The following is a 286,675-nucleotide window of genomic DNA, read 5'->3' on the forward strand; positions in this document are numbered from 1 at the left end:
TTCCTCAGGGAACTCTTTCTGAACTCCTCTCCTATCGTGGAATCTCCTTCCTGTTTTATTACATTTACCCGTGTTTTTGTTAATGCCTATATCCATCATTAGATTGTAAGGTCCCCGGGATCTAGCACATGCCTGACACGTAATAATATATATAAATGAATGAATGTATAAATGAATAAGAATGAATGGAGATGTTTGTAGCATCACTTAGGGCACGTTAAGGCAGACGTCAGCACACGTCCTCGGACAGCTTGATGAGGCACTTGGCGCTTCTCTGGCCCTGCAGGAAAGACCCTCTCAGGGCCAGCAAGGCAGAAGCACCGCCCTCTACCGGAAGAACGAGCTGGCGCTTCCGCGGCTGTGCAGGGAAAACCCGGCCGATGCCGCATCTTTCGGCGCGGCCGGCGTTGTGCGGCCTCCAGTCGATAGAAGGCGCTGTGGATCGACAGCAGCTTCCGGCCCGCTTTTTCCTTCCTCTTGTCGCTGGCGCCAGCACGTCCTGTTTTCGTTGGCCGCGCTCTGATGGCCGCTGCTACTGTGGCTGTTGCCGCTTCTTAGTGCTGCTACTCGCCCGGAGATCCGAGAGCAGCGTTGTCTCATAACTTTCTCAGGTTCTCCTGCGCGTAGTGCCGAAGGGCACAGCTTTCCCGCGGCCGGCGGCATGGGCCGGGAGTCACGGTGAGGAGGCGCGCCGGGCGGGGGAGCGGGCGAGCGGCTTTCTTGGAGTGGGGGAAGAGGCGGGAGTTGAGGTGGCTGTGGGGCCCGGCGCGGCCCCACGTGCGGCCAGCGCTGCCTGCGGCCGCTGGAGGGGATGGGGGACCTCCGCTGAGTGAGTGGCTGTTCTTGGGTCGGCGGCGGGCACAGGGTTCCCCTGCACTGGTATCGGCCTGTTTTGAGCCCAGGACGTCCTCCGAGACGTCAACCATATCCCTCCATTTCCACGGAGCTTACCATGATCGTCTCAGCCGGTAGTGATACCAGTTGAATTTCTAACCTCTTCACATTTGCAGCATTTCTTTGGCTACTTTTGTCCTTGTGTGTTATTTTCTTAAGTCACTGAAAGGGTGTAGACATTTTTGCATCACCTACAACACTCTTCATGACTAGGCTTTTACTGAGACACAATAAATACTTGTTACATGGATATTTATTTCGCAAATAGATCTCGGGTTTCTTTATTGTGTGCTTTTTATCCTTTTTAAACTGTTGACTCTAAGAATCTTATTAGCACAATGATCTCTCTTCAGAACTTTAGATTGTTGCCTGGTTTGGGATCTTGAGATTTTTATCTGAAAGGTGAGTATTTGCTTAATATTTAGCAGTGACTGAAAGATCATTTATATCTAGGATATAAATAATTAATAAAGTAATAGTAATTTATGGAGGTATAATTAACTTTCAAGGAAATGGACAAAGCTTAAGGGTAGAGCTTGTTGGAATTTAGCAAGTACATAAAGACTGTTTCCATAACGACAGAAAATTCCTGTGAAGATCTTTTAAATCTCTGTGAAATCCTTGCTGTTCATCTGGCCACCCAGACTAGAAACCTGAATGTGATGTTTATTTGACTTTTTCCTTTCTCTTTGCCTGCATCCAGTTTGATTCTCTGCCCTGTTGCCAATTCTGCTTTCCCTGACTTAATTCAGGCCATAATCATGTATTGCTCAGACTGCTATACATGCCTCAAAGTGATTATCTTCCACTGATCTTGTCTCCCAGTTGATTTCACAGTGCCTTCAGAGTGCCCTTCTGAAATAAACATAAGATTATCTCACTCCCTTGCTTTCATGTCTACTGGTTCTTACTGATCCAAGACAAAGTGAAACTAGCACAGCCTTCAAGGCCCTTCTCAAATAAGTTGCTTCCATCCCTTCAGCCTTCTCCCCCACCTCTCTGCCTTGCATGGCCTGTGCACTAAGTTTGTTTAGGGGCTAGTGAGAAGCTCAGAGATAGGAAGGAGCAGGGTCTTAGAGAAATAAGTAAAGAGCCTAGTTTGCCTCTGTATGTCGATTTCATGAAGGGCTGAAGAGAAGTAGTAGGAGGTAGGTTCTGAAAGGGACTTAGGCCCAGAATGTGGCTGGACTGTAGATTTAGTTTAGAAGATAAGAATTTATTTGGGAGCTTTTGAACATTTTGAGTAAGGAGTGTGTGTGTGCGCGTATGTGTGTGTGTGTGTGTGTGTATGTATGTATGTATATAGTAGGAACAGAATACTGCTTTATTAAGGCTACCCTAGCAGCAGTGTGTAAAACAGATTTAAGGGAAAAAGGAATACAAGTAGGAAAACCAGGGATCTTCTAAGATGGCCTAAGAAGGTGTGTCTGATACTGGATAGTGACAGTGGAAATTCTTGAGGAGGTGATAAAATGTGAAAGGAATTACAGAGGTAAAATTGGTGATAGTTGATGTTTTATTGGTTGTGTAGAATGAGAAACAAAAAAATATTGAAGACCACTGATGGTTTGAGCCTACTAAGTGGAAGTTGGGATGAATGATTTGGGGATGGAAAGATAACAATTTGGGTTTCTACTTACTGAACTTCAGATGTTTGGGGTATAATCAGGTGCACTCATTACCTATTGATCTGATATTAACCAGCTTACGTACACTGATAATCCCATTTATATTTCTTCATGAACTCAGAGTCATATTTCAACTGCCTACTCTACATCTCTACTTGGATACCAATATCCTGATTTCCACCTTCCTCTCAAATCTGCCTCAGTCTTCCTATCTTAGTAAATGGCAGCTTCATCTTTCTATTCAGTCCTATCACGAATCTTGAAGGCACCAATGACTTTTCCCTTGTCACACGTGATTTTTAACGTCATTAAAACCAATCATTGCTAGCTTCAAAATATCCAAATTTTGACCCTTCTCAACAACTCTACGACATTCTGATCCAAGTCACACCACTTACTTGGATGATTGCTTTAGCATTCTAATCTATTTTCCCTGCTTCTGTCCTTGCCTTTCTTTGGTTTGCTCTCCCCTCAGCGACTAGGGTAATACATTAAAAACATTAGTGATGTTATCTTACTCCTCTTCTTAAAATCTTCCAGTAGCTTCTCATCTTACTCAGCGTACAAGAGAAAGTCCTTTTAATGGACTGTAAGGCTCTCCACGTTTGGCTACCATGCTATATCTCTGACCTCGTCTCTTGGCACTTTCTCTCATTCAGTGCTAGCCACATCTGTTTTTTTGCTGTTCCTTGAACACACCATTCAAGGTTCCTCTTCAGGGTCTTTGCACTTGCTATGCCTGGAAAGTTTCTCCCTGGTATATCTGCATGGTTCCTTCCTTTACTTCCTTCCAGCCTCTGAAATGTCACTTTATTAATGAGACCTTCCTTAATCACCTGATATAAAAGAACAAACCTCCCACTTCCCATTCTCTTTCCTTTACTCTCATCTGTTTTTCTCCATAGCACCAAATGCCATGTTGCATACTTATTTCTTTACTTGTCTGTTGTCTGTTCCTTTACCAGATTGGAAGCTGCTTGGGGCCCAAAAGCAGGAGCTTGGTTTGTTTTGTTTATTTTTATTCCTTCTCTTTTAAAACAGTTTTTCCTGTTTACATGTGCTATAGCAGAGGGGCTTATTTTTCCCCCCAATTTTAGAAAAGTTTATGTATAAGAAGTTCTTTTAGTGTTTAATTTGCTGAGATTTGGGGGAGAAATGTGATAAAATAAATAAAAATGTAATGGAGGCTAACTGTGTTTGCTAAGCTAAATCTTAAATTTGTTAATATTCTAGCCACTATCGGAAGCGATCAGCATCACGGGGACGCTCTGGAAGTCGATCTAGAAGTCGCTCACCCTCAGACAAAAGAAGTAAACGTGGAGATGACAGACGATCTAGAAGCAGAGATAGAGATAGAAGGAGAGAGAGGTCTCGTAGCAGGGATAAAAGAAGATCTCGATCAAGAGACAGGAAGCGTCTGAGGTAAGACATTACTTTTGAAAGACTCATGATAAATTGGGCCTTTTCAGCTACATCTGTCTTCTTCAAAAATTTTGGATTAGAATTTAGTGGCCCCTTTGCAGGCCCTGTACTTAAACTCCAGCTTGTTTGATTAGGTACAGAAGTGATTTCCCTAGCACAGACTCTCAAACACTATTTTAAGTTTAGAAACTTTAGGTGATATTTCCTGTAATTCAAAGAGAACTCTTAAAGCCCCCGAGAGAGGTTAAAAAAAGAAGTAAAAGCTAAGGTTATATGCCATCAGGGGTGTTCTATACTAATCTTGTCCCAAGAGAGCTGACCACTCTGTTTAAAGAACCACTAAAGCTGACAAAAGGAAATGCCGTAGAGCCATCTCCAGACCCTGCTTGCTGCTTGAAACTGTTTTAAAGAACTGTTTTAGTAAACCAAAGAACTCCTTAATTTTTATTTTATTTTTACGTGATTAAATATTTCTTGGCACCGCTCAAGCAGCCATGACCTTTCTGGAGGTCAAAAACAGTCTAAATGAAAATCATCTCCCCCATACCAAAAAGAAATTCTTTTCCAGTACAGTTTCTCATTAAAATAGGAAAGAAGGTTGTAGAGGTGCTATGAACTGATACAAAAGGAACTTTGACTTTATCTTTTTCAAGCATTGGAAGGAGAGGTTGCAGAAGTGTTAACCTGGTACTCGAAGAAAATATTCCCTCCAAGACAGTGTGAATAGTGCTGACCTACTCAATTTCATGTTATTTAGTCCCAGGAACAATTTCATACAGTTCAGTCAAGTACTTGTTAAGTGAAATTGGTCATTTAAGATTCGGTCTTTGACTTTTTGGTGTGAAAGTAGAATCACAAGGTTTTAGAGCAAGAAGGATTTTGAGATTATATAGTCAAGTCTCTATATTTTATAGATGAGGAAACTGAGACCCAGAGAGTTATTCTGCTCTGTGTATGTCACTAGTTAGTAGCAGCACTAGGGTAGAAATTCTTGTCTCCTAATTTTCACATCTGGGATCTTTCCACAACTCCATTCTGCCCATCCTTATACTTAGGTTTAGGCTATCGTTGAAATTTAGGTTTCCTTCTCTATGTCATAGATTTCAAATAGCTACTATTATGTATTTCCTGGGTTTTTTTTTTTTCAAAAAATATTTTGAAATTAGTATCCTTAATGTTTTCCACTGACCACTTGTAAGAATTGGCTTTACTTGTTCCTCATTTACTTGATTTGGTAGTTAATTGTAATTGGCTTTAATAATGATGATAATTCAGAAGATTCTTTCATCAGGAGGCAGAACCATGATCTGAAATAGACCTTTTTGTAAATGAAAAGTGTCCCCCTTTCAGGCGTTCCAGAAGTAGAGAGAGAGACCGAAGTCGAGAGCGAAGAAGATCTCGAAGTCGAGACAGGAGACGTTCCAGGAGTAGAAGCCGGGGCCGGAGATCCCGATCCTCCAGTCCTGGCAATAAAAGCAAGAAAGCTGAGAATAGGTAATGTTTTCATTAGCTGTGTCTGTCATGCAGGTTGGGAACAGAGTCTCTTCCCTATGCTGCCTTTTTTTTTATAAATAATTACTGAATTTGGCTCCTACCATGAGGCACATTTGTTGGATGAATTTTATTTTAGTAGATTATAAAGCTTATAATGCATTTGGAAAATATTAGATTCTGTTAGTTTTAATATGTATAATGCATTGTTCTTTTACTTAATACTTGCTGTTAATGGTCAGACATACATTTTATAAACATCTTTGAGGAGCTATGTTTTTTCCTTTAAAATTATTTTCCTCTTATTTCTGATGTTGATTGACAAATAACTTTTTAGTTCATGGTATGCATTGTTGAATTGCTATTCATGATGGGTGGACTTTCTGCTTGTGTAAGTTAAATGTACATGTTTCCCTAAGACACCAGTCTTAGGGAATACCATTCCATTTTGAGATTTTAGTTTTGTCTACTAGACATAATATGTGTATTCTTTATATTTTTCTTGAAATGGTATGTTCTTTGCTTATTATTGTTTCTAAAGTGGTGTCTTGGGAAAGTTGATACATGGACTTGTATCTGTTTTCTATGTTTTGTTCATATTAATTATAAATATTTTTCCAATGTCATTTAACTTTATAAATTTTACCACAGTCAGTGTAATAATATCCATTTGGATTATTTTAAATTAAAAATAAAATATAAATTCAGAAAATGAGTGAAATATAAACATGCAGTTTGGGTAAATAATTATAAAGTAAGAGCCATGTAACCACAGCAGGGTCAAGAAATAAAACATTGTACTATGGGAAGCCCTCCATGTCCCTTCTCCAACCCAGCTCTCTACTTCCATATGTAAAACCGCTCCTGACTTCTGTGCTAGTGATTTCTTTTTATTTCTTTATAGTTTTACCACCTTCATTTATATCTGAAAAAAGAAGTTTAGATTTATATGTTGTTAAACTTTTCATGAATGAGTCATGTATTTTGTCTGTTTGCTCAACATTAAGACTAATCTGTATTGCTTACAGCAGTAGTTCATTTTCATTGCTGAATACTATTGCTGTTTATTTATCCATTCTACTGAGATAGATGTTTGGGTTGTTTTAACTATGGGATATTATGGATATTTTTGTATATATACCTTACATGCATGTGTATGAGTTTCCCTTGGGTGTTTATCTAGGAGTGAAGTTACCTGGTCATAAAGTAAACAGAGCTTCATTTTTACTAGGTAATCCCAAATGCTTTCCGAGGAGTATGCACTAATTACCCTTCCACCAGGAGTATATGAAAATTGTCTTGCTCCATACCCTTGCCAATATTTGGTATTGTCCGTTCTTTTAATTTTTATCTTTTTGGTAGACATGTAATGTCAATATCATTGTGGTTGTAATTTGCATTTCCCTAATTACTAATGAAGTTGAATACCTTTTCATATGTTTATTGGTCATTTGGATTTCCTCTTTTCTGAAGTACATTTTTTTTTGCTCATTCTTCCCTTGGGTTGTTTCTCTCTTTAAAAATTGATTTATAGGAGGTTTTTGTTTTTATTTATTTATTTTTTGTGGTGGGGGAAATGATTAGATTTATTTATTTATTTTCTGAGGAGGTACTGGGGATTGAACCCAGGACCTTGTGCATGCTAAGCATGTGCTTTACCACTTGAGCTATATTATCCCCCAGTTTTTGTTTTTAAATATTCTGAGTTGTTTTTTGTCAGTTATATGAGTGGCAAATATATTACTCTGTAGCCTGTCATTTTACTCTGTAATGATACTTTTGATGAACAAAGACTTAGGAAAGAAGAAACATTCATAAAGTGAAGAAAATAAAGTGAATTGAGGAAAACATTGAAACTTGACAAGGGCAATGTGAGAAAAAAATTATGGGCTATATGCAGTCTAAATATAAAAGATTAGTGTATTGCTTTTAACAGTATATTAAAAAAATACAGTGATAAACTAGTTGGATTTATTCCAGGAATGAAGATTGGTTTAACACTAGAATATCAATCAGTGTAATACTCTATATTAATAAGATTCAAAAAGTCATAGTTATCTAAGCAGATTGAAGAAAAGCATTTTCAGGGGAGGGTATAGTTCGGTGGTAGAGTATGTGCTTAGCATGCACAAGGTCCTAGGATCAATCCTCAGTAACCCCATTATAAATAAATAAATAAACCTAATTACCTCCAGCCCAAAAAGACAAAAAAAATGCTAAAAAGGAAAGCATTTTATCTTCAATGTACATTCATGTTGAAAGTTCTTAGCAAACATGAGAAAAGTATTTGACAAACTGATTATAAAAATACAAATGAAAAGGGCATAAGCACTTTTGAGGAACAAGGTATGAGGGCTTGCTTTGTCAGGTATCAAGAATGATCATAAAGTTATAGAAATTAAGATAGTGTGGGGGTTTTTTCCTTTTTTTTTATACAGACAAATAGGTCAGGAGAACCATATAAAGACCTCACAAACAGATCATTTGTTAAGTGACAGTGATGACATTGTAATCAGTGGGGAAAAGTTTTTTTCAATAAACGGTGGTAGAGTTACTTGCTATCCTATAATGAAATAGGGTGACCTATGTTGTTCTGTGCATAAAAAGCATTTCCAAACAGATTAAAGACCAAATTAGATAGCAAAGCTATAAGTTTTTCAGAAGTTTTTACTAGAGAGTAACTTTTTTATTTTATTTTTTTGTGGGGGCGGGGAGGAGGTAATTAGGTTTATTAATTTTTTAGAGGCAGTACTGGGGATTGAACCCAGGACCTTGTGCATGCTATGCATGTGCTCTATCACTTGAGCTACACCCACCTCCCTCCCTGAGAATATCTTCTTTACCTTTGAGTCACTTCATCAGATCTGAAAGGATTTCTAAGATGCTTTAAAAAGCACCAGTCATAAAGGGAACAAAAAGATCAATTAATTAGATTACATTAAAACTAAGGAATTTTACTCATTTATGCCGTTAATATGGTCAAAATGCTAGCCTCTTGGAATTTTATATATTGCTGTATATATAAATTATCTTGTAGACTATTGATATCTTGTCTCCATTTGTTAAATTTTACCTTTCTAACTTAAATTTTGTCATTATTTTTATATAATATGTCCAGCTTTCCTTTGGTTAAATTCCGGATGTTTAATAATATGTGCAGTTAGTGTTGTGGGATTAATTCTCCATTGAATTTCCAAGGTTTTTATTAATGGAATATAAGAATTCACTTGACTCTTGGAAGTTTTTTTCTTACCTAAAAAGTAAAATACAAGTGTATAAAAGTATTTTAAAATTAATGTTCCCAGAAACAAGTAGATGATATTTCTCTCTTTCTCTTTTTTGCTAGGTCTAGGTCTAAAGAGAAAACAGAGAGTGGGGAGAGTTCTAAAGAGAAGAAAAAAGACAAAGATGACAAGGAGGATGAAAAAGAAAAGGATGCTGGTGTATGTTTACTAACAAATAATCATATAATGTCAAATTTGTTTAAGTGACAAATTCTTACTAATTTTTTTAATGCTGTATGTCTTATTTTTAAGGAAATAACAAATATGTAAAATAAATAGATAAGATAATATTTATCCCCCTGAGAAAATTTTTCTGAAAAAAATTGCATATTTATACACTTTATGTTTTTTATGTACAAAATATGCACTATTCTGTACCTTTTTGCCATTTTTGTTATGAAGTATTTTATGAATGTATAAGGTCTTAAGAATAATAAACAGCAGTATACCAACCATCCAACTTTAGGAATAGAATACCTTTCTACTTTCATTCTTTAGCTGCATAAATAGGTAGAGCTCATTGTTTTGAATGCCTGCGTAGTGTTTCGTTGAAAAAGGGTAGATACATATTTAGGTTATTCCTGGTCTGCAGTTATAAACAGTGGTGCATGTGTTTTGGTGAATATAGGTTAGGGTAAATTGGTATCAGGAAAATAAATGGCTTTGTCAAAGGGTATACAGCCTTCCTTCAGTACCTGAGGGTGACTGGTTATTGGACCCCCACAGATACCAGAATCTTCAAGTCTCATTTAAAATGGCGTAGTATTTGCATATAATTTAGGCACATCCTCCCGGTATACTTTGTCATCTCTAGATTACTTATGATCTCTACTATGATATAAGCACTATGTAAATAGTTGTAAATACAATGTAAATGCTATTTGAGCAGTTGCTGGCATGGGGCAAATTCAAGTTTTGATTTTTGGAACTCTGGAATTTTTTTTTCTGAAAAAAATTTGAGTTTGTTGAGTTCTGAGGTTGTGGACTCACTGACACAGAGGGCTGTCTGTATACATTTAACATTTTGATAAGTAGTATCAACTTGACTTCCAAAAAAGTTGTATGAATTTTCACTTTAGATTTTAGACATATGAAAATGTCTGTTACCTCACATTCTTGCCAACATGGGTATTTCAAATTTTAATTTTCACCAGTATAACAGGAAGAAGTTTCTTATTTTGAGTTGCATGTCTTTAAATATGAGTAAATATTTTTAAATGTTATGAACATAATATAAACTAGTAAATAAGGTATTTTAATTTATATACTATTTGTATTTTGAATTGCCTATTTGTATCTTTTGCCCATTTATAGCTCCACATTTTTTTTATTTTAGTTCTGTTTTTTTAGTGGGTATTTTTTTTTTTCAAGGAACCTGCTTACTGAATAGGGTATCTAAGAAAAGATGTAACACAGGAGGTCTGGGGGTCTGGTTTCTGTTAAAGTTTCTACTATGGAATGACTGGGGTGACTTTGAGAAAAATACCTAAGCTTTCTGGTGTTCATCTTTGGAGAGGATGGAATTATTATAAAGGATATAAATTCAGGAGCAAAACTTTTTGTTTATTTAAGAAATAAACTTACTTTAAAAATACAAACATAATAAAATATTAGCCAAGTCAGAAATAATTCTCTGTAATCCCAGGTTCCCAAAATGCCATCATCATTATAATTTATTAATATTTGGCTGATTTTTACATTTGTATTTCCATACTTGTCTATAATGGTAGCATGTATAAAATTTTTATTTCTATAATGCTTAATCTTTAAGTCCCTTTAAGATTATGGCTGTGAAAATGACTGCCTCTCTCCTCTTGGGAGTATTATTAATAATCTTGATAAAGGCTTTAGAATGGCTGTTCCTAGGAAATTTAGACCTAAAAACTAAAAGACCAGAACTTCTTAATCATATTGATAAATAGTTTTTATTTAGTCACTAATTTGTACTAGAAAATTGCTTTTCATGTAGGCAGTCTTGGAGGAGTTCAGAGGATTTAAAGTTGAGAATAAGTAGGGAACTTGGCTTACTAATTCATTTAGTTTCTAGTTTGAAAGAGAAATTGAATTCATGTGTGCATATTGTTTGTAACTAGAATAAGCTTAATTTATAGTGTTTGAAGTCTTTCTTAGTTGAAGGTGCTTTTTATTGTGATTTCATTTTGCTAGTATATTCATGGATATATTTAAAAAATGTGTGATCTAAATCTCGTCTAAATTTAGGACTTTTGCATATACATCCATTTTTCCTTTTTTTTTTTATACTTTGTAGAAGTTATTTGGAATGTCACTTCCAGTAAAATTGTTAATCCTTATTTCCCTCTCTCTTATTTCTCTCTCCCCCACCCCAAGAACTTTGACCAAAATAAACTGGAAGAAGAAATGAGAAAGCGGAAAGAAAGAGTAGAAAAATGGCGAGAAGAGCAACGTAAAAAGGCCATGGAAAACATAGGGGAACTGAAAAAGGAAATTGAAGAGATGAAACAAGGGAAAAAATGGAGTTTAGAAGATGATGATGGTATATTCATTTGTTAGACTAATAGCCTATATAACAATTCATGTAGAATACTCTAGAATTATAAGTAATATTTTATATTGGAATTTTTAGGCCATTTTTTATTGTAGAAAAAGATGCATAATATAATGTTTACTATTTTAACCATTTTTAAGTGTACAATTCAGTGGCATTAAGTACATTCACAGTGTTGTGCAGTCATCACCACTGATTTCCAGAGCTTTTTCATCATTCCAAACAAAAACTCTGTACCCATTAACCAGTAATTCTCCATCCTGTTCTCCCCACCCCCCCTACTCCCTACTTCCATCTATGGTAAGTGCTAATCTACTTTCTTTTTTTTTTTTTATGCTTAGTTTGTTTGTTTGTTTTTTAATGTAGGTACTGGGGATTGAACCCAGGACTGCACACTTGATAAGCACACAGCCTACCACTGAGCTATACCACTAACCCCCAGCCTACTTTCTGATTCTTTGGATTTACCTATTTTGATTACCTCATTTAAGTGGAATCGTACAATGTTTGCCTTTTAGTGTCTGGCTTATTTCACTTAGCACAGTGTCTTCAAGGTTCATCCATGTTGTAGCATGTATCAGAATTGCCTCCATTTTTAAGGCTGAAAAATATTACATCGTATGTGTAGACTGCTTTTTGTTTACCTATTCATCTGTTGTTTCATATATAATTTGTTTCCATCTTTTGGCTATTGTGAGTAATGCTGCTGTGAGTATCAGTGTGCAAGTATTGGTTTGAGTCCCAGTTTTCAGTTCTTTTGGATATAATACCTAGAAGTGGAATTGCTAGATTCATACTGAGATTTTTAAATGCCCCTTTCAATGTTGGTATTAAAATTTATATTGTAGAGTTCAGTAAGGGTCACTGTTTTTGCTTTAGAGTGGGGAGTTGGGATCTTATGGACTCTTTTCTATAGCTCTTTAAATTCTTTATTCTGAATGTTAGTAATGAGGGTAAATTAAGGGCATGTTTTCACATCCCACTGATTTTTTATAACTTAGAAGAAAAACATTTCCCCTCCATATCTGATTTTTGACTTGTAAGATTTTGACTTGTAAGTGGAAGAGTAAGATTTTATAGGAAAAGGGAATTTTGCTACATTTGCTGTGAAAATTCCTGTGAATTTTTCATTTTCTGTGAAAGTTCTACACGGTGTTTTGTTTTATTTATTTATTTATTTACTTATTTATTATATTATTTTTTAAATTGCCATATAGTCAGTTTACAATGTTGTGTCAATTTCTGGTGTACAGCACAATTCTTCAGCCATACATAAATATAAATATATTCATTTTCATATTCTTTTTCACTGTGAGCTACTACAAGATATTAAATATGTTTCCTTGTGCTATACAGTATAAATTTGTTTATCTATTTTATATATACCAGTCAGTATCTGCAAATCTCAAATTCCCAGTTTATCCCTTCCCACCCCCCAGGGTGTTTTGTTTTAAATCTAAGTGGTAGTGATGTTTTAGTTATATTAAAAACATTAGATTGTCTTGAATTAAGAATGTACTATGATTTTTTGTTTCTGTGATTTAAAGAAAGATGACTGAAAGAAAAGAAATTAAACATATCCTTTATTGAACATGTCTTTTCCACAAAGTTTTTAGTTCTCCTTCTACTACTGCTCAGTGTAGTTGTAAAATTTAATATCAGAGACCCATTTCTTAGGCATAATTAATCTTTCTGCCTGTTTTCAATTTAATGATTTATAATATATTTCTTTTATTAGTAGTATTATTCAGAACTAATACATGCTTGATTCAAATCCTTGCAAGTGCGAGTATTTGAACTGCAATGTTCTTGGGTTAATTGGAAAGATGGATGTTTGTGTAGTAAGAGTAAAGGTTTTAATGGTGATGTGTGGTCTGATTATGAAGTATTTCCTCTTGAAACATGTATTCAAAGGAAGTGTATCCTGATATTTTAGATGATGAAGATGATCCTGCAGAAGCTGAAAAGGAAGGAAATGAAATGGAGGGTGAGGAGTTAGATCCATTAGATGCTTACATGGAAGAAGTGAAAGAGGAAGTAAAAAAGTTTAATATGAGAAGTGTGAAAGGTGGTGGGGGAAATGAAAAGGTATGGAATTTTCTCCTATTTTATTTTTAAAGAGTTATATTCCTAATTGGATAACTTGAATTCGTTATTGTATTGACCTACTACTGACTTGCATGAGTTTATAAAGTTAGTGTTTTCGTTTCCTTCCCCATCTCAGCAGTGTCACTACTTTTTCTAAGTAGCAGAGATACTGCTAAGGTGTTCTTTTGGAAGTCACTCTCATTACCATCATCTTTGTTCAGTATCTTTCCTTCCTTGTTGCCTTCTCATTAGGTCCTCTCCAGACTTCTCCAGCACTCCTATCTTTTATACTCCTGATCCTTTTTACCCTAGTTTATTTTTCTTTTTCTTAATAGCATTTACTACCTTTTAACAAATTATATAATATAATTTTTAAGTCATGTTTGTTTGTTCCTTCTTTCTTCTAAAAACTGTTTTGTTTATTGATTCACCCTATGCTCCCAGAATAGTATTTGACTTGTCGAATGAGTAAAAAGTACTGTTTAGTAGTATTTTTAAAATAAATTGTGTTGTATAATATTATATAAAATTATATACTATATAATAAATTACCTATGTATTATTGTGTTACAAAATATAATGTGATTTATTACATTTTAAAATTTAAACAAGTTAGTAAGAGAAAGCAAACTGCTTATTGTATTTTTATAAAGTTGTCACTAATAATTAAATTAATTTGAATTATAAATTGTGACAGTTAATTTATTTCATTTGGCATATATTTTGTGTTTCAACTTTGCAAAATATTTTATATTCTCTTTTTATTTTAGAAGTCTGGGCCAACAGTCACAAAAGTTGTCACTGTTGTGACAACTAAAAAGGCAGTTGTAGATTCAGATAAGAAGAAAGGTGAGCTCATGGAGAATGACCAGGATGCCATGGAGGTAATTCTTCATGATTTTGACTTTGTTCACCCATCCTAGAAGTATTTATTAGAAAGCATTGATGGAGATGTGCTTTACAGGTATACAGTTTACTGTTAGGAGGAATTCTCACTATTCTGAACAGTATTATAGTCAATTATCCAATTGGTAGAACATTCCAACATCTTTGACGTCTTGCTGTATACTTGCTCTGATTTATAATATTGTGTTAATTTCAGGTATACAGCAAAATGATTCAGTGATATATATATATTTTTTTCAGATTCTTTTCCATTATAGGTTATAAGATACTGAATATAGTTCCCTGTGCTATACAGTAGATCCTTGTTTTATGTATAGTAGTGGGTATCTATTAATTCTAAACTCCTTACGTATCCCTCCCTACCCCCTTCTGCTTTGGTAACCATAAGTTTGTTTTCAATGCCTGTAAGTCTCTTTCCATTTTGTAAATAAATTCATTTGTATTATTTTTTAGATTCCACATATAAATGATAATCATAATATTTGTCTTTCTCTGTCTGACTTAGTTCACTTGGTGTGATATTCTTTAGGTCTATCTCGTTGCAAATGTGTCCACTTTTTGATTCCCTCTTGTCCCTCATCAGCTCATCCCAGACATGCAATAAGGAAAGAAGAAACGAAGTAACGGCATGAATTAAATTTTTTCCCCCTTAATATGCATTGTAAAGACTTTATATAGAGAGAATGATAGCAGAACTTCATTAAAGCCTTGTTAGAATTATTTTCTAAATTTTAGCTTCATATTGTTATTGTAACTTTCTATAAAGGCAAAGAAAAAATAAACTAACTTGGAAAATTCAGAAAATAAAGTCAAAGCCACAGAATATATTTTAGGATGGGAGGATTTTAAAAGCCAGGACTGTTTTTTTCCCATAAGGAGAAAATAGTAATGAAATTAACTTTTAATTTTTTTTTACTTTTATAGTATTCTTCAGAGGAGGAAGAAGTCGATCTTCAGACAGCCCTTACAGGCTATCAGACAAAGCAGAGAAAGCTTCTGGAACCAGTAGATCATGGAAAAATTGAATATGAGCCATTTAGGAAAAACTTTTATGTTGAAGTTCCAGAACTAGCAAAAATGTCTCAAGAAGGTAAAATTTTTAAATGTATTTATTGGTTATTGTAGGAACAGAGGAGAATACATTTACGTTGCCTGGGAGGAATGTCCATAGGTCTGAGTTGGTGCGTAAATAGGAGGAATTTGCCTGGTTTACCCAGGGAAGTGAGAGCAGGAACTGGAGGGCGAGAAGTCATTCTAGAGAGTGAGACGACATCTGCAAGGATTTGGAGCAGTGAGGAGTTAGTCTGCTTTTGGAAACATTAAAAAAATGAGCAGAAATTTGTTTGGCTCACGTTATTGAGATTTATAACTTTTCACTGAAGCTAGCAAAATATTGTTAGCCTTTTCTGAGATTTGAGAGTTAGGAACTAATGTGAGTCTGTGTGACATTAATAGAATAAGGATAATCTTGACTACTCTGGCTTGAAGAGCAAGTGGTTATGTTACTTCCCAATTATTGTTCTTTTATTGCTGCTGCAGTTGAAGTCAAAATAAAAGCCAAATTGTAGAAATCAGGGTACTATCTTTTGTCCCTAGTTGGTTACAACAGTAATCCCTTTAACTGTATCTCTGAGCTCTGTCATGTAGATTTTTTATGGAATTATCTTTGGGAGCACTAAAAAAGAATTGAAGATTCTTAATTTTCCTATGCTTAATTGAAATTAAGAGGCACTAGTAGAATAATATTAAAGAGTTTTTAATCTGAATTTTGTTTTGTAGAGGTGAATGTATTTCGGTTGGAAATGGAAGGCATTACTGTCAAGGGAAAAGGTTGTCCCAAACCAATTAAATCTTGGGTCCAGTGTGGGATTTCCATGAAAATCTTAAATTCTCTCAAAAAGTAAGTGGTTGTCCACATTTTTGAATGTCTTCCACTCAAAATAGCCCTTTTACATAAATACTTCCTTTGCTTTTATTTTTACTCTAATGGAAAAAATTATTTTTACTTTAACAGCTTTACTGAGATACAATTTACATACCATAAAGTTTACCCTTTAAAGTTTACAATTTGATGATTTTTAGTATATTTTATGGGGTTATGCCATCATCACTGTAATCAAATTTTAGAACATTTTCATCATCCCATAAAGAGACCTCTATCCATTAGTAGTCATTCTTCTCCCTTCTTCACACTAGGCAACCAGTAATCTACTGTATTTATAGATTTGTCTGTTCTGGACATTTCATATAAATGAGATCATACTAACATAGTCTTGTGACTGGCTTCTTTCACTTAACAAAATATTTTCAAATATTTCTACATCATCCGTGATGTAGAGTGTCTTAGTACTTCATTCCTTTTTGCCAAATAATATTTCAATGTATGGATATACATTTTGGAAAAGTTAAACACTTTGAGAGTCCCAGAGATAACAAGTCTTACTTTCTTTTGGTTTGCTTTTTAAGGCATGGTTATGAAAAGCCCACGCCAATCCAAACGCAGGCGATTCCTGCTATCATGTCTGGACGAGATTTGATCGGTATTGCCAAGACAGGAAGTGGAAAGACCATTGCCTTTCTGTTGCCCATGTTTAGACACATCATGGATCAGAGATCATTAGAAGAAGGAGAGGGGCCAATAGGTATAATTCCCTTCTTTATGCTTTTTTTTTCAGATAACAGCTTTGTTGTCAGTTAGTCAGAAAGACCTGATGCTTTATAATGTTAATTAGAACAATAAAGATGTCATGATGTGCAGTTCCTTTATAAATCTGGCACTTTGGGGCTGATTTCCCCTTACCAGCAGGTGGAGTGAGAATCTTCAGAGCTCTGGAGTGACATCTCAGAAGTACAAAAACAGCCTCTCCTGGCACAGCTCAGTTTTTAAACTCTGACTCAGCAGGTAGACTCCTCGTGCATATGTTTATTTATGTTGAGGTTTGTTCTTAGCCCGTATCGGTGGATCTATAAACTCAACATAGAAGATTGTAGGGAAATGTATTTTTCCTTTTTCTTTTTTTTGGCCTTAAAAGGCTATGATGCCAGCATTTCATTCAGGATTAGGTCTTCAGATTCAGTTTTCTTGATTCATTTGGCAGAGATCTCTTCTCCAAGCTTGAGTAGGGTTTTGGAAAGTTGTTCAGCTCCTCTCTTGGCAACAGAGGGCACAGTATATTTCTCCTTTGTCTGTACCCTTCAGACCAAGGTTGTTTCCGGAAGCCACGGCATGGCTCTGCAGCACAGTGAGTCACCTGATTATCTTTGCTCTGTGATTTGCAATTGAGAATGGTTTGCATTCTTTTCAACCAGGTATTTTCCTGATGGTTAAGTAAGGCATTTAACTCTCAGTTATATTCCTATATAACTTGTTCTTTAAGTCTGTTTAAAATTATCCTTCACCACAATCTCCGCTGTTATAAAACTTTTGAAATAGAGTTTTCAGAGGTGCGTAAAATGAATTAAAACAAAAATTAGACTAAGAGATCTGAACTTGACTGCAGAGTTTAAATTTAACACTTTAAAGCATAGTCTTAAGAATTTTGATAGTTAGGCTTTTGACATATTTATCTTTTCAGCTGTCATCATGACTCCAACTCGAGAACTGGCTTTACAGATTACGAAAGAATGTAAGAAGTTTTCAAAGACCTTGGGACTTAGAGTGGTCTGTGTTTATGGAGGAACAGGAATCAGTGAACAGGTAGTTATAAAGGAACATGCAGTTTTTCCAGTCTTTTTCTCGAGTGATTTAATAATGTAAAAATGATTTTTGTTTTGAGGTTTTTTTTTTATAGTAATTGCTTCTAAAATCTTCAAAAATGAAGTGTGAAAATAGTAGTAAGAATGAGTTGTATTAACATTTTATTTTAGAATTTTTGAGTCATTTTCATATCTTAGCCTTCCTGTTATTCTTTCCCTGCTCAAGGATGCATATATTTTTTCCATTTTACAGATGTTCAGAAAGGTTAAGTTGACCAAAGTCTTTGGCTTAGTAGGACTTTGTTTGTCCTAGAACCTAGGTTTCTGATTCCTAGATCAGCATTTATTTTCTCTAAGTGACATCTTTAAAATGTGTTGATGAATGAATACATTAATATCAAAGTTTCATCTGCATTCGTAAATGATTTTGGCAAGAATTATTTAAGCATACGTTCATTTACTCTCCTAAGGCATTTCTCCAAGTGTCTTTTAAAGAGTGATAGTTATCAGATATTTTCTCGAACTAGAAAAAGGGAAAAAAAACTGAGTTCTATGGTCAAAAAAGTGTTTGAAATGTTGGATTATATAAAGTTAAAATAGATTTCTTTCCTGCTGAACTTTTTAGTCTTTAATGAGCCTAATGTTTATTGTGATGCTAGAAAAGTGGCATAAATTAAGTGACATTTTCTGAACTTATTTAACCACAAAATCCTTTCTGAGGAGTTGTCTTGTCAGATTCTAGACACATTTTGGGAATATTTGCTGTTGTTATCCCAGTGGTATTTTAAGCATTTGAACTTGGTTTTCTAAGTTTACCTTTGTCAACTTTTTTGGCCACAGCCTATAGTAAGAAATACATTTAAAATATAAGCTAATACACGTATGCACATTCTATTTCTATAGAAGTCAAGCAAAGTTTTATGATGTCTAACATAGCCTGGTATTTTCCAGTCTATTTCATTTTAAAAATGCAGGTTTTGACTTAACTGATTTCATGATTCACCAATGGAAACAACTTTCAATTTGAAAAACACTGATGTATATAATTGGTTTATTTACTGCTTTTTCATGTTCCTTTCTTGGTTTTAAGGGATCTTGTCACATTAAAATTGATAAAAATCTCTGGTTTTCATTTGTTTCAAAGTTACAGCACCATGTGGTCATTTGCTACTAACTGTTTCTTTATTAGTGCTCCAGTCTTTTGAAGAATTAGGCAGGGAACTTTGATGTCTTCTAATCAGACCTTGCTGTCCTACCTTATGGAGCTGTACAGGACCTTGTACAGTGTTTTCAATAATCTGTGCTTAAGCATTAGTGATAAATGAGCTATAAAATTTCATCTTTTTTTATTAGATTGCTGAGCTGAAAAGAGGTGCTGAAATTATTGTTTGCACACCTGGTCGAATGATTGACATGTTAGCAGCTAACAGTGGTAAGTCAGGGATGTTTTTTAGTTCTCTTTTCTCCTTTTTGAATTCTATACATTTTTGTTAAATCAAAGCAGATACAAGAAACCACCAAAGGGTTTCTACATTTCTTCTTAAAGCTGTAATATCTTAAAATTTGTGTTGTAATAAGCTTATTGTTGCAAGAGTTCATAGTATTTTTGCAATTTAATTTAAAATTTCTTCTCAGTACTTCATTTGATTCTTTTAGCCCTTGAAGTGAAGTCTGCATCCAATTTTGGCCTAGCTTTGCTTTTGAAAGGGTGGGGGCTATCTTTTTTTTTTTTTTTTTTTTTTCAGTTGTACAATTTAGGCTTCTCCACAGGGACTAGTATTTTCTTGCAGTACTGAATAAATTAAGATATTGCAGCTTTAAGAAATTTTATCTTTTGTAAATATTGCATGTTTTTAGCTCAGATACTGTGCTTTGTTAAATTATTCCCTATCAAAACTGTTACTAAACTGTTGACATTGTTTAACTTCTGTGGAGAAAGTCCCTTCAAGATTTATAGAACTGGGCTTCCGAGACTTAAACCATCAAAGGTAGGTAATTTAATGCTGTTCCCAATCTTGCAAAACTAATTGGGGCTGCAAATGTTTATGTGAAATACTTAAACATTGGGAAGCATTTATTTTGGCTCATTTCAGTTTCTTGAAGAAAATGCTTTCAAAGGTTTCCATTGCAGTATTCATTTTATATATATAATAGAATATTAAAAACTATGAGTAATGCATGTTTCTAATAGCATTCTGCTTGGATTTCTGTGTACATTTAATTCTAATTCTACATGAAGTTGGTAAAGTGACATTGAAATTGATAAATCATTGTGCTTGTACAGCATATGAAAAGTTTTGGGTTGAATGCTGATAAAATAATCCCTTGTTTTTTCTCAATGCTCCATTAAGTCTCTTCCTGATATTCATCTTGATTAATTTTACCTTTTTCCCTTACTTATCCTTTTGGTTTATATTTAATAACTATTTCATACATGTTTTTGCCAGGTGATTGAATCAACAATTGATAGAAACGCTTATATTAATCCTTTAGAAAAGGTTTCCTGTGTATGTATTTAGTTTTTCTTGGCTAAGAAGCCAGTTGCATTTATTTAAACCAGTGGGAACACTTAGTAAAATTGGATTTGTACCTTTGTATAGAAAAATGTATATATGTAATACCTTTGGTATTTAAAATTTTTGTGTAATATGTTAGTTACCTAATGATACTGAGTAGCTTCTGTTTTTACTGTTTTGACATGCCCATTAGAAGCTTCTAACTATATATAAGTAGGTATGTACTACATAAAATAATGTAAAGAAAGGTTTTCTGCATCTGAAATAGTTAGCACTGGAACTTGCTTTCCACACATACGCTGTAATCTCTAATATGTTTTTTCCTAGGTGATGCTGTCAGATAATGGCTGATGTGGCTCGATGCTCCATCTCAGTCTTAGTTTTATGATGTGTTTTGGAGAGGGCTGTTTTCTGAATTTTACAGGTTCTTCAGGCCCTACGATGGTATGCAAGAGACGAGTTTGACAAAATAAAGGGCCTCATGTACCCATTGTCAGAAAGTATTTGCCATTAGATTAAGATATTATAAATCAAAATTTCTTTTCACTGTTTAAAGATACCTAACTTACCCCTCTGGTTAAGTCAGGCATTTTAGTTCCCTTTACAGTTTTTTAAAGTTTTTGGTAGTCATAAAATGAGTTGTGACTGATTTTTAGTTTTCTTTTTGTCTTTATTTTTTTTCTTCATGTTAGGTCGGGTTACAAATCTTCGAAGAGTGACGTATGTTGTTTTAGATGAAGCAGACAGAATGTTTGACATGGGTTTTGAACCACAGGTACTCATTAAATTTCTTAGTGTTTTGAACTATAAAATAAACCTTGTAACTGCCATAAGAATGAAATGTTTGCATGGTTTCTCAAATTCACACACATCTTTGTTGTATGGTAGTACAGTGGAAAATTAGAAGTGGAGTGCTATAGAAATTTAAGCTTTCATTTTTTTTTATAGTTTTCACTGTACTTCTAAATAAATTGCTTTAATGCGTGGTTTTAACTACCTCACCATCTAGATAGCACAGCTTGTTTACATTCTCCCCATGTAAAAACTAAAGCTCAAAGCATTTGTCTAGCTTTAAATTTTTATATTCTTCATATACGCTATTTACTCAAATACAAAGTTTCAACAGTACAAACTTAAAGTTAGAAGCACATGTTAAAAGGTAGTAGTTTTTCTTAGCAATAGCAGTGTGAGTTGTCAGTGTGCTATGGAGGCCAAAGAAACTTTTTTTTTGATCACAGACTGCAGTATTAGAAATGGGGTATTGGAAAGGGATAAGGTGAAAGTCGTGTTCAGTGTTTTCAATCCATTCATGTGTTCTCCAAAAAATAATAGTGTATATATTGTGTGTAGATTTAGGGACAGAATTCTAAATGAGATATAGAGGAGCATAAAACAGAATCAACAGGACTGTGGTAACCCTTGAACCAAGTGAGAAACAGTTAAAGGAATGAGGGGTATTTAGTTTGAAGTAGGGGGTTTGATATCATCCTTTAACTCTTTGAACAAAGGCTGTCACATAAAAGAACCATTGAATTTATCCTTTGGGTCCCAAGGAGTAGAACTGGCACCCAGTGGGGATGCTGTAGCGAGCTTGATACGAGCATAATGTGAGAAAGACTGGATAAGCATTATTAGGAGATTAAACAGGTTACTTGGTAGGAGAGAGATATTAAATATGCTTTTCATCCATGTGCTTGAGTAGAGGCAGTGTCCATTTGCGGAGATCAGAGGGAATTGAAGAAATAAGTGGAAGATGGATCTAGGTGCCCTTTAATGTCTTTCCCAATCAGTTCATCGATTTTTATCATATTCATGGGACTTTACAACTGTCACCACTATTCAATACCAGAACATTTTGATTGCACTCCCCCAAATAAAACCCTATCCCAATTAGTTGCTTTTGTTTTAAATCCTATCCTGTGAATTAAAAAAAAAAATCTCCTTTCTATTATATTTTGTCTTTTTTGGAGAGTGTAAAAATAGACACATGTGTTCAATCTTCCATCTTTCCCTGGAAATTGATTTCATGACTTTTTCTTGATGTATTCTTTTGTTTGGGACCGCTTTTTCAGTAGAAAGAACTCAGAAGTACATTTTTTGAATCTTTGCATGTATGAAAATCCTTAGTCTGTCCTCATATTTATTTGACATTTAGCTAGACTTGAGGTGAGAATAATTTTCCTTCAGAATTTCTTTTAGTTTCCATTGGTTTTCTTGAGAAATCCAATAGTTATTCAGTTATTAACCTTTTGTCTTTAATTTGTTTTTTTTTTTGTCTTGAAACTTGTTGAATCTTTATCCTTAATGTTCTGTAATTTCAGTGGTGTCCTGTCATTTAGGTTTGTTTTTTCCAACAAATGTCCTGACTACTTGGTTGGTTCTTTCAGTCTAGAAACTCAAATCCTTCACTTCTGAGAAATTTTCTTGAATTTTTGATGATTTCCTTCTTGTTTTCTGGAACTCTTATTTGGGTATTGGACCTCTTAGACTCATCCCTTACTTTTCCTAATTTTTCTTCCCTTACTTTTCCTAATTTTTCCTAAGTATTTTCCACCTCTTTGTCATTTTACCTTACTAGAGATTTCCTAAACTCTAAGCTTTCAGCCTATTTAATTTTTGAATTCTGTTTTCTTTTCTAAAAGCTTAAAGTTTTAATTTCTAAAAGCTCTTTTCTTTTCTCTGAATTTTAATTTTAAATAGCATCCTGTCTTTGTTTCATAGGTACAGAAATTTCTCAATTTTCTCTGGGTATTGCTGATAGTTTTTTGAAACTTTCATCTCCTTGCATAGTCTCCTCCTCCCTCCTTGCTTTTTTCTTTCTGTGTATGCCAGTACATTTGAAAGCTTTTGGTTAAACAGACTCAAGAACACTGAAATAGTCTTACATTTATTAAATAAGTCACCTTTTAATTTTCCCACAAGGAAAGCACCAATTTCTGACTATTTTTAACTAGTGAGTTCTACCACTAGTAGAACTATTCAAGGAATTAATAATTATGTTTCTAGCCACACTTTATTTCAAAGTATAAAAAAGAAGGAATACTCATCAATTTATATAATTTATATTTAACTTTTAAAATAGCTGTTAAGGTATAATTATATACCATAAAATTCACCTTGTTTAAGTGTGTAATAAAATGGTTTTTAGTACACATACAGATTTGTGCAGTCATCACTGCAATTCAATTTTAGATCACGTCTTTCACCAGAAAAATGTCTTGTGCCTGTTTGCATTCATTTCCTATTTTCACCTCAGCCTGAGGTAGCCACTAATCTGTTTTCTGCCCTAAAAAAATTTGCCTTTTCTTGATGTTTTATATAATGGAATAATACAATGTGTAAATGGAATATACATCTAGCTTATACTGATTTCACTTAGGACATATGTTTGACCATTTGTCATTACTTCATTCTTTTTATTGCCGAGTAATTAGTATTCCATCATATAAATATATGTCGTATTTTGTTTCCCCATTAACCAGCTGATGAACATTTGGATTATTTCCACTTTTGGGCTGTTAGGAATAATGCTAATGTGAACATTTGCATACAGGTCTTTGTATGGATGTATGTCTTCATTTCTCTTGGGTAGATTACCTAGGAGTTGAATTGCTCATTGTATGGTAGTTTATATTTCACTTCCTTAGAAACTGTCAAACTTTTTCATAGTGGCTGTTCCATTTTATAGGCCAATATAATATTGATATCAAAATCAAACAAGTTGTATTACAATTTTATGTATAATGATGCAGAAACTCTAAATATATGTGTGTATGTGTGTGTGTGTGTATATATATGAACCAGTTATAGCAATGCTTAAAAAAGATAATCATATTGAAGTTAGTATCCTTTGGATGCAAAGCTGGTTTAACATTAGAAAAATCAAGTTATATAATCCATCCTATTACCATTATCTCAAATAATGTAGAAAAGGCATTTGAGAGAATTTCACTAGTGGTTTACAATTTTAGCACATTAAGACTAGTTGGGAACCTCTTTAATAATGGATACTACCAAAATAATCCTACAGCAGACCTTATACTCACTGGTGAAGCTTTGAAGCTATTAACATAAGAAACAAAATAGTTAACACTCATTCAGCGTTTTACTGGAGGTCCTAGCACAGTAAGCAAGAAAAGGGTATAATGTTTAGAAAGGAAGAAACAAGTGTTATCTGCAAGTGATATGACTATTTTTGTAGAAAACTCAAAATAATATGCAATAAATGATTAGAGTTAATGAGAAAATAGTAAACTTTCTGGATACAAAAGAAGTAAACAGAAATCATTTACGTTTCTTTTCCTTGTAAGTTAAAAAATGTACTTTAAAAATCATATAAATTATAAAAGCATGAAACAATAAGCTCGACAAAGATCTGTGAGATATATCTGGAAAAAATTATGAAACTTTACTGGAAAACAGAGAAGACTGAAATTTATGTGAAGATCAGGTGGCAAAGAGGTAACTCTCCCGAAGAACAGGGGCAGGATAGATGTGAGAGAAGCTACTTCTTGAAGGTCTAGTTTGTTCCCATTTTAGGATTTAGCTTTCTTGGCTCTGCTAAGTCAGGTAGTACTTAATCAAAACGTTGCTGCTGTCATCTCGTCTTATTTTCTTTGTCTTTGTTGGTTTGTGCAGTTTTTTAAAACAATCCCTGTGTTGTTACATTTTATAAAGGGTTTTTCAAGGGAAGAGAAGTAAATATATGTGGTCAACTAACAGTCTTTAACTGAAAGTACCGGCATATGTTTTAAACCCATCGTTTTGAATGCTGGGTGCAGAACAGATCTCATATTGGGCAGGAGTAAAGGCAGGGAGACCTGTTAGAACATAGCTGAAATAATCCAGGTAAGAGATGGCTGAGGTTTGGACCAGGAGCCCAGGATTTCCACATGCCTTGGGTAGGATGACCCTTTTCACAGTATCACGTCCTCCTTGACTGGAGTGAAAATGTGGTCATAGAATTCTGTATATTCCTGGCAAGACCTTCAACGCTCCCAATTTCCAGCCACTCACCACTGTCTATCTTGATGCCATCATCAATAATTTTATTTATTATATCTCTTTTTTTCTTGCTTATACCAGTCACCACAAGGATCCTAGAACTCTCTGATTGCTCCAGGGCTCTGTAGACACTGAGTCAGTTAATTGCTGCCTGTATTCCATCCCCTCAGCAATATGTCCACCTTCATTGTTCTGTTTTTTTCTGTAGTTCTTATCACCATTTGTCACAGTTTGTTTATCTGTCCACCCTCCTCAGAATATAAACTGTATGAAACAAGTTTTTGTCTATATTTATTGCATATTCCAAACACTTAGAACAATGCCTGGCACATATGGTTGCTCAATAAAAGTGTGTTAAATTAGTGAAGGAAAACAGTAATTCTGATGAAGAACAGTTGCACCGTAGGTATCATGTGAAAATCAAGACTGCATAATTTGTTGATGGATTGGGTGTCAGATGAGTGAGAGAGAGTAGCTGTGGATGGCGCCTAGATTTTTGGTATAAACCTGTGGATGGCTAGAGTTGCCATTTCTTGAGAGGGGGAACCTATGAGATGAGCAAATGATGATGTGAAGTCAGTCGTAATATTCTGAGCTAACAAGTGTAAAAGTCGCAGAGTAGGTGATCTCTATAAAGTTCCTTCTACTTGGTTTTACCATCCTATGATTTCTGGAGACTACACTTACCATATTTTTTGTACTGTTTTCTCAGGTTATGCGCATTGTTGATAATGTTCGTCCTGATCGACAGACAGTTATGTTTTCAGCAACTTTTCCCAGAGCTATGGAGGCCTTGGCTCGCAGAATCTTGAGTAAACCCATTGAAGTGCAGGTTGGAGGGAGAAGTGTGGTTTGCTCGGATGTGGAGCAACAAGTGGTGGGTACAAATCCTTAGAAAATCGCCAGTTCTCTGGATGTTTAGGCAGTGTGTCATCCTTTTGGGATCATTGTGATGTAGGTCGATAATTTCTAAAATTAAATAGTATACATCAGCTGCAGCTTTTAGCATTTTTACCAGATATTTGAATATGCTATTCCATGGAACTGTTTACATGCTCTTCTAGTTTCTTTCACCAGAAGTGATGGGCTGGTAGATAGAAATGTCGCATACCTATATTATTTGGTTAATAGAATGTGAGGTTAAAGGCAGAGAGAACAGATAATCATTTGTCCACATCTGCAAGCCTCTTACTCTCTGAAAGTTACAAATTTTTTTGGTCTTAATGGTTTACCAGTTATAATCAACAATTTCCTACCCCCTTCTAAAGATATAGCAAGATGTTGTCATTTATTTATTTGCCACAAATGAAATGAATTTTTGTTAAGGAAATGTATTCAGATTTTTATTCCATTAATTTTGTACAATTTGGTGTTTCCAGATTGTGATTGAAGAAGAAAAGAAATTCTTGAAGCTTCTTGAGCTTCTCGGCCATTATCAAGAATCAGGATCTGTCATTATATTTGTGGATAAGCAGGAACATGCTGATGGTCTTCTGAAAGATTTGATGAGAGCTTCTTATCCTTGCATGTCTCTTCACGGAGGTAATGTTTAATGAAGTATCTGTTAAGTACTTACCTTGGCCAAGCACTGCGCTGTGTTCAGAATGATAGTGTATTTACTTTGTACTCTAAGTTAGTACTAAATTTTATATCCTTTCTCACAGTTTTTCATTCACAACAGTTGTGTAGGAGAAAGCATTATTATTATTCCATCTTAGCAATAAAGAAAATAAGACAATAGAATGTTGGTTTGACCAGATTCATAGCCATTAATTAGCTAAGGAGGAACTGAACTTAAAATTTTCTGACTCATGTTGCATTCTTTCCATTATACCTTGCTACCTAGAGGTTTTTATGATTCACATTAGAGCTGTAATTGAAAATTTAAAGTAACATTTTAATTCCTGTGTAACATCACCACTGTTGTGTATATGTGGCACCTAGAATAATAAATGTGTGAAACAGAGACAGTTCACATTACACTCATTAACCAAGTGTTCTGACATTATGGCTTTGTGACGAATTACCCCCCAATTTAATGGCGTCCGTCATTTATTCTGTTTACGAATCTGCAGTTTCTGTAGAGATTAGCACAGATTTAGTCTGTCTCTTATGCTCTGTCTGCTGGGGTGACTCAGTTGCGGCTAGGGATATATTTCCAATTTGCCTTACTTATGCAGCTGGCAAGTTGGTACTGGCTCTTGACTAAGAGCTCAGTCAGGCTGTTGCCGGGGAATCCTGGCTGTTCCCCTTGTTAGCCTCTCTCTGAGGCTGCTTGGCACAGAAGGCAAGAACCAAAAGCTGCCAGGCCATTTAAGGACAATACTGGGAAGCAGAAGAACTTTTATTTCCACCATATTCTATAGGTCAAAATAGTCACTGATCTGGCCCAGATTCAAGGGGAAGGAGGCATAGACTCCAACTCTTGATGGGAAAGTGTGATTCCACATACAAAAGGACGTGTGGGATAGAACATACTTTTGCCGTCTTTGGAAAATACAATCTACCACACCAGGCTTCATGTGGGATGCAGTTAAAAGGGCTTTGAGGATATGTCTTTGGTTAACTTTTAATATGATTCATTATGTTTTCCTTTTTTTTAATGAATAAAATGCACATTTTTCCATTTTAACCATTTTAAAATGTATAATTCAATGGCATTAAGTACACTCACCATGTTGTGTAACCATCACCATTATCTTTTTCCAGATAATCATCACAAATAGAAACTCAGTACCTGTTAAGCAATACTCAGTTTCCTCTCACACCCTCCTTTGCCTCAGCCCATGGTAACCTGTATTCTACTTTTTGTATCTATGAGTTTGCCTTTTCTAGGTATTTCACATAAGTAGACTTAAACAGTATTTGTCTTTTTGTGCCTAACTTATTTCACTTAACGTCTTTAAGGTTTATACTTGTTGTAACATGTATTAGAATTTTCTTCTTTTTTAGGGCTAAGTAATATTCCATTGTATATATGTACCATATTTCCTTTAGTCATTCACCTAAGTATTGATGAACACTACAGTTGTTTTTACTTTTTGGGTTTTGTGAATAATGCTGCTTTGAACATTGATGTACAAGTATCTACTTGAGTTCCTCCTTTCATTTCTCTTGAGTATATACCTGGGTGTGGAACTGCTATGTCACATGGTAAGTGTTGTTTAACTTTTTGAGGAACCACCAGACTTTTTTACAGCAGCTGCACCATTTTGCATTCTCACCAACACTGCATTAGGGTTCCAGTTTATCCACAGCCTGACTTGCATTTGTTGTTTACAGTTTTTTTTTTTAATAGTAGCCATGCTGGTAGATGTGAAGTGGTATGTTAGTGTGGTTTTGATTTGCATTTCCCTAATGATTAATGAGGTAGAGCATCTTTTTATGTGTTGCTTAGGCATTTGTATATCTTCTTTGGAGAAATGTCTATTCAAGGCCTTTGCCAATTTTTTTATTGGCTTGTTTTGTTTTTTTCTTGCTAAACTGTAGGATTTCTTTATGTATTCTGAATAACAATCCTTTATGAGATATGTGATTTGCGTATTTCCCCCACTCTGTGGGATGTCTTTTCACTCTTTGGATAGTGCCCTTTGATGTTTTAATTTTGAAGTCCAATGTATTTATTTTTTTCTTTTGTTTGTTGCCTGTTCTTTTGGTGTCATATTGAAGAAATCATTGCCAAATCCAAAGTTATAAAAAGTTTCCCCTATGCTTTCTTCTAAGAGTTTTAAAGTTTTAGCTCTTAAGTTTAGGTCTTTGATTCATTTTGAGTTAATTTTTGTATATGGTGTAAGATACTGGTCCATCTTCATTCTTTTGAATGTGGAGGTTTGGTTTCCCAGCACCATTTATTGAAAGGACTATCTTTCCTTGTTGAATTGTGTTGGAACCCTTCTCAGAATCAAATGACCATTTACGTGAGGGTTTATTTCCAGACTTTCTGTTCGATTCCATTGGTCTATATGACTGTCTTATGCGAGAGTCATTTTATTTGTTAATAAGTATTTATTTATTTTTTAATGAAGATACTAGGGATTGGACCCAAGACCTCGTACTGCTAAGCATGCCTGAGTCATTTCATTTTTAATTTTGATCTGTTTGCATTTACTTTTCTTTAAAAATAAACTTTGTATTTTAGAGCAGTTTTAGGTTCATAGCAAAATTGAGCAGAAGTTAGAGTTCCATGTACTTCTTTTTTCTACACATGCACGGCCTCCCCCACCATCAGCATCCCACACCGCAGTGTTACATTCGTGAACCTACATTCATTAGCTTAGACATTTTTATCAGGACACATCATTGTCATCCATAGTTCATAGTTTACAGTAGGGTTTACTTTTGCTGTTATGAATTTTGTGGGTTTGGACAAATATATAATGACATGTCTTCATCAGTATAGTATCAGAGTATCTTCAGCATGCTAAGAATCACCTGGGCTTTGCCTATTCCCACCTCCTTTCCTCTGCCACTTAATCACTGACTTTTTATTTTCTTCATATTTTTGCCTTTTCCAAAATGTCCACATTTACTTTTTTTTTTAATTGAAGTACAGTAAATTATAATGTGTCAATTTCTGGTGTATAGCACAATGTCCCAGTCATGCATATATATACATATATTTGTTTTCATATTCTTTTCATCAAAGGTTCACATTTACTTTTAATCACTAGGGTAAATAGTCTATGCTGACTTTTGTAGATGTTTTATTTATGCCATATTAGTGTCATCCTGAAAATGTTTTGAATGCCATTCTTATTCTCCACATTTGAAACATGGGGTTTAGCACTCCCTTTTTATGATTTCTTCTCTGCCCTATATTTGTTTTTCTATGTTTTTTAAACTAAAATTTAAAAAATTAAAACCAGATCTGTCTCTGTAGATCTTGAGTCTCAAAGTAAATGCTTCATTCATTGCACGTGTAAAAATACATTCATTAGCTTAAACATTTTTATCAGGTCACTTTGTAATAGAACAGAATGTTCTGAATTTCTGAAGGAAAACCAGAGAGATTTTTTTATGCATCTTGTCATTAAGTTTTCTTAATGTTTGAGTAAGTAAAGGCCTATTTGCTATATATGTATATAAACGTAGGAATTATTTAGGACTTTTAAAGAATTTTTTTAAAGGTATTACCATGAAATTCCTAATATGCACATGTCATTCATGTGCGTTTTATGCCTAACACATAGTGTGATGGCATTAGTAGTGAGAAGTGTGGATGTTAGTATGAATGAAATGCATACAATTTTTTGCCCCTTTGGAAGAAAAAACAATACAAATTGCAAAACATTTAGCTCATTCTTCCTTTCCAGAGTTACTGCAACTGCAACATGCTACTGAATCTGTACTGTGACCAAATGACAAAAAGTACTGATCTGTTCATTTGTAAAATGGAGATTATAGTATTTCTGCTCTTCTAAGATTGATCTCCATAAAGGGGCAGTCAGGCTAATTTGCAGAACCTATCACTTAATGGGTTGATATCTATTTATTCCTGTTAACTATTCTGAATAGTGAGAAGGAAGCTCTGAGACATTCTGAGTGCTGCCACTTCTTCAGAGCCACCTGTAGTTCCTCAGGTCTTCAGCTTTAGTTAGGGGAGAAGGGGAGGCAAGAGGTTGAAGGAGGGGATGATGTGTTCTGCCTACTCCTGGTCTTAGCCTGAGACAATTTTCTTAGTTCAGCAATCAGAGCAGTTCACGGTTGCTTGACTTTTTGTTAGAGCACAAAGGCCAGGTAATTGTGGTTTATGAACAAAATACATGGAGCACCTGTTGTTCTTAATACTCTATTTTTGACTTATCACATACTTCTATTCCTTTAAAGTAGGTTAAAAAATGAAAGGAGAAATCTGAAAATACTATCATTAAAACATGGCTACAATTTCTATTTTGACAGTCATCCATTTCTTCAGTTTTGTGCTAATAACATAATTTTAAAATTTCTTAAAGACTCCCTTGCTTTTAATATGGTAATTATTGCTGAAATTAGGAAGGCATCATAATGGTTTCTACTTCCAGGTAATCAGGAAATATGAAAACAGACTTTTTTTAATATAGCAAAATGCTTCGTCGAGGCCTTTAACATGACATCAGTTACTTTTTTCTTTTTTTTTTCTGCAAGTAACACAAAATACCAACTCAGATGCCTTAAATCATAAGAAATATTTACTATTTAACAAAACATGAACTCCTATGGCGAAATGATTCCAGGATTGCTGCATTCAGTGGCTCATTGTCACCTATTGTAGTTTGTATGCTGCTGTCCTGAACATACTTTGTTACTAAGCTAGCTTTCGTTCCAACAGCAAAAAGGCTTCTGTAGTTTCAATCTTTACTTCCAGATCTGACAGCTTCCAGAGGAAGCAGACTGTTTTCCATGTCTTTGTGTCTTTTTTCCCCTTATTTTTATTACCAAAATTTTCAAACAGAAAATTTGACAAATTGTGTAGTGAACACCCTTGAATATCTAATACTAGATTCTACAGTTAACATTTTGTTGTATTTATCTATCACATCTTTAGTTATCTGCTTGTTTTATCTACTCATCAATCTTTTTTCGTTTTTTGATGTTTCAAAGTTGCAGCATCAGTGCGTTTCACTTCAATATGCATGTTATTTTTAAAAGTTTTTAAATAAAAAATGAAATGTACAGATTTTAAGTACCATTTGATGAGTTTTGACAAATGCCTTTAAGCTGTGGAACCCAAACCTCTGTTACGATATAACCTCAGAAAATTCCCTCAGTTATTCCCTGTCCCAGAGACAACTGATTTTTACGTTTTTCCCCCAACGTATGTTAATTTTACCTGTTTTAAAATTTCAAATAAATGGCATCTTACATTATGAACTGTTTTGTGTCAGGTATCTTTCACTTAGCATGTATTTTTGAGATTCGTCCATATTGTTGCATGTATCAGTTCTTCCCTTTTATTGCTGAGTAATATTCCATTGTATAAATATACTATTCTTTGTTTAGTCATTTCTGTTGGACACGGGCTGTTTCCAGGTTTTTGGCTGCTTTAACCATCCCACAAGATAAACCATAATCAAGTTACAGAATAGTTTCCTTACCACTCAAAAGACCTTTTCCTGTCCTTATACAAAGTAATTGTAAATCTCTCCTCTGTCCATAACCCTTCTTGCAGCCACTGATGTACTCTGTATATTATGCAACTTTTTGCAGTTGTTTTGTTTTGTTTTGTTTTCAATTCAGCATGATGGCTTTGAGATCCTTTCAGGTTGTTGCATTATTCATTTGTTTCGATAGTCTAGTAGTAGTTTTTGTATGGCTGTACCATTGTGTATCTCTTCATCTGTTGAAGGACATTTGACTTGTTTCCAATTTAGACAATTATGAATAGAGCTGCTATTAAATACACAAGTACACATTTTTGTGTGAACATCTAATTTCTCTCAGGTAGGTAACCAGAAACAAGGTTGCTAGGTCATATGGTAAGTGTATCTAGGCATGATTTTCTTTTTATTCATTCTACTTGGGTTCACTGTGCTTCTAGAATCTGTAAATTTATGTCATGCATCTAATTGGGGAAATTCTTGACTATTATTTCTTGTGTTTTTTTTCCCCCCTGCCCTGTTTTCTCGTCTTTTTTGGGAACTCTGATTATGTATTTGTTCAACCTTTTGATACTGTCCCACATATTACTGATGCTTTGTTCAGTCTTTGTTTTTAGTCTTTTTTCTCTCTGTAATTAAGATTGGCTAATTTCTTTGACTCTGTCTTCAAGTTGACTCTGGCTTTTGAGCATCTCTTACCTGCTGTTAATAAGCCCATTCAGTGAATTTTTTAACTTGGTTATTATACTTTTTTAGTTCTGGAATTTCCAATTAACTTTCTTTTATATTTTCTTGATTCTCTTAATTGTATTTCCTAGACATGCAGTTAAATTTTTTTTTCCTTGATCACAGTTACTATAGTTGCTTTAAAATTTTTGGCTATTGATTATAACAGCTTGCTCAACTCAAGTCAGTTTCTATTGATTATGTTTTCTTTTGCTTTTGTTTTACATTTTTTGTTTCTTTGTATGTCTAGTAACATTGGTTTGTATACTGGCCCTTGTGAATGACATCTTGTGGAGTCTAAATTCTCTTATGTTTTTCTTGAGAGGTTTTTTGTTTTTTTGTTTTTTTGTTTTTTGTTTTTTTCCCCTAATAAGGCATTAACTTGGCTGCAATGGGCAACATCTGAAACCTCTATTAATTTCTTCTAGCCAGAGCTGGGCTTTTGGATTCTGCCCCATGCATATATAGTTTTGGGATCAGGTATTTGGACAGTGTTTTTATATACAATTGAGCATGCCTGCTCTGTTGTTCTTTTTGAAATTTGTATCTTCTTTTCTGGTCCCAAATTTATCCTGAACTCTTTCTTCTGTTTCTTCTTGTCTCGAAGACTGTTTCTATTCATGTCTTGACTCCCCTACCTGGACTGCTTAGGGCCTGCCCCCAAATAGAAAGTTTAAAATAAATAAATAAAATCCTATTAAACTGAACCAGTGCCATTGCATTCTTCCAGGTGTCAATACCCTTCCAGTTTCTGTTTGCTTTTAGTTATTCTCTGGTGCCTTCAGGTAGTTGTTCTTTATATTTTGTCCAGAATTCATAGTTGTTATCTGCAGGAGGGTTGTTCCAGTAAGATGTTTCTCCTACATTGATCAAAACATGTGGTTTTTGTGTAAGTAAGGAAAAATTTTCCTATAATCCCCTATCTGTACTTTTTTTCAATCTCTTTGATCAGAATTGCTTCACATGCTTATGCCTAAATCATTCATAGTCAAGGGGAATGAATAATGGTTCTTAAAGTATTGTCCTGGGATACCTGAGGTCTCTGAGGTGATTCAGGGTGTTCATGAGGTCAAAAGTATTTCCAGTAACCCCACCCAGTTTTTCTCCTTTTTCACTTTCATTCTCTTATTAGTGTATAGGTAGTGTAGTTTTCTAGAGCCTGCACGTTGTGTTATATTGCAGCAGATTGAATGCAGAAAGTATGAGACCACCTATCTTCTATTAAGCCATGTAAGAGATTTATAAAAACATAAAGCATCTTAATTATTTTTATTGTTTTGGAAAAGTTACTTTTCACAAAAATATGTTTTTTATTTGAGCATGTAATTGCTTTATTGTTGTGTTTCTGAGTTAGTTAGTATTTTAATTTTTCCTAAGTTCTAGTTTCTAATACATTAAATACTGATAGAGATGACCTGTATAAACTAAAGGCCTCTGGATCGGGTCCTTACTAATTTTAAGAGTGCAAACTAACAAAGTTTGACAAGGGCTGGTTTACACTAATCATGATTCACCTCCTGAGACTGAGAATTAGGCTCATCTCTGGTTTGAGGTGTTGGGTGGGTAACAAAATTGGTGTTATGTTGAGAAGGAAGCGGATTAATGGTTGCTTGGCAGGCATCCTGTGTACTTCAGTTAGCTTATTGTATACAGTTCTGAGGAATGCAATATGTGTAGTTGAGTTGGTAGTCAGGATACCTCAGTCTAAAGTAAAAGTTTTGGTGTTTTAAAATTATATACTTATTGTAAATTATTGTTTTCATTAATTTTTCTAAAGAGATTTTTGTGTAGAGTTTTGGATCCTAGTTTCTTTGATGTAAGATCCAAATACTTTTTTAAGTCAATGTTTGAAGAGTTTATTTAAAATTTTAGGTAATAATATGAATTGATATTGATATTTAGATGCTGATATTCTGTATATGTTAAATTCAGATTTTATATGAAGTGTTAGACTATCACTTGCTGCAAAAATGAATTTCAGGGTTTGAGAATTTATCTCATCCCCTTCTGTAATTACTAGAGATTCCTGGATACCCCATCAGAAAATGTATTTGTGGCCTGGGCATTTTGTAATAGAACATTTTGGTATTTTATGCTCTACTTTGTCACTGATTCTGAGGCTCTTTGGATAACATATTTAAGAGTGGTCCAGTTGGATACTTTTTACAGTCCAATGTACTACAAACTTTAATGTGCATATGTAATCACCTAAGACTCTTGTTACAGTGTAGAATGTGATTCAGTAGTTTGGAGTAGGATCTGTGATTCTGCATTTCTAACAAGCTCTCATGTGAAGCTATTCCTAGTCCTTGAACAAAACTGAGTAGCAAGGCTCTACATAACCTGTAGAAGGAAAAAGATCTGAATCCTGTCAATATAGGCTGAATGTACCTACCTTTTCTACCTTTGCCCCTACAATGGATGTAGGTTAGTGATTCTGAGATGGGGCTTCTGCAGTTACAAGCCTTATATACAGGAAAGGGGGCAAAACAAGGGCAGATTTGGAATCCTAAATAGTAGTAACTTTGCATCTTGCCAGTAAATTTCCTTAGTCGTATATTTTATATATTGTAGTTGTTGGACATGTGGTCAGCATAAGTTGGATTTGTTTTTTACCTGTGTTTAACTTATTTCTCTAAGTGTCAGAGGAAATGGAAAATTTAATTTGAACCTGTGGTTTTATAACTCTTTAATTTACTTGCAGGTATTGATCAATATGACAGAGATAGCATCATAAATGACTTTAAGAATGGGACCTGCAAACTTCTTGTGGCTACGTCTGTTGCTGCCCGAGGTCTAGATGTGAAACATCTTATTCTTGTAGTAAATTACAGCTGCCCCAACCATTATGAGGATTATGTGCACAGAGCAGGACGGACTGGAAGAGCAGGCAACAAAGTAAAAAGAATTATTTTTAAAGTTGATTTCTTTTATATTAAAATATAGATGTTTCTTCAGGATTTTAAAGGATAATAGGAGTAATAGGGATATTTTGAAAATCATTAGAGTATGGGAAATAATTGATGTTAATTATTTATATACATAATACTTACCTAAGTGTTACAAAAATTATTGGATACCTAGCTTTTAGACAGGTAGGCAGGTAGTGTTAATCATTTGTCTCCCCAAAAGGTTTTTCCCCCTCACTAAGAATTTCCATGTAAACATGTACATATATGTATATAGTTTGGGATCTTTCATTACTTTTTAAAAAAAATGTGGGGACCGTGAAGTACACTCATGTCCACACCTATCACCACTGTTCTCCCTCTCCACATACATGTGTATTATTTGCCCTTCTAACTCACCTGTATTCTGTTAAGTATATAGTTCTAACTCATTCTTTTTGATGGCAGCAGAAGTGTCCTTTTGTTGGAAACATTGGTGGTGTTGTATTTAATATTCCAACCATGGACATTTCTGCATATTGAAGCAGTAGTAATAGTAATAGGTTATATTTATGGAGTATTTATTAAGTGTCAGCCACTGTTCTAAGTGCTTTACATATATCATCTCATTATATTCTCATAACTTCCTCTTTAAGGTGGACAATATTACCCCTTTTAACAGACAAGAAAAGTTGAGGCATGTAGACATTGTTACTTGGCAGATTTACATAGCTAATAAGTAGTGATGGCATTTGTTCTTTTAACCTGAGTTACTCTGTGGATTTGGGAAACTTTTTGTGTAAAGGGCCAGGTGGTAAAAACTGTAGCATTTTTGGGTCACACACAGTCTCTGTTATACTCTGTGTGTGTGCCTAAAAAATGTAATACCAGTTTTAGCTCATGGGTCATACAAAAGCAGGCCATAGTTCCAATCTGGTAACTACATACTTCTAAAATAAAATATTAAACCGTGTTTTAAAATTTTAGCAGTTCACTGGTAGGAGCAGAGTATTTTGTGAAGATGGCAATCTGATTGTAATTTGCTGTTCCTCTACTTACAACTCCAGTCTTTGCCTCGCCTGAACCAAAGAACTGCTAGGGACATGTGACTCCTTAGGCTTTAGAGAATCCCAGGGATGTGATGTATTTGACCTCATTTTTGTACATATAAAAACACATCATACATACATACACGTATTCTTTTTCTTTTATTGATCTTCAAAAAATATGGGAAGCTATATCCTAGGAAGTTAATACAGGTTAGCTGGGGTGGAGAGGTGCAGTAGGTAGTGGGGGAAGGGAATACAAGGAAAAAGGGGAAAATAAAATACTATCTTAAAATTAATATACATGACAGTGCAACTATGCATTTATGTAAAACACATAAATTTCTCTTTATGTATAAAGACATTAGACAGTTTTTGGTTTTGCTTGTTTTTAAACATTAAACTTAGATATTTCACCTTGAACCTTTGAAGAATTTAGTAGGACTCTTTTATGATCTTTAAAATTCGTTAGTAATAGAGATGTCTTAAGAGGGTATGTTAGGTGACTCAGATTTTTATCTTATTTGTGATCTAAGGATTCATTTTATTGGTGTTTAATAGTTCCACTTTTCATCATTCACTAGGGTTACGCATATACTTTTATCACAGAAGATCAAGCTCGGTATGCTGGTGACATAATTAAAGCCCTTGAATTGTCAGGGACTACAGTGCCTCCTGATCTAGAGAAACTTTGGAGTGATTTCAAAGATCAGCAGAAAGCTGTGAGTCTTTTAACTCCCCTTATTTTTATGCAAATCATTATTGCATATTTAGTACTTGTAAATCTTGATAGAATTATTTTCATTTATCTCTTTAGAGATGAAATAAAATTCTTTTGCTTCAACTTAGTATTTTGTGTAGTCTATGTAAGAGTTCTTATTTTTTCTCTCATGCTAGATGAAGTAATTTGTTACATTGTCATACACCACTTTGAAAAATATTTAATTGCCATAAATTCCTGAACATTTAAAGGTTTTTACTATGAAGTTAACTTTTTTGTTTTTCCTTGAAAGGAAGGGAAAATAATTAAAAAGAGTAGTGGTTTCTCTGGTAAGGGATTCAAATTTGATGAAACAGAACAAGCTTTGGCTAATGAAAGAAAGAAGTTACAAAAAGCTGCTCTTGGTCTGCAAGATTCAGATGATGAGGATGCTGCAGTTGATGTAAGTGTTATTCTAAGCCTTATTCTTACCAGTCGAAGCAGTTGTTCCTTTTGTACTAGAGGTCTTGCTGTAGGCTTGTTGAGTTAGCAGATTACTGGAAACCTTTTTGGTGTGTACCCTTCCCAGCTTTTTTCTATGTATATGATATGAACATATTCACATATGCTTGTATTTCTGTATTTTCATAAAAATGAGATTATACTGCTTTATAACCTTTTTAAAATTATTTTTAAATGTTTATCTTTATTATAGTCGGCTTACAATGTTGTGTTAATTTCTGGGGTACAGCTGTAACCTTTACGACAGTGTTTCTATGTTGAAATTTTCCCATTTTAATAAATTCACTCTTACCCTATTCTTGATGACTACATAATATTACATGGATGTTCCACAGTTTAATGACTCAAATCCCTTTAAAACAAATCAGAAATATTTGTTTTCTATATATTCATTGTTTGGAATATAGTTTACTTCATTGCTCATCCTTGAACATTTAACCTTGCACATTCATCAGATTAAGTCTTGAGGTTGAGTGTATAAATAAATGGAATTGCTAGGTGGAAGGGTATATCTAGTTTTTTTGTTGTTGTTGTTGTTTTTTAGGGGGTAGGGTTTACTTATTTATTTATTTTTAGAGGAGGTACTGAGGATTGAACCCAGGACCTTGTGTATACTAAGCATGTGCTCTACCTCTTGAGCTATACCCTCCCCTAGGGTATATCTAGTTTTATCTTAAACATTGTCAAATTGTTTTCCTGCAAGGTGAATACCAAGTTGTGCTCAGCATAATGGTGTATAAGAGTGCCTGGCTCCCTGTATCTTTAACATTGTTGGTACTAATACTGTTTTTTAGTCTTTTAAACTGAATTATTATAGAACACCCTTATTAATAATAATAGCATTTATTGAGTGCTACAAAGTGCTGTGCCCTGTGCCAGGTACTCTGCAGGGATTATTTATTTATTCCTCACAATAGCCAGACCAGTGGATACACAAAATATTTTCATTTTATAATTGAGAAGACTGAGGCTTAGAAAGATAAAATAATCTTTGCAGATTTACATAACTTTTGTAGGAAAGAACTGGGTCATTACCCATTCTGCTCTTACTTGAAAGCCCATGTTCTTAACTTATGGCATTATTTGTGACCCAGTTAAAAGGGACCCTGAAGACTCAGCAAGTTAAGAGTTTCACAGAGTATCATTTGGAACCCTAACCCAGGAGCTTGAGCTTTTGGAAAGGATGTTTTCATTATAAAATAATTTGGGAAAATCTGCCTAGTGTATACTACCACTTGCAGTATTAGCCCTATCAAAGGATATGAAAAGTCATTAATAAGAGAAGCTTATTTAACTTTGTTTAACCCAGTAATCCTCCAGCATATGTGGTATTTGATCATAGAACTTTTTTTTTTTTTTTTTTTTTTTACATACCCTCTATTAAACCTTAGTTCAGGACACAATTTTGGAAATTAGGAATTCAATATGATCTTCTCGTTTGAGGAAATGACCGCACTGTCTGGTCAGGACCAGAACCTGGGTTGCCTGTTAACTCTAGGCCATTTCTTTCTAGTGTAACATACTGCCTTAAAATTTAATTAAGTCAATGTTTTAGTTAAATTGTTATGGTGCAACAAATTAATCTAAAACAAACATTATCTCATGTTTCCTGAGGGTTAAGAAATCAGGAGCACTTTAGCCAGTTAGTTCTTACTTAGGGTCTCATGAAGTTGCAGTCAAGCTGTTACATGCTGAAGCCTGAAGGCTTCACTGATACAGGACCATCTTCTTCCAAGATGGCTCGCTCACTTTGAAGTTGGCAGGATGTCTCTGTTCTTTACTCTGCCCTTGTACTACATGGCAGCTGGCTCCCCTAGAGTGAGTGATCCAAGAGAGAGCAAAGAGAAACCTAGAGGAAGCGTTAGTGCCTTTTATGAGTTGTCTCTGCAGTCACACACTGGCATTTCCATTTGATTTTATCTGTTAGAAGCAAGTCACTAAGTCCAGCTGACACTCAAGGAGAGGCTCCACCTCTTGAAGGGAAGAGTATTAAGGAATTTGTGGCTATGCTTTTATTTCACTTTTTTATTAAAAATGAAATTTTTTTTTTTTTTTTTTTTTTTTTTTTTTTTGTGGGGCCCTGGTTTTCTGTTGACATCACAGTTAAACTCTGACTCCATTTGTTTGTGTTTTTCTTTTCTTTTGTTTTTTGGGGGTAGGTGGGTGATTAGGTTTATTTATTTTTTTATTGGAGGTAATGTGGATTGAACCCAGGACTTCATGCATGCAGAAAGCATGCACTCTACCATTTGAGCTGTACCCTCCCCACCTTGTTTTTAAAACCACCTCAGTTTTTTATGTTACTTTGAACATTTTTTTAAAATCTCATAATGAAATATGCTGATTCCCCCCCCTACTCTGGTTGTTACTATATACTATATAATTTTTATTAAAAATGTTAGAGCAATACTAAAGTGAATAAAGTCAAAAGTAAAATTACTCCTGTCAGCTACATCATATACATTCCCCATTCCTGATTTTATGCTTTTGTTTTGGATTTTAATGCCATGTATGCTATTTAATGTAAAAGAGTGTTACTCAGTTAAATGTTAGTTTAAAAGTATTGATAACTCAAACTCCTTATTAGACAATAAATAATTTAAAAAGAACCTAAGTTGTCTGTTTCCATTTCCATCAAAGGTCTTTCTGAATTACTCTAAATAATTTTAAACCCAAACAGACTTTTCTCTGCATCTGAAATTTGAAAGATTAGCCTCATCTCAGTAGATGAAGGGGTTTGCATCTCTTTAGTTGGTAGTAGTCATTTTGGGCAAAAGGCATCTTTGAAAGGAAATGCAAATAGCTTATGAGATAGATGTGGCTAACCTGAGGATTACAGAGTGGCAGTGGGACTCATGCGACTCCTGGAGAGCTGAGATTTTCAGCATTGCTCTTGCTATGATAGGGAAACCAACCTTCATTTCTTTCCTTCCTTTGTTCAAAGGAATAAAACAGTAAAGCCATTTTGTTCTGATCCTGTTACCTAGTTTTTTAGGTAAACTCAGATTTTTGGAGTTAGGAAGAATTTTAGGAGTTCTGCCTTAGGAACATTTTGTACCCTCCCCCCTGAGAACCAATGAGTGTATGTTTAGTTGTCCACTGGTATTGAGTTATTGCCCTTACTCCAGCTTCTTTCATTGCAGTGTATGTAATTTGGCCTTGAGGCCTGGGCCCTGGAGTGACTCACCTGCATCATGTTGGCTGTTCTTTCTTGACAGCACATGTTCTTGATTTACTGAGTTGGAATGTATTTTCTGTACCACTCAGGAGTCTGCTGTAGTGGTTCTTGCAGCATTATATCTCGGCTTATTTTCTTTTCCCTTCCCTTCCCTTCTTTTCCTTTCTTTTCTTTTGCTGTAGGCAACTGATTTTTAAAAATGAAATGTGTCACCCTTAATAAATGGCTGATATATTTTCCTGTTGAACTGTATAGTTGAATTAACATAAAGATAATTGTCTGATTTTAGTCTTTTGGTAGAGATACTTTTTATTAGTTTCTGTAGATATACCTAATTTGGTATTTCTAATTCAATTTTTACTAACCCTTTTTCTTCTTTAGATTGATGAGCAAATTGAAAGCATGTTTAATTCAAAGAAGAGAGTGAAGGATATGGCTGCTCCTGGAACATCTAGTGTTCCTGCTCCAACTGCAGGAAATGCTGAGAAGTTAGAAATTGCAAAGAGATTGGCTCTTAGAATCAATGCTCAGAAGAATTTGGGCATTGAATCTCAGGTATTAAGTAATTTGTTCCGAGTCTTAGTACTTTTTGTAAGTTCTTTGATTTAAATGGTTTTCAAAAATTATGTCAGCAGAAGTGAACAAGAAGTTTTTTTAAACATTGAGTTAGTAGGGTTTTAACATTACTCTGAATACAGAATTCTTTATCATTGTATTTGGATAATTTCTGTAGTTTGGTTAACACAGGTCTTAATGCCTTTTCTAGAAGGCATAAACTGTTAAGCATGTTAGCCATGTATAATTTTGTAAAGTAGCATTCTGATTGACTTTACCAAAATCTGAAAGAAATAACTTTTTCTTTCTTGTTCTTTTTTATTGAGTCGGTTATTGGGCACACAAACAGTTGCTTGGACAGACAAGCACCCAGTTATGTGACTCAAACTAACATGGGTTTAGACAGTGGAAAAATGTGTTAAATATTTCACATGCCATCTTTCTCTTGGGAGCTTTTTGGTTAACAATTTTTACCTAAGGATAAATTTCATAGCATTCCCTAAGAAAAGTTTGTTAATTTTGACAGTATTTTGAAGATTTTGAGAGTTTAGGGACCTGCACGGCCCTGTGTCCAGTGGTCTGTATAGATTGAGATGTGTAGCACCCAAGTGGGATGACCAAGCTAGAGGCTAGTGGACTGACTCAGTGAGGCAGCCACACTCAAGGATCTGAGCCTCCGGTCTCTGTGTCTGTTCTGGTTAGTTACTATGAAGTATTTACTGTACTCAAGCCTGTGCATCTTTGAATACAGGGATGCAGCACCTAACCTAATATTCTCTGGGATTATTACTGGTAATAACTCATTGTTGGTGAAATCAAATGGCTGTAACTTTCACTGTTGCTGGAAAAGCTTGAGGTGTGAGTCATGTATTACCCCTAGAGGAATTATTTCCATGTTAGATACACAGTAAAATGAAGTTCAAAAAAAAAAGTTTTGAGTAAGTCATTTACTATGATTTATTGCATGTTAGATTGCTCCATGGTGAGGGGAGGAACTTAGTGGACAAAGATTCTAATTCAGAGGAAACTCCTAGGAGCCACAATGTGTGTAAATGATTTTAGAAATATTGTATTATATTTGATATCAAAAGTTATCTAATTATGATTTAGTAGAATTTTTAATATAGAGTTGAATGTTCTTTAGTTTTCTCATCAAAATAAGGGAGATATATTAAACTGTCAGTTATAAATATATAAATTGCACATATGGGTAGGACTCTGCATAGAAAAATGCTTTTAGATAGTGGCTTTCCAGAAGATAATTTGTGGTGGGGTCCCTGGTCTTGTCTCTGCCCTTATTTGAGATTTGACTGTGGGTCTTCTTTAACTGCAGGATGTGATGCAACAGGCCACCAATGCAATTCTCAGAGGTGGCACCATCCTGGCTCCCACTGTATCTGCAAAAACCATTGCAGAGCAACTTGCTGAAAAGATCAATGCTAAGCTCAATTATGTGCCTTTGGAGAAACAAGAAGAAGAGAGACAGGATGGTGGACAGAATGAATCTTTTAAGAGATATGAGGAAGAATTAGAGATCAATGACTTCCCACAGGCAAGTAACAGATTTAAACTTTTTTTTATTGTGGAGGAGAAGCTCCTGCTTTTTAGGAGTGAAAATAACTTATTTAAAACCTACGAACATTTTAGTAGCTACTTTACTTTTTATCTAGATGGTGATACAACACTAGAAATTCCATTTTTATTAATATGTTCTAGGTACATTAGAGTCTAAATGAATTATGATGAAAATATTTTATAATCTTAACATTGACCATAGTATAATTTAGCTAACCTATTCTTTGTCATTCAGTACACTAGTTTTTTGTTTTGTTTTGTTTTTTATCCTGTTGTGAAGTGATTTTTTTCCCCCCACTTTTTCTTTCATAGACTGCTAGGTGGAAGGTTACTTCTAAGGAAGCTCTGCAGAGAATCAGTGAATATTCTGAAGCTGCAATTACAATCAGAGGAACATATTTCCCACCTGGCAAAGAACCCAAAGAAGGAGAGCGGAAAATTTACCTGGCAATTGAAAGTATGCACTGTTGGTTGTGTTTCAGTCTTGGGTTAGATCAAAGTTGATACAGGTATAAGAGACACAGAGAGAATGTGAGGTCAGTCCTAGAGAGGACTGAAAATAGGAACACCTGTAAGAAAAAAATAGTTTCAGTATCATTTGTAGTTTTTATTTAGAAGTTTAATACATACAGAGGTGAAGATTTGTGTTGGAGAGTCTCTCAGTTTTGACAGTTCAGTCACGTTTGAAAGTCACTCTGCAGAGACTTTGTCACCTGCTGTATTCCCAATGCCTGATAGACACTTGAAGAATTTTCTGAATAATGCATCTGATGCAGCCCAACAGCCACTTGTCTTCAGCACACACGTTTTTGGCAGACGTATCCATGTGATCTGTCTAAAGCTGTGCTGTCCAATAAGAACTCTGATGGCTGTGAGCACTTGAAATTATGGCCAGTGTGACCAAGAATTTGTAAATTAATTTAATTTTTATTAATTTAAATTTAAATAGCCAAATGGCTGATGGCTATTGTATTGGATAGCACAGCTATAAAGTTTGTTGTTAGAAAGATGCATGGAAGCATATTGTAAATTGAACGTATACTGTAAATAAGGTTTGTTGCTAGTTAATTTTTTCTTGTTATATTTTGACATTCCTTTGATTTTTGTGAAGACTGTAGTTTTAGGTAAATTCCTTACTGAAATAAACATAAACTAAAAATCATTTAAATATATATGAGGACTTATTTTTAGGGTTTGATTCTTTGCTGGCCAAAACAAAGAGGATTTCAGAGATGTGAAAGTCAGTACTGTGCCTGTGTAGTTACTTTCCTTGTATTTGGTGACCTCAGATTGTTTTTGTGTGGCTTCTAAGCATAAAGACTACAAGAAGAGAAAGCATGTGCAGTGTGTACCCTGTCTATCCCTAAGTAAAAATTGTTTCTTGAACAAAAGTGCTTGATGAGATCAGAATAAATTAAAACACAGAGAAGTTTTGTTACGAATATTGAGCTGGGCTGTTTTGTTTTGTTTTCATTTTTTTCCTTCAATAATTGTTTGCCTGGTCGCTGTAAACTTTAGATTAGTTTCCAGAGTTATGATAAAAGTTGATTTTAACAGTTTTTGCAAGTGTATTCACACCTTTTGTGGAGGGACAGGCTTTTGGAGTTCCCTCCTGTGCCATTTTCACTGATGGCACTCTTAATATTGGACTTTTTATAATTAATAATGATGAATAGTGGCAAAGGTAAAACTCACATGCAGCCTTTATATTTTGCATGTTATTAACATTCTACTATTACTGTACAGTAAGATTCATACAGTATTTTAAATGGGGTACAAAAAAATGTAGGTCCAGAACTAGGCAAATTGCATTTTTTTTCTTTGTGATTGTGACTTTTGAGAAACTGATGCATATCTATTTCTAATCAGGTTTCTAAATGGCACCCTTTTATGTATCTTAAAGATTTTTAGTCTGCCAGTGATTCAGTATATTTCTAAATTATTTGACAGTGTTCCTTCTTGCATAGTAAAATGGTGGGTTGCTGGTATATAGATGTTCAAGGAGAGAAAATTAACTGACATCTTTCTACACTTGGAACTGGACAAGTCTCTCTTACTACTGTGTACATTAGGCCATACAGGATGTTATTCATTGGAACCTGATGATAAAAACCTTTGATAAACATGGAGAATCATCCTTCTGTTCTCAGCTTGAATATCATTTAAGCAAAGCCAGTATTTTAAATACCTACCTTTTAAAGAAGGTAAATCAAAGAGATGATTTTTTGCTTTGAGAAAGGATCCTCTTTGTAATTTATTAAAGATAATTATGTTTGTTTAGTATAGTATGATTAATATATCCAGGTTTTATTTACATATAACTTTACCGGAACACATCTCCTATACTACCAAGTGAAGTGAAATGAAGAGCCCACAGCTTCTGCTGACTTTGCTATCCACCTGGAAAGATTCTGGTCACTTCTCTCTACTGTCAACTTGTACTTAGGAAATAAGATCTAATTTTTATAATCTAAGCAAGCGTTTTTTTCCCCTGGTAAGAAAGATGACCTTGTAATTCTAGAGACAAAAATACTAAATAAGAGCTGGAGATTGGTAATTAAAATAACCTAAAGCTTTGAGAATTTTCATAGATGATTAGATTTTAAAGGATGTTTTAGTTTTTGAAACTCCAACCAAATCAACTGAACACTAATAGGATGAAAACAGGTGTTAGAAGGAGCCTAGTGTCATCTGTTTTTAGTTCTGTAATTGGAGGGACCTTACTGCCTGGCTCCTTGGAGGCTCTGTGTGGCTCAGCAGCTCCAGGCCTCCCACCAGGCAGCAGGACGGAGAACAGGAAGGACGTACGTGCCTAGCCAGCCTGTATAATTTATAGCCTGTTTTGTGACCCTCTCTTTTTACTAGTGGAGAATCCCTTAAAAGCAGCCAGAGTTGTTTTAGGACCAATGAAAGGAAATGCCTCTTTTTCATGACAGCTTATAAACATATGCAACCTATTACCTAGAGAAGCTATATAAGTCAAAAATTTAAACTGGTGCAAATGGTCCTAGCTAAAGCATGAAAATTGCTCTTCTACTTGGATCTAGGTGAAAGTATCATTTTCCTTCTTTTTAAGTAGCTCAAAGTATCGGCAATCTTCACACCAGCTCATGCTAAGTAGCCTATTTTCCTCCTGCATTTTAATTTTTTTTTTGTCATTTTCATTCTGGCTTGGCTCTTGATTATACTCTGGCCTTCACATTCATCCACCTCTCTTCTCTTCCAGCACCTACAGCTTTAAAATGTATGGCCCGTGACGGTGGAGGTGTAGGACTTAGATATGTTGCTGTGACTTCACAGCCATACTCATGGCCCTTTCCTTCCTGTTTCTTCTTCTTCCCTCTCCTTGTCTCTTTCTCTTCCCCTTCCTCCCCATCCTCATCCCTTTTCTCTTTCTCCTCCTCCCCTTTCCCTTCCTCCTTTCATCTCTTCTCTATGGGGTTGAAAAAGTTATTCATATCCAATAAAGGGGGAAATTTTCCCATTTCTTATAAGTTGTCTTCCTTATTTGATTTTCTTATATAGAATGATTTAAAAAATATTTCTCTACATTGCAGCTCCAGTTCTTTTCTTATTCTTTGGCATGTCATTCCAGTTCTTAATCTCTAGTCTACCTTGGTCCACCTCTTTTCCTTTTGTCAGTGTGCACTGTGCGACCTCTCTAGACTGCTACTTTCTTGCATTATCCCAGGCTTCAAATCCCTCCACATCTACCCTTGGTGACTCTCTAATCTCCATCTCTCCTCTACTTTTTCTTATTGATTTATTTATTGTATTTAATGGAGGTACTGGGTATTGAACCCAGGACCTCGTGCATGCCAAGCACATGCTGTATCACTGAACTATACCCTCCCCACCTCCTGTACTTCTGATTCTTGTTTCCATTGGCCTGACTTTAAAGGACATATTAAATTCCAATAAATATTTGTTAAATAAATGAACCAAAGAAGTTATATTTTCCTTTAACTTTTTCTTACTCTCTTTTGGACAAATTGCCAATCATCTTTTCTTTGCATACCAACATACCAGGAACTCTTAACACTACATGAAATGTGACCTGAGTGTTACAATTTGAAACTCTTAAGGTAATCAGAATAATAAGCAGCCCTGATATAATGTAGGTGATGTTCCACCAGGTATTGAAAGACTGACTTGGCAGGTAGTACAGTGTTCTTGAAAGTCACCTGCAGTATTTCTACTGGATCTCAATGTCATGGATAAACATCCAGTGTAATTCTAGTAACATGAATAATGTTCTCCACTCACTCACCAGGTGCCAATGAACTGGCTGTGCAGAAAGCAAAGGCAGAAATCACCAGGCTCATAAAAGAAGAACTGATCCGGCTGGTGAGTGAACCCTCAAGGAATATATATGATAAATACAAATGATAAATGTATAACTTGATGAATTTTCACAAAGTAAGCACACTGATGTGATCACTACCCAGATAAAGAACTATAGAACATCCCAGAAGCCCTGCTTATATGCCCCTCCTTCATTGTCTCCAAATGTAACATTATTCTGACTTTTAGAAAACATAACAGATTAGTTTCACCTATTTTTGAACTCCATATAAATGGAAATCAAAAGCTGTGTACTGTTTTGTATCTAATTTCTTTCACTCAACATTACTTTGAGGAAATCAATCTATGTTGTTCCATGTGGCAGTAATTAATTCTTTTAATGGCTCTATAGTATTTAAAAAGTGTGTGAATATACCACAGTTAATTTAAGTTTTAGACTTTGAGGTCATTTTAGTTTTTGGTTTTTATGAATAACAATTCTGTGAACATTCTTCCATGTCTCTTTGTTATACATTAGTATGATTTACTCTTGTTTTTTTTTTTTTTATCTTAGAGTAGAATTGCTAGTTATTGGGTATGTGTAGGTTAGCTTTAAGTATTTTTAAACTTAAGTAAAGACTCAATTTGATTTTGGAAAAAGCAGTCTCTATTATAGACCACCTTTCTGAAGGAGGCAGACATTTCCCTATGTCTTCAGTGCCCGTTGGAGCTTGTAAACTCCCTACAGTGTGCACACTGGGATGAGGATCCTTTAAAAGGAAATTTTTTTCTTTCTTTAAGGATCTATTTTTGATGGCTTTTCTAAAATTTCCCTTACAGAACGTTTTTTGGGGGTAAATAAGAACTTTAAAGAATAGAAGCTTCATAAAACAAGAATAAAAACAACCTTTAAATCAAGTGCTTTAAGATTTTCATCAAGGAGTGATAGAAAAAGAATGCCGCCACTATTAAGTTGGTTCAAAATGATTGTCAAAGAGTAGTCAAGTGAGCACAGAGAAATGACAGCTGAAGAGTTCTTTCTTCTCAATATAATAGTATTAATTTAAAAATTTTAAATATCTGGTAATTTCTGTTTGTAAGGGAAATTAACATATGTTTCTTTTTTCTTTTCTTTTTCTTTTGTAATACAGCAAAATTCATACCAACCAACAAATAAAGGAAGATACAAAGTTTTATAAAACATCTGGAAAAAACTTTTTACCTGTGCTGGTCTGTGATATAGGTGGCAGTTGTCTGCAGTTTACATTGTATTTTAAATTAAGATTTTTAAAATTCTGTCTTGCTGATTTTTTAAATACAAGAAACCAGTATTTACTAAAGAAATCTTCATTCAGTAAGTACCCCCAGAATTATCAAACTATATTTAAAGCAGGCCTCTTTTCAGAGTACAGTATTATTTAATGTGAAACTTAATTATCATTATTTTAAATATCTGGATAATATTCCAGAAGTTTAAGAAAATTGAAATATTTGGACTTTTCATTGAAGGTAATAAAGTATACAAGTCGCTAAGGGGCTAGTCACCTTATCTTGCAATGAAATTGTAATTATCTCTTCAGAAAAGATAAAATTCTCTAATTTTGTATCCCCATCTTGAGCTTAAATCTTAACAAAGTGAAACAGTATGAACTGGATTTAAGAATGCTACAATAGAATTTTTACAAAATGGGTTCAGAGTTTTTGTTTCAATTTTTATCATCACATATGGGCAATAGTTGGACTGCTTTTTGGTTTTGTAAAATTAAAAGATTTGTAGTATAAGAATTTTTTGCATTTCTTTACACTGTGAAGAGTTTTGGTATTTACTGCTTTTAGGCTCCCCTTACAACCTCTGGCTCTATGCCTCGCTACTAACTCTTTTCTGATCTTTCTTAAAACAAAGGATTTGTAGCTTGTAAATATTAATATCATTGGTTCTCTTCCTTTAAAGTGTTTGTTTATACATCTGTACATATAAACACCCTACTAATCTGATTTTTAATCTGATTTTTCTTTAGGATTATTAAGTAGGTTGTGAATTTTCTTTCTTAAGAATTCTCAATCATAATGGTAACCACATTTTAGATTTTAAGCATCCCTCAGTGAAATTTAGTTCACAAAGAATCATAAATTATATTTTTGAGCCCTCAGATATATTTCCTGAATAGTCTAATTTAAATTATTATAATTGGATCACCTAATGTTCTTTCCAGGACTCCTGGTGTGGTAGAACTTCATATTGTTGTCACTTCTTGAAAAAAATGAAAGTTTCATGAGTTAAATAGATGTATTTCTTAAATTAAAAGACACACATATTTCTTTAAATATTCTTAGAGTTTTTAAAAAAGAAAAAGAACCAAAGCATACTATAGCTGTTAAATCATTTTAATAGTACATTAGGTAGTTAGAATGACAAGGAGTTATTAATCACTATTTCTTCAGTATAAAGTTATCCTTAATAAAAAACTGAGGTGTAACTGGGAAATAGTTTTGGATTCCTCTCATACCCACTTTATTTCTTAGAGGAAGAAAACAGAACACATGTAACAACAGAACCAAATAAACCATTTACTCTGAAAGTTCAGGCATCTTGGGCTCCTTTTTTCCCTCCAGTTTATTTATTTGTTGATTTTTATTACCTAGTGATAGTTTGTTTTCTTTGATAGAATATGTGGCAGTCTCTCATTGGTTACAGTTGGTGCTCCCTTCAGCATGCTGGATCACTTGGAGATTCAGAGTGTTACATCATTTTAGCATTACTACCTTTATGTTTGTATATCTAGTTATAATAAGCCACTGATAGTATTTTGTTCTACAATGAAACATTTCTGCTATTATGTTTTTTAGTGTCACACTAAAATTTTGATTTTTAAAATTTGAATGATGTACAGATTCATTTGTTTTTAATGCAATATCAATATTTGCTCATGTTTTCTAAATTCCTTATAAAATAAAGTTAATTTAGTGTGCATTTTTCCTAAAATTATGTTTGCTGTAATGTTTTCTGCTGCTTACCTAATTTTGTTTACAGTGCTTGGCATGTGAAGGAACTATTATACACTATATCTTTATTAAAAAATTCTACTAACTTACTACCCAGTACATATAGTTCTATCCAAAAATATCTTCCTGAAGAAGTGTCTTTGTCTTTGATGGTGTTTGTATTTTCATGAGATAGACAGGCTATAGGTGAAATAATAGGTTCATGTGCCACTTGGTGTTTTATCACAGTGACTACTCATTCTTACAGAATGAAAATATAGAATGAAATTATAATGGCTAAGTTCTCTTCAGTCCTTTTACATACTTTATTATCTGATATATTTCGTGTCTCACCAGCCTTGTGGGTGTGCAAATGGTGTTCAGCTGACAGTCGCAGTGCACTTGTGACTGCCAGTCCTGCCTTTGAGGAAAGCAGCCCCTACATGCAAAGAAGTTTTTGTTTCAGCAGAAGCAGCTCTTAAATACCTGGAATTTATAAATTCCATGAAGCCTGCTGTAGAGTCTGCTTCTAATTAACACATCAGTACCTTAAGAATCATACACTAAAGAGCAAATCCTCCATAGCTGTAACTTGGCTTTGTGTAGGCCGTTTTCCCTATGATGCCTTGCTTTGGTTTATAAAAACCATCAGCTATGGTCCTTTAATGGTAGATAACATAGCATTTGTTTAAGATAGAAGCAGGGGGGAAATAGTTCAAATGAAGTCTAGGGTAAAAAAACTACATTCCGTTTAGTAAAATGCCCCATTTTGGTGCTTTATAGATGATGGATGCTAAGTTCATATGGCAGGCATGAGTTACTAGTGGCTATTACCAAGAGTCCATGAGAGTACTCTTTGTAGAATTGTCTGGAGCTACCAGTTGTTTATATTTTGGTATATGGTTTTATGTAAGAATTACAATCTGTTGACATTTTCTTATGCCTTCTGCTTCTGGCATGGAAAACTGAAGTTAATCTTTAAAAAAGATGTGTGTAAATATAAAGAGAGAGAACAAATGAATACGTGTAGAGAAGTGGAGGGGAGGTCTTAACATTTTACTCAGTTTACATGTTTTAACTATCAGAAAACCTTACTAAAATCTCATTGGAGATTTGGACTATAACAACATCTTATACACTGCTTAATGAAACATGTGCTCTGTTCTTAGGCCAGCTCTGTGGGGCTAAAAGTGGCTACATTTCCCTCACTAGGTGAAGATTCCTTGATGTACTACGAATTGCAGATATTTGAAGATCCTTTTTTTTTTTTTTTCTGTTATCAACTTATAATTTTCCTCAAGCAGGAGTCCAAGTAGAAATGTGAAGAAAAACTGTAAACAAGTGTATTCTTTGCAATATACCACAGTATCAATGGTTTCACCTTTACAGGGCCTTATGCTTAACTGGTATGTATATATTTGTAAGTACATACTGTCAAATCACAGATCTCATCACTGGTGAGGAATTTTCTTTTGATTATTTTTCTTGACCTGTTCTCTTCCAATGTGGTATCAGCTTATAGAAGTTGATGATTTTGAAGCTCAAGCTGTTAAAAGATACCCTAAATTTGCATTAACTTGTTCTTTTGCTGGGGATAGGGGGGAGAGGTGTGAAACTAAAAAAGCAAGTTTTAACCCCTTTGGAGAACTGAAACTCAGAGCTACTCTCTCAGATATTATTAGGATTACTGTAAAAGCTAGAGTTTCAGAATTTTGTTTAAAAATCCTAATTATTTTTAATACATGGAAATAGGTGGTAGTCTATGTTTTGAATATTAGTCCTCTCCCACAATTTTGCCTACTATAGAATAAAAATTGTGAGGACTCAGTATAAAAAATGTGCTCTTTGTCCGCAGAAAAAGCATATCACTTGAACTTGGCACTTGGTAGTAGATGGATTTTTTTTTTGCAGCTTATCAACTCCAGGCATTTCAGCAGCTTTGGATGTTAAGTGTCCTTGGCCTTTATTCCTGATTTCCTACAAGGCTCTCATGTACCTGGGTCTGGCCAGTGCAAGGATCCTTGAAGGTAATATATTGTCTCCATGCCTTTGCCTGAGGAAGTCTTCTGGAAGCTGAGACTCTCAACTATATTGTAGACTTTTGAAGAGGAGTCCTTGCCTTTCAAGCCAGCCCAGAGCCCACGTCTTAGATTTGGAAAGCTCTGTGGAAAGGGCAGGGGAGCTTTAAATAGAGCAGAAGTTTTTACCAATCTAGTGTTACTATTATAAGTGTGTCTGGGAGGATAACAATTCTGTGATACACATTAAAGTTTGAAAACCACTGATAATCTTCATTTTGTTTTGCTCTTGGATTTTGACTGCCTATGATCTAAAGCAGTGGTCTCCAAAGTGGAGCACATGTACGGTAAGCCATTGGAAAGCAGGAAGAAAATAGTAGAGCCTTTATTTGTATTTCTTTTAAAATCTCATCCTTTAGATTTATGAGTAGGTTTTATAGTATGTTGTTACATGATATTGTATGTATAATACTGTTACAGATTTGTATAATAGTCCATATATAGAGTTATGAATAAATTCACATATTGAGGGATACTTGGACAACCTTGAGCATTTGCTTAAATGCTTTAAAATGTCTCAGTTTCATATATAAAATAGAGATATGATAATACCTACCTCAGGGTTATTGTGAGGATGGGATGAAATAATATATATAAAACATTAAAGTGGGAGGAGGGTATAGCTTGTTGGTAGAGTGCACGCTTAGCATGATGAGGTCCTGGGTTCAATCCCCACCTCCATTAAAAATAAGTAAATAAATGAAACCTAATTACCTCCCCCCAAAAAAGAAAACATTAAAGCATATAAAAACAGTGCCTGGCATATGGTAAGTATTCAATAAATATTCTTATCATTACAATAGGTGAATGGGGGTGCATTTTTTTATGCTATCTTTCAGTATAGCTATACTTTTCAAAATTGCTATATGTTGTGTGCCTAGCAAGGATAGTCAGTGGCTACTGATAAACTAAAATCTAGAGAAGTTAGGTTCATTTTTCCTATGGATGTCTTTCAGTTCAGCTGTATAGAGTTTAAGAACACGTTGCCTCAGTTGAAAGGTCTTAGAGGCAGCCATTTCCCACTCTAAGTCAGATATTCCTTTTATGGCCTTTTGCATTTATACAATCACCATTTATCAAGCGTAATCTTATTAACTTGTGGTTTAGCTATATGATCTGGTCTATCCTGGGTCAGACTGAGGCTGCTGGAGAATGAATGAAAAATGTTGGATTTGAGTCCAGTTGTATTTCAAAGGTGTACACTTTTGAAGAAGAAATATTGGGAGATAAGTCAAAAAGTGTGACATTTAAAAGTGTACTCTTGCTGCAAATGAAGTGATGATAAATGGATATGCTAAATGGATATGCTGTTAAAAAAGCCTTTACATTCAGCACTAGTTGTACATTCTACCCTTATTGTGTGTACTATATAGTATACAGTAAGACCAACCTGACATAATTATCAGAAAACACCAGATCACTGCATTTAACACTGTCTGATTATTCGAGTTTTTGTCTACATTACCAGAATGTAAACTTCCTGAGGTTGGGAACCATGTCTGTCCTGCATTCCTAGTACTCTCAATTTAATAAATATATGCTGAATTGAGTTGACTAGTTCCTTGTCCATAGTCACACAGTAAGTGGTAGGTAGACTGAGAATTTAAATCCACATCCTCACCTATTATCTCATTTAATTTCACAGCCCTACAAGTAGGATATTATTTTCATTTCATACATAGGGAAACTCTTGGAAAGAGCAGTGACTTGTCCAAGGTACCATAGAAGGTGAATGGCAAAAAGGCATTCAGATCCAGGAATGTCTGACTTCCTCTTTTCCTTTGGCTACTTCTCCACTGGGCCTGCAAATCATTTGACCATATTAGTATTAACATTTTCTTCTTAACTGGCTTTATGTACAAATGCCACTTCACATGAAAGTTCAGAGTTATGGATCTGGAACAGTCATGATACGGTATGGGAGCACTACAATGCATTCTCACATTTTACTTGAATAAAAAAAATCTTAGAGAAAACTTATTTTTAAAAAGTTTTTTGTAAGGCTACTTAATATGTCTTCGTGTACATATTTTAGCAGTTTTCCATATTGCTCTTTCCTTTTTTATATGAACAATACTAATATGATCAGTCCTGTTTTCTAGTATTTTATAGGAGTAATTGGTTAGAATGGCATTTAGAATCATGTTATGAAACCCTGCCTGCCAGAAAATGATTGAGCTTGCATGTTCTGTGTGCTATATTTGTTTCCCTCCTGGCTTGTTTATTCACCCAGAAAAGTTGCTCCTCCTCTGTTTCCTACCAGCAGCAGCACTGGGTCAAGTGCTGTGCTCACGGTAGAATTCAGTGATAAGAATTCTCTTTTCAAATAGTCTTCATTGTGTGAGCAAAAGGGACAAGCACCTGCGTCTTGCCTCTTCACACTGTCTAATGAAGTGTCTTCCTCTCAGCAGCCTTCCAATTCTGGATCTTCTCCTTTCCGACATCTTCAAATTAACCGAAGGAAGAACTGGAGAAACTAATCCTTTCTGTTATGTGGCTTGTGTGGGGTGATGGGTATGCTGGAAATCTCAATAGCTACATAAAAGGAGGGATTTTGTAAGCATACTACTTCTTGTCCCATCCTTTCCTGTGACGGTGGAATGAAGAATATGGTAATTCAGAGGAGGTCATAGATAGGAAGACTTACTAAACTTCTAATTAGCCTCACAAAATGAGGCTTTTCATTATCACATGGTCCAAACACCCCATACATATTATTTGAATACTCCCCACTTAATTTGCAGGTGGAGGTCTCACCTCCCCCATCCATAAGTAACTAAAGGGCAGAGACAGGCCTTTGGATATACTTTGGGCAGCACCAAGGACAATGAGGCATTAATAAATCTTGTTGCCAACAGTGGTTAAAAGCACAGTTTCTGGGAACAACATTGCTGGCTTCAACTCCTGACCACCATTTATTATTAGTCCTGTAATCTGAGGAACGGAGTCAGCATAAGTTCCAACAGCACGGTAGGAACTCCTTCGCTCTAGAGCTGCACTGGAGCCTAAATAACTCTGTCTTAAGCCCCGCCTCCTGCCCGTCCTCACGTCGCTCAAGCGCAGCCAGGCTCCTTGGGCTCCTCTCCCTAAGCTTGCGAGCTGGTCGGCGGCGGGAGATTGGTTCTCGCGATGTGCGTCTGCGTCTGCGTCTGCGTGCGCGGTCCTCGCGAGCTCGCGCACGCCGCTCCTCGCAGTACGGGGCTGTGGCGGCCTCTTGCTTCTGCGTCCGGGTCAGGACCCTGCGCGGTGGCCGCTGTCGGAGCTAGGAGCCAGTGTCCGCCTAGCCGCCGCCACCCTCGCTTCCTGCCCCTCCGTCTTGGGCTCTCCGCGCGGTGCAGAGGCGCCGGGCTGGGAAGGGAGAGGCACTAGCGTGAGGTTCCCAGCCGATGGGCAACCCTTGGGCGCGCTGAGGGGCCGGGCTACTAGCGGCTGAGGTAGGTGGGCGCGCGGGGGTTTGTCAGACTGGCCGGGAGCAGAGTCCGGGGGGCGGGCGCTTGTGGAGTAGGCAAGGAGTGGGCGAGAACGGGGGCCTAGCCCGCCGGTGAGGAGAGGTCTCCGACCCGTGCCTGGGGAGGGGCTCTGGCCTAGCCCGGAGCGAGGCCTCGGACGTAGCCTGCTCTTCCCCAGGTTTGGAGCTGTTACTGGGGGGAAATTCCTCCTGCGGCGGGGGAGGGGATCACCCTTTCTTCTCTTCGAGAGGTCACAATCCGCAGTCCTCCCCTCACCACTGTAAATAAAAGCCTGCCGCCTTCGAGATGGACGTCTACATGGAGTGGCCTGTGGACTTCTGCAGCCTGCAGGACTCGTAGTGCACGGACAGCGGGCTATCAGTTTCGGTTATCGGGGGTACACAACCCTTTCTCTAGTGTGGGTGTGTATCTTCCACAAAGTTGTTATTACTAGTATGTTAATAATCGCTTTCGGGCCAACAGGTAATACATTTCTAAATGCCTCATGTTAAGAAAGGATTTTGGCACCGGGAAACTGTGCCATGGGCACAATTAAGGAGTAGAAAGAAGACAAAGAAGGCCGTTATTTATGTTCTTTCCTAGTATCAAAACTTTCCGTGGTGGGGCCGGATGCAAGGCTACTGGCATTTGTTTTCGCTTTTGCTGAATAGGCTGAGTGATTGAGATGGATCACAAATGGACTTTCATTCAGAATTATAAAATCGTATATGATTCTCTATAATCGTTACAAGCCAAATGACCTGAAATAAATCTCTGAAAATTATGTGTTACTTGTTCTTTGGAAGAGTACGAAACTTGAATTTTTTTAAAGGAAGGTTTTCTCCATGTTTAAAAAGCTTCATGAATACTTTGTGAATTTACTAGAAATCGTTATAGTTCTTTATGTTGGCAATAATGACTGCCACATTCAAGAGAAGGGAAAGGAATTATTACGTAAAGAACGGTTTAAACACCCAGTAAAACAGCTTCAGGTATGGCAAATTATAGCATATGCTTTAAGAATTCTAATTTAGTCATAGTTAAAATATATGGAAACCCCTAGTTGACTCCCTTACGTTCAGTGAAATAGTTTAAAAGGTAATTAGGTGGGGGAGGCTATAGCTCAGTGGTAGAGTGCATGCTTAGCATGCATGAGGTCCTGGGCTCAATCCCCAGTACCTCCATCAAAATAAATAAATATCCCCCCCCAAAAAACCCCCATAAAAATAAAAAGTAACTAACTTTTGCTAGTCTACACAGTCTGTTCTGTACTCTGGGATTTCATTCAGTCCAAACTTTCTAGATGGGATTTCATTCAGTCCAAGACTTCCTAGAAATGTAATATTCATTCTGATACTGTTAAGATACGTGACCTGCATGCTTTCAGTGAACTCGGTATTATAGAATGGGAAGAGTCTTTCAAGAAAGAACAGTTAGCTGGCCAGCCCTGCGGTGGGAGTAGGGAGGCATTATTAAGTGTAGGATTAATGCTTGTATATGCACAATGTGCATGCAGACATATAAATTCTGCACACGTACACGTGTGTATAAGTATAATGGTTGTGCTCATAAGGATCTAACATGGGTGCTGACTCCCATGTTAAAAAGTTGAAATCTGAAAGTAAAAAAGCATTGGTTTTAGCTGTTTCTTCTTTTAGTTAACTATTTACATGGGTAACAGTAATAGTAAATTTCTTGTCTACTTATTTGTCGGTTACTGAGTAAGCAGAATACTGTACTGATTTCTTGGCAGTAGCAGGGAAGGAAAATACAGAACATATAGAAGACTTGCCCTTTAAAAACGTTCTTTAAGTCAACATCTTCTCTTCCCTGAGATATACAGCTTTACTCCTGTTTTGTGTCCTGGTGCTTAGAATAATGTTTTGCATGGAGTTGGCCCTCAATAAATGTGAGCTATGTCAGAAATAAATTAACATAATATGAACCAAATGCATAAATACCTGGAGAAGATGAAAGGAATTGAAGATGGGTGAATTTTCTTTTTAATTGAAGGTCTACTTTTTAAATGGTCTGTTTTTCTTCAGTGTTGTTGGTATCTGAATAAAGAATATATGGCAGAATGTTGCTTCTGAAAGCCTGACATAATGTTAAGCTGAGAGTATATATCCTGAGTGCTAATAGGTGGTGAATATTCTGATATATTAAGAGAAAATGAATTTAAAGGAAGTAAGGTACGGAGTGAAGGTTTTGGTAAGTTAGTGATAGGAACTTAAAAGGCATGAACTATAAGGCAATGAAGCAGATTATAGGAAGAAACATTTTCCCCCTTTACTGGTAGTGCTTGCTACCTGTGGAAGAGAGCTTGTATCTTTGTACTTCTTTTTACTAGAGCTTTCCAGCAGGGTGATTTCTGAATAATAAAACTGAAAAGGGGGTCTTTTTTTCTCTTAAAATCTGCTTAAAGGTCTGAGTCTTCGTATTTGCTTGTGGTCCAACTTCATTGGCAATAAACTAGTATTCTGATTCCTACTTAATTCTTACTGTACTTCTCAGTCAGTTTATAACTTGAAGAGGAGAGGAATGTGATTGGTCCCTTCACAAATCCCAATGTTGGCTTTCTTTCAGTTTGGAAAACAAATCCATTTGCCTTCAATGTTGTCGATTTTATCAACAGAAAGGTTTTGTGGATATTTCAAGAAGTTATCTACTTTATGGAAAGCCTGACATAATGTAAGCTGAGAGTATATATTCTGAGTATTTGGAGAGTTTGGAGCTAAAGAGGTAAATAAAAACTTTAATGGGAATGTTTTAAATTGGGTCTTGTGTTTTTATTTTAGTACTCATGATAAGTGGTAGATTTTGCCCACCAGGGAATATTTAGCAATATCTGGAAAATATTTTGGTTGTCACAATTTGGAAGGGGAAAGAGCAGGGTATGGCTACTGACATCTGGAGGGTGGAGTGGGTAGAGGACAGGGATTGCTCCTAAGCATCTTGAAATGCACAAGTCAAACTCCCCCACCACCCCCGCCAACAAAGAGTCTGACCCAAATGATAGTGCTACTATTGAGAAACTGTATAGTTTTACATTATACTGAAATTGTTGGTTCTGAATTCAGATTATCTGTGTTTGTATTTGACTTTACAATTTCCTAATGTGTGAACCTGGCAAGTTGCTTAAAGTTCCTGCCTCAGTTTCTATGAAAAAGTTAATAGTATGTTCCTTATAGAGTTGGGTTATAGTGATGATTAAATCAGATGGTGTGCAAAGTGCCAAGCTAATTATTGCCTGGCATGTAAAAAATACTGAAAAGCTGGTAACTTTCTGCTTAATACTACTTCATTTGGAACACATCTTGATGATCTCTTCCTATTTTTCATCTGAAATTAGACTTTGAGTAAATGAAGTGATAATTAATAATCTAGTTCTCATTATATCCTTGGGGAATGAGTGAAGAATTTACTCCTTTTAATATTTGTGTTTAGTTCAGTCTTGTTTTATGTTTTCAAGTCTATAGGGCTTCTGCCATAAACAAGTAACTTCTCCAGGGGAGGGCTCAAGTGCTGGAGTACGTGCTTAGTGTACACTAGTGTTCAATCCCCAGTACCTCCTCTAAAATAAATAAATAACTTAACCTAATTACCTCCCTCCCCAACAAAAAAACAAGTAGCTTCTCATTGTAAATGTTTTTTCTTCACAGTTAAGATTTTAAGCTAGATGACCAAAAAGAATAAAACATGCCAAAAAGAATAAAATATACACACATCCATACATAGATAAAATTTAAAAAGAAAATTTTAAAAATGAAAAAAAGAAAAACAAAAAAATAAGCTAGCTGGCTAATGGCCCTACTCTATCTCTGTTGATTCTCAGCAAATATTTAGTAATTTAACTGAATTCAGTTCTTTGACTTGATTCCCATTTCCTTTTGCCTTTATAAACTGAAATAAATTTACAGTGGTTTTGGCTCACATTAATTATCTATTCTTAGCTTCTGTAACTATTTTCATAACCGAGGTTTTGGTGCAATTTTACATTTATGAAAGGTGCAGGCAAACATCTAACAACTTGGGGCTAGACCTAAATATACATTTGTGACTCTTTCTGAATCTGAATTGAAACCCGTATCTTTGTTTTTTGTTTTTTTTTTAACCTCATTGAAATATAATACTGTAGTCTGTATAAACTCATTTTCTGTGTGTCTAAACGATATGGCTATTTAGAGTTGGCTTGTTATGGTGGTGGTTATAATACATCCTTTATGTAATAGAGAATTCACAGGGATTCTTCACAGACAAAACAGACTTTGGAGTGTTAGTAAGTCACTGGGCTCTTTTCAGGGAAAAAGATCCACACCATATTTATGATTAAGGGGAAAAGCAGTGTTGTACGTTCAACTTTTTGCCTTTGATAACTATACTTGCAAAATATAAATTTTATTTTATTATTATATTTTGTTGTATAAGTCTCAGTTGTTTCTATAAATGTTCACTCACATTAGCTAATGGAAACCTCTGTTTATCCTGTATATTGGTACTGCCTTCTGTTTGGATATATTAGTTTGAAGGGAGTCAGTACCTTTGGCCAAGAGATCATGTTCTTTGCTTGGCACATTCCATCTTTTAAGTGAAACATACACTCAAGATTCTGTATAAATAACACAATTATGATAATTATGAGGAAGTGTCCACCTTGTGGAAACTGGCCAGATCAAAAGTATACATGTGGGAAATATAATAAAAAGCCAAAAGGAGACATTCTAAGAATGTTAGGCAACTGAAAAAAAAAATCATGTTAATAAGAGTTATCTTTGTTACTATCTTTTTAAGATTTACTAATTTAGAAGAAAAGAGCCTACAAAGTATGACAGATTTATTTTCTACTTATACACTTTCCAGTTCCTAAGCAAAGAACATATTAGTAAATTCATACTATAGTTGAGTTATCTTGTATGGCGTTTGTGCCTCCCAGTGATTAAATTGAGAAAAACAAGTATCTTTCAATCTGCTGATGTGTGTTTGTTTATAAGTGGTCTGGAGTCCTGCCTGCCAGCTAATTTTAGATAGCCGGCATAGTTGTTGGAAGACAGACTATTTTCCCATTAAATGCTGTCATACAGATATATATTTGTATATGTGTATTTATGCATATTTGTCTTTCATTTTTGGTAGAAGATGATGCATCCTGTTGCCAGCAGTAATCCAGCTTTCTGTGGGCCTGGCAAGCCTTCCTGCCTCAATGAAGATGCCATGAGAGCCGCTGATCAGTTTGACATATATTCCTCTCAGCAAAACAAATATAGCCACACAGTCAGCCACAAACCAATGGCTTGTCAGAGGCAAGACCCATTAAATGAAACACACTTGCAGACTACCAGTGGCAGAAGCATAGAGATAAAAGATGAACTAAAGAAAAAGAAAAATCTCAACCGATCCGGTAAGCGTGGCCGACCTTCTGGAACCACCAAATCAGCGGGCTACCGGACCAGCACAGGCAGACCCCTGGGAACCACCAAAGCAGCTGGATTTAAGACAAGTCCAGGCAGACCTTTGGGTACAACTAAAGCCGCGGGATACAAAGTCAGCCCAGGGAGACCTCCAGGTAGCATTAAAGCTCTATCCCGTCTTGCCGATCTTGGTTATGGCTGTGGCACCGCTGCTTTTCCTTACCCTATGATGCATGGTAGAGCAGTTCATGGGGTAGAGGAAACCAGCAGCGAGATCAAGCCACCCAATGAGTGAACGAGGCAGGAAAAGAGGGCCAGGTTTAGAAAGAAGATTTTGAATAATCCCAAAGCTTCTGGTTTTATTTTGACATACATGATTTTGCAGCCTGGGCTTTCCAAATTTGTTTTCCCTTTTGTTTTTTTTCCTGCTTCTGCTCGGAAACTGCCATATGCTGACAGATGCACTCAGGGCATAAGCAGTGGCATTGTATTTATACATAGGTTCAAATGTAACACCTGTTTAAATCATTTTTGCTTTTCCTTTAGAGTTATGGTTGTATCTCATATTTCACTACTACTTTTGGGTCATTCTAAATGGATGCTTTATGTGCTAAACAACTGAAACCATTATACCTGTTAGTTTGTGAAGTAAGCATACATTATGATAAAAATATCTAAGATATTTTTAACTGACGAAACAAAGCAACGTAATGATTCAGGATTACTTGAGGTAATGGCTGTGAGTTTTTATGACATTTATGTGTTCATGAGACAAGACACAGATATTTGTATACTTTGGCATTTATATGGACTTCATAAGTTAAAAATCTTATTCTTAATGTTCTAGGTTAAAGCAGCTTCTTATTTATTGATCTACATGGCATTAGTTGATTTAACCATTATTCTTTAAGAATTCTTTAGTGTTTGCCTTTCATCCATGATAGGTTGTGTATTTTTTAATTGCCTGAGAGCATATACCAAACACTACAAACAATTCGTATTCACGAAAAAAATTAAACTTTTTAATAAAAACTGCACATTACATTTTTGGTGAAATACAATGCATTCTGAGAATAGCATATTTAATATAATAGAAAAAGAAACATTCTTAAGGTCTGCATGTAGCTATAGTTATTATGTTTTGCCTGTCATATACTTAGTTTTAAAGCATTATACTTAAAACACTAATGTTGTTCGTTTATTAAGAACTGTTTTAGTTTTTTCTGAGTTGTGCCATTGCATTAGCACTTACTGTGGTTTCAGGTTTATACCTACCAAAGGGCACAAATTGAATGGTAGACTGTAAAACTGGTATAAACAAAATGTAATTTTCTGACTGTAAGAACCCAAATATTAAGAAATATATAGGAATCCATCTATGCATGAAACATATAAAAAAAATGTTGGTTAGTTTAATTAAAAATCTCATTGTGGCTCTAGTGAGACCACTTCATCCAAAATAAAATTTTTTTTCCAACAGTGTTTGCTTTAGAAGCAAGGTAGATAGCAAGGAAAAAAACGTATTGGGTAGGTATATATAGTAGGGACAGAGGGAAATCTCTTTTCTTCCTTTCCGAAAGTAATATTCTTTGTTAATATACATTTTATTTATTCTGAATTTGTTCTAAATAAAATAAACTATTATAAACTTGGATTTGGAAAAAAATTCCACTCAACTTTAAAGTTACAATGTATTTGCAAGCTTAAATGCCTTTGAGATTATAATGTAGATTTGAAGGACCCCAAAACTTTAAAAATAATTAGATTTTTTAAAGGGCGCATATTGTGTTATTTGGGCTTGCTCTCAATTAATGCAAACTCTGATTGCAAATGGATGTCATGTTTCATACCTTTTTTATCAGGAAAAAAGCAGCAAGCCTTCAGGTGTTCCAGTGATGCCTGACACAATGAGCTGGACTTTATGCTGCTCTTTACAGTAAGAGGTGTTGCATTGTATGTGGGGACTGTGTGTGCACTGGCATCTAAGACAGTGACCTCAACAATTTTAGTTTTGCACAAACCAGAGAGAACAATGTTGGATGACTTACATGTAATCAGTTGTAACGTGCTGGCAGCTAAATTGCTATAGGAGTTTCTTCTTGCAGAAACTTAAAATATAAAAGTTTAAATAATTTACTCAAAACAGTATAACTTCTGACACAAATGCTTACATCTTTATTCATATGTTCATCTATCCACTTTTATTATGTATCTGTCATTTACTGTTTCTCAAGATGATTTTCAGCAGTTGGCTGCTTAGAAATCCTCTTTTGAGTTGCTGAAAACAGTTGGTTAATTAAATGTTCTACCACAGAATTATGTATGTCATTGTCAAGGATTGGTTGCATGTTGTGTTTTATAGTATGCCTATTTGACATTTCCCTGTCAGTTTATTTTCGTCCTGATTTTCTTACACATACTCTGCCCTTTCTCCCTACCCTTTCCTACATTCGTTCCCTTTTTTCTTTCTACTTCCTCCAGCACATCTACTCAGTGGTGCTGTGCTGTGTGTCAGAAGATAGAGCAGGTGTATTATTGTATAATGAATTTTGTGCACATGTTAATAGAATGATGAAATCAGCTAAAGGAAGTATGTTCATGGCAGTGTTTATTAACATCAGGAGCTATGTCCCAGGAAAAAAGGGGGGCAAATGGCTACTACTTTTGTGAATGGATAACATCATTTAGAAAGGTGAATTTCCTGTTCATGTGAGTAGTTACCTGGAATATTATATCTGTATGCTGATGAGCATCTCCTGATTCTACTTCCTTTTCTCCTTGTGAACAGTTTATTGGTGCCATGTTGAACAGAAAGACAGATATCTAAGTGGTAACATGAATGAAGTCTTAAAATATAAAATATTTTTACTTATCTCTAAAGACTACATTGTGCATCTTTTGTAACACTGTCTCTTGTCATGATAAACACTGAAATAGCATGTTAAACAATTGCCTATACTTTAATATAATCAGTAGGGGAAAACTGGCCTTTTCCTCCCACTGAATGATTATTCCTTGAAAGGTAAATTGCTAATTTTATATTGTGTCATTCTGTTCTTCACAAAATAGGTTTCACTATTCTGTATTAAAACTGTTGGTCAGAAATTGATCTGCTATTCAAGTAAGTTTGCTTTACTTTTTTTCTTTAAAAAATATTTTAACATGCCTTATTTATTTTTCTTTTATTAACAAATTAGGAGCTAATACAGATGAATTTTTCTTTTTTTGGGGCAGATATATCCTTGCATAACTAATCTTTAATGTGGGATGATTTTGATACTATCTTTGGAGTTTTGCACTGGATATTAAAATACTAGCACAGTGTATTGGAAAAAATAAGTATCCGATTTTTAATATTTGGGGATGTTTTAAAAATCAGTGTTTCAATTAGACTAAAAGATTCTTTATATTTTTTATTTACTTTTTAAAAGAAACATCTGTTAAAGTAGTACAAGTAATATTTATTCCAAACTCATGTTTGTGTGAATTTACATGTGTATTTTCATTAAATAAGAATAGAGTTTCTTTGAATTAAGGAGGGAAAATAATTATCTGGATCTGTTTATTAGTTCAAAAGTGATCCATCCATTGTAAGAAAACCCAGTGTATGAGCTCAAGAAAAAAAAAACAACTTTTCTTTTATATTCTAAGAAGCTTTAAAAGAAAAATTCAGGGGATGTTGACAATAACTGCTACCCTGTCAGTCATTGTCCATATATGCAGTAAAATTTTATGATCCTTTTATAGTAAAATTACAAGAATTCACAACAGTTGTTCAAAACATTTCTTTTTCTTTGGACATAAAATATTTTGATGCTGTTATGTTTTTGTTTTTATTATAGTTTAACTATATGCTATTAAACTCTAGGATGTATCTAAATCTTTCCTTTGCTTTTTCCCCTTCCCTCCACCCAAGTAGGTAAATCTGTGTTCTCACATAAAATGTGTTTAATTTTTGGAAAATTTACTCCGATGGTAAATCAAATGTATGATTTATAGTAATCAGATCACTTTGATTCTTTAAGTTTCACAGTTTCCTTTTTCCACAGATAATTATGGAGAATAATTACCAATTAACTGATTCAAGCACGCTATCCTCTGCTGTAAAAAGTCTGAATAGATACTGTGTATGTTTTTATGTCCATGAACTTGAGCTACTCGTGTGCAATTATGTGTATGGGAATGGAGTAGTGTTCATGATTTGTATCTATATCATCATATGGATGTATATTTATTAATAAAGTCATTACTTTAAAACCAGTTATGTTTACTACTTTATTTCTTAGCGGAGTATTTTCCAAGCAGGGTAATTAAGAATGGTAACCCTCTTTCATGTTTATGGGTCTTGTATTTTTCTTGGGTTGTGCTTTCTGAAATCTGCCTCTCTATACTTTTTTGTTTTTCTCAAAATAGTAATTATTTATATATTTATAATTTAAACTTCTAACTTATAAATGGATCTCATTTTCTTCCCAACATTAAGATACTTCAGGCTAATAGTTCTAAAGGCTTAAATTTAAATGTGATTGATCCTTTTACTCTAAAAAATTTAGACATTAAATATGGCTAATTTTTTTAACCTGAGGGAGAACAGCATGTGCATTTTTTGTAACTCAAATATTGATGATGTAAAAAGAAAAACACTTCCCCCTAATTATTTGAACCTTTTCCATTTTCTCCGAATCCTGCAGATCACCTAGAACAGACCCAGTGCCTGTTTTTGTAAATAAAGTTTTATTGGAATAGCCATTCCCATTTGTTTACATATTGTCTCTGGCTGCTTTTGCACTACAATGACAATTAGTAGTTGTGACATAAGGCCTGCAAAACCTAAAATATTTACTGATTATTCCTTTCTTTTACAGAAAAGTTTGCTGACCCCCCTCACCTAGAAGGGTAACTAGAAGTTTGTACCTTTTAACTCCGTTCATCCATTTAGTGCCCATCACTGCCACCCATCTGTTGGAACCACCAGTCAGTTCTCTGTATTTGTAAGCTTGGTTTTTGTTTTTGTTTTTTAGATTACACACGTGAGATCATTACAGTATTTTTCTTTGACTTATTTCACTTAGCATAATACCCTTAGGATTCATCTATGTTGTTGGAAACGGCAAGATTTCATTTTTTTTTTATGGCTGAATCATGTTTCTATATATAGATAAATGTGTTATATAGATAAAGATTTCTGTGTCTATATATCACATTTTCTTACCTATTTTGTTGATGGACACAAGTTGTTTCCATATCTTGGCTATTGTAAATAATGCTGCCATGAACATGGGAGTGCTTATATCTTTTTGTGTTCATGTTTTCGTTTTCTTCAAATAAATACCCAGAGTGGAATTGTGGGATCACATAGTCATTTTATTTTTAATTTTTTGAGGAACCTCTATACTGTTTTCCATAGTGGCTGCACCAATTTACATTCCCACTGGTAGTGCACAAGTGTTTGCTTTTCTTCACATCCTCATCAATGCTTGTTATTTCTTGTTTTTTTGATAATAGGCATTCTAACAGGCGTGGAAACCACTCTTGAACATAAAGAATTTGTTACATTTTAAGTAAAAAATACATTTAAGTTAGTAATTTCCCCAAGTTTTCAACTGGCCTAATAAATTCAATAATCTTAATAACTATTGAACATCTCTACAGTGTAGCAGCTCACATACTGAATAAGACTCAAGTCCGTACCCTCAAGGAACTCACAGTGGAAGACAAATGCCTTAGTATGTAGAAATTAAGCTATGTAATGCCAATTTTTATTTGTTCTGAATAAAAATTTTAACATGTTTTATCTCTCAAATTAGCTAATTAATTTTAGCATTGAGCTGTGGAAACTCCAGGCCACCTGCTTAGTCCTAAACTTTAGGCTTGTTTTCAGATGAATTTCAACAGAAAAACTGGTTATTGTGCTTTTTCTTTTTTATCAGGTAAGAGATCATTCATAAATCGTGATGGGAGCTACTTATATGGCTATTGTGCTCCCTCAGTCACATGAAAGAGACAAATAATAACTACAAAATGTTACGCATCCTCAGTATGCCAGGTGCAGAATGGCTGATGACTGAAACTGATTTTTTTGGAGTAACTGTAGGACTGTAAAAGAGCACACATACAAAAAGTGTTTGTAAAAATTCTGTTTAAATTTTTTTTATTTTAGAAATAACAAAATTTATACAAAATTTAGTCAAAATAGAGTCAATGACCTTCCATGTGACCATCACCATGCTTCAGTAATTAAAAATTCAAGGCCTGTCTTTTTTCATGTACATCCCACCTACTCTCTGCCCCCCTCAATTATTTTGAAACAAATTCTCCAATCATGTCATCCTAAAATATTTCAATAGGTATCTATAACTAATGACTTTCTAAACATATAAGCATGATATTATTATTATTCATAAAAATAATTATTATATATCACCAAGTATCCAAACATAAAATCGAACTAATTGTCCCATAATTATAAAAATTTTCTTTAATTGCTAAGTCTCTATATTGAAGTGTAACTTACATATCAAAAAATTTTACCCATTGTAAGTATACAGTTTATTGTATTTTGTATGACTGTCCAATTATCCCAGCATTGTTTGTTTAAAAGGCTATCCTTCCCTCCATTGAATTATTTTGGCATGTTTATTGAAAACCAATTGACCATAATTGTATAGGCTTTTTTCTGGGTTTTCTTGTGTATCCCATTGATCTATATGTTAGTACTTATGCCAATACTACACTGTCTTGATTTCTATAGTTTTATAAGTTTTGAAGTTGGGTAGTATAAGTCTTCTTACTTTATTTTTCTTCCTTAAAATTGTTTTGGCTATTTTGGTCTTTGTATAGGTTTGGTCCGTATAGTTTTTAGGATAAGTTTGTCGGTTTCTACAGATCTCTATGATTTTGTTAGGGATTATATTGTATCTATAGATTAATTTGGGAAAATGTGCTATCGTAACAGTATTCCAAATCCAAGAACTTGGTACATCTCTCATCTGCCTAGGTGTTCCTTGATTTTCCTTAGTGATGTTTTATAGTTTTCAGTGTATGAAACTTGCACTTTTTTTGTTAAATTTATTCCTAAGTGTATTATTATTTTTGACAATAATGTAAATGGAATTGCTTTCTTTATTTCACTTTGTTGATACTATATAGAAATACAGTCCATTTTTATCTATAGATCTTGTATCTGACATCCTTGCTAAAACTCACATTAGTTCAGGTAGTTTTTTGGATTATTTCCATAGGATTTTCTACATACAAGATCATGTCATTGGAGAATACAGACAGTTGTTCTTTCTTTCCAAAATATAGACCTTTAATTTCTTTTTATTATTTATTGTACTGGTTAGACCCTTCAATACAATGTTAAATAGAAATAGAATAGATATCATTGCCTTCTTCCTGATATTAAGGGGAAGTCTTTCATCATTAAGTATAATGTTAGCTGTATGTTTATGGTAAATGCCCTTTAACAGATTGAGGAAGTTCCCTTTGTTCCTAGTGTTTTGAGAGTTTTTTTAATGATGAATGGGTGTGGGACTTTATAAAATGCTTTTTCTGCATCTATTGGTTTATTCTACATTATTTTCATGATGGTCAGGATTTCTCTACTTTCAAACAGAAACTGAGAATCATTGACAATAATTTTGGTCCATTAAGTTAAAAAGTTTTTTTGTATCAATAGGAACTCATGGATTGTAACATACATGATGTGTCTCTATTAAAATTATTTATTTTGTATGCTCAAATTGTTCCATCTTTGGCTAGTAGGAGCTAATTTGGCTCCTCAATCATTTTGGCATAACCCAAGTATTCTTTGTCAGTTTCCTTGTATTTTGGTGTAACAAGATGTTCCAGACTCAAAAAAAGGTCTTTTGACTTAGTAAGGTACTTTAGGGAAGCAGTATGCTCTGTCTTGAATTTTAGGGTGTATGAGTTTTAGAACTGCCTTCATTTTATACAATTGACATTTTACAAAATATTTAAATGGTTTGAAAGAATCCTTAGAATGACAGTATTATCTTTTAAAAAATTTTTATAAACAAAGAATATTTGAAGAAAGATGGGTGAGATAAGGAAGGAAAACAAAGGAAACAAAAAGACACTAGTTTGAAGTACATCATCTGGTCTGAGTTCTGTTCCAGGTAAACTTCAGATTCTAGGGTATCCCTTTGAGCAGAGTATAGAAGCGTGAGATATAGCTAAGCATACTCCTTTTATTTTCAGAATTTAGTCCTCTGCACACTGATGTCTCACCTGTAGCCTGTTTCCTGCTCTGCTAATGCATCCTGTAAGCTTTTCTCTCCCCTCTACCCCAGACACAGCACCCCTACAGTAGCTTCCCAATGAGATCAGAAGCATGTGGATAAATATTTGTTCTTTTTATGGCATTTGCCAAAGTAGCATTTTTGTTGCAATTTGCTTATATGAAGCTAGAGATTTTGTTGATCTAGCCTTTGTGAAATGTTTGAACCCAGATTTCAAATAGACAGTGACTACTGATAAATGTTTGAACCCTGATTTTGAATAGACATATTGACTACAGTGGCTGTTACAGGACACTCATTGCCTAATTCAGTAATCTATGTGCTTCATATTCCTAATTTTATATTTATAATACATATTACTTTTCTTTTTATTTCTATGTGTGTAGCAGAACACACTGAATTTAGCAATGGACCTAGATTTGAGTCCCTGCACAGTCATTCACTAATTTATGATCTTTCTCTAGTTGTTGCTTAATCTTTCCAAGCGTCAGAAATAGGTTTGTAGTGAAAATTAAATGAGAATAATGCATTTGCACAATTTGGCATACTGACAGAGTTTAGCTTTGGGTTCAAATTCAAGCTCTGCCATTTAATGGGAGACCTTAGGCAAATTACCTTTTTATTTTCTTCATTTTAAAAATGTGTGTAATGCCTATGCCAGGAGTATCCCAAGAACTATATAAAATATATAACCAAACTAGAATACTTAATCCATCACTTGGCATGTTTTAGTATGATAATTTTAATTTTTGTTTTATATTAAAAAAGGCCTTTTAACATGAAAGTATTTTAATAAAATGGAAACAGATGCTGAATTTTTTATTTTGTAAAACTTGCCCATTGATTTGGGTATCTGTATCAGCAGAACACCAAGCAATATCACAAGATATTCCTTTAACCTTCAAATTTTCTGAAGGTTATCTGGAGTGGATGGACCAAAGAAAGAAGAGGAACATCAGTTGATGCACAGTTATTCTTGGAAGGCTTGGCTGTAAGTACTTCCATCACCTGAATGATTTTAACTTCCTTCTTAAGAATTGCATGTGCTGTTTTGGTGGTTTTACTTTTTTAAAAATTTGTGATATAGTTGATGTACAATATTATATGTTACAGGTGTACAGCATAGTGATTCACAGTTTTTAAAAGATATACTCCATTTATAGTTACTGGATTTATTCCCTGTGTTATACAATATATTCTGTAGCTTATTTTATACATAATAGTTTATACCTTTCAATCCCCTACCCCTGTCTGACCCCTCCCTCCTTCCCTCTTCCCACTGATAACCGCTAGTTTGTTTTCTATGTCTGAGTCTGTTTCCTTTTATTTATGTTCACTAGTGTATTTTTCAGATTCCACATATAAGTGATTTTATACAATATTTGTCTTTCTCTGTGTGACTTATTTTACTTAGCATAATACCCTCCACATCCATCCATGTTATTGCAAATGGCATTATTTCATTCTTTTTTATGGTTGAGTAGTATTCCACTCTGTGTGTGTGTGTGCGTGTATGTGTGTGTGCACACGTGTGTGTGTGTGTGCGCGTGCACATGTTTGTAAAAGATTGATGAGGACTCATCTATATAATTACGGGGAAATCTATAGATTGGACTCAAAATATAAATTTTGGATACCCTTAGTCCTGGCAGTTCCAATTCACTGGAATTGTTTCAACAAATGGTAGTTGGACAAATTACAATTTATATATAAACCATGTTTACTGCATAGAAAATTTGTAGCTAGTGTAAGAACCCCAAAAAACCACTTGCATATTAATTTGTTTACCAATATACCCAAAAGGATATGCGCAAAACTCTATTAATAGTAGATAACATGGGGTGATGGTGGGGGGAGTCAGGGAGAATTAGGAGGAAAAAAGGCATTTAAGTAAAAACATTATACTTCACAAATATATAGTATCTTGTCTTATGTTTAAGTCTTTAAGCCATTTTGAGTTTATTTTTGTGCGTGGTGTGAGGGAGTGTCCTAACTTCCATTGATTTGCATGCGGCTGTCCAGCTTTCCCAACACCACTTGCTGAAAAGACTTTTTCTCCGTTAAAATAACAATTTTTAAATCTGTTTTTGTGGGTTAGGAATTTGGAAAGAGCTCAGATTGGACATTTCTAGTTACGGCCCCAGGCAGAAGTAGTTCAATGATGGCCAAAGTTGGAACAGAGTGGGATTAAGATCAGCTCCTGGTGGTGGGCATCTTCATGTAGTGTCAGGGGTTCTCTATGCAAGCTAGTTTGAACTTCCTCAGAGCGTAGTAGCCTCAGGACAGTCCATCTACATACTTCATGGCTCAGAACGCCTGTGCAAACCTTCTAGCAAAAAAGGATAAATCTGTGTAGCCTCAGAAGTCATACAGGATTGTTTCATATACTGCTACATTCTGTTGATTATATGTGAAACACAGGCCCATCCAGATTTAAAGGGAGGGGAATTAGATTCTATGTACTGATGTTGCAATGGCAAAATTACTTTGCACAACAGCATGTAGGATGGGGAATGTTAGTGTGGCAATCTTTGGAAAATACACTTTGCCACAGTGATCTAAATGAAAAATACTTGTTTGTTGATGAGAGGGAGGGAGGGAGAGAAAGAGGCCCTCATCATGCATCAGATTAAAAAAAAATCTAGGCAAACCTGTCAAAGGGGCAAACAACACCCAGAGTACAGCTGTGTAGCTGTGCACAACTCCAATTATTATCAGATTCTTGTATGAACAATCCCCAAGCTGTGTAGTGTTGGTGCATAGAGTTCATTACAGCCAAAGGAAGAGGATGTCAACTTTTTCCCCTCCTAGAAATGAAAATAAAATCAAGGTTTTACATCTGAAAGCAATTTTCTCACTGAAAATAAGTGCAGGTGCCCCATACTGGCAAGGCAGTCAAATGTGCTTTCTATCTTGTGGCTGGATTTATTGAGTTGTCATTAGAGAGTGTATATATAGTATTTATCAGAAGATAACAGTTCTACCATCTGTAATGCATCTGTCGAAACAAAACAGTCAAAACACAAACACAGGGAGGAAAAGGACATGATAAAAAGGAAAGAGTAAGTAACCACGGGGGATCCACATTGGAGTGTCCACAGGAGTCGAATCAGCCTCCTTTTCATCAATCCTAAATTCCCGTAATCCTCTGTCCCATTGGCTTTTCATGTACCTTCAAATACAGTATGAAGGTTATGTGAAAAAGTAAAGGTTTGCTATTACACTGTTATAGATGAGGGAGGTTGTTAGCCAAATGATGACTGTAGTGATCAACTCTAGAACTGTGGACTCATTCAGCCACGTTGTCCATTGCCTCAGATCCTCCACCCACTAGAGAATTTACTGTAGCAAAACAATGGCAGCCTATTTAGATTATACAAATTATCCATAGGGGTAGATTGATGATGCATCTTTTCGATCTAACAATCTCTCTTTGATGGTCACAAGGGAACTATGGTTACTCCACTGAAATTGTATGATCCAGATAATAATGGCTACTACTCTGAAGTGCTTAATGTGCACCAGGCATTGTATTCATCACTTTACATATAATTTTATCCATATATAATTTCACCCTGATTTTAGAGATAAATAAACTGAACTTTAAGAAAAGTTAGATAACCTGCTGTCAACCGTATACTATTAAAAATGGCAGAGCCAGGATTTCACCTCATGGCCAAAAAGCCCAGGTTCCTCTTAACATTGCTATACTTACCAATGATTCGTTGTAAAGATGTTTGAAATCTATTTCTGTTTTTTCAGCCTCTTAAAATAACCCTGAAAGCTGCACTCTCTGATTTAGCCCTGGTGGCTGCTCAAAACTTGATTTGTTCAATTTTAGGAGGCCATCTTCCTTAAAATACCCTACTTGCTGACTAAAGTCATCCTTTTTATTTCCTCCAAGAATTTTCTCCTAGACTCCCCTTCTGTGCTTCTGCTTGGGAAAGCAGAGCCCCGCTCCTCAGTTGTACACCGTCCCATCCCCATGTCTTCTCTATTCTAGGCCCCTTCCTAGCTTTAATTCTGGAGATGGCCTTAGGGGTGGTTTAGGGAAGGAGATACTGGCCTGCAGGTGAATGAGTTAAAACCAACAAAAAAAACCTCCTGCCCTGAGTAGATAGGCAGGATATGGGTTGCCAGATATAGCAAATAAAATTACATAACACTCAGTCAAATTTGAATTTCCATCTACCTCTTACGGTAAAAAATTACTCCTTATGTGAAATTCAAATTTAACTGGGCATCCTGTGCTTTATCTGTCAACCTGTGAAGGCTAGCACGGGTAAGGCAGGAGATTCGAAGATCTGCAGCTCAATGGGCACTTCAGGAGGAGGCTTCTGGGCTTTGCTGGCCTGAGAACGAAGCATCGGGCCGACGCAGTGTGCTGCCGGCCAGCAGGCCCCGACTCGCGCGTGAAGATAGAGAGCCGCGGGCCTCTACTACAACCCCGCGCAGGACCTTGGCAGTCAGCGAACTTCGAAAAGTCCCGAGACGGCTGGCGCCTGGCTCCTAAATTGCCCGGACCCCAACAGCACAGGCCTGAAGCCAGACGCGGCCGCCCGACTCCAAGATGGCGCCTGCGGCGGCTGCCAGCTGCCAAGATGGCGGCGCGGGGCCGCGCCCGCGCTCCCAGGCTCTCCTCCCCCAGCCTTCCTCCGGCCGGGATCTGGACTCACGTCGCTGTGCGCCAGTTGCTCTTTGACCTGGGTGTGGTCGCGGCTGCGGCTCGCCTCTCACCATGCGGCTTCTTGGCTGGTGGCAGGTACTGCTGTGGGTGCTCGGGCCTCCCGCCCGCGGCCAGGAGGGTGAGTGCGGGTGGTGGGCTGTGGGCGGGGGCGCAGGCGGCCATGCGGGAGATGCCGGGCGGGGTGGCGGGCTACCAGCGTGACCTGCGCGAAGGCCGCAGCTGCGCTCGTTCCCTCTTACGGGCGCCCTCCGGAGCTCCTCTCCCCGCATTGTCCTGACGTCTTTCCGCTGGTGGTCCCTGCTCGCGGTCTGGGGTGTGGGGCAGCGGGCGGGAAGCCCAGGCCGCGTTCAGGCCCCTCAGCAGGTGGCTGTCAGTTAGGAGCGACCGTGTATTAGCGCTTACTGAGGCTTACCCACCGTGTGCTCAGCACTTTATTACTAATGATAATCAGCATACGAATAGCCGATATTTATGGCCCCTTATTAGGAGCCAGGAACTGCATTCTGCTTTCTATCATTATCTCATTTAGTCCTCCCACGCACTCTCTCAGATAGGTTCTGTGAGTATCTCCGTTTTACAGATGAAGATGCTGAGCTCAGAGAGGCTAAGTAATCATGCCTAAGTTTGCGGTTCTGGTAATTGGCAGAGCCTATCTCTCTGACTGCAATGCCCCCATGCTTTACTTTGCACCCTGCCGGACCACTTTCATAAGAAGGTCATTCTTGCTGAGGTCCCTGCGTGAAGGACAGAAGAGAAAAACACAGTAGACTCCCAGGGAAACCTGCTGTTTGCCAGGGCAAGCTCCCTGGGGAAGGCAGCCACCTGGAGCCATGACCGGGCCCAGGAGTGGGGGCTTTACTCCCATTGCTCCTTCACCCCATTCCCCACAGTCTTATTGAAGTCCAGACCCTTTGGCGTTGCTTGTCATTCAGAATTTACCAAGAATAGGCAGGTCTTTCCTTTCCCTTGAAGGAGGCATGGCGGCCAGCTTGGTAAGCAGGAAGAATGGTGAGGAATAGTAACACAATGACCAGTAATGAAAGCATTCACTATGTGCCAAGCAGTGTGCTTAGTGCTTTTTGAGCATCATTTTTATTTAATCTTTAAATGCTTATAAAGTAGATGTTATTGTCCCTGTTTTATAGATGAGTAAACTGAGACTCAGCGTCCCTAAGTCTTTTACCAAGGTAAGCAGCAGAAGTTGAGAAGTCACAATTCATGCCCATGTCTGCCTGTCCTCACAGTCAAACCTCTGTACTACACATCTCTGTTGCACACTTAACCACCAGCCTCAGAGAGGGGATAGCGTGTGCTGGATATCTTCTCTTTGCCTCTCAGAAAGACTGCCACCTCCACCAGCTTGGCAGAGTTCCCTGCCCAGATACTCAGCCCCTTCTCTAGGTCACAGCCAAAGAGGTGCTTGACCCTCTTGTGTGAAAGACCTACCTTGCTTCTGAAGCCCTGTGTTCTGTTCCATCTAACCTATACTGTCATCTTTTCCTACTAACCTGCTTTCCCATCAGCTTTATATATCCTTAAATTTCTCCTATGCCCTAAAAACCAAAGCAAAACCCCACCTTAGCCTCCTGCCTGCCAGTAACAACTACCCAGTTATTCTTGCCCCCTTCAGAGCTAGACTTTCAGAAAGAATTGTGATATGTATTTATGTAGTTACCATTTCTAGTGCTTTTTATTCTCTTATGTGGATTTCCATCTGGTGTCATTTTTCTATTGCCTGAAGGAGTTCCTTTAAGATTCTTGTTATGTGGATCTGATGGTGATGAATTCTTTCAGCTTTTGTATGTCTGAAAAACTGTTTATTTTGCCTTTGTTTTTGAAAGATATTTTTGTTGGGTACAGAATTCTAGGTTTATAGTTTTTTCCTTTCAGTATTTTAAAGATGCTTCTCTTGTTTGCATTGTTTCCAATGAGAAATCTGCTTTCATCCATATCTTTGTTCCCCTGTATATCGCATGCCTTTTTTCTCTGACTGCTTATAAGATTTTTTTGATTATGATGTGTCTTGATATAGTTCATTGAGCTTGGGGTTTGTTGAACCTCTTGGATCTATGGATTTGTAGTTTTCATCAAGTTTGTAACATTTTTGGTTGTTATTTCTTCTATATCCCTCTCTTCCCTCTTTTGAGTACTCCAATCATCTGTATACGAGGCCACTTGAAAATTGTCTCACAGCTCAATGATGCTCTTAATTGGGGAGGATTCTTTTTTTTTTATTGTGTGTTTCATTTTGTATGAATTCTACTGCTATGCCTTAGGTTCACCACCCTCTTCTGCAGTGTCTAATCTGCCATTAATCCCCTCCAGTGCAGTTGAGAGGTATGGGTATGAGAATATCCAAGAAAATAAATGATGGCTTTATGGAAAATTCTGCTATGGCAAAGCATTTCAGACCTTGTAGTTTTCATTGCTAGAAGTATGGTTTGGGTCTTTTTAAAAATTATATGTTGGGATATAATTGACATATAGCATTATAGTAGTTTCAGTTGTACAGTATAATGATTCAATATTTCTATATATTGTGAAAAGATCACCACAGTAAGTCTAGTTAACATCTACCATCACACATAGTTATACAAATTTTTTTCTTGTGATGAGAACTTTTAAGGTTTACTCTCTTAGCAACTTTCAAATATACAATATAGTATAATTAACTGTAGTCATCATTCTGTACATTATATCCCCATGACTTATTTTATAACTCGAAGTTTGTACTTTTTGACTATCTTCACCCATTTTGCCCACTGCCTGCCTACCACCTGTCAACCACCAATCTGTTTTCTGTATGAACTCTTGTTTTTGTTTGTTTATTCCACATATAGATGAGATTATACAGTATTTGTATTTCTCTCTCTGACTTATTTCAGTTAACATATTGCCCTCAAGGTCCATCTATGTTGTCGCCAATGGCAAGATTCCCCCTTTTTTTTTTTTAGTGGCTGAATAGTGTGTGTATATATATATATATATATGTATATATATATGTATATATATATTTCTCATTTTCTTATCCATTCATCCATCGATTGCTTCCATGTCTTTGCTTTTGTAAATAATGCTGCAGTGAACATGAGGTGCATGTATCTTTTTGAGTTAGTGTTTTCAATTACTTTGGATAAATACCCAGAAGTGGAATTGCTAGATCACATGGTAGTTCTATTCTTTATTTTTTGAGGACTGTCCATACTGTTTTCTATAGTGACTGCACAAATTTACATATCCACTGACAGTGCACAAGTTTCCCTTTTCTCCACATTCATGCCAACATTTGTTATTTCTTGTTTTTTGATAATAGCTATTGTGATATTTGGGAGGAGATATCTTACTGTGGTTTTCATTTGCATTTCAATTTGGGTCTTTTTTAATATCTTATGTTCTCTATATCTACTTAACTTTTTAAACATATGTAATACAGTAATTACTGTTTTAGTAGCCTCAAGTAATAATTCTGACATCCATGCAAGTTCTGAGTCAGTTTGGTTGATTATTCTCCTCATTATGGATGATGAGGAGCATTTCCCTGATTCTTTGCATGCCTGGCAATCTTTGATTGGATGCCAGATGTAAATTTTACCTTGTTGAATGCTAGATATTTTAGTATTCATATAAGTATTCTTGTGGGCTCTGCTCTGGGATACAGCTAAGTTACTTCAACACAGTTTGATCCTCACCTTTAAGGTTTGCTGGATAGAAGCAGAGCTACATTTACTTTAGGGTTAATTGGGCCCCACTACTGAGGCAAGTCCCTTTTGTGTTCTCCCCACAGTGCCCTGTGAATTATGAGGTTTTCCAGTCTAGCTGGTGGGAACAGGTATTGTTCCCAGCTCTTTGTGAGTGTTGTGTACTGTTGCCTGTAATCCTTTTGAGTGAGTCTTTCCCTGGCTTTGGGTACTTTGCTTCCATGCATATGCTGACATATTTACTCAAGGTGGGGGCCCCTCCGCAGATCTCCAGCATCCTCTCTCTGCAGTCCTCCCATCCCCGGTATGCTGTCCTGCAAACTCTAGCTTTCTTGGTCTTTCTAGACCCTCAGCTCCATCTCCCCAACTGGAAGAATCTGCTGGGCCCTCCCTGAAACATGGTGGGAACTCCCTCAGGCAGTTAGCAATTGTAGGACTCTACTCATTTGCTTCCTGTTTCTTGCTGTCTTCATTGTCCTTCCTTGTCTGATTGCTTGTCTCTTGAAAGTGTTGTTTTGCATATTTGGCTATTTTTTGGGTTATTCCAGAAGGTCCCTGTTACTGGTCCCTGTTACTCTACTTAGCCAGAAGTATATTCACAGAGAATGTTTTTGAATTCCTGAATGAATCTGCAAACATCTATGGAAACAAAAATGTGCATACCTCAGATCCCTCAGATCCCTCCCCAGCTTTGCAGAGCTCATCACACAGCTGAAGGCTCCCCAGCCACATGATGAGCTTGTCTGAGTGCAGCTGGGCTCGTTTGTTTCCCCTAGTGAGTGCTCGGCCCAGTTTCTGGCAGCTGTTGTTGAGGTAATGAGAGGTGGGGGGCTGGAGTCACCAATACAGAGGTGAACAGAAGTTGCTGAATGGACATATCAGACTGCCAGGACTCTTCCCTTCCCCGACCATTTGGCTCAAGCCCTATCTAGTGACTCCAAAGTGAAAGGGAAGTCCTCCTCCTCGTCACCCTGCTGCTGCCCCTGCACTGCTGGGTGCACCTTTAGCACTCCTGACGGCAGTAGTCCAAGGGCAGCAGGCAGGAGAGCAGAGGCCAGCTGTACAGACCACCTCAGGAAGGAGGTGCTGCTGGCACTTGCAAGGTTCCTCAAGCAGTGTGGTACCAGCAATCCCCAAGGTATCATGGCGGGAGAGTAAGGCTTGTTCTGGAGTAGCAGTCAGAAGGCTTCACTCTTAGACCTGGCCCTGCTGCCTACTAGCTGTGTGCCATTGGGCATTATGCTGAACCTTTCTGTGCCTCAGCCTGGTCATCTGTTAAGTGGAGATGATAACCCTTGTCCCGCCCATCTCACAGAACTGTTACAATAGGTGCAAAATGATGCTTTGCCATAGAATTTTCCATAAAGCCATCATTTATTTTCTTGGATATTGACATCAAACAAGTGAAACTGTTAAGGTGTTTGTATTATATTTTCCTAATTGGATGTCTGCACTGGAATGTTTTTGCTTATAATCCACATGGCAAGCAGTGGGTTTTACATGAAGTTATGTATTTTTCCACTTATTGGCATTCATTAATCTAGTACCTCCTTGTGATTTTCTTCAAGACTTGGAGAATGCTGGGTGGCTCTCTGATAGTTTAATGGGAAGGTAACTTTTTTCTCCGTAGGAGAAAATTTCATACTTGAAAACTGTAATTCTTTTGGACTCATTTATTTTGAAGTCATATACGACTGTGAACATGCTGGTGTGCTTTGGTTGCAGAGAAAAGAGGTCACTTATGGGCAGAGGAGCAGCCTGCACACCCTTTCCAGGTGGGGGCTGTGTACATGAGTGAGGAGGAGCCTCCAGTGGGCCAGGATACGCCCAGGGAAGAGGCCAATGCAGTGCTGGGGCTGGACGCAGATGGCGACCACATGGTGATGTTGTCTGTGATCCCTGGGGAAGCAGAGGACAGACTGAGCTCAGAGCCCAGTGGCGCTGGCACCTGCGGGGCTGGAGGGGAGGAGGACTCCAGGTGCAATCTCCGGGAGAGCCTCTTCTCTCTGGACAGCGCTGGAGCAAGCTTCCCAGATAGAGAAGAGGAGTATTACACGGAGCCCGAAGCGGTGGAATCCGACCCAACTCCGGCGGAGGACTCCAACAGCACCGAAAGTCTGAAATCCCCAAAGGTGAACTGCGAGGAGAGAAATGTGACAGGCTTAGAAAATTTCACTCTGAAAATTTTAAATATGTCACAGGTAAAAAATAAATTATTTAGCAGTTTTCTCCTTTTCAGCATTGATTTTACGATTTAATACTCTATCACCTTTCCTATGGAGACTCATAATCTTTATCGTGCTGTGAGTGGCATAGCATTTGATGGCTGCATCAGTGAAAACTGAGTTGGCTTTCTGTGATGTTTGTAGGGAGAGAAGATAAAACTAGTGTCAGTTATGCTGTTTAGGCAGCTTAAATCTGGTCATCCTTGGGGTAATCTTGCCACCAAGCCTCATGGTAAAAACCCCAGTGGACAGATAGGTGCTTGGTATCAGAATCATAACATTTTTTCTTCTTCCAAAGGAGGCATTTATTATGGAGGCATAAAAATAAAATATCTGAACTACTAAGTTGTGATTTAGCATTGTTTAGACTAGTCATGCCCCTGAGAAGTACATTATATTGATAAAAAGTTTCTTTCCTCCCAAGAGTGTGAATCCAGTGTTTCCTCTGGACTGAGAGCTGACACGGTTGTCCAGTCCAGCCAGGCTTTTCCAGCAGGTTGGATAAATGGTGATTCTCAAGAGAATATCGGGATGCTGACTGACATTTTCTGTAGGACTGTTAAAGCCAGAGAACAGAGTGAATGCAGACTGCTTCTGTAAAAGAGGAATCCTAGCTCTGAAAGCTGTGACTGCTTACTGTAACCGCGGGTGCATGTGGTTCCTTGAGTGCACGTGGCCCCTCCAGTGCAGGGGCCAGCCCTGCCTCACACCCTCCCCTCAGTGCCTGGTTGTCACTGTGCCTCAGCTCTGCGGACTCTTGCACGGGGGTCACACACGTGACCAGGAGAGAGCAGTTTGAGCAGTCTGAGTTCGGGGATGGCAGGAGTGGTGCAACCTCGAACTGAACTAACCTTTGGCCAAATACATGGATCTGGCTGCTTAGTACAGACTTGGCTCTACTAAGATGATGGTTTGGGCCTGAGGTCACAGTGCTTTAATGATGCTGTCAGATTGTTCCAGGGCTGGGACAGTGGCCTGTACCCTGTGAGTACCTAGAATATGAATTGATGAATTATGAAAAAATATTAAAGTTGCTTTATAATAAGAAGAAAGCTTAGAGAAGTTTGTAATGTTTCATTTGATGATACTTTTCTGTTGATTCATGGATCCATGTGGTTCCAAACCTGAAAGGTTCTTAAGGAGCTGCACTAGTCTCCCTCCTGTCCCTGCCTCCTTTCCAGGGAGGTGGTCGTGGTCCCTGTTTCTTGGGTATCCTTCTAGAAAAATGTACACATCCTTCACTGCTGACTTTAACACTAGTTTCTTTTGTCACAGGACCTCATGGATTTCCTCAACCCAAACGGTAGTGACTGCACACTAGTCCTGTTTTACACCCCTTGGTGCCGATTTTCTGCCAGTTTGGCCCCTCATTTTAATTCTCTGCCCCGGGCGTTTCCAGCTCTTCATTTTTTGGCACTGGATGCATCTCAGCACAGCAGGTATCTTCCCTGAGTGGGGTTTCCGTCTCATCCTGTTAGGTGACGGTTGCAGTTACTTGGAGGTTGTAATTAGTTGAGTTAGGAGCAGAGGAGGTAGGCATGAGCTGGAGCTTTGAAATAGAATTGAAGGGAGGAAGAGGCAAGTGTGAGTAGTGAGGATTGTCACATTCCTGAGGGAACTGAGGGTATCACTTTCTGGAGACCCTTTAAGAAGAAAGACTATTCTCTGTGTGCTAGAATTTAAAGTTGACACTGCCAGATGGCCCGGGACGGGGCAGAGGACTGTTTAGGGTCCTGGTCAAGCTGAATTAGCAAAATTAGCATCATCGGTAGGTTCTTCCTTTGTGACTTTCACCTGCAGTTTAGGGCCCCACCCCGAGCAGCCTAATTCTCAGCACCCCCGTTGTATGTCTACTAAGGATTTCTTCCTTTCCTTTTTATTTTTTCTTTCCTTCCTTTCCCGCCTTCCTTCTTTCTTCGTGCGTACATTTATTCTTGCATGCATGTTCTTAAGACATTGAATAAATTTAATGAATTAATTATCCCTTTGAAATACATTTACCCTTGTTTTATACTCTTTCATATAGTTCAGTGGGGTTTTGCCTTTTCTAAATGTACAGTAAGACAGATTACAGAGAAGTTTGTGCAGATGTTACATATTTCCCCTAAGCCCTATGACTGTGCCCAGAGGTTATCAACTATGTGCTTCCCTCTTCCTCTAAACCTTACTTAGCAGGTCACAAGGAGGTTGTGTGTGAATGAATTGGAAAGTGTGAAAGATGGTCAAGTTGGTGATAAAAATGAGGCACTGGTTTTCAGTGTGGGTAATGCACCTGCCAATGTTTACCTGAAATTGTTTATGAAGAAAGAAATTGCCCAACAAATTAGTAGTTCTCACAAAGGCTTCAGGGAGGTATCCGAGTAGCCAGGCCCAAGGTTACAGACTGATTAGAAGGACATCCAGTCGGGTCAATGTCCAGCTTTGGGTGCTGCACTGCCCCCAGGCCAGCATGGCTGGCTCCCAGCCTATGCTCAGCACTCTTCAGTTTTGGGTTTGATACTAACCCCCATCTTGCCCCCCATCCCCTGCAGGCTTTTATCATCTGCTTTGTTTCCCCTTCATGTCCATGCATCCTTCTCAGTGCCTGGTATGGTGCCCTGATTATGGAGAATAGAGGATACTTGTTCTTATCATATGGCTTGCAAGGACGTGTTTGCTTCATGTGTTAATATTTATGTTACAGCATGTTTATTAAAAAAAATTCTGATTATCCAATGTTACCATTTTACTAATGGAGGAAACTGAGACCTAAAAAGGCTAAATTATCCACCCATTAAGTCACACACCTGGTTCGGTGGCAGAACTGAGGCTTGAGCTCAGAGTGTTTTGACTCCAGAGCTTATACCACTGCTTTGTATTCTGTAAAAGCGAAACAGTACCCCTCAGGTTGTGTTACTTCCGAATTGTCCTGCCCTAATTGAGAACTTGCTGGTATGTTTGTTAGATTGTAGATTCCTATTCACCAACTCACCAAGTTAACTGCTTACTATCAGTTGAATCTTTCATGAGGGATGGAGATTGGCATTCTGGAGAGTTTGAAATTTCTTCTGTCAAGTAAATGGACACAGTGTGCTTTGTCCCTGAATTAGAATTTTCCGGTTTGATCTGTTCTGTCGGTGAGGAACTGAAATAGTGGAATGATTGTCATGGGTAGTTCCATATTGTAATAGAAAGCAACTCATAGAGCAGAGCAGGAATTCCTCCAACCACAACCCATGAGGAGGGGAGTCAGAAGCAACTACAAGCCTATTGTTTGAATGTCCGAAGCCTCATAGGTCACAGGAAACTAATCCTTTCTCATTTATTGCCATTCATTCTGATAACGGTAATTGTGTGAGGAAGCCCACGGTTAATTCAGGTTTTCTGACTGACTTCTTTCTCTTGTAGCCTTTCTACCAGGTTTGGCACCGTAGCTGTTCCTAACATCTTGTTATTTCAAGGAGCTAAACCAATGGCTAGATTTAATCATACAGACCGAACACTGGAAACACTGAAAATCTTCATTTTTAACCAGACAGGTATGTAGACATAATACCCTGTAGAAGAAGACATTTTATTGCTGGGGGAATATGCCTTCTGTGGGTTCTGATCTGCTCCTGTCCTTAAGTGAAGGATTCAAGATTGGCTTTGGTAACCGTAAGTTTGGTTTCATTGTGAGTCTGTTTATGTTTTGTTAGTAAGTTCATTTGTGCCATTTTTTAAGATTTCGCATACAAGTGATATCATATGATATGTTTTTCTCTGTCTGAATTACTTCACATAGTATGATAATCTTTTGGTCCATAACAAGGTCCTACTGTGTAGCACAGGGAACTATATTCAATGTATTGTAATAACCTATAATGAAAAAGTGTATATAAAGGTATATGTATAACTGAATCACTTTGCTATACACAGAAACTAACACAACATTGTGAATCAACTGTACTTCAATTTAAAAAAAAAAACGATTGTCTTTGGTATGTAAAACTTCTTTTCTAGTGAAATGTTATGATCCTGTTAAATAATGCCCATCCAGTGGCAGGCTGAACATGAACAGGTAATTTTAATATGATTATAGATACCTTTGAAAAAGTCACAGCTTTATTGAGATAAAATTCACATACTATACACCTGTAGATACCTTTTTTACATACATAATTCATTTAACTATAATATTTACACAGAAGTAATGCATCAATCACTAGTGTACATAGTGATGAATTTTCACAAAGTGAACACCTTGGGTAACCAGTACTCAGATCCAGAAAGAGAATATTATTAGACCCCTGTGAGCACTGTCACTTCTGCCCTCCCCGAGGATAACCACCATCTTCACTCCTAACATCACAGATTAGTCTTACCTGTTTTTGAACTTTATATTAGTGGAGACGTACAGTATGGATTCTTTCATGTCTGACTGATTTCACTCACCATTACGCTTGTGGGATTCATCTGCATTGTTGTGTATGCTTGTGCTTTGTTCATTTTGGTTGCTGTATGATGTTCTGTTTATTAATCCATTTGTACATGCTATTTTAATTCCTTATATTTACCAAAACATATGGCCTGATTTTTATTCTGTAAAAGTTTGAGCACTGTATATTTTTATTTATTTTTATTAAAGTATAGTTCATTTACACTGTTTGGTTTCAGGTGTACAGCAAAGTGATTCAGTTTGTGTGTGTGTGTGTGTGTGTAAATATATATATATGTTCTTTTTCAAAAGATTCTTTTCCATTATAGGTTATTAAAAGATACTGAATGAAATTTCCTTCGTTGAAAATGTTCACTCAAAAACTTTAATGCCTCAACCAAGAGCACCCTTCTTCTTTCTGTAATAAAGTTACTGGAAGTAAATAAAAATTATAACACACCTTCAATATATACTTAGCTACATGCATGTAATTATTTACCCCTAACACAGAAGAACAGAGAGCTGAGTTACCTCATAGGAGCAAAAGGCTTGTTACCAGGTGATTAGTTATTGCAAGTCTTATAGCAGACCCTGATTGTCATTTGGACTGACATGGAGAGAGGGAACCATTTTGCTCAGTGAAGTCCAGGAGTCACAGCATCGTTGGTAATCACTGATCCCGGTGGTGGTTAGTTGTTTGAACAATTCTTTCAGTAAATTACTTAAAAGCGTTTTGAATTTAGCATTACTTAACCTGTGCAAACATTCTGTAGACTCCTGAGAATAGCTTTACTAGTTGCTGAACTTTGGTCTCGCAGAAGAACAAAAGACAACTCATACATCGCACTAAGACCCTTCTGGTGAGTTCACTAAAATTCTAGTGTTTTAGCTTTGAATAGCTGAATGGATTCCTGCTCCTTTGATGTGGTGGGAAGAAAGGCAAATTAGAAATCACACCGACAGGCAAGTGAAGCCCACCCCAGATATACTAGCTGTGGTGTTTGTTTAAGACTGCATATCATTTTGCATACCATGCAGAGTGCTTCAGGAATATCTGTAGCAGGTATATTTTGTATCTGATTTGAAACACCTGATTTCTCTTTCAGGTATAGAAGCCAAGAAAAACGTGGTGGTAACTCAAGCAGACCAAATAGGCCCTCTTCCTAGCACTTTGATAAAAAGTGTGGACTGGTTGCTTGTGTTTTCCTTATTCTTTTTAATCAGTTTTATTATGTATGCCACCATTCGAACTGAGAGTATTCGGTGGCTAATTCCAGGACAAGAGCAGGAACATGTGGAATAGTGATGGACTGAAAGGGGAGTTGGAAAGAATTTCAGTCCTTCATTTCGGAAATTAATGCTGCAACTTCATACCTTTTCTCCAGTGAAGTGTTGACTTACAACTTCGGTCAGGTTAAAAGAGTCATGCATTTGTTGAACTGCTGAATGTGTCAAAAAGTTATAAACTGATGTTTTAACTAGTATTGCAATAAGCAAATGCAAAAATATTTAATAGAATCCACCATTTTTGTTTTTACTACTTGAACATAACCCAGTATTTTAAGGGAGTAATCCAGTTTGACCTGTGAAGGTGTATTCTGGTGGAATAGCGGCTAGAATGACAATATGCTTACCCTATAGAAGGCAGACATAGGACTTTCAGGTTATAGTCTTAGAAAACTCTTGATTTCTTATACACGTCTACGGAGGTTGGTTTTCTGTCCATTTGCCATTTCTCTCCCAGAGCCAGTAAGCAGGAAAGCATTCTGTTATGGGAAGAACAATTACAATCCTTAAGTGTGACCTTATAGGTAGCAACTGATGGGAAAATAAAGGAGTCAAATACCTTGGTGTATGTGATCTCTGATTTCACTAAAAGGATTCAAAGTGGTTTAAGAAGTTGTTTCTGGGTAAGGCAGATGTTAATCAGCATGCATTAACTGAATCTTAAAATGTTCTTAGCACTCTGCGAGGTTTAGTGAGAGCCAAAAGAAATTAAAAATACTGTTCTTGCCCACAAGTTGCTTCTAGTCTCGTCTAGAACACATGGAGAAGAGAGACAGCATGTAGTTTACATAAACTTTTTGAAAAGCTGTTTCTAAAAATCCCTTAAGATCCAATATGACAGCTGGCTACATCATGATAAACTGCTTTTATACTGATCATTTCCAGAGCTTTAGACAAAACAGTTCATTTCCTAAGGCATCCAGAGTGCTATGAAAATAGAACCTTGGATGCGTGCATCTCCTCAGAGGGTAACACTGGATGGGAGTTTACAACTTGATGTGTCATGCTGTGGACAGCAGCTTTGGCTGGGGTGGTCACTGGCAGGAGGGGACCATGGCTCTGAATATTACCATTCCAGTTTAATAGTGGGCAAACTAAGGCATATAGAGGTTAGATAACTTACCCAGGTTACACACATAGTATGTTGATGAGCTGGAATTTGAAACTTTACATGTGTGTTTATCTGTAGTGACAAATACAAGGGAAAAAACTCTAGTAATTCCATCTCTTACCATAACTAACATTTGAGTATTACTATCTGTGTGCCAGGTACTCTTTTAAGCGCTTGACATCTACTATTTCATTTATCTGTACTACAGCCCTCAGACTGACACTACTATTATATGTCCTGTTTATAAAAGAGTAAATGAGGCCCTAAATAACTTGCTCTTGGTCCTACAACTTCCAGTGGTGGAACCTATCTTCAAACCTAAGCATTCTGACCCCAGAGCCTCTATGTGGGTTGGAACCCTGTCCTGCCTGTATGCCATGGCCCAGGTGACCACCAGATGCCACTCTAGTCTTTCTCTTATGTGTGTTTCCCATACTTGTAGTCGTGATATAGCTCTTTTTCTCCCCCTTTTGCTTAACAAATGATAACTGTTTCACTGTTGGTAATAGTTTTTAATCATGGCTACATAATAGGCCTGAGTAGTTCAGCATTACTTACCTAACCCGTCCTCTTTGGCTAGATTTATGGTTGTACATATAGTCTCATTTCCTTGGGGGCAGGTTCGCAGAGTGGGAGTTACCCTATCAAAGATACAGGAATTTTCATATTGTCTGATATGTCATGGGGCCCTATTCTAGTCTAGAGGGTGAGCAAAATCTCCCAGGATGACCAACAAGTCCATGTCTTTGCTGCTGACATTTAGCTGAGACAAGGTACATGGGGTTCCCCTGGAGGGAAATGTAGAGCAGGGCTGTTCCCTGGAAGGGAGGTTCAAGTACAGAGGGACAGCAGGAAGCACTGGTGTTGAGGGAAGGGTGAAGGAAGTGGAAGTGGTCCAAGACTAGCTAAGCCATCCCAAGCCAAACATGATGTCTGTTGAGAAGAACACCGTGCACCAGGAACCAATGCCAAAAGGGGACTGCAACTACACGGAGGATTGCAAAGATCATCACAGTGCCAGCCACCAGAGACAAGTCCAGACACTTCTGTCCGTGACTTTTTGGTATCAGAGTTGCCAAGGAAAACAACATGGTCAAGCACCGGATGGAACTCACACAGAGAAGAGGCAGCAAGATCAGCTCCAGTAGTGTGCATAGGTCCTTCATGGCCCATGGGTGCCTCCCACCTCCAGCCTACAGCCAAAGAGCACCCTTTAGTGCCAGAGCAGAAGACTCCCTCCCCCTCCCCGACAGAGTCTGAAGTACTGAAAATGGGAAGCAGGGGTGCCAAGGCCACTGATACACATGCTTAAGCAGAACAAAGGAGCACACATTCAGTGTGAAACAGGGAAGGATATTCCCACACAAGCTGATAAGCCTGGCACAGGCTGTGAGGGCTCTTTGGATAAGGAAGTGTTCCAGGCCCAAGGCCTATTCTGTGGTCAAGCAGGACATGAAAGACTGAGAAGGAGACTGCCTTGCCCAACAGTGTCCACTACAGAGGCTGTGCCCAGTAAATCTTTGCTAAGGGACTTAAATCCTATTAAGAGAACTACATGTGAGGGCAGAGCATTCACAGCCCCTATTGTTGGGACATCAGTTCCCCTGGGCCCTAACTAGCATCCTGCTGCTGCTGCTGCTATCATGATGAACTGAGATGCCAGTCTCCTACAGTGGCATCAGGGAAGGAAAATGATGAGGAATCTCTGACTTGTTACCTCGCAACCACCAGTTCATTTTTCAGTTCTCACTTTAATGAGCAAGTATGTAGAGGATTTTTCATGAGCCTAAACACCCAGTGTAAATATTGGAAATATAACCTCCAATTCCATCCCTAGTCTCTGTCAACCTAACCCATCAGGCAAAGGAAACCAGAATGTCTCAGGTAAATGCCTTGAGACCAGTGACATTTGATCAAGGTCTATAGCAAGATTCCTCTGCTGAGTTTTCATTAAGTGGGCAAAAGTCAGGAAGATGAGTTGGACCATAAATATGAATTTTAGGCTATTTTAGGTAAAAAGGCTTTATGTTTTCCAAGTCCACATGGGAAATAAAACCAAATGCTAGCAACTGCTAAGTTAAACTTCAACGGACTCTCATTCTTTAAAAAATTCTTGAGTGTATTGCTGTCCTCTGCAAAACTGCTTCTTGTTATGCTTAGACTAGTAAAAAAAATACAAGTGAATATACTGAAAACCACTGAACTGTACACTTTAAAGGGTGAATTCTATGGTATGTGAATTACATCTCAGGGAAAAAAGATGGTAAGAGAATAAGGTGTTAATTTACATATATACAAGAAAGAATATCCCTTTTGTCAAAAAAAAAAAAAAAAAAAAAAAAAGAACTTACCTAAATTTGCCAATATGTATCTCCGGGTTGTCTACTGTGTTCTATGCGTGTGCTAGTTTTTGGGGAGCATTTTGAGGTAGGTTTTCCAAATTATTTTATCTAGGCAAAGACAGATGAGTCCGTTTGCCCAGGGCCTTGGCAGCTAAGCAGAGCTTACATACGAACCCACGGCCCCCTGACTTGTAATCACTATGGCTCACTATGATTCACTGCCCCTCAAACGCGGGCAGAGGGGAGTGGTCCCCAAGCACCCCTCTTCATGCGCGCGGTTCATCTCTAGGAAGAGATGATGCCCCTGCCCGCGAAGTCCTTCTGCTCCACTGCCCAGGAGGGAGCCCAGCGTAGTCAGACCGTCGGCGAAGCTGCGACAACCGAGGCACGGACATCGAAGAGCGAACTCGAGGTGCAGCCTCCGCGCGGCGCCAGGCCGCCTATCTACCCCGCACAGGCGGGAAACGCCACACCTGGGCGCGGCTGACGCGGAAGGCGCGCAGAGCGGGGTCTGACAGCGCAGGGGCCTGCGGGGGCCTCGGGGGGCCTGCGGGGGCCTGCCCGGCTGCCAGGAGAATTTCCGGCCATTGAAGCTTCTGCGGGGCCTTCCGGGGCCGGACCTCTCCTGGGCCTGCGCAGGGGGGCCGGGCTATGCGGGACCGCCTGGGTAGTGGTTGGGAGCTGCCCGCACGGCCCCTGGCTCAGGGCCGGCCCGCAGAGAGGGGGCCGGGGCCGCGGGCGGCGGGCAGGCAGCGCGCCGGACAGCCCTCGGCCGGCGGCTATGGCGGCGGCGCTGGGGGTGCGGGGGGCGACGCGGTGCTGGTTTGTGGCGCTGCGGGGCTGGAGCCAGAGAGTCGCAGCCATGGTGAGTGCCGAGGGTCTGCGGTGCGGGAGGAGTGCAAGGCCTCGCCGTGCCGGCCGAGGGGCGGAGGGGCCCAGGCAGGCCCCGAAGTGGGCCGGGTCTTCGGGCGCCCACTTTGAGTAGCTACCTTCGGGCACCCGCACCTGTCCGACGCGCTGGTCGCAGATAAAAGTGGCCGCAGCGTCTTTTAGTTTCCCTTTGGCTTAAAATCCCAGTTTACGAAATTGCCAGCTGGAAAACAAGCGAGCACGACTTTTGTTTTTGTTTTGTTTTTTAAAGTGGTTGTGAAAATATTTCACTTGAGGTAACAAGGTGCTCATCGGTCCTCTGAGAGCAGGCACCGTCTCCCTCTCAGCGCGCTCGCTGTAAACGGGGGAGACTGAATCTCGAATTAACTCATATGTCTGAGTGTTAATCTTTTGGAGGAATTACTAATAAATTATCTTTTTGGTGACACTTCTTTCCTCTTTCGAGGGGCGTCCCGTCCTTTCCCTTGCTTTAGAAATTAGCATTTTGGGGGTAAGTTAACGTGACGGAAAGTTTTAGCATATAGCACCATCTAGTGGGAAAACGTTGCATTAAACTCACCATTTCATTTTCTTAAATTGCTCGTTATGAGCCCATTTGGCTATTTGAAATTCTTTTTGGGGGGGGTTGCGGGGGTAATTTTATTTGGTCTATTTATTTATTTAAATAGAGGCACTGAGGATTGAACCTACGACCTTGTGCATGCTAAGCATGCACTCTACCACTGAGCTATACCCTCGCCCACTAAAATTCCTTAATAGAAGAAATCTAAAATAAATCGGTGATGGAGAGGATAAGCACTCTTCTTCGTGGGCATTAAGGTGAGAACACAAGTTGAGTGCTTACTGTCACCTAGGTGTGTCCCAAGTCATACTTCTACCACTCTAGGGTGCTGGTGCTCAAGTAAAAGTGCGGGATTTGGGGAGAAATGAATAAACAGATGTGATGGAGTGGCTGCCACGTGCCAGGCTCTATGCTGGCAGCCTTTACACTCAAGATATCTTTTAGCCTTTTAAAAACCTTGGCAGGTGGATATTGTTATAGTCCTACACAGACATGAGAACACTGCTTTTCAGGGAGGTTTAAGTGATTTATTCAGCATCCACAGCTGAAAGTTACAAAGCTAGGTCTTGAATCCAGATTACTGTCCAAATCCTGTGCGTTTCCCTGTCGTTCCCCACAACTCCTGCAGAAAAAAAATTAAGTCTGTCACAAAGTGTTCTGCAGAGGGTATTTCGCCAAGGGGGCCTTCTGTGTTGTGTAGGTGAAGTGACTCCATTTCACAGTACATGATCCCTGTTCCTGGGCAGACATGTGATGAGCACAGAGTACGTATCATTGACCTCACTAGGAATGTGGATGGTGGAGAGCAGAAGAAAACAGCTCAGAGTGTGCTCCTTGTGGACTCCTGGTGACTGCTGCATTACCCAAAGCATGGTTACTAGTTTTCTTTGCAGCTACTCAATGATAGTTCTATTTCTTTTCCAAAATGCTCTGAGTTGACTTAAAATATTTAAGTGTTTAGTAGCAATTTTAGATTATTTCCTATAGTGGGTCTTTGTGTGACAATTTTCAGAACTGTCATTGTAAAACTAATGGATAGGTACTTTAGTTTTTAATAATAAATGGGTTTGATAAGAAGCCTTTAAAGTTGTTATTTAAGAGGTGTTGTCATTTTCTCTTTTGTTAGTTGTGGGGAAAGGTAGCTGACCTCATGAGGAAGAGGACCTAGAAAATTGACTCATTAGCATCCTTTCCCCCTCTTCATAGAATAAATTGTCTTCAAATGAGCTTACTTTACCTTATTACTTACATTGATGTCAGTGATAAAGGGTTTTTGGATTTCTGACGTGGGAATGAGTTGCAGTTGCATGGTGGAGTCAGCTCAGCCCTCGGTTGCCCCTTTGATAAGGAGCCCTCACATTGGTTCAGTCTTTCTGGGTGCCGGTCCCTCCCTCCCCTGACCCCCGGTAGCGCTGCCAGTGGGTAAGGCAGGAGGTGTTCGCTGGCACATAGGCCAGAATGAGAACAGAGCTCTTCTGACTTTTCCTGGAGTGTCCTTTTCTTCTCTCTGACATGCCGTTTAGAGTGCTTCCAGTTAACAAATAGCATGGGAAGAGTGGGCCTGATAACCAGCAGAACTCTGGGTTTGGGTACATCAGGGTGTGCTCCGGACTGGGCTGTGCTCTGGCCAGACTGTGGAGGGAGTTTGTCTTACTGGTGTTCTGAGAAAACTCTCTCCACCAAGGCAAGGCCTCGTGGCTTTTTACCTATAGTTCAAAGGGTCTGTGGACACCCAGAAGTTATTAGACAGAATTCCCTGTAAATGGGCATTTGTTTTTTCCTCTCTCGGGATTGGTTTTTGTTAAAATTGAAAAGCGATAGTCTAGTCATCAAACCATAAGAAAAGAGAACAAAAAGAAGAAAGAGGGAAAAAAAGAAGAGACCTACAAAAGATTGCTTTGGCTGTTCGGGGTCTTTTGTGGTTCCTTATAAATTTTGGAATTGTTTGTTCTAGTTCTGTGAGGAATGTCACGAGTAGTTTGATGGCGGTTGCGTTGGATCTGTGGGTTGCTTTGGGTAGTGTGGCCATTTTGATAGTGTTGATTCTTCCAATTCAAGAGCACAAGAAATCTTTCCATTTCTTTGCATCATTTTGGCTTTCAGAGTATAGGTAACCTCCTTGGTTAAGTTTATTTCTAGGTATTTTGTTGTTTTTGATGTAATAGAAATGTCTCTGCCAGTTATAAAATTCTGGTTTTTGAAGTGGAAAAAAAAAAGTGAATGAAGGGCCACAAGTGGCAAAAATATCCTTTTTATGGGTGAGTTGTATTCCATTATATATATGTATATGTGTGTGTGTATATATATATATGTATATATGCTGCATCTCCGTTATCTATCTATTCAACTATTGATGTGCACTTAGGATGCTTCCATATCTTGGCAATTATAAATAATATTGCTGCTAATAGCAGGGTGTATGTATTTTTTGAATTGATTCTTATTTTGTGGTTGGCTTTATTTCTTTGATAACTATATAAGTTTAAAAAGCTAAAGCTCTAAACGTTCTTAGAAACAACGGACAGTACATATATGTAAATTAAAAAATATATGTGCAGTAAAAAAAAAAAGATATGTGAAGCCTTGAAAGACATAGAAGAAACTTAAAAGACATTACTAAATGAAACAAGCCAGTCTGAATAGGCTACAAACTGTACGATTCCAACCAAATGACATTCTGGAAATGGCACAGCTACAGAAACAATAGAAAGATCGTGGTTTCCAGGGGTTTGGGAAGAGGGAGGGAGGGAGGAATGAATAGATGGAGCACAAGGGATTTTTAAGGCAATGAACTTATTCTGTAGGCTACTATAGTGGTGGCTACATGTCATTATGCATTTGTCAAAATCCATAGAATATACAACATCAAGAGTGAACCCTAATGTAAACTCTAAATTTTGGTTGATAATAATGTGCCCATGTTGGTTCATCGATTGTACCAAATATGCCACACTGATGAGTGATGTTGAGGATAGGGGAGTATATATGTGTGGGTGGGGAGGGCTATGTGTGAACTCTTTGTATTTTCTGCTCAATTCTGTTGCGAACCTGAAACTGCTCTAAAAAAATAGAGTCTATCAAAATATGTCAAAAAAAAAAAAAAAAAAGAAAAGCAATGGTGAACCCAGATAGTTGAGACCCACGTGATAAGGACTGAAGGTGCTAAGGTGGTGTGGGACCATCCAAAGAGCAGTAGACCAGCATTGAGAGCCCTGAGTTCTAATTGTGGTTTTGCCAATGGGCTTGGAGGGTTTCCTTGGGTGGGTGTGTTTCCTCAGTTTGCCAAGTCCTGGAATGCCGGCCGCTGGTGATGTTCTTTGGTGAGATGACCAAATGGACAATCTCAGCTGTGTCTAATAAACCAGTCCCTGAATTGTAAAGTTTGAAGCAGCTGTAAGGGATGATGAGCCCAGGTACCATGGAGGCAGTACAGAGCTAGCCTTGTTTTTGTCTGGTTTTTAAGAATTTTGTATTTTGAGAACAGAGGAACCAAAAATGGTGAGAAATTGTTGCCCTTAAGACTTTTTTTCCTACATTTCTACGTAAGGTAAAGAGCTGTAAGCTTATTTGAATTTAATTAAGCCTCTACATTTACATTAAGTGTGTTCTTTTCAGTCAACAGATGCTCACTGGTTGACAGCAGAAGAGAGGAACCAAGTTATACTTGACCTTAAAGCAGCAGGATGGTCAGAATTAAGTGAGAGAGATGCAATCTACAAAGAGTTCTCTTTCAAAAATTTTAATCAGGTAATTATTACACATGTTTGCTAGTGCCGTGGTCTATTTTTATCACCTTAGGCTGTAATTCTTTCTCATACTATTGGTTGTCTGGTCCCATGTAGATCCAGGATCCAAGTCCTCCCTTCCTTAAGAATCCGATGATACTTACTCCATTCTTGTTGACTGTTACTACCACCCAGCTGGGCATTTCTCAGCTCTCGGGAAAGGAGGTGGTTGGTTATTTGGGATGTCACATTGTGAAACCAGTATTCCTTTGATTTGGTGTCGGTTATGAGATTAATTTTCTTTCAGATTGTAAATAACATTAAAAGAGAGTGTGAGCTTTTTATATTTATCAGAAGGAAGCATGAGTAAAAGCAGTTGAGAAACATACACCTGCTTGACTGATTTCCCCTACTTTTCTTGGATGGTTGTCAAGTTTTCGTTCTCCCTGTGCTTGTATTTCTATCTCTAAATCATCTCCCAGGCTGCACCCTCTTCTCTGTTTGGCTCATTTTCTCCAAGCCCAATAGCCAGCCTTGGAAGCTTTTAAAAGCTGGCCTCGCTTTGGAGACTCAGCCCTCACAGGGTAACTGTTCCTTTAGGGCCCCACCCTGTTTAGAGAGTCATCTCCCATGACTTACCCTTCAGTTCCGACTCCATTGCATTTATATAAGGTCAGTGCTTTAGACTATTTCATGTTTGTTCAGTTAGTTTGGTAATCCTCTGGACAGATTTATTGTTTTTATTTATATTAGGTGTCAGCATCTAGAAGGCAGAGACCATGTTTGCTTAAATAACTCTCTATTGTACCTAACACAGTTCTGGGTACACACAAGCATTTGATAAATGCAGACATTGATTACAGTGTTTGCTAGTTTCTGGAAGGGTGTGTGAGGACCAGATTTTCACCAAAGAAACCTTCGACATGTTTTTCTAGTAAATGCCGTTGGCTCCACTGAGCTGCATGCCCTACTCTGCTCTCCATCCATCTGGCTGCCAGCCTTCTGCTGTGTCTCCAACTCCTGAGGGAACCTGGACCAAGCTGACTCCTTGTCCCTGCTGCCCCACGTGCTCGACGGCTCTTGTCAGGGGCTTAGCACTCTGTGGCTGGTGGCAGGGAATCCCATTGGTACAGTAAGCTTGTGTATAAGCTCTAGGTAGCATTTTCCAAGCTTATTAAAATTCTTACATGTGTACAGCCTGACTTCTTTAAGCCTGGGCTAATTTATTGGGCTTGAACATGTGGCTTAAAGTACTTGCGCAGCGTTGCCTCAGGCTCTGCCTGTGAGTCAGTCGTCCAGCCCCACTCTAACCTGGTGCTTAGGGTACTTTCAGAAATGGGAGGGAAGGGAAGCTGTGCAGGGCATCCTTGATTACTTGTGACGTTCTTCTCTAGGACATTTAGTTAACTTGACTTTTTTCATCCCCCCTTTCACTCAGCTTTTAGAAGAAAGAGGCAGATGACAAGAAAATCAACCCATGTCAGGGAATGTATTCAGAGAACCAGCACTGAGATTATATCCTGGGGTCAGTTTTCCAGCCAGGCTCCCAAGACTTCTGCATGGACGGTGGCCTCTAATGGCAGCTGATGTCGTGACAACTCTCAGTGTCCACCAGCCAGAGACCACCAGGAACACACCAGTAGTGGAGCAGGTTGGGCTGATGGCTTGTTGCAGTGAGGGAGAAGGCACACTGTAGGGAACTGTGAGGTGTCTCAGAAAGACGATGTTGCAAAGACTGACTACAGGATTTGGGCTTGTGGTAGTGATTTGGGAGTTTTTAAGGCATCAGGGCTTGGCTCTGGATTGGATGCTGTCAGAAAAAGGGTTTTTCTATGATTCACTATTTTAATAAACCTTACCTACAGGGAGAACGGACTAAAGTGGGGACAAAGCTGAAATCGGTAAAGAAGCAACAGTCACTGATTAACCGAGAGAGCAGGGTGTTCATATTTTGTCTGTGTTGAGATATCGTTGCGGAATGTATCTGTAATACTCTGTATTACACTACATTGTTGTAATGGTTACAGTAATTGTGACAGGAGTGGTCTTGTTTTTGTCTTAATTCTTCATGGTCACAGAGTGGCCTTGTCTGAAGTTGATGTTTATGTTCAACAGCAAAGCCTAGGTGTGAGAGCCAGGCCCTAGCAACCCCGAGGCCCAGGTGATAGGCCAGGCCAGGTGGCTCCCAGGTGGCAGGGGCTGCTTTTCTCTTTTTCACAACCAGTGTGTAGACTTCTGACGCTCTGACACTGATAGAGCCTCACTTATCTTTGATTTAGGACTGAAAAGGTATTGTTTTTTATTACAAAGCAATGATAGAAAATGTTAAAATAGGATGGCTCAAATAAAAGATTTTCCCATTGCAACTGCTTTCATCTTTTTTTTCTTTTCTAGTCTTTCTTCATATGTACATGGAAATAATTTAACTTCACAGGTAGTGATAAGTCATGAGGAAGAATAAAGTAGGACATTGAATGGAGAATGATGGGGGTGGAGCACACTTTTTAAGACAGACTGAGCTGGAAAGGCCTCTTTGGGGAGGGGACATCTGAGGCTGGAATAATGTGGGGGAGCTCACATGTTAAGGCCTGAAGGAAGAGCGTTGCAGGTGCAGAAAGCAGTGAGTACAGGGTTCCTGGAGCAGGAGTGATCTCAGCGACTGAGGGAGCGCCAGGAGGCCATTGCTTGGGTTGGGAAGAGAGAAGAGGCTGAGGAGAGGGAGGGCCCGGAGCAATGCAGTCTTGTCGCTGGGGCCAGGAGTCTGGGTTTTATCCTGTGAAGGAAAGCTCATGGAGGATTTCAAGTAGAGAAGTGTTGTGATTTGGTTTATGTTCTAGAAAGATCACCCTGCTGTCTGCTGTGTACTGATGGTGGGAGGGCGAGAGTGGAAGTGGGCAGATGGCGTGGGTTGCCATCATGGGAGACTTGGCAAGAGATGGCGGGAGACTGAGGTAGCAGTGGGATGGAGAGAAATATGGGGTTCCTCATTTATTTTGAAGATAGAGCTGTCAAGATTTGCTGTTACATTGGATAGAGGGCAAGGGGAGGGTCAAGGATGATCCTAAGGATTGGTTCAAGCTGTAGGGTAAAGGGTGGTGCTGTTGGTATTATTTCCTTAGCTGGGGAGTGGGGTGGAGGGCAGGGTGGGGACTTCAGACTCCTGTTTTGGACATGTCAGTTTCAGGTACTGATTAGTCATCTGTGTAGTGATAACAGATCAGCAGTTGGGCACATGAGGTCAGAGTTCAGGCTGGAGGTAACAGTTTGAGAGCTGTCAGAGGGGATAGTGGTGAGCGCACAGACCCAGATCAGCAAGAGAGGACAGGAGGGAATGGCAGGTGGAGGCACAGGCGTCAGATGCCTGTTGTGACAGGAAAGAAGGCTGGGTGTATGTGTCCAGATGCAGGTCGGGTGCTGTGTTTGTCCAGAGAGGAAGAGGTGGTTCTCTTCTACTTGCTTCCTTTTTTTTTCAGTGAGGTCATCAATTGGGAATGAGTTGGGTGGGAGGGAAGAGCATTGGAGATGTGGAAAGATAGGATAAGGGGTGAAATAGTCCTCTTAGAGACTGAGACAGTGAAGGAACTGGTGAAATGTGGTCGATTGCTGGACAGTTCTCAGTGTCACTGGAGATTTATGGTCAGATATTTAAAGTGAAGATTTTGTGTGTTTTGTCTAACCACGTTCAGCTGCTTGGACACAAGCTTGGAGTAGGTGCAGGGCTGCGCTTAACAAGGGCTGAGCTTTTGCCAGATGAGTGCAATGGAGGAATGGGGGAAAGGGAGCTAGGGGTGTGTGCAAGGAGGGAATCAAAACATTGGACCTTGAGTCTCAGCTGGTGAGGGAAGTGTGGCTGTGAGGTAGGAGTGTCAGTTAATATAGTCTTTTTGGAGGGCACTTGAGCAATGTCTGTCAACTTTTAAAATACACAAACCTGTTTTCCTAATCTAGGAATTTATCTTTTATGTGTAGTCCCCCATCTACTCAGAATGGATATGTGATGGCGTCCGGTGTAGCCCTGTGGGCCTATCATTTTTTATTGTGAGCGGGCATTTCCATGTGCACGTGTGCACCTCGCTAAGACCATGTCTCCCTGGCTGCAGCCCTGCCCTCAGCAGGAGTTAGGGGAGGCCCGCTGTGCTCCACGTGCTCTGGGCAGCAGCAGCGGCCCTCCTGGCCTCAGCTCTGTACACCGGAGGGAGCCGTGGTCTGAACTGATGCCCCCTCCCTTGAGAGAGTACAACCCATACTGGGTGTTAACAGGTTTTTTTTCCCTAGTCTTTGCTGAACGCATAGGTAATATGTTCCATTTTCTTCGTTAAGTAGTATATGAACATTTTTCAATTCTTTACGTAGTCTTGTCATTTTACTTACAATAAATCTTCAGGAGTAAGATTATACTTGCTGGGTGTTACAGTTTTTAAGTGGTTTGCTTATACAGTTGTGTAAAATGGTATCGTAAGTTTGCTTTAGAATTAATTTCTTTCATTACTTTAGAAATTGAACCATACACTTTAGAAACGTTTTCATTTGACTCTGGATAAAAAACCCATTTCTCAAAGCCTTGGGTTATTCTGGGTTTTACTGTCTGAAGTAGCTAGTAAAATATGTTTGAACTTTTTTCCTCTTGGAGGTTTTATTCCAAGATACAGTTACTTCCAAATAGTCCATGTGCATTTGATAGCTCAGATTGGTGCACATTCTTGGAGATTATGAATGTGAAAATTCCCAAGGGATTCTAAGGTAGATGAAGTGGCCATGGGTTTTGGTTGCTGTCATCCCATTGCTTGTCCTTGGTGGCAGGGCGAAGGCAGTGGTAAGACTCAGTGAGCATTCAGAGTATGGCGGTGCCAGGACTGAGGCAGGAAGTTTCGACACTTGGAGCACTTGGATCAGATAGGGTGGGGTTGGCCTCTGAAAGGCGTTTTGCTTTTTTTCTGTTCATGTAGACATAAGGAGGGAGAGGTTTCTAAGTGACACATAAACGTATTCTTAGGTGTTTGGCAACTGCAGGGTGACTGCATTGAAAGAACAAAATGTCGGTTAGAAATGTGGGTGTGAGCTTTCCATAAAGATACATTTTGTTAGGCATTGTCATGTGGGGACAAGTGGGAAGCTTACAAAATTAGAGGAAATTTTATGCTTTGGAAGCAGGTATAGAAGGTGAGGCTTTGGAAGTAGGAAACAGCTACTCCAGATGCCAGCAGTTAGAGCCCTCCAGGGCAGCCACCCAGGTGGGCTAGGTGGCATCACAACCTCCTGGGAAGGCTGTCTCTATTCTGTCACTGCTGGATACTGGACCACTGTTGTTCAGCATGGAAACAAACTGAATATCAAGAATAAGTAAGAGCGGAAGCGGGGCACCTGACCTGGTGTGGTACCTTTTGGGTGAATAAAGAATTCTGAGTGGAGGAATTAAGGAATTTCCACTTGGTAATAGAGAACACCTTTTGATTCCCAAGAAGGGGATTGGGCTTGGTGAGAAAGAACTGTCATTCTCTGCATTCCTGGAGGGGTACGTCATCTGTCCTTCCTTAGGTAGGTCTGCCTGTGGGGCATTCGATTTTGTTAGATGAAATCTTACGAACTGGCTGATACTCAGCCAGATTTGACCTACAAAAATGACACTTTTGCATGGTTCAATCTACTAGCTTGTCCAAGTGTAGTACCTCTTGCAGGGCAAGGTCCAAGCTCTGTTTTGTATCTTGCTCATCACATTTTGGTTATTGTAACTACTGCCATTGAAAGATTTCTGGAGCTGGCCTGGAAAGGAACTTCTGAATGGTGCAGGCTGCGGCGGTGGTGGTTGGAGTGGGCTTCTGTGCCTCCAGCAGCAGCAGCACCATATGTGACTTTGGGGTTTATAAAATGTTTCTGTTCCTGTGCCTGGAGTTCCTGCTGTAGAGCAGTTGAAAGTTACTGTCGCTGACTTACTTTATAAAGATGTTTTATTGAGGAATTTGATAATAGGCTTATGGTTCACATTTTGAAACACTTACTGAAGTCAAAAGCTTGATGATACCAGAAGACAAACCACTGTTAAGAAAAACAGCTGTCTTCACAGGACATGGGTGAGGAGGGGGTCTCAGCAGCTCTCATTTGTGAACGAATTTGTCCGTTTGGGTTTGATTGTTCATTGTGCACCAAGTCTTGGTGCACGTTAAAGTTATGAGTCAGTCATGCAAAATTTAAAGGCCGCATCTGAGCACTCTCGAAAGTGGCTGTTCACTGCCTGTTGAGGGTGGGGAAACACTCTCAGTGAGGATGTTCCTAAGACTTCAGATCATGCAGGTTAGAAAGTGTCATTTTGCTTTTAAAATTTAGGCTGATGTCTGTGTGTCTGGGAGCCAGGTGAAGTGAAAACTTGTCTAGTTAGCATACCGGTAGCTTGCTTTTAACATGTGTCTGCTCATGAGCTTCGTTAGCCAGATAGAAACCTGAGAGAGCGTCCATGGTTGTCATTGCCTTGGAGAGTAGAGACACGCACACTTTACTAAAGTTCCCGTAAAAAATGAGACACTAATAAGGATATTATGCTGGCGTTCCCTTTGAAATTATTCTTGGGGTCCCAGGAAGCCCTGGGTAGGATGTGCTGTGATCAGGTCCCACCAGGCTGGGACACTGGTGTTGGTGTCCACCAGGGTAGGGAAATTAGAGCCTAAAATGCTGTCATTCAGAGTCTTCTGCTGTTTATGTCATAGAATAGGTTTAAACCTGGTGTGTATTCGTGAAAACACATGCGAGAGATAGACGAGGGGAAATGTAAAACAGGTGTAAAAAATGCAAATGTGACACCACATTGCAGTGTGGAAATGCTGTGGTCATTACACCGCCCTTTAATAAAAATGGACTTTTAACTGCATCTTTTTTTCTTAGTCGTATAGTAAATCTTCTGTTTACACAACTTAGCCTGAGTATTTTGTAAAAGTCAAACAGCCAAGAAATATAATTTCCTCAAAAGTCTTTGTCTTGCCCTTTTACAGATGGCGTAAAATCAGGTGTGTAAAAAATAAAAAGCAGTTTGAGCTGACGTGAAAGGTATTTCAGATTTATGCTTTGCAGATGATATTGGTATGATTAATGCATTCATTGCTTTTTTTTATTGCTTTTCACAGATAATGTACATGATGCATGGAAAATGTTGTGGGTTTAAATCTTTGCCAGGTTTAGACTGTGAATATCAACAGATGTTATCATATAAGTACTATAATTATTATAAAATAAAAAATTTGTCATGAAATGCATTGACATAAATTTCATTTATGTAAATTGCTTTCATTAGTATAAAACCTTAGTGTAGCTGTTATGGTTTGGGAAGCATTTTAGATGAGATTAGCTTGGTATAATGTGGTCACAAATGGGTTGCTTTAAATTTAACTGACAAGAAAATAACACTCAAAAGTTAGGAAATTACTGAGGCATTTGTTTCAGCCTGCATTGCTGGTACCGCTTAAGTAGGTTGAATACGAATGAGTAACAATGGATTGCTGGCTCGATAATTACAAAAAATAATTTAAAGGAGACATTAAATAATAACTTAAAAGTATTTTGGTCTTGCTCTTTTCTGTTTCTGTTTTTCTTTGGTATGCCAGTCCATTGCTTCAGTACAGCCATTATCAGTAGTGTTCAGGTTTGCACAGCAAGAGTTTTGTAAATAGAGTTTTGGTGCATTAGGGCCATGACATAGAAACTTGAATTCGGCTGTTCCAAAATACGACCTTGGGTGCCTGATGGAGAGGCTTTATCTGCTAGTCAGCTCTTCCGAGCAGCAAATTCAATGCTGCACTCATGTTCTGTGGCCGGATGGTGACCAGTATCTCTCTGACCTCAGGAAGGATTCGGCCTCACCAGTCTGGACACGTGGGTGGGGGTCTTCTTCCCTGGCTCCGAGCTCTCTGTGTTCTGCTCTTTTCTCTACATTCTTTTAAACAAATCAAAGCAGTACATCCTCTCCCTTGTTTGGCAGATAATTTGCCATCATATTGCTCTTCTGATCCAGGCTGGAATGAGCCATCCTAATTAATTCACTAAAATTAGTTCACTGAATTTTGCAGATGGATGTGGAACCAGGCTGAGATCATCGGATTGCTGGTGGTCCCATGGGGTCATGTCACAGATACGAGATGCCAGTCTTATCTCTTGTTCCCATGGCACCGTTTTTAGATCCTACTGTGATACAGAAAGATGTTTTCATTTTTATTTTTAAACTTTTTTCCCCAAGAGATATGTTGTTTCCCAACTGCTTGTTGGATTACTTTTCTGCCTTAAATGGATTTGACAGTACCTCCCTGAGAAAGGAACGGTTTGTCACCTAAAACAGACAAATCTGTCCTGGTGTAGGAACAGCCCTGGTATCACTGTTGAGCAAGCAGAGGTCGTTTGATTGTATCATTGAAATCAGTCCTATCAGAACAGCAGACACTGTTAATGAATCAGTTTGCTTCTGTGCCCTCAGCCAGCAAGGCAGGCTTGTGGCCTTCTACCATATCATTCAGCACACCGGCTTCAAACGCCCTGTCCTCACCATCGTAAGCCTGGTGGTGGACGTGCACCAGGTGCCTGGAGCAGATCCAGGTGGGGCTGGGCTGGGAGCCACGTGGTCTCCCCACTGACAGCCGGAGAGTCCGGCTCAGTCAGGACCAGTGAGTGTAGTGAGATCCTTGAGCTGTAGCCATTGAGAGGCTAGCCTCGCTCTGGGCCCAAGGCATGGAGGGATGAGGCTGCAAAGTGCCTGATTCCATCTCTGCCAGAGGAGTTCCCAGTCTTACCGGGGAGGTGGTGGCACATCTGAATTGTACAAGATTATTTTTTATGTTGCCACACTAATCAAGCACTAAAATATGAAGTGCTAATAAGCCGAAGGAGGTGCACGTTAGGATGGCTGCCTGGAGAGGGAGAGGGAGTTTTCAGTTGATCCTCAAAGGTCTGATAGGTTTTTTCTGAGGGAAGGAGCTCAGGGGGAGGGGTGAGCAGGTGGCATAGGTCAGGGAGAGGGAGAAAGAGGGCACATCTTATTTGTAACGTGTTGGGGATATGAGGGCCCTGAGACTGGTTCACTGAGCTGGGCAGGGTGGGTCCTTTTGTGCTCGCTCCCAGGGTTTAGCATGCCTCAGGTTTAGAGTATCTGAAGGCAAACTCTTGTGTTTCTGTCTTTCCTACAAGAAAATTTCCTGAAAGAAACTTGTAAGTTTCTCCCGGAAACTTGCTTGTTTGTCTCAGTAGCACCACCATCCTCTCAAGTACCCAGACCTGAAACTGAAGAGTTACCCTGATGATCAGTCACCAGGAACTGGTGCGTCTTCCTTTAGTGCCTTTCACCAAGACTGTGCTTCTGGTCTGGTGCACCTCCGCTCCCCTTGCCTTCCTGTAGGTGCTTCCTGACAGCTGTTTACCTCTAGCTCCTCTGTCTTCACTGGCTTGTGTGCCGCTTTGTTGTCACCAAGTTGGTCTTTGCTCAGAAACTCGCAGTTCCTTCATGTTACGCCTTGTAAGACATCATCTCCTGAGGTTTTCAAAGCCACCCAGTCTCTAACCCTACTCTCATTACTACTCTGCTAGAGGCCTCTTTACTCTGTTAGAGATTAGAACTGTAAGACACCCGAGAGGTCACCTCATCTTCCCTTTCCCTGGAGAGGCAGGGAAACCAAGTACAGGGGAGCAAAAACATTAGTGGCATGCTGGAACTGGAGCCAACACCCTCAGTATTTCTGTTCAGTTCTTTCCTTACCTTTATTAAAGCTGCTCTACCTGCCCTGCTGCCATGCTCCACCCCACCTACACCTATTCCACCCCATCTGTCCACATGCCACCCACTTCTAAAAGTGTTTTTGGACTCTTGTGTACTTGATTGCTTGGTAATAAATAATTAATGGGTAATAAACCCATTTCTTGGTAATAAACAATTAGCGTACACTTCCTGCAGGCAAGACACTGTGCTAGACATGGAGGGTGAAGAGGTAAGCAAAGCAGATATTGTCCCCATTTTCATGGTGCTTACAGTAGAGCTGGGAAGGGAGAGCATAAACAAAGAAAATAATAAATACGTAATTGCCACTTATGGTGAGTGCCATGAAGAAAAACCCTAATAGCTAATACTTAATGTACATTCAAATGTGGGGCCAGGCACTGTCTTCTAAGGACTTTACATGTATTGATTCATTTAGTCCTCCCGACCCCCAGTCTTCACAGAGAATATTTACCTCATTTTGTACATAAGGATACAAAGTTTAGATTAAGTGACTTGCCAAAGGTCCCAAAGCTACTAAGTGGTGGAATTGGGATTTGACCCCGGGCAATCCCTACCATTTGCCAGCGTGGATGCTCCTTCTCTAGCACAGGAGAGTGTCGTGAGGGAGAGTAATGGGGAGACCGAATGCAGCTGGAGGAGAGCCGTCAGGGAAGGCCCCCTCTAAGGAACTAATAAACTGATGCATTTTCTTTCTTTTTTGTCCTTTGTCCATTGAGGCTTTTTTCCCCCACCCTTTTTTTGCATGTATGTATTATATCCCTAGGAAGAGAATCCCAGGGGTTTCCCTCTTACATTTTTTATTTCGCTTCCTTTTGGTCCATGGTGCCAGCTGAGGTTGTCAGTGCAGTGAAACCAAATGGGCGGGCTGCCATTTTTGTAGATCTTCGAGTTGCGTATCAAATCTGGGGCTGATCATCACACACATGTTACACTTGCCCGTTGAGGTTCACAACAGTTTTCTCCAACTCTGATCATCAGTGATTTCAAATTTGCCAATGGGACTATGTTTCCTTATCACAGTTAGAAATTGGTTGATAACTCTGGAGCACAGTCTAATAAGAACCTGGCATTTATATCTCTTTTTGGCATTGTTGATGTTTTTGAGAGCATCAGACAGGACTTTCATGTGTACCATTATGGTGGCACAGAAAGATGACTGGAATAGGACCAGGGGTGTCAGGGGGGTGAGCATGGTGTTAAGGGAAATGAGCTGGCTGCTGGGAGACTTAGAGGATGAAGTGGAGGTGGGAGGGGGCAAAAGTCACATGAAGAGAATAGTAAGAAGGCTGTTGCATTCATCCAGGTGAGACATCAGCAGGAGATTGTGGACTCGGTAGTGACAGAGGGGAAGCAGAGGGGTGTAGACGTTAGAGCTGTTTTTAGAAGTTTACGTGGGCAGGAACCAGTGGTGCGACGCATAACTTATAGGAAATACAAATGTAAAGAGAAAATCCAAGTTTCTCTAACTAGGGAGGAGTGGTGACGGGTGGTGAGGAAGAAGAGCAGGAGGTGTTAAGAATGACTTTCAGGTTTAGGACCCAAGGAACTGGGTGGTCAGTAGGGACATTTTCTGAGCTGGGGAGATGTGGGAAAGGAATAGGATTGGGGTGCAGAGAATAAGATGCCTGGTTTGGATATTGATTTTTTTGATAATTTTTTTTATTGAAGTACAGTCAGTTACAATGTATCAATTTCTGGTGTACAGCACCATGTCCCAGCCATGCATATACATACATATATTCATTTTCATATTCTTTTTCATTAAAGGTTATTACAAGATATTGAATATAGTTCCCTGTGCTATACAGAAGAAACTTGTTTTTAAATCTATTTTTATATATAGCGGCTAACATTTGCAAATCTCAAAGTCCCAAATTTATGCCTTCCCACCCCCTTTTCCCCCGGTAACCATAAGGTTGTTTACCATGTCTCAAGTCTGTTCATAGTGTCCTTTTTTCCTTTTTTTTTTTTTTTTTCCAGATTCCACATATGAGTGATATCATATGGTATTTTTCTTTCTGTTTCTGGCTTACTTCACTTGGAATGACATTCTCCAGGTCCATCCATGTTGCTGCAAATGGCATTATTTTATTCTTTTTTATGGCTGAGTAGTATCCCATTGTATAAATATACCACAACTTCTTCATCCAGTCATCTGTTGATGGACATTTAGGGTCTTCCATGTCTTGACTATTGTATATAGTGCTGCTGTGAACATTGGGGTGCAGGTGTCTTTTTGAATTAAGGTTCCCTCTGGATATAAGCCCAGGAGGAGGATTGCTGGATCATATGGTAAGTCTGTTTTTAGTTTTTTGAGGAATTTCCATACTGTCCTCCATAATGGCTGCACCAAACTGCATTCCCACCAGCAGTGTAGGAAGGCTCCCTTTTCTTGACACCCTCTCCAGTATTTATTGTTTGTGGACTTTTGAATGATGGTTTGGATATTGTTAAGTGTGAGTTGCTATGAGACCCCTGATGTCAACCTCAGGAAGTAAGTTTTATGTCTGAGTTAGGAGCTCAGAGTAGAGGTCTGGCTTATAGATAATTGGGGAGTCATAGGTGGGACTGGAACAAAGCAAGTGTAATAGATGAGATCACCCAGGCAGAAACTGTAGTGTGAGAAGAGAGGAGGGCTCAAAACTCAGTCTGTGTAAGTACTTTGAGGGCCGAGACTTGGGTTGTGCTTCTGTCCGTCTTGCACGGCACCTTCCCAGTGCTGCCCAGGAGTGCTGAACACATACAGGCCCTCGATTGGGCTTGCCACAGGTGATCCTAGTCAGTGCCCTCAGCCCCAGGGGAACATAGTATTTTTCATCTTTATATCTCCTACATGTTATTACCTAAAACCCTTTCTCACCAGGGACTTCTCTCCCTCAGTTTCCTTCCTCCTAGACACAGATGGCTCCAAACGGTGACCACCTTACTTGGCTGCTAAACTGCTGGTAGGTGGGACAGTCTTGAGCATCATGGTGTCCTTCCCTGGAGAGGAGCATTGGTTGTGCCTTTGTTCTGAAGGCAGCTTTGAGATGTCAGCGAAAGAAATGAGACACTGGTAGCATCTCCAGTAAATCACCTCCAATAAGGAGAGACTGAGGTTGGCACTTACTCAGTATTTTGGCTCCACATTCTTTTGTGAAGCTTGGATTTCCTTAGGGCCCATGGCAGATTCTTCCAAGACCCCACAGAGTAACACAGTCCCACAGGCCTTCTCCCTGTTATCAGTTAGGCATTCGTTTCTGTTTTAAGACAATTCCTTTAATCTCAGATCCCTTTCCTTTTCTGTAACTACTTGTCTAGCACTCTTGGCTGAATTTTTAAAAAATTGTAACTGATGTCTTTTCAGATACGAAAGTTAAAAAATTTATTGGATACATTTCTGGGGAATGATTTTTAGAAACTTTGATGTAGAAAGTTTGCTTTAAGGTCATTTTGTAATGCAGGTGGCTCTTAGTGTTGCATTATTTACCTGAAATGCAGCCAAATCGGTTTCCTTTCTGACAGTTTGGAGAGTCACAAAGTGTTTAATGAAGTAATGAGTGTTTAGCAGGCGTTGGTAGCTCATTGTTGGGTGACCCGGGCACTAACATAGGTGGTTTCTTTGGGGCTTCCCAGCAGCCTTGCAAGGCTAGGTGTTAGGAAGCCCAGTTTCTTAATGGTGGAAACAAGGAAGTGAAGGATCCTGCTCAAACTTATAGATGAAGAGGCGATGGGCCATCCTTCCAAGGCCAGGCTTCCTACCCTAAGGCCACAGCTCTTCTCTAACCCAAGCCTATATTTTGAAGAGTTGTGCAACAATTGAGGATGTGGATTGCAGTTCTATTTAGGAATGTCCTAGACCTTTGAATGAACAATGCTGCTATTCAAAATTGTTTCTTTGTTCTATTTAGGAAATTATTTTGGGAGGCTAAAAAGAGGCAATGTGCTCTTTGCATATTTTGAAGAACAGGGTAGCAAGCTACTGATAGGAAGCTGACCTGTAAATTGTTACATGGTTCTCCATGGCCTACCTCAACATTAGTTTATAATACTTGATTGATCAGTTATTTGTTGTAAGTCAGTTATAGATTGGAGGTCAACTTCTACCTGGATGTGGAAGTGACTTCCAGATAGAAGGTCTGCAGAGAGCAGCTAAAAAGTTTACTTGGCAAGTTAGAACTCTGTGTAGAGAAGATAAACTTGCTCTGCATTGAGAGACCCCAGCTTTCTGAACCACTGACCATATAGCTGTGGATACAGATGCGGGGAAGAGAGGGCCATTGTAATTCTGAACGTCTTAAAGAATGATTCTGTTATATAAGCTTGAGAATTAGTCTCTTCCATCTTCCTATTTGTTTAAAACTGCAAGCTTTAAATAGAAAGGTTTAACGTTTATGGATTACTCATACCCCCACAGAGATCAGCCAGGCCTCTTTCTCTTATGGGAATGACAGCACCCTGTTCCATTTGTGTGGTGTGTTTAGCTTGCTAATAAATAAAACTTTTTTTTTTCTGATTGCATAGTACGTTTTATAATTTGGAAAACACCAAAGTACAAAGGAGAAAAATATACCTGTAATCCTTCTGCCTATTTAAAAAAACAATACATGTGCATTTGTAATTTGTGATATGTACCTATATACGTATGTATATACGGTTGGGGTCATATTGTAGACTTTTTTTTTCTCAGTTGCTTTTTTTTCCCATTTCATATATGGTGAATACTTTCCCCTGTCAGTAGAACATTTTATTTTGTGGTATTTAATGGTAGTATTCCAATGAACAGAAAGGCCATACTTAATTTAACCAGTGCCTTTCTGCAGTAACTAACCATCTTCACCGAAGAGGCTTTGTGAGCCTCCCTTTTCTAAATGCTCCACATAAATGCTGTTGGTTCATCACAGAAGTATCAGGGAGTCATACCAGGTTCTTCCTGCTAAAGATTCTCAGGATCTTGATGCCCATGGAGATCAGGCATAGGTCCAGTTACTTGTTAAAGTAAACAGAAATTGTCGCCTAGATTGAATTGATCTGTTGAAGCTAAAAAATCTAGCCCTTTAAGTTACTTGAGAAGGTCGGAAGCAAATGTTATGTTTATAGGGCTTTATAGCCACCACTCTGACAGGTTAGGGCAATGGTGTAGGGAATATTTTCATAGAAATATTTCTCTTTCAGAGGTTTTTTCCTGATAAAGAAGGCTTGTTTAATTCGGGAAGAGTTATTTCATAGGAAATTAAATCTTTGTAAATCCTCTATCACATTTCCACACTTGCCAGTTCTCTGGCAAATGATGACTTCTGAATGGTTCAGAAGGATTTCTTAAAAGGAAACAATTCTATATTTTATATGTATTCATCTTCTTATTTTTGAAATGTATAGGTAGGGGAAACTTGTGTTTTCTCTTTGCATTTGTCTGTGGGTGATATTGCTGGTTCTCAGACTCGGAGTGTTCATTACTTTGGTGATTTTTAAAAACTTTCACCCGATGAGAATGTTTTCTTGGGCATGATGAATGGCTCCACAGAACTTTAAAAACACACACAGTGATGTTGGCCAGGCGCTGGAGACTTGCTGCTGCTTAGAGATCAGTAATTGTTACATCTTGGATTGGTATGCTTGGTGGTGTCTAATCATGTCGTGTGCTTGGGAACCATGAAAGAATTTTCTTTTCACGTCTCAGTGCATCATTTTTCCCAACATTGATCAAAGGCTGGAAAACTAGTATTATATACATAGCCAGGGTATTCATAACTGTCTTACATTCTTAATCTTCTGGCTATTTGGTTGAAATATATCTACGCCTCTTAAATATTGAAAGCATAATATCCTTTAACCTACAACTGCAGAGTTAAAATGAATTTTATGTGAATTATTTAGTTGTGGACCACATCTTCAGCTTTTTATATGCCACAGTGGTCTTGTTTTTTTCCCCTTCCATTGTCTGATAGTGAGGTCATTTTCAGTCCTCTGAGAAATTCTATTCCCAGCCAGATGCGGCTCATATATTAAAAGTAGCACCTGTGGCTAATATCACAGCAGCTTACCATAAATTTACATGGTAACTAGGATTATATCTGTCAAGACTGTTAAAAAACATCTAGATTTAATTTGATTTCCAGTATTGTAGAAGCTATCCAACATTTTGCTTCATAACTATATTTTAAAAGTTAAAAATCACTCCATTGTTAAGTTTTATAGCACTCCTAGTGCCCATTAAGTTGATTTGTTCAATGGAGGTCAGAGTAAAGCAACTTGGCTACATTAAGATCGGAAACCAACCCATTTGTGACAAATTTAGTCCTTTCGTGTGAATCTTCTCAACGTCTCTGCACTGATTGGATTCAGGTGTAGCTTATGTCAGTAGCATTTAACCTCAAAAGAATGAGGACTGTGATTGGGTTGTTGTAAATTATGGAGCATTTTGCCTTTGCTTGTTTAAATGTAACTGTTGACTCTGCTGCCCATGCCTGCCTGTTCCACCGCATCTGCCTGTAAATGAATAGTTTGGTTTTAAAGACATCTTGGAAAATTGGGGTACATGCCCTTGCTCCTTTCCCTTCTTTTTGTGACCCTTCCTAAACTGTTTTATTCCCCATTATCCTTTGAGTCATCTCCCACATGTTATGATTTGCACACCTGCAGTTATAAAATTATTTTGGGGTGTCATTATATCATGTTGTTCACCAACTTTCCAGCATTTATGAATACAATAATGATTCACCATAAATCAAAATAATTTACAAGTTACAGAGAATCTGCTCCTACAAATAAGAATTGAAAGATGAATTTCTCTGGTGTCCTCCCATTTGAACATGAGTCCTTAAAAAGAAGCCAATAACAACGTATTTCTTTGTATTTGTGAAAACTAAACTCGCAGTCCAGAACTGAATTAAAGTAGAAGTTCAGCCTTCTGGACATTTGTTTTTAAGGCATGTAAACAAATACAAGCCAATTAGGAAGTAAGTGATGTCTCTTCTGTAATCAGTGGTTGTAATTGCCTTAGCAATAATCTTTCTCCTAAGGGAGAGAATCCTAAGTGTTGGCACTGGGGGTAGGGCACTTACAGGGCCCCAGCACAGGGTTGCTAACCCTGAGCAGATAAATAGTGCCTATTTTAAGTTGGAACTCAGTTTGGGGGCACTTTCTGGGCAGTTGATAATCTTTCTGGAGGGAAGTTCGTATGCTTCTTTGAGCCTGAGCCTCACCAAGGAAGTGGAATGGTGGCCAAGAATGATTATGCTGAAAAGGTTGTAGTGATAGAAAAAACGATTAGGAGTGGAGGTAAAATTATATATATACATATAATTTTATATATATATATATATATATATATATATATATATACACACACACACACACATATACATTTAGTGTCGTTACCAGGTGTAATCAGTCACTTAATAGTGCAAGAAAGTAACTTAATGACCAACTTGGAACCTTCTAAAATATTTTTTTGGTGAATTATACATCTCTTGTGTGCGTAGGATGAATTGAGCTCCTACTTACGAATCTGGATTGCTGTTGCATCTGTGGAGAGGAGGGGTAAAAATACAATATGGATATGCCCAACACCACTCACTCGTACAGCCTTTTGTGATTGCTTCCTCCTCTGTCTTCTTTACCTCTTCCCAGGTCTTCATGGTTGACCTTTCTGCCCCCTCCTCCCACACTGTAAGCTCCTTGAGGGGCAGGGACTGGTCCCAGGGCGTGGAGACCAGGAAGGTGCTTAGTGCAGAGCAGCGGGTTGGTTAAATGTGTACATTTTGTACTTTCAGGAGCAGACTGATAGGAAGGTTCCGAATCTTCCAAACATGTTGAAGGTTTCAGATCTTATATGGAAAGCAGAACCATAAGAAATTGATAACTTGTTCTGCTCACCATGATTCTTTTTTCTCCTTAGTCTCCCATTACAGTTAGTAGCACAAGTGTGATTTTGTTTCTAAAGGTGTCAGTGAACATCCTGAAGGGGGTAGCAGTCGTGAGATTACTGGCAGTGGGGCTGCCCTGGCCATGTAGCCACCTTCAAGATTTCTGTATTTAGTCTGCAAAGGGCCCAAGAACTGCATCTGTCCAGTGGCCACAGATAGAAACTTAGGAGGCTGATTTTGAGAATAGAAGTAAAACTTATTTTAGAAGACCTGCCTATTTTCAGAGAGACGTATTATTTCACCTCAACTCAAAAATGAGTTAAATCCTAAAATAATCATTGAGGTGCACATGCCAGCTTTTGTCACTCATTAATGCCACATTACTTTAAGTAGTTTAGATATGGGAGAAATAGGTTAACTTAAAAGCCAAATGAACAAGTTTTATAGCACTAAATGTGTATAAAGTGCTTTTGCGTGCATTTGCTTATAAGGCAATATTTAGCTTGGTTCTTTCATAAATAACAGCTCATGTTGAAAAATGAACATTAGTATTAACTGTGTTTTTATTTAGAATTTTGTTTTAAGCCATGCAAAATAGTATTGTGTAATAGGTTTTTCAGATTATAGCATATGAGTAAAGTATACATTTCTTCTAATGAAATCTTCACTTGGCAAATTTTGGTTTTTATAATACAGTTGCTGTTGGATAAACAAATATATTCATTTTACATGAAAAAATTTTAATTTATTATATCAACAAACATTTAAAAATACATGTAACTTTTTCTTCACTAAATTATTAAAAGTAAGTTTTATTTTAAACATAAGGAACTTGATTATAATGAGACTGTGTTATAAATCTAATATTACAATATTCTGGGACTATAATTAAGAATGGGTTCTGCTGGTAAATGTTGGAAAGAGGCAAAGAAGAAAGTTACAATACATTGCCTATTTACAAATTAACCATTACCTGCCAAAAGCACATCAGACCCGCACAGCGGACATCCGCTAATCCAGTGGTTAGCCATTCCGGGCTCTAATGCACACTGTTTTACACGTTAACGGTTTTGAAGTTCCTGGCCAAAGCTGACCTTTCACATGTGCTCCGTTCACAGTAGGAATCTCCACTCGCTGCTTCCTGTCAGAATGGATTATAGTGACACAGCCCAGGGCTCACTTTGGCTGCAATTAAGTTTTTGATCAGAATTATTTCGTTCACAAACAATCACATTTGTTAAAATGTTACATCTGCCCTGAAAACCACTGGCAGCCTCTCAGTTTATCAGTGTGATGTGGGTGTAATTCTTCATTTGTTTTTCATAAAACGGCCAACCATCTTGTGTATGTTATTTTTTGTCGTTTGCTGGTTTCTGCCTTTCATTTCATTGGGTTTGGAAGGAAACTGTGTCTTGAAATTAGTATGAATCTGCTCGTCGACTTTGGGAATTTGAATGGAATTGTTTTTGGTGCAGAACAGAATTATCCAGTTGAGCCAAGACTCAAATATTGTTTTCAAAAATTGTTAGTGGTGGAACTCTTTTTCACATGAGGGAACGTTTTAGCTTTGTGAGTGTGGGGTTCGAGTTTTTTCTGGTCTGCAGTTCCTGTGGTCTAGGCCCACGACGTTGCTGCCTTTTGGCGTTGGTCATAATGCGTATCTCAGGCTCCATGAGTATTGCCATGGACTCTGGGTTCCAGAGTGAAACTGGCAGTGGCTGTGCTGGCCTTGTCTCGCTAGTTCTTCGACTAGCTTTTAAAAGTCATTTTCTCACTAAGAAATGCCAGCAGAGATATACTGAAGTAGCTCTTTCACTGACTCACCATTTTATGTCTACAATATGGTATGGGTATCAGTGGAACTCCTGGCTTTTATAGCTGATTTTCACTATTTGTCAAGTGACCTCACCCTTTTGTGAACCTCCCACATTGGAGAAGAGACTATTTGCATGGTAGTTTTGTGTGTGGGTTGGGGTACTGTGGGAGCACAGGATTAGAGTTTGGATTAGAGTTTGACTTAGAATGGAAATTAACCTTTGACTTACTGCGGTGTGAGAGTAGAGGCCAGGAAGTGGTGCTGAGGTGAGCTAGCATTGTGGGGGAAAAGGAATAGAGTTAGGAGGCTGTGAAGCTAGGAAAGTTTAGAAATTTTAATTACTTTAAAAAATGTATATATTTAGAGTGCTATTACAGGGACTTATCAGATTTTAGAAAACTGCATTAAAACACAAATTGTTTTCCCATTTGTTTTGATGTAATCAGAGTCATTTATTACAAACTCATAAAATTACAAGTGACAAAAGAAAGGTGTTGCACCAAAAAAAAACCAAACTCTCTCTATTTACCTTTAATTTTTAAAGTTTTTAAAATAAAGCAGAGCCTACTTATACTTCTAAAATCAAAAGCCTTTACTTAAATGGAATCATAAAATACTGGCTATAATATAACCTTCACTTTCTCTATTGTCAGATTTGTGAGCAGATTTTTCTTAAATCCATTATTGTAAGTGTGTTTTTAGTCTTTTTAAAATATCGTCTTTGGAGTTTCCTCCAGAAGACAAAGTTGTGGTTACCAGGGGGGAAAAGGAGGTGGTGAAGGGATAAATTGGGAGTTTGGGATTTGCAAGTACTAACTAGTATATATAAAATAAATAAATAGCAAGGTCCTACTGTATAGTACAGGGAACTATATCTAATACCTTGTAATAGCTTATAATGAAAAAGAATATGAAAAGAATATGAAATATATTCCTTTTATATATATATATATTACTGAGTCATTATGCTGTACACTGGAAATTAACACAACATTGTAAGCAAATTACACGTCAATTAAAAAAAAATCGTATTTGGAATATACCTGACCTTATTTGCTGTTTAAAGGAAGAAAATACTGAATAGTATTACATTTTAAGAGAAAACACCAACCTGGAACCTTCTAAAGAAGGCATTTGTGCATGTCTTTTAGCTGTCATTATTCAGTATGGCCCTGCCTTCTTGGAAAGTGGTACACAAACAGAAGGTGGACAGACAGAATTTCTAACTTATTACACGCTTATGTTAATGTAGTCACTGATTTTCCCATATTCAGATTTTGGTTTTTATACTTTTTTTTTTGTTTATTTGAGAGTCTGAAATTTTTAGAACTTTGTATCTGTAACTTGTTAATGCCCATGTAATATGTGTGGGGCATCTGCTGGGTCCTAGGAACCTTCATCATCTTTGAAGAGGGTTTTACTGAAATCTGAGGCAGTCAGGGGAAAGAGTGATGCAGAGTGCCCCAGGCAAGGCCAGAACCCAGAGACCGCTTAAATCCTGCACAGCGTCTACCATGTGTGGACACAATCTCCAGGCCTAAAACCTTCAGTGCATCTAAGGAAGGCAATAGATGAAACACATAAGAAGTTTCAAAAGCATTCACTGTGAAAGGCTGAGACGGACATTTGTGACTTGGGGGCTGTGCTCTCACAATATATGAAACTGAAAGATAAATTGGATGCTTAACTACCTTAAAGTTTTACTGGAGCTGGTAAAAATACTTCTGAGGTCCCAAATAGGTCATTTATGCAGAGAATCTAGATTCTTTCTAAAACTATCATGAAAAAACAAAACCTCACTTCCTAAACAATGTGCTTCTGGCTTAGGGAGACCCCAGTTTGTGCTATGAGAAGAATCTTTTTTGGTTTTTTTCTTTTTGAATCAGCAGGGAACACAGTGCTTACCTCCTTATGCTGGTCATGTTCCAGTGGGAGGAACCCTGCCATCATTGGTCCACCCGTTCCTCCCACATGAGGAAGCCAAGGCTGAGGGGGAGGAGCAACTCTCCCAAGGTGGGAGCGCCCTCTTTGCCTTCTTGGTCTTCTATATCACAGGCACTATTTCAGGCACTTTTCCATAACGTTCTGCATGGGCCGAGAGAGATTTAAAGTTAGAGCAGAACACCTCTTTTGTAAAGAAAATGAATTCAAACTGAAAATTATAAGGCATGCTTTTCTGAGCCTTGAGGATTTGGGCTGCAGTCCCTGCCAGTTCTAACCCTGTTGGTCTCATGAAGCACAGCTCTCCAGATTGTGCATTTCTTTCAGAACCACCCCCAGTTTATTTCTGACCTCATGCCCACTCTGCTCCATATTCACAGCTCAGCATATTTTTTGTTTTATTATAACCCTGGATTCTCAACTGGTCATAATCCTCCAAGTTTCCATGAAGAATAGATCTCAGAACACCAGGGTAGGCATAGCCCCAAGTTTGTTTGCACTGAGTGCTTGAGGGTAATGGAGACTTTGACCTCATTCTGAAACTCTACCAATATCATAATTTTGAAAACTTAACTTGCAGGTCATTTCAGAGCAGAATTCTGTTCTCCAAGCACTAAAGACAGAAAAACATGGAGCTCTTTTGCATCCTGACTGCTTGGAGTTCTTACAGCCCCTCTAAATAGTCCTCTTCTGGACAAATTTGGGAGCTCAGTGTGAACATTGGGTCGTGTGCTCACAGTCACATGTGTGGCTGGGAGAAATACTGGAGGGTAAGAACTCAGGTACCATAAGCCATGCAGAAAAAGGCATATACTTTATGATTCCACTTATATAAGATTCTTAGAGTAGTCAAAATCATAGGGACATAGAGTGGTAGTTGCCATGGGAAAGGAGAATGAGGAGTAACTGTTGAATGGGTACAGAGTTTCAGTTTTGCAAGATGAAGAGATATAGAGATGGATGGTGGTGATGGTTTTGCAACATTAATAATGTACTTAGCACCACTGAAATGCACATTTAAAAATAGCTAAGATAGTAAATTTTGTTCTGTGTATTTTATAATAAAAATTGGAGAAAAGTTAGAAAAAAAAAAAACAACTCATGTCCTATAGAAGTCTACTATGGGGACCGTTCCACCAGGCACGCTGCCTGCACATTGGAGGATTTAATGACACTGTCCTTGCTGTTTCAAGTTTGGTGGGTGGAGTATTTGTTCTAATAGCGTCAGTTGTCATAGTTTTGGCACAGCAGATGGTTGGTTAATACCTGAACTAACTGGTTGCTCTAATAGGTGCTCAGCTGAAGAAGACTTTATCATGCTCTCTAATGTTTTCACTGGGCATTGAAAAAGAGGATAAAAAAAGACTTCCTAATTTATTACATAAACCCCCAATTATTCAGTTCTTCAGTTTTGCCTCTGAAACTCCACAGTGTATGTTCAGAAGGCTTGGCTTAAGAAGGTATGTTTGTATACATGTCTCCCTTCTACATGATTGAACCATTTAAATGAAATTGTTTCTAAAACAGAAAATTCCCTATTCCATGCGAAATAATGCTGCTTACAAAAATAAGTAAAGAAGACCAGGGAGCCGCATGGAAAATGGTAGGATGTTTTACTGTTATAAGACAGTTCAGTGTACACAGTAAAGGAATATTACCATGACAGTTGTGGGAAGAAGGGCACAGGGAAACAAATAAAAACAAAATATGTAAGTTTTTCTTACTTTTTCTAAACCTTCTCTAATGCTTTATTTTTCTCTTGTAGTTAAATTTTTGAAATAAAAATTATAGGAAGGCTGGTTTTGCTATAATTAGCTTTTAGGTAAAAGAAAGAAATGAAAAGAGTATAATCTGACATCAGAGATTTGTCCTAAACACACACATGGAAGCCCTGGAGTGGGACAGACTTGGATTGGAATACCAGCCTCACTTTTTATGACATATGTGACTGTGGGCACATGACTTACACTCTTGGAGCCTCAGTTCTCTCCTCTGTAAGACGGGAAGGATGAACCTGTTCATAGGGTTCTGTGAATGCCTGGCCTGGAGTGGCTGTTTTTTCAATGCCCTTTGTGTTTCCCTCTTTCCTTCTCTGCCTGGAACCGTCTCAGGCCCTAAGATACATTGAGGTCCATAGTCAGCAAGAATTAATTACGTTCAGAGGGTGCTACTTAGTTAGAAAAGAGTATACTCAGGTGTATCCAAGTAAGTGATAAAACAATTTATGGTTAATGCTGATAAACGGAAAGTAATTAGAGATAAACTGTTCTTTGTGCCTATTAGATGCTGCTGCTATTATTATTAATTTATTTTCTTTCTTACTGAATTTCTCTGTGTGTATGAGGGCACTGTGCCACGCGATTGGTGCACATCATCTCCTGTGTATCCAGATAGGAAGCTTAACCCAGCCAACACATGTAGCTTGCTCAAGGTCTGGGTCTAGAACCCAGGTTTTGGATTCCAAGGCTGATACTCTTTCCATCTCATTGTACTGCTTCTGATACAGTAGATGTGTTTTTAAAATATTCTGTTCCTCTGCAAATCAATTTAAAAATTAGATAAATGAACCATAGTTTATCAGTTTCCCTACTGATGGACATGGACATTTATTCTTTCTGTTATTCTTTATTACTGTCAGTTTTGTAACATTTGTCCTTGTATTTCCTCGTGGACGAATGTGAAAGTGTCCTTTATATATAGATCTAAAAATGGAATTGCTGGGGTAACTCTCTGGTGTACAGATTAATAAAAAATGAAGGTTCAGGATTGTGCATAAGTCAGGGCTTGGGGACAGTCACATAGTAGCCCAGTGACAAGGCTCTTTGTCATTAGAGAACCACTATCCATGTATGAGGCCAGAATAACCTAAGCATGGTAACCTAAGCATGGTAACCTAAGCACTCATGTCTTCAGAGCAGCATGAGCAGATTCCAGAGTGGTTCTGGAAGTCTGGGAAGGTGTACATAAGATGGAAAGATCAAGTACAAGTGGGGCCTCAGTCCAGGTAGTGAGTACTTTCGGGCAAAAAAGACTCACTTTCTACCAAAATTCACTGTCGCTAGCACTAAATCAGAATGTTACCCATAATTCTGCAGATTTATCATTTATTACCGTAAATTTTTACAAATGTGCATAGTGTTAAGTTCAAGCCTGAATTATTAAATGTCTCTTACCTAAAAAAGGGTATTCCAAAATGATATTTTCTCTTTAAGTTCCCAAATCAAAAGGCTCCAGATTGTGATGGAAATGTAACTATTTGCTGTCTCCTTTGCTGTGAGTCTGAAAAATGGCGCTAGTCAAGTTGACTTAGCTTCTGCGCATTTGAGGATTGGTAGACTTAAGATGCTGTAGTGGAGATGGTGTTCGGCTGCAAATGCCTTAGTATCTATAGGTCCTGTCTTGTCCAGTTGTGTTTTAGTGATCTCATTGCTTTCAGTGGAGGAATCCTATTTTACACTGGTCTTTTGGGTAAGGATAATTATATATATTTGCATGGGTAAGCAAATTGATAAACTTGTAATAAAGTGTATCAGACCATTTCTTTGGCAGCACCAACCAGAACAGCTTGTGAAGCAGAGCTGTTTCCAATGGAGCATGAAAAGCTTTGAAAATTCTCAGTAATAGTAGAAAGCAGTATTTGAAACCACCCTTATACAATTGTTTGTTTTCCTCTTCCCCAACCAAGTTTATAAAAATTTGGTCGGACAGGCGTTTTGTTTTGATTTAAAATATTTTCAGTGAATTGTTATCTGCCGAATGCACATGTGTTCCTGCACTTTTTCTTTCACGATTGAAACTTTAAACCCTTCCCTTAAGTCCCCCTGAAAATCTCCCTCTGCCCAGTGAGGTTTGCATATGGGAGGAGGGTGAAGGGATTTGGACCCTGGAGAAACCTCACAATTTGAAATCTGCCTATGCAGTTGGATACCAGAAATGGCCATGGTTAGTGCCATATGGGCTCTTTGTTTTCCTCTTCTCTCAAGATTCCTCACCCCCAAAAGACTTTGGTTATTTTGAGCGTTTCAGTTTGGTTAATCAGATCATGACTGCCTCTGAGCATGGCAAGAGGCGTGATTTGAAGCACTTACAAAAATTTGGCTCATAGTAAGCCCCATAATTTGTTTTAAAGAATTACCTCTTCAGTGACATTTTTAAAAACCCCTGAAAGATTGTGGTTTATAACACCACACCTGGTCCAGATTGTCCTGGATGAATCCATATTTGCTTCACTGTAAATGATGTTGAGGGTGGAATTCTTGGATTGTTTTCTGTCTTGCAAGCCCATATGACATTGTACTGGTACCTGTGTGCGCACAAACCTCCTGACATGGGAAAGGCCAAGCCAGCCTCCCCCTGAAATGCAGGTTGGCTGCGTTTATTCTGCATGTTCCTAGAATGAGGAAATGATATGACAATAAACAGAAATGCCCTTGCTGAAGAGAGAAGGGAAGCTGGTGTTTATCTGGTCAGGTGGTTTAGATTAGCCATGATGCGGCTCTGTATTATGTTACTTTAAATCATTGTGTCCCAACAGGACATAAATTATGAAGATTGTTACAGTATGTTTCATCCTATGTAAGATCAACAAATTGGAATAATTTTTTTATAGGAAAATCACAGTGCTTTTGGCAAGGCTATTGAAGCCTTTAATTTGACTGGAGTATTTCTCAAATATTATTGCCTAATATATAAAGTATGATTTGCATAGGGTATGAAATAATAAACTTTTGAAAACCAAAGGGAAGACTTTCTCTTTAGCAGTTGCATCAAATGTCAGAGCACTCCGACTCCATCGGGATCTATATGCTCTCTTTGTTCCAGTGCTTTAGAACCAATTGCATTCTTTTGCTCTGATGGGATTGTCACCGAGCCGTGCAGGTCTTGCTGCAGAGCTGGAGCTGTACTGTGTGCTGCCTGCCTGTCAGTCCTCACCTGCACAGAGACAGTGACTGCTCTGCAGTGCAGCTCAGTGGGAGCCTGCTCTAAGGAGGGGAAAGACTTTCCCATTAATATACGTCTGGGAAAACAAACCATTCTTTTTTCTTTCAGGATTTTGTGAATTATTAAAAAAAAACACTGAAACTACCCAAAACCCTACTTGATCAATAGCCGAAGTTAAAGTAATTTATTTAGGAATATTACAATAAGAATTGACTCAAGTAAGCATTTATTCTTTTAAATGTTTCCTCTATTCATTGCTGTTTTCTGAGTTATTAACCTTATTTGTGAATTTTACACACACACACAATTTTTCATTTGTACTCAGGATGTAATTAAATTTTTTTGGCTATACAGACCAAATTTTCTAAATTAAAAAAAAATGGTGTAAAATTACTTTGTGTAGGATTCAAGCAAATTGGAACCTTTTCAGTGTTTCACGGTAGCACATTTTCTGTGCAAAGCGCCCTCCATGTTCTTATGACACCTCCTTATACTCACAGTGAAGTTAAGAGGTAGTAGAGCTTCTGAATGACGGAGACTGGGAGAGGTTGGAGAGGTTTAGAATTTGCTTAAGGCTGTGGAATGAGACAGAATTGGGATTAGAACTTTTTAGGATGTGATGACACCCCCCACTAGACTTGTGATCTTTTGCTACCAAAAATAGGGCAAGTGCTGAACTTATTTTTACTCTCTACGTGCCTCAAACCCTGATTTTTCTCTTTTCATTCTTTAGTGATACTGTTTAGTGACACAAAACCAAAAAAGTCCCTAATTTCAATCTATAAGGGTAGGAATAGAGCTCTCCTTAAGCCTCAACATAACAAGTTGAGGATAAATTCTGAATATATTTGTGGTTTGCTTCAGCTCAGTGTCTGAAGACTCTTGACAGGTTCAAGGACCTTTCCAAGTTCACAACCTGTGTGAGCAGTCTGAAACAAATAAATACAGATGACTTACGAGATGGTCTCTTCCCTCATCGGGCTTCTTCTGGATTGGTACCGTTTTCTGAGAAGTGGGTCTGGCAGGCTGTTTTCTTCCTGTGATGCGTTGCAGCTGTCTATCACTAGACGTCCTCTGTGGGATTATCAGGAGGTCTGATGGGGCTTGAATATTTGGGTATATTTTTCCTTTGGAAAATATTGCAAATGTTTCTGAAACTGTACTTAAAAACTCTTAAAAGGAGAATTGATTCTCTTTATAAATAAATAAAAGAAAGGGTAAGTATGAGTTCATTGATGTTGTACAGACCTTTTTATACCATCAGGTATTTTGTGATGTGAAGTGGAATGAGACTGTTTTACAAAATGTGTACTGCATGTAGAAAATGTATTTACTGTGACATTAAGCCAAATTAGATATTGCTTTGTTTCTTTAAAATATATTTTGAATGCCCCTGCCTCCAGATGGTGGGCGAGTGGGTATTCTTACTCCCCTGAACCCCATTTTCTTCTTCCACTTTTTTGGTTATTGTTATAGGATCTTGACTTTTAGTTTAATGTCCCAGTTTGAGCAGAAAGAAATCTTTTTGTCTTTTCTGCCCTTTCTTTCTCTTTTTAAAAATAGGTACATACACATGTAATAGGGCAAGACAGTTTCAGATATAAACTGGAATTACATAGTGTAAGTAGTAATTGTATCTCTTAAAAGGAACCAGTTGATTATAAAGAAGAAAAGGTAGGGAGTAGACTACCATTTTGCATATTACTCAATTTTAAAAAATGCATTTGGTCAGATCCTCCATATATCGTAGTGGTTTGGATGCATGAAGTTGAAACCTAGGGGGTTTTTTGGGTATAAATTTGATTTTTGTAAATTTTATAATGATGTCAGTATGAAGGAGTATAAATCGTAACTCTTAAAGGGTTTTTGCTAAAACAAAACAGACAAAAACCTTTGATAGTCCTTGTAGTACCTCTCCCCTCGTAAGCCTCCTCAAAGCTAACAAATATGGGTTATCAGCAGATTAGGAAGGAAAATCTCCAATGGGACTTTTCTAAGGCAACTAATTGGCAATAATGAACAGCAGCAATGAACAGTAAGGCATCAGCACTTATTTTGACATGAGGGAACTGGGTAGAAGTGGGTTCTCTGGTGACCAGACTCCTTTTGGGGTGATTTTGAAACCACTGTTTCAGTCTGCTTTAGCTGGGAAAGGATGGATAGAAAACTGGTGAAAGGTGCTGATTCCAAGAGAGCAAAACTGAAGGATTGTGAGAAATTCCAGAAGGAGCTAATCAGGCTGAACTGTTGGTCTGCCCAATAGTAGCTGATGATGATATGGGGAAATGTAATTTAAATTTACGTGCACAATTCAGAAATGAGTGCTGTCTTTTGGGGGAAAGGTATTCTCAGTTTGCGATCATCTTGGCCAGAATGCCTTTCTGGTACACACCAGCTGTATGAAATCTATCCAGTGAGAGAACTTTCACTGAAAATGGAACAGAAAGGAACGGGTTTTAGGTAAAATTGTGTCGAGGTGTTTGTGTGGGTTTAAGTCTGCTGCCTGGAGAATAGTGGATTCATACCAGCAGACCTCCATCAGGAGTCTCCCTTGCCTGGGAGTTCAGGAGGAATTTACTAATGTAATTATAAATCCTAATTGTGCAAAGAAAACTGTTTTGCACTTTGTCTTTTCATTTAACAGTGTATATTGAAGGTGGTGCCATTCTCATTAGCTAAAATAGCTGCCTTATTTTTCCAAATGGCTGTTTAGGAATTATGGTTATTGCAAAAAATGGTGACTTAAGAACTTATTTTAAAGGATCTACAATGTTATGGTTCTGTGAGTACAGTTTTGTTGTTTGTTTGGTTGTTTCTGGTTTTTTGGGTTTTTTTTTTGAGTACAACTTTTGAAGGTTCTGTTAGAAGTGAGTGTGCTGTCTCACACACAGATGGTGTCCTTACTACCACTAGCTGAAAGGGCACAAATTCAGCCTTGGGCACAGCAGAGTGGGTGGCTTTTTCAGTAGCTTGAGGGCATTGTTTCAAGTGCCTGGGGAAGCCAGTTTTAATTTCAGAGTTGGATATTCTTGGTTTGATTTATTTGAAACATTGGGCTCTGTAGTGAATCGAGTAGAAGGCAGGTAGACTAGTGGCCCTGGATTGATGGGGACTGTCTGCCCCAGGCACACAAATCCTGAACTGACTAAGGAAGGGTCATCAGGTAAGACTGGCTTCTCAGGGAGACATGAGTCACCTGCTTCGCTAAGATGCTCACCAACAGATTACCAGTTCCACTGGAAATCTTCCTTTGAGGATACCCACATAGAGAAACAGTTTTAAATATGTTTCTAGTTTTCTCAGCCTCACCAAGGTAAATTTCTTTGGCCTTATTGTTCTTGTAGTAGGTTTGGAAAGGAATTCTTTTTTTTCCAGGCCATATACACTAAAATGTTAAAGTCTTGTTGATGATAATAAACACTAACATTAACTGAGTGCCTAATAGAATGCCTGTCATACTGTAAAGTCTGTTACATGAATTATCCCCTTTTTACATATGAGGAAACTGAGGCTCATTTTAAATGTTAAGTAATTTCTCTGAGGTCACATAGCTAGTGAATATCAGAGCTAGGACTTCAACCTAGGTCTCTGACCCTAAAGTCTTTGCAGTTGACCACTGTGTCAAAATACCAGTGATAATTTGGAGAAAAGAAACATGATCAAATACATCTTTGGTTAGATCTGTTCCTTACACTTCTCATGTTGCTAGTCGAGAATATTTTTCTGTTGCCTGAAAATTAACATCTGATGTTCCCTTTGCAATGGTTAGAACAGTTAACAGTGTTTTCCATGAGAAAGTAATTGTGACACATGTAATCATATTCTGGGGCAAAGTACGCTTTTCCTTGGTGCACCAAGCAATGTTTGTGTGATTGATCAGTCACCAACACCAAGGGAAGGTCCCGTCCTGTGACATGTGCGTGCTTGGCAATGATCTTGCTGTGCATTTTGCTTAATAATTTTCATTATTTTTAATTAAAGTTGAAGAAGTGCAGGCTCTAGCTGAAATTAAGGTAGGTTGTGTTGCCGGAATCTGGTAATTACTTTAATTGATCACAAGATAGTTTCCTTGATCACCAATTAGACTAAATTGCCGATCATGTTTCAAGACGTGAAGAAATGCCCAAACTGATCTCTGTAATAGTGTTTTCATTTCTAATCAGACATAAATATCATTTCCTTCCATAGCAATTGTATTTTATGAAAGAAGGGTTATAGGCCTACAAACATAAAGGTGATTCATAAACAATAGAGTTCTAATTCATTGAACTAGTAAAGGAAGTATTTAGAGGCTTAATGGAGGTTGTACTGGGGAAATTACTTTGGAGTTGCTGGTGCTCATTTTCTTAGTGGGAGATATGTTCTTTTTTAGTGCATAATTAAAATAGTCTATAATCAGAATATAAAAGGCAGCTGATTTAAAGAATGTATATCAAAGAGAATTGCTCTGAGTAATGACAGATAGGTACTGTAAATATGTGCTAAAAGTTAAGTCTTAGAACTTTAATAAATCATACATGTTATTTGGACTGAAACTGTTTTAAATTCAGGATGCTGTTAAACATTTCACAGATCGATACAGGATTTTTGTTTTGGTTTTGTGCATCTGATAGTCTTTCATATTTTCATGGAATAAACTGAAACAAAAGAAACTTTAAGAAAAATTAAAGTTTCCAAAGAATACTTGATTTTGGGGTTCATGGAAAAATCTTTTAATTGCTGATGGTTTGAAGATTTCCAAATGACAAACTTCATTGGCCCAATTTACTGTGATTGTAATGCTTACATTCCTTAAAATGGCAGAGTGACTTAAAAAGTCATACTTCATCATGCATTCATGGACTTGTTCATAAAATGTTTGTAATTTGCAATAGGGGAAAGACTGAAACCATTATCAGCCATTATATGCTATTTGTTGGACATATGTTTGTTTGAAATGGCTGTGGCTCAACAGAACATGGCTCATAGACAAACTATGCTGTAAATTGGCACTAAAAACCCACCTAAACAGGTAGGCATATGTTAAGAAGTTAACGTGAGCCAAAATATTTTAATATGAACCAGGTTACATACATTGCAGGATCCCAGCTTCCTTTAGAGTGAGACCTTCATTTGCATGGCTTCTTCATTTTTCCCCAAGCTAACTAACTTTAATAATAGATTATGTATATACTGGTACAAAAGTCCAAAGGTACCAAGGAGTATAGTAAGCCTCTTCCTGTTCCTCATTCTCAACCACCCAGCTCTCCCTCACCTCCCCCCATCATTCACTATTACCAGATATTATGTATCATTCCAGAGATACTAATGCATATAGTTTCTTTTCTTCCCTTTTTATACAATTCTTAGATGATTGTTATGCATTTTTTCCATTTAGTAATGTATCTTGAAGGTATTTCCATGTCACATGATAAGTAGTTTTCTTATTCTTCTTAATGGCTATGTAGTATTCCAGAAATAATTGTACTGTAATATATTTTAATTAGTTTCCTGTTGATGGTCATTGGTTCTTTCAAGTCTGTCGCCATTATAGGTTGTGCTGCAGTGACCATTCTTGTAATTTATGTATGAGTAGGTCTACAAGACATATTCCCAGAAGTGGAATTGCTTGGCTGAAAGACATAGTTATACTTTTTCCCAAGGGCATAGGCATTTTTTATTTTGATATTGTTGAATTTTCTTCCATAGTGATTATTATATCAATTTATTTTCACCAACAATATGAGTTCCTTTTCTCCTATATCTTCATTAACAGAATATTATCAAACTTTTTGAACTTTGCCAACTGATAGGTTTAAGTTAGTTACCCCCACCCCAATTTATTGAAATAAAATTGACGTATAACTTAGTTTTAACCTGTACTTCCCCTATCAGGTATGAGATTGAGCAGTATTTATGTTTAAGAACCATTTGTTTTCTTTTCTGTTATCTACTTTTTCTATTTACTTGTGCCCATTTAAAAAAATTGAGTGTTTGGTCTTTTTCTTATTAATCTGTCAGAGCTCTTTATATGCTTAGTAAATATGTACTGCAAATACAGTTTGTTGTCTGTCTTTTAATTTTGTTTGTTGATTTGTATTGCCTTACAGAAAAAAAATTGAATTTAGTAAGATTTGTTTATTTTTAGTAGTGGTTTAAAGTTTTCTTTACATATAGAATTTATACATTTCTTGCTAGGTTTGCTTCTAGATAATTTTGAGTGCCATTTTAGATGGGAACTTTTCTTCCAATATATTTTATAATTCATTGTTTTTATAAAAAGACTTGATTTTTTTGGACTTGTTTTATTCTTGACTTTAATGGGAATTCTTCTAGTGTTTCCCTGTTAAGAAAAATGTTGCCTTTTGAACTGAGAATGTATTTTATCATTTAAGGAGGGGCGTGTATATTCTTATTTAATACATAGTAAATATTGAATTTATCAAATATCTTTTCAGTATTTATGGAAGTCATATATGATTTTTCTTTTTTGGTTCATTAATATGGTAAATTATATTACTGATTCCCTAATACTGAACCATCCTTGCATTCTTAGAATAAATCCTATTTGCTCATGGTGCTTTGTTCTGTCAATGCATTGCAGAGTTTTGTTTATTAAGATTTCCATATGAGATCAGTCTATAGTTTCATTATTATATGCTATCTCTGTGGGAGTTTGGAGACAATGTTATGATAGTTTATAAAAATAATTTAGAAATATCCTTTTTCTATACTCTGGAACAGTTTAATTAGTATTAGAGTGAACTGTTCCTTATAGCTTTGGTATAATTCCTCTGTGAAATGATTTGGAACTGTTATTTTTTGGTGTTACTCTTAGACATGTTTCTCTTTTATAGATATTTAATTATTTAGATTTTTTTTTAGCTTCTAGGGTCAGAACTATTTTACCTATGTTTTATAATTTATTTGTGTAAATTTTGTATTTGTTTAAAATTAATTTTTTTAAATTGAAGTATAGTTAATTTACAATGTTTTAGTTTTTGGTGTACAGCATAGTGTTTATAACTATACATATATATTCTTTTTCATATTGTTTTTTATTATAGGTTATTACAAAATACTGAATATAGTTCCCTGTGCTATATAGTAGGACCTTGTTGTTCATCTCTTCCGTATATAGTAGTTTGTATCTGCTAATTGCAATCTCCTAATTTATCCCTCCCCGCTGCCTGCTGCTTTTGCCCTTTGGTAACCATAAGTTTGTTTTCTATATCTGTGAGTCTGTCTCTGTTCTGTAAATAAGTTCATTTGTATCATTTTTTAGATTCCACATATAAGCGATATCATATGATATTTGTCTTTGTCTGGCTTACTTCACTTAGTATGATAATCTCTAGGTCCATCCATGTTGCTGCAAATGGCATTATTTCATTCTTTTTATGGCTGAGTAGTATTCCTTTGTATATATATACCACGTCTTCTTTATCCAATCATCTGTCAATGGATATTTAGGTTGCTTCTGTGTGTTGGCTATTGTAAAGAGTGCTACTATGAGCATTGGGTGCATGTATCTCTTCAAATTAGAGTTTTCTCCTGATATCTGCCCAGGAATGGGATTGCTGGATCATATGATAAGTCTGTTTTTAGTTTTTTAAGGGATCTCCATACTGTTTTCCATAGTGGCTGCACCAATTTACATTCCCACTGACAGGGTAAGAGGGTTCCGATTTCTCCACACCCTCTCCAGCATTTATCATTTTTGGACTGTTTAATGATGGCCATTCTGATTGGTGTGAGGTGATACCTCATTGTAGGTATCATTTCGATTTGCATTTTTCTGGTAATTAGTGATATTGAGCATCTTTTCATGTGCCTATTGGCCATCTGTATGTCTTCATTGGAGAAAAGTCTGTTTAGGTCTTCTGCCCATTTTTTGATTAGATTGTTTGTTTTTTTGTTATTGAGTAGTATGAGCTGTTTGTATATTCTAGAAGTTAAGCCCTAGTCTGTTGCATCATTTGCAAATATTTTCACCTATTCTGTAGGTTGCCTTTTCATTTTGTTTATGGTTTCCTTTGCTGTGCAAAAGCTTGTAAGTTTAGTTAGTCCTATTTGTTTATTTTTGTTTTTATTTCTATTGCCTTGGAAGACTGACCTAGGAAAACATTGCTACAGTTTATGTCAGAGAATATTTTGCCTATGTTCTCTTCAAGATTACTAGTGTCCTGTCTTATGTTTAAGTCTTCAAGCCATTTTGAGTTTATTTTTGTGTGTGGTGTGAGGGAGTACTGTAACTTCACTGATTTACATGTGGCTGTCCAGCTTCCCAACACCACTTGCTGAAGAGACTGTCTTTTCCCCATTGTATATTCTTGCCTCCTTTGTCAAAGATTAATTGACTGTAGGTATGTGAGTTTATTTCCAGACTCTGTATTCTGCTCCATTGATATGTATGTCTATTTTAGTGACAGTACCATGTTGTTTTAATTACTGTAGCTTTGTAGTATTGTCTGAAGCCTGGAGGAGGAGTTATGCATCCAGTTTCATTCTTTTTCTTCAGTGTTGCTTTGACAATTCTGGGTCTTTTGTGATTCCATATGAATTTTAGGATTATTCTAGTTCTATGAAAAAAAAACCCTTATGATTTCTTAAAAATTTTTTACATTTGCCTTTGCCCTTTAATTTCTAGTGACCGAGTTTTGCTTTGTGATCCATTGTAAAGTTTTCTTTCAATTATTTGGATTTAGGCTCTATGTTTATTGATTGGAAAAATGTTTGGTCTTAAAAACATGACAGAACCAATATACTTTTTTCTTACTTAATTTAAATCATTATATAGATCTTGGGTTTTTTTTTGTTTGTTTCATTTTAATCATGTTTTTCTTTATTTAATTATGAATATTTCTATTTTTATTTTTGTTCTTCTTGTGGATACTATTACACCTATAATTTTACATAGCTAATATAGTCCTCCATTTCTTTAGAAAGCATTTCTTTAGGTAGTGGTCTTCCCATTAAGCAGTGTCAAAATTACACTCCTGTTTTCTCTTCACCATACAGTTTTAGTTCATATTATTTTTTAGTTCTAGTGCTTATGTTTTATACCTTTAACTATACTTATATCTAACATTTGATCTTTTAGCTTTCAGAGTTTTTTCTGAAGTTTAAATATTTCTTTGCAACTTCAAAGATTTTTTTTTTACTTTCATCTACCTTCCCTATTTCTGTTTCCTTCCACCCTTTTAGTAGCTTATAACATTTACATTTTGTTCCATGATTGTAATCCCCACAAGTGTTTTAAATGTATTCCTAGAGCTGAGTGAATTTATTACTAACTGCCAATACCTTTGGTATAGTTTCTCCGTTCATCTTTTGGTTACTTATAGTTCATCCTTTAATAAGTTTCCTTAGGAAGGGTGAATGGGAATTATTCCCTGACTTACTGCATTCAAAACAATGTATGTCTCCTGCATTAATTTTGAACAACAGTTTAGCTGGGTATAAAATTCTTTGCACATTCATTTCCTAAAGTATTTATGGGCATTGCTACTCTGACTTCTGTGTTGAATGTTGATGTGTGGAAGTTTGAAGTCAGTCAGATTCTTTGCATTGTTATTGGTGAATTGATCTTTTTGACTAGATGCCAAAGGGATTTTTTTTTTATCTTGAAATTTACTAACTTTACTAGGATTTGTAGACATGACTGAGTTCTTACAATGTATAGATATAATTTAAATTGTTTCTTCCTGAAAATTTTTCTTGAATTACATTTTTTCTGGGTTTTTTTTTTTTTTTTTTGATTGTTCTCTGATTGACAGTTATCTATGTGGTAGATCTACTTTGTCTTCTGTATTATTTTCTAATTCTTATAAACTCTTAATTTCTACTTCATTTGCCCATTTTCTCAGTTCTGTCCTCAAAGCTTTTTATGGAGTTGATGGTATCTATTCTACCTTGGGCTGTTGGCAGCTTTCTTTGGTGGAATGGTTTTAGAAAGCCTGTGCTTTTAGCTAGCTCAAGATCTTTAGATTCCAACTGCCCTCTTGGTAACAAGTAGGTAGGGCTGTAAAAATAAATCTTTGAAAGAAGAGACAGATGCTTTTCACTATCTGCCAAGTCTGCTGTTTAGTCATATTTATTCCTTATTATATTCCAAATAATCAAAATTCCCCTTTGAGGTTTTGCTTTTTCCCTCTCCTGCCTACTCATCTCACTTCCTTGCAGGAATTTTTTTACTTTAATTTGAATTTATATTGTTATGGATGTTTTTAATTTGTGAATTTAAAAATAAATATTTGAAAGATTATTTGGTTACATTATGTGGAAGAAGGATTATGGAGTTGTCTCTTTGCTCCCAGAGCAGATTGAGTTTTCTTTCCCCAAGGAAGAATTAGGATTAAGTCATGCATAAATAGTTTATCAGGCTTTGTGATATTTTATTAAATGCAAGTATTAGATGACAGTTGAAGGGAAATATGTAAAGCTGAGAAAAATACAAATTTGGAGGTCCTTTGAATGTGCTCTTTTTGTTTTTTAACATTGTATGTAGATAGGGTAAATGCTTTTTCATTGATCCATGTACCTCTATAGGATGTGAGTGTTCTCCTTTAAGTCATTTGTGATGGAATAGATTTTGTGACTATGCTGATAGCATGCTGGTGGTCAAAGATTTGAGGAGCACTTCTGATCATGTTCACATCATCCACTTGTCCATTTGGCTTTTGGGCAATGGTAAAGGATTCTAAGCATCACTTTGGACATTTGAGGATAGCATGATTCAGAGTAATTGTGGCCACTAGGGCTTAAGGACTTGGACGGTGACTGGCTGTGCCCACCTCATTTCTTGGTATGAAGTGTATCAGGGTGTTATGCCACAGTGTATTATCTATTTATCTGGTATATGTGTGTCAGTCTCTACTCATGGCACATGGGAAAGGAGAGGGCCATTCTTCTGGTGGACAGCAACTGGAGTCTTAGATTCTCATGGCTGTGGGAGGGCTCACCTCCTATTAAGTTTTATAAGGTTTATGGTATGCAGTTTGGCCAGAAGCAGTTGTGGTAGCAGTATGTGCCTTTTGTGCTCTCTTACTCTGTGCCAGGTGCTGTGCTAAGTGCTTTTATATCCCGTACCTCGTTTTTAGTTAAAGTAATTACGTGAGCTTTTAATTATTATACCCAATTTACTGAAAGAAAATTGAGGCTCGGAGTTAAATCACATGACAGTTGAGTAGTAGAATTGGGATTTGAATCCAGGACTCTCTTATTCAAAAGCCCATGTCCCTAGTGTCTTTATTACTGTCTCTCAGGGGTGGTGATGAGATTGTAAATTTTCTAAAGCTAAGTGAAAATAAGGCCTTATAGGCAAACAGGGTCAAATTTTTCATAGTATATCATTTAAAACAGCTTAACTCTGTCTGAATAATTAAAACAAACTCTCTCATTCAACTTATCCCTTCCTCTCACAATCTAGAGAATCAGATTATGAAATGAGAAGGAGTGGGAGAGTGAATATTGTTTTCCCATTTATAATTCCATATGTGGTTAAATGGATTTTTCTTGAACTTCCTTCCTTTTCTTAATAGAGAAAACCATTAGGCATTAAATGTCAAAATGGAACTCTGTCGTGAATAAAACCAATTCTGAGATAGGAATCATGAATGACAGAACTGTTTGAAAATGGTATCTTCCATATTTCTCACTGTTAACTTGGAAATGCACTCTTATGTCATTTGGTGATCCAAAAAACATAACCTAACTAACATCAGATTGATTTTTCTGGATAAGGGTAACAAAGTTAAATATTTATTTATGTGGCTGTAATGGGTACTGCCCTGTGAATTCCACTGTAACTTTGTAATTAATGTACCATTACCTTAGAGTCTTACCAAGTATTTCTGCCTTCTGGACACGAAAAAGACAAACTCTCCTATTGTTTGCAATTACCCTCATAAAAATTTGAAAGCAAGCAAAAAAAAGAAGTTTTTTTTCCCCCTTTCAGGATAAGTTTGCCTTCTGCTTAACAAAATTTAGGTTTGCACTTTCCTTGTGGTGTGAAGACAGGTCTCCACTTAGGCATGTGACTGGGTCTGCAGCCCTCTGCCCTGCGGCAGGGTGCTTTCTCTTTGAAATAGCAGTGCTGGGCAGTACCAAGAAGACCCTGAGCCCGTCCTTCTGTCCCACTCTGGATGTCAGTGAAAATAATCTTTCATCCCCTCCTGTCCTGCCTGGGTGATGGGCTGGTGGTTCATTTCTGTGAGAGTTTTTGCTTAAGACACACTCGCAAGACCTTTTTCCGTAGTCTTTGTGGTTGATGCCCTAGTTAGCAATCCAGTCCTTACAAACAAAAGGAGCAGTGCTGCAGAAGTGACTCCTAAGATTTGGGGCCAGGTAGTGAGATCCAGGATAATGGGTTGAAGGGAAATTATTCCTGTGCTATTTTGGAGAGTCTCGTCCTGAGGACAATTAAACAGTCCAGACAGGTCACTGGGTGAGACCAATTTCCTGCTTTGTTTATTTGAGCCTGATTGTTTTTTACCATTGAGCAGCTGGTCACAGTCCAGCTACACCGCTCCCCCAGCTCTGTGGAGAGGATTCCCTTCCATATTCGACTTTCCAGGCTTCCCTAAGGGTTGTAGCCATATCTTTATCTGGTTGGATTGCTCTCATGTTTTCTCTCTGGTCTGGGGCAGAAGACTCTTGGTCATCACTTTGGACTTCATCTTATGCAGGCTTTTGGCTTTAATGTCCCGCATCTTATGCAGGCATTTGGCTTTATGTCCCGAGTTGCCCTACAAGCAGAGAAGATGAATCATCACCCGGAGTGGTTCAATGTGTACAACAAGGTAAATAAATTGCCTTATTTTGGGATCACCCTCATTATAGAGTTTAAGAAACTTCTTTCTTCATTTGTTTGTTGTCATCCTGTGCAGGTAAGTGTCCTTGTGCTTAGGTAAATATTCAGTTATTCTTTCTCTCAGAATCCCTACAGATTGCTAACAGATTTTCAGATCTGCTCAAGAGAACATTGACTAAGTTCTTTATTTTCATGCTTGTCTTCTACTGAAACTAGTAGGAAAAACTTGGGCTGAATTAGGCTCTGGAATTAAACTTGAATATCAGTCATGTAGATAAATTTTTAAACCCTCAGGATAGCAAATAAGATATAGCCTTAATTATCTCATTGAAATAAATTTGCTCAAGAATTGTATTTAAATAATAACTATTTATTAAATTCTGTTTCCTCACTGGGAACTGACCTTAAGAGAAAGAGCAGACTGGAAAGACCTAATCAAGTAGTTTTAAGGGGGCCCAGTGAGAAGAATCAGGCTCTCTCAAAGAGTGTCTTTGCCTTAATGATTATGACATATACAATGTGTTACCATCTAGATTCCTGTGTGGTTCTGTGTCTCTTTGAAAAAAGAAAATTTCAGAGTATTCTTGTGATTTATTGGAATAATTCCAAAGCTTGCAGGAACTTTTCTTTCCTAATTGCCTTTTTTTGCCCATAATTTTTCTTTTGCTTTCTAATTGATTTGTCAAGAGGCAGCATTGTATTCCTCCACCCCACCCACCCCACCCTCACCCCACTTCTCTAATTTGGAAATGGGCTTTTTTAACATGTTTGCTAAGATACTACATTTGATAGCTTGGTTTTTCTCAGTGGCCTGAAAATAGTTGGTGTAATTAAAGTAATGGGAGCTAAAATGGAACCTCAGTCTCTCTCTTTTTTTTTTCTCAAGAGACAAGATTTGAGATTCTGGCAGCTCATTTGCTCTTCACATGAGAGAACTTTTTATCCCTGGGTGGCTGCTGGGCCCAGCCTGAAGCCAACTATGCCCCTGGAGTTTGCTGAGTTTTAGAAATGCATTGCTTATTCATAATGCAGTATTTTCTAAATCATTTAATCTCCTCAATTCTCAAAGATAAATATTGAGTAGTAGATTGATTTCTGAACCACCAAGGGAGACTTTCCGGAATTGTAGCTCAGGGTTTTAAAAACTGCCTCTCTCTTTCTTAGGTCCAGATAACTCTCACATCGCATGACTGTGGTGGACTGACCAAAAGAGATGTGAAACTGGCCAAGTTTATTGAAAAAGCAGCTGCTTCTGTGTGATTTCATCTAAAACGCATGTAAAATCTTATATGCATCTTAAGCGCCAATGTATTTTGAAGGCAATTTAAATGAAAAAATTAAGTTGTAAATTTAGCTCACCTTTTGAAGTATTGCATTTTGTAAAAATCATGTGCTTAAAAAATAAAGATGACTTAAACTTGAGCCTGAGGTATTTTTCATTGTATCTAATCACGTACATAAGGTAAATCAACCCAAGTAATTCTATTAATAATATTCAAAAAGAGAAATAGCATTCTGAAAGACCAGAAATTGGCATGGGGGAGCATTCACACATTTTATAATCCAGAAATTGAATGAATTATGATGACTTTAGAAATGCATTGTGTTGCGGAACAGCTGTAAGGTAGAAAAAGAACGATGAACTCTGTAGGTAAACTGAAATGTGATGACTTTAACTGTATGTAACGATTCTTATGATGCTAAAGTTGATTTGGATCTCAGCTGCTGTTACTCCTTAAGTAGTGAATTAAATTACAGATGTCACAAAAATTGGGTGAGCCGTCTTGTGTTTTATCCTTACATTTCAGACAGTGAGTGAAAGGAAAGGACAAGTGTCTTGTCCGTGGCTTCCAGCAAGTGGGGCAATATAAGAATTCACTCTCATGGTGACGAACCTGCCAGGTCCTGATTTGACATTCTGAATTCTGGAGGAACCAAGGGTCATCTTTTTTCATTTGCATATTGTGACCCCTGAACTGAGAGTCTGTAGCCACTGAGCTAGAAGCTCTGGGTGTTAGCCAGTACTGAGCTCTATTTACTCCGTGTGTCACTGACGGGAGTAAAATGGAATATAAAGTAATCTATTATTTAAAAAATGCAGTAACTGTTCTTTGAGGTAACTCTGGAATGAAGTTATTAATGAGATTAGAATGTAGATTAAAAGAATGTATATATATCCATCCAAGGAACATGTGTTATGGTAGTAGGATTTAACAGGGATCATCTTTATACCCCACTTCACTTCAGAGGCCAGAAAAATCACTCTGCATCACGAGAAGCAAAGCTTCCCCTCCCCACCCAGCCCCAGTCCCAGCCCCAAGTCTAAGAAACCATGTGGGAATGTGACAAGGAAGCTGAGCTCTCTGAAGCCGGTTTTTGTCTGGTTCTCTTGGCCTTGGAGAGGCCGATATGGTCAGTTTGCCCTGTGTGTGGAGTGGGCAGGGGGCGAACGGAGAGAAGAGCCACCCAGGCTCTGTGACTGCTGGGGGTCCAGAGCCTGGACATTGGAACTTGTACTTCTTTGAAATTTTTCAGAGGAAAAGTCAAAGCTATGTGTTTTTAGAAACTGTTTCCTATATTACAGATTTGGTAACTTTTATACATTTTATTACCAAATATTTTTTTAAAATTTTATTTAAGTACTGTCAGTTATAATGTGTAAATTTCTGGTATACAGCACAATGTCCCAATCATGCATATATATACATATATTTGTTTTCATTTTTTTTCATTTAAGGTTATTACAAGATATTGAACATAGTTCCCTGTGCTATACAGCAGAAACTTTTTTAAAATCTATTTTTATATATAGTGGCTAACATTCTGAAATCTCAAACTCCCAAGTTTATCCCTTTCCACCCCTTTCCCTGGTTACCATAAGATTGTTTACTATGTCTGCGAGTCTGTTTGTTTTGTAGTTGAGTTCATAATGTCTTTTTTCTTTTTTTTCAGATTCCACATATGAGTGATATCATATGGTATTTTTCTTTCTGACTTCACTTAGAATGATGATTTCTAGGTCCATCCGTGTTGCTGCAAATGGCATTATTTTATTCTTTTTTATGGCTGAGTAATATTTCATTGTATAAATATACCGCAACTTCTTTATTCAGTCATCTGTTGATAAGACATTGGGTTGCTTCCATGTCTTGGCTGTTGTGTATAGTGTTGCTATAAGCATTGGGGGGGGCATGTATCTTTTCGAATTAGAGTTCCCTCCTGATATATACCCAGGAATGAGATTACTGGATCACATGGTAGGTCTGTTTTTAGTTTTTTGAGGAATCTCCATATTGTTTTCCATAATGGCTGCACCAAACTACATTCCCACCAGCAGTGATGGAGGGTTCCCTTTTCTCCACACCCTCTCCAGCATTTATCATTTGTGGACTTTTGAATGATGGCCATTCTGACTGGTGTTCCCAAAGATTTTTAGTTCAGTACTTCAAACTTTTTACATGAACTTTTAAAAATGAAAAAATTTAAACATATTTAAAAATAGAGTGAATAGTACATTCAACCCCTGTGTACTAACCCTAACCCTCACCTTACCTGGATGGTGGGATTTAATAATTACCAAGATTTTGCCCCAGTTACTTCATATAATCCCCCATTTCCTTTTTCTTTGCTGAAGTATTTAAAAGCAAATCCCAGATAGCATGTCATTTTACCCCTGCATCCTTCAGTAAACATCTCTAGAAAGTAAGGTCTTTTTTTGGGGTAATCCAGAATGCTGTCATCACACCTAACAAAATAAAACATGATTTCTTAGTATCACCTAATACCTGGGCAAAATCAAATTGCTCTGAATGTCAAGAATGTCTTTTTTTTTTTTTTTTTAATTTTTTTGGGGGAGAGGTAATTAGATTGATTGATTTTAACAGAAGTTCTAGGTATTGAACCCAGGACCTCGTGCATGCTAAGCATGCACTCTGCTGCTGAGCTACCCCCTCCCACCCAAGAATGTCTTTGGACGTAATTTTGTTCTAATCAGGATCCACATGAAGTTCACTCATCACATCTGCTTGTTGTCTCTCTTTAATCTTTCAGTTTGGCACAAGCAAGTGCCCCACCCCCTTACCCTGTCTGCGCCAACTTCCCCTTTCTCTCCATGTCTTTGATTTATTGTAAAAACTGGGTCATGTTGAATATTCTGAATTCATTTGTTTGCTTCCATGTGGTGTTATTTAGCTTGTTTCACTGTACCCTGGACACCTTTCCCCCTATTTTGAATGTAAATCTGAGAGGCTAAACTATTAACCTACACCACGGAGAGCACAGTGGAGAGAGTGGATACGGTTTATAGTTGAGACAGTGAAGACCTGAGAACACAGCTGTTAATTAACATCTCAGTGAAGGTGTGACTAATGGGCAACATTAAGGGGCATCACATCTGCTGGAACTCATGAACTTTACTGTAGAGAATCAAAGATCCCATATCAGAAGTCTGTGGAAATACTCCCTGTGGTAAATTCCAACAAAATGAACCCCCAGACTTGCTTTAAGTAACTCATTTCAGCTTAAAAGAGACATTGTCAAAATTGGAGACTCCCAAGTTTTCTTCTGTTCCATGGCTTTGTGTGATGACAGTGGTTTCTCTGATGTGGTAACCTTTGGTTTCCCTCCTTTTTCTTTCTAAATGACCGCTGGAGTAGAGGGGAGTTAAGTAGGCATGACCTTTGACGCTTTGCGTGACCTCTGTAGATAATAATTCAAGGCTAGCACGTTTGACAGTGTTGTTTTCTAAAGTTAAGTTAATGAAAGTTCTGAAAATACTGTGTACTTTCTGACATGTATAATGCATGTGGACACAGAGCTGACCTCCGTTAGTGTTGAAGTATTGGACTACTAGTGTTAGTGTGGAGTAGTCTGTACTTTCTAATCCAGCATTCAAAAATATCCTAGTTGAACTCGGTAACTTCTAGTTTTATAAAGTTTCCTGCAGAACAGCCAGAAATGGAATGGGTTTAGCTATGATATGTCAACTTTGTCTTTCAATTCTAGTTACACAGGGAACTGGGAATGACTCTTGGCCGGGAGACTTGAATCACCAAGGTGCCGTGCCTGCTGACTGCTGACTGTCCCCAGCTGTGTGCTGCTGAGTTGGCGCTGCCCATGTCGGGCCGAGTGTGAGCTGCTGCTGGAAGGACAGAAGAGGTGGCCCTTTAGCTTCTCATCTCAGGATGCCCACCCTGCCCACCTATCCTTAAGGAGATAGGGATGACTTCAGTAGGGCTGAATAAGTGCGTCACCTCTGATGCCACCCACCCGCTGGAGTCCTGGTCCCACACTAGATGTTTTCATCAGTGACTTCAGAAACCGTGTTCAGCTGTGGTTGGCTGTGCTGGTGTAGTCCACCAAGAACAACTGGGCTCTTCTCAACTGCTTCCACCTGGCCATCTTTCCTCACCTGTCCAAGCCACCAAGAAGGAGTTTTTTACATCCTTGATCTCTTCTTCATTTCTCCCCAAAGGCATGCTTTGGTGCTTAAAGAGGGGAAGGACAGATGTGTACCGTTGGGGTTCCTGGAAATCGAATCCTGCTAGGCTCAGCTACTTGAGTGAGTGTAAGGACCCTTGAGCCATTCATTTGTATATTCACCTAGCACACATTCACTGAGATCCTTGTCTGCCCCAGCGGGATTAGGCACATTGATGTATTGGGGCAGGTGGAAACAGAGATGGAGAACTGATTCAGGCTGTCCCGAGCAGCTGTTCCAGGAGGCCACTGTGGGCGTATTGGGCAGGAGCCCAGAAAGCGTTAGGGGGCATATAGACCCAAGGGAGGCAGTGGGAGTCATAGGAGGAGCTTGATCCCAGAGGGAGAGAATGTAGAATGAGAAGATGAGGCCAAAGTTTGAATCTAGGAGATGTTCATCAAAAAGTTTTTTAAAGCTTTGCTGTTGATGAATTTAAGTGGAGAAATTGAGTATATAAGATGTAATTTCCCAGGTTAGCATACTGCTTACACACGAGAGTATTTCCTTACCCGAAATGGTTGCATAGGCTTATTTTAGAATTCTGGGCACAGTGGAGGTGGTGAGGTGGTCATCACCTTTTATTATGGCCTAAGAAATTAAGTTTTGAGGAATTTGAACGACTTAGCCACTAAACATTTAATTCAACCCAGGACTACCCAGAAGTCTGTTTGGATTTGCCTTGGAAGCCAAAGTGGCTTGGAGAAGCGGAATGAGGGGAATATATTAGTTCCAAGAATGGAACAGAGCAGAAGACCCTATTGCTCTTGTACCTGAGACATCTCTACCCATGGCTAATCCCTTATACTCTGTTGGTGTGGTTCATACATGCACATTCCATGCCCCTGGTTAGCCAGTGCTGGGCATGAATATCTCTGCACCTCCTGTTTCTTGTGTTCTAGCCCCAAATCCATCAAAATCTTTGTGTCCTTCCAGGGGTCTCCAGTGCCATGCCCGGGATGTGCATTCTTGTTCTTAAACTCCAGGGAACTTGGCTTTCCCCTCTTCTGTGACCCTTAACCTATTCTAACACATTATTAAGGGGTTTTGTCTGTCGGATATGGGTGCTTCCTGAAGGAGGGTCTGGCCTAGAGCTGCACAGTTATGGAGTGCTTGTAAGCCTTTTGCTGAACTGAGGTGCTTGGGCTCCTTGGGAAGAGAGGATCCATGGGCAGATCAGCCGGGGACTCTCCCCTCCAGGGGCCTGCAGCCTAGTAACTATTGGAACGCCCAAGAGTGACCTCACAAAGAGTGACCTCAAAGTGGACCCTGCTCTGCTGCCTCTTGGAATCTAGATGCCAAGGAAACTCCTAAGCAAGGGTTTTCTGTTGGATGGTAAAAGCGAGGAATAGAAATTGAAAATTTGGAAAATGTCACAACAGTTTCATCACCAGAATGACACAAAAGTTATTTCTAGCTCACTGTTAGATAATGTGTCACTGCTGTTCTGTGGGAGATTCTGGAAATTTCAGTAAGTATTCTCTATGTCTATTGCTTGTGAAGAAGTGTGCAGGTGGCAATGCTGGGGCCTCTTGGCCCCTTCTCACAGGCACTCATCCACCTCCCAGACTGAGGCACTCGTCCTTGATGATCTGATTGCTCTGACTGGTGAGGCTGGTGATGGCTCAGCCAAACAGTTTGCTTCCTGGGCTTTAATATTACATTTGGCTGGTTAATCAAACTAAAGTCACACTCTTATTTGACCTGTAGGCGGAAGGACTAATTTGACTCCTTTTTGTCCTTTTTTATTTGCTACTGTGTTAGATAATTTGAAGGTTTGTTTTTGTTTTACTAACAGACCTGATCTCAAATCATATAATGAAAACTGCATATCTTGTTTTTATACATCATAAAAGTATATACATTCTCTCTCTATATTTTTTTTACTGAGTGAAACTATTCATTTGCTATATATATTGGAAAAAAGTTGTACATACTCTGAGAAAATTTGGAAAGCACGGATGAATGTAAAAAATAGGAACAAGAATCACCTATAACCTCACCATTTGTAGGCAGACATTATCAACAATTTGGCATATTTCATGCCAAATTTTTTTCTTTCTGTTTTGCACAGTTGAGATAATTTCGAATGGAGAAATTTTATCTTGCTTTGTTTCTGTGTTCTGCTTTCCAGGGGTCATAAACATTTTTCTAAATCATGAAAAATGCATAGACATGTTGTAGTGTCTGTATAATATTACATGAGATGGATATGCCATAATTTACTTAACTTTTTTATGTTCTTTAGTCTTCTAAATTGTTTCCAAGTTCTCTTTGCTGTAAATAATGCTGGGATAAACATGTTTGGCTAAAGTCACTGTTTGCATTTCATGTTGTATTCTCTTGGAATAGATTCCTTGGGTCAGAGGGTAACGAACAGAACTAAGGCTTTTCAGAAAAGCTGGTCAGTTTGCATCTCCCCTGCAGTTTATGGGACTACTCCCTCACACTCTTGCCGGCATGAAATATGATCATATTTAAGTCTCTACTAATTTTATAAGCACAATTAATAGTTTTACTCTAATTTGCAACTCTTTCATGAGTTGACTGCCCATTTTTTCTTAGGGTGGTCAGTTTTTTATCATTGATTTAGAAGCGCTTGTACAGGTGATTGGTTAGCAGTTTTCCCTACTCGATTGACATTATATACCCAGTGCCCACTATGTTGCCTGTCAGGTAGTAGTCACTCAGTATAAACTTGTTGAATGAGTGAATACAGGTAATGTTTTGTTTCACTTGAGAAGAAGTAACCATTCTTTTTCGAAGGTCTAGAGAGAAGGAACTGAGTAACCGAGTGGGGACAGACACACTGTGTAATCATCATTCATATTTCATTCAGTTAGTATTTCACTGCAATTTTAAAGTATATATAAGTTTACATCCATAGAAGGGGGGAAGCAAACCCTAGTCCCTACAAAAAATATGCATTGTTTGGGGATCTGTCCCTGTGGTATGATAATCATAACTCTTATTCATCTTTTTGACAGGAGAAAGGAGTCTCAATTTCAGGCATTTGTGAAGAAGTTCTTAGCGAGTCGTGTCTTTATGATAATTATGATTAGCACCATCATAAGTAATGCCATAGTTATGATCTTGTGGACTTATCCAAAGTCAAGACTCCCCTTGTTCAGATTTTTTGAGGTAAGCAGATAAACTGGGTCCATTTCTTCTATTTCACCTGTTTTATTTTTGAGAATGTTAAAAGATTTTTAAAACATTTTGTTAAAAAATTTTTCTGTAGGAAAATTCCAAGGACTTTAAAAAGTACTCAAAAATCTGGGAAGACAGCAGCAGCAGTAGCAACAGTGACTTGGTTTTTTGATATCCTTGGATTCCCTCTTAGGAAAAGACAGAGCAACTAGACAGCAAAACCAAAAACCCATGCTCAGCATGTACATTGAGACTAGTTAACAAGTTACCCTTACCAAGAGCCTCACTGCATAATATTAGCATCTGTGGGAGATGAAGCAGGGGAGTAAGGATTCACTGGAAATAATGGTGGGCTGATGTGAGAACAGCAGTTGAGATCAGGAAGCGTGCTGCCTAATCCAGGAGTGTGGTAGGGCAAGAGGTTGCTGGAGATTTCTGTAGGGGCTCGAACAGTACAGACCCTGTGAACTTTCAAAACTAACAATCTAGGGCTTCTTTCAAGGACGGCACTCCACACTTAGGAGAAATATTGGGAGTGGAATGAAAATTGAGCAGATTAGGAACCCAGAGAAGTTCAGATAAAACTGGAGGAGGGGACTAGAACCAGGAAACCTCAGAAATCAAGCTGCAGCATTTTAAATCAAGAGGGAATATTTGAAAAAGTTAGACTCACACTTTCTCGTAAAAGTTCGAGAAAACTAAATTCATATTAAAAAATGCAATAGAAAAAGATTGAGGTAAAATCCCATACAACATTATTATCAGAATAAAGAGAGTACCCAATCAAAAAAGGCAGAAGACCCAGACATTTCTCCAGGGAAGACAAACAACTGGTCGATAAACACATGAAAAGATGCTCAGTATCGCTAATTATCAGCAAAATGCAAGTCAAAACTGCAATGAGGTATCATCTCACACCAGTCACAATGGCCATCATTCAAAAGTCCACAAATGATAAACGCCAGAGAGGGTGTGGAGAAAAGGGAACCCTCCTACACTGTTAGTGGGAATGTAAATTGGTGCAGCCACTATGGTAAACAGTATGGAGATTCCTTAAAACACTAAAAATAGATTCACCATATGATCTAGCAATCCCACTACTTGGCAGATATCCAGAGAAAACTCCAATTTGAAAACCCGGTGTTCATAGCAGCATTATTTACAATAGGCAAGACATGGAAGCAACCTAAATGTCCATCAACAGATGACTGGATAAAGAAGTTGTGTGTATATACAATGGAATACTACTCAGCCATTAAAAAAAGAGGTAATGCCATTTGCAGCCAGATGGATGTACCTAGAGATTATCATACTAAGTGAAGTAAGCCAGAAACAGAAAGACAAATACCATATGTTATCAATTATATGTGGAATCTACAAAAATGATACGAATTTATTTATGAAACCGAAACAGACTCACAGACGTAGAAAACAAACTTTTGGTTACCAGGGAAGAAAGGGGGTGGGAAGGGATAAATTGGGAGTACGAAATTTTCAGATACTAACTACTATATGTAAAATAGACAAACAACAAGGTCTTACTATATAGCATAGGAAACTAAGTTCAATACCTTGTAGTGGCCTATAATGAAAAAGAATATGAAGAAGACTATACACACACACACACACACGTATATATGTATATAATGGAATCACTTTGCTGTACACCAGAAACTAATACGACATTGTAAATAGACTACACTTAATAAAAAAAGAAAAAAGAGTGAAGTGGAAAATAATATCCCTGTAGATAATGAAAGCCCACCACAAAGATATGTGCACAAAAACAGATAAAAAACGGTACTGTATTATTGCAGAGCAAGGTGAATGTTTAAGAAAATGATATAGGAAAGAACAGAAGTGAGGTGACAAAACTCAGGAAAGAATTAGAAATAAAACTGTTGAAAAATGAAGACTAAACTAGACTAGGAGCAATTAAATGCAACAGATAATAGCTTAAGAGAAATACAGGATTAAAATGGGAGAAATTCTTAAAAATCAATAAGAAATGAAGAGATAAAAAGGATTTAAGAGAAAATGATGAACATTGGAGATGAAGGAAAATTGATCCCATGTAAGGATATTAGGAGTCTGAATTTGAAACAAACAGAAACAAAGTAAAGGAACAGAATAAACAATAAAATCTATACTCTAAGAACAGTTACCTGAAATAAAAGAACTGAAACTACACTGAAAGAGCACACATTGCATACTGAGAATATGGGCTTACAAGAACAAACACCAAAATATATTCTAGCAAAATTATTAGACTTTAAAGGAAGAAAGAGTGGAGGAAATTGTAAGCATCTAGGCAGAAGCTTATAAGGAAAAGAAAATTAATTATTATCAGACTTTGCTATGGTAATGCTTTATGCTAAAGAAAATGGAGTAACTTGTAACGTGTAATGTACTTCAGGAAATGAAATGTGAACCATGAGTTCTAGATTTAGCAAAAATGACTTAAGTTTAAAGGGCACAAACTGTATTCAGTGTTAAAAAAACTTGGCTAATACTGTTCCCCTGAGCCCCTCTTTAGGAACCTAGTAAAGAGTAAGTTTCAGCCAACCAAAATGACTAGAGAAGCATCAACATTAGGACTGACAATGGACACAAAATATTATTATTTATTGAACTGACAATTATGGGTCAACAAGGAGAGACTATACCACATTAATGAATATATCCTTGGACAATGAAGATACAGTATAACTAAAAAATGGGGAAGAATGGGGAGAGTGCGAAAAATTTTTAAGCCACTTTTTGGAAATCAACTTAGTGGTGATACTATTAGCAATATTATTCTGAGACTGGTGTGTGCAATACAGGATAAAGCAGATGGGAAATTATGGGACAGTTTAATGCTGTTTCCCTCTATGTTCTTGAGAACTAGGATACTCAGGGAAGAAAGGTGATATGGATGTAATACAAAGTTAGGTAAAAACCCAGGAGTTCTGCATTTAAATGGAAGTATCAACTACTAACTATATAAACTACTAACATTTATCTTTATCCATTGAAAAACCTAGAACATTGATTAACTTGATAATTATGCATCCTCAGTGCCCATAATGTGATGTTGAACTACAATTTCTCACTAAAATAACTAGGAAGTTTTAGAGGAATGGCTGATTATAAGTCTAGTATAGAAAATATACCAGATGAGCCAGGACTGTCTCATCATACAGATAGCAAGGAAGCTATCAAAGATTACTGGGATTGTGTCAAAAGGACTCAGGACACAACTTGAAGAGGCTCTTACTGGCCAAAGATGGGCACTTTGAGCTTCAATAAGGCTAATAATTACAATGCTTTGAAACTCATCATATAATCCATACATTTATAGTGATACTAAAAAAAGCTAAGAGATCACTTTTAGAGGGTGTTAAGGAACTAATCCTTTTATCTCAAACACTGTCAAATGAAGGGAGAGAATCAAGCATTACTGATCTTTCTTAAATCCCCTGTGTTACTGAGTAACCACATAGTTGGTAAGGGTAAACTCTCTTTATAGACGTGTCCCAGTTAATAAATGAAAAGGAAACAATGAAACGAGGATATCACAATATTTCAGCACCCGTGAAGTAATAGATCTAGGCATTCTGAGCATCAGTGGCTGCTATCCTCATAAAAAGAGGGACAACTAGATCCTATGTGCCTCCTATGAAAGAACAGAACCTACAATCTTGCCAGAAAGATCAAACCTGAATCTGATCAAGCCTTTTCATCTAGCTGTCTATTTCTAGGAAACAGAAGACAGGGGAATATGAGTGTACAGTCAGCAAAATCCAGACTGGAAAATTCTACAAGTCAAACTGCCTGGGTTCTTCAACAAATAAATTACAAGGAAAGAAAAAAAAAAGAATAGGAGAGTTGAAGACATACCAAATTTTAAAAATTTTTATAAGAGAACTAAAGCATTCTAGGAATGCACACATGGATTTCTATCTACAGAGAAACGCAAGGAAGTGATTACTATAAAATCAGGATAGTGGTTATTTGGGGGGAAAGGGGGGAGTTGTGATTGGGATGGGGACATGGAGGGGCTTCTGGGCTAACTGGTAAAGTTCTACGTCTCGACTTAGGTGGTAGTTACAGGGAAGTTGGCCTTGGAACAATCCATTAAGGTGGTTCTATATGTGTTTTATTGTACAATAAACATGTTTAAAATGTACTTTATCTTCATTTATGGTAAATAATAAATTTCCTTTTTGGTGGTGAAAAGGTTTCGCATTGACATAGTGTGGTGTCAGAGGTGGGGGAGGTGGTAGAATACCCTAGTTAGTGCCTGAAACATTCAGGGTCCACTTTCGCACAACTTGTGTGAATGTGTTGGTATGACAGTGCCTTCCACGCCACCATCCTGCAGAACTGGGCCATGGTCTGTAGAATATCGTGTTATGTATAGGACGGTAGGGGTCAGGGGAAGAGATGAGTTAAGAGATCTGAATCCTTTGATTGCCCTCCAGAGGCCATATGGGCCACTAAACATGCCTTCCTTAGGGATCCTGGTTGGCAAGCCTTGGGAAGTTCTGTGCTGTGGAAAGGATACAGACTTGCACAGATTTGTGTTCAAGACCTAACTTGACTACATTCTTACTCGCTGTGAGAATTTGAGCAAGTTATTTAAACTCTATGTGGTTCAGCTACAACATTTGTAAAATGATGTCATTAATACACACCTTACAGGGTGGCTATGAGGTCTTTGAAAATAACATGTATGAAAAGTCCAACCATGAAATTGAAAAATTAGTAACACTCTTGAGGAATCCCAGTGAAGTTACCAGGAAAGTCCTGAAGGGTCCTGATCTCTCACCTCTGGCTAATCTTGAGACTCTGTGCAAGCAGTAAAAGAAGGTTAAGGCAGAGTTGTAAACTGTTGGAGCATTAAATACATGCCCCAACACACAGACCCCCTTGGCAGAGGCTGGGAGACTTACTGCTTCCAGGCATTAGGAATACTCTGTCAAACCATCAGCTATTAAGCTGAGCAAAGACTTTGGTCTGACACCCGACAAAGAATACATGCTTTACAGAATTAGTTCAGGAAAAAAAAAATGGCAATGCTAGGGAGAGGGAAGTATCCGAATTCCAAAGTTTCCAATATTATATAACTTAAAATGTCCAATTTTCTACCCCTCCCCCCAAAAAAAGCAACCAATAGAAACTTTCCCCAAGGAAGACCATCTATTGGACTTACTAGGTAAAGACTTTCAATGAGATGTTATTAATATGTTCAAAGAACTAAAGAAAAACATTTATCTAAAGAACTAAAAGAAAATATGCATGGAAACAACTGAAATGTCCATCGACAGATGACTGGATAAAGAAGCTGTGGTATATTTATACAATGAGAAACTATTCAGCCATAAAAAATAATAAAATAATGCCATTTGCAGCAACATGGATGAACCTGGAGATGGTCATTCTAAATGAAGTAAGCCAGAAAGAGAAAGAATACCATATGATATCACTCATGTGGAATCTAAAAAAAAAAAAAAGACAAACTTATTTACAAAACAGAAACAGACTCACAGACATAGAAAACAAACTTAGGTTTACTAGGGGGAATGGGAGTGGGAAGGGATAAGTTGGGAGTTAGAGATTTGCAGATACTAACAAATATATAAAGAATAGATAAACAAAACGTTTATACTGTATAGCACAGGGAACTATATTCAATATCTTGTAGTAACTTATGGTGAAAGAAAATATGAAAATGAATATATATGTATTCTTATATGACTGAAGCATTGTGCTGTACATCAGAAATTGACACATTATAAATTAACTATAATAAAAACATATATAAAAGAAAATATAACAGTGTCTCACCAAATAGGGGATATGAATAAAGAAAAAAATGTTAAAAAAAAAAGCCAAATAGAAATTCTGTAGTTGAAAAGTACAATAATTGAAAAGAAAAGTTCACTAGAGAAATTCAGCAACAGATTTGAAGTGGTGGAAGAAAGAATTAAAGAACAGGAAGGTAGGTCAATTTTGTGAGGAACAGAAAATAAAATGAATGAATAAAAATGAGCAGAGACCCATGGAACACCATCAAACATACAAACATGCATGTAATTGGTGTCACAGGACAGGACAGAAAGGCTAGGAAGAACGTGAAGAAATAATGGCCAAAACTCTCCTAAATTTGATGAAAAACGTTAATCTATACATTCAAGATCTCCAAGATCACCTCCTAGTAGGATAAACTCAGAGATCCACCTAGACACATCATAAATGAATTGCTGAAAGACAAAGACAAAGGCAGTGTTTGAGAACATCAGTAAAGAAGTGATTTATCACATACGAGGATCTTCAACAAGAGTAATAGCTGATTTCTCGGCAATGAAATAATTCTGTATGATATTATAGTGGTGGCTACATGTCATTATGCATTTGTCAAAATCCATAGAATGTACAATGTCAAGAGTGAATCCTAATGTAAACTATGGACTTTGGTTGATAATAATGTGTCCATGTTGGTTCATCGATTGTACCAAATATGCCACACTGATGAGGGATGTTGAGGGTAGGGGGGTATATATGTGTGGGTGGGGAGGGCTATGTCTGAACTCTCTGTATTTTCTGCTCAATTCTGCTGTGAACCTGAAACTGCTGTAAAATAAATAAATAAATAAAGTCTATTAAAAATTAAATTTAAAAAAAAGTAAGCTGATTTCTCATCAGAAACCACAGTGAACAGAAGGCAGGGGGCGGATGTCATATTCAAAGTGCTGAAAGAAAAAGACTAGCAATAAAAAAAAGTCTACATCTAGAAAAAACTGTCCTCCAAAAATGAAGGACAGGAGTGATGTGAGTGAAATTGGCAGAGTAAGTAGCTCCAAGGGTCTGTTTGTCCACAAAAACACCTAAATAAGGGACAGAAACTGTCAGAACTCTGGAAAATAGCCAAAGGTTTGCAGCAACTGAGTGAACACTGAATCAAGAAAGAGGCAACTTAAAAAATGTGGGAAAACTTTGCATTTTTACTCGCCTTTGGCCCACACTCCTTCTCAGCATGGTGATGGCCAATAAGACATCAGCCTGTGTTTCCAGTGTGGGACTGTGGTCCCTGGTTCAGAAACAGCAGAGCAGACTTTATTCTTAAAGCACTGTGTTTGTTTTGATCTGTCTCCAGCATAGACAATATATCAGGCAACAAAAGAACTCTCAATAAATTTTAAAAAATTGAAGTCATACAAAATATCTTTACTGACAACTGTGGAATGAAACTAAACATCAGTAACAGGAGGAAAACTGGAGAATTTTCAAATATATGGAAATTAAACAACACATTCTTAAATAACCAAAGGTCAGAGAAGAAATCACAAAGGAGATTAGAAATTCTTTGAAGCAAATGAACATGAAAACACAATATAATAAAACTTACAAATTGCAGCAGAAGCAGTGCTCAGAGGGAAATTTATACCTGTAAATGCCTGCATTAGGAAATAAGAAAGCTCTCAATTGATAACCTAACTTGACATCTTAAGGAACTGGAAATAGATGAGCAAACTAAACCCAAAACTAACAGAAGGAAGGAAATAAAAAAGATTAGAGTGAGAAACAAAATAGAGAAGGGAGAAATAATAGGGGAAAATCAATAAGATAAAAATTTAGTTCTTTGAAAAGATCAACAAAATTGGTAAGCCGTTTAGCTAGACAGACCAAGAAAAAGAAGACTCATATTGCTAATAAGAAATGAAAGTTGGGACATTACTATTGACCTTATAGAAATAAAAAATGTTACAGGAGAATACTATGAACAATTGTACACCAACAAATTAGATAACCTAGAAGAAATGGACAAATTCCTAGAAACATACCAACTACCAAGCTGACACAAGAATAAATAGAAAACAGACATATTGAAAACAGACCTATAATAAACAGATTGAATTGCTAATAAAAAACCTACCAACAAAGAAATACCCAGGACCAGATGGCTTCACTAGTTAATTTTACCCTTGCATTTTAAAAAGAATGAACATCAGTCCTTCTCAAACTCTTCCAAAAAATGAAAGAGGAGGAATACCTCTGAATTCATTCTGTGAGGTTGGCATTACACTGACACCAAAGCAAGACAAAGACATCACAAGAAAACTACAGACCAACATCTCTTATGAATATAGATGCAGTGATCCTCACGATACGAACAAACTGAATCCAGCAGCACACTTAAAAGAACTGTACACCATGACCAAGTGGGATTTATCCCAGGAATGCAAGGTGGTTCAACATATGAAAATCAATCAATGTAATACACCAAGAGAATGAAGGAAACAATTGACATGGTTATCTCAGTAGATGCTGAAGAAACATTTGACAAAATCCAACACCCTTTCCTGGTTAAAAAACAAAAAAACCTAAACTAGAAATGGAAGGGATGTCTTAATTTGATGATAGATAATTATGAAGAAATCTTCAGCTAACGTCATACTTGGTGGTGAAAGACTGAAAATCTTTCCCCTAAGATCAGAACAAGACAAATGCTTGCTTTCCTCATTATTCAACATTGTACTAGAAGCTCTGCTCAGAGCAATTAGGCAAGAAAAAAGAGCTAGAAAGTATCCAAATCAAAAAGGTAGAACTGAAATTATTTTTATTTGCAGATGACTTAATCATATATATATATATATACACATACATGTATATATATGTATAATCCTAAAGAATACACATACACAAACACAACTATTAGAACTATTAAATGATGAAAGATACATGATGAACAACAAAAATTGTATTTCTATACACTAACAATGAGCAATCTGAAAATGAAATTTACAAAATTTACAGTAACATCCAAAATAATAAAATACCTAGGAATAAATGTAGCCATGGAGATGAGAGATGTATATACTGAAAATTATAAAATGTTGCTGAAAGAAAAATATAGACTGAAATAGATAGACATCACATACTCATAGGTTAGAAAACTTGTTTAGGCTTGTTAAGAGGATCTTCCAAAATGATCTACAAATTCAATGCAGTCCCTATCAATATTTCAACAGCCTTTTAAAAAAAAAAGAAATTGAAGAGCAGATCTTCAAATTCTTATTAATGTGAATGACCAAGACAATGTTGAAAATGAAGGACAAAATTGGAGGACTTGCACTTTCTGACTTCTAAACTTACTACAAGTGAAAAAAAGGTGACAATATATGTATGTTCATATATAACTGAAAAATTGTGTTCTACACTGAAATTTGACACATTGTAAAATGACTATAACTCAATAAAAAATGTTTAAAAAAACTTACTACAAAGATAAAGTAATGAAAACTGTGGTACTGGCATTAAGGACAAACATAGACCTATGGAATAGAATTAAGATTCTAGAAATAAAGCCAAATATCTGTGGTCAGTTGATTTTTGACAAGGCTTCTAAGACCTTTCAAGTGGGAGAAAAATAGTCTTTTCATCAAGTAGTGCTGGGACAACTTGATATCCACATGCAAAATAGTAAAGGTGGACCCCTGCCTCACACCATATACAAACATTAACTCAAAATGAATCAACATCCAAGATATGAGCTAGAAGAAACTCTTAGAAGATGACACAGTGGGTATATCTTTTTGAACTTGGATTTGGCAGTTGATTCTTAGATATGACATCAAAAGTGCAGGAAACGAGAAAAAATAGATAAGTTGGACTTCAATTAAAAACATTTGTGAATCTAAGGATACTATCAATAGTGAAAAGGTAACACACAGAATAAGACAAAATATTTGCAAATCATATATCTGATAAGGGATTAATATCTAAAATATATAAAGAACTCCCACAACTCAACAACGACAACAACAATGACACTACCACCACTACCAACAAAAAGAATCCAAATCAAAAACAGGCAAAGGAATTGAATAAACATTTCTTCAAAGCAGATATACAAATGAACAGTACATGAAAAGATGTTCTATATCACTAGTCATTCCAATGGGAAATGTAAATCAAAACCACAATGAGATACAACTTCACATCCCTTAGGACAGCTGTTGTTTTTTTTTTTTTTAAACCTGTAAAATGGAAAATAACAGGTGTGGATGAGGATGTGAAGAAATTAGAATCCTTGTATGTTCCTGGTGGGAATATGAAATCATGCAGCCACTATAGAAAATAGTTTGGCAGTTCCTCAAAAAGTTAAGCATAGTTATTACTATATGATCCAGCAGTTCCAATACCAAGTGTGTACCCCAAAGAACTGAAAACAGTGACTCCAACAGATACTTGTACACCAGTGTTCATAGCAGCATTATTCTCCGTAGCCAGAGGCGGAAGCAACACATGGCTTTATCAGCCAGTGAATGGATGGAGAAGGTGTGGTATATTCTTAAAATGGAATGTTATTCAGCCCTAAAAGGGAATGAAATTGTGGTACATGCTACAATGTCGGTGAACCTTAAAAATATCGTGCTAAGTGAAATAAACCAGACACACAAAAAGGCAAATATTGTGTGGTTGCACTTATATGAAGTACCTAGAATAGGCAAATTCATACAGGCAGAAAGTAAAACAGAGTTACTAAGAGCTGACTAGAGAGAAGAATGGGAATTATGATTAGGTACAGAGTTTCTGTTTGGAATGGTGAAATAGTTCTTGAAGTGGAGAATGGTGATGATTACATAATAATATGAATGTACTTAATGTCGCTGAATTAATTGTATACCTAAAAATGGTTAAAATGATCAGTTTCATGGTATGCCTATCTTACCTCAATCAAAAAACAAAGATAATAAATACTCAGAATGAACCCCCTCCCCACTGAATTCTACACTTTAAAGTGATGAATTTTATGGTGCATGAATTATATCTCAGTTTAAAAAATTAATGAGCTGACCTGTTGGAAAAGAGGAACAGAATAAAATCAAAAAGGGGGAAAAAGGAAGGAAAAGTGGAAGGAAAAAGGAAGGAAAGGAGAAAAAAAGAAATAGTAAAGAGCAAAAATTAATGAAATAGAAAACAAAGATTCAATAGAAAGGATCAACAAAGCCAAAAATTAGATCTTAGAAAATAATTATAAAATAACTTTCTTGATAAGATAATTAAGATAAATAGAAACCCTGATTCATGTCAGGAATTAAAATGGGAAATTTCATAAATAGTAGATACCAGAAATCTAATAATTTTATTTTAGCTCATAAATTAGAAAACTTAGCTGAAATAAGGTATTTCTATAGGAAAAAAATGACAAAAGTGACTCTCAATAAAAAAGCAAAAACCTGGAAAAATACTTAAGTCTTCTTATATATCCTTTAACGGCTATAAAGCTTTGAATTAGTAGTAAAAATTTTCCATCCCCCGAAGCAAACAAACTAACCTGAACTAGATGGTTTTAAATTCATGGAAGATATATCATACCAATACATAAATACTTCTAGCAATTAGATAAATGAGCATATCTGCCCTGCCCACAGACAGTTCACTTTGTGAATCTAGTACTGTGACCCCTCTGTGATCAATGGTTCCAAATCTGCAAATTCAACCAATCAGGGGTTGAAAATATTTAAAGAAAAAGAAAATCCAGAAAGTCTCAAACAGCAAAATTTGAATTTGCTGCTTGCCTGGCAATGTCTACATAGGGTTTACATTGTATTTTGTACTATTTACATGTCATTTACATTATATTAGTATTAGATTACTATAAGTAATCTAGAGATGATTTAAAGTCTGCAAGAAGGTTGTGCATAGGTTATATGCAAATACTATGCTGTTTTATATAGGGGACTTGAGCATCCTTGGATTTTGGTATCCTTTGTGGGTCCCAGAACTAATTCCCTGGGGATACTGAGGGACAACTGTATAACCTTTATGCCTAAACTAGACAAGGACAGTATGAAAAAGGAAATTACACCCAATCATGAACTTGGACACAAAAATCACAAACAGAATATGAGGAAATTGAATTTTTTAAAAAATATATGAAAAAGATAATTTAGCATTGCCAAGTTGGGTTTTTCTAGGAAAGCAAGTATTAGAAAAATCTACATATTAAACATCTTAAAATATTAAAGGAGAAAAAACCCTGATAAGATTATTTCAAGAGATACAGAAAAAAAGTTTATGAATATCTTTCATGATAAAAGTTTAGCAAACTAGTAATAGAATTTTTTTTAACCAATAAAGGATACCTTATGAAAAACCTGTATCAGAATTCACATACAGTAGTGAAACTTTAACAGTATTCCCTTTAGAAGTGTAGTCCAGTTATTATTATTATTATTATTATTATTATTATTATTATTATTATTATCATCATCATCATTAAATATATTTTTATTGAAGTATAGTCAGTTTACAGTGTGTCAATTTCTGGTGTACAGCACAGTGCTTCAGTCACATAGGAACATACATACATTCGTTCTCATATTCTTCTTCACCATAGGTTACTGCAAGATATTGAATATGGTTCCCTGTGCTATGCAGCATGAACTTGTTGTTTATTGGATTTTGTGAGAATCCTCCTGTATTTCAAAATGAGAGTCACTCTGCCAGAGTTCAGTAGGTGTTCTGTGTGATTCAGTGGGTTTGTAGATACAGTTCTTGGTATATTTGTGGGAGAGGGTGAGCTGTGAGTCTTTACTCTGCCATCTTGGCTCTGCCCCCACCCTCACTGTTATTATTGACAAGATTTGTATTAGAGTCTTAGCCAACGTATAACAGAAGAAAAAGAAATAAAAAGCATTAAGTATTAGAAGGTTTAAAAACACTGTCATTTTATTTACAAGGAATGTGATTTCTGCATATAAATCCCAAAAGAATCTGAAAAAAATAATTAATAAAAGTTACTACTAATTAATATAGTTAGTAAACAAGTAATTAATAAAAATCAAGCAAATTTGGTGGATATATGATTAATAAATTAAAATATATTTAATATGTCAGCAACAAAAAAGTGGCACTTCTAATAAAATACAAAAAGTACTTAGAGACAAATCTAAAAAAAGATTTGTGTGATCTTTAAGGAGAAAATAATGTGTAAATGTCATTAAAGAAGACATAAAGAAATGGAATGATATATCCGATCATGGATAGAAAAGCTCAGGTTCTTTAAGGTACAGTTTCCCCCAATTAATTTATTAAACCAATGCAATTCTGGGGGTGGGTGTAGCCCAGTGGTAGAGCACATGCTTCGCATTCACGAGGTTCTGGGTTCAATTCCCAGTACCTCCATTTAAAAAAAACAAAAATAAACCCAATTGCTGCCTCCCCCAAAGAAACATAAGCTTTTTATTAAAAAAAAAAAAAAGCAAACTTACAGGGTTTTGCACAGCCAAGGAAACTATAAGCAAAACAAAATGACAACCTACAGAATGGGAGAAAATATTTGCAAATGATGCAACAGACAAAGGCTTAATTTCCAGAATATATAAACAGCTCATACAGCTTAATAACAACAACAACAAAAAAAACAACCCAATCCAAAAATGGGCAGAGGACCTAAACAAGCAATTCTCCAATGAAGACTTACAAGTGGCCAATAGGCACAGGAAAAAATGCTCAATATCACTAATTATCAGAGAAATGCAAATCAAAACTACAATGAGGTATCACCTCACACCAGTCAGAATGGCCATAATTCAAAAGTCCATGAACGGTAAACACTGGAGGGTGTGCCGAGAAAAGGGAACCCTCCTACAGTGTTGGTGGGAATGTAGTTTGGTGCAGCCATCATGGAAGACACTATGGAGAGTCCTCAAAAACTAAAATTATATTTACCATATGATCCAAGAGTCCCACTCCTGGGTATATATCCGGAGGGAACTCTAACTCAACTCATCTACAAAATAGAAACAGACTTGCAGACATAGTAAACAATCTTATGGTTACTGGGGAAAGGGGGTGGGAAGGGATAAATTTGGGAGCCTGAGATTTCCAAATGTTAGCCACTATATATAAAAATAGGTTTAGAAAGTTTCTGCTGTATAACACAGGAAACTACATTCAATATCTTATAGTAACCTTAAGGAAAATGAATATATGTATGTACATGCATGGCTGGGACATTGTGCTGGACACAAGAAATTGACACATTGTAATCGACTGTACTTCTTTAAAAAAAAACAGCAAAAAACAACAAAAGAACCAATGTAATTTCAATAAGAAGTCTAGCAGGATTTTTTTTATTTTAAATAATTAATTAACGGCTATAACAGCATCATGGAGATGCTTTTAAAATAAGGATTTGTACTGAAGTATTTTGGGTTGAAATTATATTTTCTACGATTTGCCTTAATATACTCCAAAAAAAGGAAAAAGAACGGGGGGAGAGTAAGTGAGAAAGAATAATAATCACAATTGTTTTTTTTGTTTAAAAAAATTTTTTTAAACAACTTTATTGTGATATAATGTCTATACAGTAAACTACACATATTTCAGGTGTACAATTTGATGAATTTTGATAGATGTAAACACCTATGAAACAACTATGAAATGTTAGTCAAGATACCTAACATTTCCATCACTCCCCCAAAGGTACAAATTTTGAACTCCCAATTTATCCCTTCCCATCCCCTTTACCCCAATAACCATAAGTTTGTTTTCTATGTCTGTGAGTGTTTTGGTTTTGTAAATAAGTTTATTTGTGTCTTTTTTTTCAGATTCCACATTTAAGTGGTATCATATGGCATTTTTCTTTCTCTTTGTGGATTACTTCACTTAGAATGACGATCTCCAGGTCCGTCCATGTTGCTGCAAATGGTATTATTTTATTTTATTTTTTTTTATGGCTGAGCAGTATTCCATTTTTTATATATACCACAACTTCTTTATGCAGTCATCTGTTGATGGACATTTAGGTTGTTTCCACGTCTTGGCTATTGTAAATAGTGCTGCTGTGAGCATTGAGGTGCATGTTGTTTTTTTGAATTATATTTTTCTCTGGATATATGCCCAGGGGTGGGATTGCTGGATCATATAGTAACTCTATTTATAGTTTTTTAAGGAACCTCCATACTGTCCTCCATAGTAGCTGTAACATTACATTCCCACCAACAGTGTACGAGGGTTTGGCAGGATTTTTTATGGGTCGCCAAAAGCTGATGTTAAAATTTAGATAAAGGAGTGAAAGACAAAGAAAAATTAAGGTGGTTTTGAAAGTTAAAGGGAGAGAAGGCTTGGCTTACCAGATAAAAAGACATTCTATAAGGCTCTAATAATTAAGACAGGGTGACAATGCATAGGTAGACAGAGACCAGTGGAAAAGTAGAGAGCGCTCAGAAACAGACCCGGCTAGTACGGAAACCTGGTGCCTGTAGGTGGCACTGAGGATGAGTGCTGGAAGGACAGATTCTTCATAAATAGTACATATGGAATAAAAACATGATTAGACCTCTACGTTCTTGTGTACACAGCTAGAGTAAAGACCTAACTTGAAAAGTGAAACTTTAAAATGTTTACAAGAAAATATAGAAGATTTATATGATCTCAGGAGGGAAAGTTTTCATAAGATATGAAATACACAAGCCATGAAGAAAAAGTTTGGTTAATTTAATTCCATTAGAACTTAAAAATTCTATTCATCAAAAGATCATTAAAAAGGTGAAAAGATAAGTCAGTATAGGAGAAGCTATTTGAAACACATATAACAGGTAAAGGATTAGAATTCAAAGTATGTGAAATACTGTCTTCCAGATCAATAAGAAAAAGACAAAACAATCCAGCAGAAATTTGGCAACAGATTAGAAACAGGCAATTTACACTTTAAATATATAAAAAGATGCCCAACTTCATTAACAATTAGAAAAATAACGATTAAAATGAAAAATAAGATACCATTTCATATTCATCAGACTGACAAAAATTAAGAAGTCCAACAGTAGGAAGTGTTTGTGAGAATGTAAAAAAACCCAGTAGGAACATAACTAATATACCAAAGTAAATTGGCACAATAGCTTCATAAAACAATTTGGCAACATCCAGTGAAGCTGAAGATGCTGATGTTCTACAGTTCTGTAATTCTGCTTCTAGGCATGGAACAGAGTGTACACGTGTGTACAGTAAAATGTGGGTTTGGGAGTTGGCTGGCAGTGTGGTAGGGGCAGGGAGGAGTTATTTCCACAGAGGTGTTATTTGCAGGTTTCAGAGAGAAATGAAGGAAGTTTACTACACCCAGCCATCTGCAGGGTCAGTGGGGCTGCAGTGTCTTTGCTGCTACACGGAAAAGGCAATGCAGCCATTATAGCCAAAGAGGCACACAGTGATTAGGCCCAGGACCTCTGCAAGGATTTTGGAGTGGTTTCCTCTCTCATCAAGGAGATGGTCAGGTAGAGGATGGCCGCTGTGAGGGTTTGGAAGAGATCACTCCAAGGCCAGTTGATAATCTGTGTCTTGGTGTGCAGGTAACACATGTAGATGATAAAGAAGATAGTGGCAAAGACCATCTCAGTTACTGACAGGAAGGAGTATCCTGATGACCAGGCAGATTGAAATAACCAGGCACAATATAGTCTTAGCAAATGGGAGAATTCCCTTTTGGGTGCTTGAAATGTTGGTGCAGGTGGCCCAGCAGCTGGGGACCTGAAAAGCAGTCAGGATCCCCTGTGGTGTTGGCTGCAATCCTTAGGGGGCATGGAGGGTTTTGTCACTGGCTAACAGGTTCGAGGACACTGCACACTCACCGTCTTGCTCCTAATCTGGGAAGAAGACTCAAATTTGCCTTTTAAATGGCCCTGCAGTCTGGCTCAAACTTTTTGTACTTTCATAGTGTTTGCAGTAGTAGAAAATTACAAACGGGAATACAATCATTGTCAGAGATTTTAACACCGCATTAACATCACTAAACAGATCTTCCAGACAGAAAATAAATAAGGCAACAGAGAAACTAAATGATACAATAGAAAAATTAGATTTGGTGGATATTTTCAGAGCATTACACCCCCCAAAAATAGGATATACATTCTTTTCAAGGTCACATGGAACATTTTGTAGGATTGATCATGTACTTGGGCACAAAAGAAGCCTCAACAATTTTAAGAAGATAGAAATTATCTCAAGCATCTTTACTGACCACAATGCCGTGAAACTAGAAATCAACTACAGAGAAACAAAGGATTAAAAAAAGGAAAGCATGGAGATTAAACAGCATACTATTAAAAAAAAAAAACAAACAAACCAGTGGGTCAATGATGAAATCAAAGTTGAAATGAAAAAATACCTTGAGACAAATGAAAATGAAAATACAACCACACAATTTATGGGACACAGCAAAGGCAGTGCTAAGAGGGAAGTTTATAGTGATACAGGCCTTCTTCAAAAAGGAAGAACAATCTCAAATAAACAATATAATCCACCAGCTAAAAGAATTAGAAAAAGAAGAGCAAAAACACCCAAAAGTCAGCAGAAGGAAGGAAATAATAAAGATCAGGGAAGAAATAAATAAAATAGAGATTGAAAAAAAAAGAAAAAATCAATCAAACCAAAAGCTGGTTTTTCGAAAGAGTAAATAAAATCGACAAACTTCTGGCTAAACTCACAAAGAAGAAAAAAGAGCACAAATAAGCAAAATAAGAAAGGAAAATGGAGAAATTACAACAAATAACATAGAAATACAGAATATCATATGAGAATATAATGAAAAACTATATGGAACCAAAATGGCTAACCTAGAGGAGATGGACAAGTTTCTGGAAACATACAGTCCACCAAGGCTGAATCAAGAAGAAACTGACCACTTGAACAAACCGATCACTAAAAATGAAATCGAAATAGCAATAACAAAAACCTCCCTATGAATAGAAGTCCAGGACTGGACGGCTTCACCGGGGAATTCTACCAAACATACAAAGAAGAACTCCTACCAGTCCTTCTCAAACTCTTCCAGAAGACTGAAAAAGAGGGAATACTCCCAAACTCATTCTATGAAGCCACCATCACCCTGAAACCAAAACCAGGCAAAGACACCACCAAAAAAGAGAATTACAGACCAATATCACTGATGGACATAATGCAAAAATCCTTACCAAAATACTAGCAAATAGAATCCAACAGCACATAAAAAAGATTATACATCATGATCAAGTGGGGTTCATCCCAGGGACACAAGGATGGTTCAACATACGCTAATCAATCAATGTAATACATCACATCAACAAGAGAAAGGACAAAAACCACATGATCATCTCAATAGATACAGAAAAGCTTTTGATAAAATTCAACACCCATTTATGATAAAAACTCTCACCAAAGTGTGTATAGAGGGAACATATCTCAACATAATAAAAGCTATATATGACAAGCCTACAGCCAGCATAGTACTCAACGGTGAAAAACTCAAAAGCTTCCCACTAAAATCTGCGACAAGACAAGGCTGCCCACTATCACCACTGCTATTCAGCATAGTCTTGGAAGTCCTAGCCACAGCAATCAGACAAGAGAGAGAAATAAAAAGGATCCAAATTGGAAAAGAAGAGGTAAAAGTGTCACTATATGCAGATGACATGATACTATATATAGAAAACCCTAAAAGGTCCACAGAAAAACTAATAGAACTAATCAAAGAATTCAGCAAGGTAGCAGGTTACAAGATTAACATTCAAAAATCAGTTGCATTTCTTTACACTAACGATGACTCAACAGAAAAAGAAAGTAAAGAAACAATCTCTTTTACAATAGCACCCAAAGTAATCAAATACCTAAGAATAAATCTAACCAAGGAGGTAAAAGAGTTATACACGGAAAATTATAAAACATTGATTAAAGAAATAAAAGAAGACTTAAAAAATGGAAAGATATCCTATGCTCCTGGATTGGAAGAATCAATATTGTTAAAATGGTCACACTGCCCAAGGCAATCTACAGATTTAATGCAATCCCTATCAAATTACCCAGGACATATTTCACAGAACTAGAACAATCGTAGTAAAATTTATATGGAACCACAAAAGACCTAGAATTGCCAAAGCATTACTGAAGAAAAAGAGGCTGGAGGAATAACTCTCCCAGACTTCAGACAATACTACAGAGCTACAGTAATCAAGACAGCATGCTATTGGTACAAAAACAGACATATGGACCAATGGAACAGAATAGAGCGCTCAGAAATGAACCCACAAACTTTTGGTCAACTGATCTTCGACAAAGGAGGCAACAATATACAATGGAATAAAAACAGTCTCTTCAGCAAATGGTGTTGGGAAAACTGGACAGCAGCATGTAAATCAATGAACCTAGAACACTCCCTTACACCATACACAAAAATAAACCCAAAATGGATCAAAGACTTAAACATAAGACAAGATACAATAAACCTCCTAGAAGAAAATATAGGCAAAACATTATCTGACATACATCTCAAAAATACTCTCCCAAGCAATAGAAATAAAAGCAAGAATAAACAAATGGGACCTAATTAAATTTACAAGCTTCTGCACAGCAAAGGAAACCATAAATAAAACAAAACGACAACCTACGGAATGGAAGAAAATTTTGGCAAATGAAACCGACAAAGGCTTGATCTCCAGAATATATAAGCAGCTCATACAACTTAATAAGAAAAAAACAAAACAACCCAATCCAGAAATGGGCAGAAGACCTAAACAAGCAATTCTCCAAGGAAGACATACAAATGATCAAAAAGCACATGAAAAAATGCTCAATATCACTAATTATCAGAGAAATGCAAATCAAAACTACAATGAGGTATCACCTCACACCAGTCAGAATGGCCGTCATTCAAAAATCCACAAATGACAAATGCTGCAGAGGCTGTGGAGAAAAGGGAACCCTCCTACACTGCTGGTGGGAATGCAGTTTGGTGCAGCCACTGTGGAAAACAGTATGGAGATTCCTCAAAAGACTAGGAACAGACTTACCATATGACCCAGGAATCCCGCTCCTGGGCATATATCCAGAAGGAACCCTACTTCAAAATGACACCTGCACCCCAATGTTCATAGCAGCACTATTTACAATAGCCAAGACATGGAAGCAGCCTAAATGTCCATCAACAGATGACTGGATAAAGAAGAAGTGGTATATTTATACAATGGAATACTATTCAGCCATAAAAACCGACAACATAATGCCATTTGCAGCAACACAATGTTCCTGGAGAATGTCATTCTAAGTAAGCCAGAAAGAGAAAGAAAAATACCATATGAGATCTCTCATATGTGGAATTGAAAAAAAAAAAAGGAACATAAATACAAAACAGAAACAGACTCACAGACATAGAATACAAACTTGTGGTTGCCAAGGAGGCGGGGGCTGGGAAGGGACAGACTGGGATTTCAAAATGTAGAATAGATAAACAAGATTATACTGTAGAGCACACGGAATTATATACAAGATCTTGTGGTAGCTCACAGCGAGAAAAAATGTGACAATGAATATATGTATGCTCATGTATAACTGAAAAATTGTGCTCTAAACTGGAATTTGACACAACATTTTAAAATCACTATAACTCAATATAAAAATGTTAAAAAAAAAAAAGCTAAAGCTCTTGCCCTTAAGAATCTCTAAGATTAGTTCAAGAGTCACCTACCAACACTATGCCAGGCATATAAAAAAATAAGGCAATATTTGGGTCTAACCTTGTGGAGTCTGTCATAAGAGTACCAGTGGAAGTCTCTGCATGTCTGGCTCTGCTCTGTAACATTAGGGGCTTCACATGTACATGTACCCATGTGGACCTAAAGGCCCAACTCCACCCAAGATGCATCTGTCCCTTTCCAAAGAGCTGCCCTTTATAAAAAAAAGAAAAGAAAAGAAAAGAAGATTATAAACATGCTAGATATCACTCTATCACTCAGCAGGTAACTGGATAAATAAATTATAGTATTTTCACAAACAGAATTGCAAAAAAGTGGTGAAACACTCAACTAGGTTTACATATATCAACATGGATGAATCTTACAATTTTAAATGAAAAAAATTGCCTTAAGAATACTTTATTATATGTGCAATTTATGTAGTGTATAAAAAATGCAAAACAATGTACTTTTAGGGATACGTATGTGGTAAAAGTATAAAATACATGAGCAAGACATACTCCAGATTTACAACAGGATTATTTTTGTGGGAAGGGAAGGGGATTTGATCAATGAGAGGCACTGCCTAGAATAGTAACATTTTATTTCCTAAGCTGGGTGGTAGTGTAGGGTTGTTCATTATATTATTCTTTATACCTTTTTGTGTATCTTAATGTTACATTGTAGTTAACAAACATAAAAGTATATGTAAATGGTTGCCATGTGGAGATCTCAAATACAAGTATATAGGACAAGTAACACTACCCTCATGCTATCCAAATGGATAGTTGTGGCTGGAGCTACAATTTCCAGTGACAGCATCTGACGTATATTTAAAAGGTGGTATATCTCAAAAGCATTTTTATTTCCCTGCAGAAACTCTCTCTAGCCCCACTTCAACCCACCCCAAACTCATCTCACTTAAAAGCATCCACGTTTACCCAATTGCTCTGTCTGAAACACCAGAGTCTTCCTTGCCTTCTCTCTTTGCTGTGTGTCCCCGAGTCCATCAGCAAGTCCTCTCATTGCTGCCTACACAGCCCATCCAGAATCTGTCCTCTTCTTTTCCTCTCTGCACTCTCACCCGATCCATTGCACTCCAGCCTCATCTCTTGTACGGATGACTGCTAGAAATCATTCTTCTACCATCTATGGCCTCCTCCCTAACCTGCCTCCCAGATGCTATTCCTGCCAGCTCCCCCATAGTCTCTTTTCCACCAAGATCTCTTAAAAATGTAAATCAGTTCACATCACCATTGTTTTAAGATTAAATGAGATAATTAGAGATTATCATACTAAGTGATGTAACCCAGAAAGAGAAAGACAAGTGGATGTATGTAAAGTGGATATCTCAGTAGTTCAACTATATTCCCCAAAGTCTGGATATTAGATTCTTGGGGTCTTCTCTTGGGAAACATATGCAGTTTGCCTGAGATGCGTAGGTAGTCATCCTGTCTGTCAGTGGTTCCCAAGCGCCCTGGTTCAAACCCTAGTGTTAGGGCCACAGGGTAGGGAAGACAGTAGAAGGGAATCAGACACAGTCTGTGTCCATGGACTGTGCTTGGTTTCTGTCTTATGTGGGTGACTTAGGGGTACACACACATACCTGACTGGGGGACCCAGGCAGGGAGAAGATAGGCAGCTTGGTCTGACTCTCCAAACTTTGCCACCCCACAGGCCTCAGAGTTCTTCTTTCTGGCGATATATATCTCCGAGTTCATCATCAAGCTCTACGCAGACCCCATCGGCTTCTGGGAGGATGGCTACAACCTGCTGGACGTGGTCATTTTCTTCATTGTCTTCATCCCCCACATTATCCCCAAGATCATGGGCATATACTACCCCTACATAAACATTGCTCAAGGCATTCAGTCCCTGCGCATTCTTAAGATTATCACCTACAGCCGCGGCATGAGGGTGAGTAACCGGGGATGCCGTGTTCTGGGAGTGCAGGACATAGGGCTGATCTGCTCAGCAGCCCCGATGATGTAATAATGCCACTACTCTCACCCAGCGATTGCATCCTCCTTGTAGCAGATTGATTTTTACCTATAATATCTCATTTAATCTTTTTTTAAAAATTAAATTAAAAATTTTTAATCGAAGTATAGTCAGTTTACAATGTGTCAATTTCTGGTGTACAGCATAATGTTTCAGTCATACATGTATGTACATATATTTGTTTTCATATTGTTTTTCATTATAGGTTAGTATAAGATATTGAATATAGTTCCCTGTTCTATACAGGAGAAACTTGTTGTTTATCTGTTTTATAATAGTAATTAGTATCTATAAATCTCAAGCTCCCAGTTTATCTCTTCCTACGTCCTTCCCCACTGGTAACTATAAGTTTGTTTTCTACGTCTGTGAGTCTGTTTTGATTTCACAAATAAATTCATTCATGTCATTTTTTAAGATTCTACATATAAGTGATAGCATATGGTATTTGTCTTTTTCTGGCTTACTTCACTTAGTATGATAATCTCTAATTACCTCATTTAATCTTAAAACAATGGTAGGAAAGGTATTAGCTCCATTTTACAGATGAAGAAGTTGAGGCACACGGTCACTCAGTAGTCAGATGCCAGAGCTGAGCTTTCAAAGATGCGTCTGACTCCAGAGGCCATCTGGTCTTTTCCTCTATCCCATACTATAGGGTTTGAACTACATGCCCAGGAGTCTCCAAATCTTTGGTGGTCCTGGCTACTCACTGCTTTCCCCCAAAACTAAGAGTCTCCTGCTTCTCTTGATGGGAACGGTCTCATTATTGTTCAGGCAGCCCTGGAAGTGCTGCTCCTCCCGAGAAGTCTGGGGGTGACCAGCCTTCACTTGACTCACAGGTTTCAGAACAAACCTCAGAGGTGACTCAAGCCTGCCCTTGGGCCTTTATCCTGACCACAGTGTGTTGGCCCTGGCTCTGCACTCAGCATCCATGCTTCTCCAGGAAGGGGCTGGTTTGGACCTATTTGATCAGTTAGGGTGTGTCAGCCTGTTCTGCTGAAGAGGTTGCCCCTAGCACAGCTGGGGGTCTGTCTATCTAGGGCCTAGGACTGACACTCAGGGACCTGGGTAGAGAAGAAAAGAGGGGGTGGTAAAGAGCGCCTCCAGCCACAGACCCCGTTAATTCATGTCTTGCTGTCATGTTGTCATACACCTGGTGTGCGTCTTCTCCCAAACAGCAGAGTCCTGTCCTCCTGCTCCTTCTCTTCACGGCGACGCACCATGTCTGTGCTCCCAGGCCCCACTTCCTTATCTGTCATTTATGCCCAGTCTTCCTCCCTCAGCTCCACAGTCACTAGCCTCTCTGAGGTTGCCAGCAACCTCCCGTTACCAGTTTCTCTTGGTTTTCCTCCAGCCCCTTGGGTGTGACTTCTCGGGTGTATGTTGTCTTTACCTGGCCCATGAGGGTGGTTTTCTCAGGACTCTGTCCTCAGTTCCCATCTCTTCTCCTTCCTTATGTTCTCTCTGGGTGACCTTTTCCACTTTTCAGGGCTCTTCACCTGCCCACACCTCTCTCTTTGAACTTTGGACCTCACTGCTTCCTGGATATTTCACGTGCTCCTTAGACTCAACACATTTCAACTGAAAGTCATCACTCTCCTCCCACCTCCACTCTCAAATCCCCAACCTGACTCCTCCTCCTGTATTCTGTCTTTTGGTAATGGGTGTCTCCCACCCCCATTCAACTGCCAAGTCATAAATTTGAGTGTCGGCTTTGACTCCTCTCTCTGTAGTCCTGTAGTGTGGCCTCCTAGATCGTTATTGGCTTGCCCATGTCTTTTCACCCTGACAGCCATCATCTTTTCTCCATCACCATCTGCCTTTCCATGGGTTCCTGCAGTGGCTTCCCACACTAAGGAGAGCCCTGGAGCAGAAATGCCCTAGCAGCTGGGAGAAGCACTGAAGTGTACCTCAAATCATGGCATCCTTCCTTTCACACCTGAGAGTGGCCCCCCTTGTTCATGGGCTAGAGATAGACCTGATAATGTGTCCTAGTGGGAAGGGGAGTGTCTGGGGGGCTGGGTATTAGAATCTGTGTCAGGGAGGGATGAGAGTAAGGCAGGTGGACAGGAAAGACAGGAGCTCCCTGAGGGGTAAGTGCTGGGAGATGGACACCTCAGAGTGAGGGAGTGATTAGACAGTGGGGAGTATAGCCTGGATTTCTGGGTGTTGGGCACCAAGGGAGCAGGGGCAAGGGTCACTGGAGATGAGGAAGTCAAGGGAACAAGAGGCCTGGGGGATGGTGGGTGTCCAGTGAGATGCTGAATGCCCCCAGGATGATGACAGGACGATGGGGTGAAGCCTGAAGCAGAGGAGTGGGAAGGTGGAAGGTTGGCCCTGCCCAGAGGCAGGGGCTTTGCCCTTGGAGGCCAGGGCTCCGAGGATGAGGTAGAGGGTGGCCTCCTGAATCAGGTCAGTTGGGGGACAGGCAGCCTCCTTCAAGAGAGCTTCTAAGAAGTGACGTCCTCAGGCAAGAGCAGATTTTCAGGGAAGGCCAGGAGAGAGATCACCGTAGAATGAGGGTGCCAGAGACCTGCAGGAGTCACGAGAGGATGGAGGTGATGGTGATGGGCTGAGGGATTGGAAGTCCAGGGCTGCTCAGGGAGGACACAGAAAATACCAGTGGCAGGAGGGGCTTCTGTCTTGGGGTTTGAGGGGAGGGCAGGGACCCAGAGTGTCCCCTTGTGAGGCTGAGGGCACTGACTACCTGCTGGGTGCATTGTGGTGTCGTGTCATGGCAGCCTGGTCAGGGGGGGAAGCCTGAGTCTTGGGGCCTGGCGAGGACAGCCCAGGGATGCAGTGCAGGGCACACAGCCCTCCTCACTGGCCAAGGCCTGTCCCACAGCTCCGCCTGGCTTGCTTGGTGTCCATAGGCCTCTGCGTAGCCTTTTGTCCTCGAAGATATGCACAGTGACCCATGGGCACGCAGACACAGCATGTGCATAGACATATGGTCCGTATTTGACCTCAGGGTCTTTCTGTCATTAAGCAGAGCCTTGTATCCAAAAGTTGTTCCCTGGGGACCACCAGACCCCCTGGTGGTGGCTCTTCTGTGGCTTTGGGGATGCCCTCTGTACCCTGGCCTGGCTAGCTGGCCAGGGGGAGCTGGAGGTGCCAAAGGTGGGACCTTGTACCTATGTGTTAATTTATATTCATTGATGTCTAAATGAGGCTCTCATGGAGCCTCAGCTCAGTGCCCAGAGAGGGCCCTCTGGCAAACTTTTGCTCCTTTTTTTCTGATTAATTAAATTGACATTTTGCCTTCTGACCCATGGCAATAAACTTGCACTGTGAGGAAATTGTTCCGTGTTGTTTTATACACAGAGAGGTTCTGTTAGCTGGGCAGCCAATGGCCACACTGTCCCTGTTCATCTCCATTTCAGCCTGAAGAACAACCTTCAGACACCTGGCTGTGGTGGGAGCCCAGGCCCCCCCCCCCCCGCCTCCCTCCTCCTCCTTGGGGCCCATCATCTGCCACGTGTCAGAGGGACGGGGTCTGGGCACCTACCCTCCCTGGAAGTCCTCTCCATACCTGGAATGCCCCAGGACCCAGAGGGCAGCTGCCGCTTGACTCAGCCCAGGGGAGCTGAACTGGGGACTAGGAATTGCTTCCCCAAAGAACTGGGAAATTCAGAATCAGGTACCTACCTGGGGCCAGGCTGTAGGCCTAGAAGGCTCCCGACTTCCTCAGGTTAGGAGCTACCAGCCTATGGGGATCTGCGCAACTGTCTCTGGGACTGGATTCCTGCACACCCTGGACTGCAGACCAGTGGGTCCTGCCTGGATGGTGCTGGAAGAACGAGGCCAAGGCCAGCTGGCAGGAGCCAGTCCCACATAGGCTTCCAGGGAGCGTGACATCTTCTCCGTGGCTGTTCTCAAGGTTGCTTGGCTTTGACCTCAGGCACCGCTGGGCCTGCAGACTAGCCTGGAAGCAGGGGACCCAGCCAGTCCTCTCCCCCATCCTTCTGTGGTGCCTTGGGTTCCTGCACGAGGCGCTGCCCCTCCCTGCCCGCACAGACCTCACCTGTAAACTGCGTCCCATTGCTGCGTTTCTCGTGAGTTCTTACCTCTTCAGTCTTAACAGTTCTTGGGAAAGAAGTTCTATCTCTCTTGCAGGGTTGGAGGCAATTTTTTTACCTCTTAATTCTTTTGGAATTAATTCTCAAACACTTATTTTCTTCCCCCAAGGAGAGGAAGGAGGCGTCGTGTGTGCGGTTGCCCCTGCAGGCGGCTGCCAAACCAGTTCATGTGCAGGGCAGCCCTAGTGCTTCTGGGTTATCTCTGTGCTTCCCAAATTACTCTCAAACTGTCAAAAATTCACTGTCCCATGTCCCAGCTCTATCAGTACCTCCTTCCCTAGTGTTAAGTCAATAAACAGTTTCTTGGCTTAGTAAAATATGCTTTTGTGGTTGGCGGTGGTGGCACAAGGCAAAGGGCAGTTCCAGCTCTGCCATTGTATTGCAGTGTGACCCTGGCCAAGGCACTTTGCTTTTCTGAGTCTCTGATCCCTCATCTTGAAATGTGAAGAGTAATAACATCTATCTGCCTTGACATGATGTCTGTGTCAGTGTCAGTGTCCAGGCAGGTGACCGTGTATAGGCAGGACACGGGCATAAAGCATGAATGATGAGTGGGAGATGAGACAAGCAAACACCCATTTCACAGGGGAAGCCTGAGGTCACAAGGTGGAGACCTTCCTGTGAAATGGGGCCCAGGAAGGATGGGAAGCCAGGTCCCTCAGCCCTCTTCATTCCCACTCCTAGGGTGGCTCTGCTACTCTTCTTGGGTCTGGAAGATCATTCAGGGCTGGCCCTCAGCTGAGAAGCAGGAGCAGGACATCCTGGGATGACCACAGACGCAGCCTGGGGTTCAGGTGGAGTGGTTAGTGGTGCTGACGGGGGACTACCCCCGCCCTGGGGGCAGCACAGGCGATCTGCTCATGGGTGACTGAGTGTGGAGGCCAGGTATTGGTAAACCACTGTTAAATTGGGGCAGCCCTCATCTGGGCACAGTTCCCATTCACTCATTCATTTGTTCATTCATCATACAACCATTTATTGAGCATCTACCATGTGCCAGGCACTGGATGCTGGGGACAACTGGCGTTGGGGCACACTGGACCTCTGTCCTCTGAGCCCAGCCTGGCCTGGCAGCCTGGCTTAGACCCAGCACCTCTGCCTTGCAGACCCTCATCACCTCTGTGGGGCAGATAGCCAGTATCGTGGCTTCCGTGCTCATCCTGTTCTTCGTCCTGATGTACATCTTCGCTATCCTGGGCTTCTGCCTATTTGGAGTTTCAGAGAGGGCTGACCTGGATAACTGGGGGAACCTGGCTTTGGCCTTCTTTACCCTCTTCAGCTTGGCCACGGTACTGTGTTTGGGAACGGTGTTGGGGGCAGGGGCCTCAAGAAGTGACTGCCTGCTGGTGTGAGTGTGTGGACATGCTGGGCCTCACATGGGGCCTCCCCCATGTTCAGGCACTTAGCTGGGCTGGCCTCCCAGGGCTAAGCACAGGCCAGTGCCCTGGCCAGGAGTCCATCTCTGTCTCTAATCTTATGATTCCCTAGAGCATTCTTATTTGTCTCACAGGGTTGTAAAACTTTCAAAAAGTTCTCAAAAGATAATTCATTTGGATTAAGTTTCATTTAGACATGAAACCCATGTCACATAGCCTTTTCGGGAACAGGCTGTCACAAATCCACCCAGAATAAGCCTGCATTAGCCCAAGTCTGGAAGTCTAGATTCTGTTGGACTGTGGAAAGACTCAAGACTTGAGTCTTTCCACAGGAGGACCTGGAAGAGAGGCAGTGTCTTTTTGGGAAGGATGGGAGACCTTTTGGAGAAGAGCCCTCAGGCCACCTTGGTCAGAAGTGCCCCTACCCTGTGGGGCCCTGCATCACCAGGCCAGCACGTGTTGCACTGGAGTCAGTGGATTAGGAACGTGTTGAGGGGCTGAAATGCAAATAGAACCAGGCTACTCCTCAGTGGGGCTGGGGCTCCCCTAGGGGAGCTGAGCATGAGGCCTGCCCCTCTGGGTCTTGGCACCAGCATACTGTGCTCTGCCTGAACAGGTTGATGGCTGGACAGACCTGCAGGAGCAGCTGGATGCCCGGAATTTTCTTCTGAGCCGGGTGTTCACCATCATCTTCATCTTGCTCGCCTCCTTCGTCTTCCTCAGTATGTTTGTGGGAGTGATGATCATTCACACTGAGGTGAGGTGGCACTTGTAAGGATGGGGAGGTGGGGGTAAGGTATGGCAGGTGGAGCTGTGGGCCCAGTCTCCAGGGAGGATCCTGAGCTGTCTCCCTCCTAGAGTGGAGGAGAGGTGGCCAGGTGGGTCCCTCCCTACCCCAGCCCAACTTTCCATGAGTCCGTGCATTCTCCCCACCTCATGTTGGTGGCCAGCAGGACAGGTGCTTGAGAAATCACTGCAGCTGCAACTGGCTGCTTGAATTGGGGGCTGGCCCCCAATGGGGGGAGGTCCTCCTGCTGAGGGGCCTGAGCAGCAGTGCAAGGCTGGAGGAGAAGGAAGATGGGGGGTGGGGTACGCAGTGAGGGCCCACACCTTCCCTCCATCCTCCCACCCTCAGAATTCCATGAAAAAGTTTGAGCGGGAGCTGACGCTGGAGAGACACACGATTCTGATGGAGGAGAAGCAGGCGATTCTGAAGCGGCAGCAGGAGGAGGTCAGCCAGCTGATGCAGACACAGGTAAGGGACCTCCACAGGCAGGCGGACAAGCAGAAGGATAGTCAGCGCTGAAGGACTGGTCAGAAAAAGGGGCCCTGTGGCCCATGTGGAAGGCAGGTGGCCTTGGACATCTGTGGCATTTGTTAAGTCAGGTACTCACCCCCTGTGCTTTTCAGAATCAGACTTTATTCTTGGCATTTTTGTATTTCTCCGAGCCTCTTCTGGTGTCGAGTGCTGTGATTTTGATATTTTTTCTCCTTCATGGGAAGAACTCCACTGCTGGGCCCTTTGCCTGGAGCACCCTTGTTCCTGAGGGTTCCCTGGGTGCCAGGCAGGCTGGATACCTGTCTGCTGAGTGGGTGAGGCCATAGAAGCCCTGACAGGTGTTACTAACTTTGGTTTTTCTAAACCAGAAGGAGAGTGAGCACAACAGGCTGGGGCTTTTCTGCAAGCTACAATTGTGAAGTGGGGCGGAAGCCTTCCCTTTTCAGCTGAGTGCTCTGAGCCCCCTGTGTTGAGCCCTGGGCGCTACCCCGTTTCCCCCCATGTGGCCAGTGCCTCCTTTTCAGCCTGCTCTCTGAGATGGAGACATCCGCCTCTCTCGATGTGCCCAAGGTTTGTCCAGAGCAGGGTGAAAGGCTAAGCCATGCTCAGGCTCTCACCGATTTCTGCCTGAGTCACCTGTCCTCATGTCAGTGATGCTGGCTCACCACGTGACCTCAGTCAGTGGGGTCCAGGCCCAGAAGGGGTTGGGGTGAACCTGTGATTAGGCTCAAGGCTCATCCTGGGACCAGGGTCAGGCCTCTGCCTGGGTGCCTCATGGAGGGTCCCCAGGTCTCTGTGCAGCCTGATCACCTCCTCCTCATTCTCATTCTCATTCTCATATTTATGCTCCTCTCTGTAGAAAAATGTTGACTATAGTTTTGCTGAGCTGGTGGAGAACTTCAAGAAGACCCTGCGGCACACTGACCCCATGGTCTTGGACGATTTCGGCACCAGCCTACCCTTCATTGATGTCTACTTGTCCACTCTGGACAACCAGGATGCTACCATCAGCAAGTCAGTCCCAGCCCCGCTGACCCTGGCCCACGGGTGCCAGGCCTTTCCTGGTCCCCAGGCTTCTTTGAGGGTACCCTGCGAGAGCAAGGGGGGCGGTGGCCGATGTGCAGGGTGGGTGGAACGAGGTCTTTCTTGGGGGTGCATGGGACTGGGCTGCTGTGTAGACAGGCCCATGGCTGGTGGGACTCTACTCCCCTGGCCCTGCCTAGTACCCCTGACCCATATTTTAATACTGGCTCCTTTGACTCTTCAGGCCCCTCCCCACTAAGCTCTTTTCAGAGGGCAGAGGAAAGAGCCCTGTCTTGACAAGACAGAAGCTGAGGCTCCTGGCCTGGTTCTGCCACTGCTTCCTGTGTGACTCTGGCCGGGTCTTTGTCTCTTTCCCACCTGTCACAGGAGGGGCTGATTCTCGGAAAGCAGTGTTTATGAAGCTCCGAGCTTGGCCTGGCCCTGGCCAGTGCTCAGTGGGAGTCAGCTGGGATCGTAACTGGCTGTTACTGCAGGAAGGGGAGGGACATGATTAGCCTGGTTTCTCAATAAAAGCCCTCCAGAGGGCTTCGTGGACTGGAGGAACTGAAAGGAGGGGACCTAGGATCAAGAGTGGGCCAGGCAGTGTCTGGGCACATCTGATCCCCTCACTCAGAGCCCAGGAGTCTGTTGTCTCCAGCTTGACCCTGTAGTGAAGTCATTTGCTCCTGGGGTCACAGGTAAAGTGGCAGACCCAGGTTTCCCACCCAGCCTGATCTGAGCCTGAAGTCCTTGCTCTTCTTTGACTCCACACCTGCTAGATGTGGCGAACATGCAGGGGGCGGGGCAGGGCCGGGTGCAGCCCACCTGTGAGCTCAGGCCCCCTTCCCTCTGTCTCCAGGCTTCAGGAGCTGTACTATGAGATGGTGCATGTGCTGAGGCTGATGCTTGAAGACTTGCCCCAGAAGGAGCAGTCGCAGTCCTCGGAGAAGGTGGATGATAAGTAGCTAGGTGTGGGCACCTAGGCACCAACGGTCTCACAGGCTGTGCCGGGTACCCATTAAACACAGGCTTTCTGAGTTGGCCTCTCCACAGTTGCTATGATCATGGTGTTTTTCCACCTTTGGGAGTTAGGCGTGGGTAGGTGCCCCTGGAGTCAGCCAGACTTTGGGAGTGGGGAGAGGAGGGCTCGAGACTCACCCTGGCCAGAGGCCACATCTAGAATCTATACAGGCTCCCTCCTCCCTTGATCCCAGCAGCAAAGACCCATTGGGCTTCTGGGGTAGCCACCTAAGGACCCCAGACCCAGAAGGACCTCCAGCTGTCCCATGAGAGTACATGGCTCCTTTGAACTTGGGTGGCCCTACTGATCTGGAAGCTCTGCTGGGCATGTCTGTGTGGGTGTCCCTACACCTAGCAGAGCCACCTCTCTCTCTGTGCACTCGCTGCTGTAGAGACACCCCCCCCCCCACTTTGGAATTCTCCTCTGCTTTTTCCTAGACTCACAGTGATGGTGGTGCCCACGGGGTGCCGCCTTGACTGGCAGGATTCTGTTGTGTGGGCAGGCAGCTCAGGGGGTACCTCATGCAGGGGCCAGGGGAGTGGCAGCATCGGGTACTTTGGTCCGCACCCTCCCTTTAGTTAGAAGTCTTCACTTAAAAGGTGGCATTTTCGTGTCATTCCTGGCCAAATGACTGCCAGAGTCACTAAGGTCCTGGCACCACCCTGGTCCAGCTATGATGGAGCCATCTGAAGGCCCAGGTGGGGCATGGCGGCCCTTGCTCCCAACTGGCCAGGGTCCCAGCAGTGCCCCCTTTGCTCCCATGGCTGGGAAGTGTTCCTGATGCCTGTTACCTTAGCAGTGCTGTCCTAGACAGAGGACAGATGAGTTCTGGGTAGAGCTGGTGTGTGCAGAAAGGCGCAGACCCACTCTGGGGAGTCAGGTCAGTAGAAAACATGTAGAATTGAGAATGACTGGACCAGAGTCCCCTGGGGGTGGTCCATGGTCTCCGGGCCTGGATGACAGCACCCCTGAGGCCAGGGGACAAGTGCCAGAGGAAACCTTTACTTGCTGTTTCATCCATCCATCTGATTCCTATTTCCTGAGCTGTGCTGGGTGCTGTGGGTTCTGTGATGAGAAATCCATGGTCTCATCCTGGCCCTCTTGGTGCCCACAGTTGTGTAGGGTGGAGACAGTCATCCAACCAGATATGATGAGAGAAAATTTCCCTCAGGACGTGATAGTAATTGTTTGAATGCAGAGGGCACATGTCTTCTAAGATGCTCAAATTATTTCCATTTGCAAATGTGCACACTCAGGACCAAATTGAGAATTGTGTGCAAGGGTGCCAAGAAGGATGGCTCTGGGGCGTGAGACCGATCACCATGCTGTGGGGGAGCTTCCGAGGGCAGCGCATGTGGCCTTGCTGCTTCCTGGGGTGGAGAGAACTTTGTGCCAGTGCCCTGGGAGGTAGGCCTGAAGTAAGTGGGGTATGCATCCAAGGCCTAATTATGAAGGGTTGACTCCAGGCTGGGGGCTTCTAGGGATGCTCTGGCAGGTGCAGCCCAGTCCACAGGCACCCAGGCCTCAGGCAGTGGCTCCGATTCAGGACTGGGACACAGCAGACACTGCCAGCTGCCCCACACTGGATGTGCCAGTGTTGCTTGGGGGATCTGAAAACACCTCTACCTGTTCTCACCCCAGAATCCTGGGAGTTGCCCTAGGCCTCTGGGAGTGAACAAAAGTTTAAAAAATTTCCTCAGAGAGATAAGTTAATAAGTACTATGGTTTTAGAGTCCAGAGACCTGGATTCCTTAATCAGGTGACCTTGGGCAAAGTGTTTGGTCTTTGGAAACCTCAGTTATTTCCTCTGAGAAATAGGTTGATTAAAGTGTCCAGCTATAAAGTCCAATGAAATACATGTGAGAGTGTAAAAAAAAAAAAGAAGACATAGTCAACTATTGTTCGTGCTTCCTGGCTGTCAACTTGACCTGTGCTGTGTGACCAGCTATGGTGGTGGGCTGTGCTGGTCAGGCGCTGAGAGACACTCGACCGACCAACAGTGAAGTGGTGGGGGTGAAATTATGGAGCTGAAGGCAGTAAGTGGAGGTCAGGAAGCTGCGGGGGTGGAGGGGTGAATGGGTGTCCAGATGGAGCAGCGTCGGATGAGCAGCTAGGAGGTCCCAGCAGGGAAGCCCCAGGCATGGCCGAGGGCAGGCTGCCTTTAAGGGCATGAGCAGAGAAGGCTTTCACAGAACTGAGAGCCGGAAGAGGGTGATGTGCAGAGGGCTGGCTCAGCGCTGCTGTCAGAACAAGCCAGTGGATATTTGGCGCCACGTCCCAAAGCAGCATTTCTGTTTGGCTCTCTTTGCCTGCAGAGCAAATACTGGCAGATTGGAATTCCCATTTGGGCTGTCACCAACTCAAACAGGCTTGGCTGAGGCTTTCAATTGATTTGCTTGGGGCAGAAGTGGCTCTGCTTGCCCAGGCCTGGCTGTGGAAAGCAGGACCCTCCTCCCTACCCCCCGCCCCAGGGTCTATTAGACTGCCCCCAAATGGCTCGCTCATCTCCATCCTGCCAGCCAGGTGGTTGAAGCTGCAATGGGATGCCGGAGACCTGGCCCTGAGTCTTCTGGTCATGCCCAGGGCTGCCCCCAGCTCTTGTAGGAAGGATACGGAATCCAAGGCTAGAGGTGTTTGGAAGGTGGCCGGATTTTTTTTTTTTTTTTAACTGCTTGTTGATTCTACCAGCAGGAAGCAGTCCCTATAAAATGGAAATCCAGTCAGTGACTGAGACTATAAGCTCTCCTCTTTATTCCAGCCAGCCCCTAGAACTCCAGTACTGAGATGCTGGAAACTGCACATCTTTATGTTTTCTTCCAGTGTGGTGAGACAGGACACCTACTAAGATGAACTGCCCTTACCAGGTCAGGCTTTGCTCTCAGCTCTATCTCTTCCTGTTTTGGTCTCTGCCCCTGGCCTCCAGTTGCCTGTCCTGCTTCATTGCCCCAGAGGCTCTCGAGAGAGTTGGTGGCTCTGAATTCCCAACCAGGCAACTCAGGAAGGAGGTGATTGTTGCTGATTCTAGCTGCGGGGGTTGGGAAGCAGGGAGAAAGGAGCTCAGTGGGATGGAGTGAGATTCATCAGCGCATGAGCCCTACTCTTCCCCACACTCTGTACCAGAATTTTGTCTGGACTTGGTCAGCCACATGCCGCACCTTCCCTAGCTCTGATTTTGCTTTAGGCTTGGTGTGATGCAGCCCTTGGAGGATGGGGGAGAGGCAGGGCTGCAGAGCTGGAAGGAAAGGGAACATTGAGCTTTCTTGGTTGGTTCCTGGCTTCTCTTCCGTGGTAGAGAAGCAGGGTAATGGGCAAGACAGAGAAAACTGAGAGACCAGCAAGTCTCGATGGACTACACCACAGGAGCCCGACAGGGAGGAAGAAAAGTAAAGGCCAAGGGCTGGGAGTCAGAAACATTGGACAGAGGCTCTGACCCACCTGGAGGGTGCGACTGGAAAGGGGACAAATGGGTGCAGCAAGTGTCCTCATAGGGTGATGACTGGAACCCCACTGATATTCCTTGAGAGGGGCAAATAGTGATGGGAATTATTTAAGATGATTTTTGGTTGCTGAACTGTGCCTTTGAAAAATGGAGCGCCATGAATAGATTCAGTCACCTGGGGTCTGGATTATATTTGGGTGACCTAAAGATGGCCCTGTGTAATAGGCATCTCTCAGGCTAGAATTGGGAAATGTTTAGAGGGCTTTACAAACCACTGAGTGAGCCCCCAGCTGTGATCTGAAGCCTCTAGGTGAAGTGCCCCTGAGGGTGGTTGGCACTAAGTGTGACCGGCTTTTTGCAAAATGAAACTGAAGTCTTAAAAGAAAGTGTGGAAGAGGCCAGAGGGGGAGGAAGAGTCTGTTCTTAAACTCTTGGGAAACTGGCGATTGATCCTAGCTTTTTTAAACTGGTGATGGGACAGTGACATCTCACAGCACAGGCACCTTGCTGCCCCACAGTTCAGCGTCCTGAGATCACAGCTGCCCCAACACCCTCCTTCCCCTGGGGGCCTTGATGCCTGGGATTGGAGCTTGAGATGAAAACGCCCTTCAAAATGTGCCACTGGGCCAGAGAAGGAGTAGTCCAAGCAGAGGTCAGGCTGAGGCTCTAAAGGGTATGGCCTCTCCTCTTTGTTGGCTGTGGAAATACCACTTTCTATTTTGTCAGTAGTTCTCATACTTTCACATACATGATTTGAATATTATAACAACATTTAGGTGCTTTCATTATTCCCATTAAACAGATGGCAAAACTGAGGTCCAAAGAGGTGATGTAACGTACCCAAGGTTGTCCAGCTCAGGGGGATGAACCAGGATTCACAACCAAGCATGTCTGACTAACTGCTCCGCTGTTACGCTGTGCAGCTGTCTTCTAAGGCACTGCCATCCCCATCTTATAGGTGGGCAAGCGGCACTCAGAGAGACTGTTGTTTGGCCAGGATCATCATTAGAGGGCAGAGTCAACATGTGAATGCAGGCCATATGTGTGCCCCTCTGCTCTACTTCTCACGGCAACCTTGTTCTTTCTTATCAAAGCTGTTTTTTAAACTTTAAAAATCAAGCCATGATTTCCTTCTGAGCAGGGTCTGCCTCTGGGAGGAGGGAGGGTGGCCCCTGAGATGGATCTCGTTTAGCCAGTTTGTGGAAACCTTCTTGCTGCTTGGTGGAGGCTCTGAAGTCTGCTGGTCCAGCAGCTCCTGGCTTGGCCCTGGGAGCCCTGGGACCTCCAGGGATGGGAGAGGGCAACAGGAAGCAATCAGTGTGTGCAGATGGGTGGTGACTGTGGTGCCTAATCAGGAAATTATAGCCTGGGCAGAAGAGGGGTTTGGCTCGAAGTCACCCTTCCCAGGGTTTGAGTAAAGCAGGCCCACGGGGAGGCGTGGCTGGTGGATGGGACACATTGAGCGGGCGTGAGCTCAGCAGGCAGGATGAGCCAGCCTTGTCAGTGCCGCGCAGAGCGGCCCCCACGCCCAGGAGGCTGGCCTCCTAGCTGGTGATATTGTAGTCTGTCCTTTCTGGGCCTCTGCCTGCTCCTGCACCCCATGATATCTCATCAGAAGCTGTGGGTTTTCAGATGGGACACTCTGGGAAGTTCTTGGCCCGAGATGGTAACATTTTACCTGAACCTTGAATGAGCAAGTGGAAAATGCCAGCCACAAAACAGTACATATGTGACACCATTTGTATTTAGAAAAAAAAAAAGAAAGAGAGAAAGCACACACACAAAGTGGCAGTGAGATATTTTTCTCTTTCAGGTGGCAAATATGATAGGTAAAACCTAGCACTGGCCAGGGTACGGAGATGGGCGCCCTTGTCCGCTTTTGGCAGTGCAAACACACACGTGGCCTTCTCAGAAGGCAACGCAGATTAGCTTTCATGTCCGTGTTCCTGTGGCCCAACAGTTCTGCTTGTGAACTCATCCTGAGGAGCCAGATGGCAAATGCACAGAGAAGCAGGGATATGGATGTTTACTGAGGCTGGTTGGGATAGAAACACAGTAAAAGAAATCAAGGAATTATCTAAATGCCCATTGGTGGGGAGACTGGTTGAATTAGTATGAAAAGTAGTGATTTATTGATAAGAATAGATGTTCTTTTTTTGGGGGGGTGGTAATTAGTTTTATTTATTTATCTGACTGGTGGCCCTGGGGATTGAACCCGGGACCTCGTGCAACCGAAGCACGTACTCTACCACTGAGCTATAAGAATAGATGTTCTTGATCTTATACATGTGATATGATATCCTTTATGTAACAGTGAGTGAGTGTATGGAACGTTTTGTGTCTGCACACATGTGCATGTGCTGAGGGATGTCTGGAAAGATAATCGTGCTAATAGTAGTTTGGCGGTCTTGACTTTGTCCTTACACTCTTCTGAACTTTCTGAATTTTGACAATCAGTATGTATTTTATAATCAGGAAAAACAACACAATTTTCATCTTGGAAAATATGTTAAGCAGTGTGTGAGCACGTGTGCGTGCACAGCTACACCTATGGTGGGTGGAAGGGTGTCCCAGCAGAAGGAACCTCGTACACAAAGGAAAGAGGGCGGGAGCTGAAAAGGGAGCTCTGAGAAGTTGGTGTGGCCAAAGCTGGCAGTTTGGGAGGTGGAGCGGGCGGGGTTGGGAAAGGACATTGGAGCTGATTCTGAGGACCTTGAGTACTTGGCTTGGCAATTTGGAAGCAGGGAAGTGACCTGGCCAGATTTGATTCCTGCTGCTTCTCTCAGAGTGGCTTGAAACCCCTCACCTGGCATTTAAGGCTCCTCTATTCTGTCTCCCCCTTCTTCTCCCCATATCCTCCAGGGTTCCCCTTACCCTGGCTCAGTCTCACCTCCACTCCTGCATACCCATTCCAATCTGCCTGTCCTTCAAGACTCAGCACCAGGCCCCCTCTAACAGGAAGCCTTCCCAGATTGTTCTGATTAGCCTTGATTTTTCCTTTCTCATATTCTCACCCTTGAAATTTCATACCTGACCTTAAATCAGACCTTAATTCTTCCAGAACCAGTTGAGGAGGGCCGTGGACTAAGAGGTCCTGCCCTAACACCTGGGTGCCAGTGATGGACTGGCTGACATCTGCCAGCTTTTGAGTCCTGATGGGGGAAAGAGGATAGGCAGCAGAGTTATTCTGAGTTACAAGCACAATGTCAAATGCTATATGACGTAGCTTTCACATTTATCCCATTGTACAGATGAGGGAACTGAGGCTTAGAGAGGTTATGTGGCAGTAAGTGGTAGTACTATGAGTTGAACCCAGGCTCTGTCTAACTCTAAAGCCCCGACTCTTAACTCTGATCTACTGGTCTCTGGCTCTTGCCCGCTGGGAGGCTGGCTGGGCTGGGCCTGAGATGGGGCCTTCCTATGCCTTGTTGCCCTGGGCCCAGTAGAAACAGACTTTAGGGTGGGAAGGTGATGCCATATCACTCAAGTGGTAGGTCCTGATGCACTGGAGGATCTCGGGGCAGTGCAGCATCTCTGCTGAGGCCTTGAGGGTGCCATTATCCCCAGTGAAATAAAGCAAGGGATTTCCCTGGGAGGCCAGCTGGCAGGGGTACTGGATGGGTATCTGATGGGGAGGAGGCTGGGCATGTTGACCAAGAATGAGCTTTCCCACTCAGAGATTCTCCAGTGATAGGTCAGTGAGATGGTAAAGGACAGTTGTGCCTCTGAAGCAACAGCCCATCTGAAAGCCTGACATACTGTTCACATCCATGGTCTCTTCAAACCCTGACAGCACACAGGCAGGCAGGCGGGTCCAGTGCCCACTAACGGAAGAGGAAACTCCGGCTCTGTGACGCCAGGCCCCAGGGAGGAGCCCCACCCAGGGGTAGAATCCAGAGGGGCTCTGGCCTCACCCAGGCACCTCGCTCAGCATAGGCTCAGTGGGCGTTCTTGCCTTGATGGGCTGGCCAGTCTCTGTGAGCCTGAGGTGCTGCCCGGGAGTGGTCGCAGTGGGGACTGTGGGAGAAGCGAGAAGTTTTGGAGCCGTGGGCACCAAGCTCAGGAGAAACTGGGTGTCCATCATGAACTGTGTGTGTCTATATTCAGTCCCATCCTCCGTGACTCAATAGGAGTGGCAGTTTGGGGGAGGAAGGAGGGGTCCTTGGCCACACCGGTGTATGTGTATGTGTGTGTGTTGTTTAAATATACCCTTTATTAGACTAGGTTTACCCAAAGGAAGAGAGGTGTGTGCATGAAAAGGCTGGAGTAAGGGTGGGGATCAGCATCCATCCCAGCATGTCCTGGAAAGTTCCCAGAGAGGCCACAGGCGGGAACATTTTGGGGAAACCCTTACCGGCCCCGCCACAGCCTGGCAAGCGGCAAAGTGGCTGGCTGCTTTGTGGCTGCAATGTCTTGGAGGGTTTGCCAAGCACTTTACGTGAAGTCACTGGGAGATTAAGCTCTTGGTTCAATTAAATGGGTTAATATACGTTGTCTGATTCTGATAAATACTAATGATATAATGTGATAATGGTGGTAATGGTGCTCTTAGCTGTGATTATCACACGTGCCGCACTGTCCCAGGCACGGAGGGAGGTGCCGCTCACATTCCCGCACACTCAGGCCTCATTTTCCACTCATAAAACCCTATTCTTCAAAGCTTTTCCAGCCCAACTCCCTATATCCATTTTCGGGACAAATTACCGACACTTAAAAAAAATTGGTCCATTTTGTGTAAAAGCCAAGTCCAAATTACTGTTACTTTCCCCTTTATGTTTTGAATTTCAAAAAGAGAAAGGGTGGGGAGCCAAGGGGGACACAGGGAATGGAGAGCGGAGGAAGAAGGGGGAAAAGGGAGAAGAGTGTATGAACGAAGAAGGAAAAAGCAAGCCTTCTTTTGTTTCAGTAAAAATGTATTTCTGGAATGATGTTTCAGTTTACTCAGGCAGAAAAATTAGAAATAGTGTACTTATTAAACAGGCTAAGTAAGCATGACTATTTTTAGTCGTGTAGTAAAACCTGGGTAATTTGGACCTTTTTAATAAAGATTCCATGATCATGCTGGCTGGCAGGCACACACAGTACGTGTGCGCGCGCGAAAGCAAGGTAAGAGTGCAAATGGGCTGCTGAGTTGGAGGAATGGGAGGGCGAGGGGCGGGGGCAGCAAGGGGACAAAACAGAGAGGGCTGGGCACCTGGCTTCTGAGAGCCATTTTTAAACTGAGTTCTCTCTGCTTTGCAATAAAAGTCATTACACATTCTTCTTCTCTCTGAATGTTCCTCTTGAAACCTCCTAATTTGACATCTGTCTAAAGAAGAATGTATTTGAAAACAGAAGTTGCACTTCTGTAAAAATCTGTAAAGGTTCACCTGACACCTGTCACGCTGGCCTGCTCCCAAATGAGGCTGAATCCGGGGGTTCACACATCATCCCGGGGAGGTGATGACTGCCCCCTCTGGGGTGAGGACAGGGACTTGCAGGCAGAAGGGCACTCCCTGTCGTGCCGATCACAGATTTTTGTATTGTTAAAATAATATTTAGTGTTTCATTTCATCATGACAAAAGTAATACATGCTCAGTGCAAAAAACTTGGAAAGGAAAAGTGAAAAAAAATCCCTCATTTCCCACCACCCAAAGTTGGTGCACATTCAGAAGTTTCTTTGTGCACATATAAAAACAAAAATTGTGCTGTGCTTATAGAATGTTTGTAGCTTGCCTTGTTTAGTGTTTTGACAGAGAAGCTTAGTTTAAAAGAAAAAGGCAATGGTGAAAGAATTATTTAATTTTATGCTAAACTTATAGAGAAACGCCATCCGCCTTAGTGGTTCTCTCTTGGCCACATGGTAGACACTCAGTAGGAGAAGTGTCCTTGATGAGGTCCCACTGCTAGGCTGCATGGATGGGTGGAGGATGGGATGAAGACCACGTGGGGATTTGGCTGTCACTAGGGCCTCAAAGGGTACTAGCTAAAGAGGGCTGTAGGGAAAAGGTTTCCAGCAAGCAGCAGACCAGCTCTGGTAGTGCGTTAGCCCCCAGGCACTGGTCTCCAAATGCCTCTCTGGATAAGGCAGAGGCATAAACACAATTACATTTTTAAAGAAAAGTTGTGGTAAAATATACGTGACTTGAAATTTACCATTTTAACCTTTTAAAAGTACAGAGTTCAGTGATATTAAGTATATTCATATTATTAGGCAATCATCACCATTATCCATCTCCAGAACTTTTTCATATCCCAGAATGAAGCTCTGTACCCATCAAACACTCCCCACTCCCCTCCCCTCCCTGCCTCTGGCAACCACTATTCTATTTTCTGTTTGTATGAATTTGCCTATTCCAGGAACCTCATATCAGTGGAATCATAATAGTTGTCCTCCCTTTTGTGTCTGGCTTATTTCACTTAGTACAATGTCTTCAAGGTTCATCCATGCTGTAGCGTGCGTCAGAATTTCCTTCTGTTTCAAGGCTGAATAGTATTCCATTGTGTGCACATACTACATTTTGTATATTCGTCTATTGATGGACTTGAGTTGCTCCTACTTTTAGGCTCTTGTGAATAATGCTGCAATGAACATGGGTATACAAATATCTGTTCTAGTCCCTGTTTTTGTTTCTTTTGGGTATATATCCAGGAGTGGAATTTTTGGATCATATAATAATTGTTTAATTTTTTAAGGAATCACTGTACTGTTTTCCACAGCAGCGGCATCATTTTACATTCCTACGAGCAATGCACAAGGGTTCTAATTTCTCCACATCCTCACCAACACTTGTTATTTTGTTTGTTTGTTTTGGGTAAGAGCCATCTAATGGATGGGTAGTGGTTCTCATTTTGGTTTGATTTGCATTTCCCTAAAAACTAGTGATGTTGAGCATCTTTTTGTGTGCTTATATACCACATCTTTTTTATCCATTCATCTGTTGATGGACATTTAGTTTGCTTCTATGTTTTTTTTTTTTTTAGTGAAAAATTTTTAATGCATCTCAATAGTATTTGTAGTGCATTACTTTTAGAATAACTTGGGATATCTTTTCAGAACATTTCATCATTCAAAAATTCAAATGTGATGTGAAGAAAGTATCCTGGTAAAATCCAGAACCAGAAACTGAAAGACTGGAAAAAGCTTCAAAATGTCAAAAAAGGGTTGGAGGAGGGTAATAGCTCAGTGGGGTAGTGCATACTTAGCATGCATGAGGTCCTGGGTTCAATCCCCAGTACTTCCATTAAAAAACAAAATGTTAGCCACTATATATAAAAATAGATTTTAAAAAGGTTACTTCTGTATAGCACAGGGAACTATATTCAATATCTTGTAATAACTTTTAATGGAAAAGAATATGAAAACGAATGTATGTATGTATATGCATGACTGGGACATTGTGCTGTATGCCAGAAACTGACACATTATAACTGACTGTACTTCAATAAAAAAAATTTTAAAAAATAAAGTCAACCTGTAAAATATCAAAAACAAACAAACAAACAAAACAAAGTAAAAAAATTTCTTGTATTAAAATGGAAACTTAAAACTTGGATGGTCAAAATCTTAAAAAATTTTTTTTTATTGAAGTGTAGTTGATTTACAATGTTAGTTTCAGGTGTACAGCAAAGTGATTTAATTATACATGCATGCATGTTTTCTTTCCAGATTCTTTTCCATTATATGTTATAAGAAATTGAATATAGCTTCCTGTGCTCTACAATAGGTCTTTTTTGTTTATCTACTTATATATAGTAGTGTGTGTCTGTTAATCCTCAACTCCTAGTTTATCCCTTGCCACCCTTTCCCCTTTTGTAACCAGTCTGTTTTCTATGTCTGCAAGTTTGTTTCTGGTTTGTAAATAGAATTTGTATCATTTCTTCTTAGATTCTACATATAAATGATATCATATGATATTTATCTTTGACTTACTTCACTCAGTATGATAACCTTTAGATCCATCCATGTTGCTAAAAATGGCTTTACTTCATTTTTTATGGCTGCCTAGTATTCCATCGTGTGTGTGTGTGTGTGTGTGTGTGTGTGTGTGTGTGTGTGTGTGTGTGTGTGTGTGTGTGTGTATACCGTATCTTCTTTATCTGTTCATCTATTGATGAACATTTAGGTTGCTTCCATGTCATGACTATTGTAAATAGTGCTGCTGTGAACATTGGGGTGCATGTATCTTTTCAAAAGAGCTTTCTCTGGATACATGCCCAGGAATGGGATTGCTGGATAGCATGGTTAACTATTTTTAGTTTTTTAAGGAATCTCCATACTGTTTTCCATGGTGTCCTTTGTCCATTTCTTAATTGAGTTTTTGTTGTTGTTGTTGTTGTTGTTGTTGAGATACACTTTTAAAAGCAGTGCTGAGAGCTGCCTGTGCTAAGAGGGAGGAGTGAAGGGGTGAGAGGAGGAAGGAAAGAAGCAGGAGAGGAGAGAAAAGAGTGGGGAGAGGAGAAAGGGCCAGGATATGTCTAGTGGAGTGAGGGCTAAGGGAACACAGCCCTTCAATTCTTCTTTTCAGTAAATCTTTATTGAGCACTGACTGTGTGCAGACACTTTTCCAAATATTGCCATCCACACCTGTCTGTCTCTCCATCCTGGCTCTCAGGGGCTCCAGTGGCCCTTCCCAACTGCTAGTGCTCTGCCTCCAGGAGGCTGTGCTCACAGAAGTGGGGGCCTGGGACCTTTTTACTTTCTCCCAGAGCACAGCTGAGTTCAGTCTCTGGACATGAGTTATAATTTTTTAGCTCCCTGCCCCCAACTCTCCAGTTCAGTATAGATGTGATTCACATCAGGAGTGGTGGGAGCACAGACCCTGGTCAGAGGGCCAGAGTGCAAGTCCTGACTCTGTTCCACAGTAGCTATGCCTTCTCTGGTGAGCTATTGATTCTGAGCTCCGGTTTCTTCCAGTGTAAGGATAACAAGCCCCTCCCCGCCAGGAGGAGCAAATGCTGCAGTTCTTATAAAGTGCTTGCATGGTGCCTGGTGCTCAGTAAGGGTCTGACATAGCTATTGATGAGATAACACAAAAAGAAGTGTTCAGGCATCTTCATCCCATGTTGCAGTCAGCCCTTAGAGGAGAATTCTTGAGTGAGTGCCCCTCCACTCCCGAGGCTCATCTCTCTGAGTATCAACTGGACCTTCGCATCTGCCTCTCCCCAGGTGCCGTGGACAGCAGGAATTGGGCCTGGTTCCTCTGGGTCTCCCAGGGTCTGGCCCATGGAGTGTGGTGGGAAGACCCAGCCACAGGACAACAGGCTGGGTTAATGAGGTTCCAAGTCTAGGATAGTTCCCCGGGTGGGATGGAGTGGGGAAGGTAGGGCAGGTGGGGAAATCAGTAGGAGTGTCAATCATGATTTACATTCATGGCACCCAGCAAAGCTGGAGGGAAAACCAGGTTGGGCCCCGAATGATCTTTTCAGAAATGACCTGTTGAGAAACTTAGAGGGAATGAATTAATGTGGAAAGTGGGGAACAGGGTCCTCAGGTGGAGAGGCAGGACATCTCACAGTAGTAGCAGCAGCAGCAGCAGCAGTAGTAATACCACCACCACCATGAATAATAACCATTTATTGAGCACTTACTATACACCAGCACCACAACTAATACTTTGTGTGCATTATCTCATTTAATCCTTTTAACAGCTGTGTGAAGTGGTTGTTGTTACTCCCTTTTACTGAAGAGGAAATAGGCTCAGAGACCTTAATTAAGTCTCTTGCCCAAGGCAACTCAGAGGTGGGGCCAGGACTCGAATTCTTGCTCTCAGAGACCACCCCAAGGGTTCCTGTGGATGCTAGAACCAAGTAACTGGCCCAGGAAATGGGGAGGTCCCTGGGCAGAAAACCACTTTCCCATACTGGCCGTCTTGGTGACTGAGGCCCCACTGCTATTTCACTGGGGAACTGAAGGTTCACATGGAGCTACCTCCAGGCCTGGACTCCCTGGGCATTGCCCCCTCCAAGGCAGCTCTTCCAGTTAGGATCTCTCCCTCCTTTCCAAACTCAGATGACTCTGGTGGCCCAGAGGGAAGCCTGCAGCCTGGTCGGGGCCATAAAGCTAGGGGAGGTGACTCTGTTCCTCTCCCCTAATGACCAGGCACTCCAGGGGCTGTGCACAGTGACTCACCCCACTCTCCTTTGGTGCCCACAGTGCCTGCAAACCAGTGCTGAGCACCAGCCTCTTGCCCTCCTATCCCTAATTCATGGCTTCTCTAAACCTGCAGCAGCCCCCTGGGTTTCCTTTTGTCTGGACCAGGTAAGAACCAATCTGCTCTTCTGTTTCCTGGGAGCTAGTCCAGTGCTGCCAGCAGAAATTACCATCTCTTCAAGATCAGACACTCTCCTTCCCATGTGGCTGCTGGTGCTTAGCATGGGGCAGCCCAGGGCAGAAAGTAGAGTGGGGAGTGACTGGGTTTGAATCCACTCCATCACTTCCTGCTGTGTGACTTCTTTAAGTCTCAGGGGCTTCATCAGGGAAGGGATAAAGAGGCTCTTTCTCTAGGGCGGTTGTGTAGGTAAGAGGGCTCACCTATGAGAAGCGTATACTTAGCAGAAGGTACTGGACCCCGGAGGGCTCAATAAATGGTGGTGCTTGTTGCTGAAGACAGAGATGGCACCACCTCCCCAGAAAAGCCTTGCCTGACCATCCTGTTTGAAGCAGGACTTTCATTTTTTCTTACTCACAGCACCCTGTTCTTTTTCTTCAAAAGCACTCAGCTCAGTTTGTAATTATGTGTGTTTGTTTACTTGTCCACGAGAGCAGGGACTGTGTCTGTTTTCCACTTCTCCATCCCTCGCAGCAAGGGCAGGAGCACAGTAAATGCTGAGAGAATGAATGACACCCCCTCCCCAGTCTTCAGGCAGAGCAGGACTAGGACTTTCTGCCTTTTCTCAGAGGACTTGGCTTTCAGGGCCCCGTATATTCCTCAGCCCACCTCTGGAGATGACCTACAGCTGGTGCAGCTGGGAAGGGCTGGATACTATCTGCAGCCGCAGTTAGTCAGAATAGCTGGGTGGGGCGCACGGCTGGGTCTTACACTCACCTTGCTGGCCACGGTCCTTGGTGGATGGTAGGGTCATTACGGGACTGCTTCTGCCCTTCAGCCCAGCTGCAGCTGTTTGGCCTGTGGCTCCATGGCCACATTAAGTCTCCACCAGAACCCTTCTTCGGCTTTCCTCTCACCTGAGGCTGGGCCTGACTTTCAGAGAGGCCTCTCTGCCTCCCACTTCCCTCCAGTCCCACCTCCTTCCAGGTCTCCCCTGCCTCCTGCCCTCAGTTGAGACTAGGGCCCCCTGGCCTTGGCAGATGTGTGAGGCTGGGGGAGGCACTCTGAGTCCAGATGTGATTGTGTTTATGTTTCCAGAGAGTGAGGGGTCGGAGCTCTGGACTGGAGCTGTTGGGGGAGGGGTGGTCTGGCTGTGGCCCCCTGCCCCAACCTTCCCTCCCCCCACCTCCCTCCTCCAGCCTGTGTATCTGGACCTGTCCCTCTCAGAACCCAACACTCTTAAGTCCTACAGCTTCAGGCTGGGCCATCCTCCAGGAAGGACCCCTCCTCACTTCTCATCTGAAGGTGAGAAGGCCAGTGGAAACATGCCTGGCTGTGGGATCTAAAGACTATTATTGACTCTGTGTGACCTTGGCCCAGTGCACAGTGTGGTGGAGCCTTGGTTCCAACATCTGTATAACAGGGACAACACTCCTGACCTCAGAGGCAGTGTTGACCTGGTTTGGCAATGTGTGCACAGGGCTCTCCAGCTATTAGCTCATGACTAAACCCACGGCTGTGCCCCACTCCCAGCTAGGGCTTGCCTGGGTCCAGCTCCAGGGCAGTGCCAATCACAAGGTGATTCTGAAGCGGAATACCAACCCCTCCTTCCTCCCCCGCTACAGCTGCAAACATTTTGTTTTGCCATTAGAAGTGACTTACTTAAGGGAAGCAGAATTTTACAGGCAGTTTACAGGCTGGTCTTGTTCAGTAGTTTCCAAAAGTTGAGGGAGGGTGGTGGCAGCGGCGGGAGCCAACGATAAGTTGGGTTGGAAGAGAAGTGAGAAGTCAGTTCTGTGTGATGGACACTCTTTTCCCTTACAGCAATATGCCCCTAGGTGGGATTTTGGTGCAGAAAGGCGGAAGGAGGCCCTGGCTGGGCTCTGACATATACAGCACCCTCAGTCCTCCTGGAATAGCCAGAGCAGGGCTCAAGGTGGGGGTACTCGGCCTATAGCAGAGAAGGAAGCCCCAAGCCTACCGAGGCACTCATCCGCTCCCACCCCAACGCTCCCGGCGGACAGAGGCCGTGCAGCATCCTACGAGCTGGAGGGTCATTGCAGACCCACTCTGGGAAGAGCCAGCAGAATCTAGCGGCCAGGGAGGGCGGGTGGTCCCTACTTTGACGGCTAGCGCGCAGCGCCAAGAGGTTGAGCGGCTCAGTCGATGAGCACTGGGCACGCGGGGAGAGGGTACTCTGAGCGCCTGGCGGCGGCGCCCTCAAAGGAGCCAAGCAGAACAAGTCAGGTACGGAGGTGGGGATGTGGGGCTAGGGGCCCCCCAGCGGGGTCTGCCTCAGCTCTTCCCTCCTACCGCAGGGCCCATGGTGGCTCAGTTCCCTTTCTACCCGCCTCCCTCCTCCGCTGAATGAAGCAGTCAGGGCTCGGCAGTGGTTAGCACGCTTGTACTATGGTTTTAATAGACGTACATGGACAAGTCGATATAGACAGATTTATAATTCTATACAGTCAGTCCGACATACACAGGGACGCTGTAAACAGGGGCGCGGGCCCGAGAGCGGGTGTGCAAAGTGGGCGCGGCGTGGGGCCCTGGCCGCGCCCAGAGCTCTCTCGGCTGGACTCTTGCACGGCGGGCGGTGAGGAGGAGGCTCTCCGCCGGGATAGGGGGGCCACCTCCTAGCCCGGGAGCCGAGCGGAGGGCCTGGGCCTGCGGCGAAGCTCGGGAGCTAAGATGCTCGGAGACGAGCCCTCCGCTTCCTCCTGCCTCGTCCGCACTGCCTGCTGCGGCTCTGGGGCCTTAAAATAGGGCTCTGGGGCGCGGGGCTGGAGAGGGCTCTTCGAGGCACGCCGGGGCCCTTAGCGCGGCTCCACGGCCAGTCCCGACCCTGGGCTAGGCTCCGTCATCCCCGGCCCAACGCCCGCTCCAACTTGGATCCGGATCGAGCTAAGGTACGCTCGGCCGGGCCCAGCTCGGAGGGGGCGTCTTGGTTTGTACCAGGCCGGGGCCAGGCTTGCCTGGGCCCCGAGCTCCAGTTTTCAGGCGCGGCCGCTCATTCCGGGTCCAGCGCGGGGAGAACGCGGGCTACAGGGGCGTCCCCTCCGGGCCGCCGGCCTCGGCGCTCACCTCCTGCACCGCGTCCCCTCCGCGGAGTGGCCCGCTGGGCCCCGAGCGAGCGAACACACACCACCCGCGCCAGCCCGGGGGAAATTGCAACTCATCCGTTTTTTTCGCGGCACTTTTCTCCGACGTCTTTTTGCTTTGTTTTGTCTCGTTTTAGAGGGCAGAGTGGGGTCCAGAAAAGCAAACACAAAACCAAGCCGGAGGTGGGGAGCAGGGGGCCGCGCAGGCGCCAGGTCCTCCGCGCCCACCCCCGCCCCGGCATCTTGCCGGCCGCCGGCCCGCGTGGCCCGGCTGGGCGGTCAGCTGTTGTACTGGCACGCGTTGAGGCCCGAGGCCGGACCCTGCAGGCCGCCGTAGCCGAACGACGAGTGCTGCTTGGACTTGAGCCTCAGGCTGGCTAAGCTCGAGTTGCACGTGTCCCGGTAGACGCTGTAGGGCGAAGCGGGTGTGCCGTACGGGCAGGCGCCCGGTGACATGGCCGAGTTAAGCGAGGAGCCGGTGAGGTTGTTGATGTTGTTGAGGCCCGAGTTGGGCATGCCGGGCACGGCACCCGGGCCCATGCTCGAGGGCATGGTCATGGAGGAGATGGAGCTGGGGGCCGAGAACATGGACTGCGACGACAGCGGGCTCATGGAGTTGAAGAAGGTGAAGCTCTTAGTGGAGAGCGGCGCTGGCGCCAGGCTCTTGGCAGCCCAGTTGTTGTAGGAGTAGCCGGCGGCGTACACGTCCTCGTAGGGCTGTACCAAGCCGCTGAACTGCGGCACGTAGCCTCCCTTGCACAGGTCCAGCTGCTGGTTACGCTCGCGCTTCCGCCACTTGGCTCGCCGGTTCTTGAACCAGACCTGGGGGAGGGGGACAGGAGAAGGTTCAGGGCTGCGGAGGGCGGGAAGGCGCCTCCATCTACCCCCACCCCACCCCTAGCCCTCTGCCTCGCTTGTCTCTGCTTCCTTCTCTCCGAATATCGTTTCTTTTCTTCGATATTTCCGCCCCTGCCTTCTCCCCGTAATGGTTCCTTTTGTGTCCCCAGAAAATATCAGTCTTTTACTTTTTCTGACCTTTATCCTGTTTCCCCAGTTAAACCCCGTTTCTTCTCCTAATATATTCTTTTGTTATTAACAAATACTTGTTTTCTTTCTCTCTCAACCAGTTCATCTTCTGCCTTCTCCCCCTAAATTATTCCTCATCTGTCTCCTAAATATGCCATCCTTTTTCTTCTCCATCGAATACGAAAGGTAGTTTTCTTCTCTGAAACACAGGACCTGGTGGCTCCTCTCATTCTTCAATCTATTTTTCATTCCTCAAATAGTCTGTTTCCATTTTTATTGGTATGTTTGATATTCTCATTTCTGCCCCAAATGTTTATTTTCATTTAGTCCACCCCGCTATCTGAACCACTTTCTTCTCCCTCAGTCCATTTTTCTTCGTTATCCCCCATTTTTGATCCTTTTGAATCTTCTCCAAATATTTAGTTTTTTCCTTCTTTCCAAAAGTCTGACCTTCACTGTTTCTCTCAAATAGTTGATTCTTTATTTTTCTCAAATACTTGATCCTTTTGCTTTTCCTTTAAATATTTAATTTCTTTCCTGCCGCCTAAATATATGCCAAATATGTTTTTCTGCAAATATTTAATTTCCTTTCACTTCTTACTAGTTTCTCTCTGCTCTCGCCCTTCACTTTTCCCCACAAAATTTAGTAAGAACCTCTTCTTTCCCGACTCCCGATCCTCATCTATCCTACCCAGTCCTTTGCCCTCCCCAACTCTCCTCCAGCCCTGGGCTGTTTCCCAAGCTAGCTTGCCAGACTCCTGCATCTCAGCCTTCTCCATCCCCAGCACTAACGTTGCCTGATTCCACTCCCACCCAATCCCTACCACCATAAACCCCGGACAGGATTAGTGAGTTCAGGATTACTGACTGCTGTCTTCACTCCATGTCCCACGGGGCTGGCCAACCTTACTGGGGAGGGGTGAGAGCTGGGGTTATAGTAGGGAATCAGTGGGCTAGGTGGGACCTTGGTTTAGCTTGGGACATGCTCCTAGTATCTGATTAAATATTTGCAGGACCCGGAGAAGAAATGATTCTCTTGCTGCTCTGGCAGAAAAGCCATGTTTTCATTGGAAACCAAGGGGTGAGAAGACAGAGACTGCAGTCCCAACTTGGGTTGGAGACCTTACAACTCCAAAGGGATTCTGCCTGAGGGTCACTCGTGCATCAGTCCACCAGAGCTTCCTTCTCCCAACCTGACCCCAGGCTTACAGGAAAGGGCATTAGGGACAGGGTCCAACTACAGACTGGCTGAATGGCTGAAAAAGAGTCAGGTTGAGAATATCCTCAAATTTTGGAGAAGCTGGCTGCGGATGGGACCACTGCCCCAGGAAGTTTTTAGACCCCCAAGCCTAGGCTCCTATCAGGTCTCCCTCAGGCTGCCAGGAAGGACCTGCCTTTCCCTTTCGTTTTCGCGGGAAGGCGCCTGCCGCTCCGAGGTCCCCAGCCGGAGGAGAATCCTCTGCACAGTCTAGGGTGGTAACATCCGAGTGGGCCCTGGGCTCTACACAGGGCAAGGGAAAGTCCTCTGGGGCCACAGGTCTTTGGGTGGGGGCTGCGGTAGAGCCCAAAGGTCAGTCAGGCTGCCGGTCAGAGGGATCTGCGGCGGCAGCAGCCAAAGGGCGCTAGCACCAAAGGGCTCAGCAGCCGCTGGGTAGATCGGGGTCTAAGGTGGAATCTCCTCCGGTGGAGGGATGGAAAGGGTCTGAGTGATGGGAAAGGGTGATAGTCTGTGCGCGGGTCTAAGCTTTCCAGGGCTGCGCCGGGCCGGCCGGCAGCCTTCTGCGCGGGTCCCCTTAGGTGCGCTCCCCGCGCTCACCCTCACGCGTGGCTCGGTGAGGTTGGTCCACACAGCGATCTCCTCCCGCATGCTCATGTCCGGGTAGCGGTTCCTCTGGAACGTGGCCTCCAGCTCCTGCAACTGCTGGCTTGTGAAGTGCGTGCGTTGCCGCCTCTGCTTCTTCTTCTTGGCCGGGTCCTCTGCACCTCCGCAGCCCGCGCCACCCGTACTGCTGTCCTCGGGCCCCTTGGCTTCGCCACTGCGGTCCTTCTCTGAAGCAGGCAGGACGAGGCGCCAGTCATCTCAGGCTTATGCCTTTTGCACCCCGTCCCGGTTCCACCGAAGCGCCCGGCGATCAGCGCTGGTGGCCGGCCCTCCCGCCAGGAGCCCTGGAATTGTCCCCACTGGAAAGAGCCTGCCGGGTGCCTGGTCGTCAATAGTCACCTCTGGTCAGGCTTGTCTGGGAGGAAAGCCCAGGAGCAGGAGCAGTGGGCCTAGGTTCCTAGCTGCGCAGGGCCTACTCTCACAGCTCCGCTCAGGCTCGAGCCCTATGGCCGTGCCGATGTCACTCGCAAATGTACAAGTTTTAAGGACTCCTGGGGTTCTAAATCGGAGGTGATCTCTGCTTTTATGAACTAGAGTCAAATCTTTCTAGCCTGAAGCTAGTGGGTCGGTGGAGCAAGAACCAGACAGTGGCCTGCACCACCTCCACTTTCTTCTCCCCAAAGCCGTGTGTGATCCCCACTGGGCAGGCAGCACAGCCGGATTCCCGGCCTGAGCTCCAGGCCTCAAGTCTCAAGGCCCAGAAAATCCCTCTGGCGGCAGCCGGGCAGCACAGACTCACAGACTGTCTAGGTGACCTGGGGGCTCTAGCCTCTCTCTCTTTGAAGCTACACAAAACCCATGCAGTCACAGAAACATTGAAACATAAAGAAAAAGAATTTAAAAACAAAATAGAAGCCCAGAAAAACTCACAGCTCTATGCCTAAAAACATAGAAAGGGTCACAAACTCTTAAAAATAGGCAGGTAGAAACACAGCAAATGCAAATTAAGAAGCCAGAAACCTCCGTGCAAACATACCCCTAACTAAATACAGTGCTGTACGTGTATAAACTCCAGGCGGACACAGGCATTTATTTATCTGGAATTTTTTAAAAAAATCAGTGCACTGCTGTAGTTAGATTTTTAACCCCTTACCAATAATGCCCTTCTAGAGATAATTTTTAAATCCCAGGGAAATACAACACTATAGTTAGATAACTTAAATTCCCAAAATAACACCACTGTAAATGGATTTTGAGAAAATCCCGGAGAAACGCGCCATTTTGGATTGACTTTTAAAAATCTCCAGAAGAATAACGTTGCATGAAGTAGATATTTTAAATTACAGAGGAATGTATCTAGTATAGCAATTCTTTCCACATCAAAAAAAAGTTAAAATTTATAGATTTGGTTTTAAAAAGGAATCTATACCTTTACTTCTCTGGGTTTTAAAAATAAAAATCAATCAAAGGCCACGCTTAAAACTTCTGAAAACAAAAGTACAGTTCCGCGTTGACTGTTTTTTTTTTTTAACCAGACAGAACCTCTCAGAGAAAGTCACTTAGAGATGCAAAACAGAAACAAATAGAGATTAAAAACGCGTAGAGAAACACTCAATGGTGGATTAAGAAATGAATGCAGAAGAGGCACCGATGGCCGGGGAAGTGGGAAGCTCGGCGGCGGCGCCGAGTTAGGACGGCGAGCGCGGAAGCCGTTCGGAGACCTGGGAGCCCGGGCCCGGCCGGGTATTAGCCTCACCATTGCCCGCGCCGCCCTCCCACCGGCTCAGCTCCCGGACGGAGAAAAAACCTTAGGCTCGGACAGAAAGACAGCGCTGAGAAAGCCATGCCCGGAGCCGAGTCGGAGCCTTGGCTGGCCGGCCTGGTTGCTCCGGGCTCCGGCGGCGCACGTGGGGCCGGGATCCCTCTATGAAGGGGTCCTGCCCGGAGCCGGGCCGCGCCCCCTGGCCCGCTCGCCCTCTCTGTCCTCTCTTTTCCTTACTTGAGGTTTTTTTTCCCTCCCCCTCTCCAGTTTGCTTTCTGACACTTCCCACCACCCCTTCTCTTCGGTCTCTCCCTCTCAATCAGTGGCTCCCAGTTTGTCGGGGTGTCTGTCCCGTCTCTCTCGCTGGGCACTTTCTCTCGCCCGCCACCCTATTCCTTTCTCTATCTGTTTGTTCCTTTCTTTCGATCCGAGCAGCCCTTTGACACTCAACTGCGCAAACCTAACTTTTTCCCCACCGTTCTATTTGCTCCTGATCAAGAGGGGCTGTCAATCAGACCCTCCGGTTGTAGGTTCATGCATCTGCGGATCTCTTGGCGCGTGGGGACCAAGTCTAAGTGCCTTCGGAAAGCACTAAATTTGCGCTTCATAAAGCGTGTGCATTTCCGCGTTCACCGTCAGATCGAAAATGGGAAAAGGAAAGGTCCTGACGCTCCTGGGGCGTAGAGGGAGCCTGACTGCGCGGCAAAGGCGCCAGGCCCTGCTCCCGGCTCCCCGCGCCCTGCGCCGGTGTCGGCTCCGTGCGCGCCTCGCGGGGAGCCGCGCTTACCTTGCAGCTCCGTGTCGGACGACTCGCTGGCAGAGTTCTCGAGCGGCTCGCGGGGGTCGGCGGTGCGGGCTAGGTGGAAGGCGGGCCCCATGTCGTGCGGCGGTGGCGGCGGCGGCCGGAGACCCTCTGGCAGCCGCTCCAGGCTCATGCCCCCCTTGAAGGCGTCCATGGAGGCGGCGACCGCGGCGGGCGCTCCAGGGGCCGGGGCTGGGCGCGCCCGGCCGCCCTGGCTGCTACCTGCGAGGACAAGAGCGCAGCGCCTAAGCGGCTGCCCCCCAGGGCTGCCTGCGCCCGCAACGACGCCGCGCCCGCCCCATGGACCGCCCGGGGCAGCGGGGCCAGGCGGGCGGCAGAGGCAGCGGTTTCTCGCGACCGGGGGCCCGGCTTCGCGCTCCGCGCTGCGCTCCCGCCGCTCGGGCCTCAGCCGCCCGCCCGGCCCTCCCCGGCTCCGGCTCCCGATCCGGGGCCGGTTTCTAAGGCTCCGGACGGCGCCGGCAGAGTGTGTCTTAAAGCGACAGCGCGCACCGCCAGGTTCCAGCAGTCCCTGCGCCAGGGGTGGTGGGTGGGGTGGGCCCGGGTGGGAGGGGGCTAGGAGGGAGGGAGCGAGCGAGCAAGAGAGGGAGCGCGGACGGAATCCAGCCCCGAGCCGCCCGCGCCGCCGCGCCCTCTCCGCCGCCCTCCCTCCCTCCCTGCCTCGCCCGCGCCCTCCCCCTCCGCAACCACCTTCCCGCCGCCTAACCCCCCTCCTCCCGCGGCCTCGCCGCGCCTCTCCCTCCTTCCCCGTTGACACACCGAGTTCTCCCTCGGCCGCACAAAAGAAACGCATCTGGCCTGCAAGTCCCGCGCGGCTCGTGCCCACCTCCACCCCAAATGACTTGTTTCGCTCAGAATCAACTCCTGTCTGGGCCGCCTCGAAGTCCCGAGTCCCCTGCGAGAACAGCCCAGGATGAGTGAATGTTCACCGAGCACGATCGCACCGACCGGGCGCCTGTGAGCCAGCGCCAGGGCGGGGGCAGAGCCCGGGGCTCGTTCCGGCAGCTCCCAGCGGCGTCCTCGTTGAGGGGCCTCCGGCCCCTCCTTCCCCGGCCTCTTCTCCCGGGACCTGAGCCAGGCTGAGTGACAGCAGCCTGCGCTCTAATGGGCCCCCGGATGCTGCCTCCTAATTAGCTTGGACCCTTTCCCCCAAGGCTGCTTCTCAGGCCTCCCCCTCTGCACCGCAGTCAATTTTCCGGGATTGGGATAGAACTGATGGCTTCTAATCAGACGAAACGTTTCTGTTGGCTCCAGGCCGCTGGCGAGTGCAGCAGGAGACCCCAAGAGCCCTGCCAGGCCCCACAGCCTCTTCTGTAGGGCTCTCTTCCCTTGTTTTGCACCTTCAACGGTCTGGCCAAATCTGCCAGGCCCCGGCCTTGGCTGCCATGGGGTGGGCCTTTGCCCCCAACAAGGCAGGTTTGCAGTGGCCTGGGGCCTTGCTTTGGCTTCCCAGAGCTGCATGCACAGGCCTGGCAGGCCAGGTGACTGCAGTTTCCAAACCTAGGCCAGCAGCCCAGGAAGCCAAGGATAGTCTTTGAGCTTCTCTTCCATGCAGTGGTAGTTAAGCTGCAGCACCAGTCGGTCTGCTGTGAGCACAGGCAAAGACATTCTTCTTCCCAGCTCTTAGAATGAGTCTCTCCTTGAGTCCTCCAACTTCAGTGAAGTTTGCTGAAGGATTTTGCTTAACAATTGTTAACTGGTTCCGAGACATCAAAGTCTTGAGCAAATAGGTGACAGCTGGGGTGGTAGGGTGCGACCCTGACCTGTTCCTCTAGCCACAGCTGGACCCTGGACTGCCCTCTGCCCCTCACCTGCTGACCAGACAGAAGGAGCCCTGGGCAGGACAGCAGCCTGGGGAAGAAGCACTGCGATACTCTCTAGGCCCAGTTCACCCTCATGTCCTCTTGGGGGTGTCTACTTGGGACTGAAGTGCAGACTGTCAGTGCCTGGGATGCTCTGCAGACACTGCCCTCATCCCGGCTCCCTGGCAGGGGGAGGCATCCCTGCCCCAGGCTGAGCTCCTAGGCCAGGATTGTGTGGCAGGGGAGGCAGGGGCATGGTGGAACCAGACCTGCCTCTTGATCCCTCCCTCGGCTTCAGCCCAAGGATCTCGGCTCTGGGACCTGGGGAGAAGGCCCAGTTTCTTAGGGCCAGCCCACTCTTACTGGGTGCCTGTGACCACAAGGGGCAGGGTGTGAGGTTAAGGCCAGAAGGAGGATGCATCCCAGGATTTTGGGGTGGGGGCAGGGGCTCAGTGACTCCTGCCTTTTCCTCCCAAAGGGACGTTTCTCTAAGTTGAGACCCCCAAAGTGAACAATTTTGGTGTGTGAGGGGTGAGGGAGGGGGGCACAGGGAAGTAGAGTTACCCAGCATTTGCCCACAGTAGCCCCCCCCTTTTTTTTAACCACATTTCTTGGCTGAATCTCCTGAAGCAGCAGATACCTTCTTTCAAGGAGGTATTCAGGTGCTGCAGCATGCCAGGGAGTGCCCCTTCACACACCACCTTCCGGGAGCTGCCTTAACCTGACAGGACAGTGTGCCACCCAGCCTGCCTGGATACAGACAAGTCACAGGAGCATGCATGCACACATATGTACTGTATACCCACACAGGTGTGCTGTGCATACACAGACACACACATACTCACTGTGCCCACACATGGGAGTCCAGAGTCACATACGTGTATACACAGCCAGGCCTCTGAATCCCAAAAGACTGATGCTCTTTGGCACAAAATCTGGCTGATAGGGATTAGGAGGTATGCTCTAAGGCCATCAAGTGTCAGGTCAAGGTGGGAAGCACAGTCCCCCCGTGGGTGGGGCATGGAATGAATGGTCTGCCTCTGAGCCCCCCACTCCCCAGAGGATCTAAAGAGTCAGGCCTTCCATGGGTGAGGACTGTTTTGTGACTCTGCAGCTCTAGCTATTCAATCAGAGGGGCTTGCTTCCCTCACTGTTGATGCATTTAATGCAGTTATTGAGCACCTGCTGTGTGCCCCTCTGGACCCAAGCCTCTGGCAGTGCTCTAGGAAGTCACAATAATCCCTGTATTTGGAATTCTTGATGCCTGCTGTGTGGATGGAAGTGTTCTCAGACTATTGCAGGTGAAGCTCCATATCCCAGGGGCCCTAGCCCTAGAGCAGGGCTGAGACTAGTGGGGACTGCCCAGGGGACTCTGTTCTGCTGGACCTGGGCAGCACTGAATGAGCAAAGGCGAGCAAGCAATTGATCTAGAGGAAGCCCTGGCCTGATCCTGGGTGTTGGATGGAAAAGTTACCTGGGTGTTCTCTCTTCTTCCCCAGACACTCCCTCCACTGGCTGCTATCCCAAGCAGGGTGGGGGCTTCTTGCACACTCAGAGATACATCACAGACACACACACAGACAGACACATGCGCGCGCACCCGCCGCAGGAGGCAGCTCTCTTTCAGGAGAAAGAGCAAGTATTCAATGTTACCTCAGCTTTGCTGTGTGACCTTGGACAAGGCTTGACCTGCACATGGGACACAGTGATCCCTTCAGCCTCCACCTCACTTGATGAGGAGAGGAGGGAAGGGGGTTTACTGGAGCTGGAACCATGTGCCCTATTCCCCATTGCTCCAGGCCACACAGAGCTAGCAATGATTCTATGACTTTCAGGAAATTTGGGGTTTAGAGTTCCGGCTGGGCTCAGCAGAGGAGCCTGGGCTGTTGTGGAGGTTGAAGTAGTCACCATAGGGACCCTTCCTGAGGCTGGGCTTACAGAAAACAACTCTGTGCCCAAGAATGGTTTGGTAATTTTATTTGGGAAGGGCGGTTGGAGGGTCTTCATGAAGGGCATCCTTCCACCCACTCACAGGGTGCTCTGCCCTAATCTTTGCACCAGAATCAAGGGATTTTAGGAAAAGGAAAGGAATGTGCCATGGCTTGCCCCGGGGGCCATCCGTGACTCTCGGGGACATTCCAGCCCTAAGCCTCTTAGGCTGTGGAGAAGTTGAAACTAGAAAACCCAGTTTTGGGAGTGCAGCCGGGACCACCTACCTCCTTCAGCCAGATCTAACACTCCTTCCCCCCAAAAAACTTGTTTCTTTGAGGGAAAGCAATTTCTGCGTGATGGGGAAAAGGGGTGTTCAGGTACAGTCTGGGAATGATCTCGCTGGATTGCTTAGGCTTTTAGGTCCTCAGCCTTTCAGTTGGGGTTCCCCAGCCTGTCCTGGTGGGGAGAGCTGGGATGTATTCAGGCAGGATGGCTGAGTGAGGAGCGGATGGGAGCATGAAACTCAGAACCCTCCATCAGCAGCTGGTAGGGCCCATCGCTCTCCACGCTTATGGCTCAAGGGAGCCCACTGATTGCTCTCTGGTTCCTGAGAATGACTGAGCCAGGGGGAGAGAAGGCTAGGAAAGAGGCAACAGCTGGTCACACAACTGGGAAGGAGAGGGTCAGCTTTTGCTCTACACAGCCTCCTCTTCCCAGCAGCTGCTTTCCTGACAGAAGGGCACTCTGAGCCTGGTCTGAAGGTCAACAAAAGCTGCCTCTACATCCTAGAGTCCACTTCTTTTCCTTTTCTGAGCAGAGATGAGGGGTCCCAAAGCAGTCTTAGGAAAGGGCAGAGGGCCAGCAGTTCCCCCCTCCGGGCTGCCCTGCTGCCTGTAGCTTTTGCTGTTACCCTAGACCTGCATACTGTGCCAAGTGGACAGCAACCTGAGGTTGCGTCCCTCTGGCCCTAGTGGCTGTCAGAGACCACTGGGCTGCCAAGAGAATACCTGACCCGTAGTTTCTCAGAAAAGTGGATTAAAATATTTTGATTAAGGGAATTCCGAAATCGGAAAAGCTTGAAACCAGGATCCCGGCCTGGGGTTCCTATTTCTGCGATCCTGGTCTTGGGGCCCTTGCTTTTTCACGACGGAATCGGCTCAGATTTAGAAGGCTGGTCAATTTCAGAATTCCGAGACCCGGTTCTAGAGAAGCGGCTGAGTTCTCAGGAACCGTGTGTCACCAACCAAACCCTGGAGAAGTCGCGGGAATGTCTTCATTGGATTATGCGAAGGGCATTTGTGGTTTCTCTCAGGGTAAGGAAAAGCCCGACCTGTGCCGGCTAGGGCAGGCCGCCTTGAGCTAGGGGCACCTCCAAGCACTGTGGCGGAATGTCGGGGTGCGCAGCGAAGAGAGCTGTAGCTCCGGCCGACGTCTATTGCTTTTCTGCGGCAAGGTTGCCCGAACGAACGAACAAGCGAACGAATGAAGCGGTTTCGTTTAGGAAAAATACCCTCTTGACGCGAAGCTAAGCCCGAAGTCCCCAGGCGTTCAGAGGGGCCAGCGCTTCGGCTCGTGCTGGGGCCCCCATTCCTGGGAGCAGCAGGCAGCGGCGGGCGGCTCTCTCGCCTGCCCTTTCTCCCAGAGGTCCCCAGCTGCCCGCGCTACAGCGAGGGGCTGTGAAGGGCATCCAGGGCTGTGCCCTTTGCAGGGCTGGGGCCCGCGGCCCTGAAACTGTTGCCTTCTTGGGGTGCCCAGGGTCAAAGTGTGGCGTGGTCCACGGGTTAGGTGAGGTAGCGCCCGACGATGGCAGCTGTGGCCGTGCGCTCAGCGCAGAAACGAGCTCTTGGCTCTGCCTCGATGGCGCCTGGCCTTCGCGATGCGCTCAGTCCCGCGCCACCGGCTGGTCCCCGACACACTCCCGGGGCAAAGAGCGCGCAAGTCGGCCACCACTTCCTTGCGCTCCAACACCGCGGAGACCCAGTGCCCCTAGCCCTTCGACTCTTACCCGTCTCAGGCTGCGCGGCGTGTGCGGCTCCTCGGCTCCGGGCTCGCTCGCCACAGACTCTGACTTAGGTTTCGACTCCGACTGGAGCCCGGGATCCAGCTGCGTCTCTGGCTTTACGCGTAGCTTCGGCCCCTTCTGGTTCGCTACATCCCAGCGTGCAAGGTCCCGGCTGCCGCGGCTCGGCCCCGCTCCTCCCGCAGTTGCCGCCGCCGCCGCCGCCCGTCGCCCGCGGGGAAGGCGGGGACACGGGACGGGGAGGCGGGAAGGGGGGAGGGGAAGCGAGGCGTTCGCTGGGACCAGCGGGGAGGGGGCGGCGCGCAATCCCGCAGGCTGGGGGTCCCGGCCTCCCTCGGGGCGCAGGCAGGGGTCGGCGCGGCTCGTGGCCCGGGCTAGAGGCCGATGAGCGCGCCCCGGGATTGCACGCGTGGAGGAGGGACTCGGCCGCATGCGGTCGAAGCCACTGCGGGTCCCCGCCGTGTTCCCGTTCACTTTCTCTCCCTGGACTCAGTTTCCCACCTGGCACGTGAGGGGCCGAGGCCGATTTCAGTTTAGTCAGGGTCTGGTCGGAGTTTCCCAGGGTCCTGCCAGGTGACGATCTACCCTGGGTTTTGAGAGTCGGCCCTTTCCCCTTTCTGCTCAGCCTGCAGAAGGGAGCTGGTCTTGCATGTTGGTAGAGGGAATGCGCTGCCAGAGCTTGGCAGCCAAGGAGGTTTGAGGACAGACCCCAGGGCTTCTCTTCATATTGGGGGGACGGTGGTTACTGGGGAGGGGCAACCACCCGACCTACCCCGCTTGGAGTATCCCCCCCACCCCGCATCTTCCTCAGGGGCAGGGCTGATGAGGAAAGTGGAGACCGACTCCATGAGGACAGGCCTCTGGCCCCTTGTCCAGCCCCTTGCCTGCACACCCTCCTGTTGTCGTCCTGCTTGGCCTTACCACATGTGGCCTGGTTGGCCTGTCCCTGGCAAGTGGCCACTGGGAGATGGGACAGACTTAGGGGAACTGGGTTCCATCTGCAGGCAACCAGGTTCTCCACTCTTGACCTGATATTCCATGAGAAGCCTTGTGGGGGAAACCAGTTGGGCAAACAGACTTCTGCTTCCACCAAGTGCCCAGTCTGAGCCTGCTGCTGGGGCCGTGGAATGGGACCGAGAGTAGAGCGGGCAGTCTGTCAGGGACCACCCTCGGCGACAGGGGCAGCTGCCCCCGATGACCAAGGGATGACCAAGGGGCTCAGGGTTGCCGCTTTGGCTCAAGGTGCCGGGAGATGGCAGTGTGGCAGCCGGGCATCAATGTTTCATGAGGTGCCGTCACCGGCGGCGCCTCCCTGCCTGGCTTTCCTGACAGCTGCTGCAGGAGAGGCCAGGGCCCCATGCTCTTGGTGCCCTGTCGCCTGCACCTCCAAGACCTCATCCCAACACTCAAAGCTGGAAGCAGGCTGACCCAGGCTCATAGAGGCCGTGGCGCTAGGCCAGTAAGGTGGCCCCTGCACCCTGTCCTGCTGTTCGGGGACTTCACAGCCTCTTCCCCACCCTCAACAGTGGGAACACCTTTTTGGTGGGTGTGTGGGGCTTGGTGCAACCAGAGCCGTAAGGGTTAAGAGTTGAGCTCCTGATGCCTGAGATTTTAGACCTAGACCTGAGGCAACCTGGCAGAAGTGCAAACTCAGCTTGGACTCTGCCCTTCAGGATTCCAGCCTCTGCTTCTCCCACTGCCACAATGTGGGCTATTTTATGTGTGAAACTTATGCTGGTGGGTCTGGGCCTGCAGGCTGCTAAGGTGCGATGCTTCCAACCTTGTCTCAGACAGCCTTCCCCCACACTCCAGGTGCCCCAGCATCTTTGGGCATAAATGTAACCGCTGAGCCCTTACTATATGTGGTGGGTGAGACACGCGTCTAATTGGGGTGGCATCCACTCTGATGCCTGCACCAGGAAACTGAACTTTTCTACCTCTGCACACCAGCGATTTTCTGGGGTTTGTTCCCAGCAGTGGCTGGGCATATGTATGTGATTCTCTGTATGTCCTTGTTCCCAGGCAGAGCCGGTGGTGCCAAAAAGCTGCCTCTGAGACCCGATGGTCAGAGTCGGAATCTTATATGTGTCTTTTACTAGCTATGTGGTCTTGGGCAAACCCCTAACCTCTCCTGGCTTCTCCCTACTGTGAAATGGGAGAAGAGTTTTCACCTCACTGAGAAATCTAGGAGATGGTGGAAGTGAGGGGTGTGGCCTGGTATAGGGGTGGGCAGCGCCCCCCTCCCCACCTCAAAGTTGTGATACCTGCTGGGTTGCTTTGCTCTTTAAAATAGTTTGCTTTCATTTTTGTTTCCTTCTTTCCCCAGGGTGGTCACAGTGGTTGAATCAGGCAAGAGCAAGCCCATTCTCTGATTTAGTAGACCTGCCCCTCATCACCTGCTTAGCTGCTTGGAAGTTTCAGATTAGGGAAGCTGTGCAGGCAGGTAGGGTGAGACGGAGTGGGACCAGGGCTTGAAAGCCTAGAAGTTCTTGGTGAACCGGGGTAGGTCAAAATATACTTTTTATAATCTTATTTTTGCTTCTTCCAAGAAGAATTTTTCACAATTTCCCTTTAGGTTTTGACATCTTGGGCACATACATTTCCACTTTGAAGGCAGAGGGATCAGGCATCAGAGCGAGGAAGGTTGGAGCTGGATCCACCAGGAACAGAAGTGACACCATCCTTGTGCCTGAATATCACTTTATCTTTGAGCTTACAGGTACTTAGTCAAAAAAAGTCATCAGAATTGTCTGATGCATTTACTTTTTCTTTCCTTTCAAAATGACACACTCCTTCTAATCAGAAGTTTTTCTCCCTGGTACAAAACTCTGCGATGAATTTGTTACATAGGTTAAAATTAAAAATAATGGGCAAGTGTCTTCAGCCACAGTTATGTAGAAAGGCATAACAGTTCTTCAAGCAGCATTTCTTCTGTCAATATCCAGTAAAAGCAGAGAGAACGTCCTTTCCCTTCATAACTCTTATTGCAATAGTATTGAAATCAGTATTTGTGTAATGATTGATTAAAACCTATTGCCCCTACCACTTGTAAGCTCCTTGAGAGCATGGCTGAGCCTCTTTTGACAACCACAGGACCCTTCCTAGGGTGGGCAAAGGGATTTAGCTTTGCTGATTGGCTGGGTGCAGCTCACATGCCCACTGCTGAACCAGTCACTTTGTGAGGAAGTGGCTCAAGTCTGTGTTTGGCCAGGCTAAGGTCACAGGCCTCACCTCAGAAAGATGGGATGGGGAGCACCACCTTGTTAGGGAATAGTCACCATACTCCCCCAAGAATACTGGCTGCTGTCCTGGAACAAATTCTCTGAGCTGCTGGTGGCACAAAATGGGTTATTCCCAATGCAGTCTCTGCCCTGTGAAGTTCTCAGAGGGCTGCTGTTGGTGTTGGTAAGAAGTTCACTCCAATGTGATGGGGAGGCACTGGCTCTGTTGGAAGAGTCTGAAGTCCATCAGGATTGTTGTTGCATTCATCTATAGGAAGAGGTGGAGAACTACCAGAATGTCTGAGGGGAGGCTCAGAGTCTACTGACTTACCATGGATCCAGAGAGATGGATCCATAGATTAAGGGAGGGCATCTATTTGTACTTCCTTTTTCATCTGTGAGGAGGGAATTAGAGGCTCTAAAAGTGGAGAGGAATCCCTCGGATCAGGTAGGATATTAATTTATTTGAGTATTATTATATTGTACTTTGAGCTTCCTGGCAGCAAAAGCAAAAATAGAAACCATTTGGGTATGCTCAAATACAGGCCTATCAGCATTTACATGGAATAATGGAAAAAACCTTGGTCTGGAACTTTCTGGACTGGTCTCTGTCAAGTCAGTAGAAGTTTAGAGAGTACATATTCGGTGCCTATGATTGCAGTGATACAAAGACAGGTGGCTCCTGCTCATTTAGGTTGAGACAAGGAGGCAGACACAGCAACCCATAACCAAATTTGGAGCACAATGCTAGAGAGGAAATCTGCCTGGTGTTGAAGGGCCTTGAGTTTGTCTGGAACATCCTTACCCTCCATCCCCACCCCCTGCCCATCCTGGGAACAGTACTGAGACAGGTAGTAAGGCAGAGAATGGGGGAAGAGGAAGTTGGAGAATTAACCGGGAACCAGATACCACAGAGCTTCACAATCCTTGTTAGGAGGGTGGGATAGTCTCCTGAAGGCAAAGAGGAGCAGGTGAAGGGTTTAAACGGTGAGAGATCTAGTCAGATTGATATTTTAGAAACATCACTCAATCTGGGTAGTGGAGGATGAATCTGAGGAGGTGAGATAAGAGCAGATTATTGCAACATCATTTACTCAGCCATACCATCTATCTTTCTCTTTGTTTGTCAGTTTATCCATCTGCCTGAAACATAGGAGGCTACAGCTTGGCATGGGAAATACAAAGGTAAGAAGTGGAGGCCGTTGCTTTCTGCAGCTTCCCCTTAGAGGGCCTCAGTTTGCCCTTCTGGAGTCCTGGTCTGTCTCTCTCATGCTCACAGGCTCTGTGGCTTGTGCCTCAGCAGCTTTCCAGATGTCTACTGCTGCGTGGGGAGACAGGGTGTTCAGGGCCTGAAGGGGCACAGCAACTACCGCAAACATACAGTTTGGGGAACCAGTACAGTGAACTACCCTGCCGGAAGCTTTTAAAATAATTACCCCTGCCTGCTCTGGCTGACTGGCTGACAGCAGCCTATTAGCCCTGAGTTGGAAATTCTGAATTGTTTCATGACAATTGAAAACATGATCGGAGGGCAGGAGGGAGCTGCCCATGAAATATTGATGTTTTCTCGGTGTTGTGGGGCTGCCCCTCTCAGATGGGGAATCCTGGATGCATGGGACTGGTGGCTGCAAAGTGACTGCCGTTTTCCTTAGGGCTCCTCTGGTTGACTGCCCTGTGGAATGTGTTTTTGTGCAGAGCTGTGTTGGTTTTTTGGGGACCTGCACCTCTAATGCTGTTCTCTAAGTCACGCCTCCAGCACTCCAGCCCTGCTACCATGTTTTGTCCAGATTCTCCTCGGCACTCAAGGCTCATCTGGAGTCAGACTGGGTGGGAATCCCAGCTCTGCCTGCTTATCATTGTGGGCCTCACTTTCTCAGCTATTTGATGGGAGATGCTAAGTGTTCCTCTCTAGCAAGGCTGTGATGTACAGGGATAGCCATATGTGCAGGGCCTGGCCTCACCCACAGGCCTGTCAGGAGCAGCCCTTTGTAGGTCCTGGGGCCAGTTTTGGGCTGGCTATAGGAGCCCCACTGGGAGCCCCAGGGCTTTGTGGTCCCTCCTCTTCTTTGGAATGCTTTGAAACACCTTGCTATTTCCCATTCTGTGCAAATCCTATGTAAATGCTAGTACTAAGAAAGTGCATGCTAACCTGGCAGGTGCCCCTGATGGGTGCCCCTGAGGTGCTCTGGAGTCTTGGTAAGGGACCCTGCATGGCCAGCCCAGGCCTCTCCTCATTGAGGTGAGTCTCTACCAGGGCAGAGGAACCTGGTAGTAATGCTTGGCTGCCTGATTCCAGAGCCTGCCCAGGGCAGCAGGAGAAGGACTTCCACTGTTTGAGCCCTTGAGTTGCCAGTCATTATTCTCTCTGTTGGAGGTGGTATTTACCCATTTTACAGAGAGAACAGTGGAGGCTGTACTTCATTCCTTCTGTCAACAGGCAATTCAACAGACAGTTTCAGCAGCACCCACACTGTGTGCTGGAGACTCAGGGGTGATAGACAATCTTGGTGCAGTCCTTCATGAGGGACTGGATCTAAAGACAAATGCATCTTTAGCAGTGGGGCAGGTTAGGAGCTGTGGGAGACAGAACAGGGGCAGCAGATCTAACCTGGGGGTCAGGGCAGGCTTCCTGGAGAAACTGACCTCTGACTGAGCTGTGGAGGTAGCAGGAGCTGGGGTGGAGGCAGGGCCTTGACAAAGCTGGTGAAGGGCAGTCTCAGCCTGGATGTTCTTATCTACCTGAGGATGGGGCACAGCCTCTGGTATCCCCCTTGCCCTGCTACCAAGAGGAGCAGGCTAAAAAGCTACCAAGAAGTGCCTTGATGATTCCAAGGTCCTGGGTTCCTGGCCCATGGACTTTTCTGGGCTTTATTTCCTTCATGTGGAAAATAAGTTGAATTACTTCTAGCAGCAGGGCACATTTTTCAAATGAAACTTTACCAGGACCTCTCAATAGAGGAATGCAGTGGTGCTCTAATTGAGGGTGGGTGTAGATATGGGCTCATCTGCCCTCCTGCCACATCCCCTTCTGGCCCTACAGGCACCACGAGGAGCCCCAGGGCTCCCTGGGCCACAGTCTGCAAGCTTCACGGTAAGGAGCGTCTCCACAAGGCTGTCCAGTCTGTCTCCGTGGGTCCTGGTGGCCAAGGTGTCCCCCTTCCAGGTGGAATCTGAACCCCCATGGGCCTGCTGTTCCTTGCTCCTTTCAAATTTCCTGTTAGCCCTTTGTGACTCAAGTCAGCACGCATCTATTAAATCCCTACTGGATACATGCAGAGGGGCTAATGTTTTTTGAATACCAGCTGGATGCTAGGTCTGTATGGGCTTCTTTGTATCAGGGTATTTCCGCATCACAACCAGCTGCCAGATGAAGGAGAAGGGGGCGGGGAGGGGCTCAGCGACTTGTCCAAGATGGCGAGTGACAGTAACAGCAACATCGGCTCCCGTGGATGAAGCCCAGGTGTGTGCTGGGCTTTGCCAACATCTTCCTGTGCATTAGCTCCTTTTGTTCTCAGAGCAAATTGTAAAGCAGGTGCTTGTTCCATCCCCAGGGATCAAAGAAGTGCAGGCCTAGAGAGGTGAAGGAGGTGGGCCTGGGCCCTGGGCTCCGGGCAGCCCGCCTACCAGTTCTCCCCCTCTGTCTTGCTCTGTGCTGTGGGGTCTGAGGCAGCCACCTGTGTGGCTCTAGGTGGATAAGCTCCCTCCCCTCTGGGTTACCACTGTGCATAAAGGGAAACTGAGGTCCAGAGATGCACTCCCCTCAGATATCTCTGCCCTCTGGAGTCTTCATCTGGCACAGGTCTCCATCTGTCTGCTCGCTGACATTGACTGTGAAATCTGAATCTAACTTCCCTTCAGAGTTAGATTTCTGGGGGCTTTCTGGGGGCTGCCCGCCCACTTGGTGGCTTTGATCAGGGCATGCTGATCTCGGCTGGCTGGGTGGCACCATCCTGAGTTCAGGACACATGGCAGCCAGAGATGGGGGTGAGCTAGTGGCGGCTGCTTCTCTGTCCTTGTGTTGGGTTCCACTTCACACTCAGCCCCTGCCCCCATCACAAGCCTTGAGTCTGCACATCCTCCCCCCTCCCCCTCTCCCAGACACCCCAAGCTCACTGCCATGTCAGTTGGACCCTCTGACTGATGGCCTGCATGGGATTCTGACCCTAGGGGAGAGTGCATGATAGGGCAGAGTGGCATTTCAGGCATGGTGGAGTGAGGCTGGACTTTTGGTGGATGGAGAGACCCCACCCTGATGTGCTTGCAGCTGGGGCCTGAGGGCTGCAGAACATGGGGGCTCCCCACCAAGCCCTGGGGCAATGCATATCTGTGCATAGAGCCCAGATCGCTGCACGGAGACAAACACAAAGTGAGGGACGAGCCTTGACAAATGTTTGCCAAGTCCCTGGCTGACTTGGAAGTCAGGAGCAAGCTTGTTTGGCAGAACAAAGGGGAGAGCTGCCTCCAGAGGGCCATAAATAGTGAAGGAGGAGCAGTCTGGCCTGAGGGCTTCGTGGGACCTCATCCCAGGCTGTGTCCTCGGCCGAAGGATACCGCCATCCTCTCCCACGAGCTTCAGCCTGGTTGGCCAGGGCCTGAACCTTGCTATGGCAGCCATCCTGCCCCCTGAGCTGCATCTCCCTGGGAACCCCTGGATGCTGGGTCATCTGAGGGCACCTGGGCAGGCAGGGAGGTCTGTGTGATCTGCAAAGCCCAAGGTCCCTCTTCCTCTAAGAACCAGGAGTTGGGCTGCAGTCAACAGTGGCAAGGCTTCTGAGGAGGCAGAGCTGGTCTGGCACTAGACCCTGGGAGCTTGTGACACCTGGATATACCCGGGCGGAAGGGGCTTCAACTCCCTTCCCCCTCTAGGAGGGTGCAAGGTGACCTCCCTCTCTCTGCTCACTGTCTTCAAGGGAGGAGAGCAGAACAGAAGTGGTGGAGGTGGCTGGGCAAGACACTTTCCCTACTTGGGCCTCAGTTTCCTCATCCTAATTTGGGATCCTTATCCTTGGCCAGCCCCCCACCCTGGGGTTCCTGAGGCCATCAGGTGAAATAGAGAGGAGCAGGGGTCAGAGAAGTCTCTCCAGAGGGGCTAACTTTTGTACTGGGTCTGGAGACATGGGCAAGATTTCCTTCTGAGCAGACAAAGAGGCCAAATGGAGAGTGGACAGTGTAGGTGAATAAGTGGAGGGGGTGTTGGGGAATCTGTAAGTTCCCTTTAGTTGAATGTGGCTGAGCCTGAGTGCTTATGGGGGATGTGATGGAAGCTGGGCTGGAGAGGCCAGCCAGGCTCTGAATGCCAGGATAAGGGACTCCTCCAGGGGAAGGGGAAGCCGCTGAGGGTATCTGAGCTGGGAAGTGGCCTGAGCAGGGCTCTGCTCTAGGATGGTGGGGAGAGAGCAAGAGACAGTTAAGGGAGGTCTGGATGAGAGGTCAGAGGTGGCCTGCAGAGGGCCCTGGCTTTGTTCTCTGGGCTTGGGGAGGAGGTCCTGGAATGAGGGGTGAGGGTGGCCAAATCCCTGCCTTCACTCCGATGATCTGGCTGACTTAGCAGGGTGAGCCTTTCTTTCTGAGTGAAGGCAGCTCACGATCCCCAGGCCCCAAACCAGGGAGTTGGCCTGAGCTCTCAGTGCCTCCCTCTGTCTCTCCATGCTTACCCATTGATTCTGTAGCCCCTGTACCCAACATTCTCCAAGGAGTCCACTCCAGAGGCCCTCAAGGTGGTCAGGAGGCCTTGTGGACAAAGTCTAGGTGCTGACCTGTTTCCTGGGCCCTGTCCCAGGCCCACCCAGAGTTACTGTACAAAATTCCCTGGCTGTGCACCTGTCTCACTTTGGGGCTGGGGCTGGGGCTGGGGGTCTCAGGGCCTATCAGGGTAAGGGACTTACCTAGGTCACACACACACCTTCATTTAGCAACCTTGTGGGGCTCCCACCTGGCCAGGGGTCCACCTGTGGCGATGGCGAGGCAATGGAGAAGGCTTCTTCAGCCTCTAAGGAGAGGAAGAGGGGACTTGGGTGGTAGCTGAGTTCCTGGAAGGATGGTGTCTCACCCTGTGGTGGGGCATGGAGAAGTGCAGGGCCCTGGCCTTAGTGAGCTGGGTTCTGGGTCCATGTGTGTGGGTTCTGTGGTGCCTGCTCACACTTCGGTCTCGCCCTCCACCCTCTGGCGACCCTGGGGTGGGGCCAGGTGGCAGGAGAGTGGGAAGGGGAAGCTAGGTCCCCCTTTGCCCCCAGCCTCTTTGCTCAAGTGTGGACTGTTCGACCTGGGTGTCTGATGCTAAATATCTTGAATTCAGCCTCCATTCCCCAACCTGATTTAATTTTTTAAAAAGTTTTATTATATGTACTTGAAAAAAGAAGGCCATCTCAAAGATTGGGTTTATGGAACAGTTCAGTATTTGGATTTTGGTGGTGATTTCATGTATGTGATAAAATGACAGAACTACACACACTTTATAGCAACGTCAGTCTCCTGGTGTTGCATTGTGCTGCAGTAATGGAAGATGCAACCATGGCGGAAATGGGGAGGGGTGCACAGGCCTGTCTGCACTGTAAGGGCAACTTTCTGTGAATCTATATTATTTAAAAATTAAATGTTTTAAAAAAAGAAGCCAGGTTGGGGTTCTGCTTGGGGGATGCAGGGTATGTCCCTGCAGAGCACAGTAGGAGCTGTGGGGGTTCCCTTGGAAAGGAGGGAGGGCCAGGGGCCAGGGCCTTGGAAGGGGAGATAAGAGTTGCTGGGTCAGGGAACTCGGAGCATGTTCTGAGCTGTGCTGGAGCCCATTCGGGGCTGTGGCCGGTGGCTGCTAGCACAGTCCTAGGAGAGCACGGAGCAGCTGGGCTGAGCTGTGCCTAGAGGGGAACGGGGAGGAGAAAGCATGTAGTTTTCCCTTCACAGGCACCTCAAAAGTGAGGGCTTGGGTGTCATGTCGTCTGAGCAGAGGAGAGGCACACTTGGGGTGTCTGCACTAGGAGGTGCCCGGGTTGCCCAGCAGCAGGTGTCTGCCTCTAGGCCTGGCGTAGCTGTGGCTCTGGGGGGTCTGGGTCTCTTGGATGCCTTTGAGAAGCCGGTCTCAGTGGGTGAAATGATCTGGCCACGTGGATCTGCTGGAGGACAGGCTCTCTGTCCACACAGCTGACACTGCAGGCAGCCCCGAGTGAGCCAGATCCTTGGGCGTTCCCCCTGCCGTGGCCTCATCACCTGCCTTCTTGTCCGGTCTCCCCACAGGACCCTATCCTACCTGTCGTTCTCCACTGTGAGCCAAGAGCAGTTCCCCCAAAGCAGTCTAAGCTGGTGTTGTTACCTTGCCCCACACCTTCACCTGGCCTCCGCCCCGTGTATGGCACCTTCAGCATCAGGCTAGGGCTGCCCAGCCTACACCGAAGGCTTTTCTAAGAGGATGCTGGTCCATTGTTTCCTCTCACCATCTGCTGCCTAGGCCTAGCAGTCCTTGCCTCCCCTCCATGGGCTCACCAGCCACCCAGTACCAGTCATTAATTGACTAGGGAATGGCTTCTTCCTCCTCTTTCTTTAGTGAACTCCAACTCACTCTTTCAGGCCCAGCCCAGGGACCCACTTCTGAGTAGCTTCTCCAGCCCCCCTCCCCTGAGCATGCTTGTATCTACTGTCCTGCTCCCTTTGGCACAATCCCCGAATTTCATCCTTTGCATATCCTGTATGTGTAGGCTTACTTTTGGCCACAGACTGTGGGCTCCCTGGGCATAAGGACTATATCTTTCTCCATTTCTGTAACACTGTCCCTTATCCCCAAGCACGTGTTAAGATCCCAGTAAGGTCTGCCACACATGTGGGGCCCGGGATCGGGCCCCCATCATTCAGGTGAGGCTGATAATGAACGTTTCAGGCCTCTAGGGCATGGCCAGTCTGGGAAAATGAGCAGCAAACACTGGCATTTTGGCTACTTTTGCTGCTGGGATGCTCAGACACCCAATATGAAGATTGCTCCTATCTGCTGAGCTCCTCTGTGTGTCTCATCCTGCAAGGTTAGGGACTGATTGCGCTGGCCATTTAATGGATGAGAAAGCCAAGGACCAGAGGGAATTACTGCCCAGAGGCAGCAAGGGGAGGAGCCGGGATGCAGAACTAGTTTGCTTGATGGAAGCATCTCCCCTACACTGTATTTTTAATCATTATGTAATCCTGGAAAGTTCCGGGAGGTGAGGATGGTAGATCCCCAGCCTCGGCCTGAACGTGAGTCCTGGGAAGCTGTTACAGTGCCAGGCCCAGAAGGGAGTGCCAGGTTATGCGAGGGAAGGAGCCCTGAGACACCCCAACTGACTTCAGTGGGTTTGGGGACTAGGGACCCAGGGTGTCCTGATGAAGGCTACTTAGTGGTCTCAGGAGACCCTGTCCCAGCGCCAGCACCATTGTTGTGTGGCTGCAGCCGGTCAGGGCTGCCAGAAGGGCCTGGCTCTGTGAGTTTAGTGCCGTGCTCAGGGATTCCTTGTCCCCTAGATCTGGGTATCTGGGGGACAGCTGCCTGGACTGGGAGGAAAATGGGTTATCTTGATCTCCAGAGGAGGTGGGATCTGCTCACAGAGTTGCCAGGGAAGGCTCTTTGCCTTGGATCTTGCTCGGTGTCTCCTTCCGGACCCTGATAAAGGGTCCCAAACACAGGGCTGTAAAGGTGGCCATAAAAACAGAAGAAATACTGGCATAGCTGGCTTATCAAAGCACATCTCAGACACCAGCCAGGTCTCCCTACTTCAAGTTTATTTCTCCTCCTCTGCTTTCTCTCAGAAGGTGTCTCGTAAACAGCTAAGAGGGTCATTTATAAATGTCTTCTGCCTTCCCCTCTCAGCACATGCGCTGCCGCTTTGCTTTCTGTTCCCCAGGCACGGGGGTGGTAGAGGGGTCCCCACACTCCCTTCTCCCAGGTGCCACAGAGATGAGACGTGGAAACCAGAGGGGTTCCTGCATCCCCAGATAGGAGTGAGGCTCTCAAAGGTGAGTGATGGTGACATCTCTGACCCTGGTTCTGCCAACACCTCCCCTCCGACTCCCATCAAACTGATGGGGGAGGGGGTTGAACTGACCTCTGGGAGGGGGTATCTTGCCAGGGGCTGGCCTCCATAGATGACCCCCATCACAGAATCCATCCTGTGGCATCAGAGCTGAACGGACTTTGGAGACTGCCTTGTACAAGTCACTGTGAGGCCCAGGGGTGGTGGGAGGCACTTTCCTGAGGTCTCACAGCAGTTAGAGGTGGAGTCGGGGGCAGGATCTGGTCTCTGTCCCCTCACTGGTGTGGAGGAAGCATAGCCTTCTAACCATAGCAGCAACAATCCCTCCTGCTCGTGGAGTGTGTTTCAGAATGCGGAAGGCTTCGCAGTTCCCTTTTGTCTGTTCTTTGCACTGACTCTTTGGGCAGAAAATATTTTTCCCATTTTACAGATTGATGCTGGGTGCCTGGCTGGCCTGGGGACTCTGTTAACCACAACACAGCTAGCTGTGTCCTCTCTTTGCCCCTCCCAGTCCTTACAGGGGTTTCCTGGTTGAGTTTCTTCTCATTCCTTTTCTTTTTTCTTTCTTTTAATAAATTTTATTTTATTTTTTAACGGAGGTCCTGGGGATTGAATCCAGGACCTAGTGCATGCTAAGCATGTACTCTACCCCTGAGCTACATCCACCCCCTCATTCCTTTTCAAAAGAGGTTCATGGTCATTAAAACATAGCCCTCAACACCACAGTCCTCCCATCCTAAACTCCCTACCTGTCAAACCCCCAACTTCATAGTCTCGAGTGGAAGCAGAGTCGGTTAGTTTCCTGGGCCTTTACCCCTTCCTCCTTTGGGGTGTTTTGGTTCCTACCAGTGGCGGGGCTTGTGGCTGGGGTTGGGTGAAGCCTCCTAGATGGTGAGAAGCACTGGAGACTCTGGGTCATAGCTGACAGGGCTCCAGCCTTTGAAGGTGGCTGGGTGAGGGGTGGCCTGAGTGGATGTGAGAGGACCCTTGGCTGTGGGAACATGAACTCGCCCAGTTCCTGAGTTCCTGTCTCCCTGGCAGCAGCCCAGTGCTTGGCATGACGCGAAGCACTCACAAAATGCTCGTTGCTCAGATTAGCCCAGCCTCGGGTGGCCAGGGTGATTGCACCTGCCTTGGCCACAGGCAAGTCTCTGTGTTGTATCCCTTTCTGTTAAAAGGTAGCTATGTATTATATATCATCTCCACTTAGAACCCACCCCATCAGGCCAGGGAGTCTCCACATTGGTGGATCCTCAGCCCAGCAGCACTTGGAGAGTTTTGCTCTCTGTTTGTCCATCTCTTGCATGATGCTGGGAGCTCATTCTGCATGTCTGCTCCTCCTGGGTTACCACTTTCCAGAGCTGATTCCTTCATGTGGCCTGATTTGATACGTGAACAGTCCTCTAAAAACAGGTACCCCCTTTTCCAGGAGAATAGGTACACCCTTCATTCAGGAGAAAGCAGAGGCTTCACATGCTCAGGTGACTTTGCTGGTGTGGCATAGAGGGCTGGCGGCAGAGCCGGGATTGTAATCCTGGCCTCAGTGTCACTTCTTTCCCCTCGTTTCTTGTCTGTTCCTAGTAAAACTTGCTGAGTGTTTAGGGGAATGTGCAGCGTGCAGGCTGCTGTGGTGGAGACCCTCGTGAGGCCGTGTGGGGGAGGCCCGGGAGCAGAGGTAGGAGGCCTGCGTGTCTGTCTGGTGCCTGTAATATATTTGAATTATCTCTGCAGATGAGCCCTGATTTAGCAAACAGTCTAGAGTAAACCTCAGCTTGAAGACAAATACAATTGACACTGGGCTTGAGTGGTTCAAAGGTTATTGGCACAAAACTGTCGGCTTTGTTTAGCCGAGGGACTGTATTTATGACGGGTGGTCCGGCAGTGCCATCCATAACTTGCTGGCAGCGGGGCTGACGTCAGACCAGAGACAGCCTATTTACACTGCGCCTGGAGTTTAGTTTCTCTGCTGGAAAACGCAAAGGTAATTTGATTCTTGGCCAAGTTGCTTTATGGGTTGCTGTCTCAGGTCTGGTGTCATAATTTGGGTCATCAGTTAACCTTGTTGGGGATGGACAGCATCACTCAGGAGAATTGTTTCCTGGATGTGTGCAGGGAGGTGAGCTGGGGTAGGAGAGGTCATTGAGGACTGTTTGGAAGGGCGTGATCAATGGGGTTCACTTTGACCCCTAATTTAAGGCCCACAGACACAGGAGTAGTAACTCTGAGTCTCTGAGTCTTTGATTACTTCCTGTGTCTCCTGGATGCTATAGTTAGTTTAGGAAAAAAGGAACCATGGGTGAGTGTTGCACTGAACAGATAACGTTTGTCTGCAGTGTTAGACAGGTATGCGTTACAGACACAAACTTCCTTGGAGAGAAATGATCCCAGAAATGAGCAGACTGTGGATGGAAGGAGCGTGGCTAGAGCTGGCAGAGGGATGTGTGGGGTGGCTTTTTGGAAAAGAGGAGGCAGTCTATATTAAGAGCCTGAGTGTGTGCTTCTCTTGTGACCCATTCACAAGAGACTTCCTGGCACATTGCTGGGAGTCCATCCTGAGGAGGTCAACATAGATGTGGACGAAGATTCATGTACCTAGGTGTTCACTGCAGTGTTACTTATAACAGTGCAAAAGGGGAAACAACTACAACAGTGGGGGATTTCTCTGGCATATTAATACAATGGAATGTTGTACATTGATTCAAATTGATGTATGTAAAGAATTTTAATGGTTTGTCAAAATGATTCTAAGTAGAGAAAGGGAACACTTTACAAATTGTAAAGTGTGTTTTCTGTTGTGTAAAACCGTCTGCAAAGAAGGAGGGAGATACACTAGATTATAAGTGGAGGTTAGCGCAGATTGTGGCTTTTTCATTCTCATCTCTTCATGGAATATATTTTACATTTCTACTAGGGGCATGCATTACTTTTCATCCTCAGGGACAATCCTAAAAGAATAAACAAAAATTCCAATTCCCACCCCTTAGTGGTCCCTGTTCTTCTGTAGGCCTCAGTTTCCCTGGACGTAAATGGGGATGCTAGACTGCTCTTGTTCTGCCCTGGCTCAAGTGCTGGGCAGGGAGGAGTGACCCTCTGGGCAGCTTTGGCAGTCTGCCCATGATCACCATGTCCTAGGTCTGATGGGTCACCTAATTTTAGTGCCTGCCGGGGCAGCTGCCTAAAAATGTGGCCCCAGCCACCGGGCAGATGGTCAGGGTGGTGTCGGCAGTGTTGGCAGCATCTCTGCCAGGCTGGTGAGGTCAGAGCACAGCTTGAGCCACAGGGGGATTCTCAGGTGTCCATGACACAGAACATCACAACCCGAGTTTGGGCAGAAATCTGCTAGCCAGGATCCCTCGGCTGAACAGAGGGGAAGGAGGCACCTAGGACTGGTGAGGGAGAAGTAAGGGCCACAGGCCTTGAGTGCTGTAAAGTCAGTTCTCTGGAATTCCAGAGGCCAGCCTGCCATCAGGGCTCTCCAATGTATGGCTAGGACTTGTCTCTCAGCCCAGTTCCATCTGTCAGTTGTGGGGACTTGCATGAAGACGAGAAAATTTCCCCAAAAGGTCTTGGCTGAGGTCCCTTCTGATAACAGGCAGCTGTGGGCACCATGTCCTTAACCAGAATAGCTGGGAGTATGGGGTCTCTGGGGATGTGAACTTGAGAGCACCTCTACCAGGAAGAAAGTTCAAGGGCAAATGGAGAGCAGGGCTCAGCTGAGTGAAGACAGGGCTGCCATGACTCCTCCCTGGTCTACTGTCTTCAGTCTTGTGTCACCTGCTTTGCAGATCAAGCCATCTTTTTAAACCCAGCTATGATTTGTCATTCCTCCTCTGGCTTGACCTATGAGTAAAGCCAAGACCGCTGAGTATAGCATTCAAGACCTTTCTCAATTTGACCTCGACTTTTTTTTTTTTTTTTTTGCTTTTATGCCTATAAACTTCCTGCTCTGGCTGAACCAAGTCCCATCACTTCTTTATCCCTGAACACACTGTAAATCCTCAGTCCCCTTGGGCTGGAATGCCCTTCTACTCTGCCCTATTTAGTCACTAGCTACTTGTGGAACACCTGCGTTGGACTGGGTAAGACTGGGTAAGACTTAGCTGATAAACTCCTACTCAACCCTCAAAACTCAAATGTCTCATGGTCTGATATGCCTGCACCAGCATGACCTCCCAGGTCACTCTTTCTCCACTGATAACGATGTCTTGTGTCTCATATTCTTAGTGTTGTGCCCACTTCTTCCACTGGGCCTTGGTAACTTTCCTCTGCATTCCTGGCATGATTCTCTGTAAACAGCTGTTCAGTGTTGTCACACAGAGATGAGCCATTGATGAGTGCCAGCAAAGCAAGTGGGAGGGTCTATCCCCTGGAGTTGTAAGGACATGAGATAATGATAGCAAACAGTGTTGGCTTAGACTTATCAAGCACATACCGTGTACCAGGCACTGTACCGAGTGCTTACAATGTATCAGCCCATTGAATCTTCCCACAAGCCTAGAGGTAGGTATGGTTACCCCCTCATCTTACAGATGAGGAGAGTGCAGCACAGGAAAGGTAACTCACCTGTTCAGGATCACACAGTCAGTCAGCATACGAGGTAGGATCTGAACCTATGTAGACAGGCTCTCAAGCTCAACACTCTTGCTTCCTGCGTGGACTCACAGCCCTGGAAGGCCTTGGGAGAGTTAATGTGATCAGAGATGGCTGAGGGGGTAAGAAGCCTTTCCTCTTAGAAATACAAATGGCATCTGTGGAGGAATCCTTTTAAGGGATGAAAGCAGTTTTTAAAAAGACATTAATCTCCTCACTGACTTCCTTCTGATGACTGCAGATGAGTGACAAGCCTCGTAATTGAAGATGGTGGGGCTGATAATTCAGCAGTAGCCTGGGGAGGGATGTCTCCGGCTGTGAATCACTGTGCACTACACAGATCCAAGTGTCTCCCTGATGGTATCTCCCAGGCCCTTGGAGCCTCTTGCTGGCACATAAAGACACACACGCATGTGAAGGCTTGAGTTGAGCTGGTTGTCAGGATGCCCAGATGCAGCTTCCTGGTCCAGAGAAGTTGTCTGGGGAGCAGCTGCTGCAACAGGCAGGAGAACTGAGTGCCTACTGTCCGTGGGCACCATGCTAGGGGCTGGATGGAGAATGCCTGGTGCATAGTAGGTTTTTGTTTGTTGAATGGGAGCATGAACGGCTCAGGTAGGAGCCCTGGATGTGAGGCACCCCAATACTTTCCTGATTGGCCCTCACAGAGCTTAGAGGGAGCAAGAAGCTCTGAGCGCATGGGGGATCCTCCGCTGAGGGGGATGCTGGGTGGGTGTGGGTAGTCAGGGAAGACTTGGCCTTTCTGTTGTAAATGCCCATGGCTCCATGCTTGTGCAAGTATATGTGGCTCCCCTACACTGGGCTGAACCTGTGGGCTGAAGGAGGATGCTTCCACGGCAGGCAGGCAGGCAGGCAGCAGTGAGCAGAGAGGAAGCTGAGGAGGGGCTTACAGACACACAGACCCCAGGGTGCCCCTGACCCGCACTGCACCACCACTCATTGGCTTGGATGACCAGTGCCTGGTCAGTGTTGCTAGCACCTCGGACAGGTCCAGCCCTGAGATAGGCAGGATCTGAGGAGAGGAGTTGAATGAGAACTCTCAACTCCACCCCTCCCAGAACACTTCCAGTGTGGGTGTACCGGGGTCCCAGAAAGTGCAGATCTCAGATGTGTGCTATGGGCAGGGTGCTGAGGGGCTGGGGAGGTGACCTGGGGCCAGTATGTGTGTATGTGTGTGTGTGTGTGTGTGTGTGTGTGTGTGTGTGTAGGTAGGTAGGGAGGGAGGGAGTATTCACTCATTCATTCATTCATTTGTCCAGTTATCCATTCAAAAGTGTCGGTCACCAAGTTTGATTCTGGGGTTCCAAGGTAGGAACAAAACTGACATGGACCCCACTGTCATGGAGCTCACAGCCTATAGAGGGAGACAGACGTGACTCCTACAATCAGTCACACCAACAGACGCAAAAGTACTGATGATGCCGGGGGAGGTGAGGTGTGAGGGGAGGGGACTATGTGGTGAGTTTTGTCACTCGTTTGTGACTTTTTTATGCCAGAATATTCACACTTCTTGTTCATTGGAAGATCCCTTTGTTGAAGTGAACTCTTGGCTTTATGACAACAGAACAGTTTGGGGCGTCTCACATCCCCCTTCACCTGCCCTTCAGACTGTCTCCCTCCCACTCCCAGGTTACCTCAGAGTTCTGGGGAGCACGGTTTGGCCATCACTGCTCTAGGCACTGAGGAGCTAGAGGACGTCTTGCATCAGGGCAGCGAGCTGTTGAAATTGCTGTTTCAGGAAGATACGCACAGCAGGGTCATCTGTGAGGAGCTGTGCCCGTGATGGGAGGCTGAGTGGTCCAGACCCCTGTGGATGGATGACTGGGCCCGGGGCCCAACCTTGTGCCAGATACAAGGAGACTTAGCTGGCTGATGGGAGAAGTTTCTGGTATGGAACGTGGGCCTGCCAAGAGCTCCTGGGGAAGAGGTGGGGACCTGGGGCTACCTGTGGGCCTGGGTGGCTCTCAGCAGGCTCAGGAATTTACTCAGAGAGCAGGCTGCATCAGCCACACAGCCAAACTCCTCAAGCAGCCTCCCAGGGGCAGGCCCTTCCTTCAAGACGCATGAGGAGGCAAAAGGGCAGGGCAGCTGGGGGCTCTGGGGCAGTGTCAGTTTTCTCTCCTTGCTGTGAGACATTACAGGAGACTTAGGGGCTTAAGGCAACACAAATTTACCTTCTCACGATTCTGCAAGTCAGGGGTTGGTGAGGCCTCACTGGGCTTAAGGTCAAGGTGCCGGCAGGGCTGTGCTCCATCTAGAGGCTCTAGGGGAAGTTGGTTTCCCTGCTTTTCCTAGCTTCCAGACGCTGCTTGCATTTCTTGGCTTGTGGCCCCTTCCTCCATCTTCAAAGCTGGCGACATTGCATTTCTCTAAGCCTCCTTCCATCATAACTTCCCTTTCTCACCACAGTTGGAAGATGCTCCCCACTTTTAAGTGCTGGTGGGATTAGACCAGGCAGTCCAGGATAACTTCCCCAGTTCAAGACCCTTGAACTTAGTCACATTTGCAGAAGACCCCCTTTGTCATACAAATTACATAGTTGAAGGTTCTGGGGATTAGGCTATGGGCATCTTTGGGGCAGGTCGAGTTGGGGTCATCACTGTGTCCACAGAGGCCTAGGGGTCTCCACAGCCAGGAACAAGAAAGCGTGGGTTTCTCCTTGGCTCCCAAAGTGGGGGCTCCCCTACAAGACCTGCAAACATGGAAACTCCCCTAACTGAAATGGGTGTGGAAAACCTTCTCAGATGGCCCCCTCTCTATACCTCATCTGCCTCTCCTTCCACGCCTGGACTCTGGTACCTGTAGTTCCCTAAACCTGCAAGGCTCCTTCTTGCTTTGGGACTTTATACCTGTTTGCTCTGCCTGGAACGCCATCCCTCTTCCACTCTACCCTCACTCCAGACTTGTCCCTGGTTAACCCCCGGGTTAGCCCCCTGGAAAGCCACCCTGCCCCCTTGCCTGCCCTCTGCTGCTTCTGGCTGGATTAGGTAGTTCCCATGTTCCCCTCCCTGTGCTGTCAAGGCCTGTGCTTGTCTTCACCTCCTCCGTCTGACCATGAGCACCTGAAGGTGGAGCAGGACTGTTCCATCTCTGAAGCCAGCTTGGGGCCTGGGCCTGAGCCTGTGAACATGAGCTTGTGAAAGAGATGAATAAAAGGATGATTCAGCTGAGGGGGAAGAAAGGCCTGGACTGAGGCCAGGGTGTCTGGAATGGTGATGGGGGAAGGTGGTTGGGCCCCCCTGCTGCCCAGGGTGGGGACCATGGCTGGTTCACGTGTGTTCCTTCCAGCTGCATAAAGGTGCATGGTGGGGGCGACAGGAGAGGTGGGGTTGGGAGGTTTCCCAGGAGACCTGGGTCCATGTGGCCCTAGTCACATGGTATAGATGCTGAGGGGTTTTGGGCAATTTGGACATGGCCCCACGCAAGGATGAATCCTGACTGTAAGGCCTGCCCGACCTTGGCTTGTCCCCCTGCCCCAGGGTGGGCTTCTCTGGTTTTCTCTGTAGCACACTGGGGCTCTGGGTTGGACACTTTGGGGAGGGAGCTGAAATGATATAGGCATGAGAGGGACGGCCAGGTTTGTCCCCAGCAGGGGACAGTGGCTTCTGAGCCCCTAGGCTGGTAATCCACATCTGAGATGCAGCACAGTCCCTTGTCTCCTTGTCCCACCCCTAGGTGTTCACAGGCTCCACCGACCTCCGGATACTTCCTTCTCCAAGAAGGCCCTCAGAAGTGAACAGTGACCTCTTCTATGAGTCCTCGCTCAGGGAGACATTGCTGTGGGATGATGGAGGCTCCTCCAGTGCGGAGGATGGTCTGGGGGAGCTGCCTCCCTCCTGAGCCTGGTTCTTAGCAGTGCCATGTCGAGCATATTAGAGCCTGAGGCAAAGGAAAAATCACTAATACTGGCCTTGTCTTAAAGTTTTGGTATTGTAATCATCATGGATTTTGGCCTTAATTTTGATTTTTAAAAATATTGCATGGAATATTGTTAATCTTGATTGCTGAGTTTTTTTGGATTCCCTTACATTTTCTGTCCTTTGAAGTCTGGGTCTCACTTACCCACCCTGGCCCTGGCCCTGCTTCTAGGACCGGGCCCTGGGATTTTCCATGTCCCCAGGAGCTCTCTGGCCTTGGCCCTCTCTCCTTAGGAAGAAGGTGTGAATGAGTTGGGTACCCAGGAGAGAAGAGGCTTGGGGCCACTGCCATCTTGGTTTTTTTAGGATCTGCCCCAGCCCAGCACTGAGTGAATTCTACCCCCACCTTGTGGGGCTCAGCTCCTGGAAAGTCTGTCTGCGTGGACTAAAGATGGCTTCCTCCTGGGATGTCTGAGAGGCTCAGGGGCCTGGGCTGCTGGGGCTGAGGACAGAAGAGGAGGGTCTTGGAGGCTGGGTCCCCAACAGCCAGCCCTGGCAACTGGGTGTGTATCTTGGTGGCTGAGGAGCTGTGTCGTGCTGGCTGTCTGACTGTAAGCCATGTTGGCAGGGCCTGGGCTCCCAGGCCTGATGCTCAGCACGCTGTCAGCACTCAGCAAATAATAAATAATAATAATATCTCCAGCATGTTGGGAGAGCCCAAGGAGGGAGGGAGTACAGGAAACATGTGTTTTCTCTCATGGTGGGGGCTGGAAAACTGAAGTCTGTTCAGCGCCTTTGTGCGGGATTTGGGGGGAGCCATCCCTACTCCCCAATAGCTTGGCACAGGAAGATGGTTGGCAAGCACCCCCCACCCCCAACAGGGCCTGCCTTGCGAACTGGGTGGGGGCTCAGAGAGACTTGTCTGGGGGTCTCCCTGGAGTGTCCTTTGTCAAGAGCCCTGACTGTCCTCAGATATCTTCTGGGATTTGGAGATGATCAGACTTGGGTTTGAATCCTGGATCTACCACTTTAGACAAGCTGCTTAGCCTCTCAGGGCCTCCTCGGTTTTCTCGCTTGTAAAATGGGACGGTTGCAGCAACTGTTAGGCAGGATAACAAGAGCAGCTGCAGAGTGCTTGTGCGGGGACTGGCAGCAGGTCAGCGGGGCCTGATGCTGGTGTTCTACTTCAGTCAGCCACGTCTCTGGTGCTCAGTGTGAGACCTGAGTTTGGTCCCGCGGGGGAGATGGTGAGGAGCAGGACCGAGCTGGTGGGCAGGGAGGATGCTGCAGACCACTTTTCTGCGGCGCGTTGCCCCAGTGCACTGGCACCCGTTACTGTTTGTTGGTGGACTGCGGGCTTTCGTGGGGCCAGGGATGGAGGTCGAGTGCTTGGTGTTGGAGCCTGCTGGGGACTGGGTAGCATGGGTGAAGTCTCCTCGGCAGCCCCTGCCCGTGAGGCTCAGAGCCAGTGTCTCGAGTTGCAGCTCCCTGGATCTGGGAGAGCTGGGTAGGGCTGAGACAGTGGGGCCGGGGAAGGTCCTGGGCACGGTCCCCATGACCCCTGTTATCTCCCCACCTGCTTCCTCAGGAAGTGGTGGGGGCCGCTGGAGGCTCGCCTTCCAAGCGTGTGGAAGTGGGGTGCTGGGTGTCTCCACCTGCTCAGGCCTCCCCCTGAGGGTGCCTCGCTGTGCCCCACATTTGCCCTGTGGCTGTAGCACTGGACAGCGAGTCTCCAGGAACCGGGCATCTAAGTGGCCTGCTCGTCTTGCCCATCCCCAGGGCCCTGTGGTTCCTCCTTTCCCCCTCCTGGCTTTTCCTGCACAGGCGGTTGTCCCACTTACCGCAGTCTCCTGCCTCCTGCCCTGAGGTGCGGGCTCCTCCCAGGTGGCCCAGTGAGGCCCAGCCACTGTCCCCCTTGGCCTGGCTCTGCGCAGTGCCACAGGGGATGGGCCACTTGTCAAATGCTCTTGTTTAATTTTCCTCGCTCAGAGTCTGCTTGTTCCAACACCCTGCAATGACACGGGTGTTAACTGAGCACCAGGGACTACAATCATCAGGGTTGAGAGACAAGAATCTCCTGGTGGTGGAGCAGCTGTAGGCAGGAGTGCCGCCTGATCTGTCCCCGGAGAGGAGCGGCTCCGGCCTGACTCGTGTCTGAAGAGCCGCCGGCTTCGCGTCCTTCACTCTCGCGCTTGTCTGGCTGCGGCCCCGCAGAGACTTCTCCCTTCTAGGGCCCCCACGATACTCTCAGTGGGGCAGGCAGATGAGTGGAGGTTATTCGGGTCAGTGACTGGGAGCGTCTGAGCAGAACAGGCAGCTTGTGTGGTCTTGCCGATGGGTGGGTAAGGCTGCTGGGCCAGGAAGGGACAGCTCTCGACCACGTGGGTGCTGAGGAGGCTGGGGGGGGGGGTGCCCTGGGGCGCAGCAGCAAACGGGGCTTCATCAAGGATAAGTGCAAAGTCCTGTGTTTAGGTTCAGGAGATCAATTCCTGAATTCTGTCTGAGGTGGGACAGACCAGGCTCAGCAGCAAGGATTCTGGCTGCAAAGTTGATGTCAACTTGTCACGTGCCGTGGTTGCTTAATAAACATCTATGAAGGCCACTTCCAAATGCAAGAAGAGGTGTTTCATGTCTTGATTGGTTGAGGGGACAGCGGGTCCTTCTGAGGGTGATGCCTCGTTGTAAGAGGCACGGGCAGCCGGGTGTTATGAGGAGATGGGCACTTTGTCACGTGGGGATTGCTCTGGGATCTGGGAATGTCCAGGTATGTGAGAGGCGTCCATGTGAGAGGGAGACAGCAGATGGTTGGGCTTGACTGTGGAGAAGAAGGTTTGGGCTCAGCATGCATTGTGGTGACCCAGAACGGAGAGGGTTGGGTTCTCAGGAATGGAGTCCCCGCTTTTTGGGGTCCCGCACAGGTAGATGTAGTGTGGCTGCTGTTGACATGTGTAGAAAACAACTCCTGCCTGGGGAGGGCCTCAGCCTGGGTCTCTTTCCCTGACTACGGGGTCTCTAGCCTTGAGACTGGCCTTGGTTCTGCCACTCACTGGCATCCACTCTCTGGATTGGTCTCTTCCCTTCTCTGTGCCTCTGTGCTCCTGCCTGGGACAGAATGTAAGGTTCTTGATTTTGTCCTGTGGGTGGTACAAGGGGAAGTCGGGGTTGGGGTGCTGACAGGGCCCTGGGAGCTTTCTGTGGGCACACAGGGCCAGGATGCCACAGAGCCACAGATGTCAGTATTTGTGGATGGAACACTTTCTCTAGAGACCTGTGGACTTTTGGTTCCCAGTGAGCCTTGGGAACGTGATGTTCCAGTGTGAGTCTGTACTGCTGGGGCTGGCGTTGGGACCTGAGAGCCATCAGAGGCCACAGGGCTTGCCGGGAGGGGAAGCCCTCATCAGGTCTTCTCCTGGCCGAGCTCCTATGAGCACTGGCACTGGCCAAGCACATAGTAGGCCTTTTCTTAGTTAGTGTGTTCAGTGGGCTCTGCCAATGGCACAGCCCTGGCCGCTGACAGATGAGCCTCACTTCTGGGAGCCAAGGATGGGTTTTCTGAGGGTCCCCGGCCTCCTGGGCTTGCTCCGGGGCCAGAGGATGGGGTCTGGAGCTCGCAGGGAGCATCAAAGGGCTGGTGCGAGGTTTATGGGGGCCTTTACTGCCCTAGTTTTCATTATTTACACCCTGTTGATTCTAGGAGTTCCCATTAAACGTGTAATAAATATAAAAAATATTTTACAGGCCAGTGAAAATTCCACAGCAAAAATAACTCTATAAAGAGGGATTTTGCCCTGCTCTGCCCGCTGCCGAATTCTGTGTGGCATTCCTCTGAGCCTGTTGGCTGGCAGCAGGGTGATGAGGTGGCTGGGTTCCCCAGTCCTGGGGGCTGGGGGAGTGGGCTGGGTCTTTAATTAGCCCCTTTACCAGCCTGTGAATATAGTCGCTCCTCCTTGGGCTGAGCCTGCCAGCTCTCCCAGGTGGTGGTGGGTGAGCGTGGGCTGGAGTGGAGCCTGGGTCCCAGGTTGGGCTGTGGAAGTCTAGGGGGACTGCAGGGGGGTGGGTGGGGAGGAAGGGAGCAGGTCAAAGCTGTTCTCCTTGCAATTCCCTGCCCTCCTCGACAGTCTGAGGTGTAGCCAAGTGGGTGGGCAGAAAGGGAGGGGCTGAGAAGGCAGTGTAGAGCCATGATTAGAAGCAAGGGCTCTGGGGTCAGACTGCCTGGGTTCCAATCCCACCTCTGCCACTTAGTAGCTGTGTGACCTTGGGCAGATAACTTGCCCTCTCTGTGCCTCAGTTTTCTCCTTTGTAAAAACTCTGCCTCACGTGATTATTGTGAAGCATGTGCCTAAGGCATAGAAAGGACTCAATAAATGACCATAATTATTATCCTTATGCATAATTATAATTATTTTTAATAAAGAGCAAGGCATTCACAGTTTCAAACTTGGAAACTTCGGTGTAGGGAAGAGGATGCCGGCTGCTGCTGTCAGACCAGCCGTATCCTGTTGGGGAACCACTGGCCTCATGATGGACGGAGCACTTGAGATGCGGCGTGCCCAGGGTGAGGTGTGCAGTGAGGCACACCCAGGGTTCCAGATACTTAGTGTGAAAGCAAGGCTCTAAGATATCACTAATACATTTTTAATATTGATTATGTGTTGAAAACCATTTCTCTGTACCTTGGGTGAAATAAGATATTAAATTTAACTTTACATGTTTCTTTTTACTTTTTTTAATGTGGCTAGCAGGAAATGTAAAATTACATATGTGGCTTGTGTTGGTGGCCTGCCTTATATTGCGGTTGGACAGCTCTGCCTTCCCCTGGGTAGGGCAGGCCTGAAACCCTTGGACTGTCATGTCCTGGCGCAGTCCAGCTGCCCGTTTTCTTGAAAGGGAGCCACAAGCTAGAGAGGACAGTGACTTCCCTCAAGTCACAGCTGTTTGGGGGCAAAGCTGCTCCACGACTTGAGATGCTTTGGATCTTGGAGAGATGATGACAGTTGGCCTTGCTCCTTCCCTCTTCTGCTTGTTGGGAAAATTAGATCCAGGAAGTTACGACAAATGTGGGCTTGCAGCTTTGTTAAATGAGGTTTGTGGCATTTGGTGAATCCGGTGGTGTGCTGGGCCACAGAGCTCCACTATGGGGTCTGAGAGGAAGACGCAAGTGGCTCATTAGCCCGATGGAGCACAGATGGACTGGTGCTGCCTCTCAGAGGAGCAACAAGAATAGACCCCCACCATCCTGAGAGCCTGCTGCTGCTTGGGCACAAGGTAGGATGGTCAGAGAGAAGTTCCTTGCATAGTGGGAAAGCCCCACATTTACTGTGCGCGGACACACTCAGGCCTGCAGGGTGCTTTAAACCTCAGCCCCCTGAGAGCTTGCTATCAGAGCACCCCCATTTTAGGAGGAAGCTGAGAGCTAGCAGGTGGTAGACCTAAGATTTGGATTTTGATCTGTTTGGTTTTAAGGCTTGTGCTTGGAGTTGGGCTCGCGCTGACCTGCCATCTGTCTCGCCCACTCACCTGCTGAGGGCCCCTTGCCCATCTGGTTTTCACGGCCACAGTGAGGGGAGGGCTGGGCTAGGTGGTCCGGGTGCCTCGGTGCAGACTCTGGAGTCAGTGACCTTGCCGCTTCTTGGCTGTATGACTTGGGGTTAGTCACTTCACCTCTCTGAGCCTTGTCTTCTTTCTTTGTAAAATGAGGGTCATACTAATACTTGCCTTTAGTGCTAGTTGAATGAAATGATGTAGTCCTGGCACATAGTAGGCACGCTACAAATAATTGGCACAGGGATGATACTGATGTCAGCAGTTTGGTGAGGACCATACAGCCTGGGCATCCTCTTAGAAACTGGTCTTCAGGAAGGGAGGGTATAGCTCAGTGGTAGAGTGTGTGTTTAGCATGCACACGGCCCTGGGTTCAATCCCCAGTACCTCCAATAAAACAAATAGGTAAATAAACCTAATTACCATCCAGCTCCCCCTCAGAAAGTGGTCTTCAGAGTGGAATTTTCTTTGAACACACTTTAGAAGTGTGTCTCATGTTTGCTCTTGTCTCCCTGGTCAGAGGGACCACATGGTCCAGAGTCATCCTGCCAGTGAGGCTGAGGGTTGCTTCTGAGTTTGGCTGTGGCCTCCCCATCATTCCTGGTGCCTGCTGGGCCTTCGCTCTGAATGCTTTGGGTGGCTGGTCACTTTCCTTCCCTCCCCAGTTTCTCTGCTGGGCTCCTGTGTCCATTCTGCACTGCTTGAAGACCTGGGGTGGGCTTTGAAGAGCTGGGGCAGGACTGGACAGCATTCACTCCTGCTGCCCTGCACAGGGTCCCTGGCCTCAACTGGTGCCCAGGCCAGTGGCTGCAGAGAGATGGCACTGCAGTCACGATGCTGACTGGGTGAGTCTCAAGGTCTTGCTGCCTCCTTTCATATGATTTACTGCCCTGGGAGAAGAGGTAAGGAGTGGCTGTTGCCCATTTTGTAGTTGAGGAGACTGAGGCTTGGGGTATGAGTGTTTCTGGGGTCTGTTCAGGGTGGAGTCTTCAGCTAGGAAACTCAGGACCCTTTTAGGGCAGCTGCTTCCTGGCTGGGCAGAGAAACTTAGGGGCAAGCTTGGATGCAGCTCTAACTCCGGCTGACCCCACTTTGGTACCCTGGACTCTTCTCCCAGTAGCCTCAGCCCATTCTGTTAAAGTCCCCCAGAACCCTGGACCTGCTACCATTTGGGGGGACAGTTCTAGAAACCTTACACGTGACTGGGTTTCCTCCTTGCTCTCTCTGACTTCCCTGTCTCTGACCGTCCCACTCCCCAAAAGAGCCCTGAGCAGAGACTGGTTGGGATTGGGAATAGGGTGGTGAAGAGTGGAGGCAGCATCTTCATCCCCATCTGACGGTGGGTCTTTGCCCCTAGGCCCAGGGGTGGGGTGCCAGCCTCCTTAGGGCCACACCTTGGAGACTGGCTGCCCCGACACAGGCCCTTCTGTGGGTGGAATGGTGCTGATGGGGTGGGGAGCATGCACTGGGTTGGGTGTGAGCCAGACCCTCTGCCACAGCCTTTACACTCTCCTTTACACATATACAACCCAAAGAAGCAGGTGCTGTTGATATTCCCATTTGAGAGGTATGAACATTGAGGCAGTGAGGTTCAGTAGCTTGCAGCAGGGAAGCAGTGGGACTGAAATTTGAAGCCAGCTGATCTGAGCCTAGACCAGGCTTCTTATCACAGGGCAGCCTGCCTGCCTCCTGGTGACGTGGAGGCTGCCCTGTGCCGGGAAGTGCAGCTTGGGGGCTATTTTCCCTGGTGCCTCGCCTTCCCCAGGAATGGCCAAGTCTCCCACTACCCCTACTCCCTTGATGCTCTACTTTTTCCTTGTCACTCAGGAAAGCAAATTGGGAAGCTGGTGATGAAATGAATGTTGTTATAGGAACTTCCTTAACTCTGCTCTAAATCCATAAAAACAGTAATTTGTTCCCAAGTTTGGTCACTTAATCTTAGCCACAGATGGGAGACACATACATGAGAATCAGAGCCTACTAACAAGGAGTCCTAGACGGGGAGCCACACGTGTGTTCTGAGCAGTGTGCTGTCACTCCCCTGTACAGTCTCCTCCTTTCTCTCTCAGGTGGGGCTTTCAACTGTGACCATTTCACAGATGTGGAAACTGAGGCCCTGAGGAGGTTATTTTATTGCTATTGTTATGACAGGTGAAATGATGCTTTGCCACACTCTCTAGTGGATGGAGCTAATTTGGTGTTTCTGGTGCTTCTTTGGCTCCTAGAGTGGCCTAGACCCCAGGCAACAGGTTGCCAGCCCAGAGTTCCCTGTGGTGTCCGCCAGCAGGGCCAGCCGCATAGATGTTGGGGCAGTGAGAAGTGCTGGCTGTGTGGTCCTGGCGAGTCTCTGCTCCCCAGGCTTGGTGTGCCCGTCACAGCCTCGGGGGTCTGACTGGGGGCGCCCACCAGGCCCTGATCGTTGTGACAGACAGCACAGGTGCAGAGCTGAGATGTCAGCATGGCCAGAAATGTGGGGAGGGTCTCAGGGCTGCCAAGATGGTGGGCACATCAAAGGCGGCATGGCGAGGGCCTCAAGTAGGGCTTAGAGGCTGAGGGGTCTGTGCGCCCTCAACGTGGGGGTTCTCCCCTGCTGCCAGCCCAGAGGCCCATTGCTCAAATCTGCAACCCAGGCTCTGTTGCTGTCCATCCTGGAGGCTGGCGGGTGTGCAGGCCCACCAGGTTTGTGGGTGCTGTGCAGCAGGGGTGGGTGGGACATGTGTCGGACCCTGCATCTTCCTGTCCTCCTGGGCTAATCTGCTTCTTCATGGCAGGGCAGGGGCAAAGCTGGGAGGCCCTGCCCTTTGGCAGACCCTTCCTTGACTGGTCTGTCCTGCTCTGCTCCTTCCCTTCTGCTAACCCACGTCATTGGAACCACCCATTTCAGTTTGGGAAATTGTGCTTCTGTTACTGTGAGTCTTGGCCATGAATTTTAACTCCCAAACTAGACTAGATCCTGAAAGGCTGGGATCACTAGCTTTGCCTTTAGGCACATGGGCTGGGATTGAGGGTGCATTCTAGAGCATTGGGGTGAAATTGCTCAAACAGAGTACTAGTCCATAGTAACAGGAGCCTTTGCCAGCTACCCTGCCCCGGGGCCAGCACATCTTAGCAGAAGCAGCACTGGGGCTTGCCATGGGTTTCTCTGAGGCTCGCTGCCCTGAATCTTTAGGAGGAGATCATAGGTTTTCCCAGATGTAGTTTGCGGGGGCCATGACTTCCCTGACGCTGAGTGTTGGGGAGTGTGAGTGACTGGCTCAGGGGAGAGCCACACCTGTCAGGTCGTGGTCTCAGGCAGAGGCCATCTCAGCTAGGTGGCTTACTCTGCCTAGGTGACCCGGCCTCAGCTGCAGGGGAGATGGCAATGTGAGGTATGTGGCCGCCCTCTGGGGCTGTGGCCACCATGCAGCAAGGCCTGAGCTGGGCAAGAGGATGGCAGGTGCTGGGGCCATCCAGAGGCCTGGCTTCTTCCCTGTGCTAGCAGGCCTTCCTTGTGTGAGGCACTGTGGAAGTAGACTCAGAATTTCTCGCCAGTCATGGTTGCTGAACACCTGCCCACCTCTTCTCATGGGGGACAGCGGAGGGGCACTCCTTCTGGCTCTGGGTATCCCGGCCTCTGCTTTCAGGGTGCAGACTTGGCCTTGCAGGCCTGCGGTGGGCAGTCTTTAATCCCTCTTTTGTGTCGTCACAGTCTGGGGTGAGAGTTCATGAGAGAGGAGAGGACCTGGGCTATGTAATTAAGTGGTACACTTGGCATGGAGACCCAGTTTTAATGCACGTATCCCATTTGCTGGCTTTTCTAGGTCTTTGTCCCTGGCCCGGGCCCATGGACTAATTATAAGGTGTGGGCTCCAGGGCAGTTCAGTGGCCTGGCCGGCCTTGCAGACCCTGTTCCTGGGTGCTGTGCTGGCTGTGTTGGGAGGGGCTGTGGTCTGCCTGCTGAGGGCAGCCTCCGTTGACGGCCTTTGGCAAGAAGCAGGGCTTGGGACTGCCCTGGGGAGGGAGGCATGGGAGCCCAGGGATGGGGGTGGTCATCGCTCAGGGAGATGTCTGAATTCTCCAGCGCATGAGCTTGTTGGGCTGGCCTTTGGTGTGGGTGGCGACAGCCCACGGGAAAGAAGGAAGGCAGAGTAGGGGCAGAGCTCCTGCCAGGGCTCCAGGGATGTGAGGAAGTGTGTTGTGGGGACGTGGGCTCTCTGGTGACTGTGGTATGGTTCCCAGAAGTAGCTGTGCACCGGCTGAGCCTCTCTGTCTGGGGCTTTGTGGAGGAGACTCCATTCTTCCCAGAGGCAGGTGCAGAGGCGATTGAACGTAAGACTCATGATCAACAGCACATTACCAGGGAAGGGCCCATCAAGCCCCTGTCATGATGAATTCCAGGAGTCAGATGTGGAACCCTGTTCACACTTATCACACACGGGGATCCTGGGTACCATCAGTGTGCACAGTGCACTCAGAACAGCTCCCAGGCTCCTGGACTTGGTTCTGAATATTAGTCGTCACATGCATTACACTCTGTATTTCCCTGCTGTTTTACTTGCCTTAGATTTTAGAATAGATTTGAGGAATGGTTTGCCTGGCTCAAGTCTCTTAAATAAAGTGTCCATGATGATTTGAGAAAAATTTTTTTCTTTCAGAGCTACCCTCCTCCAGCATATAAGACATGTTCAGAGTTGTTTCTTTTGGTTCCTGAGTCTGCCTGAGTGGTGTCACATAGGCAATGCTGCTTGGAGTGCCAATGACATTGGCCTTTCCCCTCTAGAAAAGTGCTGGAGTAGTAACAGCTGATCCTACTGAGAGCCAGACTGTGCCAGGACCTCCTGGGCCCTCGATGTTCCATATATTAATCCCCAGACAACATCTTGAGTTAGGGGTTATTAGGTGAGGAGTCTGAGGCACAGAGAGGGTAAGTGACATGCCTCACATCACACAGTAAGGAAATGATGGTCCAGGATTAGGAGGTGGGCTGTCAGCTGCCAGACAGTCTCCTCAAGGAAGGGCTGACCGCCATCCTCACTGGGCTTATCCTGGTTACTCACGCTCCACGGGGCTGGGCTCCAGGATGACTGTCGGTGGACCCACTGACAAAGGCCCAGGCGGACCCCTGCACGGTCTCTACACCTCTCTGCCCCGTGACCCACCTGTAACTAGGTCCCATTCCTGCCCCGTACCTGGCTTTAGATTAGAAACGTACCCTCTTTTAAAAGTATGAACTTGAACTTCAATCCAGCAGAGAGCAGCTGGGCCCCTGCGAGTGCTGCAGGTACGCCTGCTTATGGGTGGCTGACAGCCGGTCCCTATGCCACTGACACAGCGACAGAGGGCAGCTGTGTGTGTGGCTGGGGAGAGCTGTCCCAGGCAGAGGGCAGGCCCCACCAGGGCGCCCCGTGAGCTGTGAGCTTGCAGCTGTGAGTGCCTCAGCTGCAGCAGGCAGGCTCTGCCCAGGTCCTATGGTCTAGGTGGGGACTCTAGGATCCCTGAGCTAGGCAGAGGGTCTAATTCAGTTCATCCGCCCCATGGGATCTAGCCCAGAGCTGCCTTGGGCCTCAGTAAACACTTGTTTCTAGATGTTTATTTTGGGGTTTAATGAAAAACAAACTGGATAATCTCTGCACTTGTGTGGGGGCCAAGTTCTCAGTGCCCTTTGGTGGGCAGATCCCCTTCATCCTGAAAATCTAAGCGAGAGTGCCTCAACTTACATGCCCCTCACCAGCTCCTCTGGCCTCTGCACCTTTGTACATGCTATTCCCTCTGCCCAAACTGCCTCCCCACCTCTGCTCCTTTGACCTGGCCTGGCTGTCTCCTACCTGGCCTTTGGGTCTCAACTGGGATGCCTCATCCTCCAAGGGCTTTCTCTGATCCTCACCAAATCTTGATAGGGCCCCTCCCCCGGGCTCTCAAAGATCCAGTGTTCACACTGTGCAAAGCCTAAGTGGGCAGCTACCCCTCCCTCGGTGACAAGGACTGTCTTGCCATCACTGTTGGATCCCCTGCACATTGTATGATAGTAATAATGAGTGACAATCACAATAGGATCATAAGCACTCCGTAAATGTCAGCTTTGTGCCAGGCACCGTTCTCAGCATTTGACAGATGTTTACTGATTTACTTCTCACATCAGTCCCGAGAGGCAGGTACTCTTCTTAGCTCCATTTGGCACATAAGAAAACAGGCACAGAGTGTCTAACTTGCCTACGGTTGTATAGCTGGTAGGACTGGAGCCTGATCCAAGCCCATGACTACTCTGCTCTTAATCGTGGGTGGCACCTGGAGATGTCGTATCAGTACCTTGTCATTCAACAAATTAGTTCTGTCCACCTCTCCAGACGAGGGCTGAGGCTTGGGGTGAAGGGGCTTGGCTAAAGTCACATGACTGGCAGTGAGCAGCGGGGCAGCCCCAGTTCACCCTAAACCACAAGCTCCTTGAGGCCAGGGACTCAGACCACTTACTCTTCTGTGTCACCAGCTTCTGGCTTAGAACCTGGGCATAGAAGGGGCCCATCTCTAGGAATGACACCCATGAGTTTTCTATCACTTATGTCAATTATATCCTCACTCCCGGCACTGGGATGTGAGCCTCCACACAGGAGCCCCTGCAAAGAGGTGTCTGAGTCCGTGGCTGTTGGATGGACGGCCGTGGCCTTTGCAGGCAGGCAGGGGTTGCAGTGCGGGGGTGTGAGGTGGAGGAAGAGCCACGCTTCCGCTTCCGCTTCCGGCCCCGTGGGGGCTTTCCTTCTGCGTTCACCTTTGTCTGGGAACGCCCGCTGGATGCGGGGTTGGAAACTTCCTTGGCAGCCCCCAGCAGGAAAGGAGGTGCCTGTCTCAGAAGGTAAGGTTTTGTTTTCCCTGCAGCCTGGAGTAGAGACATCTGTGAGCTCCTCGTGGGCCTGGAGGCCCCTCCCGCCGGCGGTGAGCAAACACGGGCGCTGCAGGTAGTAGCGCGGTGGTGTGGTCTTTTGTTGGGCACACCTGGCTCAAACATCTCACAGGATGGGAGTGACTGTCAGTCCCTCCTCCCTGCATAGCAGCACGGAGTCGTTTCAAACCTTCTCGTTCGGGCTTTGACAGCTGTGTCAGCTTCTGGCCTCTCTCAGAGGCAAAAGGCACGTCGAAAATGAGGGTTAAACCTGTAGCCTACGGCCTTCCTGTCTGTTTGAGTCCTACTGCCCTGGCCCCAGCTGCACGGCTGTCCACTCTGCTTACCTGACACCAGCGTCCAAGGCCCAGCCCCGTCATGTGTTTCCTGCTAGGCCCTAGCAAAGAAGCACCTCCTGTGTCACACATCTTTTTCTCCAGAGAAGTCGAGACTCTCTTGAAATAGGAATTGAGAAATTAGCATCACCAGGTTAAGTCATTATACCAAACACCCTGCGGGGGACACTGACCACAGCGAGGTTGGATTTCCTCATCATTTGTGCCGAGGTCAGCAGCAAGCCAGGAAAAGGGCAGATCAGAGGTGGTTCTTGTTGGCCCTTGAGCCCAGAATTGAGAAAGCCATAATTAAGCCGTTCAATAAAATTACTTTTGATAATTCTCTTTTTAACTAATGAGTCACGTCACCTGCTGAAAATTCAAGCTTTGCTCACCTTAGGCTTATTATTACAGTAATAGTTGGAGAGATTGCCTTCTCTTTGTAAACTAGCAGCACAATGGCAGTTAAATCAAAAAGGGAGCTATAATTTATTTTAAGATTGGGGGATTTTGTATGTGCAAGTAGGCGGCAATTATGAAACAAATACTATAATTATAACTGCTCTAGAAAAGTGAATAAGGCAGTAACTAGCTGAGATGTGTTTTCTGGTTAGAAAATACATTATCTCAGTTCTTAGCAAACTCTGCTGGGCGTCCTGTCCCTGGGTTCTTGGGAGCTGAATCCGAGAATGATTAAAAGCCCGGAAAATCTCCAGCTCTGCTTGATTTTCAGAGGGAGCAAGAGGCTGACACTTTTGTAGATGAGCAGGGATGCCCCTGGAAGTCAGGCAGGTGAGGGGCTGAAGCCTGCCGACTGAAGCCAGCAGGGAGGCAGTTACCTGCTCTGCCCTCCCCTTCCCTTGCCTCCACCTGAGCCCCACAGGAGGGGCAGGTGTGGAGCCCGCCCTGGCCTCGCTGAACTGGCTGAGTCTTTGAGTGTCTGGAGCTACCCTGAATTTGGAGTCTCCACTGGGCTCTGCCAGACCAGATCTGCTGGTGACACATTCCCAGGAGGGCAGAGCACTTCTTTCTTGTTTCCCCTTTTGGAACATATTCTGGAACCCACAATTAGATCCCACAAAATGAGTTATCTTTATCCTGTGATGTGTTTTCTAAGAGACAGTTTTAACTCCTGGGTACAACTTTCTTGAGGGCATCACTGAAACATCTCAGGACTTGCTAGATGTTTTGAGACCTCTCTGGGTTCTTGGTGGGTGGTCTGATACTCAAAGCTTTCCCACAGCTGGATGGTAAGGAATTCAGAAATATTGAACATGGACTGATATCTGACCTGTCTGGGGTAACAGACAGAGACAGAAGCTAGGACCCAGTATTATAATTCATGGGTCTCATTTCTCAACATAGAACCAAATTCAGGATGTGACCCTTTTAATAGATGTATTGACTGGAGCCAAGGTTTAAGTATTTGAGAAAAATCAGACTCTTGACAAATGTGTGAACTTAAAAGGACTTTGTCACCTTGATCAAGAAACAAATCAGCAAAAGCAAAATTCCTTACTAGAAGATATACTCCGTGAGGTTAAGGACTATCTGTTCTGTTAAGTTCAGTCTGTTCGCGAATGCTTCTGCAGCCCCTGGAACAGATTCAGATCATACAGATGCTTAGTAAATGAGAATGTACATCCTCAAGAATAACTGGGCTTCCTTTAAGTCTTCCCTGTCAGAATGAGACATGCAGCGTGAATGTACATTTGTGATAAGGGCCCAAGGTCTCCTGGAAAGTACTTCCTTTTGAGGGAAAGAGAAGGGAACCAAAGGATCTGGACTCACCAAGTAGACCTACTGAGTCTTGTTGCCTGAGAACTCGCAGAAGCAACCACTGTTGATTTTTAAGTGTTGCTGCTTTAGTGAGAACCATGCTGCAAAAAAAAAAAATTTTTTTTAACACTTTCTAGCCTCTTTGGGTAGTATTAGGCTCAGTTGGCTAATGTTAAACTTCAGCCAGTTTGTATCTTAGTAATAAATGTGTCAGTATTTATTTATGTACGTAAATAGCAAAGATCAATATAGTTGCGATGTAAAGCATTGCTTTTATAAGTATCATAGTGGGATGTGTTGTACTGTTTACTCATCTGAGCTCATGTCAAATATGTAACTAAGTAACTGTAACTCATTTTCAGGGATGCAAATGCAAATAGGGCTTGCCTGTTGTTTGTTGCTGTGTCAAGATATCAGATCACACAGCCTAAGTCATACTCCTGCAGTTGTGGCCTTCTTGTCTGGTAGGACTTGTGCTCTGGGGTGGCTGCAAACCGGTATGTGTGGGTACTGTCTTTTTTAAATGGTCTTCTAGAGAAGAATTTCTGTTTGAGGCTTCAACAACTGACTTGGCATCAGTCAGGGTAGACTAGGTCTCCTGCGGGTGTGGTTGACCCTAGGTGTGGACATGGGAGTCTCTGAGAGGCTTTGAGCCAGGCTCCCTGACCCTCACAGTCACCAGGGAGGTGGCTTTAAGCTAATTGGGAGCTGCTGACCTGGGGTTATTAGGGTCTCACTACCCCATGTATCGAGGAAGCAGATTTAAGGCCCCCAGCCTTCTCTCGCTTCGTGGGCTGAGTGGGTGCTTCCTGCAAGGATATCTCAAGACTCGTGGCTCTCCTGTCTCCAGGGGAGACATGCTGGCAGAGGAGTGGTTTCCAAACCCCTAGGCTCTGATTGGGCCGACTGATCAGAATAAACACACAACACATCCTCCCAGTCGCTGAGGCCCTTTTCCTTTCCCTCTGAATGCTCAGGGTTTCATCAGCATTAATGCGGCTATTGTGGGCCTGATAAATGGGAAAGAGGCATCAGCGGGCTGAAAGGCCTTGTGGTGACAGAAGCTGCCTGCAGAATGCACAGCTCGGGTGGAGTGTACACAGCATGGGTTCGGGTGCAGGTGAGGCAGCGTCAGCCTGGGAGATGCACCGACGTTGATGGATGGCCAGGGTGCTCGGATGCGCCCCGGACACTATTTGCACAAACCGGGAACTCAAACGCATGGGGTTTTCATGAGCTTATGTAAGTCAGTTGGCAACGCACAGTGCCCCAGCTGTGTGGCATGACAGGACAGAGCCTTGCGTTCCTGCTTAGAAACAGGTGACTTTAAGAACCAGTTTGCCTGTGTCAGGACTTGAAATGGTTTGCTTTGCCCTTCTGTTGTCACAACCCCCCCTTTTCTCTTTGCTTTTCTTTGTCAAAACTTTCTTTGCAAAGGGATTCTTATAACTGGGACAGTAAGGCTACTGTTGCTTCCAGCAACTGCCCAAGAGGTTTGCTTTTTTCTGGGACACTGACTTCCTTGAGATACGTGTCAGGGAGGGGACAGCAGGTGTGTGTGGCTGAGTGCTCTAAGAGGTGGTGGGTGGGGGATGGGTGCAGAAGTGGGGGTGGAGGTGAGGGTAGGGCTGGAAACCCATTCAGTGCTTTCTTGGGATCATCTCCACCTGCCTGTCCTGGCTCCGTGAAAGTCAGGTGTGGAATCTACAGGGGAGAACCTCATGCTCACACAACACTCCCCCAGTGCCTGGCACATAGTAGGCCTCTCATTTGCTCCTTCCATCAGCCTCTTCTAAGGTAGACAGGGCAGGAGTTGCTGTTATACGCGAAGATAACAGAGTCGGAGAGGGGATGTGGCCCTTGCAAGGGCCGCTGGCCTGACTGAGCAGAGTTGGCCTGGAACCTTGGTCCCGAGCATTTCAGGGCCTTCCCGGCCGGGTGTGCAGCCCCCTACCCTACTGGCCTCTGGAGGCTCAAGGGGCAGGGAGACATGGGCTCCTGAGATGTGGAGCCCATATTTCAAAACCACTTCCAGGTGTGGGCACACCCCACTGTCAAAGCTAGGGCATCACCCTGTCCTTTGGCACTGTGGAACGTGCTGATAGTGATTCACATCTGACTGCATTCCACAACGGAGTCTCTGTATCACTACTGAGATTAGGGAAACCATTAGTTTTACACAGATGCTAGCATGCTCATATTTATTATTCAACAAGTACTTGCTGTGTGCAAGGCATATTGTTTGTTGTTGCTGTTGGGATAAATTCGTAGAAGTGGATTTTCTGAGTTAAATCACATGAGTGCTTTTTGGGGGGAGCTAACTAGGTTTTAAAAAAATTATTATTATTTTTTAACTGAGGTACTGGGGATTGAACCCAGGACCTTGTGCAGGTGAATCATGCACCCTACCACTGAGCTGTACCCTCTCCCCCATATGAGTGGTAAAAAGTTTAAAGAGTGCAAGAGGGAATATAGAGAAAACTTGAAGACTGCCAGCCTCTGCTCTCTAAAATAACCACTCTTAACAGTTGCTAGGTATCCTTGTATGTGTAAATCAATATAAATTGATTCGTCATTTTTAGAACAGGATGAACAGTGATTGTTCTACTTAACCGTGTGTCGTGGGCTACTTCACAGCATGGACAGCTTCTTGGTACAGCAGTACCTGTCTTATATCAATGGACTTTTTTTTTTTCTAATTAGAGAGTGAATATCCTCATGTCTTGGTTTAGTTGTGCAAGTATAACTGCAGGAGGAACGATAGAAGTAGGATTGCCGAGTTGGAGAGCTATGCCCATTTATAATTTTTATAGCTGTTGCTAAATCAATGTGCATGTTTGAAACTGTCACATGTATTGGCTAATCATTTTCCAGAAAGGCTCTGTCAGTTTACACTCTTACCAGCAGAGTTTGGCAGTGTCTGTTTCCCCAGCATCTTTAACTGTGGATTATCAATTTAAAAAATGTCTGTTTGTTAGGTAAAAAAGAAGGGATTTAGTAGCTGTACATCAATTTGCATTCTTCTGTTATTAGCATGAGTTCCTCCTCATAGCTAAGGTAGTGCTTCAGAGCAAACATCCTTTTTTTTTTTTTTTTTAAGGCTAAATTCATACTAACTGGGTAGCTTTGGGCGAATTACATTGAGAATCAGTTTCCTTATCTGCAAAATGGGGATAATGGTATCCACCTCTCAGGGTTGTGAGTGCTTTGTCCCGGCCTTTCTGACAGCCTGGTCTCCCTTGGGAGGTGGCCTTGTGCAGTCCAAAGAAGGGTCCAGCTTCTGCATATGTGCCTGTGGTTTGCCTCTGCCTTTGGAAGGTCATTCCAGTAAGAGCCCTATGCCTTTCTGGTGCGGTACGTTCTGGTGTTGTGGTTTAACCCAGCGTCATCATCTTTTCAAGTTGTCGGCTCCTCCAATCACCCCCACACCCTCCCTGACTTTCCCCTTCTCTTGAGCCTGGCTGGTTTTGAAGGAGGATGGGGAATTGAGCTGCCCTGCTGCAGGCAAGATGTAGGACCCCTTTTTGAAAACCAGATAGGGATTTGCCGAGTGCCTACCAGGTACCAGGCACTGTGCTGCTATTTCACATGGCTCCTGCCAGTGACTCCCATGGTGGGCTTGCCATGAGGGCATTATTATCCGTGTCCACAGAGGTTTAGCCTGGTTGAAGGATTGTCCCGGAATCACACAGCTAGTTGGCAGCTGAGCTCCCAGGCCTGTGCTCCCTCAGTCACTTCAGTCACTGCTGAGGGCAGGGGGACCCCCAGGTTATACCCACTAGAGACCCTCTTCTGGAGCCTTCTGACCTGCCATGGGCTGGACTGGCTGCCCACTGTGCCTGCTATCCCTCCTGAGCTTTTCCTTCACCGTCACCCTGGGGATTGGTTTCACTTGTTTTCTTTTCTTTTCTTTTTTTTTTTTTTTTTTTTTAACATTTTTTATTGATTTATAATCATTTTACAATATTGTGTCAAATTCCAGTGTTCAGCACAATTTTTCAGTCATTCATGGACATATACACACTCATTGTCACATTTTTTTCTCTGTGAGTTATCATAACATATTTCCCTGTGCTATACAGTGTAGTCTATTCTACAATTTTGAAATCCCAGTCTATCCCTTCCCACCCTCCACCCCCCTGGTAACCACAAGTCTGTATTCTCTGTCTGTGAGTCTATTTCTTGTTTTCTGATTCGAATTTCCTGTCTCCTGTATCCCATGCCTTCCTCCTCCTTGGCTCCCTGCCTCATTTGGCAGAGCACAGTCTCTGTGGTTGTATATGCTATGAACTCTTTTCCCATCACACTTAACTCGATAGTTTGGCTGGGTATAGAATTCTAATTTGGAAATAATTTTCCTTAAGAATTTTGAAGACTTTGTCCATTGCCTTTTGGCTTCTGAAGTTGCTGTTGAGAATTTTAATGCCATTTTGATTCTCCATCTTTTGTGTGAAAACTGTTGCTATTTTCTGTCTAGAGGCTTCTAGGAAATTCTTTCAGTTCCCAATGATCTGAAGTTGATATTGGTGTGATTTGGTACGAGTCTATTTCCTCTCATCTGCCAGACCCTCAGTGGGCTATTCAGTATAGAAACTCATATGCTTTAGTTTCAGGAAATCTATGAGAGTTATTTATTGCATGATATCTTCCTAGCCTTTCTATTTTTTGTCTCTTTTTTTGAACTCTTGCAGTCAATTGTAAAAAGAGCATCTTCCTTGTATCCATGTCCTTTGCCATGTAACTTTGTGGTCCCTCCATCTCTGATTCTGGGCTGAGACATATGGCTGGCTTTGGGCCATTGGGATGATGGGTGGTGATCATGATATAGGCGAAGGACTGAAAACCCCTGGTGTGATTGAGCTTGCTTGCTTTTGCTTGCTGCCATCCCCAGGAGAACATGCCCAGGTTAGCACACTGGTTCCAGGAGGAGGATGAGAGACACTTGGAGCAGAGCCAAGCCCCAGCCAACATCAGCAACCACCTTAGATGTGTGAGCAATAAATAGTTATTGCTGTGGGCCGCAGGCAGGGGTGTCATAGTTGTTTGTTATCCAGCATTGTTGTGTAGTAACTGATACATCTGATTATTTACATACTGACCCTCTTAGCATAACTCTTAAATTTTCTTTTTTACTCTTCTTTCTGGGAGCTGCTCTCAACAGTATCTCTCATCCCTTCTACTGAGTTTTTCATTTCTGTTGTCATGTTTTTAATTTCTAAGAACTCTTTGGTTCTCTGCATGTTGTTATTGGTTTGTTTCATTCTAGTCTGGTTTCATGGAAGCGTATCACTTCATATTGCATTAACTATTATCCTTGAAAGTTTACTCTCTTTATATTGTCTCTTTCCTCCAAGATGCTTTTTAATTCTGTTTATTTTGTCCTCTATCTCTGATAGCAAAGAATTTCCTCTGATGTCTCATAATCCTTGCTGGTCCAGTCATATTCACTAGAAACCTAGTTGAAAGCTGTGTGTATGTGTTGTTCACAGAATAGCAGTCCTTCTGGAGAACTTCTGACTCTTTTCTCTATAGCTAGAGAGATGACCCAGGGAAGTCTCCTCCATTCTGCAGCTTTGAGGGCATCTGCCATGCCACTAGCATTCTGAGAATCTGATGGGGAAAGAGGCCAAGGGGGTGTAAGCTTTCACGTAATTCCCCTGTTTTTGGTATGGTACCCCTGCCGTCAACTGTGTTTGGTGTCCCTAAGCCAGAGTCCCTCTGCTAAACCTTTTATAGAAAAGAATCACCCAGTCGTCTGCCAGTAAGGACAGGGGCAGTCACCCGGGTGTGGGGAGTTGGAGAGGGCATTCGAACACCTGAAAGTGGATTGTAAGGGCTTTCAGCCAGCCCTCCTGCTCCCAGCCCCAGCTTCACGGGCCCCTGCTGCCTCGAATTCCTAAGGCTTTGTATAATTCTAGGGCGAACAGCAGGTAGCTCTTTAGCTTTCTTCACTGCTAACGTAGGATTTAGTTTACTTGGGTCTGTGAAGTCAATTCCCCTCATCCATCTGCTTTATAGATTCCAAAATTTTGTTGCTATCATTTCCTCTCTTGTTCTTCCTATCCATGTGGATTCAGGCCCTGTTTTTTCTTACACTGTGCTTTGTTTGAATGGGATGTCTTTATTACCTCTTTGATACAACAGGACTGATTGTTATAAAAATTAAAACCATCCAAAGCCAGTGAAACTCCTTCAACATCTGCCTTCTCCATCCATAGCTGCTCAAATGTTTATCATTCCAATAGTTTGGCCTTTATGAACTATTTGCATGTGTATGGTGAAATACACGTGTAAACACATATACCCTTCACATATGCACGAAATCATGCTACACTGCACTCTTGTGTAACCAGTCCTTCCCCCATCACTAGATCCTGGACATCTTTCAATCATAAATTAGAAGCTACCACTTTCTCCTTGCCAAACTGCGTAGTGTTCTCTTAGGCTGTAACTTACACAGCCAGGCCCTTATTAACAGATGGTTAGGACGCTTCCTAGTTTTTGTTACTGCAAAGAGTGCCGCTCTGAATGTCAGTGTAGCCACATCTTTGCAGGCCTGTCCTTTTGTCTCCTTAGGTATTTCCTGGAAGTGGAGCTGCTGGATGGGCGTGCACAGCTGGGATATTGGCAGATAGTGCCAGGTTACCCTCCAGAGACGGGCGCAGTTCATTCCTCTCCTAGGTATTTTAGGGGCCTTTTCCTTGTCTTTACCTGCTCCTGTCTTATCACACTTTTATCTTTGCCAGTCAGATGGGTGAAAACCCATCTCATTGCTGCTTTGATTTGCATTTCTTTGAATAGTAAGGCTGCGCCTTTCTGTGTGTCACAGCCATTGTGTGAACTGCTTACTTTCTGTGGGGTGTGTTATTCTCTCTTCGGAAGGGAGTCCTCAGAACCCAGTTCATCCCCAGTTTTGCTGTCTGGGTGCTGTGGGCCCCGGGGTCCAGAGGCCAGCAGGCTGCGTGGCAGTGGGGAGAGGCATGGTGCTGATGGGGGGTGATCCAGAGCGCAGTGTGTGCCCTCCTCAGTTTACCCCCCTCCCCTCACAAAGGCACTGATTAAGAGATGGGCACAGCCTTGTCCCCCATCAGCACAGGCCTGCAGATGGCTGGTCCCAGGGGCAGAGTGGCCCTCTGGGCTGCTTGACTCATTGGTCTGCCCGGCACAGGGCCCCGTGAGTGGCCAAGTCCTGGGTGGTAATTCTGGCACCGGCCTGAGGTTTGGCATTTACCAGTTTACATTCCACAAAGACGGTTACCTTTTCTTTTCTTTTTTTAACCTGTGAAAAATTGTGAAATTCAACACATATAGGAAAATGTTCAGTTTGACAAATCATTATAAAGCAACCACCCATGTAACCACCTCCCTGGGAGACAGTTGACTTTTAACAACTCTGTGGCATCTGGAGCTGGCACCTGGCCTCTCTGCTGTTGGGCTGTACGTCCCCCTCTGGCCCACCCTGGGTCTCGGCGCCAGGGCGCAGCATCCCCTGGTTGTGGAAGGACCACTCAGGTATGGCAGTGCTGGCGTGGGGCGCTGGAGTCTGGTTGGTGGGGGAGGACGGGGGGGGGTGTCAATGGTGTGGCTTGTGCTTCTGCATTTAGTCCCCTTTGCTGACCTGAGTCCTGACAGACTCAGGGAACACTCAGACCTCAAGGATTTGGGTGGAACCTGAGGAGCAGAGGGAGCCAGAGATCCGGGGCAGGCCTGAAGGCCAAGTCTGACTGGCTCAGGGTCTCGGGTTAGCCTCAAAACACTCACCCTCCATGGCAGAGCCTGGCCCATCTGCCCAGCCTGACGTGTGGGTGCAGCCTCCTCTCACTGGGGAGGGTTTGGGGGGACCGCCCTCTGTGTGAAAGGTTTTCCTCATGGGCTAGGCTGGGAGGGGAGCCGCTGAGGGAAGACTGGGACTGTGCTTGTTCCCCTGGGGTGAACAGCTGAAGGACATTCCTGTCCCTGGTGGCTGCCCTCCCTTTGCTGCGCCAGCCCTGTGATGCTTCTCCAGAGTGGATGTCTTCCCCCGACGCCCAGCCCCTAAGTGGAAAGCCCACATCCATTAAAGCAAGGCCCCTACACACTGGAGATGGGCCTCCATTCACTTGCCTGCCTCCACTTCCTTCCTTCTCAGCTGCCACTTCACTCCTTCAGCCCACATGGAGCTAGCTTCCCACCACCTCCCAGGCCCTGGGTGACAGTGAGGGCAGGACAGACTCAGGCCCTGCCCTGGTGGAGCTTATGGTCCAGGGCAGTGCTGTCCAATAGGCCTTTCTGTGATGATGGGGTGTTCTCTCAGGTACTGGGTGGTGCAGGATGAGATGGGTAGACAAGTAAAGGGAACCTCAGGGCTGTGGGAGCACCCAGGGCTGGCATGGAGCTGCAGTGGCTGGGGAAGGCTTTCTGCACAAAATAGACCCGAAGGATGGGGATGGCAGGTCAGGTGGAGGGGCCAGGAAGTGTGATCAAGGCCGGGGTGGTAGGGGAGCGGGAATAGCATGCAGAAAGGCCTAGGGAGGAGGGAGGCAAGCACTTCTGGGATGGAAGGAAGGGCAGCACCACTGGGGAAGAGACAGGTGGTGAGGGGGTGGGGAGGAGGGGGCAGGGAGAGGTGGGAGAGGGTCTGGATCTCCAGAACCCGGGAATCACATGGAGGGCTTGACTTAGAAGGCTGTTTGGGTAGGGGCTTGACAGGGGCAGATCTGCATTTAAAGATCACCCTGGCTAATATGGGGAAGAGGGAGGGTCTGGGAGGCGGGACCAGTTAGGAAGCTTTTTGGTCATCCCAGTGGGAGGCTGTGGCAGCCACGGGATGGGCAGAACTGGAGGAAGAATCAGCAGGACTTGTGCATGGAGTGGATGCTGCGGCCGAAGGAGAAGGAGGGGATATGAGGGACTTCTTCCTCGGGAACCTGGGTGGGGTGGAGCCACCCCTGTAGTTGGGGAATGCTGGTGGAGGAGTGGGTGTGGAAGCGAAAGAGACGAGTTCCATTTGGGTGAGCCATGTTTGAGGTTCCTGAGGGCCGTCCAGCAGGCCTTTGGATGGAGGAGTCTGGTGCTCGTGGAGAGGTCTGCACGTGGGGTCCACCCTGTGTGCCTGCTCATCTCTGGTTCCCCTCCCTGTGCTGTCGCTCTCAAGGGGCCTTGGACCATCCTGGTCTGGGGAAAGGGTGCTCCTGATCAGGGTGTGGCCATAGCTCACTAATGTCTGCTTGGAGTGTGTGTGTGTGTGTGTGTGTGCGTGTGCACCTGTGTGCACCTGTGTGTACCTGTCTGTAGTGGGGGCTTTTACATACAAGTTTGGATTAAGGGGGCTGGGGATAGAGGAGGGACGGGCAAGAAGGTGCAAAGTGACACTTGCTCCAGAAAGATGAATTTTACTGTGGGGGGGGTTAGGCTCACCTCAGGGACACCCTCTGGTCCTGGAGGCTCTGGGCACTGGCTGATGGGAGAAGAGCTGTGTTCGCCCCTACATCCTGCTTCTTGACTGGACTCAGCGATAGACTCTCTTTTCTTGGGGATTATGCTCTGACCACCAGCCTGTGGGATGCCTAATTATACCAGTGTCCCTCTGGAAGACTAGAAACTTGGAGTAGAAACTGAAATTCAGTAAATGCCAAATCCAATTTAAGCTATTTAGGTATGGGTGGGATTCTAGGACCTTATAGGGTGTGTGCCAACTTAGCTGTCCCCTCTGCCAGCCCCCAGTCCTTGCCAGTCTGTGGAAAATCTGTACTTGGCTCCTGCTCTTGGTAGGGAATACATGCTCTTGGTATTCAGAGGTACAAAAACTGGCCATATTAAGCCATATGATGATGCCTGGATATCATGTTCTGTTGAGTCTCTTGGATGGGGTTCTAGGCTAAGATTTTAGACTCATTTTGTCCTGACCTTCAGCACTGATGGCGGGGAGAGTCCACGTTGACAGTGAGGACCCAGCCCACAGGGGAGTCACAGAAGGATCAGTGATCTTGGTCTGCCGTGTTATGCTGGGCAACCAGCCGCAGCTTCTGATTGGCCAGTTGCATAGTGGGGCCAGATGAGAGATGAACGAGCATGGCTGTCTCTGGAAATCTAGCCTTGGAGTCAGCTTTGCTTAGGATGCTTGTGGTTTCCTCTCTCTGTACCTATCACTCAGATCTATAGACTCTGCCTCCATTCTTTCTCCCAAATGTGTCCACTTCTCACCATCGGAGCCAACTGCCACTGCTGTAGTTCAAGCCTTCATCATCTCTTGCAAGTCCTTCTACCTTCTCTGATCTGGCTGACCCTCCTTAACAGCCGAACCTGGTCCTGTGACTCTTACATTGACCTCTTTGCAGATTCTGTTTCTTTTATCTTGAATGTTCCCATCCCTCTTCCTTACTCCCCTCTGCATGGCCAATTTCTGGGCATTCAGTGCCTGGCACATGGTAGGTTTTCATGTGTTTCTCAAATGAATACATATAAATTAATGTGGATTGAATCCTTTTGATCTTTACTGATTGTCATTTCACACTTTTTAAATTTTTTTTGGTGAGGGGAGGTAATTAGGTTTATTTATTTAATGGAGGTACTGAGGATTGAACCCAGGACCTCATGCATGCTAAGCATGTGCTCTACTACTGAGCTATAACCTTCTCCTGATTGTCATTTCATAAGGAAGCCTTCTCTTACTCCTCTTCTTACTCTGTGTTAGTCAGTATAAATATGTGTTCATGAGGCCAAATTCAGTATCCTCAGGTTGCGGGGACAAGCGTCTGCCACATGCTACGTGTTGGCAAATATTGTTGAATTAAATTGAGTAACGTTATCCTTCCATACTGAGGAAAGCCAGTAAAACTCTATTAGAGCCTTCCTATCTATTTCTGACATTGGATTCTTCTGAAGGTGCTATTTTGTATTGTGGTTTTCAGCCGCTGGTTTCATGGAGAAGGTGGCTTGTGAACCTTGGAGGATGGGAAGGTTGGATCCTGAGAAGATAAGGTGGAGAAGGTCATTTCAGGCAGAGAGAAAATCTTTAGCTAATGTGAGAAGATGAGACGTGTTTTTCAACTCAACCTATAGGTCACCGTCTCAGTATCCACCTTGTGGCTCTGAATTGTCAGTAGTCTGACTCTGAACGTCTTTCCTGGGCTTCAGTACCTCTGATTCTGACCTGGCCTTGCTCCCCATCTTCATTTTCTACTACTTCTTGCCTCTGACTTTGCTTGAGTTGCTGCCCTTGCCTAGAACACTGTTTCTCAGGGGACATGTCTCAAAAATCTGAGCCTTTTCACCTTCCACTGGAATTGTGATTTTTAGCACCTACACATTTTGCATCTTTCATAATGTTCCTTAGTGGCATGTATCTTGCAGTTCAAGCGACTTCATGCTTCTTCCGTCTACACAATGTTCTTTAGTTGTCTGTTTATTTGTGTGTCTGTTATGTCCTTGTTACTGTCAGGATCTCTGGAGAAGTCAAGTGCCTAACACATGATCTCTGCCCTCATGGGGTCCATGGTCCACCTGATAGGTGGAGACATGGGAGAAATGGCTCCTCCTGATGTTATACATGTCAGAGAGGGAGCAATCACTGTTGCTTCTAGCTGGGGGCATCAGTCAGGGCTTAACAGAGGAGGAAGCCTAGGGGTTGAGTCATGGCATATGAAGAAGCCATTTGGTCCTGCAAAGTTGGGGTAGAGAAGGCTTCCAGGTAGGACAATCCTGAGCAAATTTAAGGCAGGAGAGTAGGAGCTTGTAGCGGGTAGGGGAGTGGGGGTGTTCAGCTGATGTGTGGAAGTTAGCTAGGAGACTAAGTCTGGAAAAGTAGGCAGGGCCTGGGTCTTGGGGGAACATGGAAGAACTCCCTCTGGGATGGAGAACTCTGGCTGGTGTTGAGCAGTGAGGTGTGTTACTAATTTTGATAAGTCAACACAGAAAAGTGAAAGCACGGTGATCAGGCACTGAAAGGAAGATGGTTTGGGGTGGAGAGAAGTGACTGTGGGGGGCCAGGCAGAGATGTTCTGTTGTTGAGGACAATGGCACTGAGGGCACCCAGCACTTGGTGACCCCTGCCTGGGTCTCAGGAATTGCAGGTGGAATGAAACAGTGAGAGCTGCACCCAGGGACTTCAAAGGAGCGAGCAGAGTGACGCAGACCACGGGGTCTCCTGAGAAGAAGGGAGGCTGCCACCCCATCTGCCCAGGCTGGCGTCGGGCTGCCATGTTTTACTTTTTACACTTCTGTATAATTTGATAGTGTTACAAAAATACATACTACTAATTAAAATGATAAACATTTGGTTCTAACTCAAAACAAGAAAGAAGACAGACATCTGAAGTAATCTGGATGGGGATGGCTCTGGGGGGCTGACCTCTAGGAAATGGTTCCAAACTGTAGAGGGTCAGGGGTGTCTGGTCACAGGGTGAGATGAGGTGTCTTTAGAAAACCACAGCACTCAGTAAACAGCGCTTGGAAAAGGGATGTCAGGTTATGATACAAGACAAACTGTCATCACGGATTAAAACACTTCTGCGATCCAAGAGTAATAGTCATTTCTTGGAACCTTTGCTAATCTTTTAAAAATTTTACCAATGTGAAACAGATCAACTGCTTGAGACTGGCTTCTTAATGGTTAGATGTCCATTTGTGTGTTCACTTAGCTGATTTTTAATTGATTCATTGAACTGATCCATTGGTAGTAATCTCTGCAAAACATACTCCAATAGGTGAGGTAAGGATGGTGGGGCCCCAAGAAGGTGGAAACTAGAAAGGTTCACTTTTTACTCCCATGTGGATTAAGATGCTGTTGCTCCTGGGAGTGTGAAAAACAGCTTGAAGTGCCAGTTTATTCTTATGTTTATTGTTGTTAAATTAATGTAAAAAACGCCAAAAATGCAACTTGTAAAGTCACAGGTGTGTGGCATTTTATGGGGGCCCCACATTTTATGCGTATAGAGAGGAGGAGGAGAAAGGAACAAAGATATGAGGAGGGAGGGCCGGGGGAGAAACCAGCAGGCACTGCCCTCGGACAGTGGGTCACATTGAGGCCACTGTAAAATCCTGGGTGCTGGTTAAACGTGCAGGTTGGAGACCCACCTCCAGAGGCTCACATCTGGAAGCCTGGGCTGGAGCCCCACAGCCCACAGGTTTAACCACTTGTCCACCCGGGAGGTTCTGAGGAGGAGCAGTGACCTGGAGAAGGGGCCCCAGTCTTTCCAAAGATGCCCGGTGGGGCACGGGCCCCATCTGTTTCAGGGCCGCACTGGGTCCATCCACCTGGGAAAATGGGGCTTTCAGGCCTCGTCCATCAATCCCACACTGATTCCGTCAGCTTTGTATGTTCTAGGTGTCAAATTCCAGAGGGGACTAGGAATCAAAGGCAGGCTTGTGAGGCCCAGACAGCAGGCTGTGGATACGGTGTGGACTCTGCAGGGCAGAATGGCTCCTGGAGGAAGATGCCTTGAAGGGTTGGAAAAACCTGGGCACTAAGCAGAGAGGAGCGAGACTCTTATCAGTTCCAGACAGGGGCAGAGGCCCCATGCTGCTCCATGCTGTCACCTCAGGACTCTGCTGGGGCTGGGGCGGGTCATGTCTCCACACACCTGTTACCCTTCATCCATTCCTGACCTTGACTAAAGGGCACTTTGGAAGATTCTGATACCCTGTAACAGACCAAGTGCTGATGTGAGAATTGGAGGGGCTAAGAAATTGTTTTTCCAGCCATCTCAGTTAGCAGAGGGGTAAACCGATACTTAGAGAGGAGAGATGACCCATGGGGAGGTGAAAAGAAGATGGGCTATGAAATCAGACAGAGGCGGGTCCTTCTCCACCTCTGCCATCCCAGCTGGATGACCTTGAACAGATTAGGTGACCTCTCTGTGCCTCACTCTGCTCATCAGGAAGATGGAGATAATAATACTCATGCCTTTGGGTTTGTTATCAGGATTCAACATGACTTTTTTCAGAGGCTGGTACCCAGTAGGCACTACTGTTGTTGATGCCCAGAGCCCAGGTCAGTGGTGGGCTAGCCTGGGACAGGCTCCCTGACCCCAAGGCTGCTGCAGGGGCCCCTGGATGCCCTCAGCCTTGTCAGGCCCTTGCTCCAGCTATGACAGTTGGGACTGGGATGTGGGGCAGTGAGCAGGCTCTGTTTGCTAACTTTGTATATTGCTTAATAAGGAAAACAAGACTTGTCCTGGCAATCAGTGGATCCGGCCATATATGGGGAAAAGGAGTAACTTGGATCTGGTCAAGGATTCGATTTGGAGTTCTTCTTATTTAAAGCAAAATCAAAGACAATATGGAGTTGCCACTCTTCTTTGTCTAGCTTGGTTATGGAGCAATTTCTGGTTATAAATCGGCAACATTTTGCAGGGTGAGCTTTAGAAATGGCTGTGAACTGTTTGGGGAGCAAATCCTTTCCACACTTGAAAGACCTTGGCCTAGAGGAAGAGTCCCTGTGGATGGAGAGAAGGTGACTGTTTTGTAGCCGTGCAGAGCAGGCTGAGGCCTTCTCAGGTCCAGCCATCCCCAGGCTGAGCACCTAGCCCTGTGGGCTGGCTGTGGTGACAGCTTCTTGTCAGTTCTAAGTCTGGGGCCCTCTTGGCCTTTCTGCAGTGGGCACCCACTCTCTTGCCTCCAGCTGTCTGCTTCATGGCGTTTGCATCACCTCTGTTCCTTAGCCATCACTTGCTCGTTAGTTCATTGACTCAGTCAGGTACATGCTGACCGCTCCCCCTGCGAGGCAGTGCTCCTGACTTCCTCCTGCTCCTTTTTCCTCCTCACTCGTGGTTTTGCCTCCTCCGGCTGCTCCTGGTTCATGGCTAGTGCCTTGGGCTCTGTCCTTGGACCTTTTCTTTTCTTCCTCTGCTAACTCTCCCATCTCTTCTTGGCTTGATTTCCACAGTATAGCAGTTAAATGGGGCCAGTCCTGGCTCTACAATTTCCAAGCTGTGTGACCTTTAGCAAGTTGCTCAGCTTCTCTGTGACATAGTTTCCTCAGCTGTAAACTGGGGATGATAACAGTGCTTACTTTGAGAGTGGTTGTGAGGCCTGACTGACTTAATCTCCGTAAAGCTCCCAGAACAGTGTCCAACAGTGGGTGAGCACTCGGAAAGCTTCGGCCACTGCCATTCTTTGCTGATGACACCCGTTTCTCTCGCTAGACTCCATCTTTGCCTGGACCTCCAGAGGTGGGCGTCCAACTGTCCATGGGGCATCCTTCATTCAGTCAGGCAGGTCCTGACAGGAACGAGCCAGGCTGAGCTCCTGCTACATTATGCTTGGCATTCAGGGGATGTGGCCTTGGGGGAGACACCATCCAGGGACCAAGCATAGCAGTGTGTCCTGCAGGTGGCCAGTGCTCCCCAGCCCCTCAGTCAAGCTGACGGTCTTTGTCCACTCCCCCCTTCCAGGCCTGCTGCCTCTTCCATGGATGGAGCCCTTATGGGGGTTAATTAGGCCAAGGGCATAAGAAAGAGCCCAGAAAGGTCCAGGTTTCCAATCTGTGTGGAGGATAGTGCCACCCCTTCTGCTTCTGAAGTATTTCTCTAGTATTTATCTCTCTCCATGGCCACGGCCCCTGCCTTGCCTGGGTCTGGCCTCACCGTGGCTCCTCTACCCAGGTGATCTCTCTGTAAGTCCTCTTCCTCTTCCTCTCCCTCATCCTCTGGCCAAAGTCAGGCCAGGCCTGGGTAAAAATCTTCAGAGGTTTCCCATCACCTGCTGCCAGGGTTTACTGTGCAATGGGCCTAGGACCCCTGCAGCCACATCGTCCTCTGCCTGGAGACGGCCCCAAATGCCGGGCCTGTGAGTGTTGACCCCCTTTCCTCCTGTTTGCTGAGAGCCCAGCCCCCCCACCAGGGTCCTGGAATGACCTGGTGCTGCCTGCTGGGAGGGAAGGCCGGTGGGTGCATGGGCTGCCACAGGGGCGTGGGGCTGAGTTTCCTACCGCGTTCCAGCCCTGGCTTTCACCCAGCAGAGCAAACTTGCTCAGTGGTTATCTCCTTGAGTTCTTGGCAGCTCCCCAGGTCGGCCCCTGCTCCCTCTCACACAGCCTGTCCCCTCACTCCTCTTGTACTGGCCATGACAGACTCAGCCACCTCTTGGCAGGGGCCGCTTCTTGGGCTTGTCCTGTGGGTGTTTCTTCCCTGGAAGCCAAGGTTGACTTTGCCTGTTTCCCATATTGGACCTTCAGACCCTCCTGAACTGTCTGTACTCTCGGCCCCAGGTGCCAGTCTGACGTTCAGCTGGCCGATGTGAGCACTTGCCCCCTCCAGCCCCTCTGTGGAGTCCCTTCTCCCCACCTGGCTGTGTGCTTCTGGAGGGCAGGACTCTGCCTCTTCCTCATCTCCTCTCAGAGAGGAGCAAGGGCAGAGCTGACACGCCACAGGTCCAAGGCCCCCGAACTATCCTGCCCATGTAACTGCCTTCTTGGGGGTGGGCACGTGGGTTTTCTACCTGGGGTTCCATTTTAACCTTTGTTGGAGCAGAGATTTCTATGCTAAGATTTTCTTCAGAGGCCCGAGAACCCCTGGGCTAGTCAATCTGATCTCCCAGATGTCCTCATCAGATTCTTCTCTGCCCTGGGTGCTGCTTCTCCTGCCTTCTCCCTGACCTGCACCATGGCCCCTAGTGTTGAGGCCTGGTGACCCATGTCCATCTTGTGGATGGACATCAGTGGTGGGTTCCGAACCAAGGCCTGGACCCAGGAAACCTGTAGATCTCAGGTGAGGCCAGTCTATCAGGTGAACCCCGCATGTGTCAGGGCCAGAGTGTGGGTCCTGGCCTGAAGGCTCTGCCCAAGGGTGGCCCTGGTTCCTGAACCACTGATTCTCCATCCGGACACTGGGCCCTCAGTGCCCACCTGTTAGCATGGAGGGCCTTCCTGCCTGAGATGTTGGAGAAAGCCACCCCCTCTCTTCTCCACCCTGGGGAGGGTAGGTGGTCAGGATGTGATTCACAAGACCCCCGCCCTCCATCCCAGAGCATGGAGGTCGCCCCTCTGGACGTGTGCAGTTTCTTCTCTGCGTTCCCCCTCCACCCGCATCACCTTGTCTCTCCCACAGTGGGCAAAGTGTAATCGTTCCATTGTTTCCCAAGGGTCGTTTGTGCTTAAGCATCTCCCCTCCCAGACTGTGTCTTGCTGCCACCCTTGTGATGTTTGCTAATGGAGCCTTGAGCTTCCCGGCTCTCCAGCTGGTTTACATGGTTACAGAGTGTGTTATGAATATCATAACTTACTTGGCTAGTCTTCCCTTCATGTATATTTCTGTTGTTATTTCTAATTTTTCTTTATTATAAACAATCTTCAGTGAACATCTTTGTAGGTGTGTCTCTTTGTAGAGCCAAAGGGCATGCATATTTATTACATCATGCCAAATTGCTCCCCTCAAAGGGCACTCATCCTGCATGACAGTGCCTTTCCCCACACTCCATCCAGCCAACCAGGGTTTTGTTGATGTTTTCATTCTTTGCCTGTATGGAAGTAGAAAAATTATATATTGCATCTGTTTGTGTTTATTTGATTCTTAGCCGCCATTTTGTATTTCTTATTTTACAAACGACTTGTTCATGTCCTTTGCTCATTTTTCTACTGAGGGCTCATTTTAAAGAACTGTCAGCAAGAGCTCTTTGAATGTTAGAAATGCAGCAACTGGTACTCACAGTCTTTTCATAAATGTTCATTGACGAATAACTCTTTGTTATATGCCTTGTAAAGATCTCATTTAACCTGGAAGTTTTTTTTTTTTTAACTAGAGGTCTTAGGTTTTTATGTGGTTAAAGTTTTCTCCTTTATGATTTTTAATTTTTCAAATAACACGCTTAGAAAGCATCCCTCTCCTTTGAAAGATTTAAAAGCTATTCACCCATGTTTTCCTTGAAAACTTGCAAGGTTTTATTATTTATATCTGAATCTCTGTTCCACTTAGAATTTGTTATTGTTTAGGGAGAAGGGTATGGATTTAACTATCCCATCCCTTGCCACCAATAAAAATTAACAATCAGCTGTCCTGATACCATTTATTGACTAGTCCATTTCAACTCCATCAAACAGAAATGCTACCTGTATCATGTACTAAATTCCTGTATGTGCTTGTGTCTCTTTATGCATTTTCTCCTGTTCCATTGGTCTGCTTGTATTCCTGGTTGTAAAAATGCTTTTGATAATGACGACTAATCTTTGAGTTTCTGCTGTGTTCAGGTACTTTACAGACTCGATCTCAAGTCTTTCCCAACACCTTGCAGGGTGTAGGTACGATGTCCCTAATGTAGCCAAGGCTTGCAGTGTACGAGCCACACAAGTTCAAAAAGGTAATTAGAGGATCAGCCAGGAATCAGAACCAGGAATGCTTGCCTGTAAGCCTGGCCCTTCCCGCCACCCTGTCCTGCCCTGTATGACCCCACTCCCTCCCCTTCGGGGCATGTGGGAGGGGCGGCTTAGAGAATACCAGGGGGGAGGTAACTGCCCTCACTGCGCAACGCTGAAAACGGAGGCTTGGGGATTGGAGGCTCACCCCAAACCCAGGCCCGGTCAGAGGATGCTGAGTCTGGGACTCCCAGATCACTGACCTTGTATCCCCAAACCAGTGTCACAACAGAGCTGACTGCTGGCGTGGTCATGGGATTATCTGTGCCCGGTCTCCGAGCTGTTACACAAGATTCCACTGCAGACACAGCTGGTGGGCGGTCTTCCTTGTAGAAGTGAGTCAGCTGGTGCCCAGGTGAACTCTTGCCCCATTGCTGAACAGATGGGCATTAACATGATTCCTTTGAGTCTCAGAGTTGTAGACTAGAGGGGTCCTAAGAAGTCACACAGTCCACCCCTACCATGTTTAGATCAAGAAGCTGATGCCCAGAGAAGGGACAGGACTTGCCTTAGATCCCCATGGTCTGGGGATCTCAGGCACATTCTGAAATCCACACCCTGTGATGAGGCCTGTTGAGTAAGAACTGGAACAGCTCTTGGCTCTCAGGGATGGCGGCAGGAAGGTGTCAAGTCAAAACTCCAACCTCATCTCCTGGGACTCTGGGATGGCCCTGGGGTCATGCCTTGCTAAATGGCTGTCGAAGTGTTGGAGGGTGGTATGTGGGGGCCCCTGATCCAGGCCCTCCCTGATCCTATGGTCTCCACAGCTGATACCATGGGAGTTATACAAGAACATGATAAGCATCGCTGCTGAGTTTGGCACCGCCTGGTAGTGCTTTCAGTGTCCTAAGTATTGCCACCTGGCTGCTTCCCATGGGAGAAAGAGCCCGGCTTCAGATTTGCATAGTCACCTTGGCCAGGGATGCAGCGTGTGCATGTGTGTGTGTGCATGGACACACACACACATATACACGTGTACATAGAGTTGTTAGTCTTTGTGATGGTTGTGTCCCCACAGTGCTGTCTGACTCAGATCACAGAGTCCCTTGTCCAGGGTCTGGGGGTACAATTTTCCATCAAGTCCTGGGCAATCTTCTCTTTAGTGCTTTGACCTTGGCCCCTCCTGCCCAGCTGTACTGGTGTCTCCCTTTCCTCCATATATTAAAATTCTGGTGGCGCTTGAAGGCTCAGCTCAGATCTTTCTCTGGCTCTTCTGCAAAGTCTTCTCTCCTCAGCCTCATCCAAATCTCTGGCACTCTCCTCCCCTGCAAGCTGATAGCGTTCTTCAGCGTCATTCCCCTGATACTGGAGCACAGACTGCCCTGGGACATCCCTTCTCTCCAACTTCTCCTTACAGTTTGCATTGTTGTTAAGTTTTCATGAGATAAAATCTTGTGGATCCAATGAGGCAGTCATCTTGTATTTCACACTGTTTTGTATTCTCATCAGTGTCTGGTGCATAGTAGGCCCTCAGGAAATGTTGGTTGCCTGGTGGATTGGGTATTAGTCAATGTGTAAACACAAGATGATGTGTAAACACTGAGATGCTTTCAGGCCTCAGTGGGCATCAGGTGCTTGCCTGCACATGCTGGGGGCCATTCGAAGGCGTGAAATGGGCTCATTCAGCCCTGCGGGAGGTTATAATCCAGCAGAGAGCTGTGGTGACGACAGACCCGAGAGAAATGCTGAAGACTAGGGATTAGGGAGATAATATGGATCTGGTGTTAAAAGTCTGGCAGTGCTTTATTCTCCTGTGAAGTGGGAAAGGGGCATTTGGGTAGCAGGTGAGAGGGGAGGGCGTGGGAGCTGCACTTCAAACGAAGCATCGCCAGGAGAACTTAACCACTGTCCACATGGTAGGTTCCTAGTGGAGTGTGTTGCATTTGGAATGGGGTGGTGCGATGTCGCTCATTCTCAAACACTCTCTTTGGGCCCCAAATTTTCCTCCTGTCCAGTCCTAGGAGCTCTCAGAAGACTCCTGGGAGCAGGGCATATTTCGCCCTTAGCTTCTAAAGGGATGCTAACTGCTACTTGACAGCATGGTTTTGAGAGGGAAGTGCTTGCCGTTCATTTGCTCGTCTGTGTGTTCGTTTTGTGCTGGTCCTGATGAAGTGATGCTCGCCTGCAAAGACGTCCAAGTGGGGCTCCCCTGCTTACAGCGCTGAAGCAGCTGGCGACTGTCTCCTGTGTGGGGGAGAAGTTTGAGGTCACACTCTCTGTCATCCAGGATAACACCCAGGCTTCTCAGGCTGGTGTGCGGTGGCCTCCTTCCCTGGGCTCTGCAGACTGCTCTGGCTTTCTGCTCTCTTCTCTAGAAGTTTCTCCAGCTCTGCTGCCCTCTCACAATTCCCAAACATGCCAGCTGCCTCACCCCACCATACTTTTGATCATGGTGATTCCTCTGCTTGGACCTTCCCGGCCTCCTCCACTGTCTGCATGAATGAGCGCCAGCCATCCTGATTAGATTGGAGTCAGCTGGGTGGGGGTTCAAATGCTGCCTTCACCTTCCTGGCTCTGCCTGTTACTTCCCTGGGCTTGTTTACTATACAATTCATAGTGCTGACCTATGACCTTCATAGCGCAGGGCCGTTGGGAGGACTGGATGGAGGGAGGACGTGCCTGACCTTTCTTCTATCCCTGCTTCCACCCCCATTCTCAGTGCCAGGCCTGGAGATGCCTCGTGGCCTGGTTGTTTATCTTGGGGAGGCCCTTTTATTCAGTAGTTACTGGACCTCACTGTGCGCCAAGTGCTAGGCACTGGGAGTACTTTTTGTTCAGGTATCTGCTACCAAGGAGTTGTGAGAGCCCATACTGGGATCCTAGAGGATTATGCTGTTTGAGCTAAGCTCTGCAGGCGAAGTGAGAGGTAATTTGGAGAAGATAGGAGGGAAGAGGGTCCTGGGCAGAGGTGAGTGGGACCCAGTTCGTCACGAGCTGTGTTAAGGTCTTTATCCTGAGAGTAGTAGGGAGGATTCTGGGCCAAACTGGGACACAGTCACATTTATACTCCCCGAAGCAGGCAATGGATTGAGAAGGACCAGAGAGGAAGCTGGGAGACCGATGAGGGTGGGCAGTTGTACTGGGGAGAGACTTGGCTAGTTGATGGGGGAGGTGCGGCTGTGGAGAGATTCTGGAGGTCAGGTTAGGAGGGGTGGTGATGAGTGGGACATGAGCAGTGAGGGAAGGGGAGGAAAACAATGACCCCTGAGTTTCTGTTCCGGCTCTTGTGACAGGAGGCATGTGTGTGCGGAGAGCAGGTGGGGGCCAAGGGAAGATCAGATGTACTGCACCCAGCAGCAGGGATGGGTCCTCAGACTCCAGGTCTTTGCCACCACCCCTTAGTGCCCAGAGCATTTCGGAAGACTTGTTCCTGGTCGAGACTGGAAAGTTAGCCCCCAGCCCCCCATCAGTCAGCAGAATTGACCATGGATACATTCCCTTGGACTCCAGGGCTCTCTGTGTTGGGGAGGTGGCCCTGGCCTTCTCCTGGGGGAGGCCCAGCTTCTCCTGGGATGTCCATGCTAGGGCTGGGGTGCCCGGCCTCCTCGCTCTCAGGCAGAGCCAGCTGGGGCGGGTCTCCCACCGCCTCCCTGAGGCAGGCATGGGTTTGGCCACGCTCCCGGCTGTGTTGTATCCAGTGGGAAACGTTTAGAATATGTGAATGTAAGTGGCTGCTGGAGAGAAATCTACAATTTCTCCCATTATTGGGAAAGAGCTAGGCTACCAGAGGCTACCAGATGTTCTGTGTCATATAATGTATGTTTTATGGCAAATGAAAATATATATAAAATCTGTACCCAGAGAGCTCCCTGCTTGCTCTAAGGGGGCTGGATCCTTCTTTTTATTCTTACCCTTTTCAAATTTTAGGCAAGAATTCCCTTCCGGGTAATGAACTTATCTGCCAAGTTGGGGCCCAGAGGGAACCCTTATGGGGGACTCGTAAACCATGTCTTTTGAGGAAATCTTGGGGCTGAGGCCACATTCAGCCCCACATGTTTACACAATACTCTCTCTCAGCTCTGAGGGGCCATTAGAGTTAATTGGGTGAATAATCTGTGTTTAAAAAGTCCCCAAATACGTATTTACATAATCCACGCTTTGCCCAAGCCTGTTCAAGCCTCTTTGTGGGATCTGGAGTGGATTCTGGGCTGAGAGTCTTCCTCCTGTGCTTCCAGAGCAGCTTCTCCTACTGGTGACCGTCCTTTGGTGGGGACGGGGATAGGCAGGGTTCCCTTCTGCCTGATGTCATGGCGGAGCATGTGATTTTCCTTAGCCTTTGCCACACCTGTTTTGTGGATTGCTGGTCCTGAGAGATACTATAAGGAAAAAAGTTTCCATGATCTAAAAAGTTTGGGAAGCACTGCTTCTTATCTCCTCTCTTGGAGATTCCTCATGCTCATTGTTCTACCAAGACTCTGAGAAGTCCTACAGTAAAGAAATGGATTTAGCTTTTTCTAATCCAGCTTCTTCAGGTGTATCTGATCGAAGGATCTCTAGCCATTAACCCCGATAAATGACCCACAGAACCAGCCTCTGTAGAATTACATTGGGAGACAGCAATTCCACTCTTTTTTTTTGCAGGGGGCACTAGGGGTCTTGGCCACCCACCCAAACATTGTGTTTGCTGCCTTTGGTCCAGGCCCCTGTGCACAGTCATGATGATTGTGCACACACAACCCTCAAGAATGCTTTTCACATGACCACAGCCTTGCCAGTTTCTGGAGCCGGAGAGTCCAGGCATAAAGAGGCAGGCAGCGGTGTTGCATGGAGACACAGCATCCCGGGTCACGGAGGCCTTACAGCCTGCCCAGTCCTGTGCCCCATTAGTTACTGGAATTCCTTCTGCAGCATGGTCTCTGTGGGTCACTTCAGCCACAGGGATGTACTGGGCTCGGAACTTTGGGCACCAGGAAGGATGCATTCAAACGTGCTCTGAGACCAGAGCCTGCTTGGAACAAAAGCTGAGTGCTCACAGTTGTGCTCAGGGCTACTTTAGGTAGTCCTGCTCACCCGTCTTCACGTGGTTCTCAATCTTGGCTGCACACTAGAATCACCTGGAGAGATTAAAGAAGAATCCCGATGCTCAGCCGGCACCCAGGATTTGTTAAATCAGAATCTGAGTGGATAAGAAACCCAGCCTGAATAGATGTTAAAACTCCCCAGGTGGTTCCAATGTGCAGCCACAGCGGAGGTGGAGAGCAGCCACGCTGGAGCCTCAGGAGGAGAGCTGGTGGTGTAGGGAGCGGCGCAGGAGTTCATGGTTCTACTCTCGTCCCAACCGCAACGCCATCTGTTTGCGCTTGAGAACCAGACAAACTCCCAGTCCTGCTCAGGCAGCCCTCAGCAGCGTGGCAAGCCCCGGGGTGAGGACAAGGAAGCATCCCGCTGCATCTACATGAGAGACGCCTTCTTTGGGTGGGTGACGAGGAGGATGAGTGCCAACATTACTGAGCGTCTACTGGGGGCCAGGTACTGTGCCATGTGTTGCCTCAGTTAACCCTCACCTTCCCCATGAGCTATGCTTTCCACTTATAGATGTGAAAACAAAGGCACAGAGTGGTTATGGAATGCGCCCAAAGTCACACAGGTGTTCTGAAGTGATGGAGCAGTGATTTGAATCATCTGAGGTGAGGAGTTGTTGATAAAAGCCTTCTTGCAGTCTTCTTGCGCAGGAGCAGTATGGGGGAGCGTATGGCTGGGGTTAGGGGAGGAGGCTGTGTGTGTGTGAATTCACGGAATTTAAGGTTGAAGTGTTTTCCTTTGGGCTGAGGGGAAGGGGATGGGACAGCAGAGGAACAGAATCAGCAGGGTGCTGGAGCCTGCTCACACAAGCCACTCGACCAGTTGTGCCTATTTCTTCCCAACTGAGTTTTGTGACCTCCCGCTGGAAGCTTGAAATCGGCCAGTGTGAGTACTTACAGCATAGAAATTGGCAAACACTACAAATCAGGTTGTTATTTACTTATTTTCCATGAGAGCTAACTGTTCTACACTTGCCAGCACCTCTCCAGGCACAACCCAACATCCTAAACCCAGTGCCTTTGGATTCAGGACAGTGGAGAAGCTAGAGGCTTGGAGTGAGGAAAGGGAGAGAGACGTGGGTGAGAAACTGATTGTGCAATGGAGTAAATAGTCCCATCAAGGGAAGTGTAACGGGAGGCAAATGAGCTTCTGTGACTTAGGGCAGTACAGTGGAAAAACACGATGAGTGCTGAGTAAATGTTAGTTTTTCTTAAAATTGGGATTACTGAAAAAAAAAATAGCACAGACTGGGATGGAGATGAGGGAAGGTCAGGGACTATTCTCGAAAGATCTGCAGACTGATGTGGAAGTTTTGCTATGCCACGCAGGCGATGAGCTCAGAGAACCAAGTTGCAGCTTGCAGTCCTGGGCCCAGAGTCTGCCTTTGGGAGGGGGCAGACAGGGGCTCCAGCAGTGAGATGGTTAAATCAGAATAACAAGGGGCGATTTATCTCACAGCCCCAACATTCCCTTGCTCACTGCTCCGTCTGGCCCTGCTAATGCTCCCCGGTTGCAAATCTACCTATTTGTCAAGTCCCTCTCCACAGCCTGGCTCGCTCTGGCTGCTTGCGCGGTTTATTAAAGAGGCGTTTGCTACCTGTCATCTCAAACGACCTCCTTTGTCCAAAACAGAATAATAGAGATATCTCCCTCCAGGGATGCGGGATGCAAATGCCCGAGGACAGGTTGCCAATTTGCTGCATGTATTAGGGGAAGGAAGCTGTCAAGGGAAACGGCCGGGATCCAGGCTCTTCTAACAAGCTCATTTCTGGGTTGAGGGGAGACCTAGGCGGCTCGAGTTTAGATTATGTGGGCATGCGCCTCAGCTTTCCTACGGACAGCTGTCAGCAGCAATCGTTTCTCCCCGGGAAACAAAATTGGCTTTTCTTCCTGCCTCCCCTCCCCCAGCTCATCCTCGGGTAGCCAGGCCCTGCCAATAATTGTCAAGAAGCCTTCCAGCTGAGGTGCTGCGCGCGCAGAGTGAAGCTGCAAGCGGCCCGTGCCTGCTCTGGGGCACGTGGGCTCGGGTTTGCAGCCTGGGGAATGCAGCCATGTTGGCTGTGACCTAGGGGAGAGAGGTTGTTTTCTCCCCCGAAGGGAAATTAATCAAAGCAGGAAACCTGTACTGGGGGCACCAGGGCTGAAATGCTCCCCTCACCCTCATCCTAGAGGGAGACTCCGATCTCCCTACTGGCCAGGGATCTCTCTGCACTTGGTGCCCACTGTTAGGGACCCCATAAGGGCCTTTGGTTTGACTCTTGCTTACCCTACAAAGGGGAACTGCCCTGGCTATGGGACCATTCCATGTGACACTCAGGGTCCAGGGACTTTCTGCCCCGGGAAGACTCCAGGTGGTGAGAAGGCTTGGGTACAGGAGATGGGAACCCACCAGAGGCTCCCTTCAGCTCCTCTGTGCACCCCTCCCTCCAATTTGAGATATGAGGAACCTGTGGCTCAGGGCTTTCCTGACAGCTGGCAAGTGCCGGGCTTTGGACTTGAACCTGGAACAGGACTGTTCCATTTCCTGCAGGGCTCTGCTTGGGGCAGTGCTTTGCAGAGGGTTCACACGGAGAACTGGCTTCCTCCTCCTCTGGGTCATTCTACAGTGTCACACCCCTGTGGACTCCGGCTGTCCAGCCACCCTCGAGAGGCCTGCCCTGACTCCTGACCAGGTGTGGGAGGCTCCTGGGTCCCTCTGAGTTCTCTTGATCAGCAAGATTCCTGTTCCCCACTGTCCTTGCCTCGACTCCACCCGCTACACTGCCTCAAGACTGTGGGACCCCAAGGAAGGGCCTAGAGTGCACAGAAGTGTCCTGTGAGGGTGGCAGAGGCTTGTCCTTGAGGTGGGCAGAGGTGACCCCAGTGCCTGGAGACACCTGCTGGTTCTGTGCTGTGGCCTTGAGGCCAGAGCTGGCCAAGGAGGGCAGAAGTCAAGGGACTTCCTTGACTGGGAGTGAGACCACACTTTAGGGTCTTGGAAATAAGCCTCAGGGTAGAATGTCAAGGCCATGTGGGCAGGGTGGGCATTTATCTGTGGCAGAGAGACCTCACTGAGCTGGGGTTATCACAGGGCTGGACCTGGCTCTTTGCATATTTGGTAGCTCCCCTTCCCTCTCACATGTTTTTGGTAGGTGCTCAATTCAATCTTGCTGCTAGCCTGCCCCACACCTTTCTGTTCCCTGGCTTCATCCTCACCCCTTTGGGGCCTCTCTCTGCCACCTACCAATGCTGATGGGGCACCGAATGTGTCTCAATACCATGCCTCATTGGCATGTCCAACCCTGCACGTGCTCAGACCCCGTTTCCTTCCCAGGTGTCCTAATTTCCTTCCTCACCTCTTATAGTCAGTGCCTCTCTGAGGCTGCTTGTTAATATCGTCATTTTACTGATGAGGAAACTGACCCTCAGACAGGCTAAGGTCAGAGCAGGATTTGACCCCAAAGTCTGTATTCCTACTCCTGGCAGGGCTGTATGTTTGCAGTGGCAGAGGTTTGGGCTTAGAGGTGAGGGCTCTATAAACTTGGGGGTCTTGCCAGTCTTGCGAGTTCCCATCACTTGGCTGTTCTGGGTGTTGACTTTTCTGTGCAGAGGGTCTAAGATGCCCTGTCTGGCCCATAGCTCAGGGCTGCCTGGGGGTGGAGTGGGAGGACAGACAGGAGGCTGAGGACCTGCAAAGCGCGGGTACCAGGGCTCAGATCTTTTGGGGCTAGGCTTGCTGCTCTTGGCCTCGGCCTGGAGAGGTGCTCTGCTGGGGCTGGGCTTGCCCGCTGACAGGGTCCCAGGCTGTGCCTGTGAGCTGGCCCATGGAGCCGCCAGCCCCTGGTATGCGGTGTCCTGCAGGGACTGTGACACCATTGCCGGCCAGCGGTCCACCAGGCAAACCTGACGTGGATCCCTCTGCATTGCATTGCAGGATAGCCATCCCCCTGCCAGCCCAGATACAGCCAGCCTTGGAGTCTAGCTGAGGCCACAGAGCCCACAAGCAATTGCCTGGAGTTCCTTCATGGTCTCTGCTTCCTAGAACACACCGTCGAAAAGGCAGCCTCCAGAGTCAGAGACAACAAGACCATAAAATAAAAGTGGAATATTTGTGAGATCCCACCCGCAAATTACATTGGTGTGCTTGAGGCTGTGCTCCAGCTTGAAGGGGGACCTTGGGCACCTCACTGATTCTCTGAGCCCCAGCTGTCTCATCCAGTGCCTGATAGAAGGTAAGCAATCAAGTTGTCTAATGATTCTGTCAAGTGGGGATAAGAGTTCCTGTCTCAGAGGGCTTGTAGCGGGTGGAATGAGACGAAGTGTGAAAAGCAACTGGTATGCAGTAGGTACTAACTTAGTGCTCGACGCTCTTCTTTCTCCAGGTCAGGTTGAGGGAGCCTGGAACCTGGCCACTCTCCTGGTGTCTCTTGCTTATTTTAGCTTCCTCTCTCTCATCTGTTTTCCTTCTGCTCTGAGACTCTGAGGACTTGCTCTGAACACAAGACACTATAATTTCTCTAGGGGAGATTCCCCTGGTGCAACCACTGGAAGTCTTGGAATAGATGTGTGAACGCCAGAGCTGGAAAGGCCCCTAGAGGCACCACGGAACTGTGGAATGGCACAGACGGAGCAGTCAGACGAACCTTAGTCTCGTGCCACCTCTACTGCCTGCCAGCTGTGTGGCCTTAGGCAGCCTACCTCCCCTCTCTGAGCAGCCGCCACAATTCTTATCTTTTAGGGCTCTTGAGAGGCCAGAATGAAGGGGCTTTGCCAAGCGAAGAGCTGTATTTATACTTATCTGTTAACATGTGTAGCTGGGTTAGGAAGAGCTGTGTCACTCCTGATCTTTTCCAGTCTTCCTGTTCTGCTGAGGGGGCACCTAGGGCTCAGAAAGGGATGGGGCTCACCTGTTGTCCCACAGCGAGGCGGACAGAGGTGGGACTTGGGCTGAGGGGCAGGCTCCGTGTGCTCTCTTGCCTCTTCTCTGGAAGCACCATGAAGTAGAAGGCAGAGGTGTATACACAGCTGTCAGTCAACATCCCCAAGTTGAATAGGTCTTTGTCTGAGGGAGCTGGTCTGTCAGAGAGGGGGCCTACATGGAGGTCCTCTCTGGAGCAGACACCCCCAGAGGTGAATGAACCCTTCCTCCCAGCTTGCTGCCTTCCTCGGGGCCCAGAAAGCCCAGGCCGGCAGACATCCTCTGTCAGGGCCTAGGGAGCCAGGCCTGGCTTAGGGAGAAGGCGTCGTGGCAGAGTTTGTGCATTAGAGGAAAATCAGCCCAAATAATTCCCAGATCCAGGCCCAAGCTGTGCAGGTGAAGAAGGCAGGTAGGAAATTACAGCCACTTGAGGCTTTCTCTCCCAGGGACTTGATTAAAGCTGAGGAGTGTTGCAGCCAAAATAGCTGGGAAAAGTGCCCTTTGATATGTTCATTTGGTTTTAATTTGGGGGGGGGGTGCATGGGGCAGCCCCAGCTTGTTTTATTTCTGCTTCCTTTTAGCGGCTTTCACTTGGCTCCTCTCCGCCACTTCCACCCCTTCCCCTGCTGGAGTTTGTGAATTTCAAGGTCAGCTGAAAGTCAAACTTTACCATGATGGTGATGAAATGCAAGCAGATGTGGCTGGTTTGGCTGATGGCGGCCACACCCTGAGAGAGTGCTCAGTCCTGTGGGTGATGCCTGGCAAAGTTAACAAAGTCTGATAACTTACAACCCCAGGTTTCCATCTTGGAGATCCAGATTTCAAAGCGAGTGGCAGTCAGGTGTGTGTTTACCTAGGGGGGCTGAGAGAAGTGATGCTGGCTGGGGAAGGTGCAGCTGCCTCATCTCTGATGCCAGTGGCTGAGGGCCTGCGCGTGGGTTTGTCTTTGCCGCGCAGTGCTGGTTTTGCCGGGGACCTTGCCGGCTGGCCGGCCCTCTTTGCTGGCGGAAGGGATTGGTGGATTTTCCGATGTGGGTCACATCACACACGCCTATCGAGTTGCCCTCACCCCCTTCAAAGCGGGTTAAGCCATTGGCAAATCCTTGCCATGTGACCACCACTGTGTTGGCAGTGACCTCAGGGAGAAGGTCAGTTTTTGGCTTGGCTTCCTGGCATCACCCACACCCCTCTGACTCAAAGTGGCTCGGCCAGCTGCCTCCTGTTCCAGCACTCGGGCGGACATGATCGGGTGGTACAGGGAAGAGTGGCTTTCTGATGTCCCGGTGGCTCTGGCACCACCCCAGACACTGCCCCTCAGGTTCCATGGGAGGTCTTGCACTGCTTCCCAAGATGGGGTCTGTTGATGGACTATGGCAGCCTTGTCTGTGGCATGCTGGTGACTCCACCCTCCCAGTAACATGCCAGGGCTGGCTTACCAGGAAAGCAAGGAGACCCAGCAGACTTGGGTTTCTTTCTCTATGCTTATCAGATCTTCCCAGCCCAGCTCCCTGCACCCACTGCCTCCTAGAGCCCAGCCATGGGACAGAGCAGATGGATGCACAGCCTGTGAGGCAGAAGGGCGGAAGGATGGGTGTTTGGAAATCAGCCCTGGGTTGGAAACCCAGCTCCATCAGTGGTCAGCTGTGGGTCCTCAGCTCACTTCCTTAGTCCTCCAAGTCCGTTTCTTTATTTGTAACAGTGGATAAAGGTGCCCTTTTCAGAGTTGCTGTGAGAATGAAATGGTGCATGTAAAGTGCCTGGCACAGTGCCTGGTGCTCAATAATGTCTGCTATTATAGCTATTGTCCAAATCCAGCAAGAGCCGTTCAAGAGACCATCGGAGGGAGGGACCTGCCTGGGCTCCCCTGTGGGCTGCCGGGTTTTCGTAGCTGCAGAGCCCAATTACCCAGCCTGCCCCTCAGCCAAGCAGCACAGCCTCTTCCCCAAGGTCCTCGCCCAAGCTCAACGAGGAACAGAGGCAGACGTGGAAGAGGAGTTAGCCTGAAATCATCCTCTCCACCCTGCCTTTATGAGTGGCAGCACAGTGCAGAGAAGTGATGGGTAAAGAAATGTCCCTTAAATCTAGGGAGTTGTCTAAAATGGGGCTGGTTTTCATGGCACAGTCATTTTTGGATAAGAGAGCCTGAAATGAGTGAATTCTGAACACAGAACAAAGCAGACGAGCCTGCCACAACAGCACATGTGAGTCAACCTGCAGCGCCTCGCAAACAGCCTGCCTTGTTAAAATCAGTCCCTTGGTGCGGGGGGATTAGCGCTCTGCAAACTTCCCATCCCAGGCCTGTCTGCATTTTTACTTTCCCTGCTGCACGTCTCTTGCTGATCTTCCTCCCTTCATACCTGGGGGATTTCCTACACATAATGGAGGCCACTCCCATTGTGAAAACGATGGAGACTTTTTGCTTTGCTTTGGGCAGAAAAACAGTAACTTGTGCTGGGAAGACAGAGAGGCAGAGACATTCTCTGGAACAGCTTCCCCCTGCCTGGTCCCCCGTCCTGAGTGTTGCGGGAAGGAGCAGGGAGAGCCGAGCGAGGGACCCTCTCTAGTAACTGGTCCCATGGGGCATTCCTTTCCTTCTCTTCCTCCAGGAAGTCCTGTTTGGTTTATTTACTCTGCATAGTCGGGGCCTCCACTCTGGGGTTCTTAGCAGACACAGCTGTTCACCCGCAGCACCCTAGAGGTTGTGTTACGTGCAGACCTGCTGACTGCCCACCATCCAGGTCACTACCTGCCAGTGTGGCTTGTGGGCTATGAGAAACGTGCCCAGGATGGAGCAGTGAGGCCACACCCAAGAGAAGGTTCCATTCCTTCTTGCCCCATGGCTTCCCTGCCACCCTGGGTCACCTGGAGCAAGACCGGCTGGCTGGCCTGGGTTCTGGAGCAAAGCCCTTTCACTCGCCCAGTTTGCTGAGCCTCCCCCTCGCTTTGGCCGCTCATTATCTTCCACTGACGGACAAGTGGGAGAGGCTGTGCTGAGGCGAGGGCCAATTACCGGGGCCTCACTGCCACGCACAGCCTTGGATGCGTTTTCTCCACTGGTGAAGCTCTCTTTGGGGAGAGGCAATTTGTGGGGAGCTCAGGGCAGCATAATTTATGGGCCCCCTCTAGCCCGGGTGGGAGTGAGGTGGCTGTGGCTTAATTTAATTAGGTGTAAGCCCGACACATCACTAGAGTGGGCCTGGAATCCCGGTCACTGAGGGTCCTTTCTCTCCTGAGTGGAGCATTGCCGAAGAGGAAAAGATCCAAAGTTTGTCCGTTGACTCCCTTGGTTAAAGATGTCTTCCAGTTTGAAATATAAACCCACTTATTTTTCTGAACAAGAATCCAGCCCACCAACTACAGTGTTCTGCTCATGCATTTAATAGGAGTAATTGAATGGAGCTCAAATTTTCATAACCTAACGCTCTCTGGGGCAGATCCACTGGTGTCACGTTTTTCCTACAGGGAAGCGAGTGTGTGAGGCAGGGTGGGGAGAAGCCACCAGCCTCACATGCAGCCAGTCCAGCCTAGCCCAGCTCTGCAGAGCCTGGATGCTCGAGTTTCAGGGGGTGTCAGCCACGGGGCAGGGGGCCTTGCAGGCCTTTGAGAAGAAGGGTGCCAGGCTAGTAGGCACTCCCTGGTGATACATAGCTCTCAGCTGGGCATGGCTTGCTGGGTAATTTTAAAGGATGATCAGAGTAAGAAAGCCACAGCTGGAAGGGACCTTCGAGTGCTGACACTGTTGGTGGCAGCAGCAATCCGAGTGATGATGCGTGTAATTAAATGATGATGGCTCTGGGTAGATAAGGACAGCCCCCTGTTTTACAGTTAAGAAAAGTGAAGTACTGAGAGGTTATAAGCTATGCTGCTGGTGATGGAGCCTAGACCTAGCTTTTCAGAGCTCCTGGAGCACAGAGGGGAAGGTTCCAGTGATGCAGTTCACTGACGCAGATCCCTGGAGCAGATAGGATGCACAGATTCTGGAGGGTCTGTGAGGAGATCTCCATCACCAGCTACCTGCTCTTGGGTAAGCCTCTCTCAGCCTCATTTTCCACATCTGTAAAATGAGGTGCCTAAGACCTGCCCTGACTCCCTGATAGAATTGGTTTATGACATCTGGAAGAATTCATCCAGGAAAGGAGGCTCAGCTAAGTGCTGCCAGGTTGTGTGAATCCTCACCCCCAGAGTGCCCTCACCTGCAGAGGGAGAAGCCTCCTGACTCAACCCAGGCATTAAATTGAGCTCAGAATGAGCAGAATTGCCAGAACCAGGGGTGGGCTGCTGACTGTGGGTGGCCTGGATTTGAGCCCTGTGGCTTTTGCCAGAGATGGCCCTTGTGCAGATCATGTGATCCATAGCAGAGTGTACTGTGTTTCCAAGCTGCCCCCTCAGTGGCTCTTGTCAGCCCACAGAGGCAGGCCTTCAGGTGAAACACCTGTGGAGGGACAGGGGCCTGTGAACAGAGGACCAGTGTGGCCCCCTTAGGAATGGGAGAGGGGACTGATTCCCGAGGGCAGTGTGTAAGCCCTCTCTCCCTTTCTTCCTTTCTCTTTCTCTCTTTCTAGAGCCCCGTGTAAGGTCATCAGGAAACCCCGAGCGGGATGTGGTGATGGAGCTGGGGCCTCACTGGTGCTAGTGGCGACAGGTGCTGGGCACGCTGTGAACGCCAGCCTCCTCCCAGGGCCAGGTTCAGAGGCTCAGGGGGCTTGCCTAGTGCCACCAGAGAAGCTGTGCCGGTCCACTGTCAGCAGATGAAACAGTTACAAAGGCAGTGAAAGGGCTCTAGGAGGCCATTGTGATCCCTTTCCCCCAAGAGCCTTGCTTGTTAGCCTTTTGTTAACTTAACAAAGCAAAGGGTGCCTTTGCTCTTCAATCACAAATTGTGATGTTGACTACTTCAAAAAAGCAGACTGAATATGATTCCAATATTTATCTTAGCACAAAACTAACATTTCAGGGCCTGTGCCCATAATTCAAATGTTGATGGGGAACACATTGTGTGAATGTGGTGCAAATATATACAAGGGGGAAGTTGCTTATATTTAATAGGGAAACATGAAGTAAACATTTTTGAATAAAATGGCAAAGACTTGGGTTCTAGTTGCAATTTCTCAGTTGAACATACTTAACTGGCATGTCTTAGGAGCTATCATGTGGTCTGTGGGCTAAGCAGGCTTAAGGTCAAGTTCTTGTTACCAGGGAAGCCTTTTAGAACCCAAGACCATGATTCCATGTTCTTGGCATTGCCGGACCTCGCTGACCTAGAAGCTTGTCTGTGGCTCTGGGAAGTTCGATGCAGCTCCTTTTTCTCTCTCTCCATCTTTGCTTCCGCTCAAATTCTCATGAGTGGCAAGAGGCCTTATAAAGGCACATGTGAAGGGGAGGAAGGCTCTTTGTTAAGAGGAGTTGCCTTCTGGCTGCTTTACAAGACTCTCCCTCAACCCAGGGGCTCACCCTCCCTGTGGCATTCCCGGTGTGGAAGAGAGAGGTACAGGCCCTGTGTTTACGCTCTAGGAATTCTTAGGCAATGGAAACCCCAGCTGCTGCTGGCATCTGACGTGATGCAAGAAGGGCTTGCAGGCCTTAAGCAAACACTCAGGTGCCTGTCTGTACAAATGTGGAGCCTTGACACTGGCGGGCTCCGTTTCTGTTACCACTGCAGGGTGTGGACATGTGGGCACTCGCAGTTCCTTCTGGAATCCTCCAGCCTGGGTGTCTGATTGGGGAAGCAGTTCTTGGGGTGGCATCTGCACCACCCCAGCCCCATGCCCCTGGGATGATTCGTCAGGTGATGGGTTTGGAGAGATGGAGGGGCTCTGTGATGCTGTGTGCTGGTTCCCAGGGCTTTAGTTTCAGATCTCATTATATCTTTTCTGCAAGGAGACAGCCTTGTGATTTCTCCATGTAAAGGAAGGACACTTTTGGACTTGTCCTCCTGGCTCTGTTCATGATCGCCATCTTTCATTTCATTTCTCTCTTTCATTTTCTCACTGGCTGTGCTTTGTATTTGTATGGGTTTCCTGAGACGGCAGAACTATACAAGCCTTGGTGCCCTACTTTCCAGGGGACAGAGAACGTGACACTCACCTAGAAAACATTCACAGGGGCAGGGGGAGATCTGGAATCTCATTTGTTCAATTCAGCAAATGCTGAGCAGGCACTGGCTGGTTCCCGGAGCTGTGCGAGGTGCTGGGTGGGGGACAGCCGGCAGAGAGGGAGGCAGCGCTTGGCCAGCTGTGATTCCTAAGGGGCCCCATGCGTAGGACAGAAGTTAGAATTCTACTTCAGAGTTTCAGAGGCCATTTGTTTCCAGGGGTCAGTGGTAGCGATAGTTAAATTGAAAATGAAAAAGTATAAAGCTGACACAGCGCTTATACGTATGCCAGAAACAGTTCTAGGGGCCTCATCGGTATTAACTCATACAGGCCTCACAGCCGGTCTCCAAGGTGGATGATATACCCACGTTTTACAGATGTGGGTGGTAACGTCTTGTCCAGAGTCGCACAGCCAGAGTGGAGGAGCTGAGTTCTGGCCCCGGGAAGTCCGGCTCCGGGGCGTGCGCCTGCAGCCGCTGCGGATGTGTGAGGGGGAGGCGCTGGGCTGGGCTTGCTGCTGCTGCAGCCTGTCCCCCGGGGACTGGGCGTTTGGCAGAATACCCTGACCTGGACGTTTTCTCTCCGTGTCTAGGGGTGGGCAGGTTGGAGTCTGGCGCTGAGAGGAGCGAGCAGGTCCGGACGTGGCTGTCCACCACAAAGCCAGGGCTTCGCAGCTTTTTCTCTCTTTACAGAGTCTGCGACCGTGAGCTTTGCTGCTGCGGAAAGTGTGGGGCCCACTCTGCCCCTCCAAAGCTAAGAGTCTCATCCCAAGATGGGAAAGCTGGAGTTAGCGTTAAGCGACTGAATCGAAGCCATGCCAGGATTTTCCTCCTGGCAGTTTCCAGGGGCTACTTACCAGGAATTAGGCACCATAGAACATTACTCCCCAGCCTGCTGGTTCTCCTCTCAAACATGTCAAGGCTTTCAAATGTGTCAAGCTCTTACTTTGCACCACCACCCCTACCATTCTTATCTATTTCTGTCCTGAAAGTAGACAACAGTATGGCTGATGTGTGTCTGAGAAGCGACTGGTTGAAAACTCTTTAGACATGCCAGCTATGGGTGTGGTGGGAGATCTCGGTGAGCAGGAGACAGATCTCCAGGCCCAGGCTGGGGCAGGGGAGGAAGGCAGGTGGCTGCAGAGGTGTGTGATGGGGAGAGAAGGGGTGGTGCTGATGTTCGGGTGAGATACCAATTTGGAGCGTCTTCTGATTTAAGGCATTGACCAGGAAACTTCTAGATCTTTAGAAGGTGTGTAGTTTGGGAACCATTTGGCCAAAGCAGACTGATTCCTCCACTGGATGGGTAGTTGAGGAACATTTGGCTTGTGGGGCTGGGGCTGCGGAAAGAGATGTCGGGGAAGCTGAGTCTTGTGAGAACTGGTGTGTGGAGGGCTGGGAAGCAAGGCTTTCCCTGAGCATGCTGAGAGAGATGGTGGCCAAAGCTGAAGACTCAGACATCATCCAGGGCCCCGGAGTGTCCAGGGATGATGAAAACTGTAGAGCTTTATGCAAAATATTCCCCACCTCTGAAAGCCTTTTTCCTTACTGTGTCAGTACATTCTCCTACATCTTGATGGGGTTCTGGTCTCTAGCAGTGGCCCAGTATGTGTTGTGTGTCGGGTCGCTCTCTGCCACCTATGGAATGACTGGAGGGGCGACCTAGTGCCATTTCTGAGCCAGGAAACAGTGGAGGAGTATTGGCTGAAGCATCTCATTTCTTGTTCCCTTGAGATGGACCTGTTGGTGTTGCCGTGTTGGAGCTGGGGAAGGACATAGGTGGCACCTCTCGTGGTGTGAAGTGACAGCATGTCTCAGCTATGGGGGTGGAGAGGCCTGCTTGGGTGATGTGGTGACTACCTTTCTAGGCTTGAACAATACCTGGATAAAGGACAGACAGGCGTGTCCCATTGTGTGTGTCTTTTGAGAAAAAGAAAAACATTTTGTTTACCAAGAGAATCATCTCCTGTTGCCATGGAAATAGCTGGAGGGATGGGGGAAGTGGCCGGAGGGGAGGGTGTGTGGGGACAGGGCTTCCTTTGGGTGCCAGAGAAGGAGCTGAGGTGTGGCCCTGTAGCCTGTGTCCCCTCTGCTCTTTCTAGGACTCGGATTCTGCATGGCCAACCCTCCTAGGGCCCCCGTGGGGCAGAACACACTGGGTGTGGAGTTTGAGTGCCTTGTGGACCTGTTTTCCTTCGGAGCTGTTGGTCCAAGCTCCATCGTCCCTGGCTCCAGGCTGTTTTACCTCCTCCAGGTGGCCCTGGATCCCCAAGCCTCAGATTGTTTTCCACCCAGTGCCAGGGTGATGGGGGCCCTGGGATGGCTGTGGACACTTCAGGTCCTTTTTCTCTTACCTCGGGCCCTCTCCTCGCCAAGGTGGAGTTTCCTAGAGTGTAATCTGTATATGACCGCTGATACCCACTGACTGTAGGAATCCTCTTGCAGTACTTTTTTTTGCAGTTAATAGTTATAATTGTGGTTGGTGGAAATTAGAAGATGTTAACCAACATGTGCAATCTCAGATATTAGATTTCTCAGGTGCTAGAACCAAGGATGAGACCCGAGTCTGTGGGTGGCAGGAGGGTATGCTAGTGAGAGCAGGGCTTTGGGGCCAAACTGCCTGGTTCAAATTCTGGGTCTGCCCTGTACAGACTGAGACCTTAGACTTGTAGCTTACTCTTCCCGTGGGAAGATCCCCTGGGGATCATAATAGGTCCTCCCTCTAGGGTCGCTGTGAGAATTAAATGAGTTAATGCATGTGAAGCTTTTAGAAATTGCTTGACAGATAATATGTACTCGATTGGTGTTAATATTATTTAAAGGACTTCGAACGAATAATAGTGAGGGTGGTATCCAACCCCAAAGTCAACGTTCTTTCTGCAGAGACGGTCCTGGATTCCTATTTCAGCTCTGCACTTGATTTCTATGTGTCCTGGGGATGGTAGCATAGCTCCCCATCTCCTCAGTTTATTCATCTGTATAATGAGGAATGGAATGCTTACCTTGCAGAGTTGCGAGGTTAAAAATACGAGACCCATCTGGTGGAGGGACTGGCACACAGGAGACACTCAGTGGCAGCTTTTGTGACGCTACTGGTATTGTTGGTGCCTGAGGGATAGGGCCGTACATGGTCATCTTGGATGCCAGATGTGTCCAGCATGGGGAAGATGCTAAACGGACTCAACAGGGATCGGTTCTGAGCTGAGGAACAGGTACCTTCCAGTGAGGGGCAAGGCAGGTGGGGCTGCTGCCCGAGGAGCTCAGGTTGCTTCAGGGAGAGACACCTGGGGGCAGACCAGGAAAAGGATAGCTTTGAGATCTCAGGCTGCATGCATTCTGATGCTACCTTTTCTGGGGAAAGTGCGAGAAGAGATGGGGCAAGGAGGGGGTTTGAGCCTGACTGAGGCCCCTTCTTAGGCCTACTGGGCCACGAAGTTTGCAGCCTGCCCTCCCAGGGCCTGGTGACATGTGGTCTGTGAATCTCTGCAGGACCTGCCCTCCGCCCTGCCCAGGGCCCTACGGCTGAGTTCTTTGTTCCCAGTGGGACCGGGCTGACCTCAGTCTGCCCTCCTCCAGCCACTGGCGTCCCCTGGGCTATGATAGGCCTCATAAGGAGCCTTAGGGAGGCTGGCACCATGGTCAGCCAGGCATGCTTTCTAGAAAGCTGCCACAAGAAAGGAGAGGCTTCTGAAGACCTCATGGGGGAAAACTGCCAGGACTTCTGACCCTTGGCCTGAGGGAATATGGGCTGTAGGGTTGGGGGCACCCGAGGGGACATTCCTAGAGCTGGTGGCCTTGGGACTCTAGGGACCTGAGAGTGTTAGAGGCCCCTTTTGAGCGGTCCTGGAGCCCCCTTACAGACAGAGAAAATGAGGGTTCTGAGCCCTGGCCTTGAGACTGCTGGTGCGACAGGCCCTCACGTGACTGGGGCGAGGCTGCGGTGTTCTGCTCGCAGCTCTGGGGCTCTGCGAGGGCTGTGGGCTGTGTTTGTGAAATTTTGCTTTTTGCCCTCACGTGTGGTTTGTGGGAGAGGATTATTCTAGACCCTGATACTTCCTCTTGTTTTCCATTAGCGTGTCCCCAGTTTTATCTCATAGCTGTGTACGTCTTCTCCAGTGGACGGAGTGGCCATCTCTGTGGGAACAGCAGTGATGATCAGAAGACAGTATTGCTAGTTACATGGCTCCTGCTGCTGTTCATTCAGCGTTTACTGTACTCCCCTCTGTGCTTCACCTGTGCTGCCAGCGAGCCCTAGGAGGTGGGTGCCAGCTCCGTTCTACAGATGAGGAAACTGAGTGGCAGAAACCCTGACTTCTTATTTAATTTTCTTAACCCTGACTTTTTAAATTAGTTGTTAATATTATTTGAAGGAACATAATATACAGCTTAATAATTGGACTCAAACTCAGGACTTGCTGATTCCAAAGTCCACACTCTTGTGCTCTTGTAATAGCTTTTCTTGGCTTCTGGTCTTCGTCATATTATGGTAAAACAGAGGCAGGAGAGGATTAAATGTCATTCTTATCCTGGTCCTGATTGCCCACGGAGTGAGGACTGTGTGTTGGGATGATTCTGGCACTGACCGCTTCCCTCTGGGTCAGTGTGCACAAACCCGTGGCCATCCTCATAGACTGTATCAAATGGAGCCGGCTGATCAGGGCTCTGCTGAAGGTTTCCCTCTGCTGACAGGACCCCCACGACAGTGCAGCCCTGCCCAGAGGCTGGCCTGGGTCTGTTAGGAGATGTCCAGAAGGGCTGCTTTCGTGGCAGTGGGCACACAGGGCCCTCCACCTGGCCTGCTCTGACTCCCTTTGGCACCTTCCCAAGGAACCTCAGACGTCCTCTGGGGGTAGGTGGCTGGTCTTTGTCCTGTTGATACTAGCGCTGGAGTCCTGTACAGTCGTCAGTCAGAGAGGATGCTGTGACATAGTGACAGAGTGAGGTCTGTGAGGTGTAGTTCTCCCTTTGATGAGCTCCAGACTTCCAGTCTCTGACACAGGCTTGCTTTGGGGACTGCTGAGATTAGTCAGTGAAGAGTTTGTCGGCTCTCAATCTCAGAGGGTATGTGGTTGCCTTTAGAGTCCTGCTGGGAAGCCTTCCTTGACCCATTCATTATGTTAGAGGCTCTGTCCACAGCCCCCATACGTCCTCTGTTAGAGCTGTCCTCACACTGCTGCAAAACTACCAGCTGGGAGGTTGTGTCCTCTTATTCTGAGTGTTCTTGAGAGAAGGACTATGCCTTGATCACCACTGATGGCCCAGAGGTGACACTTAGTGAAATATTTGTTAAATCAGTAGATGACTGGGTGAATCCATTTTCAGCTGGGGGAATTGGCTGGATGTGCTTGTGCATCTGCTCTGATCTCTGAATTGGCAAAGGACTTCTTCAAAAAAAGATTAAGAATGTGAGGAATCAGATGTGATGTTTCCTTAATGTTCTCTTAGTAGCCTATGGCTAGATCAGCTGTGGCTTGATCTAGCACCCAAACTGTCTCCATGATAGGGTTTCTTTCTCCCATTCTTCAGTTCGTTTAAGTCCTATTCTCAAGCCCCATGTGGGTAAAAGATGACGGCAGCCCTTCTGCACCTGCTTACTCTCTTACTTGGTCCAGCATTCCTAGCACCCAGATTGGACTAGCTTTTGTCGTGTGCCCTCTCTTGGACCAGTTACTTGGCCAGGGGAGGGCCATGTGCCCATTAGCTGAGATGTGGGACTGTGGCTCTATCCTTTGTGGAATCAGAGTGTGGGAGGGAAGGAGCATCAATAAAATTAAGCCTGTTGCTGAAAGAAAGGGAGGTGGATATGGGGGAAATATAAGGTATTTCATCTTAGATAGTATCTAATTTTTTTTTAATGTGTGCATCAGTTCTGGGTGCCTTCAAGCTAAAAAGATGTTTTTCTCTTCAGTTACCTGTGTCAGCCCCTGCCACCCCATGTGTACATATCCAATGAGGGCCAAATTGCCCCACAGATGCCGGCTCCCTGGCTTAGCTGGGGTCTGGCTGTTGGCACTGCGCTTTTGCGTGCTTTCTGGCTTAAACATCTCTCAGTCTGCATGTCTCACTCATGGAATGTCACCTGGGTGGGTCTCTAGAGGTCATTTGTTCCAAATGCCCAGATGAGAAGACCAAAGCGTAGAGAGGTGAAGCCTGTTCTCTGGCAGCATAGCCAATCAGTGTCAAAGCCAGGATCAGAGCCAGGTGTCTCAGCCCCATCTGAGCTCTCTTCCTTACACTTTCCCTCCATTACCCTTGATGCCATTTCTACTTAGACACAAGATTTTAGAGCCATAGATAGACGCAGGAGAGACTCATGCAGAAGTCTAGAGGACTCATTACGGGAGGTGGAGCACCAGAAAGATGCTCTGTAGAACAGCCCAGCCTCCAGACGCAACCCTGAGCCCGCCTGCCCTTGGGTGCCCAGCCGGGAGTCTGCAGCTGGCCTCCGGTCTCTAGAAAGTCAGCAGTTAGCTTGGCAGCCTTTGCATTTGTCTTCTCAGAGCTGAGTGATTAGGGTCTCTAAGAGGAACCATTATCTGTGTGCCTTGGGAATGCATGTTTTTCACACATGCAGCCCTTCCAGAAAGATTTAGCCTGGGGATGAAGCAGACAGGCTCTGCATTGAGGGCAGATACCAATCATTTTTACAATTGTTTGCAACAGGAGAGGAAACATGAGCTTAACAGTTCTGTTGTGGATGGATCTGGGGGAGAAACACGAATGAATTGTCAACAGGATGGCTTCTGCTTTTATCCTGGGATTTGCTGCTGTTCCCTGTGCTCTGGCTGCCCTGTGCAGAGCCTGGGATTTACAGACATTCCTCGCAGGTGTGGGCCTCATTGTGCGGTGTGGTCCCAGGGGCCAGGCCGGCATCTGTGGAAGAGAATCTGTCAGGTGTGTCAGGGGAGGGAGAGCAGTCCTCAGGGGGGCATTTGGAGCAGCCCCCACCCCCGCACTTCCTCAGTTGGGGGAGGAACCCCAGTCAGGGGCTCAGACCTGAGCAAGCACCCACCAACCTCTGGAGTTAGTCTGAGCCCATCTAAAATTTTCAAAAGGCCCAGACAGCAGTAACCAAGAGGAACAGTTTTTTCAGCCTCCCGCCAGGGGAAAAAAAAAAAAGGTCCTGCTCAGAAATGCATTTGCGGGAAGTTTGAAGTTTGAAGCCCTCCAGCTGCAGCCTCGCGGCCTGGGTGGTCGAGCGGGTGGGACGGTGTCCTCGAGTGGGAGGAGAGGGGAGCATGGGCAGCTGGGGAGCAGGGCTTGGAGGGCAGCAGTTGCATTTAATAGCATTGGTGTATTTGCCATCTGGCAGACCTGGGTTCAAGTCTTGCCTCTTGTCCCAAGCCAGCTGCAAGAACTCAGGCAAGTTATGTAGCCTCTCTAAACCTCGGTTTACTTATCTGTAAAATGGATATATTGGGATATTAAGAGAAGTAAATGAGAAGATGTGCATAAAGCTCTTGGCCCAGTGCTTGGTACAAGCAATAGAGGTGGATTTTGCTCTTAATAACAGTGGTGGTGCCGAGGGTGCCCTCCCCCAGTCTCCATCAATACCTCCCAAACATACCCCAAATAAACACACGATCCAGGCAAAAACTGTTTCTAGACAAGTTCCTAGCCACCACCCTCCCCAAGCAGATGACCACCTTTAAGTTCCTGTATTGTAGAAATTTTGGAGCCATCACTAATAGTTCTATAGGTAATATTTAAAAATAATTTGTACCTTTTGTTGGAAAAAAAATGATTTGCCATTTTCCAAATATTAGATAGTCCTGGGTGGGAAAGGACCCTGGAGCCAGGGTGCATGATTCCTGGCAGAGAGAGGAGGCAGGTGGGAAGGAGCTGGTTACACACACACCTGGGGTGATAAAAGGTAGGACAGGTGGAAAGAGTGGTAGAGAGAAGCAGAAATTGGGGCCTGGGATCTTCTCCCATACCCCACCCCAATGAGGATTAGAAAAGGAAGGTAGGGGAGTGGACGCCATCACTGGTCAGCCTTAGGGGTCTGTGTGTCTGTCGTTTTGTCGAAGTGATATGGCATCTGGTCCTTGGCTGAGAGTTTGACTCCATCTTACAAAAAAAGGTAACTCAGCCATTTACCCTAGATCTCACAGACAGGAGGAGCAGAGATGAGACTCAAACCCAAGCCTGTACCCCACCTTTCCCAGAAACATGCCCTTCTCATTTTCCGGGAGCACACGGTAAATAGGGAGGGTTGCCACATCTTGACATTCAGGCTCAGAGAATAGTGGTCTGGGTCTTCTGTGAATGTCACCAGGACTTGGCTCTGAAGGAGAGTACTGCATCTTAAGGCCCTGGGGATCCCTTCGTGCCTGGTGTCCCCACTGCAGCAGGGCAGTGCCCTGGAGCCATGGTTTCTCTAGGAAACACCCTGCCACACCTAGCGGCTGGTGAGACCACTGAGTAGGTGATCTTCTGTGGTGGAAGGGTGGTGCCTGTACCCATGCTGGGGAAGTCCAGTGAGGGTGGGGTTGGGAGAAGTCACCCCGGACCTCTCCTCACTCGAGCATCCGGGTCCCTGGCCTCCCAGCTGGGGACATTTTCCACTATTTTCTTTCCCTTGCCTCTCTGGGGCTATTTTTGGTGCTTACTGTAGTTATAGTATTGTTTCTAATACCCTGGTTATTTGGTTATTTGCCAGCAATTCTGGCATCAAAATGAAAGTGCCATGAGGCCAGGACCTGAGTTTGTTTAATACTGTATCCTCAGAACCTAGCCCTATACTTAGCCCTCAGTATTGTTTCATTCTTGTTTTATACCAGGCACTGTGCTAGGATTGGGGTGCAGCCGTGAGCACAGCAGGTGAGCTCCCCCCGCCACCCCAGAGCTTACTGTCTAGTGGAAAAGACTGGGGACTGAACACCTGCTGGCTGGACATGTGATTGCATGAATGGTCAAGGAGGCCACCTGGCCAGGACAGGGTTGCTGGCTCTAGCTCCTCTGGACGGTGGGTGGCAGGACTCCAGGGCTCCCCCTCCCGAAGGTGGTCAGGACCAGAGCTCTGCTCCCTCTTGATGAAAGGGGCTGGCGGGGAGCCCAGGGCTCGCTCGCCCAACCTGTTGGGGTTTCAGATTTGTTCCATCTGAGCAGTCAATTAATTAGTAATTGGAGCTACCCATCATCCTGGGCTCTTGCGCGAGTTGCTGGGTGCTCCTCCTTCCTCCTTTCCATTCGCTCAAATTGAGCAGCCTGGTCCTGTGATATCATTTGAAATCCAGCCAAGAAGCAATTAACATGCTGTTTGCTGACAAGGATTTGTTGCTGCTCCAGGAGCAGGGGCTGGGAATGGGAAGGCCAGCACAGGGGAGCCGAGACTTGAGAGAAACAAAGGTGCGGATGGAGGTTCTGCTACTGGTCTTTGCAAAGCACCAAGGCCAGGCAGGAGTGGTCCTTCTTGGCCCTCCTCTCACCTCTCCCTGCCCAGGCCTGCATGCTGCAGGGAAGGTCTTGAGAGGTAGAATAGGATGTTTTTCCTGGGAAATCTGATGGCAGCGGCCAGTTACTGAGAACCTACGATGTGCCAAGTGCACTGGGCTTGTGAGCCCATTCAGTCCTCCCAACAACCTTGCCCATTTTACAGGCAAGACACCACAATGAAAGGGCTGACCCAGGTGGCCCAGGCAGTAAGTGGTGGGTAGGATCTGGGCATCTGGAAAAGCCTGCATGTTCAGGCGGGTACCCAGTGGGGATACGAAGGGTCAGCCCCTGGGCCCACCGCCAGGTCATGGTGACTTGCTGTGGGACGTGGGCTTGATAAATGGTGGCGTTTTGTAATCAGTTGCTGCTTCTGCAGAATGGTTAGGTGGAATCTGGTGGAGTGGGCTGGCCCAGCCCAGCCCTGACAGAACAGAGGCCCACGACTGTGAGGGGCCCACCTGAGTGGTGCTGAGGGGCAGGGCCCCCTTCCCCATCGTGGGTGGTTCACTCTGTGGCAGGGCCTGGGGGACCCACACAGAAGCCCCTGCAGATCCTGGTCTTGGGGGGGCCTCTCTCAGTGGCCAGGCTCCGCATACTCTGCCTTCTCACCTCGACAGCTTTGAGGCAAGCCCATTGGGACTCCTGTCTGCCCTGCTGTTGACTCATCCTGGGTGGAATTATATACAGAAATTAGTCAACAGAGGCCATTCCCAGGACCACAGGCAGTTTGCTGCAGGCACTGTGCAGGAGCCGTGCCTGCCCGGGGGGCTTTCCAGGACACAGTGCTGGCTTCACAGGAGTGCTTTTGGGAATGTGGGGCCGCTCACTGCAGAGCAGTACAGTTAGAGGCTGGTGGCCAAACCCACTGCCCAACAGCCTTCTCCCATCCTCCTGCAGGGCAGAGCGAGGTCTGGCCTCTGCTGGCTTCCAGGAAGAGGCAGAGAACCTGGAACTGGAGGTGCCGGCACCTCCCCACCCAGCTCCTCGTGGAGCACCTCATATGCTGGGTGCAGTGTTGGGCACTGAGGATTCAGGAAAAATAGCACATGGATCCATTGTCTGAGACCTCCTGGGGGAAGCATTTAACATACCTGGGTGCAGGCATGAGAACCACTGTCCCGTAAGAGGGTTCCTTGTTGATTTCCTTAAGGTAATAAGGACACACAGTGACACCGTGTAGGGTATATGGTACAAAAGGATGAACAGTGACAACTGCATCCCCCTGCCTGTTTCTAGCCATCAGTTCCTCTCCCCAGAGGCAACTATGGTTTCCAGGGCATCCTTTGCACCCTCCCAGAGGTGTGCTCTGTCAAACATACAGGGTTCAGTGCTTGTGCATACACCTGATTCCTCTCAACTTTTTCTTTTATGTGAATAGCAGTGTACCCTACACACAAAGCTGCTCATTGCTTTCTTTCTTTTAGTATTGGCATATCTTTTTTTTTAATTGAAGTATTGTCTATTTACAAGATGTTAGTTTCTGGTATATAGCATAGTGATTCATTTATTCATATATATTCCTATTCATATTCTTTTTCATTATAGGCTATTACAACATATTGAATATAGTTCTCTGTACTATACAGTAGGACTTTGTTGTTTATCTATTTTATTTGTAGTGGTTAGTATCTGCAAATCTCAAATTCTCAATTTATTGCTCCCCACCCCCTTTCCCCTTGGTAACCATAAGTTTATGTCTGTGAGTCTGTCTCTATTTTGTAAATAAGTTCCTTTGTGTCCTTTTTTTTTTTTAAATCCACATATAAGTGATATTATATGATTTTTTTTTTCTCTTTCTGGCTTGCTTCACTTTGTATGACGATCTCTAGGTCCATCCATGTCGCTGCAAATGGCATTATTTTAGTACGTGGCGTATCTTGACACTCATTCCCTATCAGCTCACACAGAGCTGCCTCATTCTTTTTACTGGCTGCATATAATTCCATTATATAGCCAAGCCATACACTTCTGGATCAGTGCCCCATGGATGGGCTTCGCAGTTGCTTTCTGTCTTTGCTGTAGTAAGTGATGCTGCTGCAGTGAACATCTTAGTGAGGACACACATGTGCAGGAGAAATCAGTACAGTGAACTTGCTGATTGAAGCAGATGGGCATTTTTAGGTTTGCTTGATTCTGCCCTATTGCACTGAGAGGAGGTTGTCCCACTTTCCTCTCTTGCCAACAAGGTGTGAGTGGCTCGCTTCCCTGAATCTCTGCCTACACAGAGCAGTATCAAACATGCTGATCTTGGCCAGTCTCACTGATGAAGAGTGGTACCTTACTGCAGTTTCGATCTTCATTGATACAGTTGTGGGTGGCTGAGCCGTTCAGCGTACGTTAGAAGCCGCAGGTAGCCCCTGGGCAGGTTTAAGCAGAGGCCCACGTGAGTGGGCACGGCTGTCCCTTCACTGACAGGTCAGCTCTCCCCAGAGCCCACTAACCAGTGCTCACTCAGTGACACAAGCTGGTTGGGAAGGGGCAAAGGAGACTTGGGATGGGGTTGTCAGGGCTACTCTGCCAAGAGTCAGGCGAGGAGGGGGCTGCCTGTCTGGAGTGCTGGGGGGACATGGTGTTGATTTTGTTTCTCTCTGGTGACAGAGAAGAGAAGGTGGACTCTTTAGACCAAGGGAGGAGTCGGGGGCAGCCATCTGCCTGCCTGGCCTGGCGGGCAGTCCCACCTGGAGGCAGGAAGGTGTATGTGCTGCCGAAGCGAGCACAGGAGGCAGGAAGGTAGACGCCGTGTTGTCTCTAGACCCCCCACCCGTGAGGCTTGGAGCCAGGGCAGCTGCTGTGGGATACCCTGCTCCTCGCTGGGCTCATGCTCCAAGCCAGGGCATCCTCACTGCCTGGAGCTTTCTGTGTTGCACAGCCTTTGTGGTGGGTGAGCCCCGTATGTGTCCATATGATGCATGGACCTACTCCTGCCCCCTGCCCTTGACCTCTTGGTCATTAAGGCCTGTCCTCCATGCTCTGCCTGCCTTCCCTCCGTGCCTCCCACCCCAACGCAAGGGCAGCCCCTCAGCCCTTCTCCCCTGGATCCTCCTCGACCTCCCTGACTCCGGTCTCACCCTTGCTCTCTGTCTTGACCCCTGCGGCTCCTTAGCCAATTCCTTCCCCTTCCTGGCAGTTCTGAGTGTGGTACTGCCCGCCTGGACGCCTCCATGGATAAAGACAAAGCCCCCCTCCGACTGGCCCCTGCCTCTACCTCTCCTCTGCAAACTTCATCTTCATCCAGACCTGCCAACCACCCTCCCAGACACATGCTGCGCCTTTTGGCTTCTGTGCGATCCTCTCCCCTGGCCTGGGATCTTCCTCTTTCTTTATTCCACACTCACATCCCTTAAAATTAAGGTCAAGGGTGTTGCCCAGGAATCATTCTCTGCCTGCACTGACCTGCTCTCTCTCACTTTGGGCTCAGTCTCTAGGGTCCCAGGGACTAGAATGGCCGTGGTGGTTGTGGTAATAGTCACAGCCCACTCGCGCCGTGAGCGGCTGATGTGAGACTTGCCGTTGCGGATCTGACCACAGAGCTGGTGCCCACAGTTGCTGGAGGAGTAGCCTGGCCCTGGAGCATGACAGCTGCCTCCTCAATGGGGACATGAGGCTGGTCTTGTCTGCCGCTGGCTTCTGGCACCCTGCCCAGCATGTGGTGTGGGCTGGTCACTCGTAAGTGAGGGGATGAGAACCGTGGAAGATTCTGAGCAGGAGAGTGACACAGTCACAGCCGCCTGGTCACACGTCAGTGGACTGGACAGGGGAGACGATTCCAGAGGCTGTTAGGGATGACGGCCTGGGTCAGGATGTGCAGCAGGGTGGAGAGGAGGGGCCCACTCTGTCGGAGGCCTGGCGCTCTCTCTGTGAGCCGGGCACAGGTCTGCCCACCAGGCTGGGCCCTGTGGAGAGCAGGGGTGGCTGCTTCCTCCTCACACGTCTCCTGCACATCATCTGGCACATGACTGGCACACAGCAGGAGCCCAGTGGAGAGGTGCCGGCTGAGGATGGATCTGGACCCTTGATTCCTGGTAAAATCTGGGTGGGAAGATATTCTCAATGGGCTGTCTAGCACCCTTCTTTACAATGAGAGATGAGGGCCAGGCAGAGTAAGACATGGACAATGGCTTCGGCTTCTTCTTCTCAGATGGTGACCAAGGCAAGTTGTTTTGCTGGTCTGATGTGATGATGAGGAGTGTCACCGAGAGCATCACTTCAGGCACTATCTGTAAAGAGCCTAGTGCAGGGTCTGTGCGCAGTAGTTGCTGAGAGCGAGCTCGTGTTGTGGAACCCCGCAGGAGTCGGGACGAAGTGAGGGTGACACGTGGGACCAGCCCCTCTGGGGACTGCTGTGTGACCTGCAACACCTCGCTGTGGTAGCAGAAGGCTGGCCCTGCTGCCGTCGTCTGTGGCCTCTTGGGGGCCAGAGTCAGCAGGACATGGTGAGGATGATGACTCTTAGGCCCTCCTAGTCTGTCCAAATAGATGACCACCTGGTCCTACCCTCGAGGCTGTCCTGGTCCCACACTACTCTGGCTGTTGGTGGACAGGTTGGCCCAAGGCTGACATGTGGAAGGAGGGAGTCACTGACAATCTCGGGACCTGGTGTTGGGCCAGGACCTGTACTCAGCCCTGTGCCAGGCTGATGTCACCCAGTGTGCATCCATCACCAGGCACGGGAGTGATGAGGGGGAAGGCAGGTCTTGGGAGGCCAGACAGCCATTGTTGGCTGGCTTATCTGGATTAGGCTTTTCATGTGAAGGGAAGAAAGGAATCTGCTTTGTCGCAACTGGGGCATCAGGCTAGAAACACAGTTGGTGTTCCTGGCAATCCCCGGCACTCTGCAAAGCGCATTTGTTGCTTTTCCAAGACACGTCCAGGTGCTCTCTGTTATGATAACAAGTGGTGACACAGAGTTAGCTTGACATGGGATAAACAAACAGACTAAAAATAACTGTATTTGGGGCCGCTTGGCACCAAATCTAGAGTGCAGGCTGTCACTGCCCCTCCGAGGGGTAAAGATAGGCACCATCAAAGGCCCCCCGACCCCCTAGAGCCACAGAGGAGTCGGGGTTGGGTGTGGCCGAGTCCCTCTCCCATCCCCACTTCCACCACCATGGCGCTGTGGGCTGCCTGGGGGTGGAGGTGCCAGATGGGGCCTGAGGCCCGGAGGAGGGGCGTGGTGGGCCCGGATGTGAGCGGGGCGGTTTATGTCTGTTTGGAGGAAGCTGGGCCAATGTTTGGACATCTTTATGGTTTGGGGAGTTTCTTGGCCTCACCCAGAGGAACCATGGTTGCATCAGAATTGGAGGTCCTCCTCTGTGGCCCAGGCAGAGGGAGAGAAGAGTGAAGGGAGCAGAGCCGGAGTCTGAGGAGGAATGGGAGGAATAAGGCATGTTTCTAATCCCAGGCTGCTGCTTCCGACCACTTTCTGCCTTATGAAGGGATTTACATGATGCGTTTGGAGGCTGATCTGGGTGAGGAGGAGGGGCAGGAGGACGCAAGTCTCACCTGGGCAGGGCCACGGAGGTGGGATGCGTGTGACTGGGTGTGCACCCAGTGAGAGACCTGGGCAGAGGAGGGCCTCACTGCAGGGCACTGAGAGAAGAGATGCCTGGTGTAGGACCCACGTCCAGTGCCATCGCCAAAAGGAGTCTCTGCTTTCATGAGAGACATCACCAC

General features: G+C 43.8%; 6 protein-coding genes, 1 long non-coding RNA gene and 2 pseudogenes across 18 annotated transcripts; 5 read left to right on the top strand and 4 right to left on the bottom strand.

Annotated features, from left to right (window-relative positions):
• Window positions 1-495: 495 nt before the first annotated feature.
• DDX46 (DEAD-box helicase 46) lies at window positions 496-50,992 on the top strand. Of its 2 annotated transcripts, none has more exons than XM_032476774.1 (23): window positions 496-678; window positions 3,756-3,944; window positions 5,295-5,438; window positions 8,782-8,878; window positions 11,069-11,234; window positions 13,183-13,334; window positions 14,105-14,218; window positions 15,165-15,330; window positions 16,020-16,140; window positions 16,707-16,882; window positions 17,816-17,937; window positions 19,290-19,368; window positions 21,145-21,227; window positions 26,169-26,333; window positions 26,836-26,998; window positions 35,963-36,156; window positions 37,777-37,914; window positions 38,206-38,355; window positions 41,974-42,150; window positions 43,481-43,699; window positions 44,035-44,179; window positions 47,996-48,069; window positions 49,158-50,992. In XM_032476774.1, the coding sequence occupies exons 1-23, from the start codon at window positions 662-664 to the stop codon at window positions 49,203-49,205; spliced, it is 3,099 nt and encodes a 1,032-aa protein (XP_032332665.1). In that variant the 5' UTR covers window positions 496-661; the 3' UTR covers window positions 49,206-50,992. The 2 variants fall into 2 exon arrangements, with proteins under 2 accessions (XP_032332665.1, XP_006179683.1); XM_006179621.3 differs by having other exon boundaries at window positions 41,974-42,147.
• A 5,224-nt stretch (window positions 50,993-56,216) lies between these two features.
• On the top strand, window positions 56,217-66,183 carry C3H5orf24 (chromosome 3 C5orf24 homolog). Of its 4 annotated transcripts, none has more exons than XM_032476778.1 (3): window positions 56,217-56,500; window positions 59,102-59,257; window positions 61,649-66,183. In XM_032476778.1, exon 3 carries the CDS (start codon window positions 61,652-61,654, stop codon window positions 62,216-62,218), a length of 567 nt encoding a protein of 188 aa, XP_032332669.1. In that variant the 5' UTR covers window positions 56,217-56,500; window positions 59,102-59,257; window positions 61,649-61,651; the 3' UTR covers window positions 62,219-66,183. The 4 variants fall into 4 exon arrangements, with proteins under 4 accessions (XP_032332669.1, XP_032332670.1, XP_006179684.1 ...); XM_032476779.1 differs by having other exon boundaries at window positions 59,151-59,257; XM_006179623.3 differs by lacking the exon at window positions 59,102-59,257 and having other exon boundaries at window positions 56,228-56,500; window positions 61,649-62,078; window positions 63,786-66,183.
• An 8,647-nt stretch (window positions 66,184-74,830) lies between these two features.
• On the top strand, window positions 74,831-87,046 carry TXNDC15 (thioredoxin domain containing 15). Of its 2 annotated transcripts, none has more exons than XM_032476777.1 (5): window positions 74,831-74,992; window positions 80,298-80,773; window positions 82,073-82,236; window positions 84,185-84,315; window positions 85,523-85,661. In XM_032476777.1, the coding sequence occupies exons 1-5, from the start codon at window positions 74,926-74,928 to the stop codon at window positions 85,528-85,530; spliced, it is 846 nt and encodes a 281-aa protein (XP_032332668.1). In that variant the 5' UTR covers window positions 74,831-74,925; the 3' UTR covers window positions 85,531-85,661. The 2 variants fall into 2 exon arrangements, with proteins under 2 accessions (XP_032332668.1, XP_032332666.1); XM_032476775.1 differs by lacking the exon at window positions 85,523-85,661 and adding an exon at window positions 86,300-87,046 and having other exon boundaries at window positions 74,833-74,992.
• On the bottom strand, window positions 80,398-90,547 carry LOC116662714. Its single transcript, XR_004318717.1, has 3 exons — window positions 89,943-90,547; window positions 86,828-86,959; window positions 80,398-80,709 (listed from the first exon to the last, which is right to left on the bottom strand). It is a non-coding gene; the product is annotated as an uncharacterized LOC116662714 (long non-coding RNA).
• An 18-nt stretch (window positions 90,548-90,565) lies between these two features.
• On the top strand, window positions 90,566-135,964 carry PCBD2 (pterin-4 alpha-carbinolamine dehydratase 2). Of its 6 annotated transcripts, none has more exons than XM_032476780.1 (4): window positions 90,566-90,798; window positions 95,002-95,133; window positions 134,031-134,183; window positions 135,359-135,964. In XM_032476780.1, exons 1-4 carry the CDS (start codon window positions 90,715-90,717, stop codon window positions 135,452-135,454), a joined length of 465 nt encoding a protein of 154 aa, XP_032332671.1. In that variant the 5' UTR covers window positions 90,566-90,714; the 3' UTR covers window positions 135,455-135,964. The 6 variants fall into 6 exon arrangements, with proteins under 6 accessions (XP_032332671.1, XP_032332672.1, XP_014410459.2 ...); XM_032476781.1 differs by having other exon boundaries at window positions 134,070-134,183; XM_014554973.2 differs by having other exon boundaries at window positions 134,103-134,183; window positions 135,359-135,616.
• Window positions 105,629-106,594, bottom strand: LOC116662713 (annotated as a pseudogene).
• A 1,532-nt stretch (window positions 135,965-137,496) lies between the features above and the next one.
• On the top strand, window positions 137,497-174,020 carry CATSPER3 (cation channel sperm associated 3). The gene is made up of 8 exons (XM_032476786.1): window positions 137,497-141,141; window positions 142,658-142,811; window positions 164,975-165,214; window positions 170,484-170,666; window positions 171,370-171,510; window positions 171,889-172,008; window positions 172,892-173,046; window positions 173,915-174,020. Exons 1-8 carry the CDS (start codon window positions 141,041-141,043, stop codon window positions 174,018-174,020), a joined length of 1,200 nt encoding a protein of 399 aa, XP_032332677.1. The 5' UTR covers window positions 137,497-141,040.
• On the bottom strand, window positions 158,885-164,406 carry LOC116662831 (annotated as a pseudogene).
• A 16,136-nt stretch (window positions 174,021-190,156) lies between the features above and the next one.
• Window positions 190,157-202,172, bottom strand: PITX1 (paired like homeodomain 1). Of its 2 annotated transcripts, XM_032476797.1 has the most exons (4): window positions 202,037-202,172; window positions 196,265-196,501; window positions 193,710-193,942; window positions 190,157-191,689 (listed from the first exon to the last, which is right to left on the bottom strand). In XM_032476797.1, exons 2-4 carry the CDS (start codon window positions 196,431-196,433, stop codon window positions 191,147-191,149), a joined length of 945 nt encoding a protein of 314 aa, XP_032332688.1. In that variant the 5' UTR covers window positions 196,434-196,501; window positions 202,037-202,172; the 3' UTR covers window positions 190,157-191,146. The 2 variants fall into 2 exon arrangements, with proteins under 2 accessions (XP_032332688.1, XP_032332687.1); XM_032476796.1 differs by lacking the exon at window positions 202,037-202,172 and having other exon boundaries at window positions 196,265-196,748.
• Between the last annotated feature and the right edge of the window lie 84,503 nt (window positions 202,173-286,675).

Source organism: Camelus ferus, chromosome 3 (assembly GCF_009834535.1).
Source record: "Camelus ferus isolate YT-003-E chromosome 3, BCGSAC_Cfer_1.0, whole genome shotgun sequence".
In the NCBI taxonomy this organism is placed as follows: Eukaryota; Metazoa; Chordata; class Mammalia; order Artiodactyla; family Camelidae; genus Camelus; species Camelus ferus.

Coding starts and splice junctions, on each gene's coding strand:
- PCBD2 (XM_032476780.1), top strand. CDS start 90,715: ATGGCGGCGGCGCTGGGGGTGCGGGGGGCGACGCGGTGCTGGTTTGTG. Junction 90,799..95,001: donor GCCAGAGAGTCGCAGCCATG/GTGAGTGCCGAG, acceptor TGTTCTTTTCAG/TCAACAGATGCTCACTGGTT. Junction 95,134..134,030: donor CTTTCAAAAATTTTAATCAG/GTAATTATTACA, acceptor GGTCTGGGGCAG/AAGACTCTTGGTCATCACTT.
- DDX46 (XM_032476774.1), top strand. Junction 13,335..14,104: donor GTGGTGGGGGAAATGAAAAG/GTATGGAATTTT, acceptor TTTTTATTTTAG/AAGTCTGGGCCAACAGTCAC. Junction 21,228..26,168: donor ACATGGGTTTTGAACCACAG/GTACTCATTAAA, acceptor CTGTTTTCTCAG/GTTATGCGCATTGTTGATAA.
- PITX1 (XM_032476797.1), bottom strand. CDS start 196,433: ATGGACGCCTTCAAGGGGGGCATGAGCCTGGAGCGGCTGCCAGAGGGT. Junction 193,943..196,264: donor GTCCGACACGGAGCTGCAAG/GTAAGCGCGGCT, acceptor TGCCTGCTTCAG/AGAAGGACCGCAGTGGCGAA. Junction 191,690..193,709: donor TCACCGAGCCACGCGTGAGG/GTGAGCGCGGGG, acceptor CCCCTCCCCCAG/GTCTGGTTCAAGAACCGGCG.
- TXNDC15 (XM_032476775.1), top strand. CDS start 74,926: ATGCGGCTTCTTGGCTGGTGGCAGGTACTGCTGTGGGTGCTCGGGCCT. Junction 80,774..82,072: donor AAATTTTAAATATGTCACAG/GTAAAAAATAAA, acceptor CTTTTGTCACAG/GACCTCATGGATTTCCTCAA. Junction 82,237..84,184: donor GATGCATCTCAGCACAGCAG/GTATCTTCCCTG, acceptor TTTCTCTTGTAG/CCTTTCTACCAGGTTTGGCA.
- C3H5orf24 (XM_032476778.1), top strand. CDS start 61,652: ATGATGCATCCTGTTGCCAGCAGTAATCCAGCTTTCTGTGGGCCTGGC.
- CATSPER3 (XM_032476786.1), top strand. CDS start 141,041: ATGTCACAACAGTTTCATCACCAGAATGACACAAAAGTTATTTCTAGC. Junction 141,142..142,657: donor GGGAGATTCTGGAAATTTCA/GTAAGTATTCTC, acceptor TCTTTTTGACAG/GAGAAAGGAGTCTCAATTTC. Junction 170,667..171,369: donor CCCTCTTCAGCTTGGCCACG/GTACTGTGTTTG, acceptor CTGCCTGAACAG/GTTGATGGCTGGACAGACCT.